At 42.7% G+C, this 278,226-nt stretch overlaps 34 protein-coding genes across 46 annotated transcripts in view; 9 read left to right on the plus strand and 25 right to left on the minus strand.

Moving 5' to 3' along the window:
- Positions 1-668, minus strand: part of LOC143133215 (hatching enzyme 1.2-like) — a 1,951-nt gene extending 1,283 nt beyond the window's left edge. Inside the window, exons 1-4 of the mRNA XM_076292981.1 lie at positions 600-668; positions 430-496; positions 187-327; positions 1-92 (exon numbers count right to left, since the gene is read on the minus strand). The exon at positions 1-92 is cut by the window's left edge and continues 26 nt beyond it. Of these exons, the coding sequence (XP_076149096.1) occupies positions 1-92; positions 187-327; positions 430-496; positions 600-668 (369 nt within the window). The remainder of the gene's footprint in view (positions 93-186; positions 328-429; positions 497-599) is intronic.
- Positions 669-5,848: 5,180 nt separating this feature from the next.
- LOC143133216 (hatching enzyme 1.2-like) lies at positions 5,849-7,799 on the minus strand. The gene is made up of 8 exons (XM_076292982.1): positions 7,731-7,799; positions 7,561-7,627; positions 7,318-7,458; positions 7,106-7,223; positions 6,513-6,691; positions 6,291-6,372; positions 6,027-6,151; positions 5,849-5,912 (listed from the first exon to the last, which is right to left on the minus strand). Coding segments are annotated over exons 1-8 (783 nt in total). The 3' UTR covers positions 5,849-5,910.
- A 5,171-nt stretch (positions 7,800-12,970) lies between these two features.
- On the minus strand, positions 12,971-14,921 carry LOC143133218 (hatching enzyme 1.2-like). The gene is made up of 8 exons (XM_076292983.1): positions 14,853-14,921; positions 14,683-14,749; positions 14,440-14,580; positions 14,228-14,345; positions 13,635-13,813; positions 13,413-13,494; positions 13,149-13,273; positions 12,971-13,034 (listed from the first exon to the last, which is right to left on the minus strand). Coding segments are annotated over exons 1-8 (783 nt in total). The 3' UTR covers positions 12,971-13,032.
- A 5,175-nt stretch (positions 14,922-20,096) lies between these two features.
- Positions 20,097-22,047, minus strand: LOC143133219 (hatching enzyme 1.2-like). Its single transcript, XM_076292984.1, has 8 exons — positions 21,979-22,047; positions 21,809-21,875; positions 21,566-21,706; positions 21,354-21,471; positions 20,761-20,939; positions 20,539-20,620; positions 20,275-20,399; positions 20,097-20,160 (listed from the first exon to the last, which is right to left on the minus strand). Coding segments are annotated over exons 1-8 (783 nt in total). The 3' UTR covers positions 20,097-20,158.
- A 5,192-nt stretch (positions 22,048-27,239) lies between these two features.
- On the minus strand, positions 27,240-29,190 carry LOC143133220 (hatching enzyme 1.2-like). Its single transcript, XM_076292985.1, has 8 exons — positions 29,122-29,190; positions 28,952-29,018; positions 28,709-28,849; positions 28,497-28,614; positions 27,904-28,082; positions 27,682-27,763; positions 27,418-27,542; positions 27,240-27,303 (listed from the first exon to the last, which is right to left on the minus strand). Coding segments are annotated over exons 1-8 (783 nt in total). The 3' UTR covers positions 27,240-27,301.
- Positions 29,191-34,232: 5,042 nt separating this feature from the next.
- On the minus strand, positions 34,233-36,183 carry LOC143133221 (hatching enzyme 1.2-like). The gene is made up of 8 exons (XM_076292987.1): positions 36,115-36,183; positions 35,945-36,011; positions 35,702-35,842; positions 35,490-35,607; positions 34,897-35,075; positions 34,675-34,756; positions 34,411-34,535; positions 34,233-34,296 (listed from the first exon to the last, which is right to left on the minus strand). Coding segments are annotated over exons 1-8 (783 nt in total). The 3' UTR covers positions 34,233-34,294.
- A 5,089-nt stretch (positions 36,184-41,272) lies between these two features.
- Positions 41,273-43,193, minus strand: LOC143133222 (hatching enzyme 1.2-like). The gene is made up of 8 exons (XM_076292988.1): positions 43,125-43,193; positions 42,955-43,021; positions 42,712-42,852; positions 42,500-42,617; positions 41,907-42,085; positions 41,683-41,764; positions 41,419-41,543; positions 41,273-41,304 (listed from the first exon to the last, which is right to left on the minus strand). Coding segments are annotated over exons 1-8 (783 nt in total). The 3' UTR covers positions 41,273-41,302.
- A 5,189-nt stretch (positions 43,194-48,382) lies between these two features.
- On the minus strand, positions 48,383-50,303 carry LOC143133223 (hatching enzyme 1.2-like). Its single transcript, XM_076292989.1, has 8 exons — positions 50,235-50,303; positions 50,065-50,131; positions 49,822-49,962; positions 49,610-49,727; positions 49,017-49,195; positions 48,793-48,874; positions 48,529-48,653; positions 48,383-48,414 (listed from the first exon to the last, which is right to left on the minus strand). Coding segments are annotated over exons 1-8 (783 nt in total). The 3' UTR covers positions 48,383-48,412.
- Positions 50,304-55,494: 5,191 nt separating this feature from the next.
- Positions 55,495-57,415, minus strand: LOC143133224 (hatching enzyme 1.2-like). Its single transcript, XM_076292990.1, has 8 exons — positions 57,347-57,415; positions 57,177-57,243; positions 56,934-57,074; positions 56,722-56,839; positions 56,129-56,307; positions 55,905-55,986; positions 55,641-55,765; positions 55,495-55,526 (listed from the first exon to the last, which is right to left on the minus strand). Coding segments are annotated over exons 1-8 (783 nt in total). The 3' UTR covers positions 55,495-55,524.
- Positions 57,416-62,606: 5,191 nt separating this feature from the next.
- Positions 62,607-64,527, minus strand: LOC143133225 (hatching enzyme 1.2-like). The gene is made up of 8 exons (XM_076292991.1): positions 64,459-64,527; positions 64,289-64,355; positions 64,046-64,186; positions 63,834-63,951; positions 63,241-63,419; positions 63,017-63,098; positions 62,753-62,877; positions 62,607-62,638 (listed from the first exon to the last, which is right to left on the minus strand). Coding segments are annotated over exons 1-8 (783 nt in total). The 3' UTR covers positions 62,607-62,636.
- Positions 64,528-69,321: 4,794 nt separating this feature from the next.
- LOC143133226 (hatching enzyme 1.2-like) lies at positions 69,322-71,242 on the minus strand. The gene is made up of 8 exons (XM_076292992.1): positions 71,174-71,242; positions 71,004-71,070; positions 70,761-70,901; positions 70,549-70,666; positions 69,956-70,134; positions 69,732-69,813; positions 69,468-69,592; positions 69,322-69,353 (listed from the first exon to the last, which is right to left on the minus strand). Coding segments are annotated over exons 1-8 (783 nt in total). The 3' UTR covers positions 69,322-69,351.
- A 5,074-nt stretch (positions 71,243-76,316) lies between these two features.
- On the minus strand, positions 76,317-78,237 carry LOC143132655 (hatching enzyme 1.2-like). Its single transcript, XM_076292311.1, has 8 exons — positions 78,169-78,237; positions 77,999-78,065; positions 77,756-77,896; positions 77,544-77,661; positions 76,951-77,129; positions 76,727-76,808; positions 76,463-76,587; positions 76,317-76,348 (listed from the first exon to the last, which is right to left on the minus strand). Coding segments are annotated over exons 1-8 (783 nt in total). The 3' UTR covers positions 76,317-76,346.
- Positions 78,238-94,485: 16,248 nt separating this feature from the next.
- kcnk4a (potassium channel, subfamily K, member 4a) lies at positions 94,486-99,898 on the minus strand. 3 transcript variants are annotated; one of them, XM_076292313.1, is made up of 7 exons: positions 99,850-99,898; positions 98,541-98,796; positions 97,451-97,571; positions 96,753-96,913; positions 96,021-96,207; positions 95,657-95,793; positions 94,486-95,474 (listed from the first exon to the last, which is right to left on the minus strand). In XM_076292313.1, the coding sequence occupies exons 2-7, from the start codon at positions 98,727-98,729 to the stop codon at positions 94,599-94,601; spliced, it is 1,671 nt and encodes a 556-aa protein (XP_076148428.1). In that variant the 5' UTR covers positions 98,730-98,796; positions 99,850-99,898; the 3' UTR covers positions 94,486-94,598. The 3 variants fall into 3 exon arrangements, with proteins under 3 accessions (XP_076148428.1, XP_076148429.1, XP_076148427.1); XM_076292314.1 differs by having other exon boundaries at positions 98,541-98,775; positions 99,850-99,891; XM_076292312.1 differs by lacking the exon at positions 99,850-99,898 and having other exon boundaries at positions 98,541-99,712.
- Positions 99,899-100,629: 731 nt separating this feature from the next.
- LOC143132657 (uncharacterized) lies at positions 100,630-119,710 on the minus strand. Its single transcript, XM_076292316.1, has 17 exons — positions 119,554-119,710; positions 117,980-118,224; positions 117,084-117,280; positions 116,141-116,244; positions 115,572-115,636; positions 114,890-115,169; positions 112,628-112,830; positions 112,166-112,291; positions 111,695-111,823; positions 108,588-108,710; positions 107,551-107,686; positions 104,698-107,324; positions 104,235-104,461; positions 103,874-103,997; positions 102,746-103,652; positions 102,239-102,365; positions 100,630-102,061 (listed from the first exon to the last, which is right to left on the minus strand). Exons 2-16 carry the CDS (start codon positions 118,139-118,141, stop codon positions 102,250-102,252), a joined length of 5,526 nt encoding a protein of 1,841 aa, XP_076148431.1. The 5' UTR covers positions 118,142-118,224; positions 119,554-119,710; the 3' UTR covers positions 100,630-102,061; positions 102,239-102,249.
- A 2,875-nt stretch (positions 119,711-122,585) lies between these two features.
- Positions 122,586-123,741, plus strand: LOC143133227 (protein RD3). The gene is made up of 2 exons (XM_076292993.1): positions 122,586-122,962; positions 123,375-123,741. The coding sequence occupies exons 1-2, from the start codon at positions 122,658-122,660 to the stop codon at positions 123,739-123,741; spliced, it is 672 nt and encodes a 223-aa protein (XP_076149108.1). The 5' UTR covers positions 122,586-122,657.
- A 697-nt stretch (positions 123,742-124,438) lies between these two features.
- stx5a (syntaxin 5A) lies at positions 124,439-133,567 on the minus strand. Its single transcript, XM_076292317.1, has 11 exons — positions 133,475-133,567; positions 132,167-132,409; positions 128,906-128,976; positions 128,651-128,706; positions 128,490-128,560; positions 128,165-128,281; positions 127,973-128,029; positions 127,717-127,798; positions 127,411-127,517; positions 126,259-126,380; positions 124,439-125,910 (listed from the first exon to the last, which is right to left on the minus strand). The coding sequence occupies exons 2-11, from the start codon at positions 132,233-132,235 to the stop codon at positions 125,751-125,753; spliced, it is 912 nt and encodes a 303-aa protein (XP_076148432.1). The 5' UTR covers positions 132,236-132,409; positions 133,475-133,567; the 3' UTR covers positions 124,439-125,750.
- A 2,839-nt stretch (positions 133,568-136,406) lies between these two features.
- On the minus strand, positions 136,407-149,518 carry vegfba (vascular endothelial growth factor Ba). Its single transcript, XM_076292318.1, has 8 exons — positions 148,452-149,518; positions 145,567-145,609; positions 144,723-144,919; positions 143,324-143,397; positions 142,682-142,714; positions 141,543-141,629; positions 140,382-140,576; positions 136,407-140,217 (listed from the first exon to the last, which is right to left on the minus strand). Exons 1-8 carry the CDS (start codon positions 148,527-148,529, stop codon positions 140,196-140,198), a joined length of 729 nt encoding a protein of 242 aa, XP_076148433.1. The 5' UTR covers positions 148,530-149,518; the 3' UTR covers positions 136,407-140,195.
- A 1,107-nt stretch (positions 149,519-150,625) lies between these two features.
- On the minus strand, positions 150,626-156,307 carry dnajc4 (DnaJ (Hsp40) homolog, subfamily C, member 4). Its single transcript, XM_076292322.1, has 8 exons — positions 156,266-156,307; positions 155,177-155,241; positions 154,796-154,930; positions 154,605-154,695; positions 153,145-153,323; positions 152,865-153,026; positions 151,913-151,999; positions 150,626-151,527 (listed from the first exon to the last, which is right to left on the minus strand). The coding sequence occupies exons 3-8, from the start codon at positions 154,885-154,887 to the stop codon at positions 151,434-151,436; spliced, it is 705 nt and encodes a 234-aa protein (XP_076148437.1). The 5' UTR covers positions 154,888-154,930; positions 155,177-155,241; positions 156,266-156,307; the 3' UTR covers positions 150,626-151,433.
- Positions 156,308-156,396: 89 nt separating this feature from the next.
- On the plus strand, positions 156,397-160,080 carry nudt22 (nudix (nucleoside diphosphate linked moiety X)-type motif 22). 2 transcript variants are annotated; one of them, XM_076292320.1, is made up of 7 exons: positions 156,397-156,695; positions 157,217-157,363; positions 157,649-158,273; positions 158,452-158,565; positions 158,691-158,788; positions 158,924-159,017; positions 159,578-160,080. In XM_076292320.1, the coding sequence occupies exons 2-7, from the start codon at positions 157,278-157,280 to the stop codon at positions 159,695-159,697; spliced, it is 1,137 nt and encodes a 378-aa protein (XP_076148435.1). In that variant the 5' UTR covers positions 156,397-156,695; positions 157,217-157,277; the 3' UTR covers positions 159,698-160,080. The 2 variants fall into 2 exon arrangements, with proteins under 2 accessions (XP_076148435.1, XP_076148436.1); XM_076292321.1 differs by lacking the exon at positions 159,578-160,080 and having other exon boundaries at positions 156,397-157,363; positions 158,941-159,017.
- LOC143132660 (heterogeneous nuclear ribonucleoprotein U-like protein 2) lies at positions 159,693-174,583 on the minus strand. Its single transcript, XM_076292319.1, has 14 exons — positions 173,802-174,583; positions 173,477-173,597; positions 173,303-173,379; positions 173,044-173,183; positions 172,297-172,399; positions 171,950-172,062; positions 171,191-171,457; positions 170,701-170,823; positions 170,438-170,539; positions 170,146-170,314; positions 161,840-162,037; positions 161,573-161,643; positions 161,386-161,439; positions 159,693-161,208 (listed from the first exon to the last, which is right to left on the minus strand). The coding sequence occupies exons 1-14, from the start codon at positions 174,532-174,534 to the stop codon at positions 161,131-161,133; spliced, it is 2,349 nt and encodes a 782-aa protein (XP_076148434.1). The 5' UTR covers positions 174,535-174,583; the 3' UTR covers positions 159,693-161,130.
- Positions 174,584-175,009: 426 nt separating this feature from the next.
- Positions 175,010-177,452, minus strand: LOC143132663 (transmembrane protein 179). Its single transcript, XM_076292324.1, has 4 exons — positions 176,710-177,452; positions 176,428-176,565; positions 176,189-176,267; positions 175,010-176,007 (listed from the first exon to the last, which is right to left on the minus strand). The coding sequence occupies exons 1-4, from the start codon at positions 177,030-177,032 to the stop codon at positions 175,786-175,788; spliced, it is 762 nt and encodes a 253-aa protein (XP_076148439.1). The 5' UTR covers positions 177,033-177,452; the 3' UTR covers positions 175,010-175,785.
- A 731-nt stretch (positions 177,453-178,183) lies between these two features.
- On the plus strand, positions 178,184-181,451 carry ttc9c (tetratricopeptide repeat domain 9C). Its single transcript, XM_076292995.1, has 4 exons — positions 178,184-178,272; positions 179,869-180,187; positions 180,490-180,672; positions 180,946-181,451. The coding sequence occupies exons 1-4, from the start codon at positions 178,270-178,272 to the stop codon at positions 181,089-181,091; spliced, it is 651 nt and encodes a 216-aa protein (XP_076149110.1). The 5' UTR covers positions 178,184-178,269; the 3' UTR covers positions 181,092-181,451.
- Positions 181,452-181,677: 226 nt separating this feature from the next.
- Positions 181,678-188,868, minus strand: LOC143133229 (uncharacterized). Its single transcript, XM_076292996.1, has 4 exons — positions 188,256-188,868; positions 185,344-185,512; positions 184,790-185,002; positions 181,678-184,317 (listed from the first exon to the last, which is right to left on the minus strand). The coding sequence occupies exons 1-4, from the start codon at positions 188,496-188,498 to the stop codon at positions 181,934-181,936; spliced, it is 3,009 nt and encodes a 1,002-aa protein (XP_076149111.1). The 5' UTR covers positions 188,499-188,868; the 3' UTR covers positions 181,678-181,933.
- Positions 188,869-194,070: 5,202 nt separating this feature from the next.
- map1lc3cl (microtubule-associated protein 1 light chain 3 gamma, like) lies at positions 194,071-196,029 on the plus strand. The gene is made up of 4 exons (XM_076292997.1): positions 194,071-194,248; positions 194,339-194,394; positions 194,490-194,596; positions 194,919-196,029. The coding sequence occupies exons 1-4, from the start codon at positions 194,191-194,193 to the stop codon at positions 195,076-195,078; spliced, it is 381 nt and encodes a 126-aa protein (XP_076149112.1). The 5' UTR covers positions 194,071-194,190; the 3' UTR covers positions 195,079-196,029.
- An 11,507-nt stretch (positions 196,030-207,536) lies between these two features.
- Positions 207,537-209,858, plus strand: LOC143132956 (schlafen family member 13-like). The gene is made up of 3 exons (XM_076292785.1): positions 207,537-207,699; positions 208,084-208,768; positions 208,980-209,858. Exons 1-3 carry the CDS (start codon positions 207,537-207,539, stop codon positions 209,743-209,745), a joined length of 1,614 nt encoding a protein of 537 aa, XP_076148900.1. The 3' UTR covers positions 209,746-209,858.
- A 479-nt stretch (positions 209,859-210,337) lies between these two features.
- LOC143133231 (schlafen family member 13-like) lies at positions 210,338-214,257 on the plus strand. 2 transcript variants are annotated; one of them, XM_076292998.1, is made up of 4 exons: positions 210,338-211,593; positions 211,719-211,835; positions 212,212-212,917; positions 213,119-214,257. In XM_076292998.1, exons 1-4 carry the CDS (start codon positions 210,477-210,479, stop codon positions 213,879-213,881), a joined length of 2,703 nt encoding a protein of 900 aa, XP_076149113.1. In that variant the 5' UTR covers positions 210,338-210,476; the 3' UTR covers positions 213,882-214,257. The 2 variants fall into 2 exon arrangements, with proteins under 2 accessions (XP_076149113.1, XP_076149114.1); XM_076292999.1 differs by having other exon boundaries at positions 212,212-212,851.
- Positions 214,258-216,093: 1,836 nt separating this feature from the next.
- ehd1a (EH-domain containing 1a) lies at positions 216,094-226,277 on the minus strand. Its single transcript, XM_076292325.1, has 5 exons — positions 225,481-226,277; positions 222,030-222,127; positions 218,376-218,788; positions 217,606-217,770; positions 216,094-217,424 (listed from the first exon to the last, which is right to left on the minus strand). Exons 1-5 carry the CDS (start codon positions 225,876-225,878, stop codon positions 216,894-216,896), a joined length of 1,605 nt encoding a protein of 534 aa, XP_076148440.1. The 5' UTR covers positions 225,879-226,277; the 3' UTR covers positions 216,094-216,893.
- Positions 226,278-233,240: 6,963 nt separating this feature from the next.
- ubxn1 (UBX domain protein 1) lies at positions 233,241-236,846 on the plus strand. Of its 3 annotated transcripts, none has more exons than XM_076292331.1 (10): positions 233,241-233,284; positions 233,764-233,826; positions 233,950-234,003; positions 234,089-234,219; positions 234,311-234,404; positions 234,508-234,699; positions 235,210-235,261; positions 235,373-235,498; positions 235,837-236,014; positions 236,465-236,846. In XM_076292331.1, the coding sequence occupies exons 2-10, from the start codon at positions 233,768-233,770 to the stop codon at positions 236,503-236,505; spliced, it is 927 nt and encodes a 308-aa protein (XP_076148446.1). In that variant the 5' UTR covers positions 233,241-233,284; positions 233,764-233,767; the 3' UTR covers positions 236,506-236,846. The 3 variants fall into 3 exon arrangements, with proteins under 3 accessions (XP_076148446.1, XP_076148445.1, XP_076148447.1); XM_076292330.1 differs by having other exon boundaries at positions 233,252-233,338; XM_076292332.1 differs by having other exon boundaries at positions 233,259-233,331.
- Positions 236,847-236,912: 66 nt separating this feature from the next.
- LOC143132666 (pre-mRNA-processing factor 39) lies at positions 236,913-243,966 on the minus strand. 4 transcript variants are annotated; one of them, XM_076292329.1, is made up of 14 exons: positions 243,897-243,966; positions 243,029-243,276; positions 242,722-242,847; positions 242,419-242,537; positions 242,054-242,221; positions 241,685-241,868; positions 241,486-241,590; positions 241,125-241,373; positions 240,897-241,023; positions 240,297-240,568; positions 239,357-239,541; positions 238,859-238,933; positions 238,399-238,564; positions 236,913-238,196 (listed from the first exon to the last, which is right to left on the minus strand). In XM_076292329.1, exons 1-14 carry the CDS (start codon positions 243,952-243,954, stop codon positions 238,122-238,124), a joined length of 2,157 nt encoding a protein of 718 aa, XP_076148444.1. In that variant the 5' UTR covers positions 243,955-243,966; the 3' UTR covers positions 236,913-238,121. The 4 variants fall into 4 exon arrangements, 2 of the variants coding, with proteins under 2 accessions (XP_076148444.1, XP_076148443.1); XM_076292328.1 differs by having other exon boundaries at positions 241,682-241,868; XR_012988349.1 differs by lacking the exon at positions 236,913-238,196 and having other exon boundaries at positions 238,492-238,564; positions 238,859-239,225; positions 241,682-241,868.
- Positions 243,967-244,611: 645 nt separating this feature from the next.
- ganabb (glucosidase II alpha subunit b) lies at positions 244,612-255,872 on the minus strand. Of its 2 annotated transcripts, none has more exons than XM_076292326.1 (24): positions 255,842-255,872; positions 254,986-255,087; positions 254,686-254,794; positions 253,959-254,086; positions 253,113-253,295; positions 252,747-252,816; positions 252,456-252,543; positions 252,164-252,260; positions 251,852-252,032; positions 251,209-251,362; positions 250,752-250,987; positions 250,393-250,519; positions 249,837-249,916; positions 249,179-249,319; positions 248,541-248,637; positions 248,267-248,368; positions 247,817-248,060; positions 247,411-247,475; positions 247,168-247,244; positions 246,758-246,832; positions 246,473-246,586; positions 246,220-246,332; positions 245,909-246,009; positions 244,612-245,757 (listed from the first exon to the last, which is right to left on the minus strand). In XM_076292326.1, the coding sequence occupies exons 1-24, from the start codon at positions 255,859-255,861 to the stop codon at positions 245,651-245,653; spliced, it is 2,811 nt and encodes a 936-aa protein (XP_076148441.1). In that variant the 5' UTR covers positions 255,862-255,872; the 3' UTR covers positions 244,612-245,650. The 2 variants fall into 2 exon arrangements, with proteins under 2 accessions (XP_076148441.1, XP_076148442.1); XM_076292327.1 differs by lacking the exon at positions 255,842-255,872 and adding an exon at positions 255,659-255,662.
- Positions 255,873-256,460: 588 nt separating this feature from the next.
- ints5 (integrator complex subunit 5) lies at positions 256,461-260,792 on the minus strand. The gene is made up of 2 exons (XM_076292333.1): positions 260,565-260,792; positions 256,461-259,997 (listed from the first exon to the last, which is right to left on the minus strand). The coding sequence occupies exons 1-2, from the start codon at positions 260,642-260,644 to the stop codon at positions 256,949-256,951; spliced, it is 3,129 nt and encodes a 1,042-aa protein (XP_076148448.1). The 5' UTR covers positions 260,645-260,792; the 3' UTR covers positions 256,461-256,948.
- Positions 260,793-260,897: 105 nt separating this feature from the next.
- LOC143132670 (phospholipase A and acyltransferase 3-like) lies at positions 260,898-264,118 on the plus strand. Of its 3 annotated transcripts, none has more exons than XM_076292335.1 (5): positions 260,898-261,005; positions 261,988-262,072; positions 262,188-262,296; positions 262,635-262,903; positions 263,042-264,118. In XM_076292335.1, exons 2-5 carry the CDS (start codon positions 262,058-262,060, stop codon positions 263,162-263,164), a joined length of 516 nt encoding a protein of 171 aa, XP_076148450.1. In that variant the 5' UTR covers positions 260,898-261,005; positions 261,988-262,057; the 3' UTR covers positions 263,165-264,118. The 3 variants fall into 3 exon arrangements, with proteins under 3 accessions (XP_076148450.1, XP_076148451.1, XP_076148452.1); XM_076292336.1 differs by lacking the exon at positions 260,898-261,005 and adding an exon at positions 261,042-261,260; XM_076292337.1 differs by lacking the exon at positions 260,898-261,005 and adding an exon at positions 261,526-261,547.
- Positions 264,119-265,559: 1,441 nt separating this feature from the next.
- Positions 265,560-268,614, plus strand: LOC143132672 (phospholipase A and acyltransferase 3-like). Its single transcript, XM_076292339.1, has 5 exons — positions 265,560-265,712; positions 266,367-266,451; positions 266,565-266,673; positions 267,086-267,354; positions 267,792-268,614. Exons 2-5 carry the CDS (start codon positions 266,437-266,439, stop codon positions 267,912-267,914), a joined length of 516 nt encoding a protein of 171 aa, XP_076148454.1. The 5' UTR covers positions 265,560-265,712; positions 266,367-266,436; the 3' UTR covers positions 267,915-268,614.
- A 1,152-nt stretch (positions 268,615-269,766) lies between these two features.
- The window catches only part of scyl1 (SCY1-like, kinase-like 1), an 8,684-nt gene continuing 224 nt past the window's right edge, over positions 269,767-278,226 (minus strand). Inside the window, exons 2-18 of the mRNA XM_076292338.1 lie at positions 277,468-277,608; positions 276,796-276,918; positions 276,378-276,598; positions 275,995-276,085; positions 275,541-275,696; positions 275,200-275,358; positions 275,008-275,115; positions 274,579-274,692; positions 274,271-274,426; positions 273,890-274,078; positions 273,327-273,402; positions 272,875-273,072; positions 272,597-272,733; positions 271,977-272,066; positions 271,313-271,651; positions 270,794-270,875; positions 269,767-270,292 (exon numbers count right to left, since the gene is read on the minus strand). Of these exons, the coding sequence (XP_076148453.1) occupies positions 270,168-270,292; positions 270,794-270,875; positions 271,313-271,651; positions 271,977-272,066; positions 272,597-272,733; positions 272,875-273,072; positions 273,327-273,402; positions 273,890-274,078; positions 274,271-274,426; positions 274,579-274,692; positions 275,008-275,115; positions 275,200-275,358; positions 275,541-275,696; positions 275,995-276,085; positions 276,378-276,598; positions 276,796-276,918; positions 277,468-277,608 (2,505 nt within the window). The 3' untranslated portion in view covers positions 269,767-270,167. The remainder of the gene's footprint in view (positions 270,293-270,793; positions 270,876-271,312; positions 271,652-271,976; positions 272,067-272,596; positions 272,734-272,874; positions 273,073-273,326; positions 273,403-273,889; positions 274,079-274,270; positions 274,427-274,578; positions 274,693-275,007; positions 275,116-275,199; positions 275,359-275,540; positions 275,697-275,994; positions 276,086-276,377; positions 276,599-276,795; positions 276,919-277,467; positions 277,609-278,226) is intronic.

Genomic DNA, 278,226 nt, shown 5'->3' on the forward strand with positions numbered 1-278,226 from the left:
GTCACCCTGGGTTGAGCGAGGAACAAACTGCACACAGGTTTTACTGCTGAAGGTAGCCAAGGCATTTTGAATTGTCATCACATCATTGGAAGCTGAAAACACAAATAATGGTTATAAATGCATAATGGATGTGCTTTAAAATATATGTACAGCATATTACAGAATACTACAAATAAGTTCACTTACAGAAATCAGGGCTCACTATGTAAGGCACCTCAACTTTTCCATTAGCAGACTTCTTCCATAGGCAGTCATTGTTCCAGCAAGTCATAGCATTTCTGGTTTTTGGCACCACAAGATCTCCCTCAATTAGAAATTCTCTGGAAGCTGAAAGATTAAATATCATTTGAAAGTTATTCATAGAGACTCTGTGAGTTTGTGCATACCCTCAACTTAACTGTCCATTTGTTTAAACAATGAGAAACAAACCATTGTTGGTAGCTAAAATCTGTTTGGTCAAATCCACACTGTGACGCTCCTCTAGGAAAATGTGATTCTCATCACCATCAGCCTACAGACAAAAAATGGTTTAAATGAAACAGGAGAATCCCACAGATAGCCTTTAGAAGTGGAGTTTTGAATATCACAGGTATTCTTACCATGAGAGGCAGAGCCTTGGACAGGCCAAGCAGCAGCACCAGAAGGGAGATGGAGGCTCTGAGGTCCATGTTGCTTCAGTGTGTGGAGATGCTGTGGACGGCTACTTCTCTGGAGCTCAGTGTTTGAGACCCATCTCACCTGAGCTTTTATACAGCCCTCCACAGGTGTGTCTGCAGGGGCATTTAAGCCTGCTTTCAGGGTCAGGTGTCTAATGGAAGCTCTTATGGGAGGACACCACCACTGCTCCCACAAATTCAACAACTGGACTAAGACAACATGTTATGCAGAGTGCTTAAGGATGTTTGGCTTGGTAGCTGGCATGTGGTCCTGGCATGGCTATTGACAAAACTGGGCAAGTGTTTGGAACAGGGATGGATTACTGCACGGGCCTACCGGGCCCAGGCCCAGGGGCCCAAGGGGTCAGGGGGCCCTGAAGCCCAAGCCTTTGCATGGAATCATTGCCTCAATATCAACAAATCAGGATGTAGGCTATGAATCTGATTGAATTTATTATTGGCAATCCCCAAAATGCACCAGAATACAGGAAATCACATCAAACAAATTAAAAAAATTCTGGGGGAGGGCTCCCCAAACCCCCCCTCCCACATATACGACAATTAGTGGGGGGCCCTTAATACATCTGGGCCCAGGGCCCCAAAAGTTCATAATCCGCCCATGGTTTGGAACTACCTCTACCAGCCTTATCATCTGTCGGGGCAATATTTTGTATAGTCAGAGAATACTGGTGAAACCCATGATGGGGTGACACAAACATGCATCTCTCCCTTGAGGGGCACTGGCCCCTCATTGAAAAGAATAAAAGCCTGGATCCTGATATTCCATCGTCCTGACTGAGTCTTAAGAGAAATATGGTAGTAAAAATATGCTATCAGTTGTAAGATTTACCCCACAGTAATCATAGTAAAAAAACAATTAAAAATAAGAACAATTATACAAACACCAATAAATAATACAGCATATCCTTTAAGAATCTTTTTAGAAATCATCAGTTTCTTTATGGAACTAAGGGAACAAGTGTACTTGAGTGGGCCAACACGGTTATCTCATACAGATACCATATTGGCCCGCGAAAAACAACCCTGAATATAAGACGACCACCCTTTTCAGGACTAATTTTGGAAATAACAAAAAAATAGAAGAAAATTACTTTTTAAATGCTAGTAATAACACATTGGATGAATTTATTAGGCTGTTGTTTTTAACATGAAAGTTGCTGTCAGTGTTTACAGCGATGTGTTTGACATGTTTAGATAAAGTTTCCACAGTAACTCTGTCCTGTTGAGCTCCTTGGCCCCCTCATTGCTGCTTGCAGTTATGTTTACATTTGTCTTTATAGTTATCGTTGGTACTGTGGATAGGCCTGAAACTGACAAATGTACCAGACGGCCCATCATGTTCTACCCCACAGTGGGCCTGTGTGGGATTCGCATGGGTAAGACCTTATGGGTCTACAGAGAAAACCCAAAATGGCTACAGTTTGGATTTGTATTACCCCGCTGAAAAACAGCACTGGGCCTGAGTGTAGCTGGAAAAGTTAGGTGATGAGGCTACAAAAGCATGCTTGGTCTCACACTGTAGATCCTTAACCCTCATCATGTATGTGTTTAAACTGAAATAAATGTATAAACAAAAATAGTATGTGTATAAATATGTAAAGATGTGTATTTAGTTGTTCAAATGCATATTTAGTTTTCATTTATTTACTTTTTTGTCCGTTCCCTCAGGGCAACATTATGCAGTTAAACCACTTTTGCTAAGGCATTATTCAAAAGCGTAGTTCTCCTGGACCCACCATCCTGTATGTTCCAGATTCCCCCCTGCGCCAACACACCTGATACAAATAATCAGCTTATTATCATGCAGCTGCAGCATTTGATAACCAGTTGTGAGAACATTGAGTGATGATGGTTATTATAGTTGAGAAATACAATGCACATGAATTTGCACAAAACGTGTGGGCATTGTGCTGTGTGTGTGTGTCTGGTGGTTGAAGTAAGCTGTGTGTGTGTGTGTGTGTGTGTGTGTGTGTGTGTGTGTGTGTTTGTTTGTTTGTGTGTGTCTGGCAGTGGTAGTAAGCTATTTGACATATTGTAATTGGGGGCTTAGCAGCGAAGCTGTGAAGGCACCCATTGAGTTACTAGCTTTTCCTATTATTAATATTATACATCCGACATTGCAGTCTATGGCAGCCCATAGAACGCCTGGCTGAAAAGTGCTGAAATTTGGCAGAAAGTTTCGGGACACTCCACTGATCACTCACGCTCATTTACGGATCTCTAAACCCAGTCGTCTAGCCCCAGCAACGGGTCAAAATTTGGCCGAAAATTTGACGATTTGGCCAATCCAATATGGCGATTAAACCGCCAAACAGGAAGTGAGCTAACATCTCTGTGACGCTTTGAGTTAACATAACAAAACTCGATACCATTAGTCAGGACACTGTCCCAATCACTCACAGCAATTTTTATGCATATACATTGAACACTCTAGCGCCACCACCAGTTCAACGCTGGACATGCGTTCATGCGCGTGATCCTTGACTCTTATTGACTCTCTGATTTTCACAATTGAGGTAGCGTCTGAATCCTTGGACCATCCCGAGTTCATCGACCCCTATTCCGTCACTTTCCGCCATATTGGACCTCCGCCATATTGGATTTAGTCCAAACTCTACGAAAAGTTTCAGCGGTTACAAATTTCATCCGATTTTCACGGAACTTGGCGGAGATGATCTTCAGATCAAGCCGCACATATGATACTTGTCAGATTTTTAAATTTCAAGTTTATTTGCCTGTGACAGCGAATCAAATATGGCGATGAAGCCGCCAAACAGGAAGTGAACTCTTATCTCAGCAAGGCTTTGATATATGAAGTCCAAACTTGGCAAGGGGACTTGTTAACTGATTGTGATGACACACTAGGAAATTGGAATTATTTGGCCTCTATAGGGGGCGCTGCAATACAGGAAGTGAGCTCCTATCTTAACAACGCTTTGATGTATGAAGTCCAAACTTGGTATAGGGACTTGGTACCTGATTGTGAGGACGCACTAGGAAATTGGCATCATTTGGCCTCTATAGGGGGCACTGCAATACAGGAAGTGAGCTTGTATCTCAGCAGCGCTTTGATGTATGAAGTCCAAACTTGGTATAGGGACTTGGTACCTGATTGTGAGGACGCACTAGGAAATTGGCATCATTTGGCCTCTATAGGGGGCACTGCAATACAGGAAGTGAGCTTGTATCTCAGCAGCGCTTTGATGTATGAAGTCCAAACTTGGGACAGGGACAAAGTAGCTGATTGTGAGGACATGCAAGGAAAGTGGTCTCATTTGGCCTCTAGGGGTGCTGTAATAAAGAAAGTGAGCTCCCGTCTCAGCAACTCGTTGGTGTATGAAGTCCAGGGACATGGTAGCTGATTGTGAGGACGCACAAGGATATTGGTGTAATTTGGCCTCTAGGGGCAGTGTAACAAAGTAAATGAGCTTATTTCTCAGCCATTCTTTATCCAATTGCAATCAAACTTGCTGTGAGTGCTTGCTCATGCCATGGGCTGCCATAGCCGTTCCTGCTATAGCGCACTGCTAAGCCCCCGCATTGCTGCTTGCAGCTATATTTGAATATTTTATTGTCATTTAAAGGATTGCCCTGACACTGAGCTTGTGCCTGTGGTTGAAGATGAAGAGGCTGATAACATAGATGAGGAGGATGTTCCACACTTGCCCCGTTGTTTGGTCAAATATACTGTACATAAGAGATGTTAAATTCAAACAAATCAACCTTTGTGGGCAAAAAACATAAAAACATCACCAACAGCTTTCAAGAACATTTTAGTGGGGTTATCAAGCAGGCACTTTCCTTTATGGGTGTTTCATTGAATTACTGTAGGCCCACAACACCTCCAGAACAGGTTCAACAGTGATACCTGGCATCTCAGACCCAGCACCCTCCACACTCATGATGTGTTCTCTACCAACAAATATCGACAAATTCATTGATTACTCCTCTTAATTGCTGTGGCCGAACAGCAACGTAACAAAAAAAATCGCAAGCCCTTGATGCGGGCACCGACAAATACCAACAAACTCATCAGTCAATCTTCTTCGTTGCTGTTGCCATTTATAATCCTAGCAACATATACAAACAAATAGCAGACCCTTGATGTGGGCATTCACAGATACCAATTTTATGATTGATATGTCAATATTGACCCCCAAGCTCTCTAAATGTCGGGCAAAATATTTTTTCTGCAAAAAAATAAAAATCATTCCATAGAGGGATAAGCATTTTAAATTATAGTTTTCTATGTAAACTGTAGTATAGCTGATGATTTCTAAAAGGATTCTGATAAGATACCGGGAATAATTATGGAAATAGAATTGTTGTGTGTTTATGTTATGTTATGTTATGTTATGTTATGTTATGTTATGTTATGTTATGTTATGTTATGTTATAGATCAGTGTTTTTCAACCACTGTGCCGGGGCACACTAGTGTGCCGTGAGAGATCATCAGGTGTGCCGCAGAAAATTACCCAAATGTCACTCACTGGTCCAGAAATGCAACTGTTGCATCAAATAATTTATAACCACATGCTTTCATTGATTGTATGATTGCACTATTTGTGGTATGCAGGCATTGTACAATGGAGGCCCCATATCCAGTATGAATCATCACATATCCAGTTCATAACAACAATTAAATTAGATATAGTCACCTACAAATGAAACAGAGGGCACTTGTTTTATTGAGCAGGTCTTGCATAGAAGCCATAATAAGGCCATATCTGTGTATTATTTGAAATTTTAGGCTATGGTATGTTTATTTTTTCTTCACACAGGATGTTAGTGTGCCGTGGGACATTTTAAGTGTCAAAAGTGTGCCGTGGCACAAAAAAGGTTAAAAAACACTCGTATAGATAATATAATTGTATGGTGCATGAAAGTAGCAGAACAAAAGCAAAGTTTTTCCTGTTATTTTACTAATTGAATATTAATATGAGAGGAATAATACCCACAAAACATATCCGTCATCATCTAACAATATATGTTTTGTGATTTAAACTTTTTTTGTGATTGTGATGCTAAACTTCTGTTCTTTTGCCATGATACAAGAAAGCAGCAGGACAACAGCAGAATGAGTTCTTTTCAGTCATTTTATTTTCCAGTGATATCAACATGAGAGGAATAATGTTCACAATTAACAACCATCATGTAAGAACTTGTGCTCTCCAATCTCAGCTGTTACATCACGTGGTGGTTCCAGACTGGGACAGCATCAGTTTGAGCTTTTTCTGTTAGAAAGAAGAAGGAATGGTCAGAATTGAATTCTATTGCAGCAAGCAACCCATCATTTCAGCAATCCCAAAGTTACTAACACTCCATATTATACAGGAGGTCATACTCACAGCATCCATACAGTTTGTTGACCCTCAGGATGTCAGTGGTGGACATTCCCTGTCTCTGTCCAATTTGCACATTTGGGTTTGGAATTGGTGTGATTGTCGCCTTTCCATTGGTTGAGAAAGCAGTGCTATAGAAGAACATGACGGTCAGTGATTTTAAACATTTGAGGAGCAATATTTTTCAATATTTTTTTTTACATTTAGTAACACATAAGATAACACAGCTCTTGACAAATAATTCTTTTTAACTGGGTGCCATTTTCTTACCTCCCATAATGCATCACAGAAGAGTAGTCATATGGAGTGTTCAGGTTGTTGGTGGATTGTTTCTGAAAGTTGTAAACCATTTCTGCCAAGATATCGTGCTGGTTTTTAAAGCTATTCATCATTTTTCAATCAGTTTTGTCAACATGTTCTTGTCAACATGTCCAAACATAAAATGAACTCAAGACTGCAGTACATTCATGTGAAGAAGGAAATGCAGCTTACGTGAGTCAATATTTTCCCAGTTGATTATCACATACTGGTCTCTGTCACTCCTGTTCTGCTCATGGTGGAAGCCCAGAGCGTGAAGAAATTCATGCTGAATGATGCCGCTGTAAACACAACCGGACCTGTAGAGAGAGACCACCTGTTTGCCTCCTGTCCTGCCAAGGTCAGAATAGCACCTGAGAAAGATGGGAGGAAGAATGATAGAAACATTTACAATATGGCTCCATTCATTATTATTATATGAATTAATTATGATAAAAAAGACCATTGTCCTCATCACATCACAATTGATAGCATAAGCTAAGTTTGATTTTGTTCGTGTACACAAAAATATTCTTTGCAATCAGAATGTTTTAGCTAACATTATGTACATGTATTTTAGATGACTTTTCACACAATAATCAGCATTTCTTGTCTTTGTTGATATTGTTTAACAACAAAAAGGTGATAAAAGTTAAAAAGTGATACCAGTGTGATAATATGGGGTTGAAGTATAAAAGACAAAAGGACCTTTTCCAGGCAGGTAGGTGTGGCCATAGAATCGACCATAGAAGGAAAAGCATTTTCAGCACAGTGCTAAATGAACTCACCCATCCCTGTTCTCAACGCTGAGGTAGTCACCCTGGGTTGAGCGAGGAACAAACTGCACACAGGTTTTACTGCTGAAGGTAGCCAAGGCATTTTGAATTGTCATCACATCATTGGAAGCTGAAAACACAAATAATGGTTATAAATGCATAATGGATGTGCTTTAAAATATATGTACAGCATATTACAGAATACTACAAATAAGTTCACTTACAGAAATCAGGGCTCACTATGTAAGGCACCTCAACTTTTCCATTAGCAGACTTCTTCCATAGGCAGTCATTGTTCCAGCAAGTCATAGCATTTCTGGTTTTTGGCACCACAAGATCTCCCTCAATTAGAAATTCTCTGGAAGCTGAAAGATTAAATATCATTTGAAAGTTATTCATAGAGACTCTGTGAGTTTGTGCATACCCTCAACTTAACTGTCCATTTGTTTAAACAATGAGAAACAAACCATTGTTGGTAGCTAAAATCTGTTTGGTCAAATCCACACTGTGACGCTCCTCTAGGAAAATGTGATTCTCATCACCATCAGCCTACAGACAAAAAATGGTTTAAATGAAACAGGAGAATCCCACAGATAGCCTTTAGAAGTGGAGTTTTGAATATCACAGGTATTCTTACCATGAGAGGCAGAGCCTTGGACAGGCCAAGCAGCAGCACCAGAAGGGAGATGGAGGCTCTGAGGTCCATGTTGCTTCAGTGTGTGGAGATGCTGTGGACGGCTACTTCTCTGGAGCTCAGTGTTTGAGACCCATCTCACCTGAGCTTTTATACAGCCCTCCACAGGTGTGTCTGCAGGGGCATTTAAGCCTGCTTTCAGGGTCAGGTGTCTAATGGAAGCTCTTATGGGAGGACACCACCACTGCTCCCACAAATTCAACAACTGGACTAAGACAACATGTTATGCAGAGTGCTTAAGGATGTTTGGCTTGGTAGCTGGCATGTGGTCCTGGCATGGCTATTGACAAAACTGGGCAAGTGTTTGGAACAGGGATGGATTACTGCACGGGCCTACCGGGCCCAGGCCCAGGGGCCCAAGGGGTCAGGGGGCCCTGAAGCCCAAGCCTTTGCATGGAATCATTGCCTCAATATCAACAAATCAGGATGTAGGCTATGAATCTGATTGAATTTATTATTGGCAATCCCCAAAATGCACCAGAATACAGGAAATCACATCAAACAAATTAAAAAAATTCTGGGGGAGGGCTCCCCAAACCCCCCCTCCCACATATACGACAATTAGTGGGGGGCCCTTAATACATCTGGGCCCAGGGCCCCAAAAGTTCATAATCCGCCCATGGTTTGGAACTACCTCTACCAGCCTTATCATCTGTCGGGGCAATATTTTGTATAGTCAGAGAATACTGGTGAAACCCATGATGGGGTGACACAAACATGCATCTCTCCCTTGAGGGGCACTGGCCCCTCATTGAAAAGAATAAAAGCCTGGATCCTGATATTCCATCGTCCTGACTGAGTCTTAAGAGAAATATGGTAGTAAAAATATGCTATCAGTTGTAAGATTTACCCCACAGTAATCATAGTAAAAAAACAATTAAAAATAAGAACAATTATACAAACACCAATAAATAATACAGCATATCCTTTAAGAATCTTTTTAGAAATCATCAGTTTCTTTATGGAACTAAGGGAACAAGTGTACTTGAGTGGGCCAACACGGTTATCTCATACAGATACCATATTGGCCCGCGAAAAACAACCCTGAATATAAGACGACCACCCTTTTCAGGACTAATTTTGGAAATAACAAAAAAATAGAAGAAAATTACTTTTTAAATGCTAGTAATAACACATTGGATGAATTTATTAGGCTGTTGTTTTTAACATGAAAGTTGCTGTCAGTGTTTACAGCGATGTGTTTGACATGTTTAGATAAAGTTTCCACAGTAACTCTGTCCTGTTGAGCTCCTTGGCCCCCTCATTGCTGCTTGCAGTTATGTTTACATTTGTCTTTATAGTTATCGTTGGTACTGTGGATAGGCCTGAAACTGACAAATGTACCAGACGGCCCATCATGTTCTACCCCACAGTGGGCCTGTGTGGGATTCGCATGGGTAAGACCTTATGGGTCTACAGAGAAAACCCAAAATGGCTACAGTTTGGATTTGTATTACCCCGCTGAAAAACAGCACTGGGCCTGAGTGTAGCTGGAAAAGTTAGGTGATGAGGCTACAAAAGCATGCTTGGTCTCACACTGTAGATCCTTAACCCTCATCATGTATGTGTTTAAACTGAAATAAATGTATAAACAAAAATAGTATGTGTATAAATATGTAAAGATGTGTATTTAGTTGTTCAAATGCATATTTAGTTTTCATTTATTTACTTTTTTGTCCGTTCCCTCAGGGCAACATTATGCAGTTAAACCACTTTTGCTAAGGCATTATTCAAAAGCGTAGTTCTCCTGGACCCACCATCCTGTATGTTCCAGATTCCCCCCTGCGCCAACACACCTGATACAAATAATCAGCTTATTATCATGCAGCTGCAGCATTTGATAACCAGTTGTGAGAACATTGAGTGATGATGGTTATTATAGTTGAGAAATACAATGCACATGAATTTGCACAAAACGTGTGGGCATTGTGCTGTGTGTGTGTGTCTGGTGGTTGAAGTAAGCTGTGTGTGTGTGTGTGTGTGTGTGTGTGTGTGTGTGTGTTTGTTTGTTTGTGTGTGTCTGGCAGTGGTAGTAAGCTATTTGACATATTGTAATTGGGGGCTTAGCAGCGAAGCTGTGAAGGCACCCATTGAGTTACTAGCTTTTCCTATTATTAATATTATACATCCGACATTGCAGTCTATGGCAGCCCATAGAACGCCTGGCTGAAAAGTGCTGAAATTTGGCAGAAAGTTTCGGGACACTCCACTGATCACTCACGCTCATTTACGGATCTCTAAACCCAGTCGTCTAGCCCCAGCAACGGGTCAAAATTTGGCCGAAAATTTGACGATTTGGCCAATCCAATATGGCGATTAAACCGCCAAACAGGAAGTGAGCTAACATCTCTGTGACGCTTTGAGTTAACATAACAAAACTCGATACCATTAGTCAGGACACTGTCCCAATCACTCACAGCAATTTTTATGCATATACATTGAACACTCTAGCGCCACCACCAGTTCAACGCTGGACATGCGTTCATGCGCGTGATCCTTGACTCTTATTGACTCTCTGATTTTCACAATTGAGGTAGCGTCTGAATCCTTGGACCATCCCGAGTTCATCGACCCCTATTCCGTCACTTTCCGCCATATTGGACCTCCGCCATATTGGATTTAGTCCAAACTCTACGAAAAGTTTCAGCGGTTACAAATTTCATCCGATTTTCACGGAACTTGGCGGAGATGATCTTCAGATCAAGCCGCACATATGATACTTGTCAGATTTTTAAATTTCAAGTTTATTTGCCTGTGACAGCGAATCAAATATGGCGATGAAGCCGCCAAACAGGAAGTGAACTCTTATCTCAGCAAGGCTTTGATATATGAAGTCCAAACTTGGCAAGGGGACTTGTTAACTGATTGTGATGACACACTAGGAAATTGGAATTATTTGGCCTCTATAGGGGGCGCTGCAATACAGGAAGTGAGCTCCTATCTTAACAACGCTTTGATGTATGAAGTCCAAACTTGGTATAGGGACTTGGTACCTGATTGTGAGGACGCACTAGGAAATTGGCATCATTTGGCCTCTATAGGGGGCACTGCAATACAGGAAGTAAGCTTGTATCTCAGCAGCGCTTTGATGTATGAAGTCCAAACTTGGTATAGGGACTTGGTACCTGATTGTGAGGACGCACTAGGAAATTGGCATCATTTGGCCTCTATAGGGGGCACTGCAATACAGGAAGTGAGCTTGTATCTCAGCAGCGCTTTGATGTATGAAGTCCAAACTTGGGACAGGGACAAAGTAGCTGATTGTGAGGACATGCAAGGAAAGTGGTCTCATTTGGCCTCTAGGGGTGCTGTAATAAAGAAAGTGAGCTCCCGTCTCAGCAACTCGTTGGTGTATGAAGTCCAGGGACATGGTAGCTGATTGTGAGGACGCACAAGGATATTGGTGTAATTTGGCCTCTAGGGGCAGTGTAACAAAGTAAATGAGCTTATTTCTCAGCCATTCTTTATCCAATTGCAATCAAACTTGCTGTGAGTGCTTGCTCATGCCATGGGCTGCCATAGCCGTTCCTGCTATAGCGCACTGCTAAGCCCCCGCATTGCTGCTTGCAGCTATATTTGAATATTTTATTGTCATTTAAAGGATTGCCCTGACACTGAGCTTGTGCCTGTGGTTGAAGATGAAGAGGCTGATAACATAGATGAGGAGGATGTTCCACACTTGCCCCGTTGTTTGGTCAAATATACTGTACATAAGAGATGTTAAATTCAAACAAATCAACCTTTGTGGGCAAAAAACATAAAAACATCACCAACAGCTTTCAAGAACATTTTAGTGGGGTTATCAAGCAGGCACTTTCCTTTATGGGTGTTTCATTGAATTACTGTAGGCCCACAACACCTCCAGAACAGGTTCAACAGTGATACCTGGCATCTCAGACCCAGCACCCTCCACACTCATGATGTGTTCTCTACCAACAAATATCGACAAATTCATTGATTACTCCTCTTAATTGCTGTGGCCGAACAGCAACGTAACAAAAAAAATCGCAAGCCCTTGATGCGGGCACCGACAAATACCAACAAACTCATCAGTCAATCTTCTTCGTTGCTGTTGCCATTTATAATCCTAGCAACATATACAAACAAATAGCAGACCCTTGATGCGGGCATTCACAGATACCAATTTTATGATTGATATGTCAATATTGACCCCCAAGCTCTCTAAATGTCGGGCAAAATATTTTTTCTGCAAAAAAATAAAAATCATTCCATAGAGGGATAAGCATTTTAAATTATAGTTTTCTATGTAAACTGTAGTATAGCTGATGATTTCTAAAAGGATTCTGATAAGATACCGGGAATAATTATGGAAATAGAATTGTTGTGTGTTTGTGTTATGTTATGTTATGTTATGTTATGTTATGTTATGTTATGTTATGTTATGTTATAGATCAGTGTTTTTCAACCACTGTGCCGGGGCACACTAGTGTGCCGTGAGAGATCATCAGGTGTGCCGCAGAAAATTACCCAAATGTCACTCACTGGTCCAGAAATGCAACTGTTGCATCAAATAATTTATAACCACATGCTTTCATTGATTGTATGATTGCACTATTTGTGGTATGCAGGCATTGTACAATGGAGGCCCCATATCCAGTATGAATCATCACATATCCAGTTCATAACAACAATTAAATTAGATATAGTCACCTACAAATGAAACAGAGGGCACTTGTTTTATTGAGCAGGTCTTGCATAGAAGCCATAATAAGGCCATATCTGTGTATTATTTGAAATTTTAGGCTATGGTATGTTTATTTTTTCTTCACACAGGATGTTAGTGTGCCGTGGGACATTTTAAGTGTCAAAAGTGTGCCGTGGCACAAAAAAGGTTAAAAAACACTCGTATAGATAATATAATTGTATGGTGCATGAAAGTAGCAGAACAAAAGCAAAGTTTTTCCTGTTATTTTACTAATTGAATATTAATATGAGAGGAATAATACCCACAAAACATATCCGTCATCATCTAACAATATATGTTTTGTGATTTAAACTTTTTTTGTGATTGTGATGCTAAACTTCTGTTCTTTTGCCATGATACAAGAAAGCAGCAGGACAACAGCAGAATGAGTTCTTTTCAGTCATTTTATTTTCCAGTGATATCAACATGAGAGGAATAATGTTCACAATTAACAACCATCATGTAAGAACTTGTGCTCTCCAATCTCAGCTGTTACATCACGTGGTGGTTCCAGACTGGGACAGCATCAGTTTGAGCTTTTTCTGTTAGAAAGAAGAAGGAATGGTCAGAATTGAATTCTATTGCAGCAAGCAACCCATCATTTCAGCAATCCCAAAGTTACTAACACTCCATATTATACAGGAGGTCATACTCACAGCATCCATACAGTTTGTTGACCCTCAGGATGTCAGTGGTGGACATTCCCTGTCTCTGTCCAATTTGCACATTTGGGTTTGGAATTGGTGTGATTGTCGCCTTTCCATTGGTTGAGAAAGCAGTGCTATAGAAGAACATGACGGTCAGTGATTTTAAACATTTGAGGAGCAATATTTTTCAATATTTTTTTTTACATTTAGTAACACATAAGATAACACAGCTCTTGACAAATAATTCTTTTTAACTGGGTGCCATTTTCTTACCTCCCATAATGCATCACAGAAGAGTAGTCATATGGAGTGTTCAGGTTGTTGGTGGATTGTTTCTGAAAGTTGTAAACCATTTCTGCCAAGATATCGTGCTGGTTTTTAAAGCTATTCATCATTTTTCAATCAGTTTTGTCAACATGTTCTTGTCAACATGTCCAAACATAAAATGAACTCAAGACTGCAGTACATTCATGTGAAGAAGGAAATGCAGCTTACGTGAGTCAATATTTTCCCAGTTGATTATCACATACTGGTCTCTGTCACTCCTGTTCTGCTCATGGTGGAAGCCCAGAGCGTGAAGAAATTCATGCTGAATGATGCCGCTGTAAACACAACCGGACCTGTAGAGAGAGACCACCTGTTTGCCTCCTGTCCTGCCAAGGTCAGAATAGCACCTGAGAAAGATGGGAGGAAGAATGATAGAAACATTTACAATATGGCTCCATTCATTATTATTATATGAATTAATTATGATAAAAAAGACCATTGTCCTCATCACATCACAATTGATAGCATAAGCTAAGTTTGATTTTGTTCGTGTACACAAAAATATTCTTTGCAATCAGAATGTTTTAGCTAACATTATGTACATGTATTTTAGATGACTTTTCACACAATAATCAGCATTTCTTGTCTTTGTTGATATTGTTTAACAACAAAAAGGTGATAAAAGTTAAAAAGTGATACCAGTGTGATAATATGGGGTTGAAGTATAAAAGACAAAAGGACCTTTTCCAGGCAGGTAGGTGTGGCCATAGAATCGACCATAGAAGGAAAAGCATTTTCAGCACAGTGCTAAATGAACTCACCCATCCCTGTTCTCAACGCTGAGGTAGTCACCCTGGGTTGAGCGAGGAACAAACTGCACACAGGTTTTACTGCTGAAGGTAGCCAAGGCATTTTGAATTGTCATCACATCATTGGAAGCTGAAAACACAAATAATGGTTATAAATGCATAATGGATGTGCTTTAAAATATATGTACAGCATATTACAGAATACTACAAATAAGTTCACTTACAGAAATCAGGGCTCACTATGTAAGGCACCTCAACTTTTCCATTAGCAGACTTCTTCCATAGGCAGTCATTGTTCCAGCAAGTCATAGCATTTCTGGTTTTTGGCACCACAAGATCTCCCTCAATTAGAAATTCTCTGGAAGCTGAAAGATTAAATATCATTTGAAAGTTATTCATAGAGACTCTGTGAGTTTGTGCATACCCTCAACTTAACTGTCCATTTGTTTAAACAATGAGAAACAAACCATTGTTGGTAGCTAAAATCTGTTTGGTCAAATCCACACTGTGACGCTCCTCTAGGAAAATGTGATTCTCATCACCATCAGCCTACAGACAAAAAATGGTTTAAATGAAACAGGAGAATCCCACAGATAGCCTTTAGAAGTGGAGTTTTGAATATCACAGGTATTCTTACCATGAGAGGCAGAGCCTTGGACAGGCCAAGCAGCAGCACCAGAAGGGAGATGGAGGCTCTGAGGTCCATGTTGCTTCAGTGTGTGGAGATGCTGTGGACGGCTACTTCTCTGGAGCTCAGTGTTTGAGACCCATCTCACCTGAGCTTTTATACAGCCCTCCACAGGTGTGTCTGCAGGGGCATTTAAGCCTGCTTTCAGGGTCAGGTGTCTAATGGAAGCTCTTATGGGAGGACACCACCACTGCTCCCACAAATTCAACAACTGGACTAAGACAACATGTTATGCAGAGTGCTTAAGGATGTTTGGCTTGGTAGCTGGCATGTGGTCCTGGCATGGCTATTGACAAAACTGGGCAAGTGTTTGGAACAGGGATGGATTACTGCACGGGCCTACCGGGCCCAGGCCCAGGGGCCCAAGGGGTCAGGGGGCCCTGAAGCCCAAGCCTTTGCATGGAATCATTGCCTCAATATCAACAAATCAGGATGTAGGCTATGAATCTGATTGAATTTATTATTGGCAATCCCCAAAATGCACCAGAATACAGGAAATCACATCAAACAAATTAAAAAAATTCTGGGGGAGGGCTCCCCAAACCCCCCCTCCCACATATACGACAATTAGTGGGGGGCCCTTAATACATCTGGGCCCAGGGCCCCAAAAGTTCATAATCCGCCCATGGTTTGGAACTACCTCTACCAGCCTTATCATCTGTCGGGGCAATATTTTGTATAGTCAGAGAATACTGGTGAAACCCATGATGGGGTGACACAAACATGCATCTCTCCCTTGAGGGGCACTGGCCCCTCATTGAAAAGAATAAAAGCCTGGATCCTGATATTCCATCGTCCTGACTGAGTCTTAAGAGAAATATGGTAGTAAAAATATGCTATCAGTTGTAAGATTTACCCCACAGTAATCATAGTAAAAAAACAATTAAAAATAAGAACAATTATACAAACACCAATAAATAATACAGCATATCCTTTAAGAATCTTTTTAGAAATCATCAGTTTCTTTATGGAACTAAGGGAACAAGTGTACTTGAGTGGGCCAACACGGTTATCTCATACAGATACCATATTGGCCCGCGAAAAACAACCCTGAATATAAGACGACCACCCTTTTCAGGACTAATTTTGGAAATAACAAAAAAATAGAAGAAAATTACTTTTTAAATGCTAGTAATAACACATTGGATGAATTTATTAGGCTGTTGTTTTTAACATGAAAGTTGCTGTCAGTGTTTACAGCGATGTGTTTGACATGTTTAGATAAAGTTTCCACAGTAACTCTGTCCTGTTGAGCTCCTTGGCCCCCTCATTGCTGCTTGCAGTTATGTTTACATTTGTCTTTATAGTTATCGTTGGTACTGTGGATAGGCCTGAAACTGACAAATGTACCAGACGGCCCATCATGTTCTACCCCACAGTGGGCCTGTGTGGGATTCGCATGGGTAAGACCTTATGGGTCTACAGAGAAAACCCAAAATGGCTACAGTTTGGATTTGTATTACCCCGCTGAAAAACAGCACTGGGCCTGAGTGTAGCTGGAAAAGTTAGGTGATGAGGCTACAAAAGCATGCTTGGTCTCACACTGTAGATCCTTAACCCTCATCATGTATGTGTTTAAACTGAAATAAATGTATAAACAAAAATAGTATGTGTATAAATATGTAAAGATGTGTATTTAGTTGTTCAAATGCATATTTAGTTTTCATTTATTTACTTTTTTGTCCGTTCCCTCAGGGCAACATTATGCAGTTAAACCACTTTTGCTAAGGCATTATTCAAAAGCGTAGTTCTCCTGGACCCACCATCCTGTATGTTCCAGATTCCCCCCTGCGCCAACACACCTGATACAAATAATCAGCTTATTATCATGCAGCTGCAGCATTTGATAACCAGTTGTGAGAACATTGAGTGATGATGGTTATTATAGTTGAGAAATACAATGCACATGAATTTGCACAAAACGTGTGGGCATTGTGCTGTGTGTGTGTGTCTGGTGGTTGAAGTAAGCTGTGTGTGTGTGTGTGTGTGTGTGTGTGTGTGTGTGTGTGTGTTTGTTTGTTTGTGTGTGTCTGGCAGTGGTAGTAAGCTATTTGACATATTGTAATTGGGGGCTTAGCAGCGAAGCTGTGAAGGCACCCATTGAGTTACTAGCTTTTCCTATTATTAATATTATACATCCGACATTGCAGTCTATGGCAGCCCATAGAACGCCTGGCTGAAAAGTGCTGAAATTTGGCAGAAAGTTTCGGGACACTCCACTGATCACTCACGCTCATTTACGGATCTCTAAACCCAGTCGTCTAGCCCCAGCAACGGGTCAAAATTTGGCCGAAAATTTGACGATTTGGCCAATCCAATATGGCGATTAAACCGCCAAACAGGAAGTGAGCTAACATCTCTGTGACGCTTTGAGTTAACATAACAAAACTCGATACCATTAGTCAGGACACTGTCCCAATCACTCACAGCAATTTTTATGCATATACATTGAACACTCTAGCGCCACCACCAGTTCAACGCTGGACATGCGTTCATGCGCGTGATCCTTGACTCTTATTGACTCTCTGATTTTCACAATTGAGGTAGCGTCTGAATCCTTGGACCATCCCGAGTTCATCGACCCCTATTCCGTCACTTTCCGCCATATTGGACCTCCGCCATATTGGATTTAGTCCAAACTCTACGAAAAGTTTCAGCGGTTACAAATTTCATCCGATTTTCACGGAACTTGGCGGAGATGATCTTCAGATCAAGCCGCACATATGATACTTGTCAGATTTTTAAATTTCAAGTTTATTTGCCTGTGACAGCGAATCAAATATGGCGATGAAGCCGCCAAACAGGAAGTGAACTCTTATCTCAGCAAGGCTTTGATATATGAAGTCCAAACTTGGCAAGGGGACTTGTTAACTGATTGTGATGACACACTAGGAAATTGGAATTATTTGGCCTCTATAGGGGGCGCTGCAATACAGGAAGTGAGCTCCTATCTTAACAACGCTTTGATGTATGAAGTCCAAACTTGGTATAGGGACTTGGTACCTGATTGTGAGGACGCACTAGGAAATTGGCATCATTTGGCCTCTATAGGGGGCACTGCAATACAGGAAGTGAGCTTGTATCTCAGCAGCGCTTTGATGTATGAAGTCCAAACTTGGTATAGGGACTTGGTACCTGATTGTGAGGACGCACTAGGAAATTGGCATCATTTGGCCTCTATAGGGGGCACTGCAATACAGGAAGTGAGCTTGTATCTCAGCAGCGCTTTGATGTATGAAGTCCAAACTTGGGACAGGGACAAAGTAGCTGATTGTGAGGACATGCAAGGAAAGTGGTCTCATTTGGCCTCTAGGGGTGCTGTAATAAAGAAAGTGAGCTCCCGTCTCAGCAACTCGTTGGTGTATGAAGTCCAGGGACATGGTAGCTGATTGTGAGGACGCACAAGGATATTGGTGTAATTTGGCCTCTAGGGGCAGTGTAACAAAGTAAATGAGCTTATTTCTCAGCCATTCTTTATCCAATTGCAATCAAACTTGCTGTGAGTGCTTGCTCATGCCATGGGCTGCCATAGCCGTTCCTGCTATAGCGCACTGCTAAGCCCCCGCATTGCTGCTTGCAGCTATATTTGAATATTTTATTGTCATTTAAAGGATTGCCCTGACACTGAGCTTGTGCCTGTGGTTGAAGATGAAGAGGCTGATAACATAGATGAGGAGGATGTTCCACACTTGCCCCGTTGTTTGGTCAAATATACTGTACATAAGAGATGTTAAATTCAAACAAATCAACCTTTGTGGGCAAAAAACATAAAAACATCACCAACAGCTTTCAAGAACATTTTAGTGGGGTTATCAAGCAGGCACTTTCCTTTATGGGTGTTTCATTGAATTACTGTAGGCCCACAACACCTCCAGAACAGGTTCAACAGTGATACCTGGCATCTCAGACCCAGCACCCTCCACACTCATGATGTGTTCTCTACCAACAAATATCGACAAATTCATTGATTACTCCTCTTAATTGCTGTGGCCGAACAGCAACGTAACAAAAAAAATCGCAAGCCCTTGATGCGGGCACCGACAAATACCAACAAACTCATCAGTCAATCTTCTTCGTTGCTGTTGCCATTTATAATCCTAGCAACATATACAAACAAATAGCAGACCCTTGATGCGGGCATTCACAGATACCAATTTTATGATTGATATGTCAATATTGACCCCCAAGCTCTCTAAATGTCGGGCAAAATATTTTTTCTGCAAAAAAATAAAAATCATTCCATAGAGGGATAAGCATTTTAAATTATAGTTTTCTATGTAAACTGTAGTATAGCTGATGATTTCTAAAAGGATTCTGATAAGATACCGGGAATAATTATGGAAATAGAATTGTTGTGTGTTTGTGTTATGTTATGTTATGTTATGTTATGTTATGTTATGTTATGTTATGTTATGTTATAGATCAGTGTTTTTCAACCACTGTGCCGGGGCACACTAGTGTGCCGTGAGAGATCATCAGGTGTGCCGCAGAAAATTACCCAAATGTCACTCACTGGTCCAGAAATGCAACTGTTGCATCAAATAATTTATAACCACATGCTTTCATTGATTGTATGATTGCACTATTTGTGGTATGCAGGCATTGTACAATGGAGGCCCCATATCCAGTATGAATCATCACATATCCAGTTCATAACAACAATTAAATTAGATATAGTCACCTACAAATGAAACAGAGGGCACTTGTTTTATTGAGCAGGTCTTGCATAGAAGCCATAATAAGGCCATATCTGTGTATTATTTGAAATTTTAGGCTATGGTATGTTTATTTTTTCTTCACACAGGATGTTAGTGTGCCGTGGGACATTTTAAGTGTCAAAAGTGTGCCGTGGCACAAAAAAGGTTAAAAAACACTCGTATAGATAATATAATTGTATGGTGCATGAAAGTAGCAGAACAAAAGCAAAGTTTTTCCTGTTATTTTACTAATTGAATATTAATATGAGAGGAATAATACCCACAAAACATATCCGTCATCATCTAACAATATATGTTTTGTGATTTAAACTTTTTTTGTGATTGTGATGCTAAACTTCTGTTCTTTTGCCATGATACAAGAAAGCAGCAGGACAACAGCAGAATGAGTTCTTTTCAGTCATTTTATTTTCCAGTGATATCAACATGAGAGGAATAATGTTCACAATTAACAACCATCATGTAAGAACTTGTGCTCTCCAATCTCAGCTGTTACATCACGTGGTGGTTCCAGACTGGGACAGCATCAGTTTGAGCTTTTTCTGTTAGAAAGAAGAAGGAATGGTCAGAATTGAATTCTATTGCAGCAAGCAACCCATCATTTCAGCAATCCCAAAGTTACTAACACTCCATATTATACAGGAGGTCATACTCACAGCATCCATACAGTTTGTTGACCCTCAGGATGTCAGTGGTGGACATTCCCTGTCTCTGTCCAATTTGCACATTTGGGTTTGGAATTGGTGTGATTGTCGCCTTTCCATTGGTTGAGAAAGCAGTGCTATAGAAGAACATGACGGTCAGTGATTTTAAACATTTGAGGAGCAATATTTTTCAATATTTTTTTTTACATTTAGTAACACATAAGATAACACAGCTCTTGACAAATAATTCTTTTTAACTGGGTGCCATTTTCTTACCTCCCATAATGCATCACAGAAGAGTAGTCATATGGAGTGTTCAGGTTGTTGGTGGATTGTTTCTGAAAGTTGTAAACCATTTCTGCCAAGATATCGTGCTGGTTTTTAAAGCTATTCATCATTTTTCAATCAGTTTTGTCAACATGTTCTTGTCAACATGTCCAAACATAAAATGAACTCAAGACTGCAGTACATTCATGTGAAGAAGGAAATGCAGCTTACGTGAGTCAATATTTTCCCAGTTGATTATCACATACTGGTCTCTGTCACTCCTGTTCTGCTCATGGTGGAAGCCCAGAGCGTGAAGAAATTCATGCTGAATGATGCCGCTGTAAACACAACCGGACCTGTAGAGAGAGACCACCTGTTTGCCTCCTGTCCTGCCAAGGTCAGAATAGCACCTGAGAAAGATGGGAGGAAGAATGATAGAAACATTTACAATATGGCTCCATTCATTATTATTATATGAATTAATTATGATAAAAAAGACCATTGTCCTCATCACATCACAATTGATAGCATAAGCTAAGTTTGATTTTGTTCGTGTACACAAAAATATTCTTTGCAATCAGAATGTTTTAGCTAACATTATGTACATGTATTTTAGATGACTTTTCACACAATAATCAGCATTTCTTGTCTTTGTTGATATTGTTTAACAACAAAAAGGTGATAAAAGTTAAAAAGTGATACCAGTGTGATAATATGGGGTTGAAGTATAAAAGACAAAAGGACCTTTTCCAGGCAGGTAGGTGTGGCCATAGAATCGACCATAGAAGGAAAAGCATTTTCAGCACAGTGCTAAATGAACTCACCCATCCCTGTTCTCAACGCTGAGGTAGTCACCCTGGGTTGAGCGAGGAACAAACTGCACACAGGTTTTACTGCTGAAGGTAGCCAAGGCATTTTGAATTGTCATCACATCATTGGAAGCTGAAAACACAAATAATGGTTATAAATGCATAATGGATGTGCTTTAAAATATATGTACAGCATATTACAGAATACTACAAATAAGTTCACTTACAGAAATCAGGGCTCACTATGTAAGGCACCTCAACTTTTCCATTAGCAGACTTCTTCCATAGGCAGTCATTGTTCCAGCAAGTCATAGCATTTCTGGTTTTTGGCACCACAAGATCTCCCTCAATTAGAAATTCTCTGGAAGCTGAAAGATTAAATATCATTTGAAAGTTATTCATAGAGACTCTGTGAGTTTGTGCATACCCTCAACTTAACTGTCCATTTGTTTAAACAATGAGAAACAAACCATTGTTGGTAGCTAAAATCTGTTTGGTCAAATCCACACTGTGACGCTCCTCTAGGAAAATGTGATTCTCATCACCATCAGCCTACAGACAAAAAATGGTTTAAATGAAACAGGAGAATCCCACAGATAGCCTTTAGAAGTGGAGTTTTGAATATCACAGGTATTCTTACCATGAGAGGCAGAGCCTTGGACAGGCCAAGCAGCAGCACCAGAAGGGAGATGGAGGCTCTGAGGTCCATGTTGCTTCAGTGTGTGGAGATGCTGTGGACGGCTACTTCTCTGGAGCTCAGTGTTTGAGACCCATCTCACCTGAGCTTTTATACAGCCCTCCACAGGTGTGTCTGCAGGGGCATTTAAGCCTGCTTTCAGGGTCAGGTGTCTAATGGAAGCTCTTATGGGAGGACACCACCACTGCTCCCACAAATTCAACAACTGGACTAAGACAACATGTTATGCAGAGTGCTTAAGGATGTTTGGCTTGGTAGCTGGCATGTGGTCCTGGCATGGCTATTGACAAAACTGGGCAAGTGTTTGGAACAGGGATGGATTACTGCACGGGCCTACCGGGCCCAGGCCCAGGGGCCCAAGGGGTCAGGGGGCCCTGAAGCCCAAGCCTTTGCATGGAATCATTGCCTCAATATCAACAAATCAGGATGTAGGCTATGAATCTGATTGAATTTATTATTGGCAATCCCCAAAATGCACCAGAATACAGGAAATCACATCAAACAAATTAAAAAAATTCTGGGGGAGGGCTCCCCAAACCCCCCCTCCCACATATACGACAATTAGTGGGGGGCCCTTAATACATCTGGGCCCAGGGCCCCAAAAGTTCATAATCCGCCCATGGTTTGGAACTACCTCTACCAGCCTTATCATCTGTCGGGGCAATATTTTGTATAGTCAGAGAATACTGGTGAAACCCATGATGGGGTGACACAAACATGCATCTCTCCCTTGAGGGGCACTGGCCCCTCATTGAAAAGAATAAAAGCCTGGATCCTGATATTCCATCGTCCTGACTGAGTCTTAAGAGAAATATGGTAGTAAAAATATGCTATCAGTTGTAAGATTTACCCCACAGTAATCATAGTAAAAAAACAATTAAAAATAAGAACAATTATACAAACACCAATAAATAATACAGCATATCCTTTAAGAATCTTTTTAGAAATCATCAGTTTCTTTATGGAACTAAGGGAACAAGTGTACTTGAGTGGGCCAACACGGTTATCTCATACAGATACCATATTGGCCCGCGAAAAACAACCCTGAATATAAGACGACCACCCTTTTCAGGACTAATTTTGGAAATAACAAAAAAATAGAAGAAAATTACTTTTTAAATGCTAGTAATAACACATTGGATGAATTTATTAGGCTGTTGTTTTTAACATGAAAGTTGCTGTCAGTGTTTACAGCGATGTGTTTGACATGTTTAGATAAAGTTTCCACAGTAACTCTGTCCTGTTGAGCTCCTTGGCCCCCTCATTGCTGCTTGCAGTTATGTTTACATTTGTCTTTATAGTTATCGTTGGTACTGTGGATAGGCCTGAAACTGACAAATGTACCAGACGGCCCATCATGTTCTACCCCACAGTGGGCCTGTGTGGGATTCGCATGGGTAAGACCTTATGGGTCTACAGAGAAAACCCAAAATGGCTACAGTTTGGATTTGTATTACCCCGCTGAAAAACAGCACTGGGCCTGAGTGTAGCTGGAAAAGTTAGGTGATGAGGCTACAAAAGCATGCTTGGTCTCACACTGTAGATCCTTAACCCTCATCATGTATGTGTTTAAACTGAAATAAATGTATAAACAAAAATAGTATGTGTATAAATATGTAAAGATGTGTATTTAGTTGTTCAAATGCATATTTAGTTTTCATTTATTTACTTTTTTGTCCGTTCCCTCAGGGCAACATTATGCAGTTAAACCACTTTTGCTAAGGCATTATTCAAAAGCGTAGTTCTCCTGGACCCACCATCCTGTATGTTCCAGATTCCCCCCTGCGCCAACACACCTGATACAAATAATCAGCTTATTATCATGCAGCTGCAGCATTTGATAACCAGTTGTGAGAACATTGAGTGATGATGGTTATTATAGTTGAGAAATACAATGCACATGAATTTGCACAAAACGTGTGGGCATTGTGCTGTGTGTGTGTGTCTGGTGGTTGAAGTAAGCTGTGTGTGTGTGTGTGTGTGTGTGTGTGTGTGTGTGTGTGTGTGTGTGTGTGTGTGTGTGTTTGTTTGTTTGTGTGTGTCTGGCAGTGGTAGTAAGCTATTTGACATATTGTAATTGGGGGCTTAGCAGCGAAGCTGTGAAGGCACCCATTGAGTTACTAGCTTTTCCTATTATTAATATTATACATCCGACATTGCAGTCTATGGCAGCCCATAGAACGCCTGGCTGAAAAGTGCTGAAATTTGGCAGAAAGTTTCGGGACACTCCACTGATCGATCACTCACGCTCATTTACGGATCTCTAAACCCAGTCGTCTAGCCCCACCAACGGGTCAAAATTTGGCCGAAAATTTGACGATTTGGCCAATCCAATATGGCGATTAAACCGCCAAACAGGAAGTGAGCTAACATCTCTGTGACGCTTTGAGTTAACATAACAAAACTCGATACCATTAGTCAGGACACTGTCCCAATCACTCACAGCAATTTTTATGCATATACATTGAACACTCTAGCGCCACCACCAGTTCAACGCTGGACATGCGTTCATGCGCGTGATCCTTGACTCTTATTGACTCTCTGATTTTCACAATTGAGGTAGCGTCTGAATCCTTGGACCATCCCGAGTTCATCGACCCCTATTCCGTCACTTTCCGCCATATTGGACCTCCGCCATATTGGATTTAGTCCAAACTCTACGAAAAGTTTCAGCGGTTACAAATTTCATCCGATTTTCACGGAACTTGGCGGAGATGATCTTCAGATCAAGCCGCACATATGATACTTGTCAGATTTTTAAATTTCAAGTTTATTTGCCTGTGACAGCGAATCAAATATGGCGATGAAGCCGCCAAACAGGAAGTGAACTCTTATCTCAGCAAGGCTTTGATATATGAAGTCCAAACTTGGCAAGGGGACTTGTTAACTGATTGTGATGACACACTAGGAAATTGGAATTATTTGGCCTCTATAGGGGGCGCTGCAATACAGGAAGTGAGCTCCTATCTTAACAACGCTTTGATGTATGAAGTCCAAACTTGGTATAGGGACTTGGTACCTGATTGTGAGGACGCACTAGGAAATTGGCATCATTTGGCCTCTATAGGGGGCACTGCAATACAGGAAGTGAGCTTGTATCTCAGCAGCGCTTTGATGTATGAAGTCCAAACTTGGTATAGGGACTTGGTACCTGATTGTGAGGACGCACTAGGAAATTGGCATCATTTGGCCTCTATAGGGGGCACTGCAATACAGGAAGTGAGCTTGTATCTCAGCAGCGCTTTGATGTATGAAGTCCAAACTTGGGACAGGGACAAAGTAGCTGATTGTGAGGACATGCAAGGAAAGTGGTCTCATTTGGCCTCTAGGGGTGCTGTAATAAAGAAAGTGAGCTCCCGTCTCAGCAACTCGTTGGTGTATGAAGTCCAGGGACATGGTAGCTGATTGTGAGGACGCACAAGGATATTGGTGTAATTTGGCCTCTAGGGGCAGTGTAACAAAGTAAATGAGCTTATTTCTCAGCCATTCTTTATCCAATTGCAATCAAACTTGCTGTGAGTGCTTGCTCATGCCATGGGCTGCCATAGCCGTTCCTGCTATAGCGCACTGCTAAGCCCCCGCATTGCTGCTTGCAGCTATATTTGAATATTTTATTGTCATTTAAAGGATTGCCCTGACACTGAGCTTGTGCCTGTGGTTGAAGATGAAGAGGCTGATAACATAGATGAGGAGGATGTTCCACACTTGCCCCGTTGTTTGGTCAAATATACTGTACATAAGAGATGTTAAATTCAAACAAATCAACCTTTGTGGGCAAAAAACATAAAAACATCACCAACAGCTTTCAAGAACATTTTAGTGGGGTTATCAAGCAGGCACTTTCCTTTATGGGTGTTTCATTGAATTACTGTAGGCCCACAACACCTCCAGAACAGGTTCAACAGTGATACCTGGCATCTCAGACCCAGCACCCTCCACACTCATGATGTGTTCTCTACCAACAAATATCGACAAATTCATTGATTACTCCTCTTAATTGCTGTGGCCGAACAGCAACGTAACAAAAAAAATCGCAAGCCCTTGATGCGGGCACCGACAAATACCAACAAACTCATCAGTCAATCTTCTTCGTTGCTGTTGCCATTTATAATCCTAGCAACATATACAAACAAATAGCAGACCCTTGATGCGGGCATTCACAGATACCAATTTTATGATTGATATGTCAATATTGACCCCCAAGCTCTCTAAATGTCGGGCAAAATATTTTTTCTGCAAAAAAATAAAAATCATTCCATAGAGGGATAAGCATTTTAAATTATAGTTTTCTATGTAAACTGTAGTATAGCTGATGATTTCTAAAAGGATTCTGATAAGATACCGGGAATAATTATGGAAATAGAATTGTTGTGTGTTTGTGTTATGTTATGTTATGTTATGTTATGTTATGTTATGTTATGTTATGTTATAGATCAGTGTTTTTCAACCACTGTGCCGGGGCACACTAGTGTGCCGTGAGAGATCATCAGGTGTGCCGCAGAAAATTACCCAAATGTCACTCACTGGTCCAGAAATGCAACTGTTGCATCAAATAATTTATAACCACATGCTTTCATTGATTGTATGATTGCACTATTTGTGGTATGCAGGCATTGTACAATGGAGGCCCCATATCCAGTATGAATCATCACATATCCAGTTCATAACAACAATTAAATTAGATATAGTCACCTACAAATGAAACAGAGGGCACTTGTTTTATTGAGCAGGTCTTGCATAGAAGCCATAATAAGGCCATATCTGTGTATTATTTGACATTTTAGGCTATGGTATGTTTATTTTTTCTTCACACAGGATGTTAGTGTGCCGTGGGACATTTTAAGTGTCAAAAGTGTGCCGTGGCACAAAAAAGGTTAAAAAACACTCGTATAGATAATATAATTGTATGGTGCATGAAAGTAGCAGAACAAAAGCAGAGTTTTTCCTGTTATTTTACTAATTGAATATTAATATGAGAGGAATAATACCCACAAAACATATCCGTCATCATCTAACAATATATGTTTTGTGATTTAAACTTTTTTTGTGATTGTGATGCTAAACTTCTGTTCTTTTGCCATGATACAAGAAAGCAGCAGGACAACAGCAGAATGAGTTCTTTTCAGTCATTTTATTTTCCAGTGATATCAACATGAGAGGAATAATGTTCACAATTAACAACCATCATGTAAGAACTTGTGCTCTCCAATCTCAGCTGTTACATCACGTGGTGGTTCCAGACTGGGACAGCATCAGTTTGAGCTTTTTCTGTTAGAAAGAAGAAGGAATGGTCAGAATTTAATTCTATTGCAGCAAGCAACCCATCATTTCAGCAATCCCAAAGTTACTAACACTCCATATTATACAGGAGGTCATACTCACAGCATCCATACAGTTTGTTGACCCTCAGGATGTCAGTGGTGGACATTCCCTGTCTCTGTCCAATTTGCACATTTGGGTTTGGAATTGGTGTGATTGTCGCCTTTCCATTGGTTGAGAAAGCAGTGCTATAGAAGAACATGACGGTCAGTGATTTTAAACATTTGAGGAGCAATATTTTTCAATATTTTTTTTTACATTTAGTAACACATAAGATAACACAGCTCTTGACAAATAATTCTTTTTAACTGGGTGCCATTTTCTTACCTCCCATAATGCATCACAGAAGAGTAGTCATATGGAGTGTTCAGGTTGTTGGTGGATTGTTTCTGAAAGTTGTAAACCATTTCTGCCAAGATATCGTGCTGGTTTTTAAAGCTATTCATCATTTTTCAATCAGTTTTGTCAACATGTTCTTGTCAACATGTCCAAACATAAAATGAACTCAAGACTGCAGTACATTCATGTGAAGAAGGAAATGCAGCTTACGTGAGTCAATATTTTCCCAGTTGATTATCACATACTGGTCTCTGTCACTCCTGTTCTGCTCATGGTGGAAGCCCAGAGCGTGAAGAAATTCATGCTGAATGATGCCGCTGTAAACACAACCGGACCTGTAGAGAGAGACCACCTGTTTGCCTCCTGTCCTGCCAAGGTCAGAGTAGCACCTGAGAAAGATGGGAGGAAGAATGATAGAAACATTTACAATATGGCTCTATTCATTATTATTATATGAATTAATTATGATAAAAAAGACCATGGTCCTCATCACATCACAATTGATAGCATAAGCTAAGTTTGATTTTGTTCGTGTACACAAAAATATTCTTTGCAATCAGAATGTTTTAGCTAACATTATGTACATGTATTTTAGATGACTTTTCACACAATAATCAGCATTTCTTGTCTTTGTTGATATTGTTTAACAACAAAAAGGTGATAAAAGTTAAAAAGTGATACCAGTGTGATAATATGGGGTTGAAGTATAAAAGACAAAAGGACCTTTTCCAGGCAGGTAGGTGTGGCCATAGAATCGACCATAGAAGGAAAAGCATTTTCAGCACAGTGCTAAATGAACTCACCCATCCCTGTTCTCAACGCTGAGGTAGTCACCCTGGGTTGAGCGAGGAACAAACTGCACACAGGTTTTACTGCTGAAGGTAGCCAAGGCATTTTGAATTGTCATCACATCATTGGAAGCTGAAAACACAAATAATGGTTATAAATGCATAATGGATGTGCTTTAAAATATATGTACAGCATATTACAGAATACTACAAATAAGTTCACTTACAGAAATCAGGGCTCACTATGTAAGGCACCTCAACTTTTCCATTAGCAGACTTCTTCCATAGGCAGTCATTGTTCCAGCAAGTCATAGCATTTCTGGTTTTTGGCACCACAAGATCTCCCTCAATTAGAAATTCTCTGGAAGCTGAAAGATTAAATATCATTTGAAAGTTATTCATAGAGACTCTGTGAGTTTGTGCATACCCTCAACTTAACTGTCCATTTGTTTAAACAATGAGAAACAAACCATTGTTGGTAGCTAAAATCTGTTTGGTCAAATCCACACTGTGACGCTCCTCTAGGAAAATGTGATTCTCATCACCATCAGCCTACAGACAAAAAATGGTTTAAATGAAACAGGAGAATCCCACAGATAGCCTTTAGAAGTGGAGTTTTGAATATCACAGGTATTCTTACCATGAGAGGCAGAGCCTTGGACAGGCCAAGCAGCAGCACCAGAAGGGAGATGGAGGCTCTGAGGTCCATGTTGCTTCAGTGTGTGGAGATGCTGTGGACGGCTACTTCTCTGGAGCTCAGTGTTTGAGACCCATCTCACCTGAGCTTTTATACAGCCCTCCACAGGTGTGTTTGCAGGGGCATTTAAGCCTGCTTTCAGGGTCAGGTGTCTAATGGAAGCTCTTATGGGAGGACACCACCACTGCTCCCACAAATTCAACAACTGGACTAAGACAACATGTTATGCAGAGTGCTTAAGGATGTTTGGCTTGGTAGCTGGCATGTGGTCCTGGCATGGCTATTGACAAAACTGGGCAAGTGTTTGGAACAGGGATGGATTACTGCACGGGCCTACCGGGCCCAGGCCCAGGGGCCCAAGGGGTCAGGGGGCCCTGAAGCCCAAGCCTTTGCATGGAATCATTGCCTCAATATCAACAAATCAGGATGTAGGCTATGAATCTGATTGAATTTATTATTGGCAATCCCCAAAATGCACCAGAATACAGGAAATCACATCAAACAAATTAAAAAAATTCTGGGGGAGGGCTCCCCAAACCCCCCCTCCCACATATACGACAATTAGTGGGGGGCCCTTAATACATCTGGGCCCAGGGCCCCAAAAGTTCATAATCCGCCCATGGTTTGGAACTACCTCTACCAGCCTTATCATCTGTCGGGGCAATATTTTGTATAGTCAGAGAATACTGGTGAAACCCATGATGGGGTGACACAAACATGCATCTCTCCCTTGAGGGGCACTGGCCCCTCATTGAAAAGAATAAAAGCCTGGATCCTGATATTCCATCGTCCTGACTGAGTCTTAAGAGAAATATGGTAGTAAAAATATGCTATCAGTTGTAAGATTTACCCCACAGTAATCATAGTAAAAAAACAATTAAAAATAAGAACAATTATACAAACACCAATAAATAATACAGCATATCCTTTAAGAATCTTTTTAGAAATCATCAGTTTCTTTATGGAACTAAGGGAACAAGTGTACTTGAGTGGGCCAACACGGTTATCTCATACAGATACCATATTGGCCCGCGAAAAACAACCCTGAATATAAGACGACCACCCTTTTCAGGACTAATTTTGGAAATAACAAAAAAATAGAAGAAAATTACTTTTTAAATGCTAGTAATAACACATTGGATGAATTTATTAGGCTGTTGTTTTTAACATGAAAGTTGCTGTCAGTGTTTACAGCGATGTGTTTGACATGTTTAGATAAAGTTTCCACAGTAACTCTGTCCTGTTGAGCTCCTTGGCCCCCTCATTGCTGCTTGCAGTTATGTTTACATTTGTCTTTATAGTTATCGTTGGTACTGTGGATAGGCCTGAAACTGACAAATGTACCAGACGGCCCATCATGTTCTACCCCACAGTGGGCCTGTGTGGGATTCGCATGGGTAAGACCTTATGGGTCTACAGAGAAAACCCAAAATGGCTACAGTTTGGATTTGTATTACCCCGCTGAAAAACAGCACTGGGCCTGAGTGTAGCTGGAAAAGTTAGGTGATGAGGCTACAAAAGCATGCTTGGTCTCACACTGTAGATCCTTAACCCTCATCATGTATGTGTTTAAACTGAAATAAATGTATAAACAAAAATAGTATGTGTATAAATATGTAAAGATGTGTATTTAGTTGTTCAAATGCATATTTAGTTTTCATTTATTTACTTTTTTGTCCGTTCCCTCAGGGCAACATTATGCAGTTAAACCACTTTTGCTAAGGCATTATTCAAAAGCGTAGTTCTCCTGGACCCACCATCCTGTATGTTCCAGATTCCCCCCTGCGCCAACACACCTGATACAAATAATCAGCTTATTATCATGCAGCTGCAGCATTTGATAACCAGTTGTGAGAACATTGAGTGATGATGGTTATTATAGTTGAGAAATACAATGCACATGAATTTGCACAAAACGTGTGGGCATTGTGCTGTGTGTGTGTGTCTGGTGGTTGAAGTAAGCTGTGTGTGTGTGTGTGTGTGTGTGTGTGTGTGTGTGTGTGTGTGTGTGTGTTTGTTTGTGTGTGTCTGGCAGTGGTAGTAAGCTATTTGACATATTGTACTTGGGGGCTTCGCAGCGAAGCTGTGAAGACACCCATTGAGTTACTAGCTTTTCCTATTATTAATATTATACATCCGACATTGCAGTCTATGGCAGCCCATAGAACGCCTGGCTGAAAAGTGCTGAAATTTGGCAGAAAGTTTCGGGACACTCCACTGATCACTCACGCTCATTTACGGATCTCTAAACCCAGTCGTCTAGCCCCACCAACGGGTCAAAATTTGGCCGAAAATTTGACGATTTGGCCAATCCAATATGGCGATTAAACCGCCAAACAGGAAGTGAGCTAACATCTCTGTGACGCTTTGAGTTAACATAACAAAAATCGATACCATTAGTCAGGACACTGTCCCAATCACTCACAGCAATTTTTATGCATATACATTGAACACTCTAGCGCCACCACCAGTTCAACGCTGGACATGCGTTCATGCGCGTGATCCTTGACTCTTATTGACTCTCTGATTTTCACAATTGAGGTAGCGTCTGAATCCTTGGACCATCCCGAGTTCATCGACCCCTATTCCGTCACTTTCCGCCATATTGGACCTCCGCCATATTGGATTTAGTCCAAACTCTACGAAAAGTTTCAGCGGTTACAAATTTCATCCGATTTTCACGGAACTTGGCGGAGATGATCTTCAGATCAAGCCGCACATATGATACTTGTCAGATTTTTAAATTTCAAGTTTATTTGCCTGTGACAGCGAATCAAATATGGCGATGAAGCCGCCAAACAGGAAGTGAACTCTTATCTCAGCAAGGCTTTGATATATGAAGTCCAAACTTGGCAAGGGGACTTGTTAACTGATTGTGATGACACACTAGGAAATTGGAATTATTTGGCCTCTATAGGGGGCGCTGCAATACAGGAAGTGAGCTCCTATCTTAACAACGCTTTGATGTATGAAGTCCAAACTTGGTATAGGGACTTGGTACCTGATTGTGAGGACGCACTAGGAAATTGGCATCATTTGGCCTCTATAGGGGGCACTGCAATACAGGAAGTGAGCTTGTATCTCAGCAGCGCTTTGATGTATGAAGTCCAAACTTGGTATAGGGACTTGGTACCTGATTGTGAGGACATGCAAGGAAAGTGGTCTCATTTGGCCTCTAGGGGTGCTGTAATAAAGAAAGTGAGCTCCCGTCTCAGCAACTCGTTGGTGTATGAAGTCCAGGGACATGGTAGCTGATTGTGAGGACGCACAAGGATATTGGTGTAATTTGGCCTCTAGGGGCAGTGTAACAAAGTAAATGAGCTTATTTCTCAGCCATTCTTTATCCAATTGCAATCAAACTTGCTGTGAGTGCTTGCTCATGCCATGGGCTGCCATAGCCGTTCCTGCTATAGCGCACTGCTAAGCCCCCGCATTGCTGCTTGCAGCTATATTTGAATATTTTATTGTCATTTAAAGGATTGCCCTGACACTGAGCTTGTGCCTGTGGTTGAAGATGAAGAGGCTGATAACATAGATGAGGAGGATGTTCCACACTTGCCCTGTTGTTTGGTCAAATATACTGTACATAAGAGATGTTAAATTCAAACAAATCAACCTTTGTGGCCAAAAAACATAAAAACATCACCAACAGCTTTCAAGAACATTTTAGTGGGGTTATCAAGCAGGCACTTTCCTTTATGGGTGTTTCATTGAATTACTGTAGGCCCACAACACCTCCAGAACAGGTTCAACAGTGATACCTGGCATCTCAGACCCAGCACCCTCCACACTCATGATGTGTTCTCTACCAACAAATATCGACAAATTCATTGATTACTCCTCTTAATTGCTGTGGCCGAACAGCAACGTAACAAAAAAAATCGCAAGCCCTTGATGCGGGCACCGACAAATACCAACGAACTCATCAGTCAATCTTCTTCGTTGCTGTTGCCATTTATAATCCTAGCAACATATACAAACAAATAGCAGACCCTTGATGCGGGCATTCACAGATACCAATTTTATGATTGATATGTCAATATTGACCCCCAAGCTCTCTAAATGTCGGGCAAAATATTTTTTCTGCAAAAAAATAAAAATCATTCCATAGAGGGATAAGCATTTTAAATTATAGTTTTCTATGTAAACTGTAGTATAGCTGATGATTTCTAAAAGGATTCTGATAAGATACCGGGAATAATTATGGAAATAGAATTGTTGTGTGTTTGTGTTATGTTATGTTATGTTATGTTATGTTATGTTATGTTATGTTATGTTATAGATCAGTGTTTTTCAACCACTGTGCCGGGGCACACTAGTGTGCCGTGAGAGATCATCAGGTGTGCCGCAGAAAATTACCCAAATGTCACTCACTGGTCCAGAAATGCAACTGTTGCATCAAATAATTTATAACCACATGCTTTCATTGATTGTATGATTGCACTATTTGTGGTATGCAGGCATTGTACAATGGAGGCCCCATATCCAGTATGAATCATCACATATCCAGTTCATAACAACAATTAAATTAGATATAGTCACCTACAAATGAAACAGAGGGCACTTGTTTTATTGAGCAGGTCTTGCATAGAAGCCATAATAAGGCCATATCTGTGTATTATTTGACATTTTAGGCTATGGTATGTTTATTTTTTCTTCACACAGGATGTTAGTGTGCCGTGGGACATTTTAAGTGTCAAAAGTGTGCCGTGGCACAAAAAAGGTTAAAAAACACTCGTATAGATAATATAATTGTATGGTGCATGAAAGTAGCAGAACAAAAGCAGAGTTTTTCCTGTTATTTTACTAATTGAATATTAATATGAGAGGAATAATACCCACAAAACATATCCGTCATCATCTAACAATATATGTTTTGTGATTTAAACTTTTTTTGTGATTGTGATGCTAAACTTCTGTTCTTTTGCCATGATACAAGAAAGCAGCAGGACAACAGCAGAATGAGTTCTTTTCAGTCATTTTATTTTCCAGTGATATCAACATGAGAGGAATAATGTTCACAATTAACAACCATCATGTAAGAACTTGTGCTCTCCAATCTCAGCTGTTACATCACGTGGTGGTTCCAGACTGGGACAGCATCAGTTTGAGCTTTTTCTGTTAGAAAGAAGAAGGAATGGTCAGAATTTAATTCTATTGCAGCAAGCAACCCATCATTTCAGCAATCCCAAAGTTACTAACACTCCATATTATACAGGAGGTCATACTCACAGCATCCATACAGTTTGTTGACCCTCAGGATGTCAGTGGTGGACATTCCCTGTCTCTGTCCAATTTGCACATTTGGGTTTGGAATTGGTGTGATTGTCGCCTTTCCATTGGTTGAGAAAGCAGTGCTATAGAAGAACATGACGGTCAGTGATTTTAAACATTTGAGGAGCAATATTTTTCAATATTTTTTTTTACATTTAGTAACACATAAGATAACACAGCTCTTGACAAATAATTCTTTTTAACTGGGTGCCATTTTCTTACCTCCCATAATGCATCACAGAAGAGTAGTCATATGGAGTGTTCAGGTTGTTGGTGGATTGTTTCTGAAAGTTGTAAACCATTTCTGCCAAGATATCGTGCTGGTTTTTAAAGCTATTCATCATTTTTCAATCAGTTTTGTCAACATGTTCTTGTCAACATGTCCAAACATAAAATGAACTCAAGACTGCAGTACATTCATGTGAAGAAGGAAATGCAGCTTACGTGAGTCAATATTTTCCCAGTTGATTATCACATACTGGTCTCTGTCACTCCTGTTCTGCTCATGGTGGAAGCCCAGAGCGTGAAGAAATTCATGCTGAATGATGCCGCTGTAAACACAACCGGACCTGTAGAGAGAGACCACCTGTTTGCCTCCTGTCCTGCCAAGGTCAGAGTAGCACCTGAGAAAGATGGGAGGAAGAATGATAGAAACATTTACAATATGGCTCTATTCATTATTATTATATGAATTAATTATGATAAAAAAGACCATGGTCCTCATCACATCACAATTGATAGCATAAGCTAAGTTTGATTTTGTTCGTGTACACAAAAATATTCTTTGCAATCAGAATGTTTTAGCTAACATTATGTACATGTATTTTAGATGACTTTTCACACAATAATCAGCATTTCTTGTCTTTGTTGATATTGTTTAACAACAAAAAGGTGATAAAAGTTAAAAAGTGATACCAGTGTGATAATATGGGGTTGAAGTATAAAAGACAAAAGGACCTTTTCCAGGCAGGTAGGTGTGGCCATAGAATCGACCATAGAAGGAAAAGCATTTTCAGCACAGTGCTAAATGAACTCACCCATCCCTGTTCTCAACGCTGAGGTAGTCACCCTGGGTTGAGCGAGGAACAAACTGCACACAGGTTTTACTGCTGAAGGTAGCCAAGGCATTTTGAATTGTCATCACATCATTGGAAGCTGAAAACACAAATAATGGTTATAAATGCATAATGGATGTGCTTTAAAATATATGTACAGCATATTACAGAATACTACAAATAAGTTCACTTACAGAAATCAGGGCTCACTATGTAAGGCACCTCAACTTTTCCATTAGCAGACTTCTTCCATAGGCAGTCATTGTTCCAGCAAGTCATAGCATTTCTGGTTTTTGGCACCACAAGATCTCCCTCAATTAGAAATTCTCTGGAAGCTGAAAGATTAAATATCATTTGAAAGTTATTCATAGAGACTCTGTGAGTTTGTGCATACCCTCAACTTAACTGTCCATTTGTTTAAACAATGAGAAACAAACCATTGTTGGTAGCTAAAATCTGTTTGGTCAAATCCACACTGTGACGCTCCTCTAGGAAAATGTGATTCTCATCACCATCAGCCTACAGACAAAAAATGGTTTAAATGAAACAGGAGAATCCCACAGATAGCCTTTAGAAGTGGAGTTTTGAATATCACAGGTATTCTTACCATGAGAGGCAGAGCCTTGGACAGGCCAAGCAGCAGCACCAGAAGGGAGATGGAGGCTCTGAGGTCCATGTTGCTTCAGTGTGTGGAGATGCTGTGGACGGCTACTTCTCTGGAGCTCAGTGTTTGAGACCCATCTCACCTGAGCTTTTATACAGCCCTCCACAGGTGTGTTTGCAGGGGCATTTAAGCCTGCTTTCAGGGTCAGGTGTCTAATGGAAGCTCTTATGGGAGGACACCACCACTGCTCCCACAAATTCAACAACTGGACTAAGACAACATGTTATGCAGAGTGCTTAAGGATGTTTGGCTTGGTAGCTGGCATGTGGTCCTGGCATGGCTATTGACAAAACTGGGCAAGTGTTTGGAACAGGGATGGATTACTGCACGGGCCTACCGGGCCCAGGCCCAGGGGCCCAAGGGGTCAGGGGGCCCTGAAGCCCAAGCCTTTGCATGGAATCATTGCCTCAATATCAACAAATCAGGATGTAGGCTATGAATCTGATTGAATTTATTATTGGCAATCCCCAAAATGCACCAGAATACAGGAAATCACATCAAACAAATTAAAAAAATTCTGGGGGAGGGCTCCCCAAACCCCCCCTCCCACATATACGACAATTAGTGGGGGGCCCTTAATACATCTGGGCCCAGGGCCCCAAAAGTTCATAATCCGCCCATGGTTTGGAACTACCTCTACCAGCCTTATCATCTGTCGGGGCAATATTTTGTATAGTCAGAGAATACTGGTGAAACCCATGATGGGGTGACACAAACATGCATCTCTCCCTTGAGGGGCACTGGCCCCTCATTGAAAAGAATAAAAGCCTGGATCCTGATATTCCATCGTCCTGACTGAGTCTTAAGAGAAATATGGTAGTAAAAATATGCTATCAGTTGTAAGATTTACCCCACAGTAATCATAGTAAAAAAACAATTAAAAATAAGAACAATTATACAAACACCAATAAATAATACAGCATATCCTTTAAGAATCTTTTTAGAAATCATCAGTTTCTTTATGGAACTAAGGGAACAAGTGTACTTGAGTGGGCCAACACGGTTATCTCATACAGATACCATATTGGCCCGCGAAAAACAACCCTGAATATAAGACGACCACCCTTTTCAGGACTAATTTTGGAAATAACAAAAAAATAGAAGAAAATTACTTTTTAAATGCTAGTAATAACACATTGGATGAATTTATTAGGCTGTTGTTTTTAACATGAAAGTTGCTGTCAGTGTTTACAGCGATGTGTTTGACATGTTTAGATAAAGTTTCCACAGTAACTCTGTCCTGTTGAGCTCCTTGGCCCCCTCATTGCTGCTTGCAGTTATGTTTACATTTGTCTTTATAGTTATCGTTGGTACTGTGGATAGGCCTGAAACTGACAAATGTACCAGACGGCCCATCATGTTCTACCCCACAGTGGGCCTGTGTGGGATTCGCATGGGTAAGACCTTATGGGTCTACAGAGAAAACCCAAAATGGCTACAGTTTGGATTTGTATTACCCCGCTGAAAAACAGCACTGGGCCTGAGTGTAGCTGGAAAAGTTAGGTGATGAGGCTACAAAAGCATGCTTGGTCTCACACTGTAGATCCTTAACCCTCATCATGTATGTGTTTAAACTGAAATAAATGTATAAACAAAAATAGTATGTGTATAAATATGTAAAGATGTGTATTTAGTTGTTCAAATGCATATTTAGTTTTCATTTATTTACTTTTTTGTCCGTTCCCTCAGGGCAACATTATGCAGTTAAACCACTTTTGCTAAGGCATTATTCAAAAGCGTAGTTCTCCTGGACCCACCATCCTGTATGTTCCAGATTCCCCCCTGCGCCAACACACCTGATACAAATAATCAGCTTATTATCATGCAGCTGCAGCATTTGATAACCAGTTGTGAGAACATTGAGTGATGATGGTTATTATAGTTGAGAAATACAATGCACATGAATTTGCACAAAACGTGTGGGCATTGTGCTGTGTGTGTGTGTCTGGTGGTTGAAGTAAGCTGTGTGTGTGTGTGTGTGTGTGTGTGTGTGTGTGTGTGTGTGTGTGTTTGTTTGTTTGTGTGTGTCTGGCAGTGGTAGTAAGCTATTTGACATATTGTAATTGGGGGCTTAGCAGCGAAGCTGTGAAGGCACCCATTGAGTTACTAGCTTTTCCTATTATTAATATTATACATCCGACATTGCAGTCTATGGCAGCCCATAGAACGCCTGGCTGAAAAGTGCTGAAATTTGGCAGAAAGTTTCGGGACACTCCACTGATCACTCACGCTCATTTACGGATCTCTAAACCCAGTCGTCTAGCCCCACCAACGGGTCAAAATTTGGCCGAAAATTTGACGATTTGGCCAATCCAATATGGCGATTAAACCGCCAAACAGGAAGTGAGCTAACATCTCTGTGACGCTTTGAGTTAACATAACAAAAATCGATACCATTAGTCAGGACACTGTCCCAATCACTCACAGCAATTTTTATGCATATACATTGAACACTCTAGCGCCACCACCAGTTCAACGCTGGACATGCGTTCATGCGCGTGATCCTTGACTCTTATTGACTCTCTGATTTTCACAATTGAGGTAGCGTCTGAATCCTTGGACCATCCCGAGTTCATCGACCCCTATTCCGTCACTTTCCGCCATATTGGACCTCCGCCATATTGGATTTAGTCCAAACTCTACGAAAAGTTTCAGCGGTTACAAATTTCATCCGATTTTCACGGAACTTGGCGGAGATGATCTTCAGATCAAGCCGCACATATGATACTTGTCAGATTTTTAAATTTCAAGTTTATTTGCCTGTGACAGCGAATCAAATATGGCGATGAAGCCGCCAAACAGGAAGTGAACTCTTATCTCAGCAAGGCTTTGATATATGAAGTCCAAACTTGGCAAGGGGACTTGTTAACTGATTGTGATGACACACTAGGAAATTGGAATTATTTGGCCTCTATAGGGGGCGCTGCAATACAGGAAGTGAGCTCCTATCTTAACAACGCTTTGATGTATGAAGTCCAAACTTGGTATAGGGACTTGGTACCTGATTGTGAGGACGCACTAGGAAATTGGCATCATTTGGCCTCTATAGGGGGCACTGCAATACAGGAAGTGAGCTTGTATCTCAGCAGCGCTTTGATGTATGAAGTCCAAACTTGGTATAGGGACTTGGTACCTGATTGTGAGGACATGCAAGGAAAGTGGTCTCATTTGGCCTCTAGGGGTGCTGTAATAAAGAAAGTGAGCTCCCGTCTCAGCAACTCGTTGGTGTATGAAGTCCAGGGACATGGTAGCTGATTGTGAGGACGCACAAGGATATTGGTGTAATTTGGCCTCTAGGGGCAGTGTAACAAAGTAAATGAGCTTATTTCTCAGCCATTCTTTATCCAATTGCAATCAAACTTGCTGTGAGTGCTTGCTCATGCCATGGGCTGCCATAGCCGTTCCTGCTATAGCGCACTGCTAAGCCCCCGCATTGCTGCTTGCAGCTATATTTGAATATTTTATTGTCATTTAAAGGATTGCCCTGACACTGAGCTTGTGCCTGTGGTTGAAGATGAAGAGGCTGATAACATAGATGAGGAGGATGTTCCACACTTGCCCTGTTGTTTGGTCAAATATACTGTACATAAGAGATGTTAAATTCAAACAAATCAACCTTTGTGGCCAAAAAACATAAAAACATCACCAACAGCTTTCAAGAACATTTTAGTGGGGTTATCAAGCAGGCACTTTCCTTTATGGGTGTTTCATTGAATTACTGTAGGCCCACAACACCTCCAGAACAGGTTCAACAGTGATACCTGGCATCTCAGACCCAGCACCCTCCACACTCATGATGTGTTCTCTACCAACAAATATCGACAAATTCATTGATTACTCCTCTTAATTGCTGTGGCCGAACAGCAACGTAACAAAAAAAATCGCAAGCCCTTGATGCGGGCACCGACAAATACCAACGAACTCATCAGTCAATCTTCTTCGTTGCTGTTGCCATTTATAATCCTAGCAACATATACAAACAAATAGCAGACCCTTGATGCGGGCATTCACAGATACCAATTTTATGATTGATATGTCAATATTGACCCCCAAGCTCTCTAAATGTCGGGAAAAATATTTTTTCTGCAAAAAAATAAAAATCATTCCATAGAGGGATAAGCATTTTAAATTATAGTTTTCTATGTAAACTGTAGTATAGCTGATGATTTCTAAAAGGATTCTGATAAGATACCGGGAATAATTATGGAAATAGAATTGTTGTGTGTTTGTGTTATGTTATGTTATGTTATGTTATGTTATGTTATGTTATGTTATGTTATGTTATGTTATGTTATAGATCAGTGTTTTTCAACCACTGTGCCGGGGCACACTAGTGTGCCGTGAGAGATCATCAGGTGTGCCGCAGAAAATTACCCAAATGTCACTCACTGGTCCAGAAATGCAACTGTTGCATCAAATAATTTATAACCACATGCTTTCATTGATTGTATGATTGCACTATTTGTGGTATGCAGGCATTGTACAATGGAGGCCCCATATCCAGTATGAATCATCACATATCCAGTTCATAACAACAATTAAATTAGATATAGTCACCTACAAATGAAACAGAGGGCACTTGTTTTATTGAGCAGGTCTTGCATAGAAGCCATAATAAGGCCATATCTGTGTATTATTTGAAATTTTAGGCTATGGTATGTTTATTTTTTCTTCACACAGGATGTTAGTGTGCCGTGGGACATTTTAAGTGTCAAAAGTGTGCCGTGGCACAAAAAAGGTTGAAAAACACTCTTATAGATAATATAATTGTATGGTGCATGAAAGTAGCAGAACAAAAGCAGAGTTTTTCCTGTTATTTTACTAATTGAATATTAATATGAGAGGAATAATACCCACAAAACATATCCATCATCATCTAACAATATATGTTTTGTGATTTAAACTTTTTTTGTGATTGTGATGCTAAACTTCTGTTCTTTTGCCATGATACAAGAAAGCAGCAGGACAACAGCAGAATGAGTTCTTTTCAGTCATTTTATTTTCCAGTGATATCAACATGAGAGGAATAATGTTCACAATTAACAACCATCATGTAAGAACTTGTGCTCTCCAATCTCAGCTGTTACATCATGTGGTGGTTCCAGACTGGGACAGCATCAGTTTGAGCTTTTTCTGTTAGAAAGAAGAAGGAATGGTCAGAATTGAATTCTATTGCAGCAAGCAACCCATCATTTCAGCAATCCCAAAGTTACTAACACTCCATATTATACAGGAGGTCATACTCACAGCATCCATACAGTTTGTTGACCCTCAGGATGTCAGTGGTGGACATTCCCTGTCTCTGTCCAATTTGCACATTTGGGTTTGGAATTGGTGTGATTGTCGCCTTTCCATTGGTTGAGAAAGCAGTGCTATAGAAGAACATGACGGTCAGTGATTTTAAACATTTGAGGAGCAATATTTTTCAATATTTTTTTTTACATTTAGTAACACATAAGATAACACAGCTCTTGACAAATAATTCTTTTTAACTGGGTGCCATTTTCTTACCTCCCATAATGCATCACAGAAGAGTAGTCATATGGAGTGTTCAGGTTGTTGGTGGATTGTTTCTGAAAGTTGTAAACCATTTCTGCCAAGATAAACCGTGCTGGTTTTTAAAGCTATTCATCATTTTTCAATCAGTTTTGTCAACATGTTCTTGTCAACATGTCCAAACATAAAATGAACTCAAGACTGCAGTACATTCATGTGAAGAAGGAAATGCAGCTTACGTGAGTCAATATTTTCCCAGTTGATTATCACATACTGGTCTCTGTCACTCCTGTTCTGCTCATGGTGGAAGCCCAGAGCGTGAAGAAATTCATGCTGAATGATGCCGCTGTAAACACAACCGGACCTGTAGAGAGAGACCACCTGTTTGCCTCCTGTCCTGCCAAGGTCAGAATAGCACCTGAGAAAGATGGGAGGAAGAATGATAGAAACATTTACAATATGGCTCCATTCATTATTATTATATGAATTAATTATGATAAAAAAGACCATGGTCCTCATCACATCACAATTGATAGCATAAGCTAAGTTTGATTTTGTTCGTGTACACAAAAATATTCTTTGCAATCAGAATGTTTTAGCTAACATTATGTACATGTATTTTAGATGACTTTTCACACAATAATCAGCATTTCTTGTCTTTGTTGATATTGTTTAACAACAAAAAGGTGATAAAAGTTAAAAAGTGATACCAGTGTGATAATATGGGGTTGAAGTATAAAAGACAAAAGGACCTTTTCCAGGCAGGTAGGTGTGGCCATAGAATCGACCATAGAAGGAAAAGCATTTTCAGCACAGTGCTAAATGAACTCACCCATCCCTGTTCTCAACGCTGAGGTAGTCACCCTGGGTTGAGCGAGGAACAAACTGCACACAGGTTTTACTGCTGAAGGTAGCCAAGGCATTTTGAATTGTCATCACATCATTGGAAGCTGAAAACACAAATAATGGTTATAAATGCATAATGGATGTGCTTTAAAATATATGTACAGCATATTACAGAATACTACAAATAAGTTCACTTACAGAAATCAGGGCTCACTATGTAAGGCACCTCAACTTTTCCATTAGCAGACTTCTTCCATAGGCAGTCATTGTTCCAGCAAGTCATAGCATTTCTGGTTTTTGGCACCACAAGATCTCCCTCAATTAGAAATTCTCTGGAAGCTGAAAGATTAAATATCATTTGAAAGTTATTCATAGAGACTCTGTGAGTTTGTGCATACCCTCAACTTAACTGTCCATTTGTTTAAACAATGAGAAACAAACCATTGTTGGTAGCTAAAATCTGTGTGGTCAAATCCACACTGTGACGCTCCTCTAGGAAAATGTGATTCTCATCACCATCAGCCTACAGACAAAAAATGGTTTAAATGAAACAGGAGAATCCCACAGATAGCCTTTAGAAGTGGAGTTTTGAATATCACAGGTATTCTTACCATGAGAGGCAGAGCCTTGGACAGGCCAAGCAGCAGCACCAGAAGGGAGATGGAGGCTCTGAGGTCCATGTTGCTTCAGTGTGTGGAGATGCTGTGGACGGCTACTTCTCTGGAGCTCAGTGTTTGAGACCCATCTCACCTGAGCTTTTATACAGCCCTCCACAGGTGTGTGTGCAGGGGCATTTAAGCCTGCTTTTAGGGTCAGGTGTCTAATGGAAGCTCTTATGGGAGGACACCACCACTGCTCCCACAAATTCAACAACTGGACTAAGACAACATGTTATGCAGAGTGCTTAAGGATGTTTGGCTTGGTAGCTGGCATGTGGTCCTGGCATGGCTATTGACAAAACTGGGCAAGTGTTTGGAACAGGGATGGATTACTGCACGGGCCTACCGGGCCCAGGCCCAGGGGCCCAAGGGGTCAGGGGGCCCTGAAGCCCAAGCCTTTGCATGGAATCATTGCCTCAATATCAACAAATCAGGATGTAGGCTATGAATCTGATTGAATTTATTATTGGCAATCCCCAAAATGCACCAGAATACAGGAAATCACATCAAACAAATTAAAAAAATTCTGGGGGAGGGCTCCCCAAACCCCCCCTCCCACATATACGACAATTAGTGGGGGGCCCTTAATACATCTGGGCCCAGGGCCCCAAAAGTTCATAATCCGCCCATGGTTTGGAACTACCTCTACCAGCCTTATCATCTGTCGGGGCAATATTTTGTATAGTCAGAGAATACTGGTGAAACCCATGATGGGGTGACACAAACATGCATCTCTCCCTTGAGGGGCACTGGCCCCTCATTGAAAAGAATAAAAGCCTGGATCCTGATATTCCATCGTCCTGACTGAGTCTTAAGAGAAATATGGTAGTAAAAATATGCTATCAGTTGTAAGATTTACCCCACAGTAATCATAGTAAAAAAACAATTAAAAATAAGAACAATTATACAAACACCAATAAATAATACAGCATATCCTTTAAGAATCTTTTTAGAAATCATCAGTTTCTTTATGGAACTAAGGGAACAAGTGTACTTGAGTGGGCCAACACGGTTATCTCATACAGATACCATATTGGCCCGCGAAAAACAACCCTGAATATAAGACGACCACCCTTTTCAGGACTAATTTTGGAAATAACAAAAAAATAGAAGAAAATTACTTTTTAAATGCTAGTAATAACACATTGGATGAATTTATTAGGCTGTTGTTTTTAACATGAAAGTTGCTGTCAGTGTTTACAGCGATGTGTTTGACATGTTTAGATAAAGTTTCCACAGTAACTCTGTCCTGTTGAGCTCCTTGGCCCCCTCATTGCTGCTTGCAGTTATGTTTACATTTGTCTTTATAGTTATCGTTGGTACTGTGGATAGGCCTGAAACTGACAAATGTACCAGACGGCCCATCATGTTCTACCCCACAGTGGGCCTGTGTGGGATTCGCATGGGTAAGACCTTATGGGTCTACAGAGAAAACCCAAAATGGCTACAGTTTGGATTTGTATTACCCCGCTGAAAAACAGCACTGGGCCTGAGTGTAGCTGGAAAAGTTAGGTGATGAGGCTACAAAAGCATGCTTGGTCTCACACTGTAGATCCTTAACCCTCATCATGTATGTGTTTAAACTGAAATAAATGTATAAACAAAAATAGTATGTGTATAAATATGTAAAGATGTGTATTTAGTTGTTCAAATGCATATTTAGTTTTCATTTATTTACTTTTTTGTCCGTTCCCTCAGGGCAACATTATGCAGTTAAACCACTTTTGCTAAGGCATTATTCAAAAGCGTAGTTCTCCTGGACCCACCATCCTGTATGTTCCAGATTCCCCCCTGCGCCAACACACCTGATACAAATAATCAGCTTATTATCATGCAGCTGCAGCATTTGATAACCAGTTGTGAGAACATTGAGTGATGATGGTTATTATAGTTGAGAAATACAATGCACATGAATTTGCACAAAACGTGTGGGCATTGTGCTGTGTGTGTGTGTCTGGTGGTTGAAGTAAGCTGTGTGTGTGTGTGTGTGTGTGTGTGTGTGTGTGTTTGTTTGTTTGTGTGTGTCTGGCAGTGGTAGTAAGCTATTTGACATATTGTAATTGGGGGCTTAGCAGCGAAGCTGTGAAGGCACCCATTGAGTTACTAGCTTTTCCTATTATTAATATTATACATCCGACATTGCAGTCTATGGCAGCCCATAGAACGCCTGGCTGAAAAGTGCTGAAATTTGGCAGAAAGTTTCGGGACACTCCACTGATCACTCACGCTCATTTACGGATCTCTAAACCCAGTCGTCTAGCCCCACCAACGGGTCAAAATTTGGCCGAAAATTTGACGATTTGGCCAATCCAATATGGCGATTAAACCGCCAAACAGGAAGTGAACTAACATCTCTGTGACGCTTTGAGTTAACATAACAAAACTCGATACCATTAGTCAGGACACTGTCCCAATCACTCACAGCAATTTTTATGCATATACATTGAACACTCTAGCGCCACCACCAGTTCAACGCTGGACATGCGTTCATGCGCGTGATCCTTGACTCTTATTGACTCTCTGATTTTCACAATTGAGGTAGCGTCTGAATCCTTGGACCATCCCGAGTTCATCGACCCCTATTCCGTCACTTTCCGCCATATTGGACCTCCGCCATATTGGATTTAGTCCAAACTCTACGAAAAGTTTCAGCGGTTACAAATTTCATCCGATTTTCACGGAACTTGGCGGAGATGATCTTCAGATCAAGCCGCACATATGATACTTGTCAGATTTTTAAATTTCAAGTTTATTTGCCTGTGACAGCGAATCAAATATGGCGATGAAGCCGCCAAACAGGAAGTGAACTCTTATCTCAGCAAGGCTTTGATATATGAAGTCCAAACTTGGCAAGGGGACTTGTTAACTGATTGTGATGACACACTAGGAAATTGGAATTATTTGGCCTCTATAGGGGGCGCTGCAATACAGGAAGTGAGCTCCTATCTTAACAACGCTTTGATGTATGAAGTCCAAACTTGGTATAGGGACTTGGTACCTGATTGTGAGGACGCACTAGGAAATTGGCATCATTTGGCCTCTATAGGGGGCACTGCAATACAGGAAGTGAGCTTGTATCTCAGCAGCGCTTTGATGTATGAAGTCCAAACTTGGTATAGGGACTTGGTACCTGATTGTGAGGACGCACTAGGAAATTGGCATCATTTGGCCTCTATAGGGGGCACTGCAATACAGGAAGTGAGCTTGTATCTCAGCAGCGCTTTGATGTATGAAGTCCAAACTTGGGACAGGGACAAAGTAGCTGATTGTGAGGACATGCAAGGAAAGTGGTCTCATTTGGCCTCTAGGGGTGCTGTAATAAAGAAAGTGAGCTCCCGTCTCAGCAACTCGTTGGTGTATGAAGTCCAGGGACATGGTAGCTGATTGTGAGGACGCACAAGGATATTGGTGTAATTTGGCCTCTAGGGGCAGTGTAACAAAGTAAATGAGCTTATTTCTCAGCCATTCTTTATCCAATTGCAATCAAACTTGCTGTGAGTGCTTGCTCATGCCATGGGCTGCCATAGCCGTTCCTGCTATAGCGCACTGCTAAGCCCCCGCATTGCTGCTTGCAGCTATATTTGAATATTTTATTGTCATTTAAAGGATTGCCCTGACACTGAGCTTGTGCCTGTGGTTGAAGATGAAGAGGCTGATAACATAGATGAGGAGGATGTTCCACACTTGCCCTGTTGTTTGGTCAAATATACTGTACATAAGAGATGTTAAATTCAAACAAATCAACCTTTGTGGGCAAAAAACATAAAAACATCACCAACAGCTTTCAAGAACATTTTAGTGGGGTTATCAAGCAGGCACTTTCCTTTATGGGTGTTTCATTGAATTACTGTAGGCCCACAACACCTCCAGAACAGGTTCAACAGTGATACCTGGCATCTCAGACCCAGCACCCTCCACACTCATGATGTGTTCTCTACCAACAAATATCGACAAATTCATTGATTACTCCTCTTAATTGCTGTGGCCGAACAGCAACGTAACAAAAAAAATCGCAAGCCCTTGATGCGGGCACCGACAAATACCAACAAACTCATCAGTCAATCTTCTTCGTTGCTGTTGCCATTTATAATCCTAGCAACATATACAAACAAATAGCAGACCCTTGATGCGGGCATTCACAGATACCAATTTTATGATTGATATGTCAATATTGACCCCCAAGCTCTCTAAATGTCGGGCAAAATATTTTTTCTGCAAAAAAATAAAAATCATTCCATAGAGGGATAAGCATTTTAAATTATAGTTTTCTATGTAAACTGTAGTATAGCTGATGATTTCTAAAAGGATTCTGATAAGATACCGGGAATAATTATGGAAATAGAATTGTTGTGTGTTTGTGTTATGTTATGTTATGTTATGTTATGTTATGTTATGTTATGTTATAGATCAGTGTTTTTCAACCACTGTGCCGGGGCACACTAGTGTGCCGTGAGAGATCATCAGGTGTGCCGCAGAAAATTACCCAAATGTCACTCACTGGTCCAGAAATGCAACTGTTGCATCAAATAATTTATAACCACATGCTTTCATTGATTGTATGATTGCACTATTTGTGGTATGCAGGCATTGTACAATGGAGGCCCCATATCCAGTATGAATCATCACATATCCAGTTCATAACAACAATTAAATTAGATATAGTCACCTACAAATGAAACAGAGGGCACTTGTTTTATTGAGCAGGTCTTGCATAGAAGCCATAATAAGGCCATATCTGTGTATTATTTGAAATTTTAGGCTATGGTATGTTTATTTTTTCTTCACACAGGATGTTAGTGTGCCGTGGGACATTTTAAGTGTCAAAAGTGTGCCGTGGCACAAAAAAGGTTGAAAAACACTCTTATAGATAATATAATTGTATGGTGCATGAAAGTAGCAGAACAAAAGCAGAGTTTTTCCTGTTATTTTACTAATTGAATATTAATATGAGAGGAATAATACCCACAAAACATATCCATCATCATCTAACAATATATGTTTTGTGATTTAAACTTTTTTTGTGATTGTGATGCTAAACTTCTGTTCTTTTGCCATGATACAAGAAAGCAGCAGGACAACAGCAGAATGAGTTCTTTTCAGTCATTTTATTTTCCAGTGATATCAACATGAGAGGAATAATGTTCACAATTAACAACCATCATGTAAGAACTTGTGCTCTCCAATCTCAGCTGTTACATCATGTGGTGGTTCCAGACTGGGACAGCATCAGTTTGAGCTTTTTCTGTTAGAAAGAAGAAGGAATGGTCAGAATTGAATTCTATTGCAGCAAGCAACCCATCATTTCAGCAATCCCAAAGTTACTAACACTCCATATTATACAGGAGGTCATACTCACAGCATCCATACAGTTTGTTGACCCTCAGGATGTCAGTGGTGGACATTCCCTGTCTCTGTCCAATTTGCACATTTGGGTTTGGAATTGGTGTGATTGTCGCCTTTCCATTGGTTGAGAAAGCAGTGCTATAGAAGAACATGACGGTCAGTGATTTTAAACATTTGAGGAGCAATATTTTTCAATATTTTTTTTTACATTTAGTAACACATAAGATAACACAGCTCTTGACAAATAATTCTTTTTAACTGGGTGCCATTTTCTTACCTCCCATAATGCATCACAGAAGAGTAGTCATATGGAGTGTTCAGGTTGTTGGTGGATTGTTTCTGAAAGTTGTAAACCATTTCTGCCAAGATAAACCGTGCTGGTTTTTAAAGCTATTCATCATTTTTCAATCAGTTTTGTCAACATGTTCTTGTCAACATGTCCAAACATAAAATGAACTCAAGACTGCAGTACATTCATGTGAAGAAGGAAATGCAGCTTACGTGAGTCAATATTTTCCCAGTTGATTATCACATACTGGTCTCTGTCACTCCTGTTCTGCTCATGGTGGAAGCCCAGAGCGTGAAGAAATTCATGCTGAATGATGCCGCTGTAAACACAACCGGACCTGTAGAGAGAGACCACCTGTTTGCCTCCTGTCCTGCCAAGGTCAGAATAGCACCTGAGAAAGATGGGAGGAAGAATGATAGATACATTTACAATATGGCTCCATTCATTATTATTATATGAATTAATTATGATAAAAAAGACCATGGTCCTCATCACATCACAATTGATAGCATAAGCTAAGTTTGATTTTGTTCGTGTACACAAAAATATTCTTTGCAATCAGAATGTTTTAGCTAACATTATGTACATGTATTTTAGATGACTTTTCACACAATAATCAGCATTTCTTGTCTTTGTTGATATTGTTTAACAACAAAAAGGTGATAAAAGTTAAAAAGTGATACCAGTGTGATAATATGGGGTTGAAGTATAAAAGACAAAAGGACCTTTTCCAGGCAGGTAGGTGTGGCCATAGAATCGACCATAGAAGGAAAAGCATTTTCAGCACAGTGCTAAATGAACTCACCCATCCCTGTTCTCAACGCTGAGGTAGTCACCCTGGGTTGAGCGAGGAACAAACTGCACACAGGTTTTACTGCTGAAGGTAGCCAAGGCATTTTGAATTGTCATCACATCATTGGAAGCTGAAAACACAAATAATGGTTATAAATGCATAATGGATGTGCTTTAAAATATATGTACAGCATATTACAGAATACTACAAATAAGTTCACTTACAGAAATCAGGGCTCACTATGTAAGGCACCTCAACTTTTCCATTAGCAGACTTCTTCCATAGGCAGTCATTGTTCCAGCAAGTCATAGCATTTCTGGTTTTTGGCACCACAAGATCTCCCTCAATTAGAAATTCTCTGGAAGCTGAAAGATTAAATATCATTTGAAAGTTATTCATAGAGACTCTGTGAGTTTGTGCATACCCTCAACTTAACTGTCCATTTGTTTAAACAATGAGAAACAAACCATTGTTGGTAGCTAAAATCTGTGTGGTCAAATCCACACTGTGACGCTCCTCTAGGAAAATGTGATTCTCATCACCATCAGCCTACAGACAAAAAATGGTTTAAATGAAACAGGAGAATCCCACAGATAGCCTTTAGAAGTGGAGTTTTGAATATCACAGGTATTCTTACCATGAGAGGCAGAGCCTTGGACAGGCCAAGCAGCAGCACCAGAAGGGAGATGGAGGCTCTGAGGTCCATGTTGCTTCAGTGTGTGGAGATGCTGTGGACGGCTACTTCTCTGGAGCTCAGTGTTTGAGACCCATCTCACCTGAGCTTTTATACAGCCCTCCACAGGTGTGTGTGCAGGGGCATTTAAGCCTGCTTTCAGGGTCAGGTGTCTAATGGAAGCTCTTATGGGAGGACACCACCACTGCTCCCACAAATTCAACAACTGGACTAAGACAACATGTTATGCAGAGTGCTTAAGGATGTTTGGCTTGGTAGCTGGCATGTGGTCCTGGCATGGCTATTGACAAAACTGGGCAAGTGTTTGGAACAGGGATGGATTACTGCACGGGCCTACCGGGCCCAGGCCCAGGGGCCCAAGGGGTCAGGGGGCCCTGAAGCCCAAGCCTTTGCATGGAATCATTGCCTCAATATCAACAAATCAGGATGTAGGCTATGAATCTGATTGAATTTATTATTGGCAATCCCCAAAATGCACCAGAATACAGGAAATCACATCAAACAAATTAAAAAAATTCTGGGGGAGGGCTCCCCAAACCCCCCCTCCCACATATACGACAATTAGTGGGGGGCCCTTAATACATCTGGGCCCAGGGCCCCAAAAGTTCATAATCCGCCCATGGTTTGGAACTACCTCTACCAGCCTTATCATCTGTCGGGGCAATATTTTGTATAGTCAGAGAATACTGGTGAAACCCATGATGGGGTGACACAAACATGCATCTCTCCCTTGAGGGGCACTGGCCCCTCATTGAAAAGAATAAAAGCCTGGATCCTGATATTCCATCGTCCTGACTGAGTCTTAAGAGAAATATGGTAGTAAAAATATGCTATCAGTTGTAAGATTTACCCCACAGTAATCATAGTAAAAAAACAATTAAAAATAAGAACAATTATACAAACACCAATAAATAATACAGCATATCCTTTAAGAATCTTTTTAGAAATCATCAGTTTCTTTATGGAACTAAGGGAACAAGTGTACTTGAGTGGGCCAACACGGTTATCTCATACAGATACCATATTGGCCCGCGAAAAACAACCCTGAATATAAGACGACCACCCTTTTCAGGACTAATTTTGGAAATAACAAAAAAATAGAAGAAAATTACTTTTTAAATGCTAGTAATAACACATTGGATGAATTTATTAGGCTGTTGTTTTTAACATGAAAGTTGCTGTCAGTGTTTACAGCGATGTGTTTGACATGTTTAGATAAAGTTTCCACAGTAACTCTGTCCTGTTGAGCTCCTTGGCCCCCTCATTGCTGCTTGCAGTTATGTTTACATTTGTCTTTATAGTTATCGTTGGTACTGTGGATAGGCCTGAAACTGACAAATGTACCAGACGGCCCATCATGTTCTACCCCACAGTGGGCCTGTGTGGGATTCGCATGGGTAAGACCTTATGGGTCTACAGAGAAAACCCAAAATGGCTACAGTTTGGATTTGTATTACCCCGCTGAAAAACAGCACTGGGCCTGAGTGTAGCTGGAAAAGTTAGGTGATGAGGCTACAAAAGCATGCTTGGTCTCACACTGTAGATCCTTAACCCTCATCATGTATGTGTTTAAACTGAAATAAATGTATAAACAAAAATAGTATGTGTATAAATATGTAAAGATGTGTATTTAGTTGTTCAAATGCATATTTAGTTTTCATTTATTTACTTTTTTGTCCGTTCCCTCAGGGCAACATTATGCAGTTAAACCACTTTTGCTAAGGCATTATTCAAAAGCGTAGTTCTCCTGGACCCACCATCCTGTATGTTCCAGATTCCCCCCTGCGCCAACACACCTGATACAAATAATCAGCTTATTATCATGCAGCTGCAGCATTTGATAACCAGTTGTGAGAACATTGAGTGATGATGGTTATTATAGTTGAGAAATACAATGCACATGAATTTGCACAAAACGTGTGGGCATTGTGCTGTGTGTGTGTGTCTGGTGGTTGAAGTAAGCTGTGTGTGTGTGTGTGTGTGTGTGTGTGTGTGTTTGTTTGTTTGTTTGTGTGTGTCTGGCAGTGGTAGTAAGCTATTTGACATATTGTAATTGGGGGCTTAGCAGCGAAGCTGTGAAGGCACCCATTGAGTTACTAGCTTTTCCTATTATTAATATTATACATCCGACATTGCAGTCTATGGCAGCCCATAGAACGCCTGGCTGAAAAGTGCTGAAATTTGGCAGAAAGTTTCGGGACACTCCACTGATCACTCACGCTCATTTACGGATCTCTAAACCCAGTCGTCTAGCCCCACCAACGGGTCAAAATTTGGCCGAAAATTTGACGATTTGGCCAATCCAATATGGCGATTAAACCGCCAAACAGGAAGTGAACTAACATCTCTGTGACGCTTTGAGTTAACATAACAAAACTCGATACCATTAGTCAGGACACTGTCCCAATCACTCACAGCAATTTTTATGCATATACATTGAACACTCTAGCGCCACCACCAGTTCAACGCTGGACATGCGTTCATGCGCGTGATCCTTGACTCTTATTGACTCTCTGATTTTCACAATTGAGGTAGCGTCTGAATCCTTGGACCATCCCGAGTTCATCGACCCCTATTCCGTCACTTTCCGCCATATTGGACCTCCGCCATATTGGATTTAGTCCAAACTCTACGAAAAGTTTCAGCGGTTACAAATTTCATCCGATTTTCACGGAACTTGGCGGAGATGATCTTCAGATCAAGCCGCACATATGATACTTGTCAGATTTTTAAATTTCAAGTTTATTTGCCTGTGACAGCGAATCAAATATGGCGATGAAGCCGCCAAACAGGAAGTGAACTCTTATCTCAGCAAGGCTTTGATATATGAAGTCCAAACTTGGCAAGGGGACTTGTTAACTGATTGTGATGACACACTAGGAAATTGGAATTATTTGGCCTCTATAGGGGGCGCTGCAATACAGGAAGTGAGCTCCTATCTTAACAACGCTTTGATGTATGAAGTCCAAACTTGGTATAGGGACTTGGTACCTGATTGTGAGGACGCACTAGGAAATTGGCATCATTTGGCCTCTATAGGGGGCACTGCAATACAGGAAGTGAGCTTGTATCTCAGCAGCGCTTTGATGTATGAAGTCCAAACTTGGTATAGGGACTTGGTACCTGATTGTGAGGACGCACTAGGAAATTGGCATCATTTGGCCTCTATAGGGGGCACTGCAATACAGGAAGTGAGCTTGTATCTCAGCAGCGCTTTGATGTATGAAGTCCAAACTTGGGACAGGGACAAAGTAGCTGATTGTGAGGACATGCAAGGAAAGTGGTCTCATTTGGCCTCTAGGGGTGCTGTAATAAAGAAAGTGAGCTCCCGTCTCAGCAACTCGTTGGTGTATGAAGTCCAGGGACATGGTAGCTGATTGTGAGGACGCACAAGGATATTGGTGTAATTTGGCCTCTAGGGGCAGTGTAACAAAGTAAATGAGCTTATTTCTCAGCCATTCTTTATCCAATTGCAATCAAACTTGCTGTGAGTGCTTGCTCATGCCATGGGCTGCCATAGCCGTTCCTGCTATAGCGCACTGCTAAGCCCCCGCATTGCTGCTTGCAGCTATATTTGAATATTTTATTGTCATTTAAAGGATTGCCCTGACACTGAGCTTGTGCCTGTGGTTGAAGATGAAGAGGCTGATAACATAGATGAGGAGGATGTTCCACACTTGCCCTGTTGTTTGGTCAAATATACTGTACATAAGAGATGTTAAATTCAAACAAATCAACCTTTGTGGGCAAAAAACATAAAAACATCACCAACAGCTTTCAAGAACATTTTAGTGGGGTTATCAAGCAGGCACTTTCCTTTATGGGTGTTTCATTGAATTACTGTAGGCCCACAACACCTCCAGAACAGGTTCAACAGTGATACCTGGCATCTCAGACCCAGCACCCTCCACACTCATGATGTGTTCTCTACCAACAAATATCGACAAATTCATTGATTACTCCTCTTAATTGCTGTGGCCGAACAGCAACGTAACAAAAAAAATCGCAAGCCCTTGATGCGGGCACCGACAAATACCAACAAACTCATCAGTCAATCTTCTTCGTTGCTGTTGCCATTTATAATCCTAGCAACATATACAAACAAATAGCAGACCCTTGATGCGGGCATTCACAGATACCAATTTTATGATTGATATGTCAATATTGACCCCCAAGCTCTCTAAATGTCGGGCAAAATATTTTTTCTGCAAAAAAATAAAAATCATTCCATAGAGGGATAAGCATTTTAAATTATAGTTTTCTATGTAAACTGTAGTATAGCTGATGATTTCTAAAAGGATTCTGATAAGATACCGGGAATAATTATGGAAATAGAATTGTTGTGTGTTTGTGTTATGTTATGTTATGTTATGTTATGTTATGTTATGTTATGTTATAGATCAGTGTTTTTCAACCACTGTGCCGGGGCACACTAGTGTGCCGTGAGAGATCATCAGGTGTGCCGCAGAAAATTACCCAAATGTCACTCACTGGTCCAGAAATGCAACTGTTGCATCAAATAATTTATAACCACATGCTTTCATTGATTGTATGATTGCACTATTTGTGGTATGCAGGCATTGTACAATGGAGGCCCCATATCCAGTATGAATCATCACATATCCAGTTCATAACAACAATTAAATTAGATATAGTCACCTACAAATGAAACAGAGGGCACTTGTTTTATTGAGCAGGTCTTGCATAGAAGCCATAATAAGGCCATATCTGTGTATTATTTGAAATTTTAGGCTATGGTATGTTTATTTTTTCTTCACACAGGATGTTAGTGTGCCGTGGGACATTTTAAGTGTCAAAAGTGTGCCGTGGCACAAAAAAGGTTGAAAAACACTCTTATAGATAATATAATTGTATGGTGCATGAAAGTAGCAGAACAAAAGCAGAGTTTTTCCTGTTATTTTACTAATTGAATATTAATATGAGAGGAATAATACCCACAAAACATATCCATCATCATCTAACAATATATGTTTTGTGATTTAAACTTTTTTTGTGATTGTGATGCTAAACTTCTGTTCTTTTGCCATGATACAAGAAAGCAGCAGGACAACAGCAGAATGAGTTCTTTTCAGTCATTTTATTTTCCAGTGATATCAACATGAGAGGAATAATGTTCACAATTAACAACCATCATGTAAGAACTTGTGCTCTCCAATCTCAGCTGTTACATCATGTGGTGGTTCCAGACTGGGACAGCATCAGTTTGAGCTTTTTCTGTTAGAAAGAAGAAGGAATGGTCAGAATTGAATTCTATTGCAGCAAGCAACCCATCATTTCAGCAATCCCAAAGTTACTAACACTCCATATTATACAGGAGGTCATACTCACAGCATCCATACAGTTTGTTGACCCTCAGGATGTCAGTGGTGGACATTCCCTGTCTCTGTCCAATTTGCACATTTGGGTTTGGAATTGGTGTGATTGTCGCCTTTCCATTGGTTGAGAAAGCAGTGCTATAGAAGAACATGACGGTCAGTGATTTTAAACATTTGAGGAGCAATATTTTTCAATATTTTTTTTTACATTTAGTAACACATAAGATAACACAGCTCTTGACAAATAATTCTTTTTAACTGGGTGCCATTTTCTTACCTCCCATAATGCATCACAGAAGAGTAGTCATATGGAGTGTTCAGGTTGTTGGTGGATTGTTTCTGAAAGTTGTAAACCATTTCTGCCAAGATAAACCGTGCTGGTTTTTAAAGCTATTCATCATTTTTCAATCAGTTTTGTCAACATGTTCTTGTCAACATGTCCAAACATAAAATGAACTCAAGACTGCAGTACATTCATGTGAAGAAGGAAATGCAGCTTACGTGAGTCAATATTTTCCCAGTTGATTATCACATACTGGTCTCTGTCACTCCTGTTCTGCTCATGGTGGAAGCCCAGAGCGTGAAGAAATTCATGCTGAATGATGCCGCTGTAAACACAACCGGACCTGTAGAGAGAGACCACCTGTTTGCCTCCTGTCCTGCCAAGGTCAGAATAGCACCTGAGAAAGATGGGAGGAAGAATGATAGATACATTTACAATATGGCTCCATTCATTATTATTATATGAATTAATTATGATAAAAAAGACCATGGTCCTCATCACATCACAATTGATAGCATAAGCTAAGTTTGATTTTGTTCGTGTACACAAAAATATTCTTTGCAATCAGAATGTTTTAGCTAACATTATGTACATGTATTTTAGATGACTTTTCACACAATAATCAGCATTTCTTGTCTTTGTTGATATTGTTTAACAACAAAAAGGTGATAAAAGTTAAAAAGTGATACCAGTGTGATAATATGGGGTTGAAGTATAAAAGACAAAAGGACCTTTTCCAGGCAGGTAGGTGTGGCCATAGAATCGACCATAGAAGGAAAAGCATTTTCAGCACAGTGCTAAATGAACTCACCCATCCCTGTTCTCAACGCTGAGGTAGTCACCCTGGGTTGAGCGAGGAACAAACTGCACACAGGTTTTACTGCTGAAGGTAGCCAAGGCATTTTGAATTGTCATCACATCATTGGAAGCTGAAAACACAAATAATGGTTATAAATGCATAATGGATGTGCTTTAAAATATATGTACAGCATATTACAGAATACTACAAATAAGTTCACTTACAGAAATCAGGGCTCACTATGTAAGGCACCTCAACTTTTCCATTAGCAGACTTCTTCCATAGGCAGTCATTGTTCCAGCAAGTCATAGCATTTCTGGTTTTTGGCACCACAAGATCTCCCTCAATTAGAAATTCTCTGGAAGCTGAAAGATTAAATATCATTTGAAAGTTATTCATAGAGACTCTGTGAGTTTGTGCATACCCTCAACTTAACTGTCCATTTGTTTAAACAATGAGAAACAAACCATTGTTGGTAGCTAAAATCTGTGTGGTCAAATCCACACTGTGACGCTCCTCTAGGAAAATGTGATTCTCATCACCATCAGCCTACAGACAAAAAATGGTTTAAATGAAACAGGAGAATCCCACAGATAGCCTTTAGAAGTGGAGTTTTGAATATCACAGGTATTCTTACCATGAGAGGCAGAGCCTTGGACAGGCCAAGCAGCAGCACCAGAAGGGAGATGGAGGCTCTGAGGTCCATGTTGCTTCAGTGTGTGGAGATGCTGTGGACGGCTACTTCTCTGGAGCTCAGTGTTTGAGACCCATCTCACCTGAGCTTTTATACAGCCCTCCACAGGTGTGTGTGCAGGGGCATTTAAGCCTGCTTTCAGGGTCAGGTGTCTAATGGAAGCTCTTATGGGAGGACACCACCACTGCTCCCACAAATTCAACAACTGGACTAAGACAACATGTTATGCAGAGTGCTTAAGGATGTTTGGCTTGGTAGCTGGCATGTGGTCCTGGCATGGCTATTGACAAAACTGGGCAAGTGTTTGGAACAGGGATGGATTACTGCACGGGCCTACCGGGCCCAGGCCCAGGGGCCCAAGGGGTCAGGGGGCCCTGAAGCCCAAGCCTTTGCATGGAATCATTGCCTCAATATCAACAAATCAGGATGTAGGCTATGAATCTGATTGAATTTATTATTGGCAATCCCCAAAATGCACCAGAATACAGGAAATCACATCAAACAAATTAAAAAAATTCTGGGGGAGGGCTCCCCAAACCCCCCCTCCCACATATACGACAATTAGTGGGGGGCCCTTAATACATCTGGGCCCAGGGCCCCAAAAGTTCATAATCCGCCCATGGTTTGGAACTACCTCTACCAGCCTTATCATCTGTCGGGGCAATATTTTGTATAGTCAGAGAATACTGGTGAAACCCATGATGGGGTGACACAAACATGCATCTCTCCCTTGAGGGGCACTGGCCCCTCATTGAAAAGAATAAAAGCCTGGATCCTGATATTCCATCGTCCTGACTGAGTCTTAAGAGAAATATGGTAGTAAAAATATGCTATCAGTTGTAAGATTTACCCCACAGTAATCATAGTAAAAAAACAATTAAAAATAAGAACAATTATACAAACACCAATAAATAATACAGCATATCCTTTAAGAATCTTTTTAGAAATCATCAGTTTCTTTATGGAACTAAGGGAACAAGTGTACTTGAGTGGGCCAACACGGTTATCTCATACAGATACCATATTGGCCCGCGAAAAACAACCCTGAATATAAGACGACCACCCTTTTCAGGACTAATTTTGGAAATAACAAAAAAATAGAAGAAAATTACTTTTTAAATGCTAGTAATAACACATTGGATGAATTTATTAGGCTGTTGTTTTTAACATGAAAGTTGCTGTCAGTGTTTACAGCGATGTGTTTGACATGTTTAGATAAAGTTTCCACAGTAACTCTGTCCTGTTGAGCTCCTTGGCCCCCTCATTGCTGCTTGCAGTTATGTTTACATTTGTCTTTATAGTTATCGTTGGTACTGTGGATAGGCCTGAAACTGACAAATGTACCAGACGGCCCATCATGTTCTACCCCACAGTGGGCCTGTGTGGGATTCGCATGGGTAAGACCTTATGGGTCTACAGAGAAAACCCAAAATGGCTACAGTTTGGATTTGTATTACCCCGCTGAAAAACAGCACTGGGCCTGAGTGTAGCTGGAAAAGTTAGGTGATGAGGCTACAAAAGCATGCTTGGTCTCACACTGTAGATCCTTAACCCTCATCATGTATGTGTTTAAACTGAAATAAATGTATAAACAAAAATAGTATGTGTATAAATATGTAAAGATGTGTATTTAGTTGTTCAAATGCATATTTAGTTTTCATTTATTTACTTTTTTGTCCGTTCCCTCAGGGCAACATTATGCAGTTAAACCACTTTTGCTAAGGCATTATTCAAAAGCGTAGTTCTCCTGGACCCACCATCCTGTATGTTCCAGATTCCCCCCTGCGCCAACACACCTGATACAAATAATCAGCTTATTATCATGCAGCTGCAGCATTTGATAACCAGTTGTGAGAACATTGAGTGATGATGGTTATTATAGTTGAGAAATACAATGCACATGAATTTGCACAAAACGTGTGGGCATTGTGCTGTGTGTGTGTGTCTGGTGGTTGAAGTAAGCTGTGTGTGTGTGTGTGTGTGTGTGTGTGTGTGTTTGTTTGTTTGTTTGTGTGTGTCTGGCAGTGGTAGTAAGCTATTTGACATATTGTAATTGGGGGCTTAGCAGCGAAGCTGTGAAGGCACCCATTGAGTTACTAGCTTTTCCTATTATTAATATTATACATCCGACATTGCAGTCTATGGCAGCCCATAGAACGCCTGGCTGAAAAGTGCTGAAATTTGGCAGAAAGTTTCGGGACACTCCACTGATCACTCACGCTCATTTACGGATCTCTAAACCCAGTCGTCTAGCCCCACCAACGGGTCAAAATTTGGCCGAAAATTTGACGATTTGGCCAATCCAATATGGCGATTAAACCGCCAAACAGGAAGTGAACTAACATCTCTGTGACGCTTTGAGTTAACATAACAAAACTCGATACCATTAGTCAGGACACTGTCCCAATCACTCACAGCAATTTTTATGCATATACATTGAACACTCTAGCGCCACCACCAGTTCAACGCTGGACATGCGTTCATGCGCGTGATCCTTGACTCTTATTGACTCTCTGATTTTCACAATTGAGGTAGCGTCTGAATCCTTGGACCATCCCGAGTTCATCGACCCCTATTCCGTCACTTTCCGCCATATTGGACCTCCGCCATATTGGATTTAGTCCAAACTCTACGAAAAGTTTCAGCGGTTACAAATTTCATCCGATTTTCACGGAACTTGGCGGAGATGATCTTCAGATCAAGCCGCACATATGATACTTGTCAGATTTTTAAATTTCAAGTTTATTTGCCTGTGACAGCGAATCAAATATGGCGATGAAGCCGCCAAACAGGAAGTGAACTCTTATCTCAGCAAGGCTTTGATATATGAAGTCCAAACTTGGCAAGGGGACTTGTTAACTGATTGTGATGACACACTAGGAAATTGGAATTATTTGGCCTCTATAGGGGGCGCTGCAATACAGGAAGTGAGCTCCTATCTTAACAACGCTTTGATGTATGAAGTCCAAACTTGGTATAGGGACTTGGTACCTGATTGTGAGGACGCACTAGGAAATTGGCATCATTTGGCCTCTATAGGGGGCACTGCAATACAGGAAGTGAGCTTGTATCTCAGCAGCGCTTTGATGTATGAAGTCCAAACTTGGTATAGGGACTTGGTACCTGATTGTGAGGACGCACTAGGAAATTGGCATCATTTGGCCTCTATAGGGGGCACTGCAATACAGGAAGTGAGCTTGTATCTCAGCAGCGCTTTGATGTATGAAGTCCAAACTTGGGACAGGGACAAAGTAGCTGATTGTGAGGACATGCAAGGAAAGTGGTCTCATTTGGCCTCTAGGGGTGCTGTAATAAAGAAAGTGAGCTCCCGTCTCAGCAACTCGTTGGTGTATGAAGTCCAGGGACATGGTAGCTGATTGTGAGGACGCACAAGGATATTGGTGTAATTTGGCCTCTAGGGGCAGTGTAACAAAGTAAATGAGCTTATTTCTCAGCCATTCTTTATCCAATTGCAATCAAACTTGCTGTGAGTGCTTGCTCATGCCATGGGCTGCCATAGCCGTTCCTGCTATAGCGCACTGCTAAGCCCCCGCATTGCTGCTTGCAGCTATATTTGAATATTTTATTGTCATTTAAAGGATTGCCCTGACACTGAGCTTGTGCCTGTGGTTGAAGATGAAGAGGCTGATAACATAGATGAGGAGGATGTTCCACACTTGCCCTGTTGTTTGGTCAAATATACTGTACATAAGAGATGTTAAATTCAAACAAATCAACCTTTGTGGGCAAAAAACATAAAAACATCACCAACAGCTTTCAAGAACATTTTAGTGGGGTTATCAAGCAGGCACTTTCCTTTATGGGTGTTTCATTGAATTACTGTAGGCCCACAACACCTCCAGAACAGGTTCAACAGTGATACCTGGCATCTCAGACCCAGCACCCTCCACACTCATGATGTGTTCTCTACCAACAAATATCGACAAATTCATTGATTAATCCTCTTAATTGCTGTGGCCGAACAGCAACGTAACAAAAAAAATCGCAAGCCCTTGATGCGGGCACCGACAAATACCAACAAACTCATCAGTCAATCTTCTTCGTTGCTGTTGCCATTTATAATCCTAGCAACATATACAAACAAATAGCAGACCCTTGATGCGGGCATTCACAGATACCAATTTTATGATTGATATGTCAATATTGACCCCCAAGCTCTCTAAATGTCGGGCAAAATATTTTTTCTGCAAAAAAATAAAAATCATTCCATAGAGGGATAAGCATTTTAAATTATAGTTTTCTATGTAAACTGTAGTATAGCTGATGATTTCTAAAAGGATTCTGATAAGATACCGGGAATAATTATGGAAATAGAATTGTTGTGTGTTTGTGTTATGTTATGTTATGTTATGTTATGTTATGTTATGTTATGTTATAGATCAGTGTTTTTCAACCACTGTGCCGGGGCACACTAGTGTGCCGTGAGAGATCATCAGGTGTGCCGCAGAAAATTACCCAAATGTCACTCACTGGTCCAGAAATGCAACTGTTGCATCAAATAATTTATAACCACATGCTTTCATTGATTGTATGATTGCACTATTTGTGGTATGCAGGCATTGTACAATGGAGGCCCCATATCCAGTATGAATCATCACATATCCAGTTCATAACAACAATTAAATTAGATATAGTCACCTACAAATGAAACAGAGGGCACTTGTTTTATTGAGCAGGTCTTGCATAGAAGCCATAATAAGGCCATATCTGTGTATTATTTGAAATTTTAGGCTATGGTATGTTTATTTTTTCTTCACACAGGATGTTAGTGTGCCGTGGGACATTTTAAGTGTCAAAAGTGTGCCGTGGCACAAAAAAGGTTGAAAAACACTCTTATAGATAATATAATTGTATGGTGCATGAAAGTAGCAGAACAAAAGCAGAGTTTTTCCTGTTATTTTACTAATTGAATATTAATATGAGAGGAATAATACCCACAAAACATATCCATCATCATCTAACAATATATGTTTTGTGATTTAAACTTTTTTTGTGATTGTGATGCTAAACTTCTGTTCTTTTGCCATGATACAAGAAAGCAGCAGGACAACAGCAGAATGAGTTCTTTTCAGTCATTTTATTTTCCAGTGATATCAACATGAGAGGAATAATGTTCACAATTAACAACCATCATGTAAGAACTTGTGCTCTCCAATCTCAGCTGTTACATCATGTGGTGGTTCCAGACTGGGACAGCATCAGTTTGAGCTTTTTCTGTTAGAAAGAAGAAGGAATGGTCAGAATTGAATTCTATTGCAGCAAGCAACCCATCATTTCAGCAATCCCAAAGTTACTAACACTCCATATTATACAGGAGGTCATACTCACAGCATCCATACAGTTTGTTGACCCTCAGGATGTCAGTGGTGGACATTCCCTGTCTCTGTCCAATTTGCACATTTGGGTTTGGAATTGGTGTGATTGTCGCCTTTCCATTGGTTGAGAAAGCAGTGCTATAGAAGAACATGACGGTCAGTGATTTTAAACATTTGAGGAGCAATATTTTTCAATATTTTTTTTTACATTTAGTAACACATAAGATAACACAGCTCTTGACAAATAATTCTTTTTAACTGGGTGCCATTTTCTTACCTCCCATAATGCATCACAGAAGAGTAGTCATATGGAGTGTTCAGGTTGTTGGTGGATTGTTTCTGAAAGTTGTAAACCATTTCTGCCAAGATAAACCGTGCTGGTTTTTAAAGCTATTCATCATTTTTCAATCAGTTTTGTCAACATGTTCTTGTCAACATGTCCAAACATAAAATGAACTCAAGACTGCAGTACATTCATGTGAAGAAGGAAATGCAGCTTACGTGAGTCAATATTTTCCCAGTTGATTATCACATACTGGTCTCTGTCACTCCTGTTCTGCTCATGGTGGAAGCCCAGAGCGTGAAGAAATTCATGCTGAATGATGCCGCTGTAAACACAACCGGACCTGTAGAGAGAGACCACCTGTTTGCCTCCTGTCCTGCCAAGGTCAGAATAGCACCTGAGAAAGATGGGAGGAAGAATGATAGATACATTTACAATATGGCTCCATTCATTATTATTATATGAATTAATTATGATAAAAAAGACCATGGTCCTCATCACATCACAATTGATAGCATAAGCTAAGTTTGATTTTGTTCGTGTACACAAAAATATTCTTTGCAATCAGAATGTTTTAGCTAACATTATGTACATGTATTTTAGATGACTTTTCACACAATAATCAGCATTTCTTGTCTTTGTTGATATTGTTTAACAACAAAAAGGTGATAAAAGTTAAAAAGTGATACCAGTGTGATAATATGGGGTTGAAGTATAAAAGACAAAAGGACCTTTTCCAGGCAGGTAGGTGTGGCCATAGAATCGACCATAGAAGGAAAAGCATTTTCAGCACAGTGCTAAATGAACTCACCCATCCCTGTTCTCAACGCTGAGGTAGTCACCCTGGGTTGAGCGAGGAACAAACTGCACACAGGTTTTACTGCTGAAGGTAGCCAAGGCATTTTGAATTGTCATCACATCATTGGAAGCTGAAAACACAAATAATGGTTATAAATGCATAATGGATGTGCTTTAAAATATATGTACAGCATATTACAGAATACTACAAATAAGTTCACTTACAGAAATCAGGGCTCACTATGTAAGGCACCTCAACTTTTCCATTAGCAGACTTCTTCCATAGGCAGTCATTGTTCCAGCAAGTCATAGCATTTCTGGTTTTTGGCACCACAAGATCTCCCTCAATTAGAAATTCTCTGGAAGCTGAAAGATTAAATATCATTTGAAAGTTATTCATAGAGACTCTGTGAGTTTGTGCATACCCTCAACTTAACTGTCCATTTGTTTAAACAATGAGAAACAAACCATTGTTGGTAGCTAAAATCTGTGTGGTCAAATCCACACTGTGACGCTCCTCTAGGAAAATGTGATTCTCATCACCATCAGCCTACAGACAAAAAATGGTTTAAATGAAACAGGAGAATCCCACAGATAGCCTTTAGAAGTGGAGTTTTGAATATCACAGGTATTCTTACCATGAGAGGCAGAGCCTTGGACAGGCCAAGCAGCAGCACCAGAAGGGAGATGGAGGCTCTGAGGTCCATGTTGCTTCAGTGTGTGGAGATGCTGTGGACGGCTACTTCTCTGGAGCTCAGTGTTTGAGACCCATCTCACCTGAGCTTTTATACAGCCCTCCACAGGTGTGTGTGCAGGGGCATTTAAGCCTGCTTTCAGGGTCAGGTGTCTAATGGAAGCTCTTATGGGAGGACACCACCACTGCTCCCACAAATTCAACAACTGGACTAAGACAACATGTTATGCAGAGTGCTTAAGGATGTTTGGCTTGGTAGCTGGCATGTGGTCCTGGCATGGCTATTGACAAAACTGGGCAAGTGTTTGGAACAGGGATGGATTACTGCACGGGCCTACCGGGCCCAGGCCCAGGGGCCCAAGGGGTCAGGGGGCCCTGAAGCCCAAGCCTTTGCATGGAATCATTGCCTCAATATCAACAAATCAGGATGTAGGCTATGAATCTGATTGAATTTATTATTGGCAATCCCCAAAATGCACCAGAATACAGGAAATCACATCAAACAAATTAAAAAAATTCTGGGGGAGGGCTCCCCAAACCCCCCCTCCCACATATACGACAATTAGTGGGGGGCCCTTAATACATCTGGGCCCAGGGCCCCAAAAGTTCATAATCCGCCCATGGTTTGGAACTACCTCTACCAGCCTTATCATCTGTCGGGGCAATATTTTGTATAGTCAGAGAATACTGGTGAAACCCATGATGGGGTGACACAAACATGCATCTCTCCCTTGAGGGGCACTGGCCCCTCATTGAAAAGAATAAAAGCCTGGATCCTGATATTCCATCGTCCTGACTGAGTCTTAAGAGAAATATGGTAGTAAAAATATGCTATCAGTTGTAAGATTTACCCCACAGTAATCATAGTAAAAAAACAATTAAAAATAAGAACAATTATACAAACACCAATAAATAATACAGCATATCCTTTAAGAATCTTTTTAGAAATCATCAGTTTCTTTATGGAACTAAGGGAACAAGTGTACTTGAGTGGGCCAACACGGTTATCTCATACAGATACCATATTGGCCCGCGAAAAACAACCCTGAATATAAGACGACCACCCTTTTCAGGACTAATTTTGGAAATAACAAAAAAATAGAAGAAAATTACTTTTTAAATGCTAGTAATAACACATTGGATGAATTTATTAGGCTGTTGTTTTTAACATGAAAGTTGCTGTCAGTGTTTACAGCGATGTGTTTGACATGTTTAGATAAAGTTTCCACAGTAACTCTGTCCTGTTGAGCTCCTTGGCCCCCTCATTGCTGCTTGCAGTTATGTTTACATTTGTCTTTATAGTTATCGTTGGTACTGTGGATAGGCCTGAAACTGACAAATGTACCAGACGGCCCATCATGTTCTACCCCACAGTGGGCCTGTGTGGGATTCGCATGGGTAAGACCTTATGGGTCTACAGAGAAAACCCAAAATGGCTACAGTTTGGATTTGTATTACCCCGCTGAAAAACAGCACTGGGCCTGAGTGTAGCTGGAAAAGTTAGGTGATGAGGCTACAAAAGCATGCTTGGTCTCACACTGTAGATCCTTAACCCTCATCATGTATGTGTTTAAACTGAAATAAATGTATAAACAAAAATAGTATGTGCATAAATATGTAAAGATGTATATTTAGTTGTTCAAATGCATATTTAGTTTTCATTTATTTACTTTTTTGTCCGTTCCCTCAGGGCAACATTATGCAGTTAAACCACTTTTGCTAAGGCATTATTCAAAAGCGTAGTTCTCCTGGACCCACCATCCTGTATGTTCCAGATTCCCCCCTGCGCCAACACACCTGATACAAATAATCAGCTTATTATCAAGCAGCTGCAGCATTTGATAACCAGTTGTGAGAACATTGAGTGATGATGGTTATTATAGTTGAGAAATACAATGCAAATGAATTTGCACAAAACGTGTGGGCATTGTGCTGTGTGTGTGTGTCTGGTGGTTGAAGTAAGCTGTGTGTGTGTGTGTGTGTGTGTGTGTGTGTGTGTGTGTGTGTGTGTGTGTGTTTGTTTGTTTGTGTGTGTCTGGCAGTGGTAGTAAGCTATTTGACATATTGTAATTGGGGGCTTAGCAGCGAAGCTGTGAAGGCACCCATTGAGTTACTAGCTTTTCCTATTATTAATATTATACATCCGACATTGCAGTCTATGGCAGCCCATAGAACGCCTGGCTGAAAAGTGCTGAAATTTGGCAGAAAGTTTCGGGAAACTCCACTGATCACTCACGCTCATTTACGGATCTCTAAACCCAGTCGTCTAGCCCCACCAACGGGTCAAAATTTGGCCGAAAATTTGGCGATTTGGCCAATCAAATATGGCGATTAAGTCGCCAAACAGGAAGTGGACTAACATCTCCGTGACGATTTGAGTTAACATAACAAAAATCGATACCATTAGTCAGGATACTGTCCCAATCACTCACAGCAATTTGTATGCATATACATTGAACACTCTAGCGCCACCACCAGTTCAACGCTGGACATGCGTTCATGCGCGTGATCCTTGACTCTTCTTGACTCTCTGATTTTCACAATTGAGGTAGCGTCTGAATCCTTGGACCATCCCGAGTTCATCGACCCCTATTCCGTCACTTTCCGCCATATTGGACCTCCGCCATATTGGATTTAGTCCAAACTCTACGAAAAGTTTCAGCGGTTACAAATTTCATCCGATTTTCACGGAACTTGGCGGAGATGATCTTCAGATCAAGCCGCACATATGATACTTGTCAGATTTTTAAATTTCAAGTTTATTTGCCTGTGATAGCGAATCAAATATGGCGATGAAGCCGCCAAACAGGAAGTGAACTCTTATCTCAGCAAGGCTTTGATATATGAAGTCCAAACTTGGCAAGGGGACTTGTTAACTGATTGTGATGACACACTAGGAAATTGGAATTATTTGGCCTCTATAGGGGGCGCTGCAATACAGGAAGTGAGCTCCTATCTTAACAACGCTTTGATGTATGAAGTCCAAACTTGGTATAGGGACTTGGTACCTGATTGTGAGGACGCACTAGGAAATTGGCATCATTTCTCAGCCATTCTTTATCCAATTGCAATCAAACTTGCTGTGAGTGCTTGCTCATGCCATGGGCTGCCATAGCCGTTCCTGCTATAGCGCACTGCTAAGCCCCCGCATTGCTGCTTGCAGCTATATTTGAATATTTTATTGTCATTTAAAGGATTGCCCTGACACTGAGCTTGTGCCTGTGGTTGAAGATGAAGAGGCTGATAACATAGATGAGGAGGATGTTCCACACTTGCCCTGTTGTTTGGTCAAATATACTGTACATAAGAGATGTTAAATTCAAACAAATCAACCTTTGTGGGCAAAAAACATAAAAACATCACCAACAGCTTTCAAGAACATTTTAGTGGGGTTATCAAGCAGGCACTTTCCTTTATGGGTGTTTCATTGAATTACTGTAGGCTCACAACACCTCCAGAACAGGTTCAACAGTGATACCTGGCATCTCAGACCCAGCACCCTCCACACTCATGATGTGTTCTCTACCAACAAATATCGACAAATTCATTGATTACTCCTCTTAATTGCTGTGGCCGAACAGCAACGTAACAAAAAAAATCGCAAGCCCTTGATGCGGGCACCGACAAATACCAACAAACTCATCAGTCAATCTTCTTCGTTGCTGTTGCCATTTATAATCCAACAACATATACAAACAAATAGCAGACCCTTGATGCGGGCATTCACAGATACCAATTTTATGATTGATATGTCAATATTGACCCCCAAGCTCTCTAAATGTCGGGCAAAATATTTTTTCTGCAAAAAAATAAAAATCATTCCATAGAGGGATAAGCATTTTAAATTATAGTTTTCTATGTAAACTGTAGTATAGCTGATGATTTCTAAAAGGATTCTGATAAGATACCGGGAATAATTATGGAAATAGAATTGTTGTGTGTTTGTGTTATGTTATGTTATGTTATGTTATGTTACTGTATGTTATGTTATGTTATGTTATAGATCAGTGTTTTTCAACCACTGTGCCGGGGCACACTAGTGTGCCGTGAGAGATCATCAGGTGTGCCGCAGAAAATTACCCAAATGTCACTCACTGGTCCAGAAATGCAACTGTTGCATCAAATAATTTATAACCACATGCTTTCATTGATTGTATGATTGCACTATTTGTGGTATGCAGGCATTGTACAATGGAGGCCCCATATCCAGTATGAATCATCACATATCCAGTTCATAACAACAATTAAATTAGATATAGTCACCTACAAATGAAACAGAGGGCACTTGTTTTATTGAGCAGGTCTTGCATAGAAGCCATAATAAGGCCATATCTGTGTATTATTTGAAATTTTAGGCTATGGTATGTTTATTTTTTCTTCACACAGGATGTTAGTGTGCCGTGGGACATTTTAAGTGTCAAAAGTGTGCCGTGGCACAAAAAAGGTTGAAAAACACTCTTATAGATAATATAATTGTATGGTGCATGAAAGTAGCAGAACAAAAGCAGAGTTTTTCCTGTTATTTTACTAATTGAATATTAATATGAGAGGAATAATACCCACAAAACATATCCATCATCATCTAACAATATATGTTTTGTGATTTAAACTTTTTTTGTGATTGTGATGCTAAACTTCTGTTCTTTTGCCATGATACAAGAAAGCAGCAGGACAACAGCAGAATGAGTTCTTTTCAGTCATTTTATTTTCCAGTGATATCAACATGAGAGGAATAATGTTCACAATTAACAACCATCATGTAAGAACTTGTGCTCTCCAATCTCAGCTGTTACATCATATGGTGGTTCCAGACTGGGACAGCATCAGTTTGAGCTTTTTCTGTTAGAAAGAAGAAGGAATGGTCAGAATTGAATTCTATTGCAGCAAGCAACCCATCATTTCAGCAATCCCAAAGTTACTAACACTCCATATTATACAGGAGGTCATACTCACAGCATCCATACAGTTTGTTGACCCTCAGGATGTCAGTGGTGGACATTCCCTGTCTCTGTCCAATTTGCACATTTGGGTTTGGAATTGGTGTGATTGTCGCCTTTCCATTGGTTGAGAAAGCAGTGCTATAGAAGAACATGACGGTCAGTGATTTTAAACATTTGAGGAGCAATATTTTTCAATATTTTTTTTTACATTTAGTAACACATAAGATAACACAGCTCTTGACAAATAATTCTTTTTAACTGGGTGCCATTTTCTTACCTCCCATAATGCATCACAGAAGAGTAGTCATATGGAGTGTTCAGGTTGTTGGTGGATTGTTTCTGAAAGTTGTAAACCATTTCTGCCAAGATAAACCGTGCTGGTTTTTAAAGCTATTAATCATTTTTCAATCAGTTTTGTCAACATGTTCTTGTCAACATGTCCAAACATAAAATGAACTCAAGACTGCAGTACATTCATGTGAAGAAGGAAATGCAGCTTACGTGAGTCAATATTTTCCCAGTTGATTATCACATACTGGTCTCTGTCACTCCTGTTCTGCTCATGGTGGAAGCCCAGAGCGTGAAGAAATTCATGCTGAATGATGCCGCTGTAAACACAACCGGACCTGTAGAGAGAGACCACCTGTTTGCCTCCTGTCCTGCCAAGGTCAGAGTAGCACCTGAGAAAGATGGGAGGAAGAATGATAGAAACATTTACAATATGGCTCCATTCATTATTATTATATAAATGAATTATGATAAAAAAGACCATGGTCCTCATCACATCACAATTGATAGCATAAGCTAAGTTTGATTTTGTTCGTGTACACAAAAATATTCTTTGCAATCAGAATGTTTTAGCTAACATTATGTACATGTATTTTAGATGACTTTTCACACAATAATCAGCATTTCTTGTCTTTGTTGATATTGTTTAACAACAAAAAGGTGATAAAAGTTAAAAAGTGATACCAGTGTGATAATATGGGGTTGAAGTATAAAAGACAAAAGGACCTTTTCCAGGCAGGTAGGTGTGGCCATAGAATCGACCATAGAAGGAAAAGCATTTTCAGCACAGTGCTAAATGAACTCACCCATCCCTGTTCTCAACGCTGAGGTAGTCACCCTGGGTTGAGCGAGGAACAAACTGCACACAGGTTTTACTGCTGAAGGTAGCCAAGGCATTTTGAATTGTCATCACATCATTGGAAGCTGAAAACACAAATAATGGTTATAAATGCATAATGGATGTGCTTTAAAATATATGTACAGCATATTACAGAATACTACAAATAAGTTCACTTACAGAAATCAGGGCTCACTATGTAAGGCACCTCAACTTTTCCATTAGCAGACTTCTTCCATAGGCAGTCATTGTTCCAGCAAGTCATAGCATTTCTGGTTTTTGGCACCACAAGATCTCCCTCAATTAGAAATTCTCTGGAAGCTGAAAGATTAAATATCATTTGAAAGTTATTCATAGAGACTCTGTGAGTTTGTGCATACCCTCAACTTAACTGTCCATTTGTTTAAACAATGAGAAACAAACCATTGTTGGTAGCTAAAATCTGTGTGGTCAAATCCACACTGTGACGCTCCTCTAGGAAAATGTGATTCTCATCACCATCAGCCTACAGACAAAAAATGGTTTAAATGAAACAGGAGAATCCCACAGATAGCCTTTAGAAGTGGAGTTTTGAATATCACAGGTATTCTTACCATGAGAGGCAGAGCCTTGGACAGGCCAAGCAGCAGCACCAGAAGGGAGATGGAGGCTCTGAGGTCCATGTTGCTTCAGTGTGTGGAGATGCTGTGGACGGCTACTTCACTGGAGCTCAGTGTTTGAGACCCATCTCACCTGAGCTTTTATACAGCCCTCCACAGGTGTGTCTGCAGGGGCATTTAAGCCTGCTTTCAGGGTCAGGTGTCTAATGGAAGCTCTTATGGGAGGACACCACCACTGCTCCCACAAATTCAACAACTGGACTAAGACAACATGTTATGCAGAGTGCTTAAGGATGTTTGGCTTGGTAGCTGGCATGTGGTCCTGGCATGGCTATTGACAAAACTGGGCAAGTGTTTGGAACAGGGATGGATTACTGCACGGGCCTACCGGGCCCAGGCCCAGGGGCCCAAGGGGTCAGGGGGCCCTGAAGCCCAAGCCTTTGCATGGAATCATTGCCTCAATATCAACAAATCAGGATGTAGGCTATGAATCTGATTGAATTTATTATTGGCAATCCCCAAAATGCACCAGAATACAGGAAATCACATCAAACAAATTAAAAAAATTCTGGGGGAGGGCTCCCCAAACCCCCCCTCCCACATATACGACAATTAGTGGGGGGCCCTTAATACATCTGGGCCCAGGGCCCCAAAAGTTCATAATCCGCCCATGGTTTGGAACTACCTCTACCAGCCTTATCATCTGTCGGGGCAATATTTTGTATAGTCAGAGAATACTGGTGAAACCCATGATGGGGTGACACAAACATGCATCTCTCCCTTGAGGGGCACTGGCCCCTCATTGAAAAGAATAAAAGCCTGGATCCTGATATTCCATCGTCCTGACTGAGTCTTAAGAGAAATATGGTAGTAAAAATATGCTATCAGTTGTAAGATTTACCCCACAGTAATCATAGTAAAAAAACAATTAAAAATAAGAACAATTATACAAACACCAATAAATAATACAGCATATCCTTTAAGAATCTTTTTAGAAATCATCAGTTTCTTTATGGAACTAAGGGAACAAGTGTACTTGAGTGGGCCAACACGGTTATCTCATACAGATACCATATTGGCCCGCGAAAAACAACCCTGAATATAAGACGACCACCCTTTTCAGGACTAATTTTGGAAATAACAAAAAAATAGAAGAAAATTACTTTTTAAATGCTAGTAATAACACATTGGATGAATTTATTAGGCTGTTGTTTTTAACATAAAAGTTGCTGTCAGTGTTTACAGCGATGTGTTTGACATGTTTAGATAAAGTTTCCACAGTAACTCTGTCCTGTTGAGCTCCTTGGCCCCCTCATTGCTGCTTGCAGTTATGTTTACATTTGTCTTTATAGTTATCGTTGGTACTGTGGATAGGCCTGAAACTGACAAATGTAACAGACGGCCCATCATGTTCTACCCCACAGTGGGCCTGTGTGGGATTCGCATGGGTAAGACCTTATGGGTCTACAGAGAAAACCCAAAATGGCTACAGTTTGGATTTGTATTACCCCGCTGAAAAACAGCACTGGGCCTGAGTGTAGCTGGAAAAGTTAGGTGATGAGGCTACAAAAGCATGCTTGGTCTCACACTGTAGATCCTTAACCCTCATCATGTATGTGTTTAAACTGAAATAAATGTATAAACAAAAATAGTATGTGCATAAATATGTAAAGATGTATATTTAGTTGTTCAAATGCATATTTAGTTTTCATTTATTTACTTTTTTGTCCGTTCCCTCAGGGCAACATTATGCAGTTAAACCACTTTTGCTAAGGCATTATTCAAAAGCGTAGTTCTCCTGGACCCACCATCCTGTATGTTCCAGATTCCCCCCTGCGCCAACACACCTGATACAAATAATCAGCTTATTATCAAGCAGCTGCAGCATTTGATAACCAGTTGTGAGAACATTGAGTGATGATGGTTATTATAGTTGAGAAATACAATGCAAATGAATTTGCACAAAACGTGTGGGCATTGTGCTGTGTGTGTGTGTCTGGTGGTTGAAGTAAGCTGTGTGTGTGTGTGTGTGTGTGTGTGTGTGTGTGTGTGTGTGTTTGTTTGTTTGTGTGTGTCTGGCAGTGGTAGTAAGCTATTTGACATATTGTAATTGGGGGCTTAGCAGCGAAGCTGTGAAGGCACCCATTGAGTTACTAGCTTTTCCTATTATTAATATTATACATCCGACATTGCAGTCTATGGCAGCCCATAGAACGCCTGGCTGAAAAGTGCTGAAATTTGGCAGAAAGTTTCGGGAAACTCCACTGATCACTCACGCTCATTTACGGATCTCTAAACCCAGTCGTCTAGCCCCACCAACGGGTCAAAATTTGGCCGAAAATTTGGCGATTTGGCCAATCAAATATGGCGATTAAGTCGCCAAACAGGAAGTGGACTAACATCTCCGTGACGATTTGAGTTAACATAACAAAAATCGATACCATTAGTCAGGATACTGTCCCAATCACTCACAGCAATTTGTATGCATATACATTGAACACTCTAGCGCCACCACCAGTTCAACGCTGGACATGCGTTCATGCGCGTGATCCTTGACTCTTCTTGACTCTCTGATTTTCACAATTGAGGTAGCGTCTGAATCCTTGGACCATCCCGAGTTCATCGACCCCTTTTCCGTCACTTTCCGCCATATTGGACCTCCGCCATATTGGATTTAGTCCAAACTCTACGAAAAGTTTCAGCGGTTACAAATTTCATCCGATTTTCACGGAACTTGGCGGAGATGATCTTCAGATCAAGCCGCACATATGATACTTGTCAGATTTTTAAATTTCAAGTTTATTTGCCTGTGATAGCGAATCAAATATGGCGATGAAGCCGCCAAACAGGAAGTGAACTCTTATCTCAGCAAGGCTTTGATATATGAAGTCCAAACTTGGCAAGGGGACTTGTTAACTGATTGTGATGACACACTAGGAAATTGGAATTATTTGGCCTCTATAGGGGGCGCTGCAATACAGGAAGTGAGCTCCTATCTTAACAACGCTTTGATGTATGAAGTCCAAACTTGGTATAGGGACTTGGTACCTGATTGTGAGGACGCACTAGGAAATTGGCATCATTTTGCCTCTATAGGGGGCACTGCAATACAGGAAGTGAGCTTGTATCTCAGCAGCGCTTTGATGTATGAAGTCCAAACTTGGGACAGGGACAAAGTAGCTGATTGTGAGGACATGCAAGGAAAGTGGTCTCATTTGGCCTCTAGGGGTGCTGTAATAAAGAAAGTGAGCTCCCGTCTCAGCAACTCGTTGGTGTATGAAGTCCAGGGACATGGTAGCTGATTGTGAGGACGCACAAGGATATTGGTGTAATTTGGCCTCTAGGGGCAGTGTAACAAAGTAAATGAGCTTATTTCTCAGCCATTCTTTATCCAATTGCAATCAAACTTGCTGTGAGTGCTTGCTCATGCCATGGGCTGCCATAGCCGTTCCTGCTATAGCGCACTGCTAAGCCCCCGCATTGCTGCTTGCAGCTATATTTGAATATTTTATTGTCATTTAAAGGATTGCCCTGACACTGAGCTTGTGCCTGTGGTTGAAGATGAAGAGGCTGATAACATAGATGAGGAGGATGTTCCACACTTGCCCTGTTGTTTGGTCAAATATACTGTACATAAGAGATGTTAAATTCAAACAAATCAACCTTTGTGGGCAAAAAACATAAAAACATCACCAACAGCTTTCAAGAACATTTTAGTGGGGTTATCAAGCAGGCACTTTCCTTTATGGGTGTTTCATTGAATTACTGTAGGCCCACAACACCTCCAGAACAGGTTCAACAGTGATACCTGGCATCTCAGACCCAGCACCCTCCACACTCATGATGTGTTCTCTACCAACAAATATCGACAAATTCATTGATTACTCCTCTTAATTGCTGTGGCCGAACAGCAACGTAACAAAAAAAATCGCAAGCCCTTGATGCGGGCACCGACAAATACCAACAAACTCATCAGTCAATCTTCTTCGTTGCTGTTGCCATTTATAATCCAACAACATATACAAACAAATAGCAGACCCTTGATGCGGGCATTCACAGATACCAATTTTATGATTGATATGTCAATATTGACCCCCAAGCTCTCTAAATGTCGGGCAAAATATTTTTTCTGCAAAAAAATAAAAATCATTCCATAGAGGGATAAGCATTTTAAATTATAGTTTTCTATGTAAACTGTAGTATAGCTGATGATTTCTAAAAGGATTCTGATAAGATACCGGGAATAATTATGGAAATAGAATTGTTGTGTGTTTGTGTTATATTATGTTATGTTATGTTATGTTACTGTATGTTATGTTATGTTATGTTATAGATCAGTGTTTTTCAACCACTGTGCCGGGGCACACTAGTGTGCCGTGAGAGATCATCAGGTGTGCCGCAGAAAATTACCCAAATGTCACTCACTGGTCCAGAAATGCAACTGTTGCATCAAATAATTTATAACCACATGCTTTCATTGATTGTATGATTGCACTATTTGTGGTATGCAGGCATTGTACAATGGAGGCCCCATATCCAGTATGAATCATCACATATCCAGTTCATAACAACAATTAAATTAGATATAGTCACCTACAAATGAAACAGAGGGCACTTGTTTTATTGAGCAGGTCTTGCATAGAAGCCATAATAAGGCCATATCTGTGTATTATTTGAAATTTTAGGCTATGGTATGTTTATTTTTTCTTCACACAGGATGTTAGTGTGCCGTGGGACATTTTAAGTGTCAAAAGTGTGCCGTGGCACAAAAAAGGTTGAAAAACACTCTTATAGATAATATAATTGTATGGTGCATGAAAGTAGCAGAACAAAAGCAGAGTTTTTCCTGTTATTTTACTAATTGAATATTAATATGAGAGGAATAATACCCACAAAACATATCCATCATCATCTAACAATATATGTTTTGTGATTTAAACTTTTTTTGTGATTGTGATGCTAAACTTCTGTTCTTTTGCCATGATACAAGAAAGCAGCAGGACAACAGCAGAATGAGTTCTTTTCAGTCATTTTATTTTCCAGTGATATCAACATGAGAGGAATAATGTTCACAATTAACAACCATCATGTAAGAACTTGTGCTCTCCAATCTCAGCTGTTACATCATATGGTGGTTCCAGACTGGGACAGCATCAGTTTGAGCTTTTTCTGTTAGAAAGAAGAAGGAATGGTCAGAATTGAATTCTATTGCAGCAAGCAACCCATCATTTCAGCAATCCCAAAGTTACTAACACTCCATATTATACAGGAGGTCATACTCACAGCATCCATACAGTTTGTTGACCCTCAGGATGTCAGTGGTGGACATTCCCTGTCTCTGTCCAATTTGCACATTTGGGTTTGGAATTGGTGTGATTGTCGCCTTTCCATTGGTTGAGAAAGCAGTGCTATAGAAGAACATGACGGTCAGTGATTTTAAACATTTGAGGAGCAATATTTTTCAATATTTTTTTTTACATTTAGTAACACATAAGATAACACAGCTCTTGACAAATAATTCTTTTTAACTGGGTGCCATTTTCTTACCTCCCATAATGCATCACAGAAGAGTAGTCATATGGAGTGTTCAGGTTGTTGGTGGATTGTTTCTGAAAGTTGTAAACCATTTCTGCCAAGATAAACCGTGCTGGTTTTTAAAGCTATTCATCATTTTTCAATCAGTTTTGTCAACATGTTCTTGTCAACATGTCCAAACATAAAATGAACTCAAGACTGCAGTACATTCATGTGAAGAAGGAAATGCAGCTTACGTGAGTCAATATTTTCCCAGTTGATTATCACATACTGGTCTCTGTCACTCCTGTTCTGCTCATGGTGGAAGCCCAGAGCGTGAAGAAATTCATGCTGAATGATGCCGCTGTAAACACAACCGGACCTGTAGAGAGAGACCACCTGTTTGCCTCCTGTCCTGCCAAGGTCAGAGTAGCACCTGAGAAAGATGGGAGGAAGAATGATAGAAACATTTACAATATGGCTCCATTCATTATTATTATATAAATTAATTATGATAAAAAAGACCATGGTCCTCATCACATCACAATTGATAGCATAAGCTAAGTTTGATTTTGTTCGTGTACACAAAAATATTCTTTGCAATCAGAATGTTTTAGCTAACATTATGTACATGTATTTTAGATGACTTTTCACACAATAATCAGCATTTCTTGTCTTTGTTGATATTGTTTAACAACAAAAAGGTGATAAAAGTAAAAAAGTGATACCAGTGTGATAATATGGGGTTGAAGTATAAAAGACAAAAGGACCTTTTCCAGGCAGGTAGGTGTGGCCATAGAATCGACCATAGAAGGAAAAGCATTTTCAGCACAGTGCTAAATAAACTCACCCATCCCTGTTCTCAACGCTGAGGTAGTCACCCTGGGTTGAGCGAGGAACAAACTGCACACAGGTTTTACTGCTGAAGGTAGCCAAGGCATTTTGAATTGTCATCACATCATTGGAAGCTGAAAACACAAATAATGGTTATAAATGCATAATGGATGTGCTTTAAAATATATGTACAGCATATTACAGAATACTACAAATAAGTTCACTTACAGAAATCAGGGCTCACTATGTAAGGCACCTCAACTTTTCCATTAGCAGACTTCTTCCATAGGCAGTCATTGTTCCAGCAAGTCATAGCATTTCTGGTTTTTGGCACCACAAGATCTCCCTCAATTAGAAATTCACTGGAAGCTGAAAGATTAAATATCATTTGAAAGTTATTCATAGAGACTCTGTGAGTTTGTGCATACCCTCAACTTAACTGTCCATTTGTTTAAACAATGAGAAACAAACCATTGTTGGTAGCTAAAATCTGTGTGGTCAAATCCACACTGTGACGCTCCTCTAGGAAAATGTGATTCTCATCACCATCAGCCTACAGACAAAAAATGGTTTAAATGAAACAGGAGAATCCCACAGATAGCCTTTAGAAGTGGAGTTTTGAATATCACAGGTATTCTTACCATGAGAGGCAGAGCCTTGGACAGGCCAAGCAGCAGCACCAGAAGGGAGATGGAGGCTCTGAGGTCCATGTTCAGTGTGTGGAGATGCTGTGGACGGCTACTTCACTGGAGCTCAGTGTTTGAGACCCATCTCACCTGAGCTTTTATACAGCCCTCCACAGGTGTGTGTGCAGGGGCATTTAAGCCTGCTTTCAGGGTCAGGTGTCTAATGGAAGCTCTTATGGGAGGACACCACCACTGCTCCCACAAATACAACAACTGAACAAAGATGTAATGGTGAGTTAATTTGTTTTGGTCACCGTCTAAGCTTTACACTCTTCAAAGTTTTGATGTCTTTAGGTGTGCGTTGCCTTAACTGAGAGCTGTTGCAATAGTAAATGAAAACAAATAGTTTGTGAGAGATATTGTGTCCAGAAAGTACCAGTAAAAAATATACCTCAGACTGCTATTCCACATTGTAGAATCTAATAATATAATAACTCCAAATAATGTAATAAAACCTCCTCTTAACTCTGTAAATGTAATAGCACCCGATAATGTAATAACTTCCTAATAATGTAATAAGATGTCTTTATTAGATGAATGGGATGTTATTACATTATCGGGTTTAACCTTATTTTTTCAGAGCCCAATAATTATTGTCCACTATTGTAATATCTTGGTCAAAGTTTATTATTAGAGACCTAAGTAGATAACCATTGTCTGTCTCCCTTCTCTATTTGGGGCCTAAGCAGAACAGCTGGTTAAGGACACTGTGTTTCAATACTTATAATTGGGGACTAAGTAGTGAAACTGCTCAGGAAACCAGTTGTGTTCCTACATTTCTTATCAGGGGACAAGCGATGCTGCTTACACACCTAATTATGACATTTTCGTATCGGGGGTCAAAGAGCCAAGCTGGCAAGGAACCCATTATGTTCTTTATAATCAGCCAAAAAAGACACATGTAACACCTCTTTTAGTCACTCTCTATTGGCTTCCTGTAGCAGCCAGAATTAAATTCAAATCCCTCACTCTGGCCTACAGGGCACTTAGTGGATCTACTTTGTAATCTCAATTTGCTATTGTTATTCTGTTACATTTGTGTTTACCACGGCATTATTGTCAGAAATATTTTTTTTTTAAGTATATTTTTTTGGGCTTTTTCTGCCTTTAATGCGACAGGACAATGGAGAGTGACAGGAAGCGAGTGGGAGAGAGAGTCGGGGTGGGATCCGGAAAGGACCACGGGGCGGGATCCGAACCTGGGTTGCCGGCGTACGGTCCAGGGCCCACTTCCCCGATAACGACGGAGACACGCTCTTAAGAGGGTTTTCTACGATTCATCTTACGATCGTTCGTTTGGTTTTTCCGACTGTTTCCCGAACATGCTCGTAGCGTGAACGCGCGTGCGCTGCTCTTAAGATGCTCTTAAGGGGAGCTGTCCACGTTAATAGTTCTGAAATATCCCCTGATTTGACGGTGATGTCAGGTGACTGCACGTCACAGCTATAGGCCTACCATTTAAACTTCGGATCTACACATTAATTCACATCAATACGAAAATAGAAACACTTTGACATCTGCATGTAAGCATCCCAAGTAGGTTATATACCACACAGAGACATAAATAATTTTAATTATTTTAAGATTAGATTGTTGCACCATGCAATAATTTTTCGCGGTGTCACTTAAGAACACAATTGAAGATAAGAAAGAAGTCGAGTAAGAAAGAGAGGAAATGTGTAGGCTTAGATTTTGATGCAGTAGGCTACAGACTAAACCACATGTTGCTTTCTCTGCTTTTTACCTCATAGGCCTAATAAAATATTCACTTAGCAAAGATAATGTCAAACTATTCTGGCATTACGAATGCCAGGGCCCACTTCCCCGAAAGCATCTTAAGCCTAAGAGCGTCGTAAAGTCCCTTTTACGAACGTCTTAAGATTTGCCGACTGTTTCCCGAAACCATCGTAGCTTAAGAGCGTCGTGAAAACACTCGTAGATCTACGAGTGCTCCAGAGTACTCGTTACCGGCTAAGAGCGTCTTAACAGTACTTCTCACTGAGGTCACCAACAGGACATACAGAGGAATTACAACTTAGAATACATAATCCAACTTACGTTCCCATTCTTTGTTGTGTTTACCTGTGATGAATCAGATTTTAGCGTGCAAAATAGCCTACATTTAATGGTCATAATAATGTGATGAAAAGCGGACAAAAATGCAATAAAGTTATGAAACGAGACGTTGCCAGAATAGTTTGACATTATCTTTGCTAAGTGAATATTTTATTAGGCCTATGAGGTAAAAAGCAGAGAAAGCAACATGTGGTTTAGTCTGTAGCCTACTGCATCAAAATCTAAGCACATTTCCTCTCTTTCTTACTCGACTTCTTTCTTATCTTCAAACGTGTTCTTAAGTGGCACTGCGAAAAATTATTGCATGGTGCAACAATCTAATCTTAAAATAATTACAATTATTTATGTCTCTGTGTGGTATATAACCTACTTGGGATGCTTACATGCAGATGTCAAAGTGTTTCTATTTTCGTATTGATGTGAATTAATGTGTAGATCCGAAGTTTAAATGGTAGGCCTAGGTGTGACGTGCAGTCACCTGACATCATCACCGTCAAATCAGAGGATATTTCAGAACTATTAACGTGGACAGCTCCCCTTAAGAGCATCTTAAGAGCAGTGCATGCGCGTTCACGCTACGAGCATGTTCGGGAAACAGTCGGAAAAACCAAACGAACGATCGTAAGATGAATCGTAGAAAACCCTCTTAAGAGCGTGTCCAGGGCCCAGTTTCCCGATAACAACGGAGACACGCTCTTAAGAGGGTTTTCTACGATTCATCTTACGATCGTTCGTTTGGGTTTTCCGACTGTTTCCCGAACATGCTCGTAGCGTGAACGCGCGTGCACTGCTCTTAAGATGCTCTTAAGGGGAGCTGTCCACGTTAATAGTTCTGAAATATCCTCTGATTTGACGGTGATGTCAGGTGACTGCACGTCACAGCTATAGGCCTACCATTTAAACTTCGGATCTACACAGTCATTCACATCAATACGAAAATAGAAACACTTTGACATCTGCATGTAAGCATCCCAAGTAGGTTATATACCACACAGAGACATAAATAATTGTAATTATTTTAAGATTAGATTGTTGCACCATGCAATAATTTTTCGCGGTGTCACTTAAGAACACGTTTGAAGATAAGAAAGAAGTCGAGTAAGAAAGAGAGGAAATGTGTAGGCTTAGATTTTGATGCAGTAGGCTACAGACTAAACCACATGTTGCTTTCTCTGCTTTTTACCTCATAGGCCTAATAAAATATTCACTTAGCAAAGATAATGTCAAACTATTCTGGCAACGTCTCGTTTCATAACTTGATTGCATTTTTGTCCGCTTTTCATTACATTATTATGACCATTAAATGTAGGCTATTTTGCACGCTAAAATCTGATTCATCACAGGTAAACACAATAAAGAATGGGAACGTTAAGTTGGATTATGTATTCTAAGTTGTAATTCCTCTGTATGTCCTGTTGGTGACCTCAGTGAGAAGTAGGCTACTGTTAAGACGCTCTTAGCCGGTAATGAGTACTCTGGAGCACTCGTAGATCTACGAGTGTTTTCACGACGCTCTTAAGCTACGATGGTTTCGGGAAACAGTCGGCAAATCTTAAGACGTTCGTAAGAGGGACTTTACGACGCTCTTAGGCTTAAGATGCTTTCGGGGAAGTGGGCCCAGGGCCCAGTTTCCCGATAACAACGGAGACACGCTCTTAAGAGTGTTTTCTACGATTCATCTTACTATCGTTCGTTTGGTTTTTCCGACTGTTTCCCGAACATGCTCGTGCGTGAACACGCGTGCACTGCTCTTAAGATGCTCTTAAGGGGAGCTGTCCACGTTAATAGTTCTGAAATATCCTCTAATTTGATGGTGATGTCAGGTGACTGCACGTCACAGCTATAGGCCTACCATTTAAACTTCGGACATAGCCTATTAATTCACATTAATTACGAAAGTAGAAACAGTTTGAAATCTGCATGTAAGGATCCCAAGTAGGTTATATACCTCACAGACATAAATAATTATTTAAGATTAGATTGTTGCACCATACAATATTTTTTTGCGGTGTTTGAAGATAAGAAAGAAGTCGAGTAAGAAAGTGAGGAAATGTGTAGGCTTAGATTTTGATGCAGTAGGCCTAAACCACATGTTCCTTTCTCTGCTTTTACCTCATAGGCCTAATCAAATATAGCCTTCACTTAGCAAAGATAATGGCAAACTATTCTGGCAACGTCTCGTTTCATAACTGGATTGCATTTTTGTCCGCTTTTCATCACATTATTATGACCATTAAATATAGGCTATGCTATTTTGCCCGCTAAAATCTGATTCATCACAGGTAAACACAATAAAGAATGGGAACGTAAATTGGATTATGTATTCTAAGTTGTAATTCCTCTGTATGTCCTGTTGGTGACCTCACCAGCCTACTGTTAAGATGCTCTTAGCCGGTGTTACATGGCAACTGGCTCCCATGTTAACTGGCTGCGTTGATGACGTTTCATGATTGAGTCTTTGCCAGATGTGGCCACTTGCAGATTTGTCACTTTCTGATACTAGAGACGCACACAAATATGCATGACATGTTTAAAAGTCAAAATTGTCTGTAGTACTACATGCACTGGACCATGAATATGCAACCCAAAAACAAATACCTAAATAGCATAAAAATACCTAAATAGCATAAAACTCCACATGGGTATCGAACCACGAACAATTAATTGACCTGGTTGCTTGGTAAACACACGTCTATCCACTTGCGCCACGAACCAGCTGACGACACCAATAGAAATTGACTTTATTTTTTATCATTAAAAGAAGTCAGTTAACGTTATTATAATTGTAACACGTTAACATAGCTGTTCATGTTATCTGGCTACCATGTTATCATGCTACTGTTGCCCAAGCCATTTAGTAGGCCTTCAAAGTATCATGGTTAAGTTTGACAAACGTTTCACTGAGGTTAGGCTATGGCCGCCCCTACCTGAAGTGTCTGTAGAGCCACATTAACGTCAGCAAATAAATAAAAATGTGTTGCCTAATTGTGTATCCTTTTGTCCAGCCTATTTTTTTAAGAATTCAGTTCATGAAACACAGACATTGAAACGCACACTGCAATGGGCAGGAGAAGTCTATAACGTGTCCATATTTTACACAAAATTTGCGCACAAAACTCTTAGGCTTATAGGCTATTAACGTTAATGTTGCTGACATAAACATGGGTTTGATGTTTTTTTGATACTTTATTTCCTAATTCACGAATTGGGTGCGTCTCCTGTGGCGCAACAAGTTAATGCCTATACATTGCTTTTTCACGCAGTCGACATGGGTTCGATCCTCCCCATCGCCCATTTTTTATTATTATTATTTATTTATTTTTAGACCTGCAACGCTTCCTCAATTTAGGCTACAGATACTAGGTGGCCACAGAGAGCCTGACCAGCAGTCAGTGAAATGTTTGAAAACTTAACCATGCTACTTTGAAGACCTACTGGCTTGGGCAACTGCTGTAGCAAGACAACACCATCAGCCATGTTAACTTGCTACAATCATCAGCTGACTTCTTCTAATTGTATAGAGTTAGTCAAGTACATTTCTATGACTTAACTGGTTCGTGGCGCAAGTACGTAGATGAATGGTTATCATTTAAGAGGTTTCATTTAAGAAGCAGGTTCGATACCCACGTGGAGTTATTATTAGGCTGTTTAGGTATTTATTTTTTTGGTGGCATATTTATGGTCCAGTGCATGTAGCGTACTACAGACAATTTTGACATTTAAATATGTCATGCATATTTGTATTTGTTCGTCTCCAGTTTCCATCAGAAAGTGACAAATCTGCAAGCGGCCACATCTGTCAAAGAAACGTCATCACTCGTGAAACGTCACCAACGCAGCCAGTTAACATGGTTGCCAGTTGCCATGTAACACCGGTAACGAGAACTGAGCACTCGTAGATCTACGAGTGTTTTCACGACGCTCATAAGCTACGATGGTTTCGGGAAACAGTCGGCAAATCTTAAGACGTTCGTAAGAGGGACTTTACGACGCTCTTAGGCTTAAGATGCTTTCGGGAAACTGGGCCCATGCAGGTGCCCAAGCCAGTTGTGCCACTGCTTGTAAGATATATTTTAAGATTTAAACATTTGGACATTTGGATTGATTGGAATGAGAAGTAGTTTTGATTCTTCATTTTCTATTAATCTTCATTTTGGCAGAAATGGTTTACAACTTCCAGAAACAGTACGCCAATAACCTGAACACTCCACATGATGCATTGGGAGGTAAAAGATGGCTACCAGTAATATTATTATGACCGCCGCTAGCGAAGCTAGCGAAGCGGTCATATACGGCATTTCAGAATGTTTGTAAACAATAGGCTCCAAGATCCTTCCGGGTGGCAGAACGCAAGCGGCTTCCACTGACCTTACATAGTTAAAACATTGTTGTTGATCAAAGTTGAAACAATAACGAAAACGTGTTGTGTTTGGGGTTGTGCCGCCAGATATACAGCAAAAAGTGTAGGGTTTTTATCGATGTCCTTCAGAAAGAAAAAAAAATCCAGCGGAACCTGTGGGTGAAGTTTAATGCTAGTGGACGTCGTCAAAAGTAATGCTACAGAGATGGCAAGACTGCCTGGTGGCGGAGTAGCCACTTCTTACATCTGTATCCGATCATACAAACATCATCCGATCAACAAAAACCCGATCATAGCCTTTTTATTTAGATAGCAGGGAAATACCATCTAACAGACTGTAAGTCAAACAGCAACAGTCACTAAAATAACCACTCAATGGCAGGCTGAGGTTCATTTACACATTAGGCTATAGTAGGCTAGCCTAGGCTACTATGCATTTCATTTATTGCTATCTCCTTAGGGCCGTTTGCACAAAGCACTTTAAGTTTTGTCCCTTTAGTATCAACCACGGAGATTGTTTGTTTGCTAATTTGTGCTTGCTTTTCTGAGGATGCAGATGTTGGTCAATACGGGACTGTCCAAAATAATAGCAAGCTGTGTGCACATATTGTTGATAAAATCAGATAGTGAATGACGCATTACAAATCTGAGTAGGCCTATAACTAACTTTGACAAGTTTGACGGATGAAACACGGCAGTGACAATTAATTTAACGATGTTAGCTATAGTTATTAATGCACCTACTGTAGGCCTATCAATAGCTAATGTTAGCAATGAATAACTCAACTGGTAGGCTACGTTCAACGGACATAGTTGTAACTAGCTTGCTAAAGTTATGCCGTAGTCTGCAACCCAAGTTTATGATATCTTACCTTAATAATTTTCGGTGACATTTATCCATTCATCAGTAAAGCCAGACATGAATTGGACAATACTAGCTAGCTAGTTAGATATTATCCTGACTGTCATCAGGGCACCAAAATAAACTTTTTTTGTTACATTTTGCCTGGCGAACCGAACCTCATGTGGTTATTTAGGCTGCTAAGGTCGTTTGTGCAACGGAATTTCTTATAAGATAAGAAAAGGAGAAAACCTTAAATACTTGAGGGAAAATGATAAGGAAACCAAGTAGAATACTTAAATGTGTTTGTGCAGCCGATTTTATTTTAAGGGGGCCTTAAATCAGATTTTAAGGGAACCTGAACTAGGTGTTTTGTGCAACCGGCCAGTCTCTCATGTTAGCTATGTCTGAATATCCACCACGTCTGTTTTTGAATTAACTTACCTGTTGAAATGTATTGATGGGTTTCATCAGGTCCCTTTCCACAGGTGTATTAATCAAGCACCATGCAGTCTGCATTGATAATCAAGGTGCTTGATTTTATACACCTGTGGAAAGGGACCTGATGAAACCCATGAATTAGGCCTAGGCTACGGCCGACGGTGGGTTCCCCAAGCAATTTACCTCACGTAGCATTTTCATAATTCGCCTTTGATTTCGACTGACACTTCACTTCGTTCAAACTACTGGGTAGAGTGGACGCAGCATGGCTAGAGACACATATGACTCATTGCATATTAATGAGACTTCCCATAACCGTATGAATATGAATGAGAAGTCCCGTAGCACCCCGCAAGACGAAAATCATTCATTTAAGCCATTTACTCTGTTTTCTTGATCGCTCTCCCCTGGTCAAATGACATGGAAGGGGTTGTTTACTAGTAGTGCCAATGGAGAATGCTTCAGCTTTTGCCACCCAGAAGAATGTATATTGTTATTGTGACGTCATGGTAAATTCTCGTATAGGGATTGTCAAAGTTTTTTTTTTTTTTTTTTTTTTTTTTTTTTTTTTTCCGTCATCTACTTCCTGAAATTTTGGTCAACGATACCCGGGGCACCGAAACACCAGGGCACATGAAATTTGGTGGGTATGTAGCCCCACTAGACTTTTACGGAAAAATTTCGTTTGGTCCCCGGGGGCCACTCCCCCTCCGCGCTGGGCCCCCCGAAACCCAAAAAATGCAGTTTTTCCTCAATAACTACCTGAACCGTGGCACCGAGGATGAAGAATTTTTTATGGTATGTTGGTCTCAAGGGCCCACATCAACTTAGCCCATAATCACTCATTTGTGATTTGCACCCCCCCGGTAAAAAATGAAAATGCAATATCATTCTGCTTTAATCGCCCCTCTCTTCAGTAAAGACGTTCAGAACTGCACCAAATTTTATGTGTATGATTAACCTGACATTCTCTGGGGGTATGCCAAGTTTCGTAGAATTTCATCCATGGGGGGGTCTAAAAAATTAAGTTATGTGTACATTTAGTGACTCTACACTCATTGGCCTGTAGATGGTGGTGCACACATATACACATGCACACACACACACAGGCACCCACATACTATCGGTATTAGAACGGCCGATACATAATTACAAATTCAGTAGGATTAAAAGAAAGCCAAAATAAATATTCATCATCATCATCATGGCTGCATTTCCAGTATTGGCGATAAGTAGTCGTTTGTCCACTAGATGGCGCATCGTTGCAGTGAGACGTAATTTTGTTGGAAGTTAATCTTAAATGGGTTGGAAAGACACTATGCTTCCTACAAGGACAAGACTGTAGGCTACAGTAGTTTACCGCAGAGAACGTCTAAGGGTAGGATGATTTCTGCATGACATGTAATTCCCATTTCCTCTTGAAGCCGAAATAAATCTGAGAATGTTTATCGGACATGCTTGTTTTTTACTGCAGGTAGGCTACGTTAATCCTATCAATAGCAGAACGTAGGTAAAATAATGTTACCGTTAGCATGGTTGAGTGATGGAGGCCAATTTGATTATTGATGTATTTGTAGAAAACCATAAATGCGTTTATAAGCTACCAAGCAAATCGATAACAGCACTAATTGTATCTTTCGACTGTCATCTCATTTGCTTATGACCATAACCTAGGCTACTAACAGGAGCTAAGTGAGTTAGCCACAACACGTTCGCTACGTGATGGTTTTTTAATGGAAAATATATAGGCTACCTGAAAGATAACCTGTCTATGATCCCGTGATGATCTACAATCTCCATTTAAACCAGATGTTTTAGAGCGCACGTTGAGATGTATTCAGGGCAGGGCTGTACCTACACATATTTGTTGCACGTGCTACAAAAATCATTCTTTGCGATGAATGATTTAGTACCAACGTTACAAGGGTCAGATACAGTTTTGCCTATGGCTATTCCGTGAGACTGAGGCGCTTTTTGTTTGTTCGAAGTGCGTGTTTAGGGTGTGAGAGGGGAGTCGATGTGCTTTGATTCCAGCTTGGTAGTTGTAGTCTATGCGATTAAAAAACACGTGTGTGTGAAGTATCCAAACAATGATAACGCTTTCATTATGGCTGCTTTAGCCACAGACCTTGAGCTACTGTACAGTGGGTTGGGTTCCGTTTAGAAGTGTCCACTTCATTCGCCCTTTCCGTGTGATTCACAGCTACGTGAAATGTATTACTACTGATATGCAAAACTATTAACTTTTTCGCCAAGAGGTGGCAGCTTGATACTGTAAGGTGTAAGCCATTGGTTCCAACGGAGATTTTATTTGGGTCGCCAGCATAGCCTAGCGACAATTTGTGTTGTGTAATAGGCCTAGCATAGGGCCTACCTTATATAGCTTATAGTTTGTTAACAGTCACGGTTTTGTCATAACTCCCTCTATGCATTTTTGCATTTAGAATAGCTCTAAAACCGGGGGGCGAACACGTCGCAGGGGGGGCGCCAGTGCGTGGATATCTCAATCGCAAAATTAAACAATATTTCTATCGGGCGCCTACCATGGACTAGGCTGGGTGAAAATCAAAAGATTGAGCTTAACCATTGACCTCATGGTTGCAAAATGCAAGGGAACATGAATCAGCATATTATTTGCACAAACAATAACGGAGAGTAGCTCTTCAACTTTGCCCGTTAAAATGTGTATGAACAGTCTCGCAACGCATTTCATGAAGGCCCTTTGGACATGTCAGTTATTTGCACCACTGGGAAAAACGGCATTTTGTTTTAGACTACTGGTATTTCATTTGTGCATTGACAATAAAGCTGAATATCATTTGAACTAGATGACTAAACTTATGCATATGTAGAAGAAGAAACATTCACAAAAATCCATGACATGACCTCTCTTCTTGATAGCTGTTGAAAACTGCATGGAACTGACAGGGATTGTTTTGTTTAATAATAAATAAATAAATACATTATGCTGCTACCTTCTGCTTTTCCCAAATACAATGTAGCCTACAGGTGTACCTTTCATCAGTCCAGTTGCAATGGATGGACTGTGATGAACTGCCCTACTTGTGATTGTTTAGAGATTTTAAAGGTTTTATAACAATGTTACAGATTTTTTGGCCCAGAAACAAATCTATTCACCTTTGCAGCGCCAGTAGGCTACTTTGTGTGCGGAATGTGTGCAAACACACATTTCAAACAAGCATACACAAAAGTTTCAAGAGTGAGGAATGGAGTAGAAGATGGAGACAAATTCATTAATATGATTTATTTTCGCGGAATGGATGTGCAGGACTGAGCGGCGGTCATATTTTGTACCGCTACGCGGTACATCTAGTTTACTAAGTGTTCTGCAGTTTTTATCTACATTATTGAATGAATGTCTAAAGCCCATTGTATATACATAGTATCATGAATAATACTAGGATACTAGATATAGTAGTAAATGTAAATGATTAATTCATTTGTAGCCAAAAACAAATCATGCAAATTTACAACCATTCTGCAGTTCAAATTGAACTTTCGCTCTTACGGTTAATTGTGTTGGATCAGTAATGAGGTCAGTGTGTTATTTATGATAATTACTGTATAAACTAATGTTAGTTATTAAAACCCTATTGTAATAGGCAGGACAGGAGGCACGCAGGTGGTCTCCCTCTACAGGTATGGTTGTGTTTACCACGGCATCATCCAGCATGAACTTCTCTATGCTCTGGGCTTCCACCATGAGCAGACCTGGAGTGACATGAGTGACATGTACTGTATGTGAGTCAACCAGGAATATACCAACCCTCATAAGGTATTCCCTGTCTACAGTACACATCTGGTTCACACAGATAGAAATGTGTGCTGCTTACTTCTATGCTCATAAAAGGTGTATTTGTTCATAAACTTGGTGAAATCTGTGGGCGTATTGGTGAATTCTTCACCTTTATAATATAAATATATATTCTGTTCTTGGCCAACTGCTCTGCTGGGAATTCCTGCAGTCAGCATGCCAGGCAGTGGCACTCTCCCTCAAAACTTGTTATTTTATCATTTTGATTTTTCAGTGTCCTTTTATTGTGACCATCCAAGGCACATCTGTGCATTTAAACGTTATTATATAGTCATGCTTATTAAACAGTATGTTTCAGTATTTGATTTCAGAGAAATGTGTGATTTTGTGATACATTAAAGGAAATTGGGGGCAGGAAATCTAACTATCCGGTTTATCTTTGTGAAATCAAAATGTCTGTTTAAAGCTTTCAAAATTACTGACAACATGTCCGACTGTCTTCACCACCTAACATGGAGAGAAGAATCACTCTGATTCCAAACCCAGACGTGGAAATTGGCACAAGGAATGTCTACCACTGACATTCTGTGGGTCAACAAACGTTATGGATGTTGTGAGTATGGTCTTTAAATCCATTTAGAAACACGCAGCGAAGACATTATTGGACACTGAAATGAAAGGAACTCACATTGAGGAATGCTTTCTAAGACCCTGACAATCTTTCCCTCTCACAAATCGGAGACAAAATCAGACAATAGGAAACCCAAAGTGACACTGTTCCACCACATGCTTTCCTGATTGCAGAGCACAAGCTGTTAGAGGATCTAACTTGTGTCTTGTGAGCATCATGTATTCACATTACTATAAATTAGCTGTCACATGACTATAAATTAGACCTACTGTATGTAGATATACTGTGTTGGTAAGAAGTCAACACACAAGACGTCAAGAGCGCCTGTTGCACACCTAGACCTCAGATCCTGCTAAACCAAGATCATTTCTCCAATCTCTGCTAAATTCTACCATCTCTGCTGAACTGTTCAGATTACCCCCATCAAACACAGCACAGCATTCTGTAATTTAGGGAAAAGAATAACAATCAATCACATGGGAGGAAAAGGCTGAACTATGTCAACAGTTATAAAACCCCAAGGATTTCTCATGGTCTTTGCCTTGAACACAATGTACTACAAAGCACTGATGTGGTATTTGAGGGTTTTAAATGCATTGTGTGCTATTATATCTTAATTTATGGTTGCGGTTGCTGCACGGCTGGGCGGAGGCGTAAAACTTTCAAAAAAAGTTCTCACATTGGTTTTCTCTCCCCCACACTGTTTAAGAAAACAATATGGGGAAGGATGTTTCTCGAGGGTGACTCTAAAATAAGCACGGTTATGTGTCTGTGTACCGACTGTTTAGTGCAAATGTGGCCCTCTTTAAATCCTTAACACTTCTACACTTTGGACACTTTGAAAGTAGCCTTCCTCTTCTTTTAAGACAACCTTGAGTGGGCTATTACTTGCTTGCCAGCCAGTGTTTTTTTTTTACCTCCACAAAGCCTCAAATGTGTCCAGACAGCAGGACAAAAAAAAAATAACCTTCATCACAAGCAGAGCTGCTATTGATTTTCTGCGGTTGAGGAAAAAGCGTCCAGCTCTAGACATCCATCTCCCTGTCTCACAGACACTCTTAGGTGGAGCACTTCTGCGCTCCAGAGGTAGGAATTAGGGGAGCGCTGCCGGGGCTGTGGCCTGCTTCCCCCCTGTAAACCAAGGCCATGTGTTTGTCCTTTCCCCTCTAAGTACCCGTTACTATATGAAACTAGCACTTATCCTCACAGCCATGCACTCACAAGTGCGTTCGCTAAACACATGCCATTCCTGCCTCTCTCTCACACGGCTAAACTCGCCTTTCCTGGCCACTTAAATGCTCATCGCCTCTCCTACTGTGAGTGTCCTTGATGTGTTTGGAAATTTCCGTAAACAACTCTGTTTGTAATCTTTGACAGTTTTCTACGTGTCCAGATTATGGTTTAATGGAAAGAATAGGAATGTGTTGAAAAAGAAACAGCTGTCTTTTCATAAGTTTATATTTTGGCAAGATGCTTATAAACAGAAATTTACACTTGAACGCAGCAAATAAATTCCTTTGGCACAGTATCACTAATACCAGTCGATACATCACCAATGTACAGCGGGGAAAATAAGTATTGAACACGTCAACATTTTTTTCAGTAAATATACTTCCAGTGAGGCTATTCACATGAAATTTTCACCGGACATTAGTATTAACTTAGGTAATCCTCACATGTATAAAAATCCAAACATTAATGTCTAAAAGTAGAGTTACAGTATGAGTAAAAAAGTGGAATGGCACAGGGGGAAAGTATTGAACACGCTAAGAAAAAGCAGTACACAAAGGTAAGGAATGGCAAGGAACAAACTGGAATTTATAAGTAATTAGAGAAATTATCCCTCCTATCTGTGCAAATTGATATAAGCTGGGTTAGTACATACTGGTGGGCTATAAAAAAGTTTTTTGTTACCAAGGTGTCACACAAGAAACATTTCATGATGCGTAAAAGCAAAGAGCTCTTCCCAAGACCTTTGCAACCTTATTGTTGCAAAACATATCAATGGAACTGGTTACAGATGCACTTCAAAACTTCACAATCATCCAGCAAGCAGTATTGGAGCCATTATCTGCAAGTGGAAGGAACATCACTGCATCATCAACTGGCTATGCACAGGATCTCCTTGCAAGATTTCTGACCAGGAGGTCAGAAGGATAGTCAGAAGAGTAGCCCAAGAGCAAGGGCCACTCGGAGAAAGCTACAGAAAGACTTGGCGGCAGTAGGTACAATTGTTACAGAGAAAATCATAGGTAATGCACTCCACCGCCATGGTCTCTATGCACTCTCATCCCGCATGACTCTATTGCTGAAGAAAAACATGTCAAAGCTTGTTGAAAGTTTGCTACACAACATTTGGACAACCCTATGAAATGCTGAGAGAATGTATTCTGGTCAGGCAAGAGCAAATATTGATCTTTTTGGATGTCATACTACACACCATATTTGGAGGAGAAATGGCCCTAAAAATATCCTATCAACAGTGATGTTTAGAGGTGGTGGCATCATGGTGTGGGCTGTTTTTCATCTCATGGTACTAACAGACTTCATACAGTTGAAGGAATGATGCATGGAGTCATTTTGTTGTTGAGAATCTTTACATCCACCAGGATGATGAGGATGAGACATGGCTAGACCTTCCAGCAGGACAAGTATCCAAACCATTCAGCAAAGGAAACTCTCAATTGTTTTCAGAGAAAGGAAATCGAGGCCCTGACTTCAATCGAATTGAACAGTTTTGTAAGTTCAGGATTCACAAGAGGGACCCCTGGAATCTTCAATATTAAATGACTATCTGTTTAATACAATCCGTCATACAGGAAATGCCTTGAAGCTGTCATTACAAATAAAGGCTTTTCCACAAAGTATTTAAGAAATTTCAGCAGGCGTGTTCAATACTTTTTTCCTGTATCATTCCACTTTATTACACATAACTCTACCTATGGACTTTAATGTTTGGATTTTTTTATATGGGTGGATTATCGGAGTTAATACCAATGTCTGGTGAAAATTTCATGCAAATAGCCTCATTGGAAGTATACTTACTGAACAAAATGTTGACGTGTTCAATATTTATTTTCCCCGCTGTAAGTTCAAGAGCAGTCATGCTGTTTAACGGGAATACAGTTTGGATGTACAAGCATTTGGCCAACATTTAGTTGTTGTCTTTTCAAATTTATGTTTGTTATTTGAGCCCTTCTTAGCACTACACTCAAAAGTGATGCAGATATGTTTTCTACAAACTAGCACACCCAGCAAGTTGGTAGGAACTGTCCATGAAGTTCTGGAGAGGCCCACAAGAGGGCAAAGGCGTACAAATGAGCCAGTGAGGGAATTTGAGTCGTTACACCTGGAGACAGTTAACACTTACCTCTGTCATGGTGTTATATAAACTATAATCAGTTCAAACAAGGAAAGCCTATATTATAGTTATTTGATTGTTTGATTGATTGTCTTTTTTTAAGTTATAAATGCTATAGCATCAGCACATAATCATCCTGTCTTCACACAATATAATAATATATGATTTACATACAGTTTATGCAAGGCTGAAATGTAAACAAGGCTTTAAAGCAAGGGCTATGGACTCACAGCCTATTATCTACAAATTTTTCTCTCTATGAACTATAGACTTCAACTGTAAATTCACATCAGCAGAGAGGAAGCTCCATTTGAAATGGGTTTCTTGGTCAAGGATTCTGTCTAATTCTAGACCAAGCCTGCATTTCATTTAGAACAGATTTTCTGTGCAGTCCTCCTATTTGCTAGAGCCAACAATTAATTCTTCTGGAAGGTATTATTATCCAAAGTAGTATATGCTGAGTGAGTAAATGTATTTATCAAAGTGTGAGAGAACTTTTAAGGGATTGAGTGCTATTAGGGCTGCAGCAATAATCAGTTTGAGTCGTTTTTAAGGAAACTTCCTCAAAATTCTCTGATTTTACCTCCTCAACTGAAATATCTTCTGCTTTACTTACTCCTGCATGACAGTAAACTAAATATATTTAGTGTGGGGAGTAAACAAGGCATTTGACGATGTATTCTTGGGGTTTGGGACACACTCATCGACATTTTACATTAAATAACCACTCAGCTATTAATCAACAGATTATTCGACTATCAAAATAATCTTTAGTTGCAGCCCGGAATACTATATACTCTAGCAGTTGGACAGCAGAAAGGCAGTAGGGCTACTAAAGGCCCATCAGGTAAAACCAGTTCATGTGTCCATGGACAGAGCTGCGTCCCTCTCTCCTTAGTCCTAGGGCGGTATGCAGGGTGGAGGTGTGGGGGGGTTGGATGGAGGTCCGATGTCGCCACCTTTGCCCCTCTCCGCCACCATCAGGTGGCGCTGTGGGAGTTGCCTCCTCATGCTCCTCTTCTTGGGCCTGCAGGCACGCTTGGTCCCTGGCTGTCCGAAGTCGCTCAGGGTGTCCGAGGACTCGTCGATGTAGGCCAGGTTCTCGCCGAAAAAATCCAAAAGGGAAGGCCGCGGCGGAGTGCTGGCCTCCACCATCACCGTGGGCAACGGCGCCTCCTCGCCCGGCGAGGTCGCCTCCAGCCCCCCGGTGCATTTCGACACAGGTCTGGCATTCGGCAAGTTGGGACGGGAGTCGCTCAGGGAATCGCTCTGAGAGTTGTGGGAGTCGCTCTCGGATGCCGACTCCGAGAGCTCGGATTTGGACTCGGACCAGGAACTGGACCCGGACGCTGACGCGGGCCTAGATTCAGGCCCAGACAAGGATCTTAACTCGGACCTGGAGACTGGTCTGGAGGGCGCCCGTGACCCCGGCCTCGACCCCGCTCGGGACCCGGCCCTGGATGACGGCAGTGGGAGCTCCAGTCTCGACACGGAGCTGGCCTTGATCTCCAGGATCTTCTCCAGGACGTTCTTGGCCTCGGACCAGTTGTCGAACAGGTGTCCGTTAATGCGGATGCCCTCCGGCTCCAGGGGACTCCCGATGCCGGGGACGATGTAGTTCACTTTTGGGCCACTTCGGCGCCGCCTCTTCTTCTTCCTACTCCGCCTGAACTGGAATGGGTCGTTAAGGTCCAAAGGGACAGGAATGCGGAAGTCCACAGACATGTTTTGGATGTTCTGGGTAAAGTCTGTGGCATAGGCTCTCAGCTCTTCCATCTGATTACAAAAGATGGCAGAGAACGCGTTATATAAAATATGATATAACTACATTCTTCTGCTGGTTTCAATGCAGATAACCAACACATAGCTATATTACCATTGTAATTATTAAAACTCAGAGATGTTTTCACTGGTTTCAGTACCCCTTAAAACCTACCCTCTCTCTCTGTCCAACCCACCTCAGCACGGGTCTTTTTGGAGAGCACTCTCAGCCAGTTTCCTATCATGTTCAGGATGGAGGCAAAGTAGGCCAGGCCAAACACAATCCAGAGCCAGACTAGAGGCTTATACATGAAGTTGCCATGCCTGGAGTCATCTAAGACAGACACAAGAGTGGAACTATATCATGCATTCAACTTCAAAAAAGAAATGTTTCATATGACGAAAATATTGTGAAAACCAGCCATAAACTTTGGCATTTGTTATGAATATGACTATTTATAAAGTAAGTGACTTGTTATAACTTGTTATAACTAATGAATCTTGTAATAACTAATTAAATCAATCAATCAGTTTGTTTTCAAAGCAAAGGTTTTGGAGTACCTGCAACATAATCCCCAAAGCCCACAGTGGTGAGAGTGATGACCACAAAGTAGCCTGCTTCCAGCCAGCCCCAATCCTCCACGTGCTTAAAGACCAGTGTAGGCACGCCGAGGAATATCACACAGCCAATCAAAATGGACAACACTGCAGAGTAGACACGCACATTGGTGGGGCTCACAGCTTTCCTCTGTTAGTAGGAAAAAACAGAAGACAATGAGTTAAAAATTCATTATAAAATTCAAATAAAAAAATCATGCATATGGATGCATATGGATATGATTCTACACAACACAATGAATTTGTGATGACCAACATCTTAAAAAAAGGAACTTGTCTGTAGACAAACAAAAATAAAATAAATTGAGCCTTAATTTCAGTTAGTGTTCTGTTAGTGTTCTGAGACATTACATATACAACCTACTGGACTGATCATTACAAAACTAGTGTCTGTCGGAGAAATGACAGTAGAGGACTTACAGAGGAGAGACTTGCATGGTCGAAAATGCCTATTTAGGCACTAGTTTGTCATTACACATTATCGTCCATGTGTACACTGTACTCTTTATCAAGCCTAGCCTATCACAATGAATCAGGACTGAGACACTCAAACAAACTCAAGATGATTCTCATTAATCCACTCTTAACTGCTGCACAACATTGCCTAAACATCGTAGCTCACTTCAATGTCTGAGAGCCAATGCCTCCACTGAGCGATGTGGCTGACACGCCTACCAGAAACAGGGTCTCCATCTTGCCCACGGCCCGCCTGAGCATGGTGCCCATGTGGTCTCCCACCCCTGCCAGCAGGATGCCAAACATGGGGATCCCCACCAGGGCATAGACTATACAGAAGAGCTGGCCAGTTTCAGTAATGGGTGACAGGTTCCCAAAACCTGTGGGCACGAAAGAAGGGAGAAAAGGCTTTTCAAATGTTTTCACTGGAAGTAAATGTATGGACGTTTTTATTGGATTTTTATTATGTGTAAGCCACAATAGAGAAATTGAACCATTCATGTTTTGAAATAGTGAAATATTTCACTTTTCTGTGGTACACAAAGAACAAACATCTGCATAACATGAACCACAAATCCACCAGAAGTGGTCCACAAGTGTCCAACACCCGGTTCACATGTACAGCAGGCTTTGTATGTTTGTGGATATGATTCTACACAACACAATCTAAACACATATTTATGAATAATGGTGCACATTTGTGGATTCTTCTGTGGGTTACAAATAATAAAGCCCAATTTAAAAATTCCAAATAAATGTTGTAAGGGCAAGCAGGCTGCAATTCAACAGTTCAACAAACAGTTTGAACGGTGATCTCTCAGTTCTGCATGGGCGTCTGGAGTTCTCCGGTTCTGCTGGCCTGGTATGCTGAGGCCGTTGGTGTTGCGTCGTGCTGCTGTGGAGCTTTAAGAACCCACCTATGGTTGTGATGATGGTCCCACAGAAGAAGAAGGCGCTGGGCACGTCCCAGCGGCTGGTGAAGTTGAGGGAAGTGCTGTCGGGGCGTAATATACCATCTTTAGTGGCGATCACTACTGCCTGAAGAGCACCAGAGACAGGGACATTAGGACAGGAGCCCAAACACTCTGATATCTGAAATCTTTAGATCAGAACAAATCAGAGCTAGCCAACCAGGAAGCGTAAGGCCAAGTTAAGTCAGGAAGCCCTTTTCATTTCTTGATTTCATTGAGCTCTCATCTGACAAAGTGTTTGTGTGTGCATCTCTGAATGAGCATGTGGCTACATGGTTAAGGGTACTTAAGAGTAAGGCTTGGTTGTTGATTAGCCACTGTGAGAAATCCCCTACCTAGAGCGCAAGGAATTAAACACCCCTCCTGTGTATATGTAATATTTGTTATGTCTAGTATACTAGTCTATAATTAAAATAATTGCCTGGTATTTATATAAGTATATCTGTGACTATAAAGATAAATACCTTGAAAATGGACTGATTATGGACTGAACACCTGTAACTACAACTTAACAGCATTACCTTATTGAGAAGATGTGTAATGGGCAGAGAGCAGACAGTTGATTAAATACTACTGGGGACGAATAATTGGAGCACATGATGGTGATTGGTACACTGATGTAACCCAGGCTAGTAGCCCAGTGGTTCTCAAACCTTTTCGGTCATTCCCCACTTTGGAGGTGGGGAATTTTCAAGCCCTAGTTGACCCCATCAACCCGGCAAAATGGTAACACTCAAATATTTTTTTTTGCATTTTGGTTCCAAGTTACATTTTCCGTCTCGGTCCCTTGGATCGGATGTTATTTTAATTCATGTTGGTCTGTTTGTGACTCTTATGTTTGTGTGTGGCTGTTTTGTTTTGAATCTATGATCTTCCTTGTCAAAAAAGAAAGGCACAATTTTATTATTATTATTTCCTCCAGTTCCTCGCGCCCCACCCGTCCTGTCTCTATTCCCTACTAGTGGAACACGCCTCACACTTTCAGAACCACTGGTGTAGCCTGAGGTGGTGACTGCAGAGGGAGGGGGGTGTTCACCTGCATCATGTCATCCAGGGCTGCCGGATCGACGCAGGTGTGGTTGAGAAGGAAGTCGTCGCGTTGGCGGAGGAGCAGCTCGTGCCGGAGCATCTCCTTGGGCATCTCGAACGTGCGGAACACCAGCGCGCCCATCACCAGGTACAGCAGCACCACCGTCATGATGGCCAGCAGGGTGGAGCACCGCATGGTTCCACAGTGCCGGGGTCGCAGGCAGGCATAAGCTGGGGCAGAACTGGGCCAAAGATGGGGTGAGCTGGGCATACAACAGGGACCAGATCATCTCCAACCACACATGAGACTGCTAGGCCACATCACAGTACATTCATTCAAGACTACTGATCAAACTCAAGATGCCAAATGCAGTCTTTCTAGGACTAGACCCGAACCTCAAATAAACACTGTCTGATCCACCTCAAGCATATGACGCCTCTTGGGGAACCTTGGGCTTCTTTTTCTCCTCGTTCTGCTCTTACCCATCACTCTCGGCCACCCTGGGACTTTGCTTCCTCCCTCCCTTCCTCCCTCTCCTCCCTTCCTTTACTGGCACGTGGAGCGGTCTCTGGAGGTCGAGTTGGACCACCACATCAGAGAGCTCTTAATCAGGTTATATCAAGTCTGAACTGGGGAGGAGGCTGCAGCCCTCAGCCTTTGAAGCGCTGACCCAAACAAAACGCAGGCACGAGTGTCACAAGCATATCCATTCAAAAACAACTAATGACGCCATAGAAATAGCCCTTCGCCCCGCTCACTGTTTAGACAGGACATGGCCATGCTGTTCCACAGGCAGTCTGACATTCACCAGAGCCGGTCAGTATTGACTGTTAGGATTCTTGTGTGAGGGACTGTCTGTTGGTGCATGAAAATCTTTCTGGATGATAGTGTGGTAGCTGTGTAAGCCACAGTGTGCGGGGACACACAAGCGATAAGAGACTAATTATTTACAGCCAACCTTGAGAAAGATTAGGAAAATAAACATTTTCTCAAACACAAAGACCCCACTTAAAGAACAAAGTTGATCTCCACATTTGTTACGCTTGTGTCATACACTTCCATTAAAGGTAACCCTACTGGACAGTAAGATAGTGTATGTAATGTATCACAAGCTACGGAATACAAAAGTAATGGTTGACAAGTGATCTCTACAATACGGATTTAAATTCACTGCATTACCAGCTAGTCAAGTGATATCTTGATTTGACATTGGCATTCATTTGCCAACAAATTATACATCAGTGCATCAGAAACAGTCTAAATTTGGTCAGCCGTGCACACGAGAATGAGTTAAACATGCATTTGCGTGTCTTACCTCAGTCTTAATGCCACCACATACTGTAGTGTGTATTGTGTGTGGAGTCCCCTCTGGGCAATAAGTAAATGAGGGGGGAGTCTGAGCTCTATGGGAGTGTTTGTAGGATGGTGTTTCCCCATTCTCAGGCCACTACATCAGCACGACTGCAGACGTGGGGTGGGGGTGAGGGGGTGGTGGAGGCAGAGTTAGCTCCTAGGCTGGAGGTAAACAAAGAGATGAGATGTGGATCTGTTCTAGTAGGATGTCTGCATCAATGCAAAGAACACATTCCAACTCCAGGACTGCGACCGCAGAGACCGCCACTGTGGGCAGGAGTCCTCCATGACATGACGGCGCTTTTCGCAGGTTGTCTCCGCTTCCATCTACCATCCTCTGCCCCCTGCTTGTGTTGCGTCCACTTTATGAAAATGGCCTTAGGCCAGCATGCATGTAGCCAAGAACACCTTTGTGTGCACATGTCATTCTCACATCTTTGGTAAGGAGCCAAGCAATCATCACACAGAAACCAGAAACAGAAATGCTGTCTGACTAGTTAACATATACTCACTCGTATGCCCAATATGGCCTCCATAGTTAAATCCTAGAATGAGTGAACTCTTACTTATTTGGTAACATTTTTGATAGGGCCACAAAAATATCTTGACAGATACAGTATATGTTCAATCCAGAGAAGTGATTAAACAAACTATAGTGAATGATTGTGCCTGCATCTCATCCATGAAATGAAAATAAACCAGAACACGTTCATCAAAAAAGGACAACACCAAAGGCGAAATATTCAAGGCAACCCTTTTAATCCAGTCCGTTAATGATTAAAAGCATCCAAGCAGGCACTCCGCAGCACATAGATGTGACATTAAGCAAAGAGCAACGATTCACAGTGGACCTCAGTTTCAGTACAGCTAGTACAAAAAAACAGATGGGGGGGCACTGAAATATTATGTCTGTGATCAAAGTTTCAAGATAATGTCTGAACACCGAGTGTTCGGTGTATAAGTACACTTGACAGGTTGATGTTTTGTTTAGGTTTTGGAAAAGGGTCCCTTCTGCAGTAGTTGCTGTGGGAGGCAGTAAGAATAACTGTATGTGCCGGAGAGCTTCTCTAAACTGTGCTGTACCTTAGTGTGTGTGTGTATATTAGCTTAAAATATGAGTGCTCATGAAGTTGAAAACAGCTCTATGTAGACGGAGGAGCAGACGCCGGAGCTAAATCGTGTCATACAATCCAACCACCCAGTCTGTTTATCTGTGAAAGCACTACAAATTTCCCTTTAAATAGTCCTACAAGAAAGCTGCAAGGCAGGCCACAGTGTTACCACTTAAGGCTTTCAATTCCGATTCAAAAATCAATATATTTAAAAACAACGATGATAAAATAAGCTAATGCTAAATCAATCCAGTGTTTTTTTTTTAGTTTTTTTTTTTTTTTAAACTGGAAACAGGCTGGAACACGACCAAAGCAACAGAACAAAACAGAACAAAAACATTCCAGTCCAATTACGCACTGAAACAAAACCAAATGATTAATATCGACTTAATATATTAATCTGATAAAGTAGAGCTGCTCATATACAGTAACATTGTACAGGACACTTACATACATGACACATTCTATTACTACATGGGCAGTGGGTTTGTGCTGTTATCATAAATGCAGTGTTGGAATATTGTAGTTATAAACAGGGGGAAAAGAAATGAAGGGAGAGAAAGAGAAATGAGTGGTGGGATGGAGATACATAAAGTGAGAGAGAGAGAGAGAGAAAGCACTTCATGGTGGATAACCATACATGGAGAGGAAAAAGGCTCAGGTTGGTTTGAGTCATAGACAGAAAACACAGACACACAAGTGCACACGAGCACACACACACACACACACACACACACATTCATCTATGGCAGTGTGATCCTCACAGCATTTCAGGCACACGTCTATAAATAAGGCTATTCACAAATTCAAGTTTTGTAAAGCAGGAGAATCCCTCCACAGCTAAAGCACATATACAATCAGTCTTCCCAAGGTCAGTGTCTGGTCTCGGCTTCGGGGGTCTTGGCCACATGTCAACAGCTGTAGCCATTTAGAATTCCCCACACATTAAAGTGAAAAAAAAAAATAATAATAATAATAAATAATGTCCGAGGATGTAGCAGGCAAAGTGCAGTGTTCTCTTGAAGGCATGAGGTGGTGTAGCTGTGCACTGTCCACATCAACCTGCAGACACACCACAGGCAAATCCAGTGAATATGGGGATATCACGTGACTAGCACAAGTGCATTCAACATTGACTAGTTGTGTTGCGGTCTGTCCAATTACAAATGTTGCCAAAGTGAGTGTTTGAGGGTGAGTGTCGTGATCGAGACTGAGTGTGTCCAGTCATGAGTATCTGACCTTGGTGGCTTTTAGGGGTCTGTGTCTCCCTCCTCTTCCCGCACTGGGAGAGCCACAGCTGGGGTTCCCAGCAGACCCCTCCTGAGGACATAGGGGCAGGCAGGGCCACTGGGGATATCAGCAAAACCTACAGAGAGAGGGGGAGAGAGAGATAGAGAGAGATAGAGGGAAGAGAGAGAGAGATAGAGAGAGATAGAGGGAAGAGAGAGAGAGAGAGATAGAGGGAAGAGAGAGAGAGAGATAGATAGATAGATAGATAGATAGATAGATAGATAGATAGATAGATAGATAGATAGATAGAGAGATAGAGAGATAGAGAGATAGATAGATAGATAGATAGATAGATAGATAGATAGATAGATAGATAGATAGATAGATAGATAGATAGATAGATAGATAGATAGATAGAGAGAGAGAGAGAGAGAGAGAGAGGGAGGGAGTGTGAGAAGCACATTCTTAAGAACAACTTCTTTTCGGGCGTACTGAAAGACTGACGGACTGACTGACCTTTCATGACGACCTCGGGCAGGCCGTATGGCTCGTACTCGGTGTCGTCGTAGGCGGCCGACATGCGGTTGCGGTTGCGGCGGATGCGCTCGGCCAGGTGCGCCGGGTTGGCCGGGATGGGGAACGAGCTGGAGAGCAGTAGCTTCTCGCTCTCTGCTGCCGCCCCTGGCGAGGGGCATGGCGAGTCCGTCACCTCGTCTTCCTCCTCCTCCTCCGTTGGTCCTCCGTCGGTCTGTGTGCCGGCGTCCAGGACGGCGGCCCTCTGCGGTGTGTTCTCAGGGCTCTGTGCGTGCGTCTCCTCCGTCTGGGTGGCCGCACTCTTCACCTCTCTACTGACCTGTGCCCTCTCAAGGCCCGTGACCTCTGAACTCTGACCTTCAGCCCCATCCCGTGAGGCCTCTGGTGGTCGGAGCTTCTCTTCGGCATCATCAGCGCAGTGTTGGTGTGTCTCTGCAGATCGGCTCGTTCCACTCGGTGTCACCGACACGCTCCCCGCCCCCAGCTCAGCCTGACAGGCCGGGGCTCTCAGGGACTCGCGGATCAGCGTCTGGCCGTTGGCCGCCTCCGGTCCGGAGTCGTCTGCTTTGGTCTGCCGCGCGGCATCTTCAGAGGCTTCTGTAGAGCTCTGCGCCTGATTGGATGTGCATGAGACACTGTTGGCTTTGGCATCGGGTCCAGGAGCGCGAGGTCCTGCCCGCTGATGAACCTGATCAGTCTGTCCGAGGACTGTTTTGGTCTTGGTGGGCGAGTCGCACAGCTTTTCTTTAGTGTTAGAACCTCTGCGGTCAGTGGAGGGGGTCTCGGAATGTAAATCTTCAGCTCTCCTCTGAGAACCTTTGGTCATTGTTTCCGCTTCGTGGCAAGAGCTCACCTCATCTGTCAGCTCACCATCTTCAGACTTTGAGCTCTGAAACACCATGTGTGGGGAGTTTTAACAGACACACATCACTGTGCTTTATCTTCCCATCAAAAATAACATAAATATAATATTCCATATAATGGAATAAACACAAATTGGTATAACTGATGTAAGAAGTATTGATACAAGGTATGTAAGGAGGCCAGTGTAAATTAATTACATACATTATATTAGTTACATACAATGCTTAGTGCAAACGTGTAACTCACCTTTACAGATGCACCATGGTCCACCTCCACCTTGGGTGGTGCAGGAGAGTCCTGCAGCCGCTGTGTGGTGGCGGTGCTTGGGTGACCTCCTGCCTCTTCTGACTGATGGTGGTGGATCATGGACCTGGAGATAGTTTAGATGGAGGAGAGGGGGGGCTGCGGTTAGCCACTGGCACTTGACCGTGGACAGCACATCTGTGTTTACACAAGTGGACAACAACTGCCACTCTGCGTCACCCTATAATTAATCTCCAGCAGCTGGCACACTGGCAGGGAGTGAAGTGTAAACAGAGAGTGCATTATCATTGGCTAATTGTCCTGTATTTATTTTCCGGTTAGTGGTGGGGATGTGACTCGGCACCTTGTTTCCAGGAGCTGTCCGCCCAGCTTATTTGTGCCACAGGGGAGGAGGATGTGGTCTTCCCGCACCACAAGTATGCTGCCTCCGTGTCCATGGCGACCTGCCGTTGCCCCCGGCAACAGCGCCGAGGGCTCTCCAGACGCCGCCGTCCTCCAGAGCTCCAGCTCCTCGGCCTGACTCGAGTTCTCCCCGGTCAGCCGTCGCAGCTCCGAGAGCAGAGCCTGCAGCTGGACACGGCCCAGCACAAACACAACACAACAGACTGAGCAATGGAGAGAGCACTTCCACACACACCACCAAAACACACTCCAGTCACCAAAGGCAACTCCCCATTTCAACACACTTAGTTTCAGAGCAATAATTCATTCAATACACAAACACACGCTTTTTAAGATCATATGAGTGTATTAGTGTTTAGGATTGTGTAAATACTGCTTCTATTTAATCTAATAACTCTAAGTACCTGTTGCTCATGTGAGGTTGTGTCTGAGTGGCTCAATGTCTCCTCTCCAAGAGATTCTTTCTCAGTGCTTCTCTCCACAGTAGTTTCTGTTACTGTAGTGGCATCTGGCTGCACTGAAACAGGCTGAACTGGGGGAACTCTCTCCTCTGTGTTGTCGGCATCAGATGTTTGGACAGAGAGATCCCCATGGCCTTCACGGCACGGGCGCAAAGCCCCATCATCCTCTCTACCTGCTGGCCCATCGTCCTGGGCGTGGAAGCTGGCGGCCTCCAACTGCTTCAGCCTGGACTTCAGCTGCTCGTTCTCCACTCTGACTGACCGGAGTTCCTCCACTGACGCTTCCTCCAGCGCCTGAGTGAGCTGGGCATTCTGGGCCCTGAGCAGGTCCATCTCCCTCTGGCTCTCCGGCGACTCTTCGGCCGCCTCCGTCATGGTACTCGCCTCAAGGGCCTGGACGTCTGCGGGGCTCTGCAGGAGTGTGGAATTGTGGGAGTTGTGCTCCAGCTGTCCGCTAGCTAACGCGGCAGCTGGCCGTCGGAGTCGGGGGTCTGCAGTGTCCAGTGGCGCTTCTCCACTACTCTCCTGAACAGTGGTCTCAGTGGGCACGGACTGTTTTTCATTTAAGTTTCCAGAACGTTCCACAAAAGCAACTGTGTTTCCAGCTGCGATTTCACACGGCAGAGAGCCAGCCTGAACATCTGTCGTGCTTGCATCCTGGGCATTAGTTTCGACAGTCTGGAACGGAACATTGCTAGTGTTACTCTGTGCCACTGCCTTGTGCTGCTCCCCAGCTTGGGGTTCAACAGGGGTAGATGTGTTTAAGACCTTAACAGATACGACATCGGCCTCCTTATCTAGTGTTTTGGCTTTAGTATTGTCTATCATGTCACAGCGTGCTTCAGGCTGAGTCTTATCCACAGTGGCATCTGAATGGAAAGACACCTCTTTGGCATCATCTGAACTGTCTATCTGAGGGACGTCGGTCCTGACCTCCGTCTCCAGTTTCTCCTTAGCTGCTCTGACTTGAGCCATTTCCTCTTGGCACAGACGCAGTTCCTCTCCCTGCCTCTGGATGGCGGCGTCGCGGTGCTGCAGCTCCAGCAGCAGGCCCTCGATGTGGCTGCTCTGGCTCTCGAAGGCCCGCGTCAGCTGCTGCGTCTGACTGGTCACCTGCTTCTGCAGAACCTCCAGGCGGTTCTGGGCCACCATGGTCCTGCCGGACTCCCGGTCCCGCTCAGCCCGCAGTGACTCGCACTGGACCTTCAGACGCTCCACCTCCTGGGCAAGGCCGGCGCTCCGGGCCTCCTTCTCGTTTCTGGAATGTTCTGCAAGCTTCTTACAGGCTCCCAGGTCGGTGATGAAGTTCTTGGTGGAGGCTTCCTGGGAGACCATGGAGTTCTGGAGGTTGACCGCTTGGCAGAAGGAGACGTGGTCAATCGGGGATGGGATGATGTCCTCATCGTTGAAGACCATGGCTTTGTTGTCGTCGCAGCTGCCGTTGAGCTGCAAATATTTCAGCTGGACGTTTTCCTTCGGAGCCTTTCTGAGCTCGTCCAGCTCCGCCTCGAGTTCAGCCACCTTGGCCAGCAGGTCCTCCTTCCCCGGTCCTTCCTCCTTGCCCTCCTCCTCCTCCTCCTCCTCCTCCTCGCGGCCCTTCTCGCGGTCCTCGCGCTCCTGGGTCAGCTCCACCCTCAGCACCTCCAGGTCCTCCTTTAGCCGCCCGCTCTCCTCCTCCATCTCGCGGCCCTTGCGCTCCATCTCGGTCAGCGCCTCCCTCAGGCGCTCGCACTCGCCCCTCTCGCCGGCCGCCTCCGCGTCCCTCACCTTCCGGCTCTCCTCCAGCCGGCCCTCGGCGGCGGCCAGCGCCTCCTCCAGGCGTCCTGTCTCCCGGCGCGCCTCCTCCAGCTGCCGCTCCAGCTGCTGGCGCTCCTCCTGCTGCTCCTGGGCCCTGTGGCGGAGCTGCTCCGTCTGGGTGGAGTGCTTGCGGCTCAGCTGCTTCAGCTTGGTGCGGGCCTCCGCCTCGGCGCGACGCTGGCTCTCCAGGTCGTCCAGGCGACGCTCCAGCTCCTGCTTGGTGTCCCGGAGCTCGTCGCGGAGCGCCACATTCTCCCGCTTCAGGTCCGTCTGCCCACCTCCGCGGTTGGGACTTTGGCTGGGCGATGGGATCGTGGCTTTGCTTCTGGAACATTCTGGTGAACTGCTGCTGCTTAGGGTTTCAGTCAGCTGTGACTTTGGCCAAAGCTGATTGGTCTCTCCCTCATCACTGCTGGCGTCCTCCTCCAGAGCACAAGACAGAACCTCTCCAGCTTCATCCGTCTGGTCTGACTCTTCATCCCTCCTTCCCGCTTTCTCCCTCCTGCCCTCTTTTCTCTTGCCCTTTGCGGGCTGCTCTGAGCCAAACTCCTTGATTTGCTCCGAATCGATGCCCTCCCCCGGCTCCCTATCGGAGGGGTACTTTGCCCTCTGGATCGCCTCCTCTTTGGTTCTGTCCACTTTGAGCGCTTTCTTCTTGTGGGTTTGTGTTTGGTGAGGACTGGGGCGATCGTAAGAGACCACTGGCTTGAAGCTGTCGCCACAGGAGGAGTACTGGGGGGGCGTTATGACAGCCGCAGGAGCAGGAGGCTGGTCTGGAAGGGACAGAGAGAGAAGAGCAAAACAGAAATCTCAGCTGTTATGATTCAATTAAAATGTAAGCAGGAGGTTGTTTTTTTTTTAAAGAATACATTTCTATTTTCTATCATTTCAACTTTAAACGAGTAATTCCTAATTTCTGTGAAGTTATTATGATGAATTCATAGTGTAATAACTGTATGTGTCCAGCAGAGGGAGCTCTTGGGCCAGTCAGATGCTCACCTTGGAGCTCTTTAAGGCGGCGTAGTGAGTCAGCCAGCTCCTCAGAGAGCCTCTTCACCTCCTCCTCCAGGCTCCTCTCCTTCCTCTTCAGCTGCTCAACGGTCACGGTGAGGCTCTCGCTGTCCCTGAGCGCCTCCTGCAGGCCAAACACAGACACAACTTATTACACACCATCAGGCCCAATACAGCCAAACGGTTAACCGAAGATGGAGACTTTTGAGGACAAAGAGTGTAGCCAAACTTTATTTCTCGACTCATTTTACACTGAAGTTCAAATTGTGAGATGGCAGTGTGTCAGTGTATTTACTGCAAAGCTTCCAATAATCTAGTCTTCAGTGAACACTGGTATCTTAGTATGTAAGTGTGCCACACATGTCTACCCTTAACTTTGATTTGATATATATTTGATATCCAGGCATACATGTATATTAGCGCAATCTGGAAGGACAATGTTTCGAATCGGCATCTGACCATTTTGAACACCTACAGTATAAATGTATTTCATGATGTCTGTAATGCATATAACCTTTAACGCCTAACTCAATGAATGACATGTGCTGCACAGATTTCAAACATATCAGAGAATGTGACTTACAGACAAAGACCCTCATCAGCAGATATGCTTAATAATTCAACAAGCTTTTCCTTCGGTGTACAGAGCATCTATTATTTATGATAACGTCTAGATGTGGCCAAACTCCCGGGAGCAAACAGAGGGTCTTAGCACAGCTGTATTGCTCAACAGTATGAAACATGAGAGAAGCCGTTTGTCCAGAGGGACCTGGTATACACATCTGACCTCAAGAGGGTGTGGACACACGATCAGCAACAGGGAGGTTTGGGATTCCCACTGGCACCCTGAGTGGTCCAGCTATTGAGTTTCGTCAGTGTCAACATGCTTGGTCTACCAAGTCTAGCTTTCAATTAGAAATGATGTCATATTTAATAGATAAAGCCTCAGGACCCAAGAAGGTCTATGTAATGTGATATGTGTGTGTATCACCGTGTGTGTGGGGGGCCCAGTGTTAGCATCATACCGTTAGCTTAGCTTGCGTCTGGGCCTCTCTTTTCTGAGTATCCTGGAGCTCCGACTCAGTGCCCTTCAGCTTCCCTTTAATGAAGTCCAGCTCCTGCTCCACAGCATGCTTCTGCAGACCCAGCTGCACGCACACACACACACACACACACACACACACACACACACACACACACACACAGGAAGTGGACTGAATAAGAGCCAGAACACAAGAGGAAGAGGAGGAGGAGGAGTGCAGGGTTGGGGGTTTAGGGAAGAAGGAGCAATGGATGGAAGAAAGTGCATCAAAGGAGGTCTGGAATGAAGACTGGAATAAGAGAGGGGTGGGGGCGGGAGAGAGAGAAAGGAAGCTGGGGGGAGAGAGGAGTCTTGGGGTCCCAGCTCCGCTGACTCATGCCAAGCAGCAGCAGAAAGCCCCATGCAGTTTTAACGGCACTCTAAAACGTGGCGTTCGTTCCGCTGTGCCGTGAAACACTTCAAACATGGGCCCCCAGAGTGAGATGAGAGAACACATGGTCCACATTCACATGCTTCAGCACTCACATGTTACTCACTGCATGGACACAAATAACCACCGTTTCACTCCTCATGCAGTAACCATGTTAAAGGTCCAGTATGTAGGAAATAATGGAAAATAAACTGTAACCATTCCAAAAATGATCACCATATGTTGTCAGAGAGTAAGGAAACACGATGAATTGAAGTAATGGCTTATTTGACAACATTACTCTAACCCATAAAACCCCGTAAAATCCATGAAAAAAAATGAGTTACGGGGCGGAATCTCTTGGAATTTTCGTTTATGTTTTGAACGATTAATTCTAGAATAGCGTATAAATAATGGGCTAGCGCGTCCTCCTATTTGGGTGCTGCAGGTCAACTAACGTTAGCTACTCTAAGTCTTCATTACATCTGGCAACCCAGAAGAGACTCGCGTCTGGTAGTCTTGAGAACGTTCACCAGTGTTTTGATTTTGGCCTGCAGAACATTCGGTAACAATCCTACAAATCGCACCTTTAACACATGACACACACACACACAACTCCAAACAGCCACGTGGTAATGCCACACAACTCCAGTTCAGTTGAAGAGAATGACCAACTTGACCTGCATGATTACATAACTTATACAGTACAAAGTACTCTTTCTTGATACACAGTGTATATGGCTGTGCTGTCAAGTATGAGACAATTTCTGCCCAAGTCCAAGTTTCTGATGAGCTAAATGTTTTGGTTTTTTTTAAAAAGGGGGTGACTTCAGGGTCAGGCAAGGACATGCCTAACTAGGCCCAGTAAAAGCCATTTCTGCTGACACACACACTAACAGGGCTATACCACAGAGGTTTTACTATGGGACTATTTCAGTGTCCTACAATTTAGTAACCCTCACTTAGATGAACGGAAGTGTGTTGTGTGTGTGTGTGTGTGTATCTGAAATACTGGGATGTGGATAAATGGAGGAGTTTACCAGATAATATAATGTTTACAATGTTTTGCTTAGTTTGTGAATCAAAACACAAACATTCTATAGAGTTGTTTACCTTACATTCTACAGTGACCTGACCTGACCTGTTCAGTGCTCAAACATTCCCACATAATCAGACACAGGCGAACACATACACAGTGCCTATAAAAAGTATTCACCCACCTTGGATATTTCCCCTTGAGGATCAATAAAGTATCTATCTATCTATCCTTGGATATTTCCCATTTTATTGCTTTCATAAATGGAATCTTTGTCCATTTCATTTGGCCTTTTTTGCAATAATTTACAAAAATCCTCTCTTTAATGTCAAAGTGAAAGCAAATTTCTACAAATTAATGTTAATCAATTATAAATATATAATGCAAAAAAGCGATTGCATATACTTTTCATAGGTACTGTACACATCCGCTGATTTCAACACAAACTGTTGTAGATGCACAGACTCAGGGTGCTACGGGTGCTTGGGTACTAATGTGCTGATAGTAACAAGATAAAAGCCCAGTGCAGATAACCACAGGAGTCTGCACGTAGGAAACGAGAAGGACAAGCTGTCAGCTCAGGGACTCAACAACCTAAATGGCCTTTTGTAAGTTTGTTATTCATAGTAACAGCAAAACACAGATAATTTGGTCTTATTTACTCCTGTGGCTGCTGCCCTCTTAAGCCATTAGAATTCTTTAAGATGCTAATTCTGCCATGCTACTAAACTGAAATATTCACACTGCTTTCCTTCAAAAGTAGGTGCACGCACACACACACTATTTTGATGTAATAGCAGTGTGGGTTTATTACCATCCTACCGCTAGGGAATGCTGCAACCTAAGCACTTTTATATTGAGAGGCCAAGAGAAAGACAGAAAAAGAAAGGAGAGAGAGAGAGAGAGATAGAGAGAAAGGAGAGAAATAGAGAGAGAGAGAGAGAGAGAGAGAGAGAGAGAAAGAGAGAGAGCAAAGAATCAGACAAAGCAACAAAAAGTAGGACACAGACAATCAATGTTACCACACTGACCTTCAGGCCTTAAATCTCCTCTGCCAGAAATGAAGAAGGAGAGAGAGAGAGAGAGAAACAGAGAGAGAGAGAGAGATAGAGAGAAGGAAGAGAGGAGGGGAGGGAGTGAGAGGACGAGAGGGAGCAACAGGGGGCAAGAGAGGGAAGAGTGACATTAGTGCATTGACCTGTGGAGCACATACTTCAACTCCCCAGCGAGAGAGACACAGAGGGAGAGAAAAGGGAAGAGAGAAAAAAAGACAACAAGGAGATGGGCTGGGAGACATAGCATGAAAGTATAAACCGTTTCTGTAAATGAAAGGACAGGAGGTAGAAGTCTTATACATACGTTTGAAGTCCTATAGGCCATCCTCCTGTGTTTGTGTGTTTGGAGTGTGCATAGAGCACATGCTCTCATGGTCACTGATGTGCACGTGTGTTGCATTAAATGTGCGTGTGGGTTATGGAGAGAAAGTTCACTGATGTCAGCGTGTGTCTGTCCAGCTGGATCCCTCAGTGTGTGTGTGTGTGGGGTGTGTCTGATCATACCGTGTGTCTACTAGTCATACTGTTGTATAATGTAGAGCTCCAGCCAACTGGGATTGGTGTGTGTGTGTGTGTGTATATGTGTGTACCTTGTCGTGCTGTGACTGTAATGTGTGGTGTAGCGTCCTGGCCTGCTGGATCTCCTGGTTTAGTTTGTGGGACTCCTGCTGGTGCTTCCGCTCCAGAGCCTGCCGCTCCTTCTGCAGCTCCAGCAACTCCTACAGCCATCACACACACACACACACACACACACACACACACACACACACACACACACACACACACACACACACACACACACACACACACACACACACACACACACACACACATTACATGCAACAGACATAGACACAAACACGCACAGTACACAGTTTGACACACTAAAGGTCCACATCACACACGCTCACACACACTACATGCAACAGACAAAAATACATACCAACATGCACAGTACACAGTTTGACACACACATAGTCCACGTCTCACACACACACACACACACACGCACACACACACACTCAGGCTGTCTCCCCATGTGTGTGTGTGTGTGTCCTCACCCTCTGGTGTTCTCTCTCCATCTCTTTCCTCTTCTGCTCGGCGTTGCAGCGGCTGGTCTCAGCGTTCTGCCTCTGGCACTTCAGCTCCTCCTGCAGATGCTTCGCCCGCTGCTCAGAGGCCTGGGCCTGCACACAGCACACTATTAGTCTTGCACACACACACACACACACACACACACACACACACACACACACGTGCGCACACGCACGCACGCACACACACAAAGCAGGGTACACATGACGCCTCTAATATAATAAAGCCTGCATAGGCCTCCATTCTGCAGGGAGACATGTTGCTGGGTGGGTCTATCCACCTCCACATTTGATCTGGTGGAGCCTAATTTCCCCCACTGCAAAACCACATCTCTTGCATGTTCTAAATGAAGTCCGAGCGTGGCCAATCTCAAGAGAGCAGTTCTATTCCCATCAGCAGCGTGCTCAGAGTGGCCCCGCGTCCCTCACCCGGTCCCTCTCCTGGCTGATGAGGGTGTGTGCGCGGCCCAGCTCGTCCTTGGTGCGCATCAGGCTCTGCTCCCTGCCGGCCAGCTCCCGCTTGGCCTCGCCCAGCCGCGCCTCGCTCTCCTTGAGCCGCTCGGCCTCCGCACGCACCTCCTTCTCCAGAGACTGCACCCACGTCTGCAGCTCCTGGATCTTCAGCGTTTGGGCTGTGTGTGTGTGTGTGTGTGTGTGTGTGTGTGTGTGAGTGAGTGAGTGAGAGAGAGAGAGAGTGTGTGTGAGTGTGTGTATGTATGTGTGTATGGGGGGGGGGGGGGGTAAGTGAGGGGGAATAAACAGAAAAAGCAGGAAAATGAGTATTACTAATGTACAAATAAATCTGAGAAATCTTGATCAAGCTCAGCAAACAATAACCACAGGCTTCGTACGCAAAAGTACAAGTGTGGGCCAACTTCATGTCAAGTTTGATAAGAAGAAAAAGGTGCAGTCTAAAAGCATTAGTCTATTCACTCAACAAAAATCCTTTGTTGGATACCACAGGGTGTTTAAAAATAAGATGCTTGTGCCTTTAAAATGCAGCAAAAACATTCCTAAGACACTGTGCGCTGGTTTGGCAGCATAGCTTCCTAAGCCAGTGTGTTGCCTACATGAATGACATCAGACTCTTTGCACTGATGCATGAGACACTGGTAGGACAGCCTTTGCATCCAGTCCAGTGAGTCTTTGGGCCACTCCTCGCCCAGAGGCAGGCACACTTCCTTGTTGGCTCTGACGGGACAGGAATGCTCCGCGTCAGGTGTCAGCGGAGGACGAGGATGACGATGACAAGCGAGCGATTGCCAGCCCCGATGCCAAAACAATGGCGCTTATTCAGGCCCTGTGCACTGTACTGAATAAACAACACCCTCTGTTCTGCCCTCTCCCCTCTGTCTGTTGCGCTCGTGCAAAACTCACAGATGTTTGCACGTACTTCACACCACACACACACACACACACACACACACACACACACACACACACACACACACACACACACACACACACACACACACACACACACACACACACACACACACACACACACACACACACACACACACACACACACACACACACACACACACACACACACACACACACCGTGTTATTGGCCGGTCAACTCACTACCAGCACACGGTGTGGGGATAGTTTGATTATCTGCTACACGCCATTGACTTATCTGGTCAATAAAAATCTATCCTGTCAATGCTGTCACTCACATCGAGCAGAACAGATGAATGTTCGTCACAGGCAAAAAGTGACACAGAAATGAAACGCAAGAGAAGAAGAACTGTAACTGGTATGTGTGAGAGGGGAGGTGGAGGTGGGGTGGAGGGGGGATGAGAAAAATAAAGTGTGTTGTTTATGTGACTGAGGTGTTTGGTACATGCTCTGCGTAACAGGGCCCGACTACAGGAAGCTCTTGTGGACTCTGCCAGTAATCCACCCACTATGGAAACACAGAGCCACTGAGGGGACAGGGACGGGGGGGGGGGGGGGATACTGAACAAAAGAAACACACACAAAGAAGGAAAGTCATGGGACAAAAGGAAAGATGGCAAGGAAGAGAGGAGACACCACCACACGTCCACCCCAGATAGCTAGACAGATATCAGAACAGAGCCAGGAGGCTCCAAGAGCAGCACAACAGTTACTGAGGAGAAACACATCCCTGTGAGTGGGACCAACACATTGTCCCCCCGTGCACTACAACACAGCAGGCAGTGATCCATGTATCCTGTGTGCCGAGAAGACCTGCTCTCTGTGTTTGAAGTGCACAGACAGCATCCGGCATTTATGGAGGAGAGCTAATGTTTGTCTAGGGCTTTAAGCCTGAGCAAAGGGTAAATATATATAGCCTCTAGTTTCTCCCCCACCCGTCATTGTCACAGTCAGCTTTGTAGAGGCAACTTTTCCATTCTTGTGACTCAGATGTATCGCCATGCTACTGACACTTGGCTGTTTACAACAGGGAAGAAAAATGGCTGCTTCCTCACCATGGCAGACAATTCAGCCATTCTGCTCTCAAGGTATGACTCTTAAGGTCTCAGAGGCAACCCTTTCCTTCTGTTCAGGACTTTGAACCACCATTAAAGGCTATCCATTTCCTGACTCCAAATGGGAATCATAAATAACTGCGGCCAGATATATTTGTTGACATCAGTTGTCTTATCATTCGATTGCAAAATAGACCGTTTGTGCTGCTGTGGGAGCAAAAGCAACCCTCACCATCTCTCTCCTTTCTGAGGACCTCCTCCATCCCACAATCCCCCAGTGCATCCTGAAACCCGCTAATGAGCTCGCCGCTGGGGGTCGCAGAGGATGGCGTTTTCCCTCTTGGGACGGACCTCGTGTCATCTCGTTCCCACGGAAACACCGCGGTGGGAGTGGAGGCGTCCGGGTTGCGTGTGGCCCGGCGGCCGGGCGTGGCCTTGTGCGGTTGCTGTGGGAACGGCGAGGGCGCTCCCGCGCTGACAGACCTGGGGCTGTCGGAGAACTGAAGCTGCTGCTGTGGAGAAAACAAAACGAGCAGAGTCGACTCGATGGAACGCCATAAACAAACACCACGGACAGGGCAGAGAAAACGCTGACCACTGGATACAGCACTATCATAGATCAGAGATCTTTCCTACCGTGGGAATCGCGGGAAGTGGAAAAAGATTCTCTATGATTTGTTTACATTCAAATCTCCCTTGCTACTACACTTGCACTATAAGGGCTGTAAGGCACCAATCAGTATGAAAATGTGGTGGAAAAGTTACATTTGTATATTTCTCATCATATCAGATCTGTTGAACCTGTGGACTTGGACCTGTCTCTTACCCAAAGAAAACTTTGAAAATGATTTGTGTGTTTTTATTTTCCAAATCCCAATCCACTGGCAAAAAAAAACGGCATGTGCTGCACTCACTCTGACATGCGCCAGTCTGCCCTCTCCCTCTCCGCGGTGACCCGCTCTCTCGTCCAGTTTGGAACCTAAAGAGGTCAAAGGGCAAAAAGAGACATAACATCAGCCACGGACAGGCGGCCAAGTCCCTGTAGGGGACATTTCATATTGACCGCGCAGGCTGTTTTTGTTCACTGGCGCGGCAGCAAAAATATTCCAGCTGCAGCGTGGGACTTTTCCCAGATCAATGTCCATGCTGTCAGAGTGAGGTGGTGGAGACGACAGGATGGAAAACAAAGCAGGCCAGAGCAAAACAGCACAAAAGAACAACACAACAAAGTGTCAAGAGCTACAGAAAGACCCAGAGACAGAAAGAGGTGGACTAGGAAACAAAACGTGTGTGTGGGAGCGGGGGAGAGAGAGAGAGACAGAGAGTGTGTGTGTGTGTGTGTAAGAATGAGAGAGAGAGAGAGAGAGAGAGAGAGAGAGAGAGAGAGAGAGAGAGAGAGAGAGAGAGAGAGAGAGAGAGAGAGAGAGAGAGAGAGAGAGAGAGAGAGAGAGAGAGACTGAGTGACAGTGTGTGAGTCACATACTGTTGTGCTCCCAGGGTGATGCCATGTTCCAGCAGGGAGTGGAAAACAACATGGAGTCCCCGGAGCCGTTGGCTCTCTGCAGTTTCTCCAGCTCGGCCTCCAGCCTGCAGGAGAAGAGCGCCGAACACACCGACACTAATCACGTTAGGCCGTTATGCAAGACCTTAACTCTATTTGCCAAAGCAAACACACTCAGCACTCTTAATACATGTTTATGGACACAGAGCCAGGGGAGACATCCAGGAGTCGTCATGAGAGAAAGACATGGATGTGAACTATGACCAACCACTCTAAAAGCACTTTAGGCCATTACAAGAGGACACGATAAAGTACACTATGTAGAGTTTGAGCACTGTGGAGCAGTACCGAGTAAATATTAAACAACTAAAGTTACTACAATGAAGAGTACTGTAACTTTAGTTGAATTGACTTGAGTGTGTGATGGTCATGGTAAATTCAAACTATACACCAGAAATGTGGTGTACTTGAGGCTAAGTTACTAAGGATCGATCCCAGACCAGCTATACGCTGGTTGCCTCAACAATCCATATACATATCTAGATTTTAGTGCATCATCCCAACAGCACTAGCAGAATCAATACAATCATCAATACAACACAGTCCTCATTATTAGGAGATAATGACTGATACAGGAGCCTAAGAGAGAGCATAAGAAACTGAATGCATGTGCACTCCTGTGTCCCTCACTGACCTCTTCACAAACTCAGCGAGGGGATTTGGTGTTACTGATTGGTACTTTATTAAATCCTTTACAGGAAATGACTTTGTTACAGCTGCTATGAATCATCAGAGCACCACAACACACACACACACTGCATCCAACACACACTACGTCCAACACTGCATTGGCCATGCCTACTGAATATACACTGATATGTTCATGCCTACATACACGTCTGGATGTTTGTCTGTGCGTACTGACCTCTTGACCTCCTTGGTGAGGTTGCCGGTGAGTGTGTGGGCGGCCTCCAGCTGGCCCTCCAGGCTGCACACCTGGGCCTGGCGCGCCTGCAGGTCCTGGGCCAGCCGCTCGCGCGCGCGCACCTCCCCCTGCGCCTGCTCCCGCACCCCCGCCAGCTCCCGCTGCGCCGCCGTCAGCTCCGCCCGCACCTCCTCACTCTGAGCAGGGGCACAGACAGGGGCACAGACAGGGGAGAGTTTCATGAGGAGACGGAGGAGAGGGGGGGGGGCTCTGTGAGAAGAGGAGGCTTAGGCACATGCATCCTCATATCAGGATGAGGCATGCGGAGATGGCGCCATCACCACATTGCAACGCTATGATGAAGTTACCTATATAAAAACAAGGCTCGGTATGAGGAAAAATGAGTAGCTGCAGGTCAATAGGAAGAAGTGGAGAACCTAATTCTAAGGAACTATGACACAACAAGACTTCCCAGAACAATAACACTCAAATTTCGTCACAAGTCAGTCAAAAACAGCCCCGAATCAAGAGGGTATAGTATTTACCGGAAATCAAAACAGGTAGCACTCCAACTTTTGCTTTCTTTTAATATTTCTGTAAGTAGTGACAAGGGTTACAAACATTTTTTTTTTTGAGATAATGCATTTCGAAATCGCACGCGCTGCATAAGAAGAGGGAGAGTGCTGTGTTTTGAATACTTCTATAGTGTATACTGGGACTGCGAATTTGTTCACCTGTAGAATATCAAGACCACAGAATAAACCAAGAATAGAATCAGGATGATGTGTCCTGCACTGTGTTCTAAGAATGGTCACAGAGGACACAGAGTGAGGCTCATCAGCTAGTGACCAGCAGGAGTGAGAGAGGGATGCCTGATGGTAGTGGCGTTAGCGTACCTTCAGCTTGTGCTTGTGGAGGGCCGCCTCGGCGTTATCCAGCTGCAGCTGCTTCTGCTGCCTCTCGCGGCCCAGCCGCTCTTGCTGGGCCTGCAGCTCCCGCACCTTCTGCAGGACCCGGCCCGTCAGGCCCGACGTCCAGTCGTCCGCTGCCCAGCTCATGGTGCCAGAACCGTGACACACCCACCCACACACAGAACTTCAAGCAGGTCAGAAACCACTCAGTGGTGTCATCAAAGGTCCATCTTAAAATGTAAATAAATAAACAGAGCAGTTACATAGCAGTTAAGTGTCTGGGGAAGATCGCTCTTAAAATTTCATTTTAAGATGTGCCTGTGATGTGAAGAGATTAATACTTTTGCCTAGAGGTGGAATAGAAAAACTGCTGTTTAGACTTGCTCCAAAGCAATATCTGAGGGAGCTTGCCCTTGAGAAAACTGCATGTGAGTTGTGCACTGGTGATGCCTCTCCTTAATAGTGCAAACCAGTTAACTCTCAAGGGGTTTGGATGACTTGACAACAAACCCTTACACACACGCTTGATATGCATAAAATGTAAATAACTTGTACATACATTGTTTTAGCGTTTGTAAACTTGCATTTACTCATTGTCATTTCCCCTGCAATACAGAATGTGAATGTGTATGTGTAGTGAATTGAATGAATAACGTTGAAGCTAGATGGAAAAGGGTAATTAGTCGCTAATAAAGAATTTCTCCCTCCCCGGCGCACAAAGACACTATAAACGCAGGATCTCCTGCTTAAACAAAGGAATGCAGACATTCAGGATTTGTTTGCTTCTGGGTTTATCGAGTCGTATAGTGTGAGCTCATGTCAAAACACGTTCTTAAGCTTCCCTTATCCATGGCCGATAGCAAAACGTAAACACTCATTAACACAGTAAGCAAAAAATGACCGATGGATCTATATTGTTTTATAAGATTAAATGGTTTTACTCAAAGAGATTTGTTGACAATTCAACTCATTTAGGCTAACATTTTATCTTGCACTCTTTATTATTTTCATGATTATTCAACATTGTATCTTCTTGTTGATAATAACGTAACATTAATGTTACAAATCAAGCTCGGGCTGAGAAGCTGTTCACATGGGTAGCTGCTAACGTTGACGTTAACGTAATGCCTGCTCTTGCTTCTTCTTCAGGGAAAAACTTCTGAAGTTGACAGTTAAGATAGCTAAATTAGCATAACGTAAATTATCCGCCAACACTAACTACCTTCATAATCTAGCTATCGTTATTCTGGTCAATGATGGGTAAGAAAAGGCTAGTAATGGTAGCTAGCGAACACGTTACTGAACAAGGAGGGAGTCCGTAAATTCTTAGCAAATTATTTTGTTGGTTTCCACTTTACAACCGGGAGTCAAGCAACAGTGCCAGAGTTGGAGCATTGTTCCTAGAGTGTCAAATGTAAAAATAAAAAAAAAACTGATCGTGGCTAGCAGATTATTAACGTTACGCGCCTTTTAATTGAAACACTGTTGCCAGTGTAAACTGATAGCGTGGTGACTCGTTGTTATTTTTCAGTCCATGTAAAGTAGAGAAATTAACTTACTTTGAAATCCAAAGAGTAAATCCGTCGTCTTTACCGTATGTAACGTCCGCCAGTTACGATTGATCAAAACGCTAACGTTACACAAAAACGGCTATTCTATCTCAGGGCAGGCTAGCTAGTTTGTCTCGTGCTGTCAGGGATCCCTCTAAACTCTAGATGTCTGCTACTTGACACACGAGGTGGGGGTCGGTCAGTGACGTAGATCTGGTGGGAAATTTGGATATTCAGGCAGGGGAAATTTAATTTCTGAAATCTTAATACTATCGCCATCTAGTGGCAATACCACAGACTTGAATAGAAAGTTAATGCAGAGCACAATTTCTTTAGTCTCGCTATCACCAGTAGTCAGGTAAAACTTTGTGGAATTTGGGCATAAGTGTGACATAAGGTACTAATGCAATTTTTTTGCATCAAATTGATAGGTAAGGGGGTGTCCTTTCAGAATCTGACGGGTGCCGCTCCGGCACCCTTGAGCATTTTCTTTAAAATGGCATCACCTGGCACACCCCTTTTTTGATCATAGAAAATCATCTAAATAGACATTAACCTATAAACCCATCATGTATGGTATCAAATTAAAGCTCTTTTTATACAGAAATCAGCTTTGACCATAATAAAGTAGAAGAAAATAGTTTAGGTCCCTCCAGAGAACAAAATACCTTTTGCAAAGTGACCTTTAAAGGAGAATTCCGGTGTGATATTGACCTAAAGTGTGTTGAAACATGATACCGAGTGTGAACGTATGTCTCATAGCCCATCTCGGCTTGTCCCCTGCACTCCAAAATCTGGCGCTAGTTAGCCGATGCTACCAACAGCTTTTTCAATTGTGGTGCTTCGGCATCGGGCTAGCCATGCAAATAAATCACTGTTTTACACCATTTACGAGGCTCAATGTATCTCCACACTTCATTGGTAGACTACCGAAGGCCCTGACATTTAAAACGAGACATTGAGAACTTTTAAAAAGCACTGGTAGTTTACTTACAAGACGATTTATACAGACAGTATCTTCACGAAGTTTAGCGTTTGCAGCCATCTTGAATTTAGTCATGGTAAGTAGAGCACGAGTAAGAATGAACAGGTATGATAAGGGATCAGATTCCAAAAATAATTCCGTGGAAATGCATGGATTCCAGTTGCTGCTACTGTAAGAAACTGGAATCCATGCATTTCCACGGAATTATTTAGTTCTCAATGTCTCGTTTTAAATGTCAGGGCCTACCAATGAAGTGTGGAGATACAGTGAGAAAAAAAAATGCATTAGTACCTTATGTCACACCTATCCTGGGATTCTACCTGACTACAGACAATGCTCCATCTTTTTTTTAAGTATATTTTTTGGCCTTTTTATGCCTTTAATGACAGGACAGTGAAGAATGACAGGAAGTGAGTGGGAGAGAGAGACGGGGTGGGATCCGGAAAGGACCGCGGGGCGGGAATCGAACCCGGGTCGCCGGCGTACGGTGCAGGTGCCCCAGCCAGTCGCACCACGGCCGGGGCCACAATGCTCCATCTTTTATGATTGAACATTGCTGCAGGGCGGGGAAAAAATCGCCGGCAGATCAGGCTGGGTTTACCCAGTCTACAATTTCTTCAAAGACACTGAAGATTCTCATCTTTGCTGAGTATCATCCCTGGCCGCTGAAAATAGCAAACTTTCAGATTCCAAGCCATTCCACCACACATATCCCAACTGTTTTCAGCGTCCTGTATCTTGAGATTTATCTCTTTCAAGGCAACAGTAGGCTACTAATGAGTATAATGAGATTATCTCATATTAGTTATAACATCTTAACACTTCTAGGAACTGTATTGTTATAATCCTTGATGACTGAGCCTCTAGACCGCTGACCACCATGGAAACCTGAGGCCTCTTGTAGATTCACCTGCTGTGTGTTTTGTAATATTACTCAGTTCATCAAGACCAATTGGTCTACTACACTTTTAAGCATACAAACATACATTTACTTAAATATTAACTGGAATTAAAAAAAATGCTATTACTGTATAAGAGCATATGTGCAGTTCTCCTCTATGCATCGTCTAGTATATCAAAAATGGCAGTCTATTTCAAAAAATGCTTTCATTTGAAGCCACCTGTTGTTAAAGCAGTGCCATTGTTTCACATAAACATCACATGCATGAAGCCATGTGGGCTGTCTAATTATGTAGCATAAGTAGGAGGTGTCAGTGTATTAATAGCGGATTACATCTGTGCCACTGTCCACCAGAGACCTGCAAGGTAGTCAAGTCAGTCATGTTCTTGGGACCATATCCAGCATTCTGCACTTGGATTTATTAGGCAACTTGAATATTGCAGTACTACAACTTCACCCCAGGATACCTCTTTCTTGGATATTTTTGCACCTTCACAAACCTCCAAACACAAAATTTGACTTTGGGAAGGCCTGACTATCAGATTGAAGAGGTAAGCTTCAGTCCTGCCTGCTTATGAATGATTGACATGTTTATGCCACTGGCTATGTAAACTATATATTCAGAACTTTTGCAGATAACAGGTACACATGACATGGTTGTATTGAATTACATGCTTATCATAATACCTTTTCACTCTTTCATGATCACAAAATAAGCCTATATTTTAAAATGTGTAAAATGTCAAATGTGCAAGTGACTACTTTACTGTAGATTTGGTTCTGACTGCTGACCCAAGTCCACCACATTAGTTCACAAAAGGCAAACATCCACAACACAGCATAAACATTTACATTGACAAGTATTCATGTAGCAGAAAATTTTATCCAAAGCGACTTACAGCAAGAGAATACCACTCAAGCCGCAGTGCAGAGGAGACCTTAGCTAGGCATTACCATGCATCTGTCAATGTTATTACTAGAGGATAAGAGTGCCAACATTATAAGTACTAGACAAAGTGTGAGGAGGAAGTGGTAGAAGGAGGAAGAGAGGGAAGTTCATGGTAAGTGTGTGTTAGGTTGTTAGAAGTGTTTGGAGAGGATGTATCCTTGGAAGAGGATACAACATGTATTGAAGGAGGCATAAATAGCTGAATTGCATTTAGCTATTGTGAGCTGTTTGTGTAGATACTGATGTAGTAATTGAACATCTTTTCCCCACACTGCCAGATGTTCCCATGGTCAGCGGTGTTCTCCCTCGAGCCCAAGGTGCCCGGGCAGCGCACGTCCGAGGAGCTGGTCATCAACACGCTCATGCTGGAGCTGGGCGCCATGGTGAAGCGCACGGAGCGTGTGCGTCTGGAGCGCGCCGCCCAGGGCCGCCGACGCCACAGCTCCTCGTCCTCTGTGGACTACAGCTGGCTGGCATCGGTGCCGGTCAAGGCCCCGTTCGAGCTCACGCCCGGTGACGTGATGGGCCTGCAGGACCTTTGCTCCAAGATCCCTCCGCATCTCTGTGGACCCGCCATCGTCAGGTAGGCTGGCAGAGGGCTGGGCTGGCAGAGGGGTAACAGGTAGGCTGGCAGAGGGCTGGGCTGGCAGAGGGCTAACAGGTAGGCTGGCTACCCCTGGGCTGGCAGAGGGGTAACTGCATGTCTGTATGACAGACATTCCCCTATACTGATGCATAATACCTATGTATTTGTGAAATTTGTTATACAACAAATATAAATGTGACATGCTATCATTTTGTTTGGAGATTGATAAGAGATTAGATTGATTAGAGGTACGTTTTTCAATTACGACATCTGTTTAGTTATAAGTGCTTGGTCTGGACTGGGTAATTTAGGGCATACTGTGATTTCTCCTGCGAAGTAGCCGTTAAGGCCACACCCCACAGCTGTGTGCGATGCGAGGTCCCTGATTGTGCTCTGGCACCTTGGGCAGGTTCCGGAAGGTGGTGACGGAGATGGAGCCCGACGTACAGGACGTGCCGCGTCTCTTCCGCACCGTGCTGCTGAACTGCCTGGAGGAGATGGAGAGCGACGCCGAGATGCAGGCCCGCGCCAACCTCTGGGAGAAGCAGCGCAGCAGGAGCCTCTCCTTCGTGAGCTTCCGCTCGCGCTTCCGCTCGGCCCGCGGCCCCGGCGGCTTCCTGGGCGGCTCCCGGGGCAACCTGCAGGAGCAGGCGTGGCTGGACGAGGAGGAGGAGGAGGAGGTGCCCGAGAAGGTGGCGGTGCAGCGAGGCTCAAGGAGGACGCGCAGCGCGAGCATGCCGAACATCAGCCCCTTGGAGCAGAGAGTCCACAGCTGAGCGCCGGGGGAGGAGAAGGGATGGGAGGCCAGGGAGCAGAGGAGGATCTGGAGGACGAGAGAAGAAGGGAGAGACACCGAAAACAGAACCCAGAAGAACATGAGGGACACAGGGTTGATAACAAAGGCACAAATACATACATACAATGCAAACACTTACCTACTAAATTGTATTGTAAGTGCTTATCTGGTCACAGTAATGTAGCTTCCTGAGATAACATCTCCATCTCTTGTTTTCTATGAAATTTGCTGTGTAATTGTTTTTCAAAAGTGACTGCCTATGCATATTGTAATTTATACATTGTGAATAAATGCTAATATAATGTGAATATAAGCATTTGTTTTTGCCATTTCCTGTGTAAGCCCATGTGATCATGTGCCCACAGCCCTGCCCTTCAGCTATTCCTCATTAAGTCCTAAGGGCATCTGAATATTAGACACATGTGTCTTAGATTAGGCTTACAACTAAATACTGCCGACACGTAATGCTACAGGAGGATTATGCTGTTCCTATTCATTGTTAACATATACTTTATGTAACATGTTTGTCATTTTTACCCTGTTTTGCTGATGATGCAGTAATGTCAAGATACTGGAACTACTCCTCATGAGATGTGACACTAGGTGTCTATGTGACTAGATGGTGACAGCCTCAAACCCTTTAACCAACAAAACATGATGCATAGATACAAAGTTCATAATTTCCAAATGATGTTTTAATATGCACTTCATTTTCCTTACATGTTACTATTTTCACTTTATACAAGAGGAGGCAAGGCATTTGGCTAAAAAAAAGTGTGAAGAGAAGCAGGAGTTATCATAAAAGTGCACGTTAGTTTAATATCTCACTGTACATTAATGCAGGCACCTGGCCAAGAGACGAGACCTCCGACCAGACTACACCTGAGAAACAATAAATGAAGCGTGATGAAGGAGCCGATGTACAGTGACCGGGAGAGGTAATGTTTAGAGTACCCCAACTTCAAATGTACAGTGACCGTGAGAGGTAACGTTTAGAGTACCCCAACTTCAGATGTACAGTGACCGGGAGAGGTAACGTTTAGAGTACCCCAACTTCAGATGCTACGCTCATTCACAGCGTTCTCAAGTCATGGCAGTACGGCGGAGCTTCTACAGAAGAGGGCCGGCCATGAGGACAGTGACAGCGAGGCAGCCGCAGCCCTTCATTTCTCTGGGTCAGACTAACTAATAAATCCCGGTCAGCTCCACACAGGGCAGCCTCTGGAGCATGGTTGAAGTCCCACCGCATGTTCCTGAACGCAAAACTATTTGGCAAAGCAAGAGTTGAAAGCGAAAGAAAAACAATTATTTTCTCCCAAAGCAACCTGCCCTAATCTAGGGCTCTTATCTCACACAAATCGCCTCTCCTCTCCGTCGCCAGCAGACGTGGGAATAATAAGTGGTCGAGAGAGACCGCAACAAAAACCGTTTGGGCGATTCCAAAGTCCTACAGTCGTTCACATTACCTCACGAGTCATATACATCATTTCTCTTGTCACCACTTCAGTTATAAACAAAAATTTGTAGGGACAAATCAAAACCAGGACTAGTTTGCAGAATCAAACCAATTTAAATAAAAGCCTCCGCCTCTCTTAATATAATCAACAATAATAGTGATGATAAAGAGATAGAGAAAAGGGAAAAAAAGATTTGAAGGCTCAAATGTTTGCAAATCTCTACAGGGGAGCACGTGAAGTCTGTGCAACTCAAAAGTCTCTCCACAGACAACCAGATGCAGCACAGATTTAGTCTTCATTGCCTCTCTGGTATGCACTGCCTACCACACAGAGACTCTGAGCATAAACTGACTTCAGTCTCGTCACTAAAAGCATCAAGTCCAGTTATAATTTAATCAATCTCTGCTCTGCACCCCTCCCCTCCCCTCTCTCCATCGTCCACAGTCCTTTCCCACTCATTATCTGTGCATTAGTCCATTTCTTCAACACCACAAGCTCGTCCTCCTTCGATTCCGCTTCCTCTTCGAGGATCTCAGGCGAGGAAGACCACGAAGATGATGAAGAAGATGATGAGGACGAGGAAGATCTTGATCATGAGCCAGCGGTTGGAGGAGACCGACTGGAAGTACTTGAGGATCTCCGTGTGGGCTGCCTCCACGTTCAACTGTGTGTCCTCCACGTTAGCGTCAATCCTGACAGGACAGAGGAGGAAACATGAGCATGTTTGCTTGCATTCATACCCAAACTGTTTTAACACCATTTGTATTGTTTTTTCCCCCAGTTAAAATATGTGTGTGCCTACACATAAGTGTGACTACAAATCTACTACTGGATCCTTCCCTGCTTTTCCAGTGCCAGGTTTCCTAATGATAGTGGGGTACTCTCTCCAGTTTAGGATACTAAACTCCTCCTCTGCTTTTCCAGTGCCAGGTTTCCTAATGATAGTGGGGTACTCTCTCCATGTTTAGGATACTAAACTCCTCCTCTGCTATTCCAGTGCCAGGTTTCCTAATGATAGTGGGGTACTTTCTCCTCCTCACCTCTGGATGGTCTCCTCCTGCTCCTTCACCATGTGCGCCAGCTGCTGAAAGATGGAGCCCAGTTCCACAATGGTGCTCTCGATGTTCTGCATTGTGTCGGCCCGGCTCTGGATGTACGAGTCCTGAGGGGACACAGGCAAATACACAGCGATGAAGAAAGCTGTAGCAGTAAACACAGCTTTCACATGAGTTCCAAACCGTGGCCTCAAATCCAGGCACAGATACCAGGGTTTCCCGCAGCACTTTGCAGCTAAGGCGGCCGCCTTAGAAACACACACCTGCCGCCTTAACTCGTCAATTTTTTTTTTTTAATATAGGTAGCCTATATGAGCGTTATCCGCCGTGTTACTCTAGGCCTACTGTTTTCTCCCTTTCATTCCAAACCGTGACCAACGCCCGTCTCCCTTCTCTGCATAGGCTACTTCTGGCAATTATTATTCCGGCCATAATTTGAGGATTTACGGGTGGGCCTAGGCTATATAATCATGTGATGCATCCGATCAGCAGCATCTGGTGGTTGAATGTCATCGCGCTATCTATCATCGTTCGCCAAACATTCTAATTCAAAATTGTAAATCTTACACAAAAGTATAAAATAATCTAAACTTCATTCACTCTCCGTGTATAGATTAAGACAGACTTTCGGAACAGGCTGCAGGGCAACAGTCTGATAGCCTGCATGAAAGCATAAATGGTCCGCACTTGTTAAAGAGTGCAATTATCAAAGGGCCCTTGAATTGTTCTTTTTAAAACCAACAAGGATGCCTGTAGCAATGCTGTCAGCTCTGCCATAAGCAGTGACTGTGATCACCTTTGCACATTTGCCCCCAGCAAACGCCACCCTACCACCTTGACTAACCAATTTTCTGCGGGAAACCCTGGATACCATGGCCAGTGATGTGAAGACAGTTTGAAGCCACCTGGGAGGTTTGAGTGAAAAATCTAGATGGAATAAGTGGTCATCTTATTTTACGAAAATATGGGCAGCTGATGGTTGAAATTAACTGTGGCAGACAACTGACGGAGCTGTGACTTCTGATTCTTAACTCCTGAGCAATGTTCTGGAGTTGCCGACACTTTATCGCCCTCAGTGGGTTTACATTACACAGAGTTAAGGCCAAGGACGTTGCTGTGTTTGGACATTGGTGTTACCTGCTCATTGATGAGCTGCAGCTGGAGGGGGTTGGCCTGGGACTCCATGTCTATAGAGACCTCACCTCCCATGCTCCGCGACTCATCCTGCAGCAACACGGAGCTCCCTACCATCAAAGAAAGCAGACAGAGACAGAGATACAAAATAAACATTTTTGTTTTCCCAATCTGTCAGATTGACACCGATAAAATCTACTGTTGACTCTTCTGGGTTACGATTCAATGTCACCAGCTGAAATTTGATAGGATTCATGTCAGCAATGTTTTGAAAGCATTCCTGATTTTCTCAGAAGTGTTCTCTCTCACCGAAGTTATTGGCCAGAAGAGGGGAGGCAGCCACCGGGGCGTTTGAGAAGTGTTCTCTCCTGGTGCGCTGCTGCTTTAAGTTCTGAGAAAAACAGCAGCCGTAAAGAGAAAGAGTAAAACATGGTTCTGAAAATGATGAAACGATCAGTCCCACAATTTTCTGGTTTCTTTGAATTCCTTAAGTGAACAAACTTCAGCTTCAGTGTTGCAAGAATGATTCACTCAGGGTTGATAACAATAAAAAAAAATGTCTTACTTCAGTTCTGACTTCCAATACGGATTTGAAGTCGTTTGACATTGATGCCAGCTTTGACTGAAAATGAAAAAAAGAAAAATCATTGCAAATAACAACATACTGTTTGTAAGCATCCCAACACACAACATTGATTAGCATCTTAGATTGGTTCCAGATCAGAGCACTTCAGAGGGAGCAAATCAGATAACAAACCTGCAGGGAAACCACAATGGTGTTGGAATGTGTCTGAACGTGCCGGCCATTTTGTCCACTTCGGGAGCGCACAAGCCCCTGCAGCTGTGCTATCTGCTTGTTGAGGCTGTTGATGTCCTGCAAGTGCGTGGCAGACGAAACAAATGAACCAAAAACAAAAGGGCATTTTAAAAATGTCACCCCAAAACATCTCCCTGGTTTGCACCAGCCCCGTCTAACTTTGGGATGATGGTATTTAAGGTAACTCTTCATACAAAGTAATTACATTGAGCAAGTGCATTGATACATGAGCTTAGCATACAGATGGGACAATATAACCACTCACCTGTTTTATAATGTAGGTCAGTTCTTCTATTTCAACAGATTTGTCGTCAAACAAGGATTTTCTTTTGGCCACTGCAATTAAATGACATTTGAATTAATAGCTATTTATCATATTTCCTCATGAAATCTTAAAACAAAATAAGACTTAAAACAAAACCTTACGTATTGTTAGCTTTTCCAGTTTGGCAAATGTGTTGCTCAGGTCTTTTCCAATTCTCCTGAGGGGAGAGGAACAGAAAACAATGTAAAGTGAACACATTAAAACTTCCACTGAAATGAAACATGAAGAAACAATCACACAGGATCCTCAGATTCTTACGTCATAAGGGATACTGACTCACTTTAATGATTTAATGTGTTGCAGGCCATATCAAAACAAACAAGTCTATGACAGGGGAAAAAATCTTTGCGCCTTACTTTGCCATAAGAGTGAAGTCACTGCGCTGTTTGAGAGCATTGAGTGCTGGTTTACTTGAAGGAGTCCCATTCTGAAAAGAAAATGAAAACAAGGAAGAGACAGAAACAGAAACCATCATATTATACTAGTGAACAAGGAAGAGAAGGGTCATTCCGTGTGAAATCACCCAATTTCAGTGCAATTTGGCAGGTGACCCTCTCCGAAAAAATCTGAAAAAAATCACAGGTGTTTGTAGACCAAATCCATGCATAGATCTTAAATAGTATATCTGTATAACTAATCGTTGCAAAACTACAGCCCTTTGAAACTTCAAGTCATTTTAAGCATTGTGGTGAACAATCCTTTTTGTTCAACTTCCAGCATTATTGGCTCTTTTAGTATTTCACACACATTAGTGAAACTATGTGAATAGAAGTACATTTTCCTGTTGAATTAAAAAATCCAATCGGATCAGACGTATCTTGTGTACTTTCCCCTCTGGAAAGCTCTGAAAATGGCTATAAATTCATAATGTGAAAAGACATCATCACCTTTGAGGGCTTCTCATTCAAAAAGTATGTGACACAAATTCATCAGATTTTTTTCCTACTCATGTATGTATTATAAGGTCCTGTCCATGCATTAACTTTGGTTGTTATAATTTTAATATTTTCAGAGCATTTTTTTAAAATTGGGCTTGATTTTCAAAAAGCCTGTTTTCATCTTCTCATTTCACCACGTGGACAGTTAACAGGATTTTTTTTAAATTTTACCATATATCATTCTGTATGTGAGGATCATCTGCCCAAAAGTTGGGCTTGTTGCTGAGTTTCTTCATTGAGATAAGACTTTTTGTCTATAAATCCACTGAATTTGTATTGGATCTGCAGTACCACTTTGCACCACATGTGGTGCTCTTTTAATACAATGGAAGTCAATGGAAGAGTAACGGCTCCCACACACAGCTGCGTTCCGTCAACGCATGCCAGTGGGTGTTCCCGACGGTAGCTATGCAAATGACTTGAAGTAAAACCGTAATGTGATTGGTTGGTGCCGTCCGTAGATTGGCTTGATTGGCCGGTGCCATCTGTCGGTGCAGCAACAGCTGAACTCCTCAAAGCGAGCGGCGGGAGAAACGCGACGCAACGGACCCACAATTCAGTTCGGCAACGGATCACGTGAGCCCATTTAAATGCGTCTCCAGCAACGCGATGCACGCAGCTGTGTGGGAGCCGTAACGGATTTGTGGGTACGTCGCGTCGCGTTTCTCCCGCGTTTCTCCCGCCGTCATTTGCATAGCTACCGTCGGGAACACCCACTGGCATGCGTTGACGGAACGCAGCTGTGTGTGGGAGCCGTAAGAGAGTCACTTGTTTGCTGCACATATCCAATCTAAACACACAGTTTATGGTTCATAGTTGAATTGGTCCAAATAATTATTGCAACATGAACAACATACTACTCATACATAAATCTTATTTAGAGAAAATAAACTGATCAAGTAAATTATACACACATAAGACTGACTGGTCATCATACATGCAGAAAGAGGATTTAGCATAATTACCATCTTTGTAATGAGTTTTCTACACCAGCTTCAACCTATCAGTGCCTATGTGAGCACTTTAATAATTTCTAGCCAGCTGGTTAGGCAAAGTCTATATCCATCGTCATATGCTTGGGATGCAGTCCTCTGTGATACATAGACAAAGAGCATCAAGATGGAGATCAGTGCTTTGTCTCCATGTGATCTGGGAAAGAAGTTGGAACATATTCAAGAAACAATGGGTTTCTAAAATTCAGTTCATCAAGGTATTTCACTTGATGAAGATGACCATGTGTGTTTCCATCACAAGTATTCCTAACAAGGTTTGAGGACTCATGGATCCAAGAGGCATTTGTAAAAAGATGATAAATCTTTAGTATTGATTTTTCTGCATCTGACAATGCACTGAATTTTAGAAACCCCTTTTTACTTGAACCATATGAACCATAAACTGTGTGTTTAGATTGGATATGTGCAGCAAACAAGTGACTCTCTTACTCTTCCATTGACTTCCATTGTATTAAAAGAGCACCACATGTGGTGCAAAGTGGTACTGCAGATAAAGAACAAATTCAGTGGATTTATAGACAATATTTGTAAAAAATCTTATCTCAATGAAGAAACTCAGCAACAAGCCCAAATTTTGGGCAGATGATCCTCACATACAGAATGATATATGGTAAAATTTTAAAAAAATCCTGTTAACTGTCCACGTGGTGAAATGAGAAGATGAAAACGGGCTTTTTGAAAATCAAGCCCAATTTAATAAAAATGCTCTGACAATATGATAATGTTAACAACCAAAGTTAATGCATGGACATGACCTTATAATCCATACATGAGTGGGAAAAAAATCTGATGAATTTGTGTCACATACTTTTTGAATGACAAGCCCTCAAAGGTGGTGATGTTTTTTCACACAATGAATTTATAGCCATTTTCAGAGCTTTGCAGAGGGGGAATTACACAAGATACACCTGATTTGATTGGATTGTTTAATTCAACAGGAAAATGTACTTCTATTCACATAGTTTCACTAATGTGTGTGAAATACCAAAAGAGCCAATAATGTTGGAAGTTGAACAAAAAGGATTGTTCACCACGATGCTTAAAATGACTTGAAACTTCAAAGGGCTGTAGTTTTGGAACCATTAGTGATACAGATATACTATTTAAGATTTATGCATAGGTTTGGTCTACAAACAACTGTGATTTTTTTCAGATTTTTTGGGAGAGGGTGGCCTGCCAGCCACTGGGTGATTTGACACGGAATGACCGGGAATGGAATGACACGGTAATCAGGAACCGTCAAATATATATTAGTTAACAATGAAGAACAAGGAATGACATGGCAATAATATTATATTCCAAGTTAATAACTAATAATAATATAAAATACCTAGGCAGACTTGGTGACTTAAATTAGACTAGTCACATTGCACTGCATGTAACTGGACACCTCAGGCCAACAAACCATGCTAAAGCCATTCTCCACTGCCTTTAATCATTTCCCCTTTTTCATCTCCCAAGTCCTAAAGAACATCTCTGAGGTCAAGAATAAAATATCACAAATAGTTGGCAATGCACAATAACAACATGGTACAGCACTGTATAAATATGGAGCACGTCAGCTAGAGGCCATTAGCACTTGAACTTGAGGAACAGGACACCTTTGCAAATTCAGTGTGACTCAGTCACTACATCAGTGGGCCCTGGTCCAACATCGCAAGCTCACCTGTATTTGTCTGCCCTGGAGGGACTTGCAGGCGGACTGGAACTCCAGAGTGCGATCTCTGCAGGTCATGATGGGCGAAGCCAGCAGCCCGTAAGGTGACAGAGAAAGGCGTGGTTGTTTCAGCCAGCAGGTGAGAGTTTCGGCGTGAGCCCACTAGCACTGGGTCGACTGTGGCACAACCTCTTCAGGCCTACCCTAGGAGTCTGGTGGTGATGAGTGTTGACTTCTCCCTCCAAGCATCATCTAGAGAAATAAAAAATGTCTCAGAGATCAATCACACATCACTTACAGTCACATGTTTTGTTCTCAGCAAATCAACTGAATAAAACTGAGCATCTGAGAACAGGAGATGGCATACGTTGCCATGGCAATATGCCGTTCATTGAAGTTGAGTCATTTCTATTTTGAAGTTTGAAAACAAGCCTGAGAACAAGTGTACGTCAACATGACAATATATGGACTGTAAATTCGCTTCCTGTTCATCGTCATATTTGAAAGAATGTGCTATTAACAATTAAGTCTACCTAGTTGTGTGTACCCTCCCCAGAGTACTAGTATGCAGCGATAACAATTAGGGCGCTCAAGGGGTTTCTAACCTAACGTGAAGAGGTCACCCTGGCAAGTTGCTTTGGAATAGAGAAGGAGACACTCATTTGAGCTCCAATACCTTTCTCTATGAGCCCAAAGAATTTCAGTAAAATTCAGCGTTTTGGACAACCACAGTCATCAGACTAGACTGAAACACCGAGAACAACATTTAGGATACGTCTAACGTTACTGTACTCCTGTTTTACAGTATTTGACTACGTAAATCGGTCACCTGAGATCTGTGTATCCATTTCGAAACGTGTACAATCGATAAGCGTATTGGAAGAAACCTAAGTATAGAGTCCGACGTAACCAGACTAACAGATTTTAACCACTAACAGTTCATGTTATTGGATTAAGTCGGCAACCCAGAGCTGAGTTTCTTTAACTTACACTCGACTAACTAATAAAGGTTAATGAAACTCACATCTTAATCCATGTCTGGCATTTAAAATTACACCGTGTTACGTATTTCAACAGTACAGTTATCAGACGACAACCATAGCTATTTAAATGCCGCTGGTGAACTGTTTAGCTTGCTACCTAGTGCTACCAAAAAACCCTTTCGCAGCTACGTATGCTATATGGTTAGCCTAATGGGTAGTTAGCCGCAGGCGATAAACTCGAAATTAAACAGATGTGTTCCGATGGTCTCTCGACGGAAACAATCCATTAAAAGGCTTCGGGTTGCTTGATGCCATTTGAGCCGTTCGAACTTACTGTTAATGTTGTACAACGGTGAGTTTTCTCATAAAAAGGCCTCTCGATTTTCCCAAGTCCTGTATTTCACTTTCCGTCCGGGTGCTTCCGGATCTTGACGTCATTGCCACGTCCCCGTTTACGCACGCGCACAATGTGTAAGCAAAAGAGACTTGAGCAACTGCTGTAGAATTTCAGATCACCACTAGGTGCCGCTGTTAACTATTTTTATATTGTGAAAATCAATATAATAATTGGGCTCAATGAGCCTGCACACTTCTGTTGACCATGATTTATGAAGTTACAGGTGATTCATCGTGAGTGTAACATGTTTTTCACATTTGCATTTTCTTTTGAGAAGATATCATGGCATAGGCTACTCATAATCACAAATTGAAGAAATGGAAAGTGGATATGAGTGTTCACAGGATAATGGACCAACGGAGTAATGATAATATTATGTAGGAGGAGGCGAAAGCGCAGCAAAGAAAGAGAGAGGGAAGGAGACATGTATGGGTGGGGGCAATAGATAACATTCTACCTATCTTCTGTCATACAAGTCCACTAACTCTAGTTCCCAAACTCACCCGCATGGATGACTAACAAGAGCCAGCATGTTAAGAACAAGTGATATGTCCTCTTCTCTGTCGTCTGACATGCTCTGTTTTCTCTAAGTATGTTTTCTGATGTAGTCACTTTTGTACTAATGACTGGCAGTCATTGCATGGTGCTGCCATGATGCTGAAAGAAGTCCAACTGCAGATTAATCAGGAACAGAGGCCTAGTATAAGTATAAGTATATATACTTTTTTGATCCCGTGAGGGAAATTTAACCCAATCGGTGAATTAGTGAAACACAAACAGCACACAGTGAACACACAGTGAGGTGAAGCACACACTAATCCCGGCGCAGTGAGCTGCCTGCTTCAACGGCAGCGCTCGGGGAGCAATGAGGGGTTAGGTGCCTTGCTCAAGGGCACTTCCGCCGCGGCCCACTGGTCGGGGCTCGAACAGGCAACCCTCCGGTTACAAGTCCAGAGTGCTAACCAGTGGGCCACAGCTGCCTATGTGAACATTGAAATAACTGAACTGTGTTACTGAAGTAAAAACAGTAGTAAAATAAAATGTAAAAGGTCCATACTCATGTGGAAGATAACACACTTTTGTTGTTTCATTCACACACTCCTGACATCACAGATGGCGGTTCCACAACATTAGAAAGGCCTGTGAGTGAGATAGGGCCTTTAACAGCACACATGTAGACTCACAGCACTTTGAACACTGGCCCACACCTATTCTCTCTCACGCACACACGCGCGTGTTTTCAAACATACACTGACTTTGTTAGTCTTTTTTTGTCTGAGATACCATCAAAACACACACATTCATGCTGTCCAGATAGGGCCCAGAACCTGCTCCAACACAGCTGCCTCAACAAAAGGTCGCCACATAAACACAGTGAGGGTTTTATCATTAGCAAAGCACCGCTCTTCACAAAGACAGCAGTGGAAAAAAAACACAAGGCAATGTTTATGGATGGAAATGAAAAAAAAGGAAAGTGTCTATAAAGTGTATTGGCTAAATGATTGAAGCATCATAGTATAAATAATAAATATCACCGAAAAACTGTGGCAGACATACTGTTTTAAGTTAGACTTAAATACACATATGTCATAAATGTTGTCAAGAGAGCAAGGCATTCTCTCTCCAAGCATTTCCATGTGTGCGAGCCATGGAGTAATCCTGAGCAGGAGTGGCAGAGCGCAGCACTCCAGCATCAGCCTCTTCCTGGATGACTCATTCCTGTTCTCCTTCGCTCTGTCTTTTTCTCCTCTCCCCCAAGTCTGTTTTCTCCCTCTTTCTCTCTGTCACTCACTGAATCCTTTCCACTCACCCTCCCATCTCTATCTTCCTCCTGTTTCGTTCATTTCTAATCTCATCCATTTTTCCCCTCAAACGTATGCCGGCTCAGCTGCTATATTTAGGCTTGGCAGCATGCCCTGACTGGCAGGTAAGGCAGCAGCATCTGCTCTGGAGCCTCTGAATGGGTCCTGTCTCCTTCCAGACAAAACAGGCGCACAGAAACTTTCTGCATCCTCGCACTGGCCACGTGAAGAGAGCAGCCGTCGAATCATTTCACCTGTCATATTTCAGTCACCTCCAAACAGTGGCAATAATGAGGCCATATTTTGCAGTGGGGAGAAAATGCCACGTCAGTGTGTGATGAGCGTCTGACCTCCTCTTAGATTTAGGACTCCCTCTCAGGGGAGAGATTAGAAATCACGGCGCTGCTGGCGAATAGGTTCACCCTAACAGCCCACAATAATGATGCAACGAAACTGCAAGATGGCTGTGCTACCTAACACCCTGTGTCGAGCTTCCCCGTGATGAATGACTCAGAGACTGCCCAGACATCCCACCGTCACGGTCTGGCACCGACTGCTGACACGGGCGGCGAGGAGCCAGAGAGGACCGTCTGGCCGCGTGGCGAGAGAGTAGAGGCCTGGCTGGTTAGCAGTGCCCATCCAGTCGGAGTGCGAGCGGACAGACAGACAGATAGACAGACAGATGGGGCGCCTGTCCCCTGACTCAGCAGCCTGGCGGGCAGGAGGAGGAGGGTGAGGACGCCGAGAGATAATATTATTTTTCACATCATCACACCACTCGCACCCACCTCCCAGTGCCCTACCCCTCCCTCCATTGCTGCCTCCTAGCACATGCCGGTAATTACCACCCTGTTTGTCTTTCATTACCATTAAAAGAGAGACGAAATGAGGAGAACAAGGGAGGGATATAAAAAGGGAGGATGAGGAGAGAGGGGGATGAAATGAGAGATGAAGGAGTAAATCAAATGAGCAGGAGGTTACGTTACAGTGGGAGGCTGAGAAGGCATACAGCTGTCCAAACCAGTAAATAATGACACCCTTCTCAAAAATAAGACATTTCCCTTTAATAGTGTCAAAGACATTGTAATATGTCACAGGTAGTTCTTGAATCTTTTCTAAGTAAAATGATATGGGAGCTTATATACATACTGTACACATAAAAGCGGATCACATATGCATTTTAAGACCGGCATTGTTGTATATTGTAGCACAAATTTGATTTGAACATTTGCACACATACACACATAATGTTATGATAAAGGGCACAAATGGTGCAGCAGCAGCAGTAGTATTCATTAACATCATATAATACACACATTATCATACAAGAGGAAATACAGGTAACATTATAGATCAAAAAATAGGCTCTGGGTGGGTTGTAGCACTACCAGTGGTCTGTTTGTTTGAACTTGAACACTGTATTCAGGTATATAGCTTACTATGGGACACATCAACACATCAACTAAAATCTGCACTAACACTGACCTTAAATGGCGGGCATGGATGCTGTGCTACCTACCACAGTATACTGTTTCTGAGGGGCGTGCAATCCAGATACAGGATCAGTACATTCATATTCTACACAGTCTGACCTACACTGCAGCTTCCACTTTGTCTATGTCGGCTGCCACGGAATAGATCTTGTCTGTTTATACACAAAAGTCTACATGATGTGCAGACGCATAGGCAGGGAGAGAGGGGGGATCCCCTTGCACATGTTTTTCTAATCATTTTTTTTTTGGGGGGGGGGGGGGGGGGTAGCCATACAATTAAGACATTGTAGCGAGCTAGAGACTAAATAGTCTGGATGCCTGCCTTTGAAGTAGCCAGCAAAATGCCAAACTAATGAAGGGGCTGTGTTGTACGCTGGTTAGATTATCCCCTTTTTGAACTGAACCTATCAAGTCAAAAGTGCAAAAGTAAGAGCGGTCATACCAAAGTCTCTGGGATCAGAGAGAGAGAGAGAGAGAGAACAGGACTGTTCAACTGCATGTTCTAAAAATGAAAAGAAAAATGGGGCCCAGTATAAATATAATAGTGTCTAAACTGCTAGTGCGTCTGTTCGCTTAACTGCCCCGATATCCATTTGAAGGGCCTGAAATACCACACACCTACTGACCCTACACAAGCCTCTGTTCTGTCACATAATGATGGGGTGTTAGGGTTGTGACACTTCAGCCAAAACAAACAGGGAAGAAAAGAACCAGAACCAAGAGAGGAGAAACAGGAGACATCCACCGTGTCTGGCCCACACATAAACAGACAGCTAAAACATGAATGGGCACATACTGCAAACAGAGGGACGTGCACACATGTGTATGTTTTGATATGGAATGTGAAAAGCACAACAGAGCCCATTGTTGGACAAGGGTATTATTCAAATTAGCAACTGTCTGACTTCCCTCCCTGGATAGCAGAATAGCCATCGGGAAACTTAACAATATAATACCGTCATCATCACTGCTGGGTCCAATGCCTCTGTTTAATAACAAAAAAGAGGTCATGTAAAATATTGTTAGCGTGAAGAAAGCGGCAGACTTAAGTTTGGCTATGAACTCATAAGAAATTCAGTGCTTGTAGAATATTTTCCTTTGAAACAGGCTTCCACCTCTTATATGGTTTATAATAATAGGCACTACAAAATGTTTGACATTAACAAAATATACTAATATCTATGCAACTGTAAATCTTTAAATATTAACCACAGTCTAATCACCAACCATTATGTATAAATGTATAAATTGATAATTGTCCTCCATGTAGAACACTGATTGTTTGTGTGTTGTCACAGTAGCAATTAAATTCACAAATTCACAGAAATAATGCATAGCTCAATAAAAAACTCAATATAAAAAATAAATATATTAAACTCCAGATAATGTACAGTTCAATCCAGTCCACAAACAGTATGTTCACAAACACATCAGTGACTTTGTGATCTTTTTCCCCATACTGCTCGGAGTTGACGCTGCTGTTGATTAATACACTATATAGTTATTTCTCTTTTTTTCTGGCCTGCTTAACCTTCCCCTTTCTCCCCTGTTTAAATTCAGTCCAAACACAGACATGTGTGTGGATGCCAAATGTGTACATACTAGGCCACCCAGACAGATTCTGTGCAGGCGGATTAACAGAAAACAAAAACAGAGAAACAAAGAAACACTGCGTGCAAAAGAAACACGTCTTGGGGATACTATCTGCAAAAGAATGAGGCTAAAATAACATAAGGACAATAACACAAACGCACATGTCTACAAATCTAGAATGCTTCTCGTTTTTGTTTTTCATTCTGACTACAAAATAAGCTTATGTTCACCTGCTCATAATTAGGCAGGTATCTGTGTGTGTGTGTGTGTGTGTGTGTGTGTGTGTGTATGAGAGAGAGAGAGAGAGAGAGAGGAAAAGAGAGAGCGGGAAAGAGACTGATTATGACATTATAGCTTTTCTTAGGATGTGGTGGTTGTGTGGACTACTCAGAGTGGCTGTAATGAATTAAAAAGGAATGAATCAAAGGGACTAATTCAATTGAAAGTAAGATTGACTGTGTGTGTGTGTGTGTGTTCCTGTGTGTGTGTGTGTGTGTGTGTGTACGACTGAGTGTGTGTGTGTGTGTGTGTGTGTGTGTGTGTGTGTGTGTGTGTGTCTCACAGCACTCATGGAATAAGGCCAGTTCCCCTTACTATTGACATTCCCCTCACTGCCTAGCCAGAGCTCAAGGCTCTTTCAATCCTAACAGAAAAAAGAAAGATGGAGGGGAAAAAACAAACAAAACAAACACAAACACAAAAAGACTCAGTGATCTAATCTGCGGGTCCGTGATAAGGCTATGAATATATGAGCAGACCTATAGACCACACAGATATCTCTTCCAACCATCCTGAGCCCACAGTTAAAATCAGCATGGCCAGTGTAGACACACACCATCCACTATATCTGCAGTGATGATCACATCTGCCATGTTTAAATCCTATATACCACAGACATGACGCTATTCTCTTCTACTGCATTGCAACAGTAGCTCTCTTATCGTTCCCTACAGCCAATCTCTCTGCAACCTACAACTGTCTTAAACTGTTGTATGCTCAATTGTCAGGTATCTTGTCATAAGTGTGTAACTATGTTAGGTGGAAAGCCTGACTCACGTAGAAGCATTCATATGGCAACTGGCGATATTCAAGTAATTTCAATTCCACAGGCAGTTTTTAGTAAGTTAAAGTAGTAGATGTAAAATTCCCTAGATTTGTCATTTGTAACCCCTATAAGCAAAAAGCTAGGATTGCAATAAATCCATTTCAGGTTAGATCTGTTAAAACTGCACACCCATTTTGCCATCAAGGGTAATAACATACCCTTTCCATACCCTTCTAATAGTCCTGGTATTTGGGTCTTGTGCCCAGGAGACCTTGACATGTCCGGGTCATGGGAATCCTTTCCTTTTTTCAAACATTTACGTTGTCTACATTACCCTTTAACCTCATAAAGAAGCAACATCATATATTTGTCTATACACATGGTGACGTTCAGCTGCAAATGCTATCAAAGCAAGTATGTGGCAAGCCTGGAAGACACACAACATAGACACAGACACATAGGTAGATCAGGGCATCTGCAGATGCTGTGGTGGATGGCTTTGTTTAGTGGAGAGGGATCATGAGAAAGTCTTGTCAACGGCACACACTCCCTGTCCCACAGTCTTCATTCACAGTCTATGGAAGTTCACCACCCACCTGCCCCTACCGCCCCCCACTGTCCTCCCAACACCCGGGGAAGCGTTCCCCTCTCCTCTCCTCTCCTCTCCTTAAAGCTATGAGGACCAACAGTGGTTATAACCAGGAGGAAGTGAGTGTTCATCAACATCATTCCCTCACCGGTTCACACCTGAAAGGAGAAGACAACAATGGGCAAACATCAAGCCATGAAGTACAGAGGCAACTCCATTTTGGGTCCATAACATGACATCAGGTCACTGCTAAGTGTGTGTGTGTGTGGGGGGGGGGGGGGATTAGGGGGACAGTTGTGTCCAGTTGTGCCCAGTGTCTGACCTGCAGCTGTGCTGGTTGAGTCTTTTTCCTCGACGTGTGCAGCCCGTCTCCCTCAGCCTGCACTGGCACTCACATGACTGGGGGTCGAGGGTCCGCCAGCGCCCGGGGCAGGGCGCGCACTGCACCTGCGCGGGGGGAGGAGGGGTGCTGGGCGTGGGGGAAACACTAGGAGGACCAGTGGTCCAAACTGGCCGTCTGTGTTGGAGGGAAGATGAGCAAAATCTGTGTGTATCATTATGTTGGACAAAACTGCTATACTGTCGCTGCTTATACTGACTACAAAAATGAAAGAGGAAGCTAACAGAAATGACTATCATTCAAACAAGATAGGTTAGTTTCTTAAAAAATGGACACAAATGCACTCATTCACTCATTTCCATTAACACACATTTCCATAAAATTGGAGTCAGCAGCAGTGGTTCCATAGCAGTTAAGCCGTCTGACTGTGGAAAAAACCATACAGCTCACATCCTTACAAAGTCATTTCCATGGCTCTGGGGAAAAATGCTGGGTGCAATGCATTGGGACATGGAGGCAGAGCCATGCGCTGCCACAGTTGAGATAGACGACGATTTTAAAGACTGTGGTGTGGAGGTCAGAGTCCACCCAGGACTTTGAAACGCCGCCTCAAGCTACTCTAATTTGTCGCCTGGGAGAAGGAGCTGTCACTCTCCCTGGCTGAACTAAGCCCAGGCCTGAAAGAGGAAATATACAGCTGAGTGACTTAATTAAGGGGAGAATCAATCTTTGTCTCGACTTAAGTGGCTCTCTGTCCAGTCGGCTGGGAGACAGCGACTGAGCATTATAAGGGAGCAAATTAGCCTGATTTCACACCTGCCACCGACTCAATCCAAGCATGGCTGGATGATGGATGGCAGTGAGGGACACACTGTCTAAACGGACTGACCTTGACTCGAGGCGGTCAGACGTGACTGACGAGGGGCCGTACGAATGAAAAGGAAAAAGGAAACGAAAAGGAACATTTGGATTCTTTCGTTCATCAGTCTAGCTGTGAAGAGTGAGGGGGGGGGCTGTGTGGGAATGCCTACGTGCAGGTACACACATCAACACCGCTGCGCATTTGTATTACTAGGGCAAATCTGGCAGGTGGGGGTGGAGGTGTGAGCTGCGAAGCACATTTGGAAGGTGAGAGGGACATACGTGGGCTTGATCCTCCGGTTTTTCTTTCGTCGCGATTTTCCACGCTCCCTCTTTCTGTCTTTCCGTGTCGGCCTGTGATCTTCCTGCCTGGAGAGGAAACAAAAAGAGACACGTTAGCGCTGGCTGTGCCCGTCACTCCACATAGGGATTAGCACAAAAGATATTTCTTCAGAGTCATCTAAAATCCTGTACATCATGTGTGTGAGGGAAAGTGAGGAAAAGTGAGGAAACATATGAGGATTTGGGAGTGCGTGCACATGACCAGAGAAATGTGCTGTTCGGCGGCAAAAAGAGGTTAAGAAGTGCAGTGATTTATCTCCTCCTATATACGTGCATTCTCTGCCTCAGTGACCTCCAGTCAGCGGGGATTCGTAAAAAGCTAGTTTCTTTCAAAACAAAACTCATGCATCACTCGCCTGGAGCCTTCTCTCTCTCTCTCTCTCTCACACACACACACACACACACACACACACACACACACACACACACTCATCTCTCTCTTTCTCTCTTCCTCCTCCCTCTCTGATTCAAGTTATTCTCCAACTTTTTTAAGAGCCCCTAAGAGGCCACTGGCCTAATTAAGCAATAAAATGGATGTCCTCTTTCCCAACGCAGGAGACTTTGACACTCATCCAGAGACTCCAGACACTGGCCAGCTGGCCTGACCGCCAGGGCAGGAGAGGTACTGTATAATGGGGGCCTCCACACAAAGTGACTTAGAATGGCCTGAGGAAAACGTTACATATGTAAACTTAATCACAGCTATTTTTCGACCATGTGTTTACATTGGGTGGCTACAGTTTGCAAGCAACTGGGACATCTTGTTTTTGTCCATCGTGAAAATCCTATCCTAAGACCTTGTAGGATGAGATTAGGGAGAACCAGTGTCTGATGGTGCAGGTAGTTTCCCCTCATTCGCAGTCAATTAGCTAAATGATCTCAGCCATCACCATGGAGTCGCAAACAACAGTGAGAGGGAAGACCAGGAGAGAGAGAGAGAGGCGGAGGAATGGGCAGAGAAAAGAAAGACTACAACAGACAGAGAACAAAATGATGTTATCTGGTGACTGGGATTTCGAGTGGAGGACAAAAGCAACAATTCTCTTACATACACACACACACACACACAAACTTAGTACCTGGTTGGGGGGGTGTACATGTCTGATTTTGGTCTGCAAAGAACCAGACAGAAAGAGACAGAGAGAGAGAAAGAGATACAACATGTAGACATTAAAAGTTAGGTTTGGAAAGAATTCTAGAATAAATCTATTCAATCACAGAACAATGGTAAACTGTCTTCATCCTACATACATTACCATAATGACTATAAGAAACACAAACCAGGCTCATTATATTAGGATTTCACTGAAAGTCCCCGAGTGAGATATAGAATCCATACAGTATTAAATGCTCTGCATGGGAGAACCCAGTCTACAGACTCTCATTGAGACCCTGGGTTAAACCCTAATCCCAACCCTAAACCTCTGAATGGTCCTTTGAGATGATGCTCTCAATGACTTATAATAAAAATCAGGCAGCGAGCCAAATGGGGGCGTTTCTTTCGGATTCTGTACAAAAAAATGTGCTCCACTGGGACCAAGCGGGAAGGTCAATATGCATATGCAAAGGAGGGAGCGTACTCTCCAAAGAGTGGCCAAGTATTCACTGTATTGGTAGGACAAGAGTTGTACTGATAAGAATGTATTTGCATGTATGTGTGCGTGTGTGTGTGTGTGTGTGTGAGTGTGTGTGAGGATGAGGATGTGCACACGCATGCTCACCTGCACTCACACTGAGTGTGTTCGGTGAAGGGGAGCTGGACCATCTCATGCTTCATGTATGAGGTCTTCATCAACTGCGGAGATTGAGAGGGAGGAAGGGAGGGAAAGCCATGGTCACGAATCACCATCGGGGTGGCATGCTGCACTGGCATGCATAGTAATGACAGCATCTTTTATTCACTAACACCTTCTATACATACAGAGCCAACGTGCACAAAGTCCAGCTCCTGCCCATTAGGACTCCCACATTTTGCCCTTATCTGAATATGTATGGCTCACATTCAGGCGCGTGGTGTGATTGTGTGTGTGTGCATGAGTGAGTGAGTGTGTGTGTGTGTGTGTGTGTGTGTGGAGAATGTACGTGGGGGGAGCAGGCATGTTTTCGAGTGAGTGTGTGTCAATACTGATTTCTAACGTGTTTGTGTATAGAAGATAGACAAGGGAGAGAGTGGGAGAGAGGGAGAAAGAGAGAGATGGAGAGAGAGGGAGGTAAAAAGACGAGGGAGAAAAAGTGTGATGTATTGCTTCTTACCTTCATAACCTTTGCCCTCCTCCTGTTTAGGGAATGTCTGTGTGTGTCTGGATGTGTCTGAATAGTGGTGTGGAGACTTACTTCCAGGGCAACATTAGGAAGGTGAGTTGAGTGTTGTGAGTGTGAGTGCACACAATCACTATAGCCAACAGTGTGTGTGTTTGTGTGTGTGTGTATGTGTGTATGTGTGTGTGTGTGCGTGAGTGTGTGTGTGCGTGTGTGTGCGTGTGTGTGTGTGTGTGTATGTGTGTGTGTGCGTGTGTGTGTATGTGTATGTGTATGTGTGTGCGTATGTGAGAAAGTAAGAGATGATTTCTAGAGCAGGGGTTTTAAACTGATTGTGATCTAGGTAACACCATTCTGACCAAGAAGCAACCAGAGGTGTCTGAGGGGTGATCCCCTACAGGGCCACAGTACTGAATGTGTTGTCAGGGACCAGCAGCAAAGGCTTCACGACTGGTTGAAAAGTGCTGCTCTGGAGTAAGAGCGTGTCAGTATGTGTGTCTGTACATGTCCATGTCTGTGAAGTTTCTCTTCAGTGTGAGCATGGATGTAAATCTCTGTCTGAGAGATCCATACTGAGCTTGTGGTTGCATGTGAGTGTATGTGTGTGCGTGTGTGTGTAAACATCCATGCAATCTTGTCTGTGTGTGCATGCCCGTGTGTGTGTGTGTGCACCTCTGCTCCTCTGTGTGTGTGTGTGTGTGTGTGTGTGTGTGTGTGTGTGTGTGTGTGTGTGTAAACTACATGAGAGCACCTCTGCTCCTCTGTGTGTGTCTGTGTGTGTGTGTGTGTGTGTGTGTTTGTGTGTGTGTGGGTGTGTGTGTGTGTGTGTGTGTGTGTGTATACATGGAGATCCGTCCGTACCTCCATGGTGAGTGTGTGGGTGCGGGAGGGCACGCACTCCAGGGCCTCGTCGGCGCAGCAGCCCCCGCAGCGGCGCACGGGCACACAGGAGGGCAGGTAGAGGAGGTGCGTCTCCTCGGGGAACTCCCGCCACACCTCCAGCAACACCTCCCGTGGCTGGCAGCTGCTCCGCTGGTACACGTCCATCCACTTCACCACTTCACCAGGGAGGGAGGAGAGGAGGAGAGAGGGAGGAGAGGAGGAGAGAAAAGTAGTGTGAGAGTGGAGTGATGGAGGACATGAGACCAGGTGAGCATAGGTTACAGACTAACACAGTGTGTATGTGTATGAGAGTTTCATGTGTGTGTGTGTGTGTGTGTGTGTGTGTGTGTGTGTGTGTGTGTGTGTGTGTGTGTGTGTGTGTGTGTGTGTGTGTGTGATTGGGTGTGATTGGGTGTGTGGGTGAGAGAGAGAGAGCTCATTGAAACAGACAACAGAGTGCAAAGGGCCATGGAAAACAGAAGGCCAAGAAAAATCATTAGCATTGCATGTGCCAGCTGGGAGCTTGCTAACTCCTGTGAGTCCCTGCTGGAGTCCCTCTCCTGACAAGTGCTGTGCGCACTCAAGAAATGGGAGGCAGGAATAGCAGTGAGAATAAAAGTTTTCTGATTGGCTCAAAGAGCTGTGCTCAATTTTAGCTGCTGATTACAGAGCCGGTTAGATCTATTTTAGTGATTCAAGGCTAGATTTCCAGGATGCAAAGACAGTATAGGCATTATTTAAATCTGCTGCATAGAGAAGCTATCCATGTTCATCCATCTGATCATGAATAAGCATGTTGTGTCAAAGCGAAATGAATAACTACCTTCTCTAGATCTGTGGGGTTCTGTAGGTTGCCACTGTGTTAGCTAAAAGAGAGGGGGGAGAAACAGGAGAAAATGTTAGGGGGAAAACTGCTCCAAAACACTATACAGGCAATGTCATAACATTTCAACATGCATGAAGTGCTATATAAAATATGACCTTTGTTTGGACTGTAAATTCCGGTCATTTTTGAATCTCAACCTGGAACCATTGGCCAAGCGTGAAAATCTGAAGAGTGCACACACACACACACACACACACACACACACACACACACACACACACACACACACACACACACACACACACACACACACACACACACACACACACACACACACACACACACACACACACACACACACACACACACACACACACACACACACACACACACACACACACACACACACACACACACACACACACACACACACACACACACACACACACACACACACACACACACACACACACACACACACACACACACACACCTTGGCTGGATACTAACCGGTCTGGGCTTTAGAACAAGGTCACTGTCAAGGGAATGTAGACTTTGCTCTAAACTCTGCCCCCTCTCCCCCTCCCTCTTTGTCACCACATTTGCCTTTGCCCAGGTCTCTGCCTCTCTGTGTTTGCGGGGGTGTATGGCCGTACATGTTTGTGTGTATGTGTATGTGTGTGTGTGTGTGTGTGTGTGTGTGTGTGTGTGTGTTCGTTCCTGAGATTCTAGGAACTAACAAGTGACAACTATATTCTTACATACAATCCACCACACACATCTCTAGTATACATATACATGTGAATAAATCAAAACAATTGAGCAAACAACTTAGGGAGGATATCAAGTACACACGGGAGGGAGAGAGGGAAGGAGGGAGTGAAGGAGGGAGGAACGATGAAGTAGGGAAGGGGAGACACTGGGAAGGACTGCAGACCCAAATGGTGGGAGACGAGGAGAGATTATTTTAAATTTTCACGTGACTCGTTTGTTACCTTTTAGATATACACAGTTTCAACAATGTTATTGAGCACCAAAAATGAAGGCCAGAGCAGACTGGCTGCCAGCAAACCCAGTGGGTGTTCATGTTGTAATATGAGGGAAGGGGCAGATAATTTCTTCACCACCACCATTTCAGACAAACACACACACACAAACTTCACTGGCATCAGAACTACTGTGAAATACGGGGCCAAGATCTAAGCTCAAAAGGAGACTGGCACTGCCATGGACAGACACACACACACACACACACACACACACACACACACACACACACACACACACACACACACACACACACACACACACACACACACACACACACACACACACACACACACACACACACACACACAAATCAAAGCAGTGCCAGCTCTTGCAGCAGAGGCAGTCGCTCTATCCAGGCTTCTCTGCGTCAACTCTACCCGGCCTCCTTTGAGGTTTGTGAAGAGCCTCCCACCCGCTCCCAGCAAAGCTGCTTTCTCAACATCACTGGCGTGATCCTCCCCCCTATCTCCCGATGCTGATGCCACAGCAGCGCAGACACAGTACGTCCCCCAGCTGGGGCTTTCCTGTATAATATTTCAATTGAATCATCGTCCAGTGTGCCTCTGGTCTGAGTCTGTCCAGCTGACATGGCGAGCGGCGACTGGACTATTCTGCAGAGCGGCTCGAGGTGACAGAGGCCGGCCTGGCACTCAGGGGACTCACAGACTGTGACGTCATCACCAAGCGGAAGATAACTCCCTCTCGTGAGTGAGTCACTGGCAAAAGTGGCACATAGGCTACACACATGTACAACTAAATATTCCAACACACATGCACACAGATCAAAGCGGCACAATGGGTCCCCAGTCAAATTACTGCTGTGACTGTGCACCGAGATCATTTAATACTGAAAGTGCAATTGTACAGTCAGTTAATTAATATACAACATTGGCATCTTAGATTTGTTACAATTCACTCATGTGTTAAACCTAGGGCACTGAGTGAGCAATAAGTGCAAAGGTTCTCAATTCAGCACAACACTGAGACAGGAATATGTGTGTGATGTCATCCATCCCTCATGTGATTCTTACATTTTCTGTGGTGGATTTATTTTCTCCAATATGTGGTGGATTTCATCCATGTGCAATAACGGTCTTGACAGATACAGGAGCAATCAGATTTTGTTTAGATTAATTAGAATTAGAACATATTTAATACACACTATCCTCATAGCCTATCAACAAGTTTAATAGAAAACAATATCAGATTTAAAACGAAGGCCTACTTATAAGCAATAATGTGTATTCCATCCAAAACATTGGATCACTAGTCTATAGGCCTACGCTAAGATAAGTAGGCTAGACTACCTATTTCAGATAAATATTGAACTAGAAACCAGTTGCGTGTAGCTTGTGTGCATCTTCTATTAGTCCAAATGTGACCCATTACATGTTTCTATCCTGAGTAGCCTAAGGCAGCTGTGTTGGCTAAATGGCAAGACTTCTGTGTCTTCAGAGAATTTGGCGTTTAGAATGAATCAGCACAACCTCACAGCGAGACCATGTCCAAGTGGTCTTTGTCTGCGCGTTCACCGATTTTTGACCTTTTTTGTGGTCACGATTTAAATATGAGCTGGAAGCGCATAACCTCCTGTGACGCTGTATGGCATAAAACACTTGAGGCAAATGTCAGTGGCCGCCCGGACAAATGTTTAAATCATAAACGTGAAAAAAAATGCAAACATCACAACCTGCGTAGGATGATAACATAGGTTTCAGAAGTCGTCACAGTCTGCTGGCGCAACTTGATATCAATCGGGCGGTCGAGCCGGTTCGATTAACAGGCTTAGCCTTCCAGGGGGAAAAAAGCTAAAATAATATAGCTATACATACCTTGCCACAACATATGGGTATTCCTGTGAGAGAAACAAACTGAAACACTCCAAGGATAACTTGCAGTCTTGTTCCCATTATTAAGTTTTCCAAAGACACGGGAATAGTTCTGTAAATTATAAAATGCTTATGTCCTCTTCCTTGAATTCTTTCTAAAAGCACCAATACGTTTCTAAATCCATTGTTCCCAGTTTTGTACAATGAGTAACCCAGTAGGTGAAAGCCGTGATAATTTGCTGTGTAGGACGTCTAAACACTGAGCGGTCACTGCCCCCATTATGGCTTTGCATGGGTCTTAAAAAGATGGACTGATTAAGCTAACTTCATGGGGTTCGTTCTCGCCTACCTGTGCAGACAGGCGAAGACCATACGTTAGTAAGACAACTTAACAGTCAGCTTTGGTACTATTAGCCTACTTAAAATCATGCGCTTCAAAAATGCTTTAATTTTGGTTGTCAAGTAGCCTATGTAGGATAGCCTACAAAATAAAGCTCATAGCACTTTACTAATGAGGCGAATGAATTAAATGTGTCTTCCGTAGATTATAATGTAGGCCTAATGAAAGAGTTTTCGTAAAACAGGATTGCAGAAACAGACTGAATTGACAGGTAAGACTTTTCTCATAGATGCTGCCCAGTTAGGTCCAAAAAAAAATCAACCGATGGTTAATTACAAGCTAAATAGGAATCCATATTCCGGCAATAATAGTTTTGATATTCCACCTAGAAAAGAAAGCGCGTAGCCTATGCATGTGGTCCTCTGTGAATCGTTGACGACAGGCTGGTCCGATCCGCCTCACGCGGCACATCTCACGACTACTGGAGGTCACTGTTAAATCGTCTATCCCCCGGCTATGGCTTTCAAGTCAAATAGATGACGTTTCGTTGAAGACACGCTCCTCTCTTTGACTTAAACGATTGTGCGGTCTAACCAAATACTCGTTGAAACACCAGTGTCTAATATCAAACACAGATTAACTAGGCTACATCGTGGAAAGAAAACGCTGTATTTATTTGTTATGACCGTTTCCCTCATTCCCTTTGCCCTTCAGAACAGTGAAGGCGCACGCGGCGCAACTCTCCTTTTGCGCGTAACCATTGCACTGCCAACTTTTTTAGCCAGACCTGATTCGCGCTTATGTGGGCGCAGGTGTAACGTTCGCTCTTTTCATTCGTGACCCGGTTGGTCGGTTGATGATTAACCGCGACTTTCCTCGTCGTTTGGTAATTTCTCCAACCTAGCCTGTCGTCTCTAAAAGGTATATAGACCCAGGGAATAATATGAAAACCCAGTAGCTTAACTCTTTAATGCATGCATCTTAGGTCACAGTTCAAGCAGTTAAGATCTTGTATCCAACAAGAATAGAAAATGTGCAAAACCCCCTTCTGTGTAGTAAATGATCCAATTTCATCATAATCCTTTGATGGAGCATTATTCTCACACACCAAATGTGCCTCAACGTCACAGTTAAATCTGTTTGGGTTATAACAAGCACAAACCACATGTGGGATAGTGGGATGAGGGCTGTGTTATCTACTCTTATGTGGTTTCTGCCCTGCACCGGGTGACACGGGCGGCATACTCAAACACAATTCCATAAAGCAAACCTTCAGAGCTGTTGTGCTTTAGGGAACTGCTTAAGAGAAGAGTCTGAGGTGGTCACTGATCATCAATGCCCAATCACTACCACTCCAGACAAAAAATGCTTTGGATAGATTTGCATCTTGGTCAGAGTTGTCCATTTGTTTAATTGTCTAGTCTATGTTTACTTGGTGGCACCTCTAACTACTAGTCTGTTTTATATGATACGATGCAAGAAATGCCTGCTGCCGTTGAGTCATTCCACCCCATTTCATATCTCCTTCATCGTGGTGGAGACCAGCACCTGCATATGGGCCACCATGTTATCTGAGCTTGATCCCAATGAGTCCTTGGCCCCAGTCACAGGGGAACGTCAACATCCGTACCAGACATTCCGGAAAGTGCCATGCTGTTGCACCTCAGTCGTCAAGGGATCCATCATATTAACTATTTTCCTGTGAGGATGATTTTGGGCATGAGGGCAAATAGGCTGATTTAAAGGGGATCTAGGACCTGACTGGTAGTCTGCAACTACACTACAATAAAAAGAAAAAGATATTTGTAAGGCAGGAGTGAGACAAATCCATTTTCAGTTGAGACATGACAATGTTTTATTGTGCAATATGGCACAAAATATTAAGGCAATCAACACAATATTATTTTAGCACACATGAAGTCACTGTGGTAATGTTGATTACCACAAGTTGCACACACGCTCACACGTAGTGATGTAGTGTATGAGCTATTTTATCTTTAATTAAAATACACAACTTACACAACCATCTCCAAAACATTGCCTATCAAGTGAGGCATAATATCTTTATGATTCACAATCAAATATTGCACTGCATGGGGTAACTCAGATTGAGTTGTAAATTGATTGCATGTACTGCAAGTCCCTCCACTGTGGGTTTCCAGGTAGCAAAGCACCATCCTCTTACTCACAAAACTTCCCATCTGCATCATACATGTGTAGATATCTACTGACACAACTCAAGTGTACAATTTTGTCTGGAATGCCAAATACAACCACAGCTTCTGCAAGTGTAACCAAATGAGAATCAGAGTCCAGAACTGGATAAGCAAATGCCTTTGAAGCTTAAAGTTCAACAGCTGCTAATCAGTTCCCCGGCTGAGACATTACATTATCCCACCCAAAGTGAGAAGCGTTCATGAGAACTTGTGCCTATAAAGAACCAAAAACATTCACTTCGGTGAACCAAATTCACACACTTTCCGTCTCAGTTATCAGAACCGAGACAAACAGGTAAGAATGGCTCAAAAACACAGCTAACTGCTAACACATTTTCATACAAGAACGGCTTCCACGCGTAGCATTCTCTGAGGACCAGAGGAGAAGTCCTTTGGTTCCAAGAGCCATCACTCATTTTTTCAAGTATTCTACTTATCGTCCTTGTTACGCACGTTGTATTTCTCAAGAAATTCAGCATGTTTCTGTCTCAGGATTTCTGTCTGTTTTTTGAATCCATTCATTCTGAAAAGACAAGGAAATACACACCAGTTTCATAACAAGTTCTACGGGCAACAGACACCTGCAACCAGGTTGAATTAAGAATGGAGTAAATTCTGAGAAAAAGATCTTGGTACATGGAGCACACATTGTCCAACAAAATGTAATCTAAACCTGGTCTCAGATTGCCTCTCGTCAGTAAGAGTTTTGGTCTCGCTAACAATTCACTGTGCATATGTGTGTGCCCATGCTTTGGCACTATACCTATGTTTTATGCATTACCATTCAGGAAAACTTTTACATGGAGTAAATGGACTTTTATGTCAATGTTAAGGGCATTATATAATTTCATTAACACTACAAATTATATCATAATGTGTTCTAAAATCCTTGAAAGGTCCTTACACACCTGGCTCTTTCTTTGGACTCATTGTAAATCTCAGTGATAGCTCGGTCCTTGTTGTCCATGAAGTTACTGTGGACCTCCTCCAGTTTTCTGATCAACAAGAACCATACATATTTCACACTGGGAATTAAGAAATATACATACAGACAATAGACAGAGCCACATGGACACATACTCAAACAACATGTAGCTTTCTGGCCTTACATGAGGTGAACAATGACATTCAAACAGGAAACACGTGATGTCAGCTCATCCTGTGTCATAGGTCTCAAAAAATAAACATTCCGACCACAATATACAAAAAATATACAAAACCTAATAGAAGCCTAAAGTACCATGGCATTGTCACCTCTACAGCTTTTACCATTTACCAGCACTCAGAATAAAGCAGGCTTTTGGCAATTAAATCTGTCTGTATCATCACAAAGCAAGTCAATGCACTGTGGCTCCTGTGATATGACCCCAGTATTGTCAACCCGGCATGCAAAAACACAGATTACAGGAGAGAAAACAGAGCGTGTGTCTGGGGACAGCCATGAGCACACATTAATGAGATTTATCTGGGCATGGTGGCGGGGAGCTGGGGGGGGGAACAAACGCCAGGCGCTTGTTAGCAACAAACCCTCGAACAAGTATGAGAATAAATTCAGCACAACAATTTCAATACACAGCGGAAACTAATTTTGACTTGAATTGGTCCTGCTCTGAATGAGATGTTATCTCAGGTCACAAACAAACAATACAATGTCAAGAAAATGTCACCTTCATGCTCAAATAAGAATAACAATCGTCAACTCAGACACCCTCACGGGCCCAGAAACAGCAACTGATAGATTAGCATGAGAACACACTGACTGACAGACACACGCACAATACTAAAATTATAAATAAATATAGTAATAATACTAATAAAAATAATAATAGCAACAACACACCAAAACCACATCCTCCTCACCTGAATCCAACAAAGTGGGCTCCCATACTGAGCACCATAGCCAGCACGCAGTAGCCCACGAGTCGCATGTTCCTCTTCTTCTTCTGCTCCCACTGCTCATTGCCTGTGTCCTGGGTGTAGCGGAACTGCTCCCAGTACCGCATGCGCTCCGTCTGGTCCGCACTAAGTGACACAGTGGAGTGGAGTCAACACGGGCACAGAGAAGGGGCTGGTTGGGATGTGTGGGAACGAAGCGCTGGGAGAAGAGAAAGCACATGGGGATTGTTGCTGGGTGTCTCACCTGGGGGTGTAGGTGTGAGTGGACGTTGGTCTGAAGGGTTGGTTCCCTGAGTAGGGGTGTCGGAGCCGGAGGTCGTACTCCTTCCTGCTCCCGTCTCGGCTCAGGACCCTGTAGGCATCGTTCAGCTCCACAAACTGGCTGTGAAGTTTGGGGTTGGTGGGGTCACTGTCTGGATGCACCTGAATGGGGCAACAAAGACATGATTCAGCAACCCGGAATTTAGTACACATGTCAGTGGGATTAAAAAAAACATGAAAACACATTTTGAATGATCACTGTTGAAGTAGTAACCCGCTTGTTTGCCTTACTCATCTTTATAATTCAATACTTCAATGAAGATACATGCAAGTGTTAAAAGCAAATATAATCAAGACATTTTTGTCAATGTTGCAAGCGCACATCAAAATTGAGAGTTTGTTCAAAAGTTAATGCAATATTTTTGATTCATAAAACATGACAGTTTTTTTTCCCATTTGAGGTATGTTTTTGTATGTAAACACGAGTGTAGAAGGACAAAATATGTTTAAAAAAATCATTCCCACTGGAAAGTAGTTTGGTGGGTTGGAAAAAATGTAAGAATGAATGAACAACGTTTACAGTAAGTTGCCAAGTATTTTGCCTTTAACACATTAGAGAGTCTAGATTATGCAATGCCATGATTCAACTGTGGAAAAATTGGACTGAGAGCAAATGAAAAGTTAATTTGGGGCATGATTGAGTAACCTGCTCGTGGAAAGAACTTGCTTGTCATACTTCAATGTCTAATCAATGTGAATCTTTCTTTTCCTCCTACTCCTACCATTGCACAGTCCCCTAGAGATTTATCATAGAGCTCTAATCTGTTTTTCTCATGGGACAAGAGACCCCTATCTCTCCCCCCTGTTCCCACATCCCCTGATAGAGAGCATGCACACACAGGACACATATAGACAAGGCACGAAGAAATAAACTCATGTGCCACGCATGAACGTAAACATGAAGCACACACTCTCTGTAAAAATACACACGATAACACTGAAAATAAACACCAACAAACATATGATGCGAACATACATACCAATGAATACTACACTGTTGAATGAGTTTAATGAGGCATTCATTTTGTGGAACAATACTGCCCCCCTGAGGGGAAAATGAGTATTATGAAAAAGACTCGTCGCTTATGAGAGACTCTCATGGGGCCTAAAGCCCTCAAATCATTCTCAAATTAAAGACTCTGAGACTCTTCCAGTTGAGGCCGGGATACTTGGTTTATCTCAGAGATAAATGACCTCTTATGATTCAGAGACGGTCTTGCTGCACTCATTAAACTATACAAGCTCTCTTTGTTCCCCCTGAGAATTACTACAAATTAAGAATGTGAGTGCCAATGTGTATATGAGATTAGTGAGTGAGGAAGGAAGGAAGGCGGGGAGGAGGATATAGACAGACAAAGAAGGGGGAGGGGTAGAACACTCAACCTTTTTGGACTTGTCAAAAAATGCTGTCTTGATTTCCTCCAATGATGCATCTTGTTTTACTCCAAGTAGATCGTAGTAATTTGCTGTAGATCTGTAGAAAAAGGTAGATGGTAGATAAAGACAAAGAATTTGAAGAATTCAAGAATAGATTCATTGAACTTAACATACTTAAACAAAACACAGTCCCTTACCTATTTACTGCTGAATGCGAGAACAGAAGCTTTGCACTTTTGTAGTAAAAAATGCAGCTATGGGAAAGACGGAGTTGGGCTTCCAGCTGCATTGTGTCGCTCAGTGTGTGCACAGGGAAATTGTGAGAAACCAATCTGCAGGGGGAAATATACAAAACAGAAAGTAATGCAGGTTAAATGGCCATGAACACACAGCTGATAGGATCTTTAAATAGAATGAAATTCCGTGGTTTGTTTCTCCACTGCAATCCGTGACATGGCAGTTTAAGTGTCACTATGCTTAGCAAGCCATGGACACAACAAATACGGAGAGAAAGACAGAGAGAGAAATGTTCTGTTCGTTGAGGTGCGTTTTTTGCTGTTACATTGAACGTAGCCTACCATTCATTCCATCGGGGATGCACAGTCAGCATCGCTTGAACTCGTGTGTTCTACACGTGATGGAACTTAAACAGAAGAAAAGAGGGGGGGTTTCCATACAAATGTGGCCTAACTGATAATTAGGACGAGGTGCAATAATAATGAAAGAACAAACCATTTATCTTTAGATAAGGTAGAAAAAGTACAGAAAGAATCGTTCATTTAGCGGCAAAATAAAATTACAAATGCAGCTGAAAGTAGAAAGTAGCCTAACCTACAGTCAAGCCTGGCTTGAAACCTGAAACAAATACCTATCGGCAACATATACATTGTCCTAATGTGGGACACTGTCTGGGACACCTAAGCTCCAGTGGATGTAGGTCTTCCCCAAACTAATGAATGTCAGTAAAACTATGGGAAAGTCAAAGCTGTAGGGTCCTGTGATCAACATGGGATGGATTTAATGTGTTGCTCTCACATTGTATAATACATACAGTAAGTCCGAAAAAGCAAAACATGTCCCACATTGCACATTAGGGCAATCCACCCTACTACTTGACATAATAGGCCGCCATGTGGGCTAGTCCATGTCTTAACTGGCAGGGGTGTTTTGACAAAGACACAGTTGACAAAGACACAGTTGCGTCTTACTTGGTGACCACATAATTTTTTGATTTAACGTTAGTTAAACAAGTTGTGATAACAGTAGGCTTACTCCGCTATCTCCAAATAACTGAAATTCAGACTGGTGCCTAAACAAAGGTTTCATAACCTCACTTCCAACAGTGTTGCATAACTCAAAGAGTCAAGAGGAGAGCAAGCGAAACATATTGTTCAACTATCGGTTTGTATTCACAACCCTGTGCCAACATTCTCTAAAATAGCAGCCTACTACAACACGATAACGTTATTTTCATAGAAATAGCACAAATGCATTTTAATTCCCTTTGTTTAGTTAAACATTTTGCAAACATTGAGACAATGCACACTCGAGATTTAGCTGATGTCTACCACTTTAACTAACCGTGCAGTTTATATACCAACGTTAATACGGCAATAGAAAAGTTTGTGCATTTCTAACAGTTCTGGTAATATTTGTCTGGACTGTACCTGATGCCTGCTGTTAGCAATGCTGCTAGCACTTACCGTCGCATGTTTTGAGTGTATTGGTGGGCGGGGCCAAACGTTCTCAAGAGTGGGCGTTCTCTCGTTCACGGGTGTTCAGCAGTGGTGTTCAGTTTCTCTTCGTCCTCTGTAGTCTAGTCTTTTGGTTCTGTTGATAGCCTACTTTCCATCATTCCATCACCTGACTTAAGTATTTTGATAGGCAGTTGATTTCCATTATTTCATTGTGTTGTAACGGATAGCTTAATAACGTTACCATTATTGAAATCACTAGAAACATGTACTTTAAAGTTGTTGGCGTAAACTTTTTCACGTCAACGTAACCTAGCTCTCTGTCAAGTGTCGTTGTAGCTTTACCTAACTAGGATACATTTATTTCATCAGATTATTACACATCCCACGCAAATCTCTGAAGGTAAGGCGCTGCTCAGAATGCATAAGTTTGCTAGCAAGTTAACGAAATGTAATGATTTTGACATTATCCTGGAGCATTGGGACAGGTCAGTTGCCTAACCAAATAGTCCTAATCAACAACTGTAACAAAGAGCAAACTGTTTTCTCAGCCGTTTATGTTGATCTATTATGTATAAGTAGTTGTTAAAAACCTGCAAGTCTAGTCTAGTAGTTCTCAAATCGATTGTGACCATTGTGTGTGTGTGTGGGTTTAACTGGATTGCCAAAAGCCAAAAGCAAGCAAACCAACCCACTACGGCATCAGTGTCCTTACTGCCCGTTTGTTTATAAGTGTAGGCATGTAGGTATTTTGTTTCTTATCAATTTGTGTACCACCAGACATTTTCTGGTACTACTCGTTTGTGGATGTTACATTCTATGACAAGAAACGTGTTTCCGCATTACACTCCTATTTTTGGTCACGTGTTATTTCGAGTAGTCAAAGCAGAGGCAATTGATAAAAAGTAATTCATCGCGTTTTAGCATACAGTCACGTATGTAGGTTTGAGCGGAGCCATATCTACAAATTAACTGGATTGAGGACATGGATCCGGACGTGTCTATTTTACTTCACTGTGCTTCCTGGCGGGGATTGCGAGAATGGCAGGTGGAAGTGGAACTCTCCTCAAGGTAAAGTAACAAATCTACAGAGCCATGTTTGTTTCTAACAGATCCGAAAACCTTTCAGTAGCAGCTACACACATCCAAAAACACAGCCACGATTCAACATTGTTAGAATTGTTTATTTGTTTACTTTACTATGGCATTGCTCTGATCCTGGTTAATCAGTGTCAGTTACATGTTTTTGTAGTTTATAATGCATTGGATTTCATATGGACATAGTATCTTTACTGGCATGGCTTGTCTCGTCATGAACGTAACAGTGATGTAACATAACAAACCACTCCTATTCAGGTTTAACAGATATGCATCACCAGATACAGAGGAGCATATAGAGTCAATGTGGGAAGAAAGGATCAAAAGAGAACCGTGGCTTTTCAATGGGGCCAAATTCAGACTGCACTCAACCAACTGGACCACGCACTACAGCCCTACATCTAGACCACATGATGCTAGGGGTGCACAAGTCCAAGAGAAGACTACTCGAGAAACGTCCGGACAACAGTGCTGCTGCTCAGGTGAGAAAGGGCGTGAGGAGGCACACAAACACGCCCAGTGTGGTGGGCAGCCCGCTGTCCCACTCCCAAACACCTACAGTGGCGACAGTCCAGTTGTGAAGTCACACTCTCTGAAGGGCTCAGGATGCCAAGGAGAGCCAAGGAGAGTTCTGTTGAGTCTGCAGTTAGGCCTAACCTGTTACAAAGACTACCTGGGAACTAACTGGTCCGAAAGGGTAGGCGAGCTTCAGAGGCGAGGAGCAGTTGAGCTTGGAGATCCACAAGGCCTGCTCGCCCAGCCTCTAGGTGTGGGGGCTGTCATGGCAACCGCTGATGGACAAGTGGTCCTCCTAAAGAGGAGCCAGAAGGTTGCAGAGGCTGCTGGACTGCTGGATATACCAGGAGGACATCCTGAACCAAAGGCAAGTGCTGACGATTATCAAGGGTTGACCAAGTTTATTCCCATCATGAATGAGGAGCACAATATTTCTGTCTATGTAATATATTGTGAGTATGGGACAGAAGGAACTTCCAACTGTTTAAGCTTTTCTTCTTGCTGTATAGCCTTAACTTACTGCATACTTTGGCCTTAACTCCCAGGCTGTCTGTAATGGCATCAGCGAAGAGAGCATCACCATAGAGTCGCTCCAGGGCAAAGAGGAAGCCGTCCTTAAGGAAATCTTTTCCTCTGTGTTAGCAGAGATACGAGATGAAGTATTTCATTACACTGTCAACCTTTTTTGTACTTATATATAATATTAATATAATTAAATATGTATTTTATATATTTTAAAATAAAAATAAGGGATAAAATAACTCCACCTCTCCTTTAACCCCAGGTGAATGTTCCTCTTAGTTCTCTAAGCGAGCCAATTCTGCTGGGAATTGCCCTGAACCACACCAGTGCTGGCAGGCCTAGTGCTGAGTTCTATGTCAGGTATTAACACTGTAACAGAACACAGCTCAAACTCCATCTTCATATCATGCACATGATTTACACTCTGCATTGCACATTTCTCATATTGACCCAATTCTACATGCACCTGTGCACCTGATGATAATGTGCAAATAGGTGCTTTCTGACTGCAGATGAAGTTAAAACTGTCTACCGGCGTGGAGGTCCAGAGGCTAATGAATCTACTGATGTTGTATTCCTGAAAGAGACGGTAAGCAGTGCATAAAATACAATTCACAATGCACATACAGTTTGGTATGTTACAGCTACTGTCAAAGAATAGAACTAACGGCTCCTACACACAGCTGCGTGCGTTGCTGGAGACGCATCCCATTCACTTTACATGGGCTCACGTCATCTATTGCCGAACTGAATTGTGGGTCCGTTGCGTCACGTTTCTCCCGCCACTCATGTTGAGAAGTTCAGCTGTTGCTGCACCGACAGACGGCACCGGCCAGTCAAGCCAATCGACTGACAGCACCAACCAATCAAATTACGGTTATACTTCTAATCATTTGCATAGATACCGTCGGGAACACCCACTGGCATGCGTTGACGGAACGCAACTGTGTGTAGGAGCCGTGACATGCGAGTCTCAAAAACCTGAATCTTCAACTGTCTGAAAAGTTACTATCTCTCACTTGTCAGTGAAGTCCTGTCCTTTCTTATTTTAAAGGTCTGCATGAGTATAGCTAGAAAAACATTATTGTAGCCAATAGCTGGTCCTAAAATAGGAGATGTTTTAATGGCCTTCCCTTTTCGTCACTCAAGGAATGGTTGGCTTTGGATGAAAGCGCCCCCCTGTGGTCAGAATTGTGTCCATCAGCTAAAGGAGCGATAATTCTCCATCAAAAAGTCATGCCAGTCAATGATCAAAATCAAAATGTTTAAAAGAATATACAATTCTCTTTATTGTGAACAAAATTGTAACTGCTTTTTTTAAAACATCTTCACAACCAGAACACAGTAGTGCAAATGTATGAAAATCAATCAATACAACATACTGAGAATAATCTAGGTAAGATAAACACCTTACATTTTACAAAAAATACTGTTTCCCTTGGGGTGAAAAGAACTGTTCTATGTATATATTAAATTGCACTGTTAATAATTGTACAATAGTTGATTTACTATGAATCTTACAGGTTCAGGGCTGTAGATGTATGATACCTTTTGAAAAGTTCTTGTCTATTTTGATTTGATTTTTTTACCTAAATGTTGTAAAGAGATGTATTAAAGATGTATTACAGATGCATTAAAGGTCATTTTCAGCACTTCTAATCTGATTTGGTCATGGCAATAACTTAATAGTTATTTTTCCGATGTAATCATAAATATTCAGTATGCATCCTAGAAAGCAAAAATGTAATCATTTAGATACAAAAAAGAGAACAAAAATCACAATAAGTCAACAAAATAAAATTTCACACATTCATTCTGCTTCCTGAGGTTGTAGGTTATCGGTTTTGAAAACAATTTCTTAACACGGCTCTACATACAGCCATGGTTCTTCATCTGTGTATATCTTTGCCTGCCAACGGTCATCACCTCAGCATAATATATGTGAGCCAAGCAAGTTCACAGTCAGAAGCACCATGTGTAACTAATTATTGATTTAACTAAAGGGTTCCCTTTTCAAACCAGCAGAGGAATCTTCTATCTTTAAACAGGAGTACTGCTAACCATCTTCAACCTCAAACCATCCAACTCAGAACTATGTTATAATATTACATACTGTAATAATACATAAAATTACTACTATGCTGTAACCAACAACTATATCAATGCCTTCAACATGGAAGGCCTTGTGATATGACATTTAAAGGGGACATAGAATGGATGAATTGAGTATTGTACTGTGTTCTCTGATGGTAAAATAGTATATATTCAACTTTGATTTATCAAAAATAAACTCAATTGCAATTTTACAAGCCCAATTAAAACCTTCAGGCTGGGTATTGAAATGGTCCTTTTGACTAAATGGCGCCCTCTTTGGCAACCACAATTGAACTATAATTGCTTTGTGATATTTGACATCAAATGTAGGCTTTGTTCTAATTCGCCCATGTTTTAGTGGCTATTTTCATATGAAGGTGGGCACAACCTCTCCTAATTCATCAAAACCAAGGCAACAATGGTTTCCATTATATGTCTCCTTTAAAAAGCATTTACTTCCAAAACAGTGGGTAAATGTTTTCTTAAACAATAAACATTTCTCTTTTTTTCACCTGAAATACAGTACTTTCTTGACTATACATACTGTTGACTATGCATCCCTGATTCAGTTGTAACTAAAATGGTGAATTTACTCATTTTTACTTTAACTAATACCATTGGGCAACACAGTTTGTGTAGTATCGGTCGCTAAAATATCCTGGCGGGCCTCCATAATATGGATTCCACTGGGGGAAAAAGAGAGGGAATGGAAATGAGTTGTAGACAAGCTGCACTTCACTCAGAGCAATTTCCATGTAAGCACTGATATTTAGAGGGTAGCCTCAAAGACACCACCACACATAGAAGCTGTTATAGTGGCATCTACAAGTAGCTGGCCTCTACACTGGGTTGGCTCTTCTCACCTGTGCCGCAGGGTAGCCGTAGTAATTCCTGGATCTCTGCTGGCCATACACATCCTATTAAAACAACAACATAACAAAAGCCTATGAGCCAGATGTACACAACACACCATATAGATGCATGATGCAGCGTTGCCTAAGTGTGTGTGCATGTGCTTGTTAATGTGAAATTGACTGTGTGTCTACATACCGGTCTAGGTGGTGGACCCCAGTAGGGTGGTGGGGCAAGTGGAGGCAGGTTCATCCACCCTGGGTGCCTTCCTGTATTTACAGTCAGCCAAAAAGATGTGTTATACATGGGAAATCTAAACATAAGCTGTTTCACTGCTTTAAGAAAGAGATGGTATTACAAGTACAGATTGACCCAAGCAATTCACAAGCCTAGATGTTGTTATTTTCTTGTTAAGATAATGTAGATTACAGAAAACTGATCATTTTTTTTTAAGATGTCACCTACTGTAGGATGTGTTCCACAGCTTCCAATTGGGTGGAGGATCTCTATTGCGTTTGTGTTTCTTGCGTTTAGGTGGTGTTGGCAGGACTTGCCGTGCCTCCTCTTTGTACCCAGTCAGGACCCTCTGAGCCCCCTCTTTTGGTAGTTCCACAAATAACACCTCCTCCAGGAGATCTCCAGTCTCTGGCAGTGTGAACGTAACTGGAGACCCAAGTCGACACAAACACACACGTATAACAAAGCAGTTTCACACCATTTTCAACTGACTGCAGTGTGACATTTTTGAAGAGAATTTTGCTGTCCCCAAAACAAATTCTACTTTCACACCTGAAGCCATTCTTTCCCCATTTCATTTATTATATGTTTGATGAATCCTAAAGACTTGTTTGGTGAGCTTCATTCATTAAGGAACATTATTCATAAACAAATACTGAAACGTCCAAAACAAATGATGCACTCTTACTAGGGCTGCAGCTATCGATACTTTTTGTAATCGATTAATCTAGCACTTTATCGATCGATTAATCGGATAATTTTTTTTTGGCATTTTTAAACAACCAAAACACATAATGCATAACGAAAATGACATGGCTGTAAAATGATCAAGCAATTGGCACAGAGGTATTTATTCTAGGGCTGTCAATCGATTAAAACAAATAATCTAATTAATTACATACTTTGTGATTAATTAATCTAAATTAATCGCATATATAATTTTTGCTGTGAAAGTATTTTAAATATTTAAATTCAAATGAATCATTGAATAATCAGCATTAGTGACATTAAAGTTCAAAAACTCTTTTATTATTATTTTCACTGTTCAAATAAAAGTGTTTTTTTTTTCACATACAAGGCATTTCAAGCCACAGATATAACCTAGGGGACACAATAAAAAATTAATTAACACTCCCCTCAATGTCAACAATTTCTTTGCATTGATGTGCGACTATAGAGTTGATGAACTCCGGTGATATGCAAATTCCTTGCTGCAGACATTGCAGGACTTTATTTTCAACACTTTATTTTTTATCAATATCACCAGGCCATTTTTTAAAAGTAAATGTTCCAATCAATGATCCAGGCAGCACGTTTTCTTCTCTCTCCTTCATTTTACAGTCTGACTAGAACAGCTTGGGGTCAAAGGTCATACGGAATCGATTAATCTGCATTAATTTTTTTAATCAGTTATTTTTTCTCAAATTAATTAATCGAAATTAATCAGTTATTTTGACAGCCCTAATTTATTCTAACTCCAAGATTAGGCTACAAAACTAAGTCCATTTATTGCAATTTACCCATTTAGTGTTTTTAAGTGCCAGTGCAATCAATTAAATAATGTTCAAAATGCTCTCTGTAAAATTGCAGCCTCTTGTGCATGACTTAGCTGGGCGAACAAAGCTGTCCATACTATGTTGTGAAGTGCTGGGAGGGAGAAGAGGGAAAGCAATTTAATGTATTAATATGTAGCCTATACAACAAGTTTCATGCTGTAATCTAGACCTGACATCAACATAAATATCTGTTTTATGTAGATTTCTACACCTGCAGCATTTACCATTAGGCTACTAACAAATAATTTTACCATTAGGCTACTAAAACATAGCCTACCATTAGGCTACTAACAAATAATTTTACCATTAGGCTACTAAAAAATCATTTCTGGGGTGATGCTATTTACTATGGTAACCTAGCAACCTGTGTGTGTGTGTGTGTGTGTATGTGTGGGCACGCGTGCGGTGCGTGAGGAAAGATGAGGGTGCATGCATGTGTGTGAGGGGTTCTTTTTTAGGCATACTGACTTGCAATTGAACGTGAATAAGTTTACTTACTTAAAAACATCAAAACTAAACAAGCCATCACGACATCGCTACAAATACAGTATGTGATTAAAATCAGCCAACATCAATGTAGGCTATAGGCTACGTAGAATAGATGATAGATAGGCTATCAGCGGTCCCCAACCACCGGGCCGCGGCCCGGGACATTCCTACGGCTCCCACACACAGCTGCGTGCTTCGCGTTGCTGGAGATGCATCCCATTTACTTTACATGGGCTCACGTGATCCGTTGCCGAACTGAATTGTGGGTCCGTCGCGTCGCGTTTCTCCCGCCGCTCGCGTTGAGGAGTTCAGCTGTTGCTGCACCGACAGACGGCACCGGCCAATCAAGCCAATCTACGGACGGCACCAACCAATCACATTAAGGTTTTACTTCAAGTCATTTGCATAGCTACCGTCGGGAACACCCACTGGCATGCGTTGAAGGAACGCAGCTGTGTGTGGGAGCCGTAACCGGGCCGTAGCCTACGACATGAGTTTAAAAAAAAAATGCATGCAAACTAAATTAAATTTAATTCGCAATAATGTCACGTTTTTACATGACATAGGCCTATATGCAGTTGTTTGATTCCACGCATGTTTGCATTTTGCAAGGTCTATTTTCTTACGTCTGTCTGTCCCGCCTTCAACACTTTTACGGTACCGATCCACTTGCACGACAATTCTTTTTGTCGTGTCGCATTCCACTCTAGTCCTATGGGTGACGTCAAGCGACTTTAACGCGCCCGCAAAGCATTCCGGGAAGGCAGCGCTGCATTTGAAATAATGTTGCGCGTCAAAAAGCTGGCCGATGCCCAGCTTTATGCAAATGAATCCGTTGAACGCGAGGCGACTCTCCAATGAAAGGACGAGTTTGTAGGTCCTTTGTTCTACCACAACGGTGCCTGTGAAACTTTGGTTCCGCTTACCAGACAAATAACAATCTCTTCCACGACCACCTAGTAGTCCATAAAACAAACGAAACTAGGATTTGGATGAATATATTGACTGTTGGTGTTTCTGGTGAGGATTTGAGATTGCATTGAGTAGTTTAAATAAAACAAGATTTCGAAATGGCTTGCATAGTTTGTTTAGGCTATTAATGTGTTGTATACTGTTAAGTACATGCCTAAAATTGTGGTCCATTTGTGGAAAAACACTTAAGATACGTTAAAACGAACTGAATATGAGCTGGTAACTGACATTTTAAACGAAACGCCCACACACGACTGAACGAGGGGAGGCAGCGCGACACCATGCGTATGTCGGGTCGTGCAAGTGGATCGGTCACTTGCACGACCCGACATACGCATGGTGTCGCGCTGCCTCCCCTCGTTCAGTCGTGTGTGGGCATTTCGTTTAAAATGTCAGTTACCAGCTCATATTCAGTTCGTTTTACGGTACCAATCCACTTGCACGACACTTCTTTTTGTCGTGTCGCATAGATGTCGCGCTGCCTCCCCACATTCAGTAGTGTGTGGGCGTTTTGTTCAAAATGTCAGTTACCAGCTCATACTCAGTTCGTTTTAACGTATCTTAAGTGTTTTTCCACATATGGACCACAAGTTTAGGCATGTACTTAACAGTATACAACACATTAATAGCCTAAACAAACTATGCAAGCCATTTGGAAATATTGTTTTATTTAAACTACTCAATGCAATCTCAAATCCTCACCAGAAACACCAACAGTCAATATATTCATCCAAATCCTAGTTTCGTTTGTTTTATGGACTACTAGGTGGTCGTGGAAGAGATCGTTAAAACATTATTTGTCTTGTAAGCGGAACCAAAGTTTCACAGGCACCGTTGTGGTAGAACAAAGGACCTACAACCTCGTCCTTTCATTGGAGAGTCGCCTCGCGTTCAACGGATTCATTTGCATAAAGATGGGCCTCGGCCAGCTTCTCTGTCGCGCTCATAGACAGTAAAAGAAATGGACGAACAGACTCCGTCGTTTTCAATGGGAGGGCACTGAGTCAAATAGAACGATTTTTCAGTTGGTCCCCCCAGTACTGCGCAGACTCACACTTAACTTTGTGACGTTAGCCATCGAACTGAATCTTGTAACTCATATGATAGATAGGCTACACAGAAATTCCTCTCACACTTCCTTCGCCTTCAAAGTCATCAAAGTTAAACATTTATTTATGTATTATTATTAATATCATCCTCACCAAGTCGTGTTAATGTTGAAGCTACCATACATGATCATCTTCAAAAACAGTCATGCTAAAACAAAACAAAAAAGTTATAGCCTTGAAGCTAATCTTCTTTCCACTTTTCCCGACCTACGGTCAATCCATCGAAAACCTCTGACATGATTAGTTCCGGTTTTTTTTAAAATTAGGTTTACTTTTTTATTGTTATTAGGTTGCCTCTGCGTAATGCTTTACCTTAACATACGGTCGTGTATGCTAGGTTTTGCGAGTTACCGTCATAGACAGTAAGGTGGACTGAGCTTCTTATCCAAACAATACGGTTATCTCCCTACGGCGCGAAAGAGATATTACGTCAAAGCTAGCTTCCCTCCAACCGAACAAGCTAACCATTCTTCTTACGGGTAACCAACGTTACGGACGAGGTAGTGGAGTCTGTTTTGCCTTTGTAGTGTTTATGTTGATTACACAGAAGCTACAATGTCGGCACAGGATATATGTTATATGAAGTTATGGTATTTCAAAAAAATCCTAGAATGAGTGGTCTTCTATGGGAGTTAGCAGAGAGGTGGTCCCTCCAGCCTACGTCGATTCTTCTACTTCCGGGAATTCGCCTGCCCCCTTGGTCGCGCTACATTAGGCTTGTTCGTCTTGCCTGAGTCTGACTTTCGTCTGGCTTTCTACGTAAACGTGATCTTCAGAGGCTATCCGGGAGGAGCTACAACAGAGGGCAGCTCATCCCGGACAGAAAGGCTACAGTCTGCCTGACGAGACTCGCAGGAGACATCGCGGGAGATATCGCGGACTGTTGTTTGCAATAAACACAGCAGAACTTTCATTCTTACTCATTAAAATGAGCATGATGACTGACGAAATAAATTCTTATGATGTAGTTTAAATAAACCACTGTTGTCATACAGTTAACAGGCCTGCATTGTAGCACATAAATTCAATATCAAGTGTTTTCCCTATATGTGTGTCTATCTATTTAGCCAACAGCAGAAAATAACAGAATCCAAACGTTTTCAGTAGGCTAGCCTACCATTGTTGCAGAAATCACGTATAAGAAGGTATCCCTTCGATTTCTGTTTATTTTCGCATATTCCAACATAAGGAAGCAGCATGAGCCTCTAGTCATAATCGTCATGAGGACATTCCTCCCAAATGGCCCTATCACGTCTTTGAACTGACGTCATGAGGGCGTGTTTCAGCTCGTGCAGCTCGTGGAAGGCAACTGCAAGATCTGTCTGCAGGCTAAGACTCCCGCGATATTTTAAGGCCATGTGACATGGTGTCACGATGGTAAGTCCCTCCCCGGCTGACAGAAGTCGGACAGAATTTCTAACCAGTATGCATTGCGTCCATCCCAGTATGCATTGTGTTCAACCCAGCATGCATCACATCAAGTCAGATCTGCACAGATCTGCCGCAAGTCGAACTCCCCTATTATTTCAAATGCAGCGCTGCCTTCCCGGGATGCTTTGCGGGCGTGTTAAAGTCGCTTGACGTCACCATAGACAGTAAAAGAAATGGACAAACAGACTCCGTCGTTCTCAATGGGAGGGCACTGAGTCATTTTTCAGTTGGTCCCCCCAGTACTGCGCAGACTCGCACTTAACTTCATGACGTTAGCCATCGAACTGAATCTTGTAACTCATATGATAGATACACAGAAATTCTTCTTACACTTCCTTCGTCTTCAAAGTCATCAAAGTTAAACATTTATTTATGTATTATTATTAATATCATCCTCACAAGTGATATCAAGTTGTGTTAATGTTGAAACTACCACACATGATCATCTTCAAAAACAGTCATGGTAAAACAAAACAAAAAAGTTATAGCTTCTAGCCTTGAAGCTAATCTTCTTTCCACTTTTCTGACCTACGGTCAATCCATCGAAAACCTCTGAAATGATTATCGTTAGACTACCTAACGGTAAAACTACTGTTTTTCATTAGGTTTACTTGCCTCTATGCTTTACCTTAACATACAATGCTATTGTAGGCTACATAGCTCACGAGTTTCCGTGCTGGCTGGCCTACGCTTCTTATCCAAACAATACGGTTATCTCCCTTCAGTGCGTTAGCTTCCCTTCAACCGGACATGCTAAACATTCTTCTTACGGGAACCTAACGTTACGTACGAGGTAATCGAGTCTTGTTTTGCCTTTTATTGTTTATGTAGATAACACAGAAGCTAAAATATCGGCACATGATATATGTTATATGAAGTTATGGGAGTTCAAAAAAATCCTAAATGACTGGGCGTTCTATGGGGTTAGCAGAGAGTTGATAACCACCGCTACATCGATGCTTCTACTTCCGGGAATTCGCCTGCCCCCTTGGACGTCACCCATAGGACTAGAGTGGAATGCGACACGACAAAAAGAAGTGTCGTGCAAGTGGATCGGTACCGTTACATATTGCCTTCAGCGCTGCGCAGCCTCAGGTCAGCTCACTTCACCTTAGCGAACGGTAGTGTCACACGAAGTTAGCTAAACTGCTAGAATGAGCAAAAAAAAAAACAAGCACCTTTACCAGGTCACTGGCCAGTGTTTGAGTTGCGAGAGCCGCTGCAGAGATTTCTTACAGGAAAAAAAAGTCACCGTTAGCTGCACATTTTAGTGATGAGGACTGGGTGTCAAAACTCGCTTAGCTGTGTGACATATTCGGGTTGCTTAATGACCTCAACCTGTCACTCCAGGGGAGAATGACGACTGTCTTTAAACTGGCAGATAAAATCGCTGAATTTAAAGCCAAGCTTGATTTGTGGGGACGACGAGTGGACCGGGGTGTATTTGATATGTTCCAAACAGTAGTGGGGGTTTTGGGAGAGACTGAGGCAGGGCCCTTTCTCTCGCAGCTGGTGCGCGATCACCTTGTTGCGCTTTCAAATGAGTTTGAGCGTTACTTCCCATCCTCCGAAGATCCACGGCAAACCAATGAGTGGGTCCGCAACCCATTTGTCAATATTGAATAGTCCTAACTTGTCAGCGCAGGAGGAAGAGCAGTTGATTGAAATTGCAAATGACGGTGAGTGTGTATAAGGAAACCTCTCTGGCGGGTTTTTGGATCAAAACCAAAGCAGAATATCCCGAGATAGCCGTAAAAGCGCTGAAAACGTTGCATTTCCCACCACGTATCTATGCGAGGCCGGGTTTTCGGCAATGACTGCAACTAAGACCAAATTGCGCAATCGACTGGACATTTCAAACACACTGAGGGTGTCACTGTCTTCCATCACCCCCAGATGGAACCTTCTTGTTGCAGGGAAACAAGCACAGGGCTCCCACTGATTATATTCGTAATGCACGTTTAGTTCCCATGTTTTGTTATTTTGTTAAGCATGTTCACACTTATAGATGTAGCTTCAAGTTGTTCAATATTCATAGTTCATATTGTTCAATTTTCACTTCAAGTTCACGTTTTTCACATGTTTAAGAGATCGTTACCTAAACTGTTCTTTTCAAGTAATGCGCATGCACAACACATGGAACATGGAACCCCCGACCCCCCCCGCCCCCCGCCCGCCGGTCCGTGAAAAAAAAATAGTAAACAAACGCGGTCCATGGTACATAAAAGGTTGGGGGCCCCTGGGCTAGATAGATTGATAAATAGCCTAGCCTACTTTATTGACGCTTGGTGAAACAGCATGGAGTGGATATTTTTGCCTCGAGTATTTTTTGTAATCGAGTTATTCTAGTAACTCGATGAATCGTTTCAGCCCTAACTCTTACAGAAGTAGTAAGGTCACAAGCCTGTGAAAGATTTTTTATACATTTTTACATCGTGGTCGAACCACAGAATTGCATAGTACACAGCCTAAGTGGTTAGTTTGAATGGTGTGTTTATCTGTACTTTTCATGACCGTACAGTACACCATGGAAGTTCATTTGAAGATGGCCCTTGTACTAGTTGCTTATAAAAGTGTGCTACAAAAAGTAGCGCATTTTTACATACTGTCTCTAACCAATAACAATAAAGAGAAAAAGCTCCACTCTTCACTCTCTCTTCAGCCTCTGTTGAAGGCAATAGATAGCCAAGATAACCTGTACCTCCTTCATACTGAGGTTCAACCAGAGTTAATGCCACATTGCTCTATGAGACGAGTATGCCATAACTAACCCTCATAACTAAACTCTAAAAGCTTCTAAATCTAAGTCTGTGTGGTTTGACTGGGACAACCCAGTGTGCTAACAACCATGGCGGTGCAAACAAGTTTCATTGGTTCACTTAACTTCATAGATTCTAGATTTTGCAGGCATAGGACCTGCAGATTTTGCAGATATGATCGGATAATGAAAAGTATATTTGAACTTATGCATTCTTACCTTTGAGCTTGAGAAGAGCTTCCTCAGGCACTTGCTTGCACTGTTCCCTCTGCTGCTGTGCAAGGCGTCTCTTCCACTCCTGATCAGATGGAAACACCACTACTGCCCGCCGCCGGAAACCACTGAAGAGCAGCATCTTGTGTCGCCGAGCAGATAGGTACACATTGGCCTGGAGCATTAGGAAGAGAGAAAGGGACAAAGTGACATTTTAAAGTTTGAGAAGTGTGTTGGCTTGTGAAAACACGTATGAAAACATGCACATAAATATACACACACACAATCCTGAAGTTACCTGATCCAGGATATAGTTGCGTCTCTTGCCAGCTGCCACCCTGATGAGCTGTGTAAGGCACTGAGTGGCCTGCTGAAGCACCACCTCCCTCTGGGCAGCTCCCTAAAACACATCACACATTACTATAGCTACACACAGACAAGCTGCACCATCACATACACACACGATTAAGCAACGGCCTTTATATGTACAGCAAACCACTTCATTCATCAGGGCACAGCTGAATGTCAAAGGGACCGTGGAGTGGTCATCCTGAAACCCACCCTCATGCAGGCCAAGACTGAGTCTGTGCTCAGCAGGCTGTAGCGCTTGTCTGGGTGCTGAGCCATGATGGCCTGGGCCAAGCGGGTCTTCCCTGAGCCTGGCATGCCCACCATCACCACAACCTGAGGAGCGGGACAGCCAAAGACAAGACAAGAGGAACATTTTACACAGACTAACCAGAGCTTAAAGCAGAGAAAATTTCCGTGCCTGAAGTTATCAGACATTTTCCAAGGTCATTAGTATTCGAAATTTTAAGCAGCCTACGCCCGTATTTAGGCACAGTGCCTGATACCTTTAAGCCCTACACTAACCCTTTCTGCCGTATTTAGCTACAATAGAAGGCTTGGTGCTGATAGTGATGCATTCAAGATTAACTTACTTACTGAATCAAGGCTGTGACTCAAATACAAAAGTTTGTACTGGGACTCTTGATTTACGGTGGTCTAAAACCTTCACGGTTGTAAATTAATGAATCATGTGAAGACTCACCTCGCACTCCTCCCTTGATGCCGGAGGCTGTGGAGCCCGTGTTCTCTCGTGATGTTGGAGGGCAGGGAGGGGGGAAAACCCAACCGGTCCACAGTACCAGGGGGCACCCACGGGGTCGAGGTTCAGGGACACAGAGCAGTTTTTGCACAGAACATGAGGGTAGAGGGTGTGGCCCTTCAGTTGGGAGGGCTCCAGTCGAAAAGCAACACCCAAGGAGAGGCCGTTTTTATAGAAGGAGAGCTCGGATTCCTCTGTGTCACTGATCCACTGTGATGAAAAAGCAAGCATTTATACAGACAATAGTCTCTGTAAACCCGAATCAGAGATTTGTTTTGAAACACCTTGTAAATGTTAAATGTCTGAGAGAGTCTGTTAAGTTACTCACTAAGGATGCAACGATACATTCAACTCACAATTCGGTATGATTTACAATTTTTATATCAATTCACAATTTTTTGAATGAAAGAAGACATTCCTTTATTTATATAAACTGAGAGGAACACAAGGTCTGAACTCTTCACCTTGTCCCAGTTAATGCATATTCTGTATTATCTGGCACCTTGATGAGGTTGTTTAAATTACAAGTATCTTCTGACCAATCTGACGTTGAACAAGTAAAATCAAAATCAGATTATGCCCTATTCTGTTTAAAAATTGCATTGCACTATTCATTTTTTCATCTCAACCAGTTGTAATCTTCACACAACTGTATTGATGTTTTGCAGATTCACAGTGCATTGTTGCATCCCTGTTACTCACTGCATAGCAGCTGATGACATCTCCCTCTGAAAACGTCTCTCCAAAGTCCATTTCCCTTCCTTGTGTCACTTTACGGCCTCTGCTGTCAAACGCATAAGACAACTCTGTCTCACCTGAATAGGAAAAATCAAACAAAATCAAACAAAACACGGTAATGTGGTCTAAATAGGCAAGTGCATAACCAGTTATGCATATGATCTTTGTTATTTTTGTGTGACAATCTTACATAAAACAATCATATAAGCTCATTTTCTCTCTGTCTTTCTCTCACACACACATACACACACACACACACACATCTAATCTTGAACATTATTCTGCTCCACTCTCCTCCTGCCATCACTCACCAAGCTGCAGACTGGGGTTGTCTGTGGACCAGCCCACCCTGAGGACATGGGGTTCAGGGTCCATCCCCTCCTCCAGACCACAGGGCACCAGCCTTTTCATATACTATACATGGGAAAGGCACACAACCCAATACACATAAACAGCCACAATAAATACCATTAAAGATCCTATAAATCAAAATCAGATATTTATTTGGAAACACCTTATATACTGTAAGTCAGGAAACTATTCCTGAAAACATGTCAAAAGATTGAATGGTGTGGAAATTAATTCCAAACTAGGAGTCTCCGAGTGTAAATTGATGGAAATCAGGCGTTGTGGGTTGTGTTCAAATTATAACACCTTATAGATGTATAGGAATGGCTTTTTACATGTAAAATCACATATTTGATTTGTTGTTGTTGTATACGGTAGCCTAATACAGGCTTGTGGAGAACAAAGATTGTATCTTTTCTGACTATATCTGTACTAGTGCACTACATAGTGCCCTGGATGGGGAGTGAATTCTTTTTATAGGCACTGTATGTATTTAGTCATTTGAATTTATGTTGACAGAAACCTGGCTTGCAAAAGCCACTGTACCTTTTCCTATGGCGTGCAACAAACGCCATAGGAAAACAAATTTTGTTTTACAGAATCTTTCAGCATACACTAAGCTAACGACTCAAACCTTGTACCTTCTAGCTATACCTGAGAGACACCACTTTTATTTTCAGTGTCCAGTCCCGTGCCTCTCATAGACATACCTTGACCTCGAAGCTGACCTTCCCATATTGTACACCGTAGCTCAGTCTACATCCTGACCACAGGAGAGGAAACTTCTCCCAAAAGAGGGGCTGCCCACTCGTTCCATCCTCTCCCACTTTAAAATGCAGGTCACTGTTATCTGCGAGAAGGGAAGAGATATACTGGTACTCACATATAACAACAATACATTTTGGTGTGCAACTAATGACTTCATATTTCCATTTAACTGCCAAATAAACAAACATGTTCTCAACTCACAGGAATCTAACACAACTAGCTGGTCATCAACTTTATTATCTTCATTGAGCTCAGTGTAAGACTCCGGGTTCTTGGCTCTGAAAAAATGCAATCAAGGAATGGTGTAGTTGCTCCGTACATTGATCATTTGAAACATTGATTATCCTGTATGAGAGCTCAAATCATGATTCTCACCTGTTATACTGTACCTCCTCTTTGAACTCATAGTAGCCCCTGTCCCTTATGCCTTCCAGTGGCCTTTTGTTGTTCTGACTTTCCCCCTGATTCTTCAGTGGTGTTGTGGGTCCACATAAAGCTTGCAGAGGAAGAGGTAAGTTAATTCTATACAACAATAGAGTATAACCTGCTCACTGTTTACACAAATGATTAAAGGACAGAGAAGGAAAAAACAAGGCCTGCAACCCAGATAGCAAAGGAGCGTTGAGGGGCGTTGAATCCACGTTTGTTTGAAGCGGCGGAGGTTGATTCAACGCCCCTGTGCTATCAGGGAACAACTTACTTGTGTCCACACTTTTCAACTGCTTTAAATGTTCATCTTCTGCCCGACTGGTGTTAGTGTGCATATATGAGGGGTTTGATATCTTCGGTTTATCCTCTTCTCCAGCAACAAAACAGAGGTCTCCGGGTCCTGTGGCGTCATGTACCCATGTTTCTGCGGTGTGGGAAACCTCTTCGGAAGTCGTTAGATGACAGGGTGACCCTTTAGCTGGATCTGGTGAGATCGAGCGGCTTGACTTTTCGATTTCGAGCTGCTGAAATGTTATTTGCTGTGTGCCAAAACTCACTGTACGATCAGAACTCACACGGCAATCTACATTAACTGGAACGTTACCTGTTTCAGCAGGACTTTCTTCAACACAAATCGACGTTAAATCTGTTAAATAGGTTCGAGTTTCTAGGTTTATTAAATCTCTTCCCTTTGCAGAACAGACAGTAGTCGTGACAACTGTTTCCCGTGGTTGTATATCTTTTTGCAATGTCTCAGATGTGTGTCCATATTGTTCCTCTACGTCCACATGAATTTCTTCAGTAACGGACGAGCCATCTCCACCACTGGGAAGTTGTTGTTCTGTAATAGATTGGTGCTCGATCGCAGACCAAAGACGTGCCACAAGTTCGGACTTCAAACCTTTAGAATCGAGACCCCGTTCCTTCAGTTTGACACGCAGTTCTACTACTTTGAGCTTCTTTAAATCTGTTAACTTCATAACGACAGGCACTGTATCTGACATATTTCACTTTGCACCGGTCGCATCCCAAGCTTTGGTCGATTATGTTGGAAGCTAGCGAGCTACAGTAGACATCCTGTAAAAATACTAGCCCCTACTTTTCATTGGCCTGTCATAAAATAATCCCGCCTTAATTTTCAAACACACGATAGCTATTGGTGAGATTGCTCACCTGAGTGTTTCATTGGTTAGTAGCCTAGAACGTATAGGAACGCAAATTCTTAAAGGTAACGTTGTTACTATTTATCTTTTGTTGATACATGAAAAAGTTCACGTGTTATCAGCACAATGACCAATACCTTTCCCAAACTGCGTTTCACTTCGTCTGGCCTGGCTTTTACAGGTGTAGGCATAAGAGTGTTTTCTTTAAAAACACAACTAATGAACTTTCAACATCACTCCACCACAGAGTCATTATTTTCAAAGTTGTATGCGGTAGAAATTAACGAGGATTATTCAGTAAAGAAATGACTCAATGTTACTTGTACCTGAGGATTTATTGAAATTTCAGATATTTCAGAAATGATACCTGGTAAAAATATAAATAACTACAAAACATAAACACAAAAGGTAAACATGCCTTAACATTATAATAAACATACATCAATAATAATAAAGGACTGAAATTCTCCTTCATTCCAGTTTTTGCTCTGCCATCTGTGTGTCATTGCATCTATTCGGGGTTGGGGTACAGAGATCATATGTCAAATGAAAGGAATTGCTGGAATTCCTTAAGACATTCTCCCATCCTCCCCAAGCACTCAATGACATTAGCATTTTGTGGGAATCAGTCCCCCCGTATTGCTGCATCTACCCAAACAGCGTCATACAAAAACCTTCATACAAGGGAGAGAGGACATTTGGATTGTGCACATGAACATGCATCAAATTCACTAGTGTTCCTAAAAGTCTATGAAATACAAAACAAGACCATTTAAGGTCTCATTAATGTCAAAACAGAAGAGCAAGCTTATAATTGAGCTTGTTATCAGGACAACATCACATGCATGAACCTGCATCCATTGCCCAACAATTGCATCCAGCTATATTCAGCTATATTTGCACAGGCTTCAAATATTTGACTTCCAAGTGCTTGGCATCAGTGCGCAGAACTATTTTAGTTATGCAAAACAAATAAAACGGACAGTGCATCGAATGTGTAAAATTAATAAGTTACTGATTTAGCATTTATCACGATAAAAGAGACAGTCATTTTGTTTACGGCGGTCAGAGTCGATGAGTTAATCTCGTCCATCAGATGAGGACGGCGGTTGTCTGAGAGAGGTGTGGGTGTTCATGCGGGAGGGCATGCAGGTGCTGGGTGAAGGCACAGTCGCAGTAGGCCTGTCCCAGCAGAAGCTCCTTCTCTCTGGCCAGACATGGCCCGCTGATGTGCTGACTGTGGGAGTGATAGAGGCGCAGGAAAGACAGGATGACCTGGATCAGCCAGAGTCCGGTCACACACCAAAGAGCAAGCTGAGGAGGCAAGGGGGGCATGAGTCAGTGAAATGTGCAGAAGGACCAGACTCAAGTTAAACTTCACAGACGCCAACAAAACAAAATCAAAACAGCCACCTTTTTAAAATACAAAAGGTTGACTTTGACTGCTCGCTCTCGCTTTGAAACTTCTACGCTCTCAGAGTTAAATTATACGTACCTGTGCACAGGTTAACTCTGAATAAAAGGAAGAGGTATCCACATCCAGGTATAGAGGTATGGACTGTGATTCTGCACAACTGGGTAGGGTCAAAATAGACATGGAATTTCATTAGAAGGCTAGACAAGAATGATGTTATGCAAGTATTACTCACAATTGACCATTTACTATTTATTTTGCTGACCTTACACTTAAACACTGTGTTCCTTACTACTCTTACATTCATTGTGTTATTTTACCTGTATGGTCTGGAGTTGTGTTCTGTCACAACATCACACCAGGACACAAGTCCCAGAGAGAGGGTAATACTCGCCCCACCAGACAGAAAAAACAGACAGAGGCTCAAGAGAAGGGTGAGGAAAGCTGAGAGGAGGGTGCTGAAATAAAAAAGCAGAGGTTCCATATTAGACATGTAAATTGTCCGTAACATTATTTCAAAGTCAACACCAAATTAATCAATTAATTCCCATTGAACATAATTCAGTAGCATTAGGCTATTATACTGGAATAGGCATACATACTCATCATGTCTACCGTGAAGGTAGAACAAGCTTCGCCATCCCTGCGCTGCTCCGTACAATACGGTGAACACTCCAACGAATGTCGCGAACTGGCAGGCGGCTGGGGGACCCCATTGTTGTATTACCAAATGAGATATCTCGTTTGACTCCCCAGTGATCAGAGTTTGATTCTCCGTTCGCCAAAATCCTTGACTGAATAGCGCGCACCTCCCTTTGAACGCGGATCCGTTAAGTGCAAGGGGTATCACTACAAGAAGTCCGGCCAAAATAGAAAGGGTGTGGGCGGCACAGTGGGCAAGCAACAGTCGCCGATGAAGCTCCATGTCTAAGTTTAGATGAAGGCCCACTAAAAGGAATCGCTGTTTTGGTTAAAGGTGCATTAAAAGACGATAACGTTTTCCTGGTCAGATGGTTCTGATGTGCGTCACATATGTTGAAGTGCTCCACATTCTTCGTTTACGCTTCGCTATTGCCGAATTCCTGTTATACAACGCCGGGCCGATGCATGCACTGACTGCATGACTATCTGTCTGTCACAGATTAGGGGGGTGGTGACGCATTACACGACATGCACGTAGCCTAGCCTACCCTACGCTCTTGTGGAAAAAGCTGAATGTATGTCGACGACTCAGTTATTTCAATAAATAGGCCTAAGTGATGTTAGGTTGTCCTTTTGAATTGTAAAAATAGAGCACATCCGCAACTGACAAATGTCCTTAATCCAACAGGCTGCAGTAGCCTACAGTGTGATGCATGCGTTAAAGATGGGTGGGTGGAGCTACAAATAAAAAAGACTACTCCTCTATGCCACATTCCTTCGGTTAGTGGAACACAAATGTGGGTTAAATGCTTGCTTTGGCCTCCTCACCCAAAACGAACTAGGCCTACATCTCCCCCACTGAACAGAAATAGAACAGCCCATGGAGTTGGGCCACCCGGACGATAGCACAAGAGATACCAAAGTACCACTTTATTTCCTATCCAATTTTAATCAAATTCTTTAAATTGCACACAAATATGCAACTTCGTCAACTAAATAAGAAATAAGAAAAAGAAGCTAAGAAATAATAGGGCTAAAGGGCATCACATTTTCTTACAAAGTAAATCTGTCGCTTTCCAAATGGGTGGGCGTGTTGGGCATGTAGTTCCAAGTGCTAAATCATGTATGCATCATATATATAATTTCCACCCTGGAAAATGAATCAAATCCATGCTAAATTTCAAATGCTGTGCTGCATATCAGTTGTTTTTTGGATTGGTTTGCCCTACAGCTAGGCAAAACGATTGTTTAAAAAGACGTTTTTTTTACGCTTGGGTTGCTGGAAATGGTTCGGGAACAGCCTTGCACCACTCATACAAAAGCAGTAACGTTCCGCTAATATAAATAGAGCTTTTGAATTGTTGCGAGAAAACTGTAGGGAACAAATACATCACGAGGTGGCAGCACTGGGACACCAATGGATGGAAACGCCAAACACTACATCCATAGAAGAAGAGAAGCAGGAATTGGTCCTAAGTTAATTACTTCAGTCGGTGCCTGTAATATTTGATTATTATTTAATGGTAAGTATCAAGAAGGGTGAATGTTTATGTGACATTGCGTGTCTCATTGTTTTAACAAAGATTAGTTTAAATATTGCATTTTGGAAGAATTTAGGTAATTCTTACGCATTGGCAGCACAATTTCCTCTACAAACTGACGTTAGGCTAAACGACAGGTTAACGGTACTCATAGTGTTTATATGGCCAAATCAAGGAATCGTTTCCAGGTTAGACTTTTACAAAACCAGCTAACTGACGTTTGGCCTGTTAGTAAAGTAGTCCTATAGACCGTTGAATATAACGTGCATATCGCAAATCAAGGACCTGCTGGGTCCCTCCTACACAGGAAATTGTCCACTACCTGCTAAACATACTATCAGTCAGTTATTGCCAATACAATTGATCAGCAGCTGATCATACTGATCTGCTCAACTAATCAAGGATGTAACAGTTATGTTATTTATTGGCAAACCGGGGTAAGCCAAAGCCTACCTTTAGTGGGTTTACCACTTCTCTGCGAGTTAACTTACCCAGGTTTGTCACTTGAAATACCAGAATCCTTCGTCCAGTCTCTGGTTCAGTGATATTAACATGGTAAAACTTTCTTTGCAATTGTCATGGTTTGTTGGTATATGGTAGCCTATGCTAGGATGGTTTCTTCTTCTAATTATGTTAAAGGTACCATATGTAAGATTGTGGCCAAAACTGGTACTGCAATCACTTTCAAAATACTGAAGAGCGGTGTATCCCCTCCCCCTCCCCCCTGACTCGAGGTTGCCAACCCTGATGGCGAAACACTACTGACTTCGTGATTAGTAGATAGGTGGAGGGTGGCGCATCAGGCCAAAACACAACATGCCATGACAAAACACAACATCAACATCAGTTGAGGGCTGCAACTTCACTTTTTAAATGACAATATCCTGGCCGGACTACTGTTGTCAGTGATATAAGTATTTGAAATTAACATGATTTCTTAATGTTTAGTGACATATCAGGGCCATTTTATGATTAATTGAAATATTTTTCTTACATACGGTTCCTTTAAGTGAATGAAAACATTTAGGAAAGTGTGTGTGTTTGTTCATGGGGTCAGATAGGTGTCAGAGGTTACTGAATAGACAGACAATGTAGTCACAGTCAAAATTATTGTGTTTTTATGATTGATGGTTAAATATTCAGACATTTTATTTAGTCATGAGTTGAAGATATAAATGTCAGGACATGCTTTGATCTGATTCTGCACAAAAGGATGGTTTTCATAAAGATGAGCTAACAGGGGGTTTTCTTCCCTTTGCAGCCACTTGGCATCTGATTGGTTGCATTTGTTTTACTGGTGATAAATAAGTCGACTTCATTGTATGATAACCATCAGTTTTCATACTATGGTATGCTGTGATACTGGTATACCACTGCAACACTGCAAATGTGTTGCCTGCAGATTGTCCGACTACATTAAAAAGTTGGCCTACTGTGCAGAGTGAATGGTAATGCAGATCAAAGAGTTGAAAAGAAAGATGTGAACCCTGTCACGAAACGAAGTCCTTTTAATACCATAATTTCATAGGGGTGAATGTTCACTTTAATGAAGTTAAGGGATCTTTGTTTTGGAAACAGGCGGATGACAAGGAGCAATTGGAAGATGCAGCAGAGCAGGCCACAGCCAACTGCTCCGCTTCACTGAGAGACAGTGTGCGTGTCGACAGTCAACTCCAAGAGGCAGTTCGTTTAAAAACAGAAGGCAACACATTCTATCGAGACAAAAATATTCGATCTGCCATTGGACGTTATCATCGTGCCTTGATTGTTCTACGTGGCCTTGACTCTAAGGTTACGTCTGCAGTCGAAGGTTTCGGACCCAAAGCACCTGTACTCAACTCGGAACAACAGGAACTCTTAAGGAACACACAGATCGACTGCTATAACAATCTGGCAGGTATTTCACAACAGGGAGCTGCACTGCATGCAACTTGGTGGTTCTTATTTCTTGCATCATTTCCATGAATGTATTGTTTTTTAATTGACGGTCTGACCGTCTCACAGCCTCCAACACCTTATGTCACAGAGGACAGGATGCATTTAAAACTTACTTCAGTTTTTCCTTACTTGAGCTTCAATTTATTTGGCTTTCTATTGTCATCATTGCCATGTGCATGACTGCATATAGCCCCAATGAGGATTTAATTATGCAAAACGTTCACCTGTATTAACAACTGAATCTTGTTCTCTCCTTCCAAGCTTGTTTGCTACAGCGGGAAAGTGTGGACTATTCACGGGTGCAGGAATACAGCCTTCATGTGCTTGAGTTGCGGCCAGGTGACATCAAAGCACTCTACAGAGCTGGGGTGGCCACCCTGGAGTTAGGAGATGCTCAATCTGCTCGGCAGTATCTCATGCAGGCCAGCAGGGGGAAACCTAATGGTGAGATTTGATTGGAAGTTATGGAATAAATTTGCATTGGCTAGTCAGCCCTGATGAAAGTTGTCCATGTTGAAATATTGACAGTAGGATATCAGTAAATCAGAACATTTTTCAGGTTTTTGTCTGAGGTCACTGATTTCTAGTCTAGTTTTGCAGCACTGTGTTTGTCAGAAGAGAAAGTAGCCCTTCAAAACAGAAAGAAAACCCCTAACTCTGAATTGACCATAAATCGTCATTTGCTCTTTGTTTGCTTTTCTGTCTTCCTCTCCTCAGATGCCAATGTGAAAAGGCAGCTGCAGAGAGCGGAGGAGAGGCTCAGTAAAGACTACCAGAAAGAGAAGGCCCTGTACAAAGGCATGTTCAGCCAACAGAAGCAAGAAGGGCAAGGAGACATGGCAGTGACCCAGAAACATGTCTAACAGGACTAATGTTCTAAAGTTGAATTAAAGTTCAGATTCCTAAGGGCACGGCTAAAGATGTGAGCAATGCTGCCTGTTACTGCTTGCCAAACACTACGAAACATGTCCCTGTAAATCGGGCGAGACTGAGGTTTGGTGGATGAGATGTTGGAGAACCATCCACTGCTACAGATGATGGACTGTCAAAATGAAACTTCCTGCACTGACTGAGAGAAGTTTGGTTATCTACTCCTAGGTTATGTTTGTCTTCAGCAGTGATTGTCTTCAAATGGTTGATCTTTTGTCACCACTTGAATAGTAACACACCCTCATTTTTTTCCACTTTGTTTTAATGAAATCAATAAATATTTTTGAAGTGAACTGTTGTTGTGACCAGTATGAATTTTACTTCAACATCAACTGAACATCCATTTAAAATACAGTCCACATGTATTTTAAGTGGCAATAACTAAACATTCAAAATCTAACACATTGCATATCCAGCATGCAATAATATGCACTTATACAAAAATGTACAAAACCAAATTTGTTCCAATAAATTTAATATTTAACTTTAATAATAAGACATGGATTACAATATTTTTTTTTTTCAGTGGTTCAACTTTTATCATATTTTAATAGCCCTGAGCACATCAAGTCAAAATACACCTTACCATTGCTGGATTGTGATCAACACAATTTTAAACTTGTTTTTTCAAAGTGTAGGGCAACATATATACAGTATAAACCACACAGGCACAAGACTCAGCACAGCATTGCATGCAGAGGCACAGTCACGAGCAGAAAGTAATCTATTTTAATTAAGCCTACACTAGACTATATTGACTGTAATGATCAAATGATCACTTTTTTGTTTTGTGGCCCCTTAAACTGAGTGACCTCATTGAGCCAAACACACGTCTCCCAAGATCCCTGAAGGACCTGGAGCGCGTGAGGGGCGCTGAGGGTGGAGGGGACGGAGAATAAGATGGTGAAGAAAGAGGAGAAAGCGACTGGGAGCTTCCCTCCAGGCTTTGGGAACGAGAGAGGTGAAACAGACTGGCAGTGGACGATAGATGTTTGTCTTCTCTTCCTGCTAGATTCCGCCCTTGATCCGTGTGTCCCTCACGGGCAATCTCAAAGGAGGAGGCCCAGTAGTTGGTGCGGAGTCGACCTTTGCGTTGTTGAGATGGCGGTTCGAGGATTCCCTGGGACTCGCTGCGGAAAAGCGCTCTGCGGGATGAGCGGAGACTGGAGCTGCGGCCTTCCCAGGGAATTCCCTTCTGCTTCGGCTTTCCTTCCTGGTCTTTGCTCCAGGACCTCTCTTTTTGGTAGTCTTTCCTCCTGCTGCCTCGTGCATCCCTCTCTCCACAATCGGAGTCCCCATCCTTACCCCAGAAGCGTCCATCGAAGCCCTTCCAAAATTTGGTACCCTTTTTTGGTGTCTGAGCACTCACTTCCTCATCCCAGCATGTGCTGTAGTCTCTTGATGAGTAGCTGCTGACCGTTGAGGCCCTGACCAGCTCCCGGGACGCGTGCTTGCCCTGGTACAGCCTCTCTCCGTCTTCTCCTCTCCTCCATCCTCGGTCCTGTGACCTCCACCCAGCCCCTGCCTCCTGCCTCAGTGACCCTCCCCTGGGCCGAAGAGCGTTGCCCTCCTGTGGCGAGTTGCCTGCCCGGTACCGAGGCAGAGAGCACTGCGATGGAGCATCGCGTCGGAACACGGACAGCTGCGCGGGGGTGAAGGCAGAGGCGGAGAGCAGACGAGGAGGGGAGTGCACTCTCGGGTGGCAGGACATAGACGAGGATCCTGGAGAGGCCGGGTCAGAAGATGCAGTGGGAGTGGGTGGGACCGGCAGAACAGGGGACATTCTCCTCACACGATGAGTCGGGGTGGGGCCAGAGTGTTCAGAGCAGGCAGGGCTGGCAGACTGAGACGTCAGGCCTGAATGGGAGCCTGAATGGGCGATCTGAAGGCAGCGCTGATGGGAGCCATTTTCTCCAGCCACAACACTCGGGATCCAGCGATTAGGTGATTGACCGTCGGAGTGCAACCTTGCGAGGTCAGACATTGTGTTGATCTGACAGGGCGAGCGCGGAGACGGGGACAGATGGGGCTGGGATGGTGAAGCTGACCCCTCCCCTCTCTCCCGCTCAATCCGAAAGCACTCAGTGTCCAGCTCCACACCTTCCTCCATCAAACCTACCACCACCGAGCAGGGCAGGCCTGACACACGGGATATTTCACACACCACCTCAGAGTCTTCACTGAGCTTGGGAGACCCATCCTGGGTTTTGGAAGGAGGAGGACATCCCTCTGCCTCCTCTCTGGAGGCTCCACTCCAGTCTAGGGACCGTGAAAAGCCCATGGGACCAAACACCTTCCCAGTCACTTCCAGAGACCCACGATGATTGACCTGCGATGGACAAGTGGATATCCGTGGCCTGCTTCTTGATGTAGGAGTGGGCGTAAAAGACAAGGTCGAGGAGGAAGGCGAGGCGGAAGGGGTAGTAATACTGGTGCCAAGGTAACCACATGATGCAGATATGTCTTCCTTCAGGGTTTTGGTATCTAGAGATTTGTTCATGTTCGGATTTAAGTTCAAATTCAAATTCAGGTGGAAGCTTATGTTGAAATCCTCCCCCGTCACAGATGGTAAGTTCCCCAAGTTGATCGAGTTTCTGCTTGCTTTCTTGCTGATGCTGCTCAAACGAACTCTTGAAGAGTTCCCGAGTTTGCAGGGGGTGACGCCAGTCAAATTTGATGCGGAACCGTGACTGTCCATAGCAGTTCTACACTGGAATGTATCTTGGCTTGAACCTGAGATGGATTTTTGAAGGCTTTGGCTGAAGGCATCTTGCCTTGTCCTAGAATGATACTGGTGGACCAGCCTTGAGATGTACAGCTCCAGCTGCGTCAGTGATGGGGGCGCTGAAGGCGGAATCCTCTGTGGCGACGTGTCCTCTTCTGGATGTTCAGTCTCTGGATTAGGTGAGAGCTGGGGTGATGAGTGCTCCTGACTGAAGGTGAAGATGGGACTCTGCAGAGCCACCGCATGTAGGGGGCTGGGGTATGGATACACCTCCTTCGTTTTACGGGACACCAAGTCAGAGCAGAATTTAGGGTCCAGTTGTACTCGGGAGTGCAAGGAACTGCACGAGTCTGAGAGGACAGGAGGCTGCTGAGGCCCACCCAGTTTGGAGCAGAGGTCAGACAGCAGCACGAGGCCGGGGATCTCCAGGTCACCTGTTCAGAACAGGAACAAAACATGATAAAAGAAAGGATAGGTTTGAGGAAAATATATGTCTGCAGCCTAGTTTTGAACAAGATCTGGAAATAGCCATGAAACTCATTCAGTGATTGATTTGGAGTTTTGTTTATGTATACTCAAGTATTTATCACTAGTTTCATAAAATGTTTGCACATGGCACATTTATTGTTAGCCTAATGTGTTGGTAAATCCAATTCATTCAAATGTGCTACACATGTAAATGCTATAAGTATTTTAGTAAACTATAAATTATACAAACAACAGGGTGGGGTATGTACTGTACATTTCAGCAGGAGCGTGATGTTGGTGTTTCTATACCTTGATGCATAACCAAGAAAAAAAAAAGTCATATTCCTCACTAACAATACACTGACACAACAAACACATTTCACAGAGTGCCAATGACATGCTGCTTATTATCCTGTAAGTATCACATCCACCACCAACCTGTGGAGACAGGTCTCCTGTCCTCCTCCCTCAAGGTCTCCTCAGTACTTTGGGCATTTGACTGTGAGGCCTCTCTCCACTGGATGGCGCTGTGATCTGCAGACAGTGGTCGGCACGTACTCCCACCAGCCCTCACCAAGCCCCCAAGAGCCATCTCACTGGACACTGAGTAACTGGAATCGGACAAGGAGCTCCCACTCACCGAATAGAAACCTTAAGGAACAGTGCCGGGAGGAGTAAAGAACAATGGAGACAGAGGTTACTGAGGGGGGCCCACACAGGCACACGTACGTAAATGATGGGAAGTTGAGCAACGCACAAGTTAATGATCGCTTAGTTCTATTGGGACGCTGAAAACAAACCATGAATCAGACAAGTTAATGGCTACCAGTAAGAGCAGTGTGTGCTTACCACAGCAACACCCAACTTTTAAAACTTCAAGAACTTGTCTCACTCTGATGTGGCAGAGGTGCAGATGACTGTTGTGACGATGGACATTAATGGAACTCTGTTGAAGGATGGAATACAACCTTTGTAGATCAAAGTTGGGATACCTGAGCTTGGTCTTGAGTCTCCATCCACTAAGGTGGTGCTGGTTGTGTCTGGGGTCAGAGGGGAAAGCAGCTCAGATGGGATATCCCAGGACAGAGTGGACCATCGCGAGGCTACTTCCTCTCCTGAATTGCTCAAGCAGGGCAGCACTGACTCGGAGAGAGACGAGGTCTGAGAGAGAGAGAGAGAGAGAAGAAAACAAATCGTGTTACTGCTTGTTTTTCATGTCAGGCTAGCAATTACACTTGACTTTCAAGTAGGTGCTGATAGTTGTGAAATGTTTATTTACCCAACACTGGATTGCTACGATACAATATCCAATGCAGAACTGTGTCCTACGTGGTACTGCATAGCACAAAGAAGCTTTCAACCAGGCTTTTTTACATTCACATTTATTTGCAAATTACAGGCTAATACTGCAGACTCACATTATCATGTCTGTCAAGACTCACTTTGAGGTAAACTAATTAAAGGCATTCTCAGTATTGAGGCAAACAATCCTAGGGTTTCAACTTAAAGGACAGCCCATGGACAACAGGGCCTATTGTCAGCCCTCTAAGCCCAAATCAGTCCTGGGATCCTGACAGAACCAAGCTGAGACAATGCAGGTGACTCATGCTGCTGTAATGAAACAGGGGGATGGGAGCCCAGAAAAAAGAATGGAGTGAAACAGAGAGACAGATGACGTAACAAAGAACAGTGAAGGAGAAGGTGGTGTGTGTGTGTGTGTTGGGGGGTGTCAAAGGGTGGGGGGGGGGGGGGTGACGGGGGGCTAAAAGAGACTTTGACCAGGCTTATCTCTGCTTTGCTCTAGCAGTTTACCCAGGATTCCTCTCTTCTCCTTCTCTCTGTAAGCCATATGGAGATGGGCAGGAATGTGTGAGAAAACACAAAATTGCACAAACTGATCGACCCGAGTGCTAGACAAAGGCGCTGAAATACTCTGGAATGGTTAACGCATTGAGAGGGCAAAAGCGATCTGAGGAGAGAGGAAAGTGAGAGGGTGACTAAGTCCAGTAAGCCACTGAGGGCAGAGACGGGGGATGGGTTGCCTGGTGAGAGGAGCCGCAGGAGGGAGGCATCCAGACCCCCACTCCTTCTTATTCTTGGATATTTCTGCCACCCCCACCACAGCGCACAGCACACAACTCAAGCTCCTCTTCTCTCCTCTGCCTCTCGCTTGCATCGCCCACACACCCGCTTCAGCGGGGGTGCTTAACTCTTTCCTTAGCCGACAGAAAACTGATTTACACTTTTCTGTTATTCGCTATATTCGCTATAAGCTTTAACATGCGTGTGCATGTAGGAAACAGTCAACACATGGCAAAAGCTATAAGTCCTCTTGCCTCGCTTAATCCTCCCATAAGACCCAAAACCCCCAGGCCCAAATCCATTCTGCTGAAGTATACGGTTACAATGCCATGTCCATTACTGTATAAGTAGAGAATGGGGCTTAAGTAGCTGGCATCAGCCTAGCTGAGGAAACTTGATCTGAGTCTTCTGAATGGAGCTCTGGCCATTATCCCAAGTATAAATCAATTTGCCAAAGACAAGGAGACAGCACATGTGCTGTGAAGAGTGTTATATAATTTTAATGATGAAAAATGAAGGGGGAATATAGAGATGATGAGCAGGCATGGGCGGTGTGATCCGTCTCCTCTATTATTGGAACCCTTCAATGACACGCATGCATCAAGGACTCAGGAGACATCCGAGAGCTTGCTCATCAACAGGGATGCTGCTCCTTAATCCATAGAAGAGCAAGACAAAAAACCAGAGCCATGAGACACAACATTTAGAAAAAAATGTCAGTCAAATGTGAGCAAATATGTTTCTGTATATGCTTGCTGCTTGTTATCCCAAGCACTAATTACCAAGCACTATGCATGGCAAAGAGCTGTGGAAAATGTATTCATGTGCATTGTCCATCTGAAAGCCTTTGTGAGGTGCACCACCATTATTCCTGTATAATCACCAGCTGTACAGTTTACCACCAACTTCGTTCGATTTGTGCCCCCACACAGTTCACTTCTCCCTCTCCCTCAGTGGGTTGCAGCAGAGAGGTGATATCTATGACGCATGTCCATGTGTTGTTTATGCAAATCGGGGATGCGTTGGTGGAAAGGCAACAACAGTGGTCTGTGGACGTGACTCATGTGTTTCACCACATCATGAGGGAATAATTGACTGGGAGAAATGATTGCACCTCCTCTTCCAGCATACAGTTTAACCTTAATGAAGATAGATAGCTAATGAATTCTTAAGATGATTGAATGTTTGGCATAAACCACAACTATATTCTAACAATATCTCAACTTTGACCCCACAAGAGATGATTGCCTGAGTGCAGGATGTTTACATCTAAGGAGATGCACCTGCTGTGCACTCTCCTGTGCTGTCTAACTCATTTGAACTTTAAATAACTGCACCTAGGCCAATATCTCACCCTGACTATGCTATTGTTTCATTGTGTAGTAATAGTCGATTGCCCCCTCAAAGAATAATAATGTGACATCAAAGGGGCTCTATTCTGATGACCACTAACAACTGCAATGTCTGTGTCTGAGACTGGCCAGAACATCCACATGGCGTAAATTCCATGTCAGATGGTTTCCCAACTTATTGTTCCACTCAAAGGCTCCATAATTGGGATCGTAATTCACACCGCAACTGACCAGCAGTTAATATTCACCGCATTGAATGTGCCTCAAGGCGACTTTCATAACCTTGACATGCGGGAAATGGTTAAATTGGAATCTTTGGCAGAGCATGGCGAGGTGATGCTTAACAGGGGGCATCTTTCAATTGAGCTTGTACTGACATGGAGGTCTTGCTCTGTCAAAGCCTAAAAACCTAAAAGTTATTTTCGGGCGTGAGACCATGTCCCGTCCGTAACCTTCCCTGCTTTACTGACCTGTTGCCTGTGGGATGTTGCTGCATCGTCGTCGGTGGTGGCGCTTTCTGTGTTTCTCTCATTCTGGTCGGTTTCATCGAGTATTTCTTTTTTGTCCAACGCGGCATCGACCATCTCCAAGTGACGACACCTGAGCAGCTCCAGCTCCAGTATTCCTGCTAAGGTTGCCTTCAACCTTTCTCCGATTCGAACACGCTCGCTGCCCGACCAAAGCGAATTCACACAGCCACGACGCCCGGCCATTGTGAATGAAAATTGGCTTTTCAGCCTGTCCAGCTAAACAGCCACCTAGACAAAAGCTACTCAGCCCGGATGCGTTATTGCTGGAGCGATTGTCAAATGCACCACCAATGCAACAGTAAGCGCAAATGGCAACATTCGCTGGTAGCCAGCCTGTTTAATTTGATACCACATTTACGAACGTCATTCTGATCAGGAACGCTACACCTTGAGAGCTAACTTTCGCAGATGCACAAGCAACAAAGACATATAGATCATTTGCCAGCACACGGTATTAGAATCCAAATGATTCATTTTACACCACGTCTCCAATTGATTTTAGTACTTATCAGAAAAAGAAAAGCTATTCCAGACAGACAACACCAATGGTGCGCTAACAATCTGTGTAATCACGCGAATAATGGGTGCACATTGGGAGATAAGGGGAAAGTGTTGAGAGGGTGGAGCAACGAAGCCTAAACTCAAATTAGATTGGTCAGGGAACTTTTCGAATACGCTCGTTTTGAACAACTTCAGAGTCCTTCTGGTATCTGGAAAATACACGCACTGTGTCCAAGCAATCGGCCCTGGCTGCATCGCTTGGTCATACGTTTACAGAGAAGATACAAAGTGACACATACACCCTTGGTTATAATGGGAGTAGGCTACGGTGCTGACCGCACTGACCTCGACTTATTTGACATTTTGGGCAGGTTCACTGGTATCCTGCAGAAACTTGCTTTGGCACAACACTAAAATAATGACATTTAACAAATTCATTTTAATCATTGATACAGAATGTAGGCCTACCCTATGGATCAACAGAGGATCAAACATCATGGAAATCAGAGTCGTGTTGACATCATGAAATTGAAGTGCACTATTATCCTGTAGTAGGCTATATATAATCAAAACTCTCATAGAAGAGGTAAAGGAATTCGTCCATAAACCCAGGGATGGATTACTGCACGGGCCTACCGGGCCCAGGCCCAGGGGGTCAGGGGGCCCTGAAGCCCAAGCATGGAATCATTGCCTCAGTATCAACAAATCAGGATAGGCTATGAATCTGATTGAATTTAGTATTGGCCATCCCCAAAATGCACCAGAATACAGGAAATCACATCATATATAACAATTAGTGGGGGGCCCTTAATACATCTGGGCCCAGGGGCCCGAAAGTTCATAATCCGCCCATGCATAAGCCTAGTTGTTATTGTTATATAGGCTATACCTCTCTTATCTATTGCATGGGCCTATAGTCCTTTTGGTCAGAGTTTCTGGCTTTTTTGTGACTAGCAGTCACCTACGCAGTTTTGGAACTTTAAGGCTACAGGCTACACTTGAACAAAGGGAGACCCTCATATCGATCTTCCCAGAGATGTATGGCTGTTTTCCAGGCAAAGGGAATGGTGATTCATCAACAGGAATATCATGCACAAGTGAATTTTTGGCAGTGATGTTGTGGGTTGACAATGGCCTATGATAACCAAAAGGCTGTGCTCAAAAAGAAATAAGATAACAATCGGTCAGCACTTAACTTATTGCAAGTATAGCTAATTACGATAGATCAGTAGCCTATAAACCCAGACGAACCATTGGCAAATTTGAATTTGCTCTGCAGGTCCATTCACTCCCATTTCCAATGCTCCTTCCTAAACCTGGGCAACAAACATATCCATTGAGACGAGCTTAACATGATGATAACGAAACAGTTTTTGTGTTTTTTACATTGCTCTGCATGTCATCTAGCCTGGAAAATCCAGACCCTGATAATCTAGAAAGATTAAGGGTCTGGCCAAGAACAATGTAATGGCCCAATTTGAGGGGCGGCAACAAGCATGCATTTAAAAATCTCACTGCACTCAATTGGATAACACTAGACCATGTTTACTCTGAATGATTTCGGACTTCGACGCAATCGGATAACACTACGACCAATGTGTACTGTCCTCCAACGTTGCAGTGCTGTCTTCATCAGTTTAGCTGGTTCCCCTGGAATGTTGGGGTAAAAGTATGTGCATCATTGCTCTTTGCCAGAGTGTCTCGCAGAGACAATTCCATTGTGCTCTCGCGAGAACTCTGGAGAGTTGTTAGTTATCATCCAAGAAATGATATCAACCCTGGCGCCTTACATTATGCAAGGTTGGGAAATATATCATACGGGGTCATGAAGTACTAGCATACTTTTAGTGTCAAAGTTACCTATGAGAAATGCAGAACATTAAACCACATATTGGAATACTGGACATAATGCAGAACATTAAACCACATATTGGAATATTGGCCTAATACTATATTCTTTCTCTTTTATATATATATTCTCTATATATATATATTTAATATATTTATATATTTATATATATATATATATTCTCTATATATTACTCTTTTATATATTTGTATAAGCTGGGTTAGTACATATTGATGGCTATAAAAAGGTTTTTCATTAGGTGTCACACAAGAAACTTTCATGATGGGTTAAAGCAAAGAGCTCTCCCAAGACCTTTGCAACCTTATTGTTGCAAAACAGTAAGCCGCAGGGCCATTATCCGCAAGTGGAAGGAACATCACTGCATCATCAACCAGCTACGCACAGAAGCTCCTCACAAGATTTTATAACCAGGGAGTCGGAAGGATAGTCAACAGAGTAGCCCAAAAGCCAAGGACCACTCAGAGAAAGCTCCAGAAAGACTTGGAGGCAATAGTTACAATTGTTATAGAGGAAATGATAGGTAATGCACTCCACTGACATGGCACCGCACAACTCCATTACTGAAGTAAAACATGTCGAAGCTTGTTTAAAGTTTGCTACACAACATTTGGACAAGCCTCTGAAATACCGAGAGAGTAGTCTGGTCAGATGAGAGCAAAATTTTACTTTTTGGATGTCATATTATATACCATATTTGGAGGAGAAATGGCACTGTACATCACCCTAAAATACCAAACAGTGAGGTTTGGAGGTGGATGCTTAATGGTGTGGGGCTGTCATCTTTTTTATCTCATGCTACTGGCAGACTTCACACCTAGTAACGGTACATGAAAATCACAGTTCGGTGTGTACTTTAGTTTTGAAGTCACAGTTTGGTTCATTTTCGGTAGCAAGCCTGTAGGTACTGCTAGCACTGTTGAGATGTTAATTGACTAAACTGACATGTGGTCTGCCACTTAACACATTTGTGTGGGAACTTGAAAAAAGCCTATGTTACTGTTAAAGAATGCATTTGGTACATTCAGCACACATCTAACCTAACGTCCTATACTTAAACAGTTCGATATATGCTTTGCACCCCTATCATGAAGGAATAATGAATGGAGCCACTTTTTCCGGGACAATCTTGCTATTCACGAGGAAGATGAGGATGAGACGTGGGTAGATATTCTAGGACAATGATCCATATCATACAGCAAAGGAAACTCAATTGGTTTCAGAAAGGAAATCAAGGTCCTTTAAATCCAATGGACATTTCTGAAAAGTAGACTAATGTCTGGTGAAACATTCATGCGGATAGACTCACTCGCATGTTGATGCGTTCAATACTTATTTCCCCCTCTGTATGCTATAGTAAGAACCCCCATATATTCTTCTTGAGCCAGTTACAGTTTTTCTCGCTTTGATGCATTTTTCAGATCAGAAATTCTCAACATTTCTTGTTCAACCTCCACATCAGAATACATCTAATTATAAAAATCTATTTCCCATGTCTCTGAACAAACAGCCAATGCTCTTGTACATCCATGCAATTGTTGTTTACATTGCATGTTGGTCAAAATGCATGATGTGGTTCACTGTGGAATAGTCCCACCCATCCAACATAGGCATTAGTTCACTGCTTCATTACATGCAAAATGTTGCACAAGATGTCATTTCTAATTTCACAAGATGTCAGTGATGTCAAGACGGCAGAACAGTAGGGCCTAGGATGATTTTTGCATGTTGGCCTCCCGGGGCCAAGTCAACCCATCCCGTATCCACCCATTTTATGAATAGAGCGTTGTAGTTAACAATGAAAACGCAAATACAAGGTGTAATCACAGGTATTTTTGGCTGCCCAAAACTGCACAAAATTTGAAGCGTATAATCATTAGAACACCCTCTGAAAGCATGCCAAGTTTTGTGGAATTCTGTTTATGGGGGACCTTACAATATGTATATTTAGTGACTGCATTCTACGCATGCACACACACGCACGCATAAACATACATTCATACACACACACACACTCACATAAAGACACATGCACACATGCAGGTCAACACACACACCCACAAACACACACACTCATATACACATACATGCACACACACACACACACACACACATACACACACACATAAACATACCCGCACATACACAAATACACACACCCAAGCAGGCACACACACACACCCTATTACCCCTACACACACACACACTCACAACAAGCGAATACACACACACACACACACACACACACACACACACACACACACACACAAACAGAAAAGCACACATATAGCCTACACAAAAGCAAACACACACATACACACACTCATTTACATAGGCCTGCACAAAAGTTGCAAGAGTGGGGTATGGAGTAGGATCTAGTTTCTAGATTTTGTGTATTTTATTTTAAGCATATGCATTTTCAATCATAGATATTGACACCTGCCATAGATTGCATAAGAAAATGCAGAGTAAAGTGAACTAGGCTATTATACTGACTGCAAAGCTATGACTAGGCCTAGATCTTGTTTGTAAACAATGAAAAAGAATTGCCATTCCAATGGTAGTGACATGTTTAATTAATTATTTACTTTTGAGACATTTGAACAAGTTGCGAATAATCCACTATGTGTTGTGGATCCTAGTTGGAACAAATGGTTTCGAGAAATTCACTTGTGCACAAGATGATTTCAGAAATGCACCAAAGCAACCAAGAAAAACTGTAAAACAAATGATTCCGTGATTTCTGCATAGCAGTGTGCATTTCGCCCACAGGGCTGTGCTCTTGCACTAATGTTTTAGAGGGTCTCACGGTATTTTTTTGTTTGTTTGTTTTGAAGACAAAATTCATTGTCTGCTAGATATCATTGTCGAGCTAATATCTGAAGACACAAATCTTCAGATATTAGCTCGAAATATAGTCTAATAAGAAATGTATTTGTGATCTTCACATTCAACTTTTTAGAGCACATAGCATATAGCCTACTTCATGTTGACTAAGCCTATGAATATTTCCAAATAATTGCCTTCTTCCAGTACAGAAACGAACCTATTTCTCCGAACCTCTGAGGGTCACCCCCCCCCCCCCCCCCCCAAACACAATATTTATTAGCCTACTCCATAGCTTGCTATTAAACAGTGCGCTGGGAGAGCGTGAATGTACTCTAGCACCAATGTTTGAAGAGGTACTCTTTCGTTAACTTGTATGTGTGAGACGCACGCAGTCATGCTGACTGAAGGTGGTGTGGATGCGTAGCCTACTTATTAAATCGTACCGTTATTTAACGAGGCGGTCTTTCTTGCAAGTAAGCAGTTATCATAACAGAAATGCAACCCGCCCTCCCCTCCTGCCTGTTACACCACCATCCCTAGGGCGTATAAAAACGCACGGTTTCCTCAGTGGAGTTGAAACAAACTTCCACCCGAGAGGACCACTGTCAGCCCGGACAACAGGCTTCCACAGCCATCCACTCACCACTGCCCACTGCAACACACCAAGACCGACACACCATGGCTCCCTTCGAGAAATCAATGGAAATGATGCCTTTCAAGCAAAGGAAATGCCTTGGTATGTACAGGCTTAGCCAAACCACATTAAGCAAAAAAAGCCCTTTTGCAACAATTGTCTGATTATTAAATGTACGTTTATACTGTGCAGCTACTAGAAAAGACGAAGTGTGTACTATTCGTTCAAAATTTCCCAACAAACTTCCGGTAGGTGAAAGCTTATTTAATTTGTCAATGTATTCCGCCGCTGTTTTGGCAAGGTGAAAAGCTGACTTATCTCCAATGTTCTCGCGCCCCCACAGGTAATTGTGGAGCGATACTTCCGTGAAAAACAGTTTCCTCTGCTCGACAAATCTAAATTCTTGGTGCCATTTGAACTCACAATGGGTCAGTTCATAAGCCTTCTTAGGTGAGCCTATGTGTCTGTCACTTGTTTGCTTGTGTTTGTGTGTGTGTTACTGTGTGTGTGTTTGTTTGTGATAGCCTAATGGAGAGATTTGTAAGATTGTGAATATGATAGGTCTGTTGGCCTGACTTATAGCACCTCATTTTGCAAACAGCTGTCCCCTCTTGCTCTATTGGCAACCAACTCACACTGCATCAACCAAGTTTGCCAATTTTCACTCACAATCCGTCTTTTTTGACTCTCTCGTTTCTAGGCTATACTTTAAATAGGTAAACCAGCAATAATGTCTTAACTCTCTCTCACTCAACATTTCTCTGTTTTCCAGGAGTAAGATTGACCTGGATTCCACACAGGCCCTGTACCTGCTAGTGTCAGAAAAGCACATGACCTGCATGACCGCGAGCATGGGAGAGGTGTACTCCCAGTACAGAGACCAAGATGGCTTCCTGTACATGACTTACGCCTCACAGGACATGTTTGGCTGACGTCACCCCACCGATGCTCCACAAGCTGCCATCTATACCGGTCTCTCTACCATCCACTATGATTGACAGCTGAGCTGCACTCTATACTTCCAGATACGGTGTACTGAAGTTCTGCTTTGCCATGATGTCAGTGAACCACGGCAGAGAGAACAGCCCATGTCCACCTGGAAGAGATCTGTCCAAAGAAGACTTCCTCCCTGATGACCCTGGATTTTATTTATTTATGATTTATTTTATTTATTTGGAGTCTGAAGGAGGGGAAAAAGCAGACAAGACTCCAAGGCTCTGTGATCAGCATTTGATACCTCCAATTAAATATGTTCTTTTGCCAACAGAATGTCATCTTCGCGAGCCCAGCAAGGACTTTTAACTTTTGGCACCATTGAATGCGATTACTGACCTACTGGACTGAAAAACAATGTCCTGCTTTCTCATCTTTATGAATTCTCCATAGGTCTTCCACCGTCAGAGGAAGCATATCATGGAGGCAACATTAACCGTTGTGGTTAGTGGTTAGTGCTTCGGACTTGTAACCGGAGGGTTGTCGGTTCGAACCCTGACCAGTAGGCACGGCTGAAGTGCCCTTGAGCAAGGCACCTAACCCCTCACTGCTCCCCGAGCGCCGCTGTGGTTGCAGGCAGCTCACTGCACCGGGATTAGTGTGTGCTTCATCTCACTGTGTGTTCACTGTGTGCAGTGTGTTTCACTAATTCACGGATTGGGATAAATGCAGAGACCAAATTTCCCTCACGGGATCAAAAGAGTATATATATACTTATACTTACTTATACTTAGATGCCAAGCTCAATTTGAAAACATCTTTGAAATGTTTGGTTGACATGACAGTATGGTCAGTTGCCATGTACTGTATACTACCCAAATCTACTACACAATAAATCAGTTTAAGACCTGAGAGAGAAAGTTTATTGTGTTTACATGCTACAAAATAAAGTATAGGCCCAAACAGGCCAAGGTTGGTAATATGATTGATAAAACGCTGGTTAGGATTGTAACCGTTATTCTTAGAGGAATCCCTGCAATTTGTGGTCACTCAACAAAACAGCTGTTGTCAAGTTTGGGGGAGTGGGCAGTTGACAATTTGACATGCCAACAACAGGGGAATGTTCAAATCAAAATGGTTTGCTCCGTTTTGCTATGATTTCCGGTTTGAACAAGTTTGGTCACAATAGTGTGTAGGCTAACAATGTGCAACTGGCTTTTTAGGTAGTTTTCTCTTGTTGGGTGTGTCAGTGCTATCATCACTGACATGTACAGCTATATTAAAAAGACAGTGAGCACAGTAGATCCACCTAAAATAATTAGATTAAAGATGAGAATGAAAGAAACCTATTACATACAACGTTGATTTCATCAAGCTCGAAATACATTTGGGAAAGAAAGCACACAAGATACCAAAAACGATTTGGAATAAAATAGAATGTTGTAGAGTAGCCGTCTGCTGTTCTTCATTCTAGATCCAGTGTTCCAGTTTAGATGGTGAGCAGATTAACTGGTGATATTTGCATAAAATCAGTGAATATTCAACAAGACCCTGCCTACTTCTTCAGAGCGTTCTGCTCTGCCTCAGCCTAGTGCAGGTTCACATTTTCACAAAGTGTTTGCAAGTGAGACAATATAACGGATATCACTGAAAAGATCACCAGTGTATGTCTAATACATGTCTGTTTAAGCATTACACAAATATGACACATACTGAATGAATGGGAAAAAATAAAACTAGCGATCTAGCTGGGATTCGAACCATGCATGGACAAGAAAGTTGATCAGATAAGCTTCTACATCGTCTATACCACTACACTATGAGCCGCTGAAATTGATACCAGATTTCTATGTATATATTGAACTTTTAGTCAAAGTTAACACAGTTCACATATGTGAGAAATATACACCCATGTTAAAGCAACACCAAAAAAATGTCCCTCCGTCACACGCACGCTATTTGCAGGGGCAGAGCCAGAGGGGTGGCTCTGGGTGGCACAGGCCACCCTTCAGATTCGATTGGCCACCCCAGGTGCCACCCCCAAATCCTAGTCTACGATTGGCCATTAACCCTTAGAACCCGATTGACGCAAAGTGCGTCAAAAAACCTTTATTTAAAGAAACCTTTATTGCATGACAGAGCAGAAGTGGGGCTTTCCAAAGAGACTACACACTTGTCTGTATGATCAAGTATGAAAATAAAAAAAATCATGAAATTAAATCAAATTGCATCATATTTACAGTCTATACTTCTCTGCGTTCACCTGCGCACCCATTAGTCTTGTTTGAATTACTCGCGGACCTGTGATCGGATAGATATGCCCCTCATGTCAGATGAAAGAGGAGACTCAGACCTATCATTTGATACCAAGTACATCCTTCTGGGTTAGGTATAAAACAGACGAAGTGACAGCAAAATAATAACTTCATATAGCTGGACTTACCCCATGATTTTGTCTGTTCTTGTGGCAAAGCATGTTTATAATTCAACGCTATTGTTTGTTTTTCTATGGCAAAGCATGTTCATAATCCGGTTTTGGCATGGCATCCAATTCAAGGCTCACATTGCATCCCAATTTGTTCAACAAAGAAACACCTTTTTTGCCTTTACTTTGTTCATGGCAATGCAGTAAAAAGTTGAGAATCATTAAGCGTGCATACACCATAGGCACGCAGGCTAACACGCAACCTCGGGTCAAGTCAGGTCAGATCAGTTCGTGTCACAGATATGGAGCGCAGAAAGTTCATTTTTCATCACTAAATAAAAAATGGCATTTATTTCCGTAAATCACACACCACATATTTCTGTAAATTGCTCAGCCCCAGAGTATCCCTCCAACATGGCAATTATATTGCCCGATTCAGGACAGTCTGCCCTACACACACATTAAATGTACAGTAGATCTATGAGCTTGCTGTGTTGAGATACATGTTGAAATATAAGAATTTTTATTTTTTATATTTTAATTCCTTAAAAATCTAAATAAAATCAATGCTAGTACTAATACTTGAACTGTATTAGTGACAGAATAAATCCTTATGAATAAAGGTATAGTGAAAATGCCCTAAAAACAGCTTAGGGTTCTAAGGGTTAACATGGTCTAAGGCGGGACCTTTCTTGATGCATTTGCAGCAGTTTGAAGTGTCAGACAATAGAAATGTAAGTGGCAAACACACTTGTCTTTCAGTGATGTAGTACTCGAGTCCGGTCTCGAGACCGATTTCTGCTTTCTCGGACTCGACTCGGACTTGTTCCTTCAAAGACTCGGTCTTGACTCGGTCTCGGACCACAGTGGGAGGAGAAGGACTCGTAATTTCAGACCGAGTCCTCGAGACCAGCGCATTTTTTATGTTCATATAAAATGAAATATGAAATTTCACAGCGGCCACGTCTTTGCCCCTTGCGTTGGCCTTGGTGCCCCCTTCTTTCAATATTCTGCTTTGCGTCCGTTTAATAGCGATTTTTATTTAGCCTATAGCCTGTCAAAATAATCTTAGCATCACAGCGCAAACTAATTCAGTCTTACACAGTGGAGAAAATGACAGCGCATGGCAAGACAGAAAGTGCGTCCAAACTCACCCATTCTTCTCAGTTGAAATACTCACAATCGTTAAGCCTACTCAACACACAGACACATGTATCACATCACATGAAAGAGCTTTTTCTCAGCTTTTAAACGATGTTAGCCGCTAATTGCTGTGGTGAACGGTTCGAGAAAAGTAAATAATATAATTTAATTTAATCATAACGTCTACATAAGGTGCTATACCCATCTCCCCTACCCATTCATCTCGGTGGAATACTTCACGAACCCTTAGTTCAACACATGACAAAGCATATATCAGAATAAACAGCAGACCTTACCAGAAATAAAGCAGTCCCCTGTAGTGTAAGTAAGCCGTTCCAGAGTATTCCGGTTAAATTAAAAATGTAATCTGCAGCAAGGTCTACATTCATGTCTCCAACTTTGGTCTTTAGGTTTCAAAATGTGTTTAAATCGTTCTTCATGATTTCATAACAGGCCAAATACAAAATAAATGTTACAAATATTGCCTAGATATAGGTAAATATTAAAATCAGAGGATATACAGCTGAGTAAGAGTTTGTGAAAGGAGTCTTAATGATCAAAAAATGCTAAGCATGCATCTAGGCTATTTGAGTTTCTTAAAGCTGAGCTGTGCTTAAATTGTTCAATACATGATTCCATAACAGACCAAATATAAAATAAATATAAATATTAAATATAGCCTAGACATTTAAATATTAGATGATCAGATGATTTACAGTTCTATGTAATATGTCATGTTTCATGTTTTTGTACTGTTTCATACAGTGATGCAGGGCTACTGCTGTGAATAGGCTAAATACAACTTTGATTATTTTTATAGCCTACTACTATATAGTTAACTTTGGCCTTGGTGCCCTGACATGTGGCCTTTGTGCCCCCCACCAAATATGCCCAACTGAAGGCCAAGTGGCTTTGCCCCTAAAATGGTGAAATTCCAAGCCTGGGCCTAACTGTTTATTTTATTAATTGGGGTGATATTAAATCATGAATATGAAAACTGACATGTTTTTATGGTCTTGGTCTCGACTCGGTCTCGACTCCTAAAGGACTCGGTCTCGACTCAGACTTGCTTCTTCAAAGACTCGGTCTTGACTCGGACTCGACTGTATTTGAAAACCAACGGACTCGGTCTCGACTCGGTCTCGACCCTTCAAAGACTCGGTCTTGTCTCGGACTCGGCATAGGCGGTCTCGTCCCCATCACTATTGTCTTTATTGGCCTACAGGCTACTGCTTGTGCTAACACACAAATATATCTATTTACCTATTGCATCTGCCAGTAGGCTACATTTGCTAGGTCATTAAGTGTTAACTGTAACTGCTTTTGTTTTCACTCTTCCGAACGTTTATGTCAAAATGCAGCAACAGCATATTACATGCAAGGATGATACTTTTTGGGTCCTTTCAATTTCCACTATGCAGCAGATCTAATTTGAACGTTATTGTTATGATACCCATTTAATTTGAACGTTATCGTTATAGCCAGAGATTATAATTAAGGTGTGCCTGTGAGAACCAACTGAAAGTGAGGAGAGACGTGACAGTTGGGATGCAAATGACATGAAAATATAAATTGTGCCTATTGTGCTTTAAAAATGAACGTGATCGCGTAATGACAATCAAAAACCGCACATGAAAATAGGATAGGCGCTAGGCCTACTCGCAAAAATAATTCACTTTCAGGCTGCACCATGATTCATTTCCAAACTTAAATGAAGATCTAAGTAGGAAAAAATAAGCCATGAACTATTTTAAGGCAGAATACAAATTCAGTTCCTATTTTAGAGATGGGTTTTAGAGACCTATAAGTCAATTCAACACGTGAACTGCTTTGTTTATTGATTAGCAAACTGATTGGCCAAAGTAAGTTATTTATGTTTGGGAAAATATCCTTTGGACAGACATCAAGAACCTCGATCATCAGTGAGGGACAGGAGTAACCAGCACTTACTTTCACTCTTAATTTGCTGTGCCTACAGTCAGATCAGACTCCAAAGGCGATAATGCCCACAAGCTGCGTTTTGATGGGTGCAATGTGAGACTACTGTGCAAGACGGCAGGCCAGTCTTTCCAGACTTTCTGCCAAACTCTCTTTCAAAAGACAGTAAGCTATTTAACTGCCGTGGGTGCATTGAGGACCTAATGGGTGTCTTCACAGAGTGAACAAACAAACACTCAACCATGCATGTAGCCTAATGAGTGTCCAAGGTAAGCTATTCATGTTTTGCTCGTTATGATAAGCTATTATGGTTGGTTAGAATGTCAAGAACAGACCAGCATAGCCGTGAAAGCCGAAAATATTTCAGGTGTGCCAGACCGACGATTGGGTGTCACAGGCACACCCAATTCACTTCAGTTTAGTTGCAAACAGAAAATGTCTAGCTAGCATCATGTCATTACATGCTTCCATTTCCAAAGCAATGGAGGCTGTTTATACCAACTTGATATTATGCATATCATTGTTAATATTGTGCTATAAATGTGGCACAAACAATGCTAGAGTTTGTGGATTAGCCACAGTCTATGGAGCTGGCAAAAGATTGTTATGTAGACTCATGTGAGTCTAGGCTACATAACCAGTAATAAAGTGACAGTGCACCATTTATAAATAAGGTAAAATACGGAAATGTATTGCTGCCACAGTAAAATAAATAAAAAGGCTCAGTATTATGTAATTAAACAGCATCAAACTACTACTTTATTTTTTCTGCTTAGGGCACCCAAATGGCCAGCAGCGGCCCTGATACCAGCCTCAAGTTTCTTGAGAACTTCATTCACTCCAATCATCCAATCGGAAGACATGGAACCGGTTATGTGGTTGCCCTGCAAGAAGTTGCACCATGTGCAACGTGAATAATGTTTGCTCACATACAGTACACAATACACTCCTTCATACCAACCTCAAGTTTTTTGAGAACTCTTGAGATCAGTTCTCAAGAAACTGATCATTAATCATCCAATCGGAAGACATGGAACCGTTTATGTGTGGTTGCCCTGCAACAAGTTACCCACGTGAAAAAATGTAATTAATAATTTGCCCAGATTTGTTGTGATCATAATATTGAGATTCAGGAAGATCAAATTGCTCACATACACAACACACTCCTTCATACCAATCTCGAGTTTCTTGAGAACTTTAAAGAAAATAAACAAATAGACAAAAAAGCAGGTCAAAATATTTTAACAGCTACAAAAATAGATGGCCATAGATATAAGTTATTGTGGGGGAGTGTATTTGTATATCTTCATTTAATAGAATAGAATAAAATGGATTATATTTTAATGTCCCCATGATGGAATTTGTTTTAGCACAGCATAGCCCAGTGACAGACAACTTTGATAATTAACTTTAATATGTTTGTATTACATTTTATTCGAGTACAAAGAAATTTTATGTGAGAGTAAGGTATTTGTGTTTTTTTGTCCTTCAATTTATGAGTATGGTGTTTGCATCTGGTTTCCCTAATGTATTTGTGCTAATTTCACATCTTGAGCCTGTTTCTGTTTATCTGGATATTTTGCCTAAAGCCACCCTTGAATCAATCAGTGCCTCACTAGTGCCACCCTTGTTAAAAATGTCTAGAATCGCCACTGGCTATTTGTTCCAGCACCGGCTTTGCAAATAACGATGTCCACAGACAAGGTAGAATATTTTGCATGACTTAAAAAAGTACGATGTATTACGACATCAGATGCAAGTCAAATTTGTAGTTTCTTGTCTCATTCCATCGAACTACAGATCCGCTACCCGATCTGGCAAACTTACATAGTGCGGTTATAGCCGATAGAGGGCCGCGAAGCGAATGCAGAATTGCCGTTCACCCTGTTACGAGTTGATGAACCACTGAAACGATTTTGGAAACATTATTTTAAGGTATAAAAAACTCTTTGGTGTTGCTTTAACTGGTGCTATCACAATTTAACATGGGCATATGCAGGCCTCAAAACAACAAAGTAGGTTCATCTTTGCCTCACATACCAAAACCTATAGGCTACAACAAACTGGCATGTCCCCACTAACACTAATTAATAATATGAAACACGTCAGTTATGTGCAAAAATTATCATAACTTAGTGTTATCTTAGTCTCTGTGAAGTTATGCAGTGTCTAGTGTAGTGTAGTCTAGTGTAGTAGTCTAGTGATTTGAAGTGAACATATGAAACTTATTTTCACCGAGTTAGACTTAATTTGTTGGTCCTAATTTGACGACACAAAATGGTTATCATGGTAGCATATTTATGGATTAGACAACTTTGTAGCTAGAGAGTTTGATGACAGATGTTGCTGTTTCAGATTCCCACGTAGCCTAAATTAGTAAATATTTTAGCCTATTACTGCAGCCTACTACTGCTCAGCAGCAGCCTGTTGCAAAACATTCACGTAGCCTAGATGTTTGCTATAATGAATATCTTGATCGATTGACAAATAAGCTGTCACAAGACAACATAGGCCTACACATTCATTTAATTGGAACACCATGCTAATGTAGAGATACAAAATGACCAGTGGTGCAATTGGTTAACAGGGTGGCCTATTACTGCTAGCTTGCTATTTTAGTGAGCAGTTCGAGGCCCACAAGTGATCTTCATAATTTTTGCACACAATGTGTGTTTCTGCACTAAAAACGAACAATGTCTGATGGGGTCATGCCAGTTTGTTACTGTTTGTGATGCAAAATTACTGAGGCAAAATTCATCTGCATTATTCAAGGCATGAATTCGCTGTGTTTGCTCATGTCATAGGCTATCACCAGTTAACATGGACATCAGGATAGCTAGTAAGCTAGTAGACTAGTCTACTAGACCAGTGGTTTTCAAAGTGGGGGCCGGGGCCCCTTGGGGGACCGCGAGGGGATGCCAGGGGGGCCTCAGCAAGTTGGAGGGAAAAATAAAAGCAAGAAATAAATACATTTGAAACATTTAAAATATACTATGAGGGTTGTTATACAATGCCATTATAATAATGTGACGCATATCTAAACATATTTCCCATGACAATGACTGGGAATAATAGTAGAGTGATGGCTCTCATATAGCAGAAAGCCCCAAATAAAAAAATTTACACACTGTATGCTCCATCGCGATGTGGTTGTGGCTAAAATAATTATTAGGATTAGCTTAATGTATTTTTACATTTGCCGTAGTATTGTCGATGGGTTTAATTAATAAAACATCAAGGGGGTCCCTGGCCAGAACCAAGTGGTATTTGGGGGGCCTTGTCGTGGAAAAGTTTGGGAACCCCTGTACTAGACTAATGACAAGCGTTGCTCTCTGTGGCGTATTGGTGATAGTGCTTGCTGCTTGGAACATTTTGCCTCAGTGAGACTCATGTTCGAAACCCAACAAAACCTTTGCTGATTTACTTTGACACATTTCCTGTTTGCACAACATTTTGTGTGGATGCTTAACTCATTGAATGCCAAGCTGTTTTCGGGAGCTTTGTCCTAGAGTGCCAGCAATCTAGACCATTGTTGATGATTTTTGTACAGCCACAGCATATTCTGTGTTATAGCTATGAACACATACAATAGCTTGATTAAAAGGTGAGACTTTAAGCTCTCGGTGGGTGCAAACCGTGTATTTCTACACGCCTCTGTTCCTGAGAAATCCCAAGCTAAACAGTGGCTAGTTTTCATCAAAATCGCTGTTTTTTTCTAGAAATGGAGATATAACATCTTTCATGAAATATGAAGTGTTGCCTGTTACTTACTTGTGTGAACTTTCCGGGAAGATATCAGCGAGACCTGGCGAGACTGCCACCTAGTGATAGACCCACGAAAATGGCCTGGTTTTGACCTGACGTGCATGCGTCACTGATTCGACCCAAAACGGCAACCGCGAGTTATGATAAAATGTCCAGATTGTGCGTTTTCATGAGTTTCGCGATCGTCATATATTTCATTTCCATTCATCACAGAGTTCCCAAAATCACATATAAGGTGTGTTAGAGTGTCTAGTTTCGTAATAAAAAAAAAAAGCTAAAAACGTTTTTGGCACTCAACGCATGGGAAGGCACTCAATGAGTTAAGCAGACATGCATTATACATGAACTGGTGATTTCTGCGTGTTTTCGGCAAGATCTTGCTTCATATTCTGTCGCCAGGCTTGTGAAAATGTGAATCTCCAGCACTGGAAGGGCGGAGGCAGAGCAAAGCGTTGTTAACAAGTAGGCAGGGTCTTGTTGAATATTCACGGATTTTATGCAAATATCACAAGTTAACCTGCTCACCATCTAAACTGGAACACCCGGAAAACAATATCAAGGGGGTGCCAGAGGCTCTTATAAACAAGCCATTCACCAATGCTGTCTTCATCGCCAACTCAGCAAAGCAGCAAAGCTCCCAAAGCTGGGCAGCACTTAATCTCCCCAAGAATGAATACATCATTTCTGAGGCCCTGATCATCAGCACAGGCAGTTATCCCACTCTCTGCTGTGTGGTTGAAAGAGCCAGTCAAGATTTGTGTGTATCCTCTCTCAGTACCACTTTGTAAATAAATGTCAATATTTGTTCCCACAATTTGTAAAAGGTTTGCTGATCTAAACTGCAAATATGCTGTAATTTAAGACACTTCCTGTCTGTGTCTAACTCATAATTGTGTTGGTGCATTGCATTACATGTTTTGTCGTTTTGCTTTCTGACATGTAAATTATGCATGACCTGCGGGGCCACCGTAGGATAATTTTCCAGGACAGGACGGCCACCAAACTTCAAAGTTCCTTGATTACTGACCACCCGCCCGGCACGACCGCCACCCACTGACCACATGTTCGTTTGATCTCTTAATAAATTAAGACAGACAGAGATATTTTGTCGTGTATCAAAAATAAAAGACGCCTACTGTGGGATTGTCATCCCTGTCAAGTAAGTAGATACTACCAAGTTTGATAAAGTTGGTTATCTGAATCTTTTGCACACTAACGTTAGCCTATAACTTCTAAAGCATCTGCATCGTTTTCTCCTTTGTTAAGGAGGCTATTTCTAGTTGTCTACTTTAAAAGCTGTGATCTAATTTGCTCAGTAGATGAATTCAAGAGAATTATTAACCTTAATGTTACTGTCAATCGGAATGTCGCCCTCGATATTTCAAATAGGTGCGCCATTTTCTTCAAAGCCTATAGGCAGCTCGTCAGCAAATTTTCTTAACATTGCAGCCTTGATAGCAGCTACGCCAGTTAAATAGCCTGACTTGAGTTACGTTAGCCTATGATGTGTAGACCTTTTAGCATTGTGACTGCCAGCATTAATGCATAAACAAAATCAGAGATGTGACAGAGAAAGATGGACAACTCGTTATCTTATTTTAATGCAGTCTACTTTTCAATTTTTTTCTCTCACAGGATGGCTTCACATGGTCTGACTGTAACGGAATCTCAGGACTTTCCTGATATTGAGATCAAGTGGTCTGATAAGGTGACATTAGGGGAGAGTGCTAGAAATCAGATGGATAAGAAGAAAAGGGAAAGAGAAAGAGAATGCATTTTGTATGGGATTTGTGCTCTTCTGAACTCTGGAGGAGGAGTTTTCACTTTGGATATTGCCAACTCATACAACTACAGAAGAGAGGGAAGGGGATTAGATATTGAACAGCATCTGCTAGACTTAGTGGGTTCCCCTTTTGAAGATATGATTGAATGTATCCCTCAAGGTGACAAAGTTCATATCTATGTTACGTCAGGACATCCTGGTTACCATAAATCAAGACTTTGGAGCATTAATACTGGTTTATGGGAAAGAGCGGGGTCAAACGATGAGCGTGTTAGTCCCAAAGATATGTCTGAGTTCTTGAGGAAGAGAAAGGACAGGGCTGAAAGGAATCAAAATCAGTTTGAGGTGTATCCTCCTGCAAAGCGACATGCAGTACCATTGCCTGGCAATGACGTAATAAGACAACAAGCTGAGAAATTCTATATGATGGACTGGGTGGGAAAAAATCGATGTTTAGAATTTGGGGAGAGTGTGCATGTAGAATTAAAACTATTTAGCAGCAATGACAATCTCTCCAAGAGGCTTAAGGAAGTCGTTCCTAAAAATATATCGGCTTTTGGGAATACAGATGGTGGTTTCATGTTTATTGGTATACATGACAAAAGTCAAGCAGTCATTGGGTGTGGTACGGGGCTTAATGCAGAGGCATTGCAAAGTATGGTTGAAGATGTGTGCAGGAAGTCAGAGGCAATTCATACCTCTGACTGCAAGAAGAAGAATACGAGCTGGTCTCCAGAGTGTAGACTTATCAAAGTCATCACTCCGAAATCCTCAGAAGCTGATGGGTATGTGGTGGCCATCAAGATTCCAGTATTTTGCTGTGCTGTCTTTGAGAAAGGTCCAAACTCATGGCACATTGAGGGAGGCACGGTTTGTAGACTGGAAGCTCCTGTGTGGATGAAGAAAATGCAGCTCTCAGACCCAGGTAGCTTTCTTTAACATAATTTTACATTAATTGACATAAATGTGTTATCTGTGCAAGGAAAAACACGATGTGTTCATAGGAAAAAAGGATGTTTCTTCGGTTAATGCAGCTTCAATCTTTATTCCAATAAAAAGCAATCACAGAAGTACATGTGATGTGATAGTGGGCACCAATCTTGTAGAGTGACTCTTGATGAGTCTTGAAGAGTAAAAACTAACTAACTTTTGAGTATCTCAAACTCTTGGCATATATTCTGTTTCAAAAGTCCCTCCTACACTCTAAATGTTAATGAGTAGATAACACCTTGACTGGGATGGTTATCAGATGCCTTCCCCCTTTTCTCCAAATGTTAGTGTTCTCACACCTGAGGCCATAGCATGGACCTTTGAGTGATATTGATAAGATCACCTTGTAGCATATGATGTTCTTAGAGAGGTGTAAAATCTTACATCTGTCATACATTTGCAATCTTGTTGAAATGAAAAGAAAGGGTAAGCCTGTTTTTTGTGTGTTTTTTTATTCAGATGAGGACCTGTGTAAACGCTTTCTGAATGTGCTGAGTCTACGAGACGCCCCACCTCAGTGTAAACCAGTGTACAGCATTGAGTCATTGACACACGTACAGGAGAAACTTTTTCCTGGTCAGCACATGCTTATTTTGTTTGTTTAACATAAAACACGTCTGTTTTAATGTGTATTCACAGTTACATACCATTAACATTCATTCAGTAACAAGGCAAGTCAGTAGTATCAGTAGAAATCTGTAGAAATGATGACAAGTGCTATCATAATACTTTTATTTGTTCTTTTAATACCATATGTGCATAAACCTGAAATAAATCATTGCTTTAACATTGTTGTAACACTTAAGATATTGTGGAATACTTTTTATATTGCTTTAAATATAAACTATTTATGAATGTAAAAATAATAAGTTCTGATTCCAGTACTCTCAGGATGAATACAATATACTGTATGTTGTGGAGCAGCCCTTATGCGCATATTGAGTGTGTTCTTCATTCTAGTTCCAGAGAATAATATCGAGGTGGTGCCAGATGGCTTTAAAAACAAGGCGCTCACTGATGCCATCCTCAATGCCAACTCAGCAAAGAGTCCGGGAATTTGCATTTGCTCCCAAAGCTGGGCAGTTGATATAGATCTCCCCAAGAATAATGATGTAATTTGTGAGGCCCTGATCATCAGCACAGGCAGTTATCCCACTCTCTGCTGTGTGGTTGAAACGGATGGTCCTGATTTGTGGAAATATGCAACAAATACAGCATTCCATCTGAAGCAGAAGCTGGTGAACGTGGGAAGCTATACAGGCAAACTCTGTGTAATCCCCCAACTGGTGTACAGCCAGAACTGGACAGTGCTGAACCACCTCTCACTATACCCCAATAGTTACAGACTGAACCAGGAAAAAGATGTGAAAGCCCTTCTCCGATCCTTGGTGATTGTGGTGACGAATTTCACCTCCCTATTAAGTGATGAAATTGGCTGTGAGTTCCTTAATTTGCTAACAGAAGAACAGTTTAAAATTCTTCAGACCTATGGTGGAATCAAGAATCTCTTCATTCATGGTGTGCCTGGATCTGGGAAGACATTGATTGCCATGGCGCTCATAAGAAGGATCAAGAACTTGTTTTGCTGCGAGGAAAAAAATATCCTTTACCTTTGTGAAAATGTTGGATTGAGAGACTTCATGAGGTATGTTCAGAAATAGTATACAGGCTTGTTATTAAAAGCTTGGATATGCTAATCACTGCTCAAATATTATAATTGATATTCTAAAACGGATAGTTGAATGGAAAATGGAACATACAGGTGTTTATTGCATACCTGATACAATATAATTATAATACAATTAGATACAATATAATTGAGTCAATTACTCATAACATATGTGGTTTCTTTCCAGAAAACAAAACCTCTGCCAGTGTGAAACAAGAGTAAAGTTTTTAGCTGAATGCACAGATTTCTCGGCGGTAAAACACATCATTGTGGACGAAGCCCAGAACTTTCGTGTGGAAAATGGGGAAAGCAACTGGTATGAGAAGGCACTGAAGCTGAGAGGAGCGGATGGGATGTTCTGGGTCTTTCTGGACTACTACCAGAAATGCCATCATTTTCCAGATGGCCTTCCACCGCTTTCTGACCAAAACATAGTTGTCTTGCACAAAGTTGTTCGTAATTCTGCAAAAGTCCTGGAAGCTATGCAGTGTCTAATGCATAAGATAATTGAGGGCCCACAATCTGAGGTAACACAACATTTAGCAGCTATAGACAAGCAGATGGAACTGAGCCACTCATTCAAGGGCTCCTGTATCATCAGAAAAGCGGCACCTGGAAAGGAGGTGGATCTTGTGCTCCAGATCCTACAGCATCTCCTCTCCCAGGGCCACACTTCTGCAGACGTTGCTGTGCTCTTTTCAACACAGGAGCAGCTGGCTGCAGAGGAGTTCAAACTGAAGACAAAATTCCCCATTCTTTTCAGCAGTGTGCAGGAGATCAATCCGAATAAGATGGCTCTGGATACTGTCCGCAGGTTCACAGGTCTGGAGCGGAACATTGTGATTTTGGTCAGTCCCTCTGTACATCCTTTTCTTACATGTGTCGAGCCTAACTTTCTTATTTCTGCTTATTCCAGAGCAAGGATCAGGTTGTATGTTGTTAAGTCTTCATAAAGAAATGTTGTGGCTGTGCAGGTGACAGACAATGTACTGTATCTGTCCTAGTCACCCAATGGATATTATGGACAGTGTAAGGAAGTGGGTGATGGTTAGTTTTCATTTCTGTGTTTTTTGGTACTACTTTACGATTTATCATGTTTATGAATTTATCATTATTTTATTTATCATATATGTATTGCTTCACATTTTATCAGTTGAAAATCAGTAACATCCATTGGTCTATATGCATAATTCTATATTGTCATGTCCAGACAGATCTGCCAAAACAAATGCAATGAGCTCTAAGATTTGTCTGGTTCCCTGGCTATCCATTTACATCTTCAGGGTTAGTCATTTAGCAGTGTAAGGAATATGACATGGTCACTGTATGAGAATTATGCCTTTGTCTATATCTGTTTAAGTTTGTTCTTCTTATATAAATTTGTTCTTCTATATTTTAACATTGTCCACCGAACAATTTCTTTGTGAATCTTTGAAATAAATGAAAACCAATGGAAATAAATCTGTTTTTCAATTCTTTATTTTAAAACATATAACATCAAATATAAATGTACATATAATAACAACCTCATTGTATCTGCAAAAAATCTAAACTAACATTAAATTCCAGCTAAAACAATTTTTAGACAACTCACCAGACAAATTATAATGTGCAGGCTTTTTTAACATTGTGAGTATGCCAGCATATTGCATAAACAAAAACAGAGGGACAGAGAGGGGTGGACATGTCTTTTTCTTATTTTAATGTACTTTTCATTGTTTTCTCTCACAGGATGGCTTCACATTGTCTGACTGTAACAAAAGCCCAGGACTTCCCTGATATTGAGATCAAGTGCTCTGAAAAAGTAACACTAGGGGAGAATGCTAGAAAAAAGAAAGAAGATAAGAAAAAAAGGGAGAGAGAAAGAGAATACATTTTGCAAGGGATTTGTGCCCTTCTGAACTCTGGAGGAGGAGTTTTGACTTTGGATATTGACAACTCATACAACTACAGAAGAGACGGAAGGGGATTAGATATTGAACAGCATCTGAAAGAATTAGTGGGTTCCCCTATTGAAGATATGATTGAATTTGTCCATCAAGATGACAAAGTTTCTATCTATGTGTCAGGACATCCTGCTAACCATAGACCAAGACTTTGCAGCATTAATACTGGTTTATGGGAAAGAGCAGGGTCAAACGATGAGCGTGTTAGTCCCAAAGAGATGTCTGAGTTCTTGAGGAAGAGAAAGGACAGGGCTAAGAGGAATCAACAAGAGAATGGGTGTCCTCCTGCAAAGCGACATGCTCCATTGGCAGGCAGTGAAATAATAAAGCAACGAGCTGAGGAATTTTATAACAGGGACTCTGTGGAAGCTGATAAATGTTTAGAATTTGGGGAAAGTGTGCACGTAGAATTAAAACAATTTGACAACAGTGAAAATCTACCCAAGAGACTTAAGGAAGTTGTTCCAAAGAATATATCGGCTTTTGGGAATACAGATGGCGGTTTCATGTTTATTGGCATAAACGACAAAAGTCAAGAAGTCATTGGGTGTGGTAAGGGGGTTAATGCAGAGGTATTGCAAAGTATGGTTGAAGATGTGTGCAGGAAGTCAAAGTTAAAGGCAATTCATACCTCTGACTGCAAGAAGAATACGAGCTGGTCTCCAGAGTGTAGACTTATCAAAGTCATCACTCCGAAATTCTCAGAAGCTGATGGGTATGTGGTGGCCATCAAGATTCCAGTATTTTGCTGTGCTGTCTTTGGGGAAAATCCAAACTCATGGCACATTGAGGGAAGCACGGTTTGTAGACTGGAAGCTCCTGTGTGGATGAAGAAAATGCAGCTCTCAGACCCAGGTAGCTTTCTTTAATGTAATTACACACATTAATTTACATGAATATGTTATCTGTCATAAATTTGCAATCATTTTGAAAGGAAAACAAATTGTAAGCATGTTTTTCTTTTGTGTGTTTTTATTCAGATGAGGACCTGTGTGAACGCTTTCAGAATGTGCTGAGTCTACGAGACGCCCCACCTCAGTGTAAACCAGTGTACAGCATCGAGTCGTTGACACACCTACAGGAGAAACTTTTCCCTGGTGAGCACATGCTTATTTTTAACTGTGGGCATTTCATTTGTTTGGTTAACATTAAACGTGTGTTTTAATGCGTCTTCACATTAATTTGTCAGTACTTAGAAATAGCAGCAAATAGAAATGATGAGGGCTTTCATAGTACTTTTTTAAGCTTAATACCATGTGTTCATAAACCTAACATGTAACACTTTTGTGATATTGCGGAATACTTTTTATTTTTTAAATCAAATAAAAAAATTACACTTGATTTTAAAGATAAACTATTTATGAATGTAAAAATGATAAGTTCTGATTCCAGTACTCTCTGGATGAATAGAATATACTGTATGTTGTGGAGCAGCCCTTATGCGCATATTGAGTGTGTTGTTCTTCATTCTAGTTCCAGAGAATAATATCGAGGTGGTGCCAGATGGCTTTAAAAACAAGGCGCTCACTGATGCCATCCTCAGTGCCAACTCAGCAAAGAGTCCGGGAATTTGCATTTGCTCCCAAAGTTGGGCAGTTGATATAGATCTCCCCAAGAATAAAGATGTAATTTCTGAGGCTCTGATCATCAGCACAGACAGTTATCCCACTCTCTGCTGTGTGGTTGAAACGGAGAGTCCTGATTTGTGGAAATATGCAACAAATACAGCATTCCATCTGAAGCAGAAGCTGATAAACCTGGGAGGCTACACAGGCAAACTCTGTGTAATCCCCCAACTGGTGGAGACCAAGAATGATGGCTCAATTACAGTGAAAAACCACCAACCATCAGGTCCACTACTATACCCCAACAGTTACAGGCTCGACCAGGAACAAGACGTGAGAGCCCTTCTCCACTCCTTGGTGATTGTGGTGATGACCTTCACCTCCCCATTAAGTGATGACGTTGGCTGTGAGTTCCTTAATTTGCTAACAGAAGAACAGTTTAAAATTTTTCAGACCCATGGTGGAATCAAGAACCTCTTCATTCATGGTGTGCCTGAATCTGGGAAAACATTGATTGCTATGGAGCTCATGAGAAGGATCAAAAACATGTATGTGTGCGAGAAAGAAAACATCCTTTACCTTTGTGAAAATGTTGGATTGAGAGACTTCATGAGGTATGTGCTGAACTAGTATCCCGGTCCTTGATTGTAATTGATTGTATCGCATTTGATACCATTGTAAATCTCAGAGCCGTATGGAGTCGTGCTTAACAACACTCCTTAGCTCTAAAATAACTGGACCACATGGCCTCGAGGGGCAAATTGCTTAACTAATTAGATGCAATATAACTGATAACATGTGTGGTATCTTTTCAGAAAGCAAAACCTCTGCCAGTGTGAGACAAGATTCAAGTTTATGGATGAACACATGGATTTCTCGGTGGTAAAACACATCATTGTGGATGAAGCCCAGAACTTTTGTGTTAAAAAAGGGGAAATCAACTGGTATGAGAAGGCGCAGAAGCTGATAGGAGAAGAGAGTTTGTTCTGGGTCTTCCTGGACTACCACCAGAAAGTGCACGTTTATCCAGATGGCCTTCCACTGATTAGCAAGCAAAGCAAAACTTCCTTATGCAAAGTTGTTCGTAATTCTGCAAAAGTACTGAAAGTTATGCAGGATCAAATGAAAATGATCACTGACAGCCCATCATCTATGACAGCACATTTAGCAAAAATACAGAAGAAGATGAAACCAAGCCACTCATTCCAGGGCGACTTTAAAATCAAAAAAGCGGCACCTGGAAAGGAGGTGGATCTTGTGCTCCAGATCCTACAGCATCTCCTCTCTCAGGGCCACACTGCTGGACATGTCGCTGTGCTCTTCTCAACAAAGGAGGAACTGGATGCAGAGAGGGACAAACTGATGACAGGTTTCCCCATTCTTTTCAGCAGTGTCGAGGAGATCAATCCAAATAAGATGGTTCTGGATACTGTCCGCAGGTTCGCAGGTCTGGAGCGGAACATTGTGATTTTGGTCAATCCCTCTATCCATCCTCGTTTTGCACTTCTCGAGCCTAACTTTCTTCTTTGTGCTTATTCCAGAGCAAGGATCAGGTTGTATGTTGTTAAGTCTTCATAAAGAAATTGTGTGGTTGTGCAGGTGACCCAATGTTTCTGTCCTAGTCACACAACTGATATTATGGACAGTGTAAAAAAGTGGATGATAGTTAGTTTTTGTTGTGCTTTTTGGTACTACTTTACTATTAATCACTATTGCCTCACATTTTATCAGCTGGAAATCATTAACATCCATTGGTCTAAATGCATAATTCTATATTGTTGTGTCCAGACAGATCTGCCAGAACAAATGCAATGCGCTCTAAGATTTGTCTGATTCCCTGGATATCCATGTACATCTTCAGAGCTAGTAATTTAGCACGAAATTAAGGAATATGACATGGTGACCATCTGAGAATTATATCTATATCTGTTTAGTTTGTTCTCCTTATTTTAGACTGGTTCTTACATTGTCCATTGTCCATCCAACATTATCTTTGTGAATATTTGAAATAAATGGAAACCAATGGAAATAAATCTTTGTCTTTTGATTCTTTATCTTAAAACATGTAACATCAAATGGAATAGCACATAGAATAACATCCTCATTGTATGTAATACATTAAAGTTCTGTTTCCACAATTTGTAAAGGGTTTGCTGATCTAATTTGCAGTTATGCTGTAACTTAAGGTGCAGCTCAGGATCAGCTTGCATTTGAAGAAACCAGTATGCATGTTTTAGATAATGGTGTAGTCCTGTGAGGATTGAGAACTCATCAGAATGTAAATCAAGTCAGTCATCGAGAAGCAACTGGTGATGGTCAGTCTTGAGCTCCCACGCATAAACAAGCATGCTCATACTGTAAGACACAGTGACAATGATCACACTCTCACCTCCTTCTCAGAGGCCTCACTCCTCTAACTCTAGAGTTATGCAACTCGTCTCCCTTATATAATACTTTGGGTCAGTGTGTCGGCTGGACAGGAGAGATGGCCGTCACAGGGGTATGGAAGGGACCCCATGTGACATATTTCTGGGAGAGGGAAGGTGAGGAGAGCAGGAATGACTAAGAGAAAACACGCGGAGCTCTCACACCCTTCTCACATCTGTGCTCATTCTGGCACCAAAATGATTGCATGCCGCCTCCTGGACCTGAAGGCAGCAAGCAAGAAGCAAATCAGGTGCACTGACTAACTTAAAAATCCAAAGGCTCTAATTTACACTAACAAATAATGTCTTGAAAATGAGGTCTCTAGACTTCAGACAGAATTAAAAATGAAAACCAGCTCTCTTTTTCAAACTACTAGGATATTTAAGTTCAGAAGCATGTCACTCTATTCTGTTTTATAGAATATATTGTAAACCAATACATGATTTGGTCAAACTCAGTTAATTGTTCTTCACATGCCTTTGCCATTTTATATGTGTGTATAAAAAAACTGGTGTTTGTCCAGGTTCTGTAAATGCAAAGCAAAGTTGCCTGTATACGAGCCATGGACTATTCCAGCCAATTTCGTTGCCTCTACTTGTACTCTGCACAATCACAATAAAGTTGAATCTAATCTAATCTAATCTAATCTAATCACTATGATGCCTCCGGAGCACAGATGGGAGGGGTGTATTTTGATTGACTGTTGAGTTGAGATAATAACAGCCTTTCACCAGGATCTCAGACATTTAAATTACTTTTGTCTTAGGGACAAAGGAGCAGGTTCATCCCAATATAACTTTTCACCATAAGGGGTCACTGTAAGTCAAGATTTTGCTCTGGTTATTGTGAGCAGAGAAAATATTTTTTCCTATTGTTGCAAAAACTACTTTACCAAGCCCTCACTGTAAATAAACTGGCCCATTGTGGTTCAAGCGGTGTGAAGAAATCAAGGCTCTTAGACGAGACCTCAAGCATACATGAGACTTAAAATTTCAGAGGTAAAAAAAGGCCAATTGTCACCCTTGTGAGAAGATACAAGTGACCAATTAACACCTCATAGCAAAAAGCCAAGCATGTAAAGCATTGCATTTCCTAAGACCTATGGTACAAATGGTATTCAAGCATGTCAGGGCGTGTGTGTGTGTTTGTTTGTGTCATGGAGACACACTGTCATATATGACAACAGATGAGTTACTGTGCATTGCTCACATTCTTGGCCCGATCCTATTTTTCCACTGATGCCGGCACAGCGTCTTTAAAAAAAAAAAAAAAAGCCCAAACCAAGCAGATCCAGATAGTCAAGACTACAGTAACACAAGCATTCATTGATTTTTTCCCTCCTTGAACAACATGCTGGTGTGTGTTGGTTTTAGACACGTCTTTAATGGTAGTTTCTGAACCGGATGTACAATGGCTTACACATCACGTCTGTCAAATCTTCTCACAAGACATTAATCATGCATTCGTAAATGGAGTTTGATAACGATGCACTTGGACAAATCTTGGAACAGCAAACACCGGTACTGCATATAATGTATGGGGATCTCAAACACAACTCAATCAATGTCACCCATAAGACATCGTTCCATAACATACATAGCACAGTGGTCTATTCTGAAGGTGAAAGCTTTTGAGGACTTCTGAGTTCCCAGTCCTATATGAGCAAAGCACAACTGCAAACTGCACATAAAGGTGTATACGTCTTCTTTAATAAGACTGAGAAAAACTGGAGTAAAATGAACAGAAATAAACTTCTCATAGCTGTCGAACATTGAAAATACAAAACAGACAAAACTAAAAGAATAAGTTAGACATATTAACTCTGGAAAAGGGTGATGTATAATGTATATCATTTTTTTATATATATATATATATTAATCACATTTAGCACTCTTATGAGAACTGGATTTTCTCTTAAAATGCATGAGGTGTAACATCTCGGTCACAATAGTTGTCCCTTGCAGTACCACCAAAACGTACCCCTAAACACAAGTTCAAAGTTCACTTTGTTTTGTACCAACCCCTCTGAAGAACACGTCCACCAAATGTAAGGTCTCTCACTGGCACACTTGATCTTTTGTTTGTTTGTTTATTTTTGTTTGTTTGTTTTGGTTTAAACCCACACTGCAATGAAATCCATCATCTCCTCCACAGTCTCCTCGCTCACATGGTCTCCTGCCCTCTTTTGGAGGGCGGCACCAGGTGGTCGGGCAGTGTCGCGGGCAGCTCGTGGCCCTCCAGCTTGACCTTGATCAGGTGGTTGGCCAGCGCAAACTCCTCGTCGTCCAGGTACCCGTCCTTGTCCACGTCCGACAGCTTCCAGATCTTGCCGAGCACGGTGTTGGGCAGCTTGGACTTGACCATCTCCTTCTTGGCCATGGCGCCGGACACCTTGCCGTTGACGGGCGACAGCGTGTAGAAGATCTCGTCGTAGGAAGGCTTGTCGCGCGCCACGATCCACTCCAGCTCGTCGATGCCTTCGCCCGCTCCCTCGCCGTAGCCATGTCCAAACGGGCCGTTCATGGTCCCCTCAAAAGCACCGCCCTTGACCGTATGGGTGGGCATGGAGGCCTCCTCCTGCCGCACCAGCGTCATCAGCTTGGCGATGTCATGGGCCAACATGTCGTCCACAGCCTCCAGCAGCTTGGGCTTCAGCGATGGGAACTTGGTGAAGTCCTGATTGATAAGGATCTCCTACGGGAACAAGTGAGACATGAGAACCAGTCATGAGAATCATCATTTATCATTCAGACAGCATGGCAGCCCGAAGGAGCCATCCTCAGTATCAGTTCACATACTGTGGATTAATAAAAAACTAAAACAAAAGGGAACTTAACTACTAGACATGATTCACTGATACGGTCAATTTCTTTACCTGCATCTTCTTAACGTTGGGGAAGTCTCCAGGTGAAATCTGGTGTTCCCTTTCGATGGAGGCGTAGATCTCCGGCAGCTTGGCTATCAGCTCCTTCTTCTTGGAGTCCTTCCCAAACACGCTTGGCATCTCCTTCTTCAAGGAGCTGATTATATAAGCATGCACCTGTGCAAAAGATAAACAAATACCATCCATTTATAAACACTGACCAAATTCCTTTCATTTACTATAAATACCCTCAATCGACTATCCTTCCACATAGGCTGAGAGTATGATCTCTGATTCATCCACTGTCAACATGCCAGGTGAAGCAGGGATTTATGTTGGTGTGTATTATTTGTAGTGATTCTGATGGCAGTGGAAAATAAAAGGCTAGCTTTCAGAGAATGGAGTGAAAAAATATGTTGTTTATCTTACACACACTGCACACCAGTAAAGAAACTCAGTCAATGATTTACACACCGTCTTACTGTGCCTGACAGTTTCAAGAGACAGGACGAGGCAGGAAGCCAAGCCAACCCTCCAATCACCTTAAATGCAGACCACTTACAGACGTAAAGCAGACCCAGGGCTGCCTGGCGAGCTGCCTTTCTGTGGCATTCTGTGCAGCTAATGCAAACCATTCAGCTACTTCTGAAGCAATCGGTCAACTGAATCAAGATACTGTTGGGCTCGAACACAGCGCTGCAGAGCGGCAGATCTGACGGTTCACTGACATTGTGGACGTAAGCGTGGCAGCTCGTCTCTACGGCTACGCAGCTATGGCTCACCTTAGCCAAGCGCGCTCTCTTGATGAGATCGTTGAGCTTGCGCAGGGCGGCGTTGCGCGGCAGGCCCTGGATGTCGCTGAACAGGTCCTGCTCCTCGGCCTCGAACAGCTTGCGGTTGTCGGCCACGAGCAGCGGCTGCGCCCAGAAGGAGCCGATGTAGACGCGCACCACCTCGGGCGTGTTGATGATCTTCCCCAGCGACCACATGAGGGCGCCGTAGACGCGCATCAGCTGCTGCGTGCCGATCTGGTCGGCCTTGTTGAGCACCACGCGCATCTTGTCCTCGTGGTTCTTGAGCGCGCGGATGACCTCCGAGAACTCGTCCGAGATGTCCAGCTTGTGGGCGTCAAACAGCAGGATGATGCGGTCCACGCGCTCGGCGAACCACTCCAGCACGGCGGCGAAGTCATAGCCTGTCGGACAGAGAGGAAGAGGATCAGACTCGGTCAGATGATGGATCTAACGGTAGTAGTGGAAGATACGGAGGAGGGGAGGGGGCGAGGGGGGTGAGTCTGTTTTGGTCAGAACATTGTGCCCAGATAGAGTTACTTCAGCCCCCTAATCCACAGCCTGCTGGCCACACTCCGCTAATTTGTGAAGCCGGAGGGCCCCTGGAGAGGGGCGACGGGCTCAGAGCTACAGCCCAGCTAGTGTCAGTGTAGCGTGCGTGAAACTGGAAACAGCAGAGTGAGAATCAGTGGACTAAAACGGCCAAAATGACATTGTATCAACTCAAAACACAGGATGATGGTAATTACTGAGCTCAATAGCTACTTAGCGTTTAAGGGACTAGCTACATCGTTAGCCTTTTGGCTGGAGTCTCTCTTACACACACACACACACACACACACACACACACACACACACACACACACACACACACACACACACACACACACACACACACACACACACACACACACACACACACACACACACACACACACACACACACACACACACACACACACAAAATCAGATTCAACACAGTGCACAGTAAACTACAACTAAAGTAAAGGAACCCTTTGCTTTTCCTCCCCCTTGTGAAATTGCCAAGGGGAAAACGCCCCTGGAGAGGCAAGACAGGCCGAGGGGGGAGAAATGATGGTTTTGATTATGGAGGAGCGTCATCTGATCCGTCAAGGACACAGTTGGTTCGAAACTCGCAGGGCCACGTAAACACAAAGAAATTTGCCTTCGCAAACACCTCCGGGGAGGTGCTCTGTGTCTATGCATGTATGAAACACAGCAACACAGAAATGATTGTACATGATAAAGGCACCAAAATGACTAATAACCACTGACAGAAACAAAAAAGGCTGTCTAGGAAAGCAGTGCAAGCAGAGGAAGTCAGCATTTCAAAATGGGAGAGGGGTAAGAACAGAGTCCCTGGGGGAAAAGCCCCAAACATTCTTTCTGCAGAATGACTTGTGCACTTGAGTGATCCTTCAGCTGCACTCACTGACACACTCACATCCGTTCTCTTCCTCTGCTTTATCAGTCAAAACAGAAGCGACATGAATAAGCTAACAACAACAAAACGGAGGACAATAGAGCATCATAATAACTGGTTTTCTCCACATGCTGGGACAGTGACTTTGACCTTCTGAGACAAAACCAAAAGCCTCGCCCTCTCATGAGCAATCCAGCTCTGTGGCACACTGACAAGACAAGGTAGTTTCCCCCATAAACTTCCCAATGTGCCTGTGCGAGCGCATGTGTGTGTGTGTGTGTGTGTGTGTGTGTGTGTGTGTGTGTGTGTGTGTGTGTGTGTGTGTGTGTGTGTGTGTGTGTGTGTGTGTGTGTGTGTGTGTGTGTGTGTGTGTGTGTGTGTGTGTGTGTGTGTGTGTGTGTGCGCGCGCGCGTGTGTGTGTGTGTTAGCTTTTGGAGCGGAGCTGTATCTCTCTCTGTCTGTCCTGTTTGACGACTGATAAAATGGCTGCCTTGTCTGTGGAATGAAGGGCATCTTCCTCCTGGTGTCAGGTTACCCCCAGCCTCCTGATCAGGGCCACACAAAGAGGGGCCTGTCACAGACCAAACACACCCTCCATCCACCCCTCTCTATCTACCCATTCACCCCTCTCTCTCTCTCTCTCTCTCTACCCATTCATTTCTCTCTCTCTCTCTACCCATCCATCTCTCTCACTCTCTCTACCCATTCACCCCTCTCTCTCTCTCTCTCTACCCATCCATCCCCCTCTCCCTCTCTCTACCCATTCACACCTCTCTTTCTCTCCCCTAACCACCACTCTGGGTCCACTTCCTGTTCAGTTGCTGTCAATTTTGTTTTTCATTCTCTCAACCTGCATCTGCCCTCCACACTCTCTGTGTGTGCCTCTATTTGACCCCCTCACATTCCGATAGGCATCTCTTCATTCTCATTGACACACACTATTGTCTTTATGCCTTTGCCTTTTTCAGGATAAATCCTTTCACTAGTCTTTTAACAAGTCTTTTTTTAGCCCCCACCACCCCAAACTCACTCTCTCTCCATCCACTGAGACACCATGGACTGTATATATATATATATATACATATATATAAGGTTGACACAGTGGAAAGGCCCGTGCAAATTTTTACAATTTACTGACGTGTTCACTCTGCAAGAGTTGTTGTGCAATGCATTGCGGTTGATTGTGGAACTGAGAACCTCCCTGGCAGCATGAGCACGGTGAGCGCTAAGCGCAGCCGCGGCAGGAAGGGGCTTAGAGAGAGGGGGGGGGGGGGTCACGTGACGTGACAGAGGTGTGCCAGCCCGCGCTGATACCCATCAGCAGATAGCTCCGGTGGAATGTACACAACATACACGGAAGGCAGTGAACCCTATGGCTCATCCAGGAGCAAAATACAGCCCCACAGTCAAAGGCATGGTCAGGCCTGTCTTTTAGTAAGACTAAAAGTCCCATGGCCAACATGCTAAAGGAGCTTGTAGTGTCTCAAATCACCATAGCTCTGTGCTGGTCATAGCAGTGATTGTAGGGCGGGCACACAAACAAATGCTGAGCCAGGCAAAAGAATTAAGAGGATGAACTTTTGCATGAGAAAATCCCTCACGCTGAACTTTTTTTCACCAACGTAACTGAAAGCTTATATGCTGACTCAGGTTAAAATGAGCAGCTCTATTTATGGATGGGTCGTTTTCATTTGACGTATAACAGAGGCATTGCTCAAAGCATACGTGTACGCCATGTAAAATCGACATTCCATAATCCACTGAACCACTTGTCCTCCACTTATCCAAGGAAATGAGCTGTTAAAGTTCATTGTACTCCTTGTGGAGGATTCCACATGCAAATATGGCATCATGATTAAATGTGGCGGGAGTTACTCCCTACTAGTTTGCATCCTGATGTCAGACAAAGCAATGTCACACAAGTTAGGTATGCAAGAGCCTGACAAAGACAGAAAGCGAGAAAAGGAGTGAAATTAGGGAATGGAGGAGAGAGGTCAAGATGGGGTAGGGACACTGTGGGGAGGAGAGAGAGGGAGAAGAGAAAACAGTGAGAGAAGAAAAAGAAGAGAGGGAGAGCTGAGAGAGAGACAGAGAGAGAGACAGAGAGAGAGAGAGAGAGAGAGAGAGAGAGAGGAAGAGAGAGAGAGAGAGAGAGAGAGAGAGAGAGGAAGAGAGAGAGAGAGAGCACCGAGTGCACTTACCCCTGCTGATTCTCTGTTTTTCTCCAGACAAGATTCCTGGAGTATCGATGATACTGATACTCTCCAAGACTGGGTTGTTCATCTGAGCGCACATAAACCTGTTGGCGTGCGGGGGGGGGGGGGCAAAGGTGAGAGAAAAGAAAAAGAAAGGGTGAGAGTAATTGGGGGTTTAGGGAGGTTAAGCAACACCTCCCATCTAAGTCTTCAGGGAAAAAAAACTTTCCATCACACAAAAACTTGCCCATTTGACATGCACACATTGCCAGTACACTCTAAATTCCTCCTTGGGGTAACAAGTAGGTTAATATGAAAACACTTGAAATACCTAGCCGGACGGTTAAAACTAGGCACAAACCCTAGATGTGCCAGTGATCCATCCAGCCAAAACGAAAAAGAATCCTTCTGTCAAATTTAATTCATCCAAATTAAATGGCTAAACATTGTGTGCGCAGCCACTCACTTTGTTTTCTTAAATGGAAAGTTTCATTATCAAGACAGCTACACAAGGACGCAGAGCACTAGACACGCCGTTCCTGGTGTATTCTGTTTACACTGCAAGATCAGGATAAAGCCAAACTTCAATAGAGAGGTGGAAACCAAATGATCTGTGGTCAGGTCTTTAGAAAGTGGTTTGTTTCTTTTGAACATTTTCACTTTTTTTTTACACTTCTTAAAACATTTTCTCTGTTCCCACATCTACCGCTAGTGCCCCATTCTGGCCGGCCGCTCTTTTGGAGCTAATACTCAGATGAGGATCCTGGTCATGAGACTCTCGCTTTATGCCAGAACATTCTTTGTACAAGAGGGGCCAATAGAACAGGGCTTATTTAAACCCAAACCAAAAGTGGAAACTATGAAAACTATTCGGGGGTGGGGGGGGGATAAAAGCCTGGTTTTTCCAAAGTGGTTATCAGAATCTGTCTCAGGAAAGCTATTCTTCCTTTATCCTGCTTGTATTAAAGTGGGAAAGCATACTGTTAGCGTGCAGAACAGGAGACTATTTACATCGGCTATATGACATCCTTCAACCGAGGTTTGGACTTTATAAAAATAAATTCATAATATCAGAAAAATGCTTTTCAGGGCCACTACCTGCCAAAAACATATCCTTCATCTCCCCTTGATCCTACTTCCATCCTTTTCTGATCCATCCTTCCTCTCCCTCTCTCCATTTCCTCTCCTCCTCTGTGTTTGTGTGACTTTGATCTTGCACGCTCTCTCTCGCTCTCTCTCGCTCTCTGTCTGTCTGTCAACCTTTCAAAAAGACCCTTCTGCAAAGTCATCATCCGTGTTGAGGAAGTGCAAACAATGGAACTGAGAAGAGAGATAGTTCAGCGCAGTTCGGGGACGTGGACTTTTTCCACATGAGCTTCTCTTTTTCGAGGGACTTCCTGGCTGAGCTGTGTGGGGGGTGTGAGGGGCAGAGCCCCAGGATTGCAGCACGATCACACATGGCTTCTGTCTGCCTCCTCCTGACGGGAGCCACACCGTCATGTGACAGGCGACAACACAAACCCCTGAGTCAACTCATTTCAGTCCTGTTCGGTTTTGTTCTGCGTCACATACTGATGAATCATGTTTGGCAAAGCAGCTGGCCGTGAGCAATCTGCATTTGTCTTTGATTGAGAGAACACTAAAATTAAATCTGACTTGCCACTCAGGTGACGACTACAAATGTGTTGGTTTGGACTAGCTCCTATTGATAGAGGCCTCAAGTGCTATAATAAGATGCACATCTATAGAAGACCCACTTTTATACCAGTGGGTAGTCTGATGAAGATTAAAAAAAAACGTAATGTGTGCACATCCAAAAGTAGGTGCTGGATAAAAAAGTGATATTGAGGAAGGAATATAAGCACACAGGCTCCCCTACTTTTTTTTATTAAAGTTACACCATAAGTACTGATCAAGTCTGATGAAGAGCTTAAGGCTCGAAACGTTACTTATGGTGTAATTTTAATAAACCAGTCTGATGAAGAGCTTAAGGCTCAGAACGTTACTTATGGTGTAACTTTAATAAACCAGTCTGATGAAGAGCTTAAGGCTCGGAACGTTACTTATGGTGTAACTTTAATAAACCAGTCTGATGAAGAGCTTAAGGCTCGGAACGTTACTTATGGTGTAACTTTAATAAACAAAAAGAAGGGGGGCTTGTGTGCGGATAATCTGAAGAAGTTGAAATAATTGTTGTCATACTTCCACTTTATGAGGATGCCATCAGACCAGCTTGCACAACAGAAATGGTGACTCAGCTGGAGTAAGTTCTCTCTTCACACCATGGATGTAATCCTGTGGCGCCAATCGGAAACAGTTTAATCTTAACTAGCATATGGCGAATGAGGGCAGTGTCTAATCCCAGGCAATAATAATCCTCTTGAGGAGATGAAACACCTGGACTTGCCCCAAAAACATTGGGTTAGGATTGTGCTTGGGTCACTTCCATTTGTGCTGGTCAAGTTCTTGGACAGTTGGTACCACCTTATATCCGACTATGCCATGGGTGTGACCAACATAGGTGGGTGTATGTGTGTGTGTGTGTGTGTGTGTGTGTGTGTGTGTGTGCACAATGAGGGTGTGAGTAATGAGGCCAGCTGCTCTTGTATATTTCTGAGTTGCTGCCTTTGTGCTAATGTGACTGCTCAATTCCATACAGTAACAAGTAAGCACGGGCCCGTTGAATATAACAGATCTACCGATACACAGGCGCAAACACGATCTAAAACAGGTGTTGCACAATCTGTAGACGCCAACACACACAATTTCTTTTATCTAATAGTTCCGGATGAGATCATGGACTCAGTTGACAAAAAAAAAGTTTTTCTGAACAGAGGGGGGCCATGTGTTTACGGGGAAGACAAGGCATAAATATCCTAATGTGGGACCCTGCGTAATGTGGGACACCTAAGCTCCAGTGGATGTGGTTCTTCCCCAAACTAATGAATGTCAGTGAAATAATGGGAAAGCCAAAGATATAGGGTGTGGATTTAATCTGTTGCCTACACATAGTTGCCTAATATAATCTATAGCCTACATAAGTCCGAAAAGCAAAAAATGTCCCACAGCAATCCAACCCCAAATATTAATCAACATCGGTTTGTGGACCCAGAAAGCACCAGAACTGTCATCAGAACAGAACGATCACCTACCATATCCGGTGCAGCGCAACATGAACATGCCCTACTAAGACCATGTAGGGGTGCTTTCCAACCAAGATTGTCTAGTTTCACAATTTCAGTCTGGTATCTGTGATGAAGTGAAGCTTGATTTGACATGAAGCAAAGCAATTGTGACAAATCTGGATAAAGTTAACTTACTGCCTGACCAAAATGAAGCACCCTTTGAACCCTTTAAAAGTTAGTGTTGGCATATAAAAGTTTGTTCAGTGATAACGTTCACCAATGTATCCCCCCCTGTAGCATGGCTTTGATGTAGCTAATAAAAGGACACTCACCTGTTCAGAAAAGCGTTGCCAAATGCGTTGAGTTTACGAAAGGGTTTCTTGGGGTCAACCACTAAGGCGTTTCCAGGTATCACACCTTCCTGCTCACCGTGCATTACGGCAATAAAGGAATCTGTAGTTGGCTCTGGGCCTATCCTCATACCTGGGAAGTCCTGCTCCATCAAGTGCCGAATAAAGGTTGTTTTGCCGGTTGAATACTGACCAACCAGGAGTACCATGGGTTTGTTGTCAAAATCGGCGTCCTCCAGTGCCGGTGAGTGGAACTCATGGAAACGATAAGCGTCTTCCAGTGGAAAGAGTTTTGTTCGGTACAACCGACGTAGCCCCTCTGTGACATTCTGAAATAATTCTGGATCTTTTTTCCCGTCTCTTTTGGACCAGCTAAACATGATGAGACTTTGGCACTGACCGATACAACAGGAACTTTAAAATGCAAGTGCTATGACCAGGATGTCCGCCCGACTGTTCAGTTTCAGGTTTTGACAGTAATTAGGCTAGCTTACCACCACCCCTCCTACAACAGCGCAACTACGGCTGATTCATACAGTGAAGAAATGTCGTCGTGTGTCCCGCAGGGAGAATGAAACAGCAGATTTTTCATAGAAGGAATAGTCAAACGTCCTTATATACCGGAAATGACATTTAATTAAGTCTACCTGTGAAAACTGCTTGTTCTCTCGTGACTGTACCGTACCACTAGAGCGAAACTTTGTCGTTAACGTCCTGGTGCTAGCTGTGCCATTAGGCTACCTCTCGCATTTTTTTCTCGATTTTTTCCCCCACAGAGGAAACCGCGTGTGGCATTGAGGTGTGTAGCACGTGTCAGAATAAAAGTCCTTCACTGGCAGTAGCCCATCATGAAAGGGTAGCCTATAAAAACATTTCATGTTGAACTTGAAAGTAGAAAAATATATGTTTACCAATGGATTTAAGAATAATAAACCCTTCAATCTATAATTAACCTTAAAAAGATGTTCTATTATATATTAGGCCTATATATAAGCAAAAGAAGACAGTCATGTGTGTATACAATACCAACAGGTCAAACAGGTCAAGTACACCAGGGGAGATACATAAAATATAATAACAATAAAAAAGAAACAAAACAACTCAATTTACATAAAGCATTAAAAAAAAAAAAAAATAGTGTGTGTGTTCTAACAGCCTTCTTATTACTGCAACATGATATAGTAGAAATATAGTATTTAATGTGAATGGAGAACTCTATGAAGGTGTTTTATTTTGGAACTTGGACTCATGGATGTAAAATTTGGTCAAAATCAAAATCAGGTTGATTAAATAAAACTGAGAGGTGAGATTTGTGTTATAGTTAATGAAACCAAATAATACCTATTTTCCCAGTACAAGGAGAGTTCAGGGTAAATAAGATCAGCTAATTACCGAGACAATTTACTGCAAAGTAATTTAGTATGAGGGCATAACCAAAATAAATACACAAGAGTTTCTCTTTGAAATGCTCAAGAGTTTCTCTTTGATTCACACAAAAAGTACAGTTTACATTTATTTCCTGATATATTATTTCAGTCTCACAATTATTCAGGGCCTCAGATAATGGTCAATATCTTTACATGCAGTCCTACCTCTCAGTCACATTGACTTGGAAGAACCTCTTTTGCAAGAAGCGAGCATCTTTTGTATCACCAGTGTACTCTTGTGGTGTTTTAAGGTAGTTCTACTCAAGCACAATGCAGCGCCTTATCAGCGCTGCGCAGATCTAGCTTTTTTTTTCTTTTCTGAATGTTTAATTGGCACAGTTAACACAACACAACGTATTCAGAAACAAGCATACCAAATGGAACAAACGGGAAAACAAGTGCAAAACACATTGTTTGGACACTAAACCAAACCAAACTGAACCATGAATTTAGCAAAGCTGAGGGGGGGGGGACGACACCTTCAAATAGTTAAAACCTTAAAAATAGACTTTCTCTCCTTTTTTTCTTAGTTTATTCTCTTATCTATATATTTATACTCTCTGCTTCCGAGTGGCCCAGCGATCTGTACAGTGAGGGGCCACAGGTGTATGGCATGAGCATGAGAGAGACTGGAGGAGCACCATTTCTGGCATTTATATTTACAGTGGTATGATCGATAGCACTTCAGTCATCGGTTTTTGAAATGTTCCTCAAGTAAATACATTTTACAAACATGTTTTCATCAAACATCTCCCAAACACAATTCTGCCTTTAAGCAAAATAAAAACATGGTATCCTCACCAAACCACATCAGGTCTCTGAAGGCTCTATAGCTCAGATGTGACACTCCTTATTTTCACTTGTGTGGTTTGGTTGTGGGCATACGTGATTCAGGTGCAATTTAACGACAGCAATAAAAAAAGAATGAAAACAGCTACAAAACAAAAGCATTTACATCTAAAGACATCTCTCTTTTGCCCCAAAGTAACATAAGACATCATCCATCAAAGAACCGATGTGAATCTAAAATGTTCACATCCCTTCAAGAGATGTAAGAGGACAAGAGAGCAACTCACCACTAATGGAACAAACGCACTGTTAAAAAATTATACCACAGATCATAACATTGCATGGCATTCATAAAATGGAGTCTGGTTCTATCTCTCATTCATGCTCCTTTAAGGCTTGATGTGGTGATCATGGTCACAGGTTCACTGTGTAGAAAATGTGTGCATGGACTCAACTGCTAGATAGACACTGCTGAACAGTAGCCAGGTTGTGAAGGTCAATCTGTAAATTGGGCCCCCGATAAACCCAAAACAGAAGCAGGTCATACGCCAACACACGCGTATCACAAATGACCTGTTCATATTCACTCACAGTACATCTGTAGTTAATGCATACAATGTAGACATTATAGACAAAGGAAACAAGAAACAGAGATGCAAACCCTGATGATTGTGGCCAATGGTTCTTGTGATTAAGTAGTGATGCCTATAAGCAAATAAAACTGAAGGGAGAGCAAAACAAACTAAGGTTAAAAGTGAACCTAACCTGAAAGAAAACTGAGCCAGCTGGATGGAGGGACGTATTTATGAGTGTGAAGCTAAACTGATAACAGAAGGAGAACTGGAGAACATGGGAAGAAATAAGCCCGACCCTGGCGTGAAGGAGATGACACAACCAGAGGGCCCATGTGTCTGTAACAAAGCCGTTGGCTTGACAACACTCAGACTTCGCTGACATTGGGTCAAGTTGATTACAAACTGTGGATCCCACTGGCACACTACACATTGTTGTTCGGTCATTCCAAAGCTGTTATGGACTCTTTGTGTGCCGACTTATGGCCTCCAGCTAAACATGAAGTTTGTTTCCAGTTCCAGAAAGTTCTAGGGTGAGATTTAATAATTTACCCTCATGACGTCTCTCGCTGTGGCATACTCTTGCAAGACCAAACTGAACAGAGTGAGTGAAAAATGATAGGAAGAGACAGGAGAGCAGAGAAGTGAGTAGTCTGCATGCATATGCAATGGCGCCCCCCTGTGGCGGTGACTGATCCTACCCGGACAGCCTCCACGGCCCTGTTTTTCCAAGGGTCACAAAAACCAAGGTATCAAAGAGCAGGAGCAGCAGAACAGTACAATGTGTGTGACGAACTGTGCAAACACCAGCTCAACTGGACAACACACAGCGTGACGACAGAACACGTGTAACAGACACCAGAGCTGAACTGAAGACAAAAAAACAATGAAACATTTTATAAAACATGTATGAGAGCTGACTTTGTTTTTGATTCTGATTTTGACCCAGGTTGTTGTTTTTTTTTTTTTTTTTTTTTTTACGGTGCCAGCTACACACTGACACAAGAGAGATTCAGAAAAAGAAAATAGATCGGAGTATCAAAGCTTAAAAAAAATCCGCTATTCCTCTTTTATCAACTCTCTTCATCTCTTCCCCTCCATCATTCTCTCACTCCATCTCTCCTGTACACTTTTCTGAGTGCAGTGTTTATCTCAGGCAGCTTTTCCTCCATCTTCCACCGAGCCATCACACTCTTTTAGGAATCTTTGGCGCAGATCTAGCTTGACGTGGAAAGTTCAGCATGCATCACGTCAGTCAGATCTGCGCGGTGCTGCATGATGCCGAATGAGCCTATTGACATGGAAAATGCGAGATTAAAGCAGTATCTTTTGTATCACTGTACTCTTGTGGCTTTTTCAATCATAGTTTCACACAACTGAAACTGTATAATGTTTTATACAAAAAATGTTTTATTGCTTCCAATTGAATTAGCTTAAGTCAAAGAATCACATTTTCATAATATTCAAAGTATTAATAATTAATTAATAATATTCAAGTCAAAATATAAAAATACATAATAACACAGTGTAGGCCTAAATGAACCAATATGACACAATTTTGAAAGAAATTCAAATTTCAGTATGGGAAACACCCAAATACACAAATTCACATTATGCTGTGAAGCAGGTGATACATGTTACGTAGCACACAAAGTTAATCTACAAGCAGTTTTACACTGCTGTAACATAGTACATTAATAATATACATATATACACTATCGGTCAAAAGTTTCACTCCAGTTCCACTCCATTAGACAGAATTATATTATTATTAATTATATTATCTAATTTTCTATTTCAATTTAATTTCAGCGCCAAAACATTACACAAGTCATGTCTCATGGCGCTTTACAGAATGTTAGACAATTAGAGAAAAGAAAAGAAGGACCCAGCTAAGGGTGAATGACTGAATACCAGCTGAGATCAGTTGCATTGTTTTTTTTAAACAGGGCTGCAGTTTTCCGATTACATGTGCTTACATAATTGCAAAAGGGTTCTTGACTGTTGTAGAAAGAAATGGTTAATCTTTAATGCAATATCTACATTATCAGCCACCATTCCATGTTCCAATGGCACATTCTGTTTACTAATCTGATATCATTTTAAAAGGCTTACTGAAAAAAACATGGGAGAACCCTTTTGCACATAATGTAATCTTAAAACTACTGCCCTGATTAAAAAAACAATGCAACTGATTTCAGCTGGTATTCTGTCTATAATGGAGTGGTATGGAAATTTCTAAGTGACCCCAAACTTTTGACCGGTAGTTTTGCCTGTGTGTTCCTTAATACCTGAATGGATCTCCTGTGAAGATCCACCTGTTACCAACCACATTAAGGCCTGCTGCATTTTTATGATTTGGTAGTGTAATACAGTGGTTATTAAACATTTTGTCTTGCAACCCCCCCCCCCCTCCCCCCAACAAAAACAAAATGTGGAGAAGTTCTGCAACCCTCTTCTCTCCAACCAGCAAACATTTGTTCCACTTCTTATGAGATAGGCATTGGTGGCAGGGCAGGTAGTGTCTTAGCTAGTACCAACACCAAAGGCACTATTGGTATGACAGCCTTTTGAGAATCTAAATTAATTATTTTCCAATGGATAAGCACCCATCCAATGTATAACTGGTGCTCCTGTGGGGAAAGAAGGCAGTGTTATAAGCTTTGAGCTCATTTGCAAGAGGCACAGGTAGAGATTTGAGTTTGCGTAAACAGAGCATCCCTTTTGGAGGAACATTATGGAAACGCTGTGAATGTAAGCCTGATTGCTAATTATGGAAACGCTGTGAATGTGAGCCTATAGGATTGCTAATTATGGAAACGCTGTGAATGTGAGCCTATAGGATTACTGAATATCCCAGCACATCCTTGCTTTTTGGCAACCCCCCTGGGGATCCCGATCCCCAGTTTAAGACTTTTTGTCTTTTTGTCACTTTTTTGTATACTTTCTGAGAAGGGTCTAAACAGGCCAACACCTGTAAGTTGCAAATTAATTAATTGATTTTTAATTAAATAATTAAATAATTAGTTTATTGCATACAAATAAATACATAAATAAAATAAAATAACCACCACCACCAACAATAAAATCATTCAATGGACCAACGGGAGGTAGACCATTAAGGTATTTTTCTTACTGAAAAGTATTGCTAACTGGAACTGGAAGGTTTTTTTACTTGATTTCAGTTGAATGCCAAGAAATCCAAAGTAGGCTAATCTAATAAAAGCGAAACAACAGCCAAGTAACCTAGGGCCTAATGATGCTTGATAGGGCCAAGGACCTATAGGCCACTGTTGAATATGATACAATTTCACTGCACCTAAATGCATTCACATGCATCCAGGGCCTGAAGTTAACTTTTTTGGCCACCAGCCACTGTGGCAGGTGAATTTTGAAATCCACCTGCCACAGTGGTTTTTTACCAGCCAAAATTATTTTGTGCCCAAAATAAAGGTGAACGGCTCAGAAAATGCATAAGAATCTTGAACTTGTACATAATACACATTACAGTATTCAAGTAAAAGTAAAAAAGTACTTTGTTAATAAATTACTCAAGTAGGCCTAACAAGTTACTTTTTTGTAGGCCTACATTTTTATATTTTTGATGGACCTTTAAAGGGATACAAAAGTATCCTTTATGCCTATTTGCTTTTCTCCTCCTCTGTAGGCTAATCATATAGTCAAACATAGCCCAATTCAAATATATTTTATTTAATATACTTTGTAACCTAAAAACAATGGCTATATTATGGGTAGACCTATATAATAGCCTAGGCATATCCACTCGGGTAGAGCGACAGAGCAGGCTATCTGTTTTCTCAGCCGACCGTCTCATGTCATGTCCTGCAACATTGAGGCTACATAAATGAATGCTAGGCTTTTTCTAACTTGTATGCTCGATTTGCAGTGCATTTGCTTTGCTTGTAAATTAAGTTGTAGGCCTACTTTCCTTGTCCAATGTGACTGTTGAACGATGTTGGCCAGAAATGAATATATGTGGAAGTTTCCGTGTCATGCCATACCTCTAGTCTCGTTGGCACTCTGGCAGCCTCACCAGAAGATGCAGCAACTGGCAGGACGTCATTGCGTTAACTGAGTTGTTAGCTATATAGAACATCTACTTCTGTGTAGTAGGCTACATAGGCCAGCCATCACTTTTATAATCGCGGGGAAACGTAGCAATGCTTTCTGAAGCCCTGTTTCTTTTCTCCCACGCCGTTGTGTACCGGGGGAGAGGTGCTCTTTTCTCCCTTGAGATAGCCTACTTTCTCCAATAATAAACTTGTTCTCGTAACGAAAGGCAATTGAAAATGTAGCGGAGTAAAGAGTACATTTCCTACAGCAATCCAGACAGTGCATCTCCTTGCTCAGTGTTGTCTTATTGGCTACCCGCCAACGTGGCAGGTAGATTGACAGTTTTACCCGCCAAACACAAAAGTTACCCGCATTTGGCGTGCGGGCGGGTGCCAATTTCATGCCCTGCATGCATCTATGTTTTAATAATTATTTTTATATTATAGGCTAATCTATCTAGTTTTCATTTTGTTGTGTACACATCATATTGCGATGGCAATATTGTAGGCCTACAGTCATGCCAATAAAACGCATTGAATTTCAATATGAATTTGGGAGAGAGAGAGAGAGAGAGAGAGATAGTCTATTAGCCGATTACCCGATGAACCTCTCAACAACACATCTTGCATCCTTGTTTAGGATAGTTGTAGGATAGTCATATAAACACACACGCACGCACACACACACACACACACCACATTCACAATATCTTTATGCTACAACTTGCTCTGTCAGATTCTGTTTTGGCTCCTCTTTCCAATAAAGAGACGTTTAACAAAAGTGGAGTGGGCACCCAAAGAGTCTCTGGGCTGATTCATTCGTTCAGGAAAATGAGTTTTCTTGTAACTGACGTACAGTTTGTCCTCGTCAGGCAGTCGTAGGTGCATGAAACCGACGGGGGAAACAACGAAACCCTGTCCCAATGTGAGAAGCGTTTGCTTACCTTGGAGACTCAGACACACTGCTTTCAAGTTCGTGGTATCGTTATATATTTGAATTGCCATATACTTTTAGTAACGTGAAATATATTGACTCAAGTTCGTTCCACCTTTTACGGCCCAACTGTCAACTTAACAGTTGGTTATATTATCCTAGTTGGCTTAGCGTTGTAGCTTTAGCTAATGAGTGTGCGGCTAACATTAGCCAGCTATAGCTATCTCTGAAACTGCACATGAAAATCCTTGTCATCATAACAATGTGACATATTTGGGCGATATTTAGTGATTTTGTTTGTTAACTTTACTATCTAGCAATGTGTCCTCTGGAATAAGACTATAAGTGATTTTTCACTGATGTACCGGTTTGGTGAGAGACAGACAGCTAGCAAGCTAGAGTGGTCACACCAAAGTTGTAGCATTTGTAGTTAGGCTGTATATTTATTTACTATTTTGGAATGTCCTCAGAACCATGGCCGAATGCACTACATTAGAGAGTCTGCTTGAAATGGGGTTCAGCAGAAACAGAGCGTAAGTTTAATATTTGAATAGATTCAGTGTTTGTTGTCTGTTACATACTGCTCATCATCACAGAAGTCCGGATGTTTCCATATTCAGTTTGGGCCTTTTGGCTCTTTGTTTATCTATTCTTAGAGAGAAGGCTGTGGCGCACACAGGAAACCAGGGAATAGAAAGAGCAATGGACTGGTGAGTGAATCTTTGGACCATGATTAGTTTATTACTTGTAAACATGTTTGGAATGGTTTGTTCTATCTCATACCTCTCACTCCAGGTTGATGGAACACGAAAACGACCCAGACATCGATGAGCCATACGTGCCACCGGCAGGGAATGTTGTAGGCGGAGGAACTGATCAGCAGAGCGCAGCACAACCACCGTTAGAACCTTCAGAACCTTCAGAATGTATGAGATGCCATGGTGTCATGCATGTTAAGCTCAGTTTGTCTCTGTCTGCACCTAAACTTAACTGAACGTTTACTTTCACTTCTGATAGCTACGGAGCATGACATGGAAGCAATGATGCAAGAGGGAGAGGGAGATGGCAAGCAAGCCATGACAGAGGAAGAGAGGATTGCACAGGTGAAAAGGTTGGTTGATATTTTTGGTCACTTAATTCATGAGAATTACAGGTATGGTCTCAGTACAAAAATAAAAAAAAAACGGACCACTCTGTCCCGTCTCTTGTTCCAGACTGGAGGAGCTGATGAGGGTGAAGCAGGAGGAGCGGCGCGAGAGGGAGCGCAAGGACGAGGTGGAGCGGGAGAAACAGCGCCGGAAGCAGGGCCAGGAGCTCCTGCAGATTAAATCCAAACTCCAGGACGACGAAATGAAGAAGCTGGCTGACCAGCGGAGGAAGGAGAAGATGGAGGATCGGCTAGCCAAGTAAGAGCTCCCTTGCACAAGGTATTATGACACTGCCGCAGAGATTCTGGCCGGTATTGATTGGATCACGATGCCTCCAGTGATAAACAGGCCAGACTTGGAAGATTCATGGTAGGCTGATCAAAATAAATGAGTAAATAAAAGTTCCACCCATGCCTCTAATTGTCTGGTGGGGCAGCCGAGCCGTGGCCTACTGGTTAGGGCTTGAAACCGAAGGGTTGCCGGTTCGATCCCTGACCAGTAGTAAAAATGTGGGCGGGGTAAGTGGTTGAGCATTGCTCACATCCACAGCTGAAGTGCCCTTGAGCAAGGCACCTAACTCCTCACCGAGCGCCACTGTAGGAAGGCCGCTCACTGCTCTGGGTTAGTGTGTGCTTCACCTCACTGTGTACTCACTGTGTGTTCACTAATTCACGGATGGGATAAATGCAGAAACCAAATTCCTTGTATATGCAAATATATTTGGCCTATAAACCTGATTTACATTTACGTTTTTGCTGTGTGAATCAGGCAGCGGGTCCGAGACAAGATAGCCCGTGATCGAGAAGAAAGAGCTCAGAAGGTATTGTGCCTGGATTCTTGATAGACCTGTCTTATCCATTACTCTTGGAAATATGTTGCCATATCATGTTCTTTCAACACCCTTGTACTAACCCCATCCATGTTGTCTTAGTTTGGCGGTGGCAACGCTTCAGGGACTGGCATTTCTTCTCCCCCACCTGAGGCAACCTCACCAACCCCCTCAGACAACCAGGGCCCCCCACCAGCCAAGAAGGACTACGATGAGTGCAGGATACAGGTAAAGAAGCAGAAAAGCCCTAATCCTACTCTGGGCTGTGTTTCCCAAAACCATAGTTGCTAACCTGTTAGCAACTTAGTTGATTGGCAATGGTAAATTGCATTGCAACCAACAAAGTTGCTAACTTAGTTAGCAACTATGGTTTTGGGAAACGTGCCCGTCTAGTAATGATTAATAGCTAAGGTCTTTTTTTGCACTTTAACCTGAATGTTATTCTCTTTCTGTAAGTCACTTTGGATAAAAGCATCTGCTGAATGAATAAATGTAAAAAAAAGATACAGGCGTGTTGTTGCTTCAGCCACGACCGAGTTGTGAAACTAAGCTCATGCCATGTCCAGGTGCGCATGCTGGACGGCTCAGCACTCACAGCCACATTCAAAGCCCAGGAGCCACTAGCAGCTGTGCGGGTCTACATACAAATGAACGGAGGCAGCGATCAAGATTTCGGCCTGCTGTCGCCATACCCACGCCGCGTCTACACTGAGTTGGATATGGAGAAGCCGCTTCGGGAACTAGGTGAGAAACAAGGACCAGGGAGTCCAACCAGAGGCTTTCTAAAGGGGAGACACAGCACTCAAAAAATCCTCCATAGAAATGCATGGGGTTAGTTTGTAACGGCAATGCATTTCTATGGAGGATGGCAATGCCAACGCATGGGGTGAGTTTGTAACGCAGTTGTCTACACATATCCCGCCCCTTCTGTGGCAAAAAAGTTAACGTCAATATATTGTGCCAATCATGTGTTGGTTGTTCTTGCTGCTGGAGCAAGGTTGCTGTTGTGAAGCCTTGCATACGCACATTTCTGTGGAAATAGATTCCCAATAAGTGCCCAAAAAGCGTTACAATATGGCCACCGAGTGGAGGGACTTGCCTAAAAGGACTTTGGTCCAACAGAGAAATGAGGTTGCCTAACCAAAATATCAGTGCAAAAAATGTAATATATTATGATGTGCTTTGTTGTGACAGGTTTGGTGCCTTCTGCAGTCCTCGTTGTTACCAAGAAGTAAAGGGGTTCCAGAGACAAAACCGATGACGCAGCTCTTCCAGATTTTGTTTTACCACTGACATGGAGAGTACATCTGACTCAGCAATGGACCTCCCCCCCTCCGCCACTTTTCTTTTCTTATTTAATGATTAAATACTGGAGTTGATCAAAACAGAGCAAGCACCTTAAGATGAGGTACAGTTATGATTCTGTTACAATTGTAAAGTAAATAAACAAACAGCATCCCAGGAAGTCAAAGGATATGACGATGGGCTATTTTCCAGGTGCTGTCAGGAATAATGATGTTTCCGCTGCTTATTACCCACCATTTTGCCATTTGAAATAAATCAACAATATTTTCCCCGGGACTTGTCTTCCTGCAAAGAGCAACAAATCAACCTCAAAACAGACATGCGGAAGACATGCCTGTGTGGTATACTGACACTTTTATTAAGCACTGTGTAAAAAAAACACATTTGCATGAAAGACATTCAAATAATAATAAAAAAAAAAACAGCCAGCAGGTCACTTATGGGGTTCTGTTTGTAAAAATAAATGTCTACAAGTGTGTAAAACATGTGGTTTTACTGCCTGCACAACAATAAAGCATACAACAGAAGAGGTTGGAATGGTATTGGAACACTCGATAACGAGTGGGGCAAGGCAGCATCTGCCTCAAAGTTGCTGATCAGTAAATTCACACAGACATGGCAATACCTAGTACCCTGCTGGCTCTGTCCAGATCTCTAGTCTAAGAATGACTTCGGTTTGTTGCAGCACCATAGCAACTCTTCCCTCCTCAATGCCCAAATACAGCAATACAAAATCAGTACCTCTTCAAAACATTACCAGCTACCCTCTTAGCCTCTTAGGTACAAAAGTAAAACAAAGGCAGCTCTTGTGTCAATGTATTTACAGACAAATATATGCTGGACAAATGGATGTTACAGTACGGGGAGGTAGTCGACGTGATGACTAGCTGAAGCAACTGAAAATCAGCTCTCGATCCACTGGCTAAAGAATGCAAAGGGGGGGGGGTCCAGACTAAAATAAAATCACGAGATGTTTTGCTAGTATTTACCATTCAAATTTTTAAAATATCTGTACATACAAAAAACGCCCTGTTTTCTGCTGGAATGATGCAAGATTTAAAATGTATGTGCTCCTTATTGCCGATAGTAAAAACCCAGCATGAATTAACACATTGAGCCCAATTTTTTTTTACATCATACTAATTCCGATGTAAAACTAGACTTTATATGGGAATTACAAACTTTTTACACCTTAAAATCTAAATGAAGTGGAAGAATCGGGCCTTTTGAAACATGACTACATTGTTAAAATATTTCATCTCTTAAAACAATGTGGAGCTGATATTGGATGTCCTCTTTTTAGACACTGTTTCACAGAAGAAAACAATGAATATAAAATCGTAACTTTAAAGATTTGTAAAGCTTCATCTCAAACCCTTGAATGACTTTGATCCTTATCCTTATTCCTGTGGTCAAGCGTTGTTTTTAAGGAGCGCTCTAATCACTTCCCGGGATATTGCGACAGTGAATGGGTGCATATCTCTATGAAACCAAACAGTATCCCAGAATTCCTGTGGCCAGCCGTGAGTCATGCAGGCCTTTCATCCTAGCTGGGTGGGTAATACTGGTTATACTGATTCCATGGGTTCTGGTATCCTCCATACCCTCCATACTGAGGTTGCTGGGGAGAGAGGAAGAAGAGAAAGAGGCCAAAGGGCATAAATAAATGCTGGTAGTGGAACTTTTATAACATCAACTCCTGCTACAGGACTACAGATGTAAATGAGCCTCTGCTATAATCTGGCTCAGTTATACACTGCGCACTGTCCCTGTTAAATAAACTAAGTACACCAGTAATGTGACGTGCTCACATCTCCTCATACCTGATACCAGCTGCTGTAGCTTCCGTATGAGCCGCTCATGTCCCCCATCATGGGAGGAGGGGGCGCGGTCATGGGAACAGGCGGTACAGTGGGTGGGGCAGTCTGGGCAGTGGCCAAGGCAGACCCATCGTCTGTGCGGCTCACTTTCTCTGGGTCATCACTATCTCTGCAGGACAGGCAATGAGAAACACAGGACAGCTGATGGCACCACTTTCTCTTCAATATTCACAGCCCTGAATAGTATTTTGGAGGAAAACAAGGCCTTGGAAAAGGCCCTGGGTTTGTTCAAAAGATCAAATAATTGTCCTCATTCAGCATTATCCAAAACTACACCACCACTTATTATTATTACAATAAGCTGCTGGTATTGCCATAATTACCACGGATGCTGTTAAACTAGAGGGTATGTGAAACTCTTAGAAAGTAAGGTTCTGTTCATGATGCTCAGTCTCAGTCTCACCCATTCTCTGCTCCCCTTTTCTTCGGGCCGATTTCCTTCAGCAGCTTCTGATGCTCATCATACATGGTCAGCACGCTGGGAGAGAACACACAACACCCAGTGAGTGAAGTGACCCCATACAGCACCCCACTGGGCGCGCACACACACACACACACACACACACACACACACACACACATACACATACACAAGTATTAATTAGGCCAGGTGCATGGTGGGAGAGGGATGGAATGAATAAGGTGTCAGTGTAGGAGATGCTCTGACTCACTTGCCTTTAGCAGCTGCTGTAGCAGCTATCTGATGCTCTGCAGTTGCTACTTAGGTATAGGACAAGATTTTGAGAGCGGCAAGGGGGAAACCCTGACTCCTTAAGCAGAACATTCAAGTCCGTGTCAATGACAACTTCAAGGACAAACAAGACCCCCTTTCGGGTTGTTGATTTTTTAAAAATCAGATTGCAGAAGTCATTCTTTTCTTCGGTTGTGTGGTGCTGCTTACCCTTTCACGGTGGTGCCAAAGTCTTCGGCAAACTGCAGGCCCCGCTGGGAGAAGAGAATCTTGGTCCGGGGTGAGAGCGGGGCAGCCAGAGCCCGGGTGACGCACTGCTGCACCGCGGCAATGTTGGTGCGCGGGTCTCCCGACACCTCCAGCTCAAGCAAATTCAGGTGCAGCTTACTGTTGTCCTACAGCAAACACCACATTACACAAGTTAAGACAAGACTCCTTCATAAGTATAGTAAGTATATATACTCTTTTGATCCCGTGAGGGAAATTTGGTCTCTGTATTTATCCCAATCCGTGAATTAGTGAAACACACTCAGCACACAGTGAACACACAGTGAGGTGAAGCACACACTAATCCCGGCGCAGTGAGCTGCCTGTAACAACAGTGTCGCTCGGGGAGCAGTGAGGGGTTAGGTGCCTTGCTCAAGGGCACTTCAGCCATTTCTACCGGTCAGGGTTCGAACCGGCAACCCTCCGGTTACAAGTCTGAAGCGCTAACCAGTAGGCCATGGCTGCCCCAAAGGATAACTCTCAAGTCTATGCAATACTAATCAAACTGTGTGGTCTCTAACATGTGCACTGTCTTGAAGGATCAGCTGAATCCCATGGAGGGTTGACTAGAGCTACTGTATATGCACACCTTTCTCTCACCTCAGACTGAGAATCATAGATACTGACTCAAACTTTGAGAGCTCTCGGTCATGACTCGTGAGTACTAATACATTTAGATGACACTTTTATCCAAAGCGACTCTTTGCAGGGGCCAGTATCCCTGGATTAACTTGGGGTTAAGTGCCTTGCTCAAAGGCACAACGGTGACAGCGAGTCATCGAACCCATAACCTTTTATGACCACTGCATGCCAGCCAAGTCCCTTAACACTATCAGTGCCCACCATGGCCCATGCCCACAGTGAGTGGTGGACTTTGACTTACAGGGTTGAGGTCTATGGCCTCCTGAAGGACACTGCGGGCCCTGGCCGCATTCTTGCCCAGCTTGAGGAGCAGCCTGGCCAGCTTGATTGAGTAGAATGCGTGCAGCTGGGGGTTCTCTTTGCTCTGCTCCAGGGCCTCCGTCAGCAGAGTCTCTGCCCGGTCCAGATGGCCCAATCGCCTCTCCAGGCCCGCCCTGCGCAGGCGCACCACGGCCAATCCCGGCATGGCTTGCTCCAGGGTTTCGAGAATGCGCTGCGCCTCACTGTAGTTACCTGCAGGAGACACATCGCAGTACACAATGAGAGCACCAGACACGCTCATGCAATGGACAGCAAGCACATTTAGAACATAAAATAGGACTGTGGCATTAGGAATATACCAAGACAATGCATTAGGGCAATTCTGCGCAAAACTGTCACATCCATAACGCCAACACAATGCCATGGTATTTAGTTGCCGTTAAGGACGTGACAATTTTGCATGGAATTGCCCATTACACAACTATATAATTGCATTATAATTGCATACTTCAGTACTGAAGGGGACCTAAGGCATTAATTCATTAGGGTCACCTTCATATGCATAGTGTACATTTCTCACCATGCCTCTCCTCAAACGTGGCCCACTGCAGGTGGATGGAGTGCTTGTAGGGCAGGTGGACCTCACAGGCTCTCCTAAACACAATCCGTGCCTCCTCCACACTCGACTGCTCCAGGTAACGGACATACTGCACACATGCAAACAAACGCGGTTTAACTTTCGCCCTGTTAGAAAAAAAAATCCTGTGCTGGACTCCTCGTCCTCTGCCAGACGCCCCCCATACGTTACCTTGGTCCAGAACTCCTCGTAGAGGGCACAGGCGATGAGACAGCGCTCAAACAGAATCAGCACTCGCTTGTGGTCAGAGATGCCTCCCGCTGGCTTTGGGACCTCCTGCTCCTCCGCTGATTCCCCCTCAGTGGCCTCCGGGGGCTCATTCGCACCCTGGGCCTCTGCCATCTCCCAGTCTAGGTAGCTCTGCCAGCCCTTCAGCTGAGCCTTGTCCAGTGGTTTGACGTGGAAGTATGGCCTTTTGATCTACCGCAAACAGGAACAGACAAGGTTCATGCGGAATTGCCACGGACAAATCACCAGCTCAGCACCCTTCCAATTGAAGTCTGTGTATTGAGGGAGTCAGAGTGATACTCACAGCGTCTTCAAATGTCCACCTCTTGCGGACCTCGGCCTCATTGTCCTGGAACACCTTCTCCCTGCTGGCAAGGAGGAGCTCCTGCATCTTTTGCACAGCTTCTTCCTGATTGGATGAAACAGAGAAATGAAGAATTACACCCTGGATAAAGAAATAAGGCAAGGCAGGTGAACACACTCGCTCAGGTGGTACACACTACCGAGTCTTTGCCGTTGCCGTTGTCTGCGGGTTCCTCCTCTCCCGGTGGTCTCTCCTCTTCCTCCTCTGTGGGGTTGGATCCTTCTCCCTGAGCTTGGCTCTGTTTGTACTCTGCTCGCAGACTCTCATATTCTTCTGCAGACAGAATTTCCTGAGGTGGACTGGAACTAATATGAGTCTTCAGCCTGCAAAGACGTAGACAGAGGGACATCTTTAATGCAAGTGAATTGCCTTAGCAAAACAAATCACCTAGATTGTGTACACCTCATGATATTTCCATTAACACCATAAGCTTGCCACTTCTAATTGCACTTTAAAGCCAATTAATGGCCGAGGCCTTGGTCAGTGGAACATAGTGGGGCTGCCTTACTTGTCATAGTGTCCTCGGTAGAGCTGTGTAGGCATTCTGAGCGCCCGGTCGTAGACCACAGTCATGGCCTTCAGGTTCCCTTGTTCCTTCTCCCACTCAGCGTACAGGTCCCAAAGCCGGTCAGAGTGCCAGTCCATCCCAGCCGCTTCCACCGCTTCCTCAAACACGCTGCAGCAAACATCAGTGGGGAGCTAGGTCAGTTTGACGGGTTTCAACAAGGGGCTTTCCATTTTTGTTCTCAGCGTATTTAAAACGTAAGAGGAGCAACCTGCCACCCCAGGGGATGGGATCCTAAACTTGCTCACTGAACGTGGACAGACACATGAGGAGTGATAAAGACAGGACGATTGTGGGGAACTGCACACCTGCGAATGCGCTGTGTGGACTCAGGCAGGTTCATGTTCAGAGTCCCCAGTAATAAGTTGATATAGTGAATCCAAAGGTCCACACTCAAAGGGATGGCTTTTAAGCCCTGCACACACACCTGAAACACAACAAGCACACAGACAATCAACCAGAGCACAGAGATCTCCCTGCTGCTCCAAATGCCAACAGATCTTCGCTCTCTTGCAGTTCCTCATGGACACAACTGTGCCTCAGTGTGCCCAAAGGTACACAATGGGGTTGACATCACAACACCAAACAATACAATGCACGCCCTCTCTTACCTCCTCTGCCTTGACGTTATTTGCTGCTCGTCTCTCCATGTCTGCAAATTTCTTCCAATAGCCGTAGCACAATGGGTATCGCACCAGGAAGGCATTCAAAGCCCTGCGGGAAGCAGTCATGTGACCCTAGAGGAAGGAGGACAGGTAAATAAGAGGTCCCAAATGCTCCAGTCATAGACTACAAAAGATAACACACAGTACATTACATTTAGCTTGAGAACTGACAATCTACATCCAATGTGGAAAAGTGTATAACAATGTGCTAAAGGCAAATTCTGTGCAGATGGATTAATCTTAAAGTTCTCACCTCTTGTTCACAGTACTGTAACAGGTCTGTCCAACTAGAGAAATCCTGGGGGTTGTCGTGGGCTGCTTTCCATAGCCTCTCGAAGTCCACTGGGAGCTCGCCCTCATCTTCCTCGTCGCCCTCCACTGTGGGCATTGCGTAAGGTGCAGCAGGAGCTTCAGCCGCTTCCATCACTGTACCTCCGGGGTCACCAGAAACCTGGCTCTCTGGATTTGGAGCCACGAAGGCTTCAGAGTCTCCGAGCTCTCCTGAGAAACAATACCAAACAGTGATAATTAGCCTAATGCTGCGGAAAGGTTTCTTACATAAGAAACAATGTTCAAACTATTTTATTTGTTGTTTAATGACTATTATGTACTTGTGGTAAACAGTATGACATCAATGACTTCTAATTTCCGACCGAACAATCACCAGACACATTTTATTATTATTAAACATTTAATTTGAATGGTCACCTAACTTCTGAAAATGTTTTGCGGCCACAATTGTTATGCTAGCTCGCTGACGTTAATAGCTTCGTGTTACGTTGCGTGTCTAAATTAGCACAGTCCCTCATAGATTCCATTGCTTAACACAATTGGCAAACGGTTAATGTAAATACTTAGAGTTAACAGAAAATGCTGTACATAGAAACTTTGCTAATAGGTAACATACTTCCTGGAAGACCAGGGGAACTTCGCTACGTTGGCTCACGTTAAGATAATGTGGCATTTGCTGTTAACGTTACCAGCTAGCCTGTGAGCTAGTTAGCCATCGTGTCTAAGGACGCTAATGAGTAATATTTTTCAGATAAATGAAACTCCACAGTTAGAGCGGGCAGTTACAGAAGTTATAAACTTTTCATGCTCTGAAATAAAATTAACCCAACCTTCTGGGATATCCATTTCTCCATTGCCACTGAGGTCTTCAGAACCTTCTGCCGCCATGTCTGAGGCTACAACAAAGGCGTCATCAATCCGCGACGGTCTTTTCATTCATTCATGCCTTTACTGTTTATGATCAGAGCCCGTTTACGGACATTCTCCCTTATTAGACATTCTCTGTTATGATCTACTACACAGATATTGTGTTCATTAGCTTAAATATCTTTTGCGGACAACACAGGCTTATCTGAAATCACATGCCAACGTTCGGTATAATACACTTTTATTACCCACATCAGATCCAACAATCAAACATTAGTCTTTATTAGCTTGTGAGTAGCCTCTCTCAAGGCAATCCTCTACAAATGTGTTATTTGAAAAAGGGGATGAGCCCTAGTTTGAACAGGATCCCTAATCAACACCCAGCAGAACTAATCCATACTACCAAGAAAAAAATAACATAGTTATTGGTTGACTTTTGTGACGTCACATTTCCGTACAACCAGAAGTCCACAATGTAGCATAATATTTCTGCACCTGCACACAGATAAAATCATTATAACAGCAGTCAATAAGGCTCTACAAACCCACAACCCAAATTCTATTAGAAGTTATTGTTGTAAACATTGCACCCCCCCCCCCCCCCCCACCAGTTACTCACTCTCACCTTATCATGAATTCAACACAATCTCAGAATGCAAAGAACAAAAAACAATGAAGTTGTTCTAGATTCAGTGGTTTATTCCCCTGAAAACATGTAACAACTCTTTGATTTTAATTTCCTGCTTAAGCTGCCACATTTCCCCTCACCCACCCATCACATTACAATACACAGAGCCAGTACTAGCAAGACATTTAAACTGTCCCACAGAATTCTCAAGTATTTCAAGTTGAAGTTAAGGACACAGTATCTCAATATTTTCCCAAATTAGAGAAAAATCTGGCACAATACCAAGTGCTGTGTTGTTCAGGATAGTAAGAAGAAATGGGTGACGATTTCTAAAGGCTCAACCATGCTATGATGACTTACTGATTTTCACAAGGCATGATTAGGTTACTAAAATGATTTATAGAGATCCAAATGAAATACCTTCAGATGAAATGCCTGAAATTTCTCAGAAAAAAACAAAACAAACAACATTTTGACTTTTGACTTTGTCAGTTAAATATATATTCAACAATCACATGATCAAGATTGAATTGACATAGACATGGACATTTAGAAAAACAGAAAAAGGAAAAATCAAAACACCTAGTCCTAGGAGTTCATCTAAGATTTTTTAATGACATGGTCACGCAGTAATAACTCAGTTGTGGTCCTGGATGGCAATGGTGATAAGTCATCACCTGTTATGATGATCATAGATGTATATTGTGTGTGTGTGTGTGTGTGTGTGTGTGTGTGTGTGTGTGTGTGTGTGTGTGATTGTTTCACTTCTAAAGAGTCCCATACCCATTGGTCTACTTCGGGGAAATTCACTTGCATTTCTGTGTTGATGAACATCAGTGTGTGTGTGTGTGTGTGTGTGTGTGTGTTGGGAGAAGTATGTGTTGTGTCTGTGTGTGTGTGAAGGGGGGGGGGGGGGGGTATGTGTTGTGTATGTGATAGTAGTCCCATATTCGATCAGCTTGGTCTCCATGTGCCTCTTTCAAGCTTCCCTGCCTTGGTCATTTATCCACGTGTGGTCACCACAGCCTGTGGCCACACCCCTGTACCCCCATAACAGCCTATGGATCCTGAGCCCAGTCCCCACCAGCCTCACAGCAGCTCCACAGTCCAGTCTGCACCAACGTTCACGCCAGGCTTACGGAGGGTCAGCACTGACATGGAGGCATCAAACTCATAGTCCAGTGGAGTCACTTTACCTGGACATTGAGAGAGGGGAGAAACAGACAGAACAAACTGAAAATTAGGCATTTTCAAATACTATATAGTGAATTAGAAATCGCTATTCTAATGGTGTACTACAATTAACATGTGTTGTGTTCGAGGAAGAGGCAGAAATGTGTATCGTACCATCAGTCTTAAGGTTGACCCCTTTGGGATTACTGGCCCCAAGAATGATCACCTTCTCGATCCAGGAGGGAGAGGAGAGCTGGCTCTCAGGGCACAGGTTCCTGCAGAGACGGTTGTTACAACACATGTTTGAGGACACATGGAACAGGTCATGGTTTTTGTACAGTTTTGCTTAACTATTGTTTTAGAGGTCATTTTAGACATGAAAACGAGACTAGGGAGAGAAGTGAGGGCTAGGAGGAGAGGAGGAGAGGAGAGAGGCAAGAGACATAGGAGGATGTAAGTGATTAGGATGAAGGGTGGTGTCTTACCTAGTGGAGAGGACGTTGTTGGCAAAGGTTAGGCTCCTGTGAATAAACTCCTTCTTGGTGTCAAAGCTGAAGGTGTGGCCATCGTCAATGTAGAGCTCTCCCTCGGCAGTTCTCTATGGTAGCCATGACATACAGAGCTTCATTAAATAATGCTGTTTATACTACAACTAAAACAAGGCAAACCAAAACAGTGGTCTGGTTTCTGATAAGAGACTTTCTCTGACCGCATTGGGAGGCAAAATGAATGTTTAACCTGGGGACTCAGAGCCACAATAAGAGTGTAGGGGTCGTTCTCCATGCATGAGGAGGACCTCCGGACCCGGAGCTTTTTGGGAATAATGGAACCACCACGTTGGAATACTGGAATCTATGAAAGAGCAGGATGAGGATCTATGAGCCAACAGGAACAAACTGAAAAGCAGCACTGTCATGTACTTCATTTCCTTAATTCATATCGCAGTATTTGTTGGTTAGATGTTAAAATGAGTAGATGTGACATGAATAGTTTATGTTGGCAAAAGTCAAAAAGCTATCTTACAGAACTCATGGTAACAGGAATGTACAGGCTCTGAGCTCCGTTGTGTTTCTGGAATGTGTGGACGTCATACCAGACCTGACAAAAACCAAACACAATTTATAACACAAATTGGTGCAAACGTTTAACAATTTGTGAGCTGCAGATCACATAGCAACTTCTTTCAGCACAAAGCAGTCTCTACTCTCTACAACAAATACTGCTAAGCATTCCACCTGCTAGCTGACTTGCTTTGAACAAGTGGCCCATTTATATCCTCAGAGATACCAAAACCGCAAAGAAAACAAACAACAATCTGTTAGTCCAACACAGCCTGATTTAAGCGAGAGACAGCATAAAACATGGCGAGAAACCAGAGTGGAGCAGAGGAACGGCCTCTGAATGGAGAATGAGGGCATTGTGGCGGCACTAACCTCTCCATGTCCTGGCAGATAGGCCGTAACCCCCCGGGAGCCCTCCTCAGTTACAGGGTGCACCAGCAAGTCCTTCCCTGTGGCAGAGACAGAGTGAAACTGGAGCCGGCAAAGTGAAACTCCTCACTTGTGTACCTAGCATGCTCACGCCATATGATACACCAACACCACCATCTTATCAAATTCTCTGTGTAAACGGCTGTTTGCTTGCTCACTTACAGGCTGAGTCTTTGAATGACTTACCAATAAGGAACTGGTCATCCATGGTGAACGTGGCTGTGTCCTTGGGATACTCTACCCACAATGGTCTGTCAAAGAAACAGTACATGACTTACAATGCACACACAAATAACCTCAAAATCAAAGACAGGCAAAAACAAGACTTATGTGTGAACTTACTAATGCAGCTTTGATATATTCAGATCACTCCTGCTTACTAAACCAACAGATAACTATACCAGAGAGGGTTAAAGTGGAATCAAGGATCTTTGGCTATACTGGCTGAGGACACACTACCTCTCTCAGCACACTCTCCGGTTCTGTCATGTTTGATGTGTTATTCTCTTTGTCCTTTAAATCACATCTGTGCTTGTCATATGAAATGTGCTAGGCAAATAAAATCCCAATCCCAATCCCAATCCTCCCTCACCTCATGACGGGCTGGCCGGTCCTGTAGGCCTGGTAGAACTGCTGGTACCAGTAGGGCAGGAGGGCGTAGCGCTGGCGCACGGCCTCACGGATCAGCGCCGTGTTCTCGGGCCCGAAGAGCCAGGGCTCACGGCGGGGGGTGTCCAGGTGGGCGTGGGCGCGGAAGAAGGGCTGGTAGGCACCCGTCTGGTACCAGCGAACCAACAGCTCGGCGCTAGGCGTCTTGAAGAAACCCCCGACATCAGCTGACAGACAGACAGGACATGGAAAGGGAGAGAGGGAGAGAGGGACAAGGCCAGAAGGGTAAAGTGTTTTGGATGGAATGGAAAGGAGAAGGACAGAAAAGAATTCAATGACTTACTAAAGCTGTACGTTCATAAAATGTAGTCCATGCACAGTATAAGTTGCATGCATACACGCACTGCAAGTGAAAAGATTGTGTGTCACTGACCTCCACACAGAGAGATGCCCACCAGGCCCAGACTGAGGCACATGGGGATGGAGATCTTCAGGTGGTCCCACTCTGCCGCGTTGTCACCGGTCCATACCGCTCCTGAGGTCACACACACACGGTTTTTAGACAGGGGGCAGACCATCTCAAACCACTACAGAGTCATTCAAAGCAACCAAAACATCAACGACGTAATACAGATAAGAGGAAATCCAGCCTAAAACCTTAAGCCAATTACTGTGGGTTAATGACACCAGCGTGCAGAGGAACTCACCGTATCTCTGAGACCCAGCGAAGAAGGCCCTGGTGAGGACGAACGGACGCTCAACTCCCCCAGAGCGGCGGATCAAACCGTCAGCAGTAGCCATTTGCTGAGGAGATCAGAGAAGCCAGGTTCATAGGTCTTTTTCATCTGACTTAAAGTCCAGTTAAATGCATTTTCTTCAGGTAAAAGTATATGTGAAGGGCTGGTGTGTGTGTGTAGGGAGTGAGAGAAAGTGGAATAGAGCATTATGACCAATATTCTAATATGTGGTTTAATGTTCTGCATTTCTCACTAGTAGGTCAATTTGACTCCTACGTCATGACCCTGTATGATATCTGTACTGTTCCTGAACATGGATAATGTAAGGCACCAGGGTTGACATCACTTCTTGTTGTCAATATGTAAACCCCATTTTAAAACTATTTCCTTGTTAGAGCAGCTGATGGATCATGCGGTCTCTCCCTTGATGCGCATCAGAGATGAATGGGAATCAAGCACTCAGTCACTGGTGTGTCTGTGTGTGTGTGTGTGTCTGTCTGTGTCTGTGTCTGTGTGTGTGTGTGTCTGTCTGTGTGTGTGTGTGTCTGTCTGTGTCTGTCTGTGTGTGTGTCTGTCTGTCTTCATCCTCTTCATTAAGTATGTCTCACCACATAGAAGCCGTAGAGGTTGTGGACGTCACGGTGCTCCCAGTCGCCATGCTTAGCATCCTTATGCATGGTGACCTCCGGTCCATTGAAAACAGATGGCTCATTCATGTCGTTCCATGTGTACAGGTTCTCCATAGAACCCTGAAACACACACACACACACACACACACACACACATTTAGGTCTGGGAAGCAGAAGTCATGTAGACGCTTCAAGCAAGCATTGTATTGGATTGTATGTGTTGCTGTATCTATTTCCTTCCCATCTTGTGAATTCTCATTTTTACTTAATTCTCAATCTCTGATGTTTTATTTGTTTGTTTGTATTATTACTTTTTTTTCTCTATTATTGTGTTAAATGCTCCAAATGTAAAGCACTTTGCTACATTCTGTGTATGCCATTATTATTATTATTATTATTTTTTATTATATAATAATATATAAAAATAATAATAATAATAATAATAATAATAATACACGTTTTTAAACCCAAGAACAACTGCAGATTCAAACGGACAGTAGATGTTTTTTTCTGGATTTGGGTCAACCTAACTGAGGCGATAATAATGCTTTCTGATTTCTGCATGACAAACGCTTTCTAAAACATGAACCAAATGCAAACATTGACATCAACATAACATTGACATCAACTGTCTCACCTCGTATTGGTCATAAGCAAACATACTAGCCCACCAGGCCCGCATCTGGGGGTTGGTGAAATCTGGATAACCAGCACTCCCTGGAGAAAGACAAACATGAACATTTACACACAATCAAACAGCCAGAATGCCACAACACTGATACATCAATTAGCGAGCTAACAGGCTTTTAAACATCCTGTTTGTTGATATGTAGGAAGAAAGTCCTTCAGCTGTTAAGCTTGTTAGTGTGCTAGTTTTAGGCACAACTCACAAATGTTTTCTTTCATTTGAATAGGATCTATTCTGAACCGTGAGAAAAAAAATGTGTGCTGGTATTTCATAAAAGACTACTAGAACTATTTGCAAATTATACATTTGCTATCTTAAAAAGATAAGGCAACATTTCCGGGCGAACCTCAGAGAGGATGCTGTGGTTGGAAACATACGCTTGCTTTGTGACAAAGCACACAACACTTCTGTGGAGGACGGTGCCAACAAACACTTCTTCAACACTTGATATATCATATCATATATCACTTGCTCAACAATACACAAAAACGTGATGGTTGTTTACCAGGCCAGCACCAGCCTTCATAATCTCCTCCATCTTTGTTTTTGACATAGAAGTTTTGGGCCCGGATCTCGTTGTGGATTTTGTAGTTGCTGTCTATTTTGATGTGAGGGTCTACGATTGCCACCATCTGGAGGAAACAGAAACGGAAGCTTAGTGTAAACAGCGTAGTGCAGAATCAGATACACATTTCCTCGCCCTTCGCATTTTAATGATGCTACACTAATGATGCTACTTTAGCAGTTGAGCTAGAGGAACTCCGAGCTGTGAAACCCTCCTATGCGACAGGACAGGACAGGACAAACAGACAGATACTTTATTGATCCCCAGGGGAAATTCAAGAATGCACTCTGGTCGCTGACCTTGCGGCGTTTGTCCATGATGCCCTGCAGCATGTCCTTGGGGGTGGGGAACTTGTGGGGGTCCCAGGTGAAGTAGCGCTTGCCGTCGGCGTGCTCGATGTCCAGCCAGATGAAGTCGTAGGGGATGTCGTGCTCATCGAAGCCCTTGTCCACAGCCTGCACGTCCTCCTGGTCGTTGTAGTTCCAGCGGCACTGGTGGTAGGCCAGGGCAGCGATGGGGGGGAAAGACTGAGTGCCTGTAATAGATCAGCAGGACGAGATGGAGGAATGAGAGGCAGAAGCCCAAAGAAAGGTGAAGGGCGATGACAATTGTATATTGGTTCGTAATATCCATTATTAGTCTACTTAATTTCAAATAACTTGTGACACCATTGTCCTTTAAAGGCATCAGACAACCCCATGATAAGACAAAAAAGGCTGTGTCTATACTGCAGTGTCTCCGTGCACGCTCCCTCACCGGTCAGGGAGGCGTACTGGGTGAAGACGTCAGAGGGAGTGGGGCCAAGCATGATGAAGACGTCGATGATGCCGCTCTCGGAGATCCAGCGCACGTCCGTCTGTGGCGTCTCACTGGCGCCCTGAACGTAGTCCAGCATCTTCCCAAACACGGTCTGCATGGCAAAGAGGACAAGAGGGCACGCTAGAGCTGCTCGGTAACGGCAAAAATCAGTCATGAGAATTTGGGTCAATATTGAAATCACTACACAATTATTAAACACCATTACTCAATAATTTTGGAAACATTTTCTAAACTTTAAAAAGTACAGAAGATTAAATTGAATTTTAAATATAATTCAAATAAAAAAATACATGCAAAAAAGATCATGTATACAACAGTAACCACTAAAGGGGTCCACTGGAACTCAAGAGAAAGTAATAGCATTGTTTTGCAGCAAAAAAGAATGTTATATTTCAATTATGTAGTTTTCAATATCATTGGAAGTCATAATTGCTGATTAATTATATAATTGCACAACTCTAGTGCATCCACTTAAAACTGCAAAACAGAAACAGCAGAATACACCAGGTTCCTCTATGTGCCATCTCATGATGGAGAGAGGTGAGACAAACAGAGGAGGCGGTGGACTGGGTCCTCATACCTTTCCAGCGGTGTTGGAGCTGATGTCCACCCAGGTCTCTGCAGCGTTTAGCCAGAAGAGGCCCATGGTGCGTGCCGTACTATGGGCCAGCATGACGGGTACAGCTCCGTACAGGGCCATGGGGTTAAACAGCTCGTACTGGAACACGTCCAGATTATACAACCTATAGGGATCTCCACCGCTAGAACAAAAAAAAGCTAGGTTATTACAGCCATCTACAACAACTCTCTGCTTTAATGACTTCACTGGCTACTTTGTCTTGTCTATAGTGGCTTTGAGATGGTTCGGCAAGGTGTATTGTTGACTCCTTACTCTGTGGTTTTCAATTTGAGAGTGTCTGCATGTTCTGGAATGCCATAGACGTGTTCTACTCCGGGCAGAGAGAAGTCTAGACTGATGGAGGTCGGCCCTGTAGGGCAGACAGTTGTCTCTTGAGTTACACAACACAAGCAGAGCTCCAAGCAAACACCCAGATGGGATCACATCAAGAGAGCAAAGTGCAAAGCATATTACATTAACACACACAAATTGGGACAAAGCCAGACAGTGAACCAACTAAATCTAATGGATTATTAAGCTGGTGTGTGTGTGTGTATGTGTGTACCATTCGGTTTGCTGTCAGTGTGCGACTTGAATGTCTCCTCCCACATGCCATCTATCTCCTCCTCTTTAACACCTTCTTCTGCGGTCTCCTGAAAGGAGGAAGGGACAGAATGAGACCGAGGACACAGGTTTTGGTTGACACAATTTTTTTTTTTTTAAATAACATCTCAAAATTGTATGTGAATCTTACCCTTAACATCAAGCAGTCGTGAACGAACAAGGCAAGGAAGCGTGTAACTCATAACTCAGACTAGCCGTGTGTGTGTGTGTGTGTGTGTGTATGTGTGTGTACCTTTGCTTCCACCTGCTGTTCTTCTCCATCTGCATCCTCCTTCGCCTCGCCACCCTCAGGATTGGCCTGACTGCATGTTGTTCCATAAACCACATGCAGACAAAAAGATGGCATGAATTTAATAATTTCTTGAAACCAGTCACGGTATCAGAAAACATACAATCCTGCTCCTGACAAGCTGCTGGAATCCAACAGGAAAAACTATGACCGTCAGAATGTTCCACTACAGGACTTCTGTTGCAAAACAATGTACTTATTCAAGCAAATCTGAGCACTTTTCATGAGAATCTCTTGAAATTCTCTGTCTGATTCATCTCAAGTTCAAGTGCTCTCCCAGAACTTTTGAGAGCTCAGGTAGGGACTTACGTGTCCTTGCGCATGCGCAGGTGCTCAAAGGCCAGGAGGCCCCGGGAGTTGAGAGACATCAGCACCTCGGGTCCCTCCACGATGTCCAGCCGGAAGGGCCGAGCGCTGACAATCAGCCTCTGCTGCCGCTGTACGCCCAGGGACAGCACCACGCCGTTATCATCCTGAGACAACAGCGACATACTACAGACACGGTGGAGAGCAGGGAAAGACAGGAGGAGTAGAGGTTATGGGAGAAGGGAGGGGCAGACGGCATAGACAGAGTGATAGAAACAGAGAGGGAAAGAGCGAGTTAGAAAAAAGTCAGCACTTAAAGGAATCATATGTAAGATTGTGGCTAAAACTGGTACTGCAATCACTTTCAATTACTGTAGAGCAAAAATTCCCCTCCCCCTCCCCCCTGACTCGAGGTTGCCAACACAGATGCCGAAACACTACTGACTTCGTGATTAGTAGATAGGTGGAGCGTGGCGCATCAGGCCAAAACACAACATGACATGACAAAACACAACATCAACATAAGTTGAGGGCTGCAACTTCACTTTTTAAATGACAATATCCTGGCCGGACTACTGTTGTCAATGATATAAGTATTTGAAATGAACATGATTACTTAATGTCTAGTGACATATCAGGGCCATGTTATGATTAATTGAAATACATTTCTTACATACGGTTCCTTTAAGACAATACAGACGAATCATACACACTGACTGACTATTATTGTGCCATAATAATCACCATGGTAGAAAGAGTCTTACTTTGATCCCTCTCTCTCATTTAGTTCTACTGGACTAGTTCTCAGACCTTGATCCATGGGAGAGCCTACTAGGCTGAAATACTTACGGCTCAGTGGGTGGGTCGGACACCAGCACGTCCGGCACCTCAAAGCGGGGCCTGAGTGGCTTCAGCTCGTTGATCTTGACCCGCGTCATGTTGCCTTGCAGCCGGTACAGCTCCAGCAGAAGACGCACCTGTGCAGAGGATCAGGGGATATACAAGTAAAATAAGAGCACCATGTACAGAAAATGTCATCTGATCTTTGTAATTGTCCATGGGTAATTGTACATGGGATCTCTACAAAGCTAAAGGTTCTATGGATAAGTATGAGGTTCAGCAGTTCATAGTACTGAGGAGTCATCTAACATCTCAACTTCAACTCAACCCATAAGGGCTCTCTCACGGACACAAAAACCTTTTCACTTTCCCTTGTTAGAACAAATGAATGGTCAAAGCCATAAACATTCTCTGAACTGGTTGAAAATATTCAGGACACTTCTCTAATGGAGGGTTCATTGATTTGGAAGAAAGTATGCTGAATGTGGCTAACACAAATGGGAAATTGTCTCTCAGACATAATGAAAAAACCTTCCAACCATTTTACAAATATAAAATACAGAAACTAGTCGACAAACGAACTGTTGTGGGATGTGTTTCGATTATATGCATGTCAAATAAATTCCAATTATGCCATTTAGGTCTTTACCTTCTATCTATATCTATCTATCTATCTAATTGCGGGTAGAAAAAAGGAAGCTTGGGCTTTCAATGCAAAGTTAGCTGGTAGCCAGACCTTGTTGTTGTCATTGATGAGCTGTAGTGTGACCCTGGAATCACTGAGTTCCAGCGTGTCCAGCAGGGCTCTGTACGGGGACTGGCCTGCCTTGAGAGCCCGTTGACGTCTGTGACAGCACATGCACACACGCGCACATAAAAAGAGGAAAGAGCATGGATTGTCAGGTTTTGCAATATAGACAACACAAGGAAAGCTAGTTAAGCTAACGGGAAAGTGTAAATGCGGTCACACCGACTTCTGAAATGTTGAACTTGAACTGGGGTGGGCATCGTTAATCATTAGAACTAGGTTACTCACTTGCAGAAGGCACTCTGGTCACAGGTTTTGAAGTTTCCTCGATCCACAGCCAAAGAGCCACTCACCAACAATGAAACACAGGCCAAGACCAGCAACCCCATTCTTGAAAGAACAGGAAAGTCGATTTAGAGCCAAATGTAATTTTGAAATCAACACATAAATCAGAGCTCGCATTAAAACTCTCTGTTCCTCTCTTAAAACACAAGATGAGGAAATCTCATTGTGAAGGGTTCATAGGTTCATATGGCTACGTCATCATATGTGGCCTACGAAAGAAAGATGAGCTAGCTTATCAATAAACTAGCTGAATATCCTGCTACCTAATCAAACGGGACAAAAACTCTGGATATGAAATTGATTATGTCTTCCGCCATAATTCTTCCCAATGTTATGTCTACAGAATTTTAAACTGAAACAGGTGCAAGCTACCACCTTTGTATGACATCCGCTGTAACGTTAATGCGCTAACCGACTTGTGAGCTAGCTTGCCATCACCGCTAGCTAAAATTAATGGTGAGCGGTAAAGGCAGAGCTGTATTAAATTAGGCTATCAGCTTGCTCAAAATACATATAGTCGATTGTTTTATTGTCTGAACTATTCAGTCCAGTATTTCCAATAGTTCCGTATGATGCTCTGAATTGGGAAACTTGCTGATAATCCAAGGATGCTCACCTCTTTCGCAATCGCCGGCTATTAACGTTTACGTATCACTGCACTACCTATTTCGAAATTCCTACAAAATTCAAGTGTGCCGAGTCCTGCCTCTACGTAACTGGCACTAATATCGAAATGTTAAAATTAAAGATGTGTAATAAATGAAAATACCATAACTACCATTAGCTATCTCCCTCTTACCTCTCAATGAAGGCAGCCATCTTGGGTATATTCCAACCCCCAATGGTAGTCCAGCCCCCCAAAACAGTGCGAGTCTAAGCAATAATGAGTCTCATGAGATATTTATTTTCCTCTGGGAACCTACGTGACAAATGAGGGAAATATAAGCTGCCCCTAATGTCTTTTTCTAGTATAGTCAGTACATTGAACTCATAATACTTTAATATTAATCTTTTGCGCCCCAAAATAGTATATTTCGGCCAACTATTATAATCTTGGACACTTCAGTTAATAGTTTAGTGTCGTCATTATCATAATTTTATAGTGCTCTAGACCTGCGTATGCGCAAGATCGTGCGTTAAACATGCACCCTAGATGTACAATGTGTGGGTCATCTATTCTAGGCTACTTTAATGAATCGGGTCTCGCCATGAGAGTGTGTGCTACAGGCTAAACAAGACTTCACAAGGTCAGGTTCATGGCTGATTTTCTGCATTTCCTGGTAGTGTTCATGCATAACAGGCATTTCTTGATAAATTAATTATTTCTCTTTTAAATTACAATAAAAAAAGTGGAAAAAATATATTTGAAAATATTCTAATTCTGATTCTGAAAAAAACTATCAATGCTGATTTACATGTTTGACTTGAAGACATTTTTATTGAAAAGAATCTGCAGTACACCATAATAACATCACTATAACAAATGTGAAATGTCACTATGGAAAAAAGTCCTGGAGTGCTGCAGAAACACTTACAAAAAGCTGACTATGATATTATAAAACTGATATTTCACACAGAAATGTGCAGAAAGATGTACTGAATGACTGAAAACAAGATCATACATCAGGCTACCACACACAGTATTAATGTAATTGAGAAATTAAAATGATGTGTGCTTAAAGTAAGAACATTATTAGGCCTACACAAAAAAAGTGAAAGGAAATGTTAGACAGTATTCTTAATGTCAAGTGTTGTGTGTTCAAAAGTGTAAACAAAGGTACATAGAAGGAAAACACCACAAAGAAAATATCACAGAAAGCGAACATCACAAAAAAGACCTAACACCCAAGCATCTTCTTGTAACAACAATCAAACCGCTCTAATGTACATCGCACTGTCACGTTCCTTAGACTTGAAACCTCCAGCATAAATGGCCGAGCTGGTCAATGTTCTTATGCAGCACGCTGTGAATGGGTGCCATGTAGCGTGCCACATCCCCATCCCGGGAGAAATCTCGGTAGAAAAGTCCTTTGTCTGCACTAAAGGTGAACTTCTGGGGCATGGGACTATTGCCGCGCATGTACTCCCAGATTCCAAGCAACAGAAGCCTGACCTCGAAGGGGGTCAGATGCGGAAACAGCTCGTGGATGTTGCTGAGGACAGGAGGGAGGAGCTGGCCCTCACCCATGCAGGAGACCAGGAGGCAGGAGGCCTGGAGGTGCCAGGGGGAGTCCACGACCAAGGGCTCTCGCGAGGACTCCCAGTGGGAGAGCAGAGTGGCGAGGAGGCCCCTGAGGACTACTGAGCAGTAGCAGAGGGCAGGGCGTCCAGCCGCAACCACGCGCAGGAGGTGGAACAGGATGGGGTTTGCCTCAAAGGCACGGCGTATGTGGATGTCTCGCTCCACTGTGGTTTTGGCATGTTCTTCGGGTGGCCACGCAAGCTCTCCATTGGTTACTTCAGGGCAAATGTTCTCCACCAGAGCGACAGCGATGGCCTTAGCTGCCTCAGCGTTGATTGGGGCAGGTTCATCAGGGTCAGCACCTTGTTTGAAGCGGGAGCCGTTAGAAGGACCTGCGCCCGAGCCATTGCCAGCATTGGCTCCAGAGCCCACTCCGGCCGAGCTGCAGCACTGGACGGTCACCGCCAGCAAGGTCTGAAGGTTCTGAGTGACTTTGTCGGGGTCCAGCTGTGGAGAAACACTTGGAGGTTTCAACCCTTTCCCAATCACTCCGGCGTGAAACACTGACCACACACTGCTGGAGAAGTTCACCGTGGTGCCAAATTTACAGTTGATGTCCAGCAGCGAGGGTCCCATGTCCGGAACAGATGAGGGTGAGAGCGGCGTGTCGTCACAGGTGGCCTGGCCCCCAAACAAGTCGGCGTGGCCCCTGTGCAGTGTGCCCTCCACAAGCTGCTGCAGCACAGCCTTCAGAGTCAGGGGGGAGTACGCTGCCAGTCGAGACAGAAGCCGCATCGAGTAGGTCACTGCCTCACTGCCACCTCTCCCCCCATCTCGCAGTCCAGACACTCCCCTCTGCCGGAGGGCCAGGAAGAAATGGGCCACAGCTGCCCTCGCAATGACCAGGATGTGGGCCGGAGAGGCACTGCGGGGCAGCTGGCTGCACGATAACAGGCGAGCTGCCGCTCGCGACACGAGATGGTCACCGTGAAGGAGCAAGGGACAGAAATCGTGGAGGTGGTTAGAGACGGCTGCCCCGACTTGAACGGACATGGACGCCTGCACCGACGCGGCCGCCCCCACTCCCTTCCTGTCCTCCTCCTGGCTCTGCACGGCTGTGGCCAGGTTGTTGAGCAGCTGGCTGAGCTCTCTGCTGCTGAGGTTCTGGGTGTGAATCTGTGCTACGCAGCGCGCCACAGCAGCCGGGATGAGCCCCGGGATGGAGCTGGAGAGCGGGGCGTGGAGTTGCGAGGCCAGCGCCAGCTCCTCCGGGTTCCGGGCGAGGGTAAGCAGGTGACACAGAGCTTCGGTGGCCACGGTGGGGCCCCCGTACACCGACAGCAGACACAGAAGCTGGTGCAGCCACAGGTGCCTCTTCCTTTCCAGTCGCAACGTTTCACCGCAGAGATCGGCGATGTGGGACTGCAGCTCCTCCAGGAAAGGGATCACTCGGGCGGTGGGTGGCACAGACGGGGAGAAGGAGGAGTGGGCGTACGGTTCGTCTCCATCAGGCCGGTTGTACACAAGCTTGTGGAGGTGCATGAGCAGCATCTGCAGCAGGCGGTCACAGCTCTCTCGGACGCCTTCGTGAGGTGACGGGGAGGGTCCGGAGATGATCACGGAGGACGGAGTGGCCGTGTCGGCAAGGAAACGCAACACCTTGGCTCCCCCTGCGGGAAACTGGCTGATCAGATGCACCGCAAGGCCCAGCAAGTTCTCCAGCTCCTCCCGGGGTAGGCCCTGGAGCTGGGACTGGAGCTGCAGGAGGACCGGCGGACGCAAGGAATCCACCAGCTCTGCCGACACCGCGCCCAGAAGCGTCGGGGACAGGGCGATGAGCTGTAGGAGGAAGGGCACGGCAGCATGGCGGAAGTGGGCCGAGCTCTCCCAGGCAGCCGTGCCCGACGGCGTGGAGACTGGTGGCTGCGGCGGGGGGGACACGCTGTCCTGAAACATCCGAAAGAGCTCCCTTTTGATGCTGTCTGAGTGTCGGGAGGCCAGGTGTCCGAGGATACCCACCACCGATCCTATCTTGGGAACCCTGTTGCTTTTGTCCATGCCCGCCAGCGCAGAAGTAGGACTGGCGCGAGCGCCCTGCAGATTTGTCCTGTCGGCACTGGTTGGGTAGCCGTGAGCGCAGAAGTCTTTCAGCCCGCACGCCAGCACTCGGCTGATGATGGTGTCAGGGAAGGCCGAGCCGATGTGGGCGACCACCCAGTCGAAGTGCGGCGAGTGCTGCACGGACGTGTCCAGCAAGGCGTCCACGCAGGCGTCGGGGCACCAGGCCAGCATGGCGGCGAGGCACTGAGAGTAGATCTCCATGAGGGAGCGCGTGGCGGCGCAGGACATCCACAGCTGGAGGAGTTCGTTGAGGCTGGAGGAGTGCGGCGCTGCCCTGCGGCCGGCGTGCTTGCTGCTGAGCTGACCGAGCAGGTCCACGGCCCAGGTGGACACCAGCGGGGCCCAGGCTTTGGGATTCAGGCGGATGAACTCGGACAGCACCAAGTGGATTTCCTTGATGACGTCCTCCAGGTTGGAGTCCATGCTGCTGCCACCCTCATGGTCGCCTTCTGTCTCCAGATCTTGCAGGAAGCCCGAGACATACTCATCATACACGCCCCTCAGGTGTTCCAGCACGGCGCCTCGGCACGCTGGCACCGTGCAGAGAAGGCGGACAGCACAGCGGGCATGATCACGGACACTAAGTTTGCGTCCCTGTGTCTGGTCGACCCCACTAATAAAAGCCTTTATTTCCAAGGCCAGTTCGTGGGGACTGCAAAGCAAGACAATGCATGTTTACCTTTTTTGCATATTAAATGCACAATTATTTTAAATTATATAGTGAGCAAAAATGGCTTTACAAAAAGGAAAAAGACGTTATTTCTAACAAAATCTTTGCTGTACTGTTGTTGGTGTTACTGTCTTGTGCCACTTGCCTACTGTCCCATACCATTCACTTACTCTCCCGCACCAGAATAGCCTACCTTACCACTTGCCTACTGTCCCATGCCACTTGCCAGGTGTTCCAACTATAACCCATGTAACAGTTGGCAAGTGACAGGGTCAGTGCCACATGCCAACTGTTACATGGGTTAGGGTTATGGTTAGAAAGAATTGGCAAGTGGCACGCGTCACCAACAACAGTACAGTTTTTGCTCCTACTGCCACTCCAGAAGTGTAATACGTGTTGAGAATAAGGTACTCCGGCATATTAAGATGATAAAGCAGGAACCGACAAAGCAAGGAACACGTCCTACAGTGCCTACCTATAAACATTTAACTTTTAAACTAATGTTCTAACTTCGAGGGCAATGGAATGCCTGTTTATCAAACTACTTACCTATATGTATTCTGAGGCGTGTGACTGTGCGTGGTCTGCATCGCTGTCATAGTTGAGCCATTAAACATAGCAGATATCATACGTTATTTTTTAATCACCATATACCACATTTAAGATGTCTAGTTGACCGTAATTTAATGGAACAGAATGTAAGGCTGATATTATCTAAAATATCTCGCTAACTCTAAAGACAAATCAACATTACAACTCTTTTATCAGCATCCAACCGCCGGAAGTGCAATCCGTTTTTTCCTTCAAGCATACTCGACATCTCTGAACTTGATCGACCCCTGCAGTTGTGGAAGAAGTACTGCTTGATGTTGTGGTTTCGTCACCTACCCGCTCTCTTGCCTCCCGCTCAGCTGACTGATGACATTTGGCACGATACTTTCAATCCGAGCGAAGTTGTCGGAAAGCAACCTTGTAGCCTTCATCAACACGGTAAATATAAACAGTGAGCTATATAAGAGACGATTGATGTCATTGGTGTTTCTGCAGATAAAACCATTTTTATTTAGAATGTAACGTTGGGCAATGCTCGTTGGGCACGTTCTGAGTTTAAGATGGTAAATAGTAGCCTAGGTACCGTTAACATGACGTTAGCTTGATGCCGAGGAAACAGGCTTTAACGTTGTAGGCTAGGCCTAGATGGTCGTTTTTGTTAACAGAAAATACGAAGAGGCTGTCACGAAAAAGGTAACAGACAGTGACCTTTCATTAAAATTGTCATTTTCAAGGCAAAACGATAGGCCATGCTATTTTTAGTTTTATTTTTTTTAATCTCTAGATATTTTCAAGATGTCGATTATTTTGAGAATGCCCTCAAACCTTTTCCTGTGATATTGATTGTGATAAATGTTGTGGCTATTTGCTGTGGTTGTAACGCAGGCGGTCCTAAAATAAAATTAGTTTTTGTTATTTTGGGACAGTTCTGGGGGTTTCTATAGCCTACAGACAATGCTAGCAGGTAGCCTAGGTTAAAGGTAACCAGTTAAGACACTTTCCATTTTCACTTGCAGATTGCTGTTCCACTAAACTTTTCACTTTGCACCAAAGATTCTAGCAATGTTTCACAGTTTGCTTTGCACTGTGCACAAATTCAGATTAATTCAGATAATCCAAACCTCTCTTTAAAGCATGGGATTAAGGGTACCTCATGCCACTCTGCCTGTGTGGTTATCAAATTTATTTTAGCAGCTTACAAAGACAAGGAATAACTTTATATAGGCTAAAAGGGTAATGTAGGAATAATTGTTACTATTTTATTACTAGAATGTGACAATGTTTCAGCATGACTTAGAATATATTTATTTTTTTGATCACATATCTAACGACATTCACATTCTAAATGAATCCCTTCTGTCCTTAACCTTGCGCTTCATTTTTTTCATCAATAAATATGATGTTGTGTAATTCCTCACAGGGCAAAGGGAAGTAAGAAAACACTACACAAGTGTGTCCTTGAGGCAAACCTTATTTGAGCTTCGGTCAGCATGGCACCAACTCTGGTAAATGTTTGCACTTTTAGATTTTAGATAACCTTTTTACACAAATGTGACAGTTTTTTTTTTTTTTTTAATAATGGCCTCATTTCACAAAGACTATTTATATGTTGACTTCTAGTATGATGAGAAACCAGAGATTGGGGACCTGATAGAGATCTTCAGAGGAACATACCAGCACTGGGCCGTCTACATTGGAGATGGATACGTCATTCACCTGGCGCCACCCAGTGAGTCATCACTTGCTTTTGTTTTTTATATATAAAAAAACAAGGTTATGTTCCTGTGAAACCAGTCTATTGGTATAAACTGGTCTATTTTAAGACAGGATAACCTGACCAACAATAGATTTTTAAAGGGACATAGACTGATGATATTTTGATAATTACTAACACATGAAGCTGTGCCAATAATTGTTATTGTGCCTCTTGTATTAGGCTACTCTTGGTCAGCATTGTTTGATGTGATGATTTAAAACTAATTTATTACTAAATTATTACTAAATCATTACATCTTTTAGCGTCACATAGTATTACATGTTGCTCAATGTCAACTTGCACAACTCTAGCTGAACAGGCACGTGGTGGGGCTTACAGCATGATGTCGGTGCTGTGTGACAAAGCCATTGTGAAGAAGGAGGAATTGTGGGATGTTGTGGGAACGGACCAGTACAGCATCAACAATCTCTTGGATAACGAGTATGAGCCGCGGCCAGTACACGTGATCCTGCGGGAGGCCCAGACCCTTCTGAACCAGGAGCTGCCCTACTGTGTTTTCCGAGGGAACTGTGAGCACTTTGCCACCGAGCTGCGATACGGCAAGGCCCAGTCACGCCAGGTTAGCCATGAAGCATGCAAAGATACCCTCTTATCTGATAGAGGGTAGTTAAAACTGCTCTCATACGTAGCACATGTAATCTTCACTGTCAAGCATTTGTCATGATTTATCTAATTATAATGCTGTGCTAATGTGCAGGTACGCAAAGCTGTTGAGGTTGGTGTCGGAGTGGGAATGGCTGCGATGATTGGTGTGGGAGCTCTAGCTGTTGCTGCAGCCATGTTTGGAGGTGGAAGCAAGCAGAAGGAAAGTAAGCGCTGAATATCCTTTCCTTGAAGTAATACTAAGCACACTACCACCACCAGGCCTTTCTGACAATAAAAACGCCACATTTCTCATACATCTCTCTGGCGTGGATCCTGAAATACATCCGTGACTGGAGTATGGATCAGCTGACACACTGTCAGTCATGATTTGACAGATTTTATAGGTTTTTATCTCTCTCTCTCTGTGATGGTGCCATATGTTGGTTTAAATATTAAGCTGCTTTCTGTTAATGTAAATCTATATAAATTAATATGTAAAAACTGTTGAGTCAGTTAATGCACATCTTACTCTGTGACAAATGATCAGAATTAACACAATTACTGGGTCTCCCTCCAACTCAAGCACATTTTCAGAAATTCAGCTAAAGAAACTGGACACTGAAGTTGTGCACAGCTGTGTATCAGCTGGAATCAAAACATAATGGTTGTCAGGGCAACTTTGACAGAAAAGCTAAATAAAATTGCAACAAATGCCCATTTCCATCAACCTCTATGCATTATACCCTATGGGAATCGGGATACCTTCCTCTAGAACGTTGATTTCATATACTGTTTTTAAGATTTTATGCAAATTTATGCAAAAAAACTTTTGCACACAGGATTTCCTATTCTTTTCTATTCCAAGTCAAAATTCAGTTACTGTCAGTAGGCAGATCCGTTAGGCTACACAGCTGACAATTCTTAACTATTGATTGCCATTTGATTGATAAAAAGTGACTGATTTTATCATTTAGTAGGTGTCAGGGTGTTTAATATAGTTAAAAGGGAATGCAAATAACTTTGCAGCATTATCTAATATTTGTTCACAGAAGACTGGAATTTCATAGTTGGCACAGCTTTTATGTAAAATAGTAATAAATGTGACTGTTTATTAACATTACAATGTTACTATGTGATACATTTCATCAAACCCTTTGTCGAAAATAAAATGTTGTGAAACATGTGCAAAGGAGAGTTGTCTTATTCACAGAGTCAAACAATAATGAGAAAAGTAAAGAAAAATTAGATGTATTCAAATTAAGCTGTCATGCACTGAAAAACTCCTTTGTCCACCCGTGGCCAAAACAAAAGAGTATTTGTTAACTGAGATCCTGTGGCACAAAGCTTTTGAGAAACTGTTGCTGTTGAGCAACTCCAAGTGGCCATCTTAAGGTCAGCAATGAAATATCGGTTCATTTTACACGGTTCGGTTCTTTTTACCCTTCCTCTTAAATACTGATCTCATGACAATTCAGTCAACCCATAAACAAGTACAATGGCATTGCGCACACACAGCTTGGCTTATTGAAATATCCACTGTCCATTGTTCAAGAAGGTGTAAACTGGTTTCTGTATTAGGACTATCAACACTATGATTCAAGATTCTTTTATTGATAAACTTCATTCGTGGTTAGAGTAAAAATCTTGGGTATCAGCTCCTCCTGCCAATAAATAAGAGTATGTGCTAATGTTGTCTTTGTAGCAGCTTTGTCTGAGTAAATTATGTGTGTGTCTGTGTGTGTGTGTGTGTTGGGGAGGGAGGAGGATAGGGTACTGCAATAGCGCTTGCCAGACAGCAGCAGCTGAAAGATACTGTGGATGTTGGGGTCTTTAATTATTCTGTGGGCTTAACCGATACATTGTATGAGGTACAAATCCTGGATGGAAGGAAGCTCACACGCGCTGATGCCCTGGTATGGGCTGTCCACACAACTCTCTGCAGCATGTTTTGATTGTTGACAATACAGCTCCCAGACCATGCAGATATGCCACCAGTCAGGATGCTCTCTGTTGTGTTGCTGTAGAAAGCCCGTATAGGATCTTGGTCCTTATGCCAAACCTTTTCAGCTGGGTGCAGAGGCATTGCTGTAGGCTACTTTTTTCACCACATGGTCAGCGTGCACGTCTCAGGTGAGGTCTTCTGTTATGTAGAGACACAGGTCTGACTGTACAGTGATGATGGTGACACTGAAAGTGAGATAGTTTTCCTGACACCATTGTGACAAATTGCTTTCTTGCATGGAAAGTGAAAGGTTGAATATGTCTGTGAACACTCCAGCCAACTGCACTGCGCATGACATGCCATCAGGTCCGGCAGCTTTGCAGATATTGACACGCATGATTGGCACTTATCGGCTTCTGCCATTACAGTATTGCATGGTAGACTAAAGTGTTATTGGTGATAGGATCCCAGACAGTTCTTCTCATTCAATCCAATACATAGAGATCTAACTCACAAACTAACGGATTGAGTGATGAGAGTTTGAAATAATATTTCTTTATCTTATTCAAATACATCACAAAAGTAGATGCTTCTGCGCTGTCTCTTAGTTATGTGAAAACTAGATCTTTCTCGCCCTCTCCCGTTATAGAAATGGTACTACCACTGCTACATTCTGCTTTGACGCGTACTGTACATTTGCGTCACTCGGCCTTCTTTCCCTTTCGCAGCAACAAGTTACGACAGGGTGATTGAAGTATGTAACTTAGGCTATTTTGGTTCAAGCTAATTTTCGCTAGGCCACAGGCTCACGGAGATCGACCAAGTAGGCTACTTTACCAAGGTAAATATAACGACTGATTGATATCTTCTGTTTTTCATGTGGTTTGAAGGAGAGAATTAGCCTGGGGAACATAGCAAAGTTGTCCCAAACAGTGTCTGTCGACAATACACGACATCCATGTTCGACACATGAATACTTTTGTAATGAAACATTAGTCTAGAATGCTACAAAAACCCCAACAGTTTATTACTATCATGTACGACATTTGTTTTATGGAGGTGTTTTAGGATTACTAGCAGAAAATAGTTAACGTTAGCTAGCTAGCTAACTTGCTCAGATGTTTTCAACCCAGGAGGAGTTAGGAGTATCCAAAAGAAGAAGGCCTACTTTGACCTTTTACACTTTAATTACTGCATCAAGTTATGGCTGTTCTTTGTGCTAAACTACTGGTATCTCTCCAAAAACCCTTATTTCAGTTTAAGTTCCCCAAAAGTGTATCAAACCATCTAAGCTCTTTGCATAGAACCAATGTAAAAATGACAGGCCTCTTTGTTTTTATGCTGAGCTATCCCACTTGCCAGCTGCTGACAACGCTCAAGTCAAATTTAACAGCTGGATTTCTTTTAAAGTACTTAATTTTACATTCGTATTGCTTAATATTATCAATGATTTCCATAATAATGTACCCCTGCCTTGTTGTATAATGTTATACAGAAAGCAAAGGGAAGGAAAAAAATCCACTTGTGTCTTCCAGCCAAGATCCTCACTTGTGTTCACTGAGGTCATGGCACCCACTCTGGTAAAGTGTGACTACATCTAGAATGTTACATGGGTTTTTATGCATTAGTTGCATGACAATTAGTGTTTCATTTTATGTTTTCACTGAAATTCTTTCTGTCTGATTTTCCTTAGTATGATGAGAAGCCAGAGGTTGGGGACCTGATCGAGATCTTCAGAGGAACGTATCAGCACTGGGCCGTGTACATTGGAGATGGATGTGTCATTCATGTGGCACCCTCCTGTGAGTTCCAATCAGTGTGCTCTTACCAGCATACCAGTCAAAATTATCTCTGTGAATAGAACAAGCTTCAGAACTGGCAGTACATAACCAGTAGTAACGATAGGTCTGTTAGGGGACCAGACCAGACAGGTCTGTTGGGTGAAATAATTCATAAAATAGGGCATCTCACTGCACTATGCTGGATATTTGCCAGGATAGAACACCTGTTCTTTGACATTAAATCTATACTATGAAACGTATTCTTTCACACAAACTTACGTCACAGACCACTTGGAGGTGTAAACAATATCAGATTTTTGGTTGATTTGACCATCAGTTAACTTCGAAACAGGCACCTTACTATGGAAAGACAATAGCATTTTATATTATTGCTCAGTGTAACTGACTGAATTGATCACTCTCTCCTCCCCAGCTGAAGAGGCACGCGGTGGATCCCGCAGCATGATGTCTGTGCTGTCCGACAGGGCTGTCATAAAGAAGGAGGAATTGTGGGATGTTGTGGGAACGGACCAGTACAGCATCAACAATCGCCTGGATAATAAGTACGAGCCGCGGCCGGCACACGTGATCCAGCGGGAGGCCCACAGGCTCCTGGGCCAGGAGGTGCCGTTCTGCGTGTTCCAAGGGAACTGCGAGCACTTTGCCACGGAGCTGAGATATGGCAAGGCTGAGTCACGTCAGGTGAGGGAGACATGGTGGAGTGGAAGGGGAACGGTGCTTTTGTTTGCCAAGAGATGACTTGTTAATTAAAAGGGGGTAATTTTGCCCAATGATACTTGCTTTTGGGGGGGGGGGGGGTGCACCTTGTTCTTTCTTTACACAATGTTATTTTGGGTGGTCCTAAAAGGGGGAATGGATGATGCAATGAGTTCCCCATTTAAACCCCGAAGTGAACAGGTGGACAAGCCCCATAAAGTTAAAGCCATGTCATTTTCCTTCGGCTAGTGCAACTAACACAGGTGATATCAATTATTAGAGTTGTGTTAATTAGAATCAGCTGGTTAAGTGATATGAATAGTTGGAACATTTTTTTTACCTTTTTTTTACAGGTTTAAATGTTAATAATTTTTTATTAACTAATTGGCTCTAATGTATTGTCTGTACTTTGCCTAATGCAGGTGCACCGCGCTGTTGAAGTTGGCGTGGGGGTCGGTGTAGCTGCAATGGTGGGAATGGGTGTTCTAGCTGCAGCCGCAGCCTTCTTTGGAAGTGGAAGCAAAGAGAGGAAAAACAAGAGCTAAATAGAAAAGCCTATCTGCCCTCAGGGGAACGCACTCTAACACCAGCAGGCCTTACGTAACTAAATGTGAAAAAGACCACAAATCAACTACTGAAATATGATGGGCTGAAATATTTAGCAGAAAAAAGAAAAGGTTTTTGTAAATAAACAATTTTATCTCCGATTGTAGGTACAGCCGCAATGCAGTGAGCCATTTAGAAGCAAATTGCTTTCCAGCAAATTGCTGACTGATTTATTTTCAGTTTTAGTAATGTGCTCAAAATTGCACAAGTATTGCTATTGTTTGGTGAGTGAAGACATTTCTACCCACAGCCTTTAAAAGGGGTGTGTATTATTTGCACTGTTTTACACTTTAATGCCAAGATTGGTCTTATTCAGGTGTATTTAAATAAATATAAGCCAGCATTCTGTGTGCAAACAGACTTTTCTTTTTAGTTTAGTTTGTGATGCTTTTATCGAAATCAGCTAGTTACTCCTCACGTGATCTATCTGTACAGTGCGAGTTCAAGAGCTCAGGTGCTCGCACAGTGGTGCATTTCACTGATTTCCAAAATATGAATATTTTCTTTATCACTGTATGTTCAGTGTGTCACAATGCTTGCACAGTGACACAGTGTCCAACACGAGTGTTCTGCTGAGAGATGCTCTGCTCTCATTCTGCATATGATCTTAAAAATAAATGTAATCAGATCCCTTTTGAACAGATGTTCCATTTTCACTTCTGTTATAGTGCTCCCACGTTGGTAGCAAATGTACCTCAGGTTGGTTATTTTACTGGGAAACAGTATTTCCCTGTTAAACAAAACTCTTCCCATAGGTCCATAATGTTCAGTGACTAAGCTTATTGCTCAGCTTCTATATCTTTTTTATTTTTAACTGAACTAACTGTATCCCTGGTCTTTAGTATCGATAAGACATTACAAGAGCTAATAAGTCATTATGACCAGTTACTAGCTACATTGTACTCATGTGACAGGTGTAAATCATGTTCACACCTCTTCCCAGTAAACACAGCATGCACACGGTTTCATTTAATTTGCAGCTGTATTTCGGAGTTGTTTGCATCATACACATGATTACCCCCTTTGTTATATAATATTGCACAGGATCAAAAGGGTATGACCTCTCACAACAGCTGACATTGAAGTCAACACAACCCCTGCTCTTTCAAGTACAGTACTGTCACCAAATAAAAACAAGGCACAAACCTAACACTGGTGATTTTACAGTCTGCCAGGTGTCCCTTCAATTGTCGATGCCAACAGTCAGAATCGGAGCCATAACCAGACTCCTCCAGTTCTGACTCTTGACTGTTCTAAGTGTATGTCTCTGGGGCATACCTGACAGCTGAGTGCTTGCAAGCCAGTGGTCCACAAGCACCAGCAGTAAAGGGAGGCCCAGCCCTGAGGCTCACACAATGTACCATTACCATGTATACAATAACCACAACCCATGTGGACCTGACAGCCACTGCACTAGTGTCAAGCACATGGTGGGGAGGCATGCATGAGGGGTAGGCCTGTTCTACATAAGTACTTGACTCGTTCACCATGTGGCTCCATTAACTAGTCTCATGTTGGAATTATTGTTCAGTTCATGATCTCTGAAGTCAAAGGGAGTGGCACACGGTTAGAATTGGAAGGGCATGTAGGGTACATGAAAACCAGATAGTCAGCTTGGTTGGTAAACATTCAACGCTTAGCCAAGCACTTGGATTATGTGAAACATACATTCCACTTCCACATATACACTCATGGTGCTATGGAGATAAATATTCCTATATATCTATGCTGTAAAAATGATTTGATTCTTTATGGACTTTATGGCTAGTTGTGCGGCTAGATGCACACAAATAGATTCTAATATCAGCTTTATTATAAAAACATCCAGGACAACAAAACTGCTGTGATGCAAAATAAAAAGTCATAGTTGATCATCTTAGGTCACAGTCCAGCGAGTGACAGGGGAAAACTGCATCCCTTGGCATTTGGCCTCGGCCAGGGGGCAAAAAAAAGAAAGAAAGCACTAGCATGTCCGTAGCTCTTGCTCCTCCCATTGTCGTCAGGAATTTGTCATCTGCAGGAACCTGGAATGTTTTTAGCTTTCCAACTCAAACTCTTCCAGCCCAATGCCATATCCAGCAATGTCCTGAATGGATGACTATGAGCCCAGATCAATCACAGCGCAGTAGGCTCCCTCCACCGATTCCCTTCTCTTTCTGGCATTCCGCCCTGCTCTACCCCACCCCAGCGCCTCAGTCCAGTTTGCGGGCCCCCAGTTTGAGAGGACCCTTGACCGCCTTGCGTTCGGCCCGTTTGGCCTCTAGTTTAGTCCTCCTCTCCTCGCGCTTCTTCTTGGCCAGCTCTGCCTTGCTGAGGCCTGAAAGGGAAGATCAGAAGTGGCAGGTAAGCAGCAGCAAAGTTCAGACACACGTACTGGACACTGAAGGTCTGTGGAACACTCCCTGGCTTGCTGAGTTACATTCTGTAATGTTTTTAAATGGATTCCCTACATGTGAAATGTTTTGCTTTTAAAGACAGTGTTTCTGGTTTCTTGACTGCAAATATATATAATATAATATATATAATAATGTGTAAGAAAACATTAACAGGAACTATGTTTCATTTTCACTGTTATTTGAGAGTTATATCAGTGTGGCACGACATAAAACATTTATATTCAGGACAACTATATACTATTCATTACAGAATACAATTTTAAAGCCCCGTTCACACCAACCACATCAACTAGGTGTTTCCTTCCATAGAACTCGACTTGGAAGTTTACATTCCCGAAAATTGAAAATTTTAGTCCAATTAGTGTTAACTGGTCTTTAGTGACATTCTGTCCGATCATCTGGTCATCTGGAACAACACTGACCTTGATCCCCATCCAAGGACTCCCAGTTCTCCTCGGCCCCCCAGTCTCCTGCAGTGTCTGCTCCCCAGCCCTCATCTGCCTTCTGTGCTCACACACACACACACACACACACACAAACAAACAATCAGGTGGAAACTCCAGGTTCAATAAACTCGGGGTCATTAGAGGGGGAATAATAACACAGGGCCTCACTTTTTAATCCTTGTGACTTACAATTTATCAATCTTTTTAAAAAGACAATCTGTGCAACAACTGAATCATGTCGCGGACCCTTCAGCTCTGGTAATACCACGCTGTACCATGTGTGTCCAGCCACTGCATTAGATACAAATCACTGGACGAGTTCCGTGTGGCTGCGCTCAAGACAACTGGAGCAGACAGAGTTCCACACAGCTCCTTAAAAGGACACATCTCTCTTCCCTTTAAAGGACACATCTCTCTTCCCTTTAAAGGACACATCTCTCTTCCCTTTAAAGGACACATCTCTCTTCCCTCCTAAGCTCATCCCTCCTTCCTCACCGCTGGCGCTGTCCTCTGGGACACGCTGGCGAAGAGGTCATTCTGCATCTCTCCTTTCCCTCCGGCGCTCTCCCAGTTGTACTCGCTGGCCAGCCGCACGCCCTCTTGCAAAGCCTCGCTCTTGGGGGCGACGGCCGCTGAGGACCCTTCCCTGGGCGTGGGGATGAAGCTGTCCCCCAGGCCGCCGTCCTCGTCCCAGTCGTTGCCCCAGCCCTCGTCAGCCGGCGAGGTCTGGTCCTGGCTGTCCGGCTCCTTCTCGTTGGACCAGCTGTCGTCGGCGTCCCAGCCCGAGCTGCTCCAGTCCGAGCTCTGCTTCTTCGCCGAGGAAGCCCCGCCCAGCTGTGAGGAGACAGAGACACGAGTCATTCATGAGCTGCAGTAATCCAGTAAGACACAGAATGAGTGAAGGAGAACAAGGCTGTATTTAATGCTAATGCACAGGAAAAAAGACTGCATTCAGTACTAATAAAAAAAGACAATGACCTCTAAATACATTTACTCATACTACAAATAGTTAGTACAGCACTAGTAGTATGTTAACAGGATACTCAAAAAGCAGTCTAAAGTAGTTCTGAAGGACATAATACTATGCAGATGATCATACGTAAATGCCAAAGATGAGCTTAAAGAAGATATATGGATATTATCATTAGCATCCACTTACAGTTCTCTCATTGGCCTTCTTCTTGCCTGATGACACCGTTGACCAACCCGTTGACCAGTCCTCAGGGTCTGTCTGGGCCTTCTCAGTGTCCTGTTGTGAGAGGTTACAGACAGAGGTGAGAACAGCAAACATCACCTATGGGTACTGGGTCCACCAAACGTGTTTTTTGAGCTGACAGTACCCTCAACCACATTTTTGAGTGCTACATTCAAGTGTTTATTGTTGCTAGGCTGCCAAAACCGCCTGTCAGCACTTCCTTTTTGGAACGCTGCTTAAATTCTAATTAACTAGCTAACAAAAAATTGGCTGCAATTTTTCAGGACTCTGCTTATTAAAACATGACAGACAAAAGTAGCTCATTTGGCATTAGAGTAGGCCATCCCTCTAGGCTTTGCACGTTCTGTCCCGCCCCTTCCTCGATTTTAATTGGCTAGCAAGAGAGAAGTGACATTGATGAGCACCAGCGCTGTTCTGAAAGTTGATTTCAACTCGAAGCACCCTGAGCGCTGAAAAAAAAAACAAACATCTCCGCCGAGGGCTTTGAGCACTGGGAACACTGAACTTCATAGGACCGATAGCACAGTGCGTGAAAACGTTCAGCCTCTGTTGAAGTGTCTCACCTCCAGACTGCCCCAGTCCTCGTCCTCCCAGCGATCCCCGACCGGCTCGTCCGGCTCCTCTGACGCGTGTGAGGCCTGAGGCTCACTGGCTGGGGGTGTGGAGGTAGGATTCCTGGGCACCTTTGGTTCAGCGTTGCCTGACAGAAAAACGAGAGATCATTCAGACGACGCAAGAAAAACAGAAGAGAAAAAAAAAGCTTCCCTGGACAGCCATGTGATAAAGAAAGAAAGAAAGAAAGAAAGAAAGAAAAGCAGATAAGCACATCTCGTCCCCTCACCCTTGCTGGGCCCGTCTGGGACAGGGGTCCCTGCGTTGGCGGTGGCTGCGGGAGCGTTCTCCTTGGCCGCACCTTCAGCACCTGCCGGCACGTTCCGGATGAGTTTGGAGGTGAGAGAGGAGACTCCGCCCACCGCCCAGCCAGTCCAGGAGGCAGCGGACGTCGCGGCCCCGGGACTCGTTGCCAAGACGTCCTTCTCTGTTGGAACAGGCAGGAACACAGACAAGATAAATACCTCACATCTCCCAATACACAGCCTGTAGTCACTCTTCCCACTCATCAATTTCAATTAAACTGTGAAAATTGTAAATGTAATGTAATCAAGAGAGTCTCAGACTAGTTCAGTCAGATATGCAGATCGGGCAACATTCAGAAAGCCAAATTGACTTCTATGAAGTAAACAAGACATTATGGCATTCATTAGCAAGCCCATCAAAAGCCATTCAGAGTACCTAATTCTTCCAGCTTGGATGGGTCCTCTGATACAGTCTCCAGTTTGCTGAGGAAACTCTTAATGGCTTTGAATGCCTAAAAGGAACAGAGTCAACGCACTGTGATGATACCACCATTCTGCTTTACACTGCTGTCTGAAATGGCTACAATGACTTGAATTAAGACAGAACACACATATAATGCTTTTCATTTCATTATTTGTCACATATCATGGTGCATTTTGCCAAGATAACACTACATTCTGACTTCAAACATAAGGAGACACTGGCACTGATCTCTCTGACCTCGCCAACTTAAAATTTTTTTTTTAAAACAATAAAAAATAATTTTGTGTGGTCTACGCCAGAGTGAGAAGCGAAAATATATACATCTTCTGTCTCTTCTCTGTGTGTGCAATAACCCAGTCTGTCACTGGCTGGCCTAGCTTAGCATAATTCACTGGGAGTGGGTTACACCAGTTAGAAGCTCGTCAGTAGCTGGAGAGAACACTGGAGTAGACAGCAAATAAGCGGATTTCCCTCAGTGAAGCACGAGTCCAAAAGAAGCTCTCAGGAGTACGTACCTGGTCTCGGACGTTCTTGTCTGGGTCGACGGTGAGCGTGCAGAGCGTGGGGAGGATCCGGCCGGCGCTCTCCACCATACTAAAGTAGTTGTGTGTAGCAGCAAAGCCTAGGACCCCTGCAGCGCGGGACGCTGGGAAAGGATCTTTAGTGGCCCGACAGAACGCCGAGATCAGAACACGTTGCCGCGTCTGGGTAAGAGTGAGAGACAAATATCCCTCTTTACAAAACAGAATCAAAATGGGCTAAAACATTCACTGTACACACACACACACACACAATGATCTGAATCAACCAAAATTATACCAAAATAAAAGATTTTCGTTATTTATTTGACAGTGATAAGAGGGGAAAGGAAGATAGTGCCAATAAAGGCCCCTTACTCCTGAGTTGAGGTAGGGGGCGATCTTGCCCAGGCAGACAGTGGTGTTGCATCGGATCGGGCCCTGCTCATCACGAGCCTGCAGCCTGGCAAAGTGGCGCATCAGCTCCTGGTTCAGATTCGCCTCGTTTAACTTGGGGGCCAGAAGGAGCATAGACTACAGGGAAGGAAGGCAGATTGAGAGATGACAGTCAAGTTGGTGTGGGGGGGTAGCTATGTTTGCGACAGAGTGAGAGTAAAGTGCTAAATTTAGGCACTTAAATGACTGCTGACCATCATTCTTAAGCATTTGGAATGTACTGCCTTTACCTTGACCGTCTGCTCCCTGATGGCTGGATTGGTGTCAGTGAAACCGTGCACAACGTGAGGGAAGATCTGAGAGTTGACTGCAGCTTCATTCAGATACTGAATAAATTGCTCCATCTGACAAAACGAAAAGGAAATGAGAAAGTTACTCACCTATTTCTCTCTCATATTAAAACATTTCCTGAGGTCTCCATCAGACACAATTCAGCCTGAAGCTGATGACGCACATGGCAACTTTTTGAGTTATGTTGCTGGGCAATGTTCCTGAATATCGTTGCACAGGCTTTGTTGCTAGTAGTCAAATTATTATGATCATCTAATCAGAACAAATGGAACCAGTTATGTGGTTGCCCAGCAACACTGCTTAAAGGGGAGCTCCGTCTGTCACCACCTACAGAATAAACCCAGACAGGTATCCATAAACCTCCTCACCTGCTGAAGTAACCGTATCCTCATGGCTCTGTCCGTAGAGGAGAACATCTTTACTATGACTGGAATGATCTTCTGTTGGTACTCTTCTGTCGACAGGTACTTCCCCACCTGGCAAACACAGGGCCCTATGTTGAAGATGCAACAAACATAATTAAATGTATAATGGTCAATGGAAAGTTCTAGATCACATACCTTGAAGAGAGGAGTGAGGACCACAGCGCCAGCATTGCCAAACTCGAAGGCCGTTAGAAGCTGTGGGAGCACTTTGTGTTTACAAAAATCCTCAGGGAACGAGTCCAGATTCTCACTCAGGTCCTGGAAGAACTGCTGTTTCTCTGCTGGCTCTTTTATCTGAGGACAGACACACACACACACACACACACACACACACACACACACACACACACAGTCACTACATGTCAATATTGAATATGTTCATATGTGCATCCTATTACACAATTAACCATGATAAATGTGAGAAACAGGTTGGACATGTCGATGAGATGTTCTTTAGTGCAGAGGAGTGCAATCACCTGAATTTCCTCCAGAAAGAGATTGCTCTCCACAAAGCTGTTGCTGAGGAAACCTCCAGATGCACGGCAGTTCTGGAGGAAGTTTGCCGGGTTTGGTCTGGATTTGGGGTTTGCTCCAACTAGCTCACAGTAATGCGGAACCAAGGACTTAGGGACCTAGAGAATTGATATGAAAGAGAACTGTTGTTATTTGGTGCGTTAATAAATGCCAAATACCTGATCTATTGTTTTTGTTTCTGACCAAAGGCTACAGTATATACACAGATACAAGTATACATCAGTTCACTTCATTAGTGATTCATCACTCTTTAGAATGAGTGAACAATGACCACGTCTGAAATAGACCTGGCATTGTACAGTAATAGAATAAAAAATGAATGATAGGATATGTAATATGCCTGCCATTACAAATAGTATTTTGAGCAATGGTGCACAGTGGTCCAGAATGATGTACCTTTCCCAGTGACCGTAGGGAAGATGCCCGAGCCAGAGGGCCATTGAACACCTCCCATATAAGGCAACCCAGTCGCCACACATCCCCAGCCCTGAGGAGAGTAAGGGGGAGAGAGAGAGAAAGAGAAAGAGAAAGAGAGAAAGACTATGAGAGATAGTTGGATGAAAATACCTAACCAAACAATTACAAGACTGATCAATGGTAATATAATGATGAGGTGGAATTTAAGAATGATAACTTATTTAAAATTGAGAAATATACACATCTAAAATGAAACCATTTGCTACCATAACTTTTTTATATCCCCACTACATTAACCAATAAACTGCGCCCCCTCCCACTCCCCACTGCATTTGTGTAATGCACTGTACACTACTACGCACCATTTCTCTCCACCACTGTTGGGGTTCTCAGGTGGGTCATACTTCTCCAGGTCAGGGTGTATGGTCCTGGGCGGGAGTAAGCCTGAAGTGTCCCCCTGCTGAGATGTCATGTAGTCCAGCCCTCCCAATTTCCATTCGCCGGCTCGGTCCACAAACACTGTCCAAATGCCCAGGTTGTTATGAAGCAGATGGCAGTCATTCACCACGAAGCTCAGAGCTTTCTGTAAGATGAAGGTAAGATGCTAAGCCATCAGCAGAAAGTAATTCACACACAAAAGTTAAGGCATGAACAAGGCATGATATCCTACAGTTTAGCAAAAAGGCTGGGTAAATTGTAGTGATCAAGAGTGGTTGATGACTTTGGTTTGGAGGCTAGGAATCCTAAATGGATCTAAAATCAATTCCAACAATTTCTTACCACAATCTGGTGAAGACCCCAAGACACCTCCAGTTCTCCAGAACCACCCATATCAGGTCGGGCTTTCAGATGGGTGGAGAGAGGAGTCACTGGCTCTGTAACCAGGTACAAACTTTTCTCTGTCTGGAACACAAACATGATGCAAACAAACGTGAGTGAAATCAATACTTTGTTTTCATAACTGAGTTGATGAACAACATGGTGATATTTGAGGAGTCTTCTAGCTATAGCTCTACAAGACTGGGACAGGGTCACAGGGTTAAACAAAGGTGTACCTGTACAGATCTCTTTGGCACTCACCTCAGACTGCACAAGATATTGCATTGAGGGGTGAAAATACAAAGGCAAGTTGATTGTGATGGAGCAAAAATACTAGGCTACTTCAAACATGGACTGCATTACGAGTGTAGTAAATACATTAAATTACTTATACTTCAAATTAAATTAGTAAAAAGTGTAATATGATAGTCATATTTCAGAAACATCTGTAACATTAACTTAGGGCTACTGGGTCTATTGACTTATATCAACGCCTGTCTTTTTTTTAACTCACTTGCTTAAGAAACAAACTCGCACTGTCAAGTGTTACCAAAAATCACACCATCAAATGTCTATCGAATATCCCCTCAGATAAGGCTCCTTTGTTTACTGATAAACAGAACCCAAGTATACCTCCAGTCCATCCACATAGGCCAAGATATTCGGATGTCTCAGCGTCTTCATGCGCTTGAACGCTGCCTTGGCCAGCTGGGTCTGGGCCTCCGTTCCCTGGGACACCTCGTAAACAAAGACTGACACCGGCTCGCCAGTCGTCTGCATAAAATGATGCGACAGAGACTTGAAAACCTTACATTCCCTAAATATGTATCATCATTTATTATGGTATGCAAACAACACGCTAACGTTACCCTGTAATCATAGTCTGAACAGAGAGGCTAGCGGTCAGTCAGATAACCTGACTGCTAATGTTCAATGTTACACATATTCAGACATAGTGACTAATGTCACATAGTGTACATTCAACTCTACTTATGCTTATGTTGGTTTGACATGAAGTGACAAAACGAACTGATTTTACTGTCAGTCTGTGGCATGCAAGCTAGTTTGTCAGATACCTCCAAAGCTAACGTTAACATTAGCTGGCTTGTGTTGTTGATCAGGAGATTGACGTGGCGGTACAGTACGTGGCTTCTCCAGGTCTGTTTGCTTGTTAGCTTGGTTGTGAACACCAACCAACCAATCGGTCAGTTAGTTATATGTTTTCTGAGATGTGATGAGCTAAAAATAGTTGGATGCGCTTGCATGCTTAAGTTACATCAACAACAGACGAAGACAGACATTCCCAAAGTGTGTGTACTGTTTGATCAGTGATGATCATGGATAGGCTAGGCTACACTTGCTAGCTAAAATACAGCCCGTGGACTTGCTAGC

Source organism: Alosa pseudoharengus, unplaced genomic scaffold (assembly GCF_046254945.1).
Source record: "Alosa pseudoharengus isolate Yale_2024_CS ecotype anadromous, Long Island Sound unplaced genomic scaffold, YU_APseudo_1.1 YU_APseudo_1.1_scf_19, whole genome shotgun sequence".
NCBI lineage: Eukaryota > Metazoa > Chordata > Actinopteri > Clupeiformes > Clupeidae > Alosa > Alosa pseudoharengus.

Bases quoted from the DNA above. Each gene is read 5' to 3' on its own strand.
- LOC143133216 (XM_076292982.1), bottom strand. From the start codon at position 7,799: ATGGACCTCAGAGCCTCCATCTCCCTTCTGGTGCTGCTGCTTGGCCTG. The intron at 7,628-7,730 runs GTAAGAATACCT...GATGGTGATGAG, and splicing joins CCAAGGCTCTGCCTCTCATG to AATCACATTTTCCTAGAGGA. The intron at 7,459-7,560 runs GTTTGTTTCTCA...TTAATCTTTCAG, and splicing joins GATTTTAGCTACCAACAATG to CTTCCAGAGAATTTCTAATT.
- LOC143133218 (XM_076292983.1), bottom strand. From the start codon at position 14,921: ATGGACCTCAGAGCCTCCATCTCCCTTCTGGTGCTGCTGCTTGGCCTG. The intron at 14,750-14,852 runs GTAAGAATACCT...GATGGTGATGAG, and splicing joins CCAAGGCTCTGCCTCTCATG to AATCACATTTTCCTAGAGGA. The intron at 13,495-13,634 runs GTAAGCTGCATT...ATATCTTGGCAG, and splicing joins CTGGGAAAATATTGACTCAC to AAATGGTTTACAACTTTCAG.
- LOC143133219 (XM_076292984.1), bottom strand. From the start codon at position 22,047: ATGGACCTCAGAGCCTCCATCTCCCTTCTGGTGCTGCTGCTTGGCCTG. The intron at 21,472-21,565 runs GTAAGTGAACTT...TTGTGTTTTCAG, and splicing joins CATAGTGAGCCCTGATTTCT to CTTCCAATGATGTGATGACA. The intron at 20,940-21,353 runs GTGAGTTCATTT...CATCTTTCTCAG, and splicing joins AGCGTTGAGAACAGGGATGG to GTGCTATTCTGACCTTGGCA.
- LOC143133220 (XM_076292985.1), bottom strand. From the start codon at position 29,190: ATGGACCTCAGAGCCTCCATCTCCCTTCTGGTGCTGCTGCTTGGCCTG. The intron at 28,850-28,951 runs GTTTGTTTCTCA...TTAATCTTTCAG, and splicing joins GATTTTAGCTACCAACAATG to CTTCCAGAGAATTTCTAATT. The intron at 28,615-28,708 runs GTAAGTGAACTT...TTGTGTTTTCAG, and splicing joins CATAGTGAGCCCTGATTTCT to CTTCCAATGATGTGATGACA.
- LOC143133221 (XM_076292987.1), bottom strand. From the start codon at position 36,183: ATGGACCTCAGAGCCTCCATCTCCCTTCTGGTGCTGCTGCTTGGCCTG. The intron at 35,076-35,489 runs GTGAGTTCATTT...CATCTTTCTCAG, and splicing joins AGCGTTGAGAACAGGGATGG to GTGCTACTCTGACCTTGGCA. The intron at 34,536-34,674 runs GTAAGAAAATGG...GTTCTTCTATAG, and splicing joins TCTGTGATGCATTATGGGAG to CACTGCTTTCTCAACCAATG.
- LOC143133222 (XM_076292988.1), bottom strand. From the start codon at position 43,193: ATGGACCTCAGAGCCTCCATCTCCCTTCTGGTGCTGCTGCTTGGCCTG. The intron at 43,022-43,124 runs GTAAGAATACCT...GATGGTGATGAG, and splicing joins CCAAGGCTCTGCCTCTCATG to AATCACATTTTCCTAGAGGA. The intron at 42,086-42,499 runs GTGAGTTCATTT...CATCTTTCTCAG, and splicing joins AGCGTTGAGAACAGGGATGG to GTGCTATTCTGACCTTGGCA.
- LOC143133223 (XM_076292989.1), bottom strand. From the start codon at position 50,303: ATGGACCTCAGAGCCTCCATCTCCCTTCTGGTGCTGCTGCTTGGCCTG. The intron at 49,196-49,609 runs GTGAGTTCATTT...CATCTTTCTCAG, and splicing joins AGCGTTGAGAACAGGGATGG to GTGCTATTCTGACCTTGGCA. The intron at 48,654-48,792 runs GTAAGAAAATGG...GTTCTTCTATAG, and splicing joins TCTGTGATGCATTATGGGAG to CACTGCTTTCTCAACCAATG.
- LOC143133224 (XM_076292990.1), bottom strand. From the start codon at position 57,415: ATGGACCTCAGAGCCTCCATCTCCCTTCTGGTGCTGCTGCTTGGCCTG. The intron at 57,075-57,176 runs GTTTGTTTCTCA...TTAATCTTTCAG, and splicing joins GATTTTAGCTACCAACAATG to CTTCCAGAGAATTTCTAATT. The intron at 55,987-56,128 runs GTAAGCTGCATT...TTATCTTGGCAG, and splicing joins CTGGGAAAATATTGACTCAC to AAATGGTTTACAACTTTCAG.
- LOC143133225 (XM_076292991.1), bottom strand. From the start codon at position 64,527: ATGGACCTCAGAGCCTCCATCTCCCTTCTGGTGCTGCTGCTTGGCCTG. The intron at 63,099-63,240 runs GTAAGCTGCATT...TTATCTTGGCAG, and splicing joins CTGGGAAAATATTGACTCAC to AAATGGTTTACAACTTTCAG. The intron at 62,878-63,016 runs GTAAGAAAATGG...GTTCTTCTATAG, and splicing joins TCTGTGATGCATTATGGGAG to CACTGCTTTCTCAACCAATG.
- LOC143133226 (XM_076292992.1), bottom strand. From the start codon at position 71,242: ATGGACCTCAGAGCCTCCATCTCCCTTCTGGTGCTGCTGCTTGGCCTG. The intron at 70,667-70,760 runs GTAAGTGAACTT...TTGTGTTTTCAG, and splicing joins CATAGTGAGCCCTGATTTCT to CTTCCAATGATGTGATGACA. The intron at 70,135-70,548 runs GTGAGTTCATTT...CATCTTTCTCAG, and splicing joins AGCGTTGAGAACAGGGATGG to GTGCTACTCTGACCTTGGCA.
- LOC143132655 (XM_076292311.1), bottom strand. From the start codon at position 78,237: ATGGACCTCAGAGCCTCCATCTCCCTTCTGGTGCTGCTGCTTGGCCTG. The intron at 76,809-76,950 runs GTAAGCTGCATT...TTATCTTGGCAG, and splicing joins CTGGGAAAATATTGACTCAC to AAATGGTTTACAACTTTCAG. The intron at 76,588-76,726 runs GTAAGAAAATGG...GTTCTTCTATAG, and splicing joins TCTGTGATGCATTATGGGAG to CACTGCTTTCTCAACCAATG.
- kcnk4a (XM_076292312.1), bottom strand. From the start codon at position 98,804: ATGCCCAGCTCACCCCATCTTTGGCCCAGTTCTGCCCCAGCTTATGCC. The intron at 97,572-98,540 runs GTGAACACCCCC...GGTGCTCTTCAG, and splicing joins CCCTGGATGACATGATGCAG to GCAGTAGTGATCGCCACTAA. The intron at 95,475-95,656 runs GTGGGTTGGACA...TTTTGTAATCAG, and splicing joins CCAAAAAGACCCGTGCTGAG to ATGGAAGAGCTGAGAGCCTA.
- LOC143132657 (XM_076292316.1), bottom strand. From the start codon at position 118,141: ATGAGCTGGGCAGCGGACGACTGGACGTCGGGCCTGACGGGCCGGGTC. The intron at 111,824-112,165 runs GTGAGGACACAC...TGATGGCTGTAG, and splicing joins TGGAGAGAGAACACCAGAGG to GAGTTGCTGGAGCTGCAGAA. The intron at 107,325-107,550 runs GTGAGCATCTGA...TGTCCCTTCCAG, and splicing joins CCGCCTTAAAGAGCTCCAAG to ACCAGCCTCCTGCTCCTGCG.
- LOC143133227 (XM_076292993.1), top strand. From the start codon at position 122,658: ATGTTCCCATGGTCAGCGGTGTTCTCCCTCGAGCCCAAGGTGCCCGGG. The intron at 122,963-123,374 runs GTAGGCTGGCAG...CACCTTGGGCAG, and splicing joins TGTGGACCCGCCATCGTCAG to GTTCCGGAAGGTGGTGACGG.
- stx5a (XM_076292317.1), bottom strand. From the start codon at position 132,235: ATGACCTGCAGAGATCGCACTCTGGAGTTCCAGTCCGCCTGCAAGTCC. The intron at 128,561-128,650 runs GTAAGGTTTTGT...ATTTAATTGCAG, and splicing joins ACTGGAAAAGCTAACAATAC to TGGCCAAAAGAAAATCCTTG. The intron at 127,518-127,716 runs GTGAGAGAGAAC...CTTTGATGGTAG, and splicing joins TCTTCTGGCCAATAACTTCG to GGAGCTCCGTGTTGCTGCAG.
- vegfba (XM_076292318.1), bottom strand. From the start codon at position 148,529: ATGGGAACAAGACTGCAAGTTATCCTTGGAGTGTTTCAGTTTGTTTCT. The intron at 142,715-143,323 runs GTGAGCATGCGT...GGTTCTTTGCAG, and splicing joins CACACTCAGTGTGAGTGCAG to ACCAAAATCAGACATGTACA. The intron at 140,577-141,542 runs GTATGTCCCTCT...CCTCCAACACAG, and splicing joins AACCGGAGGATCAAGCCCAC to ACGGCCAGTTTGGACCACTG.
- dnajc4 (XM_076292322.1), bottom strand. From the start codon at position 154,887: ATGCAGCTGGAAGCCCAACTCCGTCTTTCCCATAGCTGCATTTTTTAC. The intron at 153,324-154,604 runs GTTGAGTGTTCT...TGCCCCATTCAG, and splicing joins TTTTTGACAAGTCCAAAAAG to GTGCATCCAGACAGTGACCC. The intron at 153,027-153,144 runs GTGAGACACCCA...TGTGTCACTTAG, and splicing joins ACTCACACCTACACCCCCAG to TGCGGACCAGACGGAGCGCA.
- nudt22 (XM_076292320.1), top strand. From the start codon at position 157,278: ATGGATCCGGACGTGTCTATTTTACTTCACTGTGCTTCCTGGCGGGGA. The intron at 158,274-158,451 runs GCAAGTGCTGAC...CTTAACTCCCAG, and splicing joins GAGGACATCCTGAACCAAAG to GCTGTCTGTAATGGCATCAG. The intron at 159,018-159,577 runs GTAAGCAGTGCA...TCGTCACTCAAG, and splicing joins TTGTATTCCTGAAAGAGACG to GAATGGTTGGCTTTGGATGA.
- LOC143132660 (XM_076292319.1), bottom strand. From the start codon at position 174,534: ATGTCAGATACAGTGCCTGTCGTTATGAAGTTAACAGATTTAAAGAAG. The intron at 172,063-172,296 runs GTGAGTGATGGC...TTTCCTATTCAG, and splicing joins CAACCCCAGTCTGCAGCTTG to GTGAGACAGAGTTGTCTTAT. The intron at 161,644-161,839 runs GTAGGTGACATC...CTGTAAATACAG, and splicing joins GCTGTGGAACACATCCTACA to GAAGGCACCCAGGGTGGATG.
- LOC143132663 (XM_076292324.1), bottom strand. From the start codon at position 177,032: ATGGAGCTTCATCGGCGACTGTTGCTTGCCCACTGTGCCGCCCACACC. The intron at 176,566-176,709 runs GTATGTATGCCT...TTTTTATTTCAG, and splicing joins CTTCACGGTAGACATGATGA to CACCCTCCTCTCAGCTTTCC. The intron at 176,268-176,427 runs GTAAAATAACAC...GACCCTACCCAG, and splicing joins CACAACTCCAGACCATACAG to TTGTGCAGAATCACAGTCCA.
- ttc9c (XM_076292995.1), top strand. The intron at 180,188-180,489 runs GTATTTCACAAC...TCTCCTTCCAAG, and splicing joins CTGCTATAACAATCTGGCAG to CTTGTTTGCTACAGCGGGAA. The intron at 180,673-180,945 runs GTGAGATTTGAT...TCCTCTCCTCAG, and splicing joins CAGCAGGGGGAAACCTAATG to ATGCCAATGTGAAAAGGCAG.
- LOC143133229 (XM_076292996.1), bottom strand. From the start codon at position 188,498: ATGGCCGGGCGTCGTGGCTGTGTGAATTCGCTTTGGTCGGGCAGCGAG. The intron at 185,513-188,255 runs GTCAGTAAAGCA...TCTCTCTCTCAG, and splicing joins CAACATCCCACAGGCAACAG to ACCTCGTCTCTCTCCGAGTC. The intron at 184,318-184,789 runs GTTGGTGGTGGA...TGTTCTGAACAG, and splicing joins CAGGAGACCTGTCTCCACAG to GTGACCTGGAGATCCCCGGC.
- map1lc3cl (XM_076292997.1), top strand. From the start codon at position 194,191: ATGGCTCCCTTCGAGAAATCAATGGAAATGATGCCTTTCAAGCAAAGG. The intron at 194,249-194,338 runs GTATGTACAGGC...TATACTGTGCAG, and splicing joins CAAGCAAAGGAAATGCCTTG to CTACTAGAAAAGACGAAGTG. The intron at 194,597-194,918 runs GTGAGCCTATGT...TCTGTTTTCCAG, and splicing joins CAGTTCATAAGCCTTCTTAG to GAGTAAGATTGACCTGGATT.
- LOC143132956 (XM_076292785.1), top strand. From the start codon at position 207,537: ATGAAAAGAAAGGGTAAGCCTGTTTTTTGTGTGTTTTTTTATTCAGAT. The intron at 207,700-208,083 runs GTCAGCACATGC...TCTTCATTCTAG, and splicing joins ACAGGAGAAACTTTTTCCTG to TTCCAGAGAATAATATCGAG. The intron at 208,769-208,979 runs GTATGTTCAGAA...GTTTCTTTCCAG, and splicing joins GGATTGAGAGACTTCATGAG to AAAACAAAACCTCTGCCAGT.
- LOC143133231 (XM_076292998.1), top strand. From the start codon at position 210,477: ATGTCTTTTTCTTATTTTAATGTACTTTTCATTGTTTTCTCTCACAGG. The intron at 211,836-212,211 runs GTGAGCACATGC...TCTTCATTCTAG, and splicing joins ACAGGAGAAACTTTTCCCTG to TTCCAGAGAATAATATCGAG. The intron at 212,918-213,118 runs GTATGTGCTGAA...GTATCTTTTCAG, and splicing joins GGATTGAGAGACTTCATGAG to AAAGCAAAACCTCTGCCAGT.
- ehd1a (XM_076292325.1), bottom strand. From the start codon at position 225,878: ATGTTTAGCTGGTCCAAAAGAGACGGGAAAAAAGATCCAGAATTATTT. The intron at 222,128-225,480 runs GTGAGTGTCCTT...GCACGCCAACAG, and splicing joins GGCAACGCTTTTCTGAACAG to GTTTATGTGCGCTCAGATGA. The intron at 217,771-218,375 runs GTGAGCCATAGC...TCTTTTGCACAG, and splicing joins AGAGAGCGCGCTTGGCTAAG to GTGCATGCTTATATAATCAG.
- ubxn1 (XM_076292331.1), top strand. From the start codon at position 233,768: ATGGCCGAATGCACTACATTAGAGAGTCTGCTTGAAATGGGGTTCAGC. The intron at 233,827-233,949 runs GTAAGTTTAATA...ATCTATTCTTAG, and splicing joins GGGTTCAGCAGAAACAGAGC to AGAGAAGGCTGTGGCGCACA. The intron at 235,499-235,836 runs GTAAAGAAGCAG...TGCCATGTCCAG, and splicing joins ACGATGAGTGCAGGATACAG to GTGCGCATGCTGGACGGCTC.
- LOC143132666 (XM_076292328.1), bottom strand. From the start codon at position 243,954: ATGGCGGCAGAAGGTTCTGAAGACCTCAGTGGCAATGGAGAAATGGAT. The intron at 241,591-241,681 runs GTGTGTACCACC...TCATCCAATCAG, and splicing joins GCAACGGCAAAGACTCGGTA to GAAGAAGCTGTGCAAAAGAT. The intron at 239,542-240,296 runs GTAAGTCAAAGT...TGTTTGCTGTAG, and splicing joins AGGCCATAGACCTCAACCCT to GACAACAGTAAGCTGCACCT.
- ganabb (XM_076292326.1), bottom strand. From the start codon at position 255,861: ATGGCTGCCTTCATTGAGAG. The intron at 248,061-248,266 runs GTCAGTGACACA...TCTGTCTGTCAG, and splicing joins GGGCATCTCTCTGTGTGGAG to CTGATGTCGGGGGTTTCTTC. The intron at 247,245-247,410 runs GTAAGTCATTCA...TCTCTGCCACAG, and splicing joins GGATGACCAGTTCCTTATTG to GGAAGGACTTGCTGGTGCAC.
- ints5 (XM_076292333.1), bottom strand. From the start codon at position 260,644: ATGATATCTGCTATGTTTAATGGCTCAACTATGACAGCGATGCAGACC. The intron at 259,998-260,564 runs GTAAGTAGTTTG...CTTGCTTTGCAG, and splicing joins ACGCCTCAGAATACATATAG to TCCCCACGAACTGGCCTTGG.
- LOC143132670 (XM_076292335.1), top strand. The intron at 262,297-262,634 runs GTGAGTCATCAC...GCACAACTCTAG, and splicing joins CATTCACCTGGCGCCACCCA to CTGAACAGGCACGTGGTGGG. The intron at 262,904-263,041 runs GTTAGCCATGAA...GCTAATGTGCAG, and splicing joins GCAAGGCCCAGTCACGCCAG to GTACGCAAAGCTGTTGAGGT.
- LOC143132672 (XM_076292339.1), top strand. The intron at 266,674-267,085 runs GTGAGTTCCAAT...TCTCCTCCCCAG, and splicing joins CATTCATGTGGCACCCTCCT to CTGAAGAGGCACGCGGTGGA. The intron at 267,355-267,791 runs GTGAGGGAGACA...TGCCTAATGCAG, and splicing joins GCAAGGCTGAGTCACGTCAG to GTGCACCGCGCTGTTGAAGT.